The sequence below is a fragment of the Urocampus carinirostris genome, chromosome 1 (genome assembly GCF_059441175.1).
Source record: "Urocampus carinirostris isolate Australia breed hairy pipefish chromosome 1, RoL_Ucar_1.0, whole genome shotgun sequence".
Taxonomy (NCBI): domain Eukaryota; kingdom Metazoa; phylum Chordata; class Actinopteri; order Syngnathiformes; family Syngnathidae; genus Urocampus; species Urocampus carinirostris.
Window position 1 is genome coordinate 26,126,297 of NC_142349.1, and position 275,153 is coordinate 26,401,449.

The following is a 275,153-nucleotide window of genomic DNA, read 5'->3' on the forward strand; positions in this document are numbered from 1 at the left end:
TACTGCTCCTTCCCTTTCCGGAGCTGGACTTTGAGCTCCTTCTGTACTCGTTTTAGCTCCTGATGATCACCATTTTTAAAGGCCCTCTTCTTTTGGTTCAGAAGGCACTTGATGTCTCTCGTGATCCAGGGCTTGTTGTTGGCATAGCAGCGTACAGTCTTTATAGGAACAACATTGTCCATGCAGAACTTAATGTAGTCAGTGGTGCAGTTTGCCATCTCCTCAATGTCCCCACTGCTGGACCCTAGCAGGACATCCCAGTCCGTACATCCAAAGCAGTCTCTCAGAGCCTGCTCTGCCTCGGTGGACCATTTTCTAAATGAGCGTGTGGTTGTTGGTAGCCTCCTCACTCTTGGTTTGTACTGTGGTTTAAGCAGAATGAGGTTGTGGTCTCCTTTTCCAAGGGCAGGCAGTGGTTTAGCGCTGTATGCATTTTTTATATTCGCATACAGAAGGTCAATAGTCCTATTTCCCCTGGTCTTGCAGTTCACATACTGGACGAAAGAGGACAGTGTCTTATCAAGAGTCACGTGGTTGAAGTCCCCTGAGATTAGATAGATAGATAGATAGATAGATAGATAGATACTTTATTCATCCCCGAAGGGAAATTCACTTTTCCAGCAGCATCCCTAAGCTGAGAACAATCGAAAATAACTGAGAACAATCGAAAATAACACGGGAGCTGCTGGAGTGGCTGCCATTCGTGACGGCGCCGGAGAAACGATTCAATTTGAATCATGTACAAACAAACAAACAATTGAATCATGTACAAGAAACGATTCAATCTGAATCATGTACAAACAAACAAACAATTGAATCATTAACATTGCAGCCTCCGGGTGTTGTGTCTGGAGTTTTGCCACCGCGGAGTGGATGACGTCACACGCTACTTCCGCATCAGCGCGCGGTGGGATGTAAACAATGACAGCAATGGCGTGTCCGAACTCTCTGGGCATGTAATAGGGACGGAGACTTACAGCCAAAAGTTCGACATCACGGCAGCAGATAGAAATCTTGGTTTTTACATGCCCGGGGTTACACCACCTCGTGTTCACGTAGATAGCCAGTCCCCCTCCTTTGCGCTTCCCACTGACTTTTGTAATATCAAAAATCGCAGAACGATTCAACCGAACATTGGGAGATATGATCAGAACCCTTCCCCCTCAGCCCAAAGCAAAGTGGCCACAAATGCTGCAGCAGCTCACATTCTGCTATAACTGCACAGAGCATGAGACAACAGGGTTTGCACCGTTTTACCTAGTGTTTGGTAGGATCCCTCGTTTCCCTGTCGATGTCATGTTTCAACATGCTAATACCAATGATGCTGTTGTCAGCTACTCTGACTTTGTACGCCATCTGAAGAAAGATCTACATGAAGCTGCTCAAATTGTACAGAGGAATACTCTCAGAGAACAGACTCGTCATGCCAAGCTGTACAACCGTACATATAGAATGAGAAGCAATAGTGTTAAAAAATGTTCGACTCTATAAGTTATCATCAGATGAAAAAAAAGAATTCAATAATGACGTTTGGTCAGGTGCAAATATATAAAAATAACATTTAATGTTATTGAAATTGTAGTGTAAAGTAAGGCATTGCAAAAGTTGATCCGATGCCCTCCACCATCCTCCAAATGTTCTTCTAATTTCCCAATTCCTTCAATTCAGCCATTTTTGTCACAACCAGAATGGAATCGGGACCCAATTGCGTAACGTTAACCACAAGTTTTATTGAAAGAAAGATGAAGGGCTGCGCCCACGATCCGGTGCTCACTGGACGCTGGAAGCAAGTTGCTCTTGCAATCGGATTGTGATCCGAATGCGGAAGTGGATCATCCGTAGCGGGCGATGGCGGTGTCAGGGACAGAAAAACAGGTCGATAGCCGGGACAGGCGAGCGAAAACTTGGTCGGGGTCAGAAACAGGTCGTAAGCCAGGACGTGACAGCAGATGTGGTCGGGATCAAAAACGGGTCGTAAGCAGGGACGAGAAAGCAGACGTGGTTAGGATCAAAAATAGGTGGTAGCCGGAAACAAACGAGGAGATCAGGAACGGCAGGTGGAAAAAACGGGTGCAAAAATGGGACAGGCAGGAGTCAGGGTCAAAAATGCTTGTTTTGTAACAACAGAGGTTCACAGACAGACTGACCACAGGAGAGTGACCGGACCGGGCTTAAAAAAGGGCAGGGAGCCAATCAGATAGCCTGCAGTGGCTGGCGCCAAATGAGCGGGCACAGGTGATCCAAATTGGTAATCATGACAATGTTAGATTGATTATTTAATTTTAATGCAAAACCCGTATCAACCAAAAAATGAACACATGGTTACAAGTACATTTGCGATATCAGTATTTTGTAATTGTAAACAAGTCCAACATCACACTACTTTATGTTAGTCGAAAATGATTAATATCCCATAATTGTTATAATTGTTGTTGAATTATAAGTCCCTTCTGTAAATCTTTAAATGAAGTTATCTTTTAGTCACGGAGCTAATCTATATTATATTAAGTCTATGACAGTTGCTTCCATAGTTTACAATTTTACTGGCATAATCCCTATCCAAGCTCTTGCAATGATGTTACGCAACAGTTTAAATGATTAATCCGTCTTTCTTTCTTTATTTTCCTATTTTGCCATTAAAGGTCGCATTGATGATACATCATACCCAAACTCCACGGACACAACCAAATAGAGCCACAACGATCTGTTAAAGAAGATTATTATTCTTTTCTACTCCATTATTGTCTGCACCGTTTATCCTCAGTAGGGTTGCGGGGGTTCTGGAGCCCATCTCGGCTGACAAGTGGGCAGGGGAAACCCTGAACTGGTTAACAGCCAGTCGCATGGGCACACATATACAAACAACTCACTCAATCATTCCCACCAAGGGACAATTTGGAACGTCCAATTAACCTGATTTGCATGTTAATGAAATCTGGGGGGGAACCGGAGTCTAAGCGCGGGGAGAACATGCAAACTCCACTCAGGAGGGTTTGATCCCATGACCTCAGAACTGTCCCGCGGATGCACTAACCACTCAGCTGCTGTGCTGCCTCTTTCCTATTTCTTTTAGGAAAATGTAATGGTGATTATTTTGTCTATTGAATTTTGTTTTCATTTCATTTTTATTTAAATTTTTGAAAATGGATATTCATTCATTCATCCATTAAAAGACTTCAACATTATTAAAAAGTTAGACTCGGAGACTTAAGTATTTTTAAATGTGCCTGGAATGTTGAGTTTAAAGTCAGCAGCATAATAAAACTGCAACACGAGTGACAAAATATGCAGAGGCAGTCAGTATCACTTCCTGGTCATTTTTATGATATATTTTGCTTAGCAACTACTCAAACTGTCTGGACCTGAAGCATGTCAACGCCTGCACCGACCAGCCGGCAGAAATGGGAAGCGGCGTTGTTGTCACGGTTGCCCATTGCCCTCACTTGGCCCCGCCCGTTTGGCGCCAGCTGTGGCTCGTTGCTTGATTGGCTTCCCTCCTATTTAAACTCAGTGCTCTCATTCACTCCTTGTCAGTCCATCAAGCAACCTCTGCACTTGCAAGACTTGTGTTTTGACACTGTCCGGTATCCTGCTCGTGTATCCAGTATCCGATATCAATCTCGTCTGTCTCGTCCTGCCCGGTATCTTGCTCCCGTCTCCAGTATCCGATATCGATCCCGTCTGTCTCGTCCTGTCCGGTATCTTGCTCCAGTGTCCGGTATCGACCCCGTCTGTCACGTCCTGTCCGGTATCTAGCTCCCGTGTCCAGTATCCAGTATCGATCTCGTCTGTATCGTCCTGTCCGGTATCTGGCACCAGTCTTCGGTATCCGGTATCGATCCGTTTGTCTCGTCCTGTCCGGTGTCTTGCTCCAGTGTACGGTATCGATCCCGTCTGTCCCGTTCAGTGTCTACCCGTGTGTCCTGTATAGATCCCATCTGTTCTGTCTGGCCTCGATCTTGTCTGCCTCTGACTTTTCTGTCTCACTTCTTACGCCTAGCGATCACTGCATCCCTGGCGTTTGCGTTCACGCGTTTGACTGCCCCATTCCCGTAAAATAAAGCTTGTGTAAAAACTTTATGCGTATGGGTCCTCCGTCTGTTCGGGTTCTGACAATTGTTGCTCTGATGAACATTTTGGACAATTTTACAGGCTCGAGGTTTCGTTGCTGTCGGAATTTTTTGGACTATTTTTACAAGCTTGACGTGACGTTGCTGTCATGCACTTACTGCACACATTTCAACATATTACCTATTGTTTTCCTTTATTGATGTTCACTATATTTTACGTACTGTTACCCAATGCTAAATCCATTGCACCCTGGTCATCTTGGAAGGCTGATTACCACTTGTGAGGCCCCTTTTCAAGGTTTTTTATTTTCCTCGTGCTGAGGTTCTGAGATTTTCCTTGCCTCCATGTTGGTTTAAGATCAGGGGATGGTGTAATTGTACCCTGTGCAGTCCTTTGAGGCGTTTTGTGACGAAGGGCTATACACATAAATGTGTCTTGACTTGACTCAAACGAGCACTTTAGTGCAATCTAAGAGAACAAATGTCTGGGTTCTATTACCAGGAAGTGGGACGAGTTATTTATGTTTTAGCACTCTTCCTCAGGCATCAGCACTCAAAGGAAGTAACCTGAAACTTTGAAGTTCAAACATTTTCAGACTGTCAGTGACTCAAACTAAGGAAAGAAGATCGAAGATCAGTTCTCCAACAATATGTTTCGTTAGATGTACATAAGTAGAAAAACAATAAATAAATATGAATAAAAAAGACAACTAAAATTAGTGTTAGCAAGTGCGCTGGGGTGAGACTCAACCTTGGCATAGGTATGTCATATTTGTTGTCAATATTGTCCTCTGTGCATCATTAGTTGAGGTTATTGTCTATTGAGTATTAAGAGAGTCGGTTTGCATTATTGTTAGAACGGTGAGTGTGGAGTAGAGAGTCAGGTATGTCTGCCAGCTGGATAGGGTTCCCAAAAAATTCTCTCAGTGGGCCAAAATATTTTAAGCCAGGTTGCGTAGCCAATAAATTGTCAGTGAGGGCTTTTCCCTTCTAGCGGACGGGCAAATATGAGCCGACTACTGATTTCACTGTTTATACTGCAAAGCCATTGTCATTATTATTATTACTAGTAGTAAAAGTAGTAGTAACATTGATTTCAGCAGTAGTATTGCTGTAATCAGTTGCAAGTTTTGTCGCGATTGTATAAGAAGTAATTAAAGCCTGGAGAAAAAAAGATTTAAGTACCGGTATTTGATTTTAAAGGCCATGTTTGGATGATGTTATTGTTGTGATTAAGCGTTTCAGTTAATATAGTCTATTTCTCTTGAATAGAGGTTCAGGACCATTTGGGGGCATGGATAGGAGGCACAGTCCAATCTGGTTTGTGTGTGGCCATGAGCGGTTTGGATTTGGATTCAGGTAACATGTAATTCTTTTTTCTTAAATTAAGTGTAATTACTGGTACTCTACCTCTACAGTAAGTGGTAGTGCTGCTCTCATCAGAGAATATACAAAATGTAATACAGTAAACTAATGCTGTATCATGGTTTATTTTTTGCAGTTTAGCTGCTTCGTGGATTTGTATCGTGCATTGTTTTTTACGTTCTATTTGGCCGCTTTTCCGCCTGTGTCTGCCTGTGCATGAATAACGATGCGTTCTAAGTTATACACAAATAGCTTGATGAACCTTCTTTCGTATGTGCAAATCTTTTGCAATTTCAAGTTTCTCAAAACGACACCCGCCCACGTTATAGGTTTAATCCAAAATTAGATTATTTGTAGTTAAAGTAAGAAAAGTTGTCATAATTACTCATTGCACTCACCTGTGCCTGCTTGTTTGGCGCCAGCTGCTGCTGGTTACCTGTTTGGTTCCCCGTCCTATTTAAGCACAGTGCTTTCACTCACCCCTTGTCAGTCCGTCAGCGAACCTCTGTTTTCACAAGGCAAGCATTTTTGACTCTGACTCCCGTCGGTCCCGTTTTGTCACCCGTTTTCTACTCGTCCGTTCCTGATTTCCCCGTTTGTCTCCTGCTACAACCCGTTTTTTTTTACCCCGACCACGTTTCGATCTCCCCTCCTGGCTAACGACCCGTTTTTTGACCCCGACAACGTTCTTATCTCCTGTCCCGGCTAACGACCTGTTTTTCCGTCCAACTACGCCACTATCTCCCGCTCCGGAATATCCACTTCCGCATTCAGAACACGCTCCGATCCCATGAGTGACTTGCTTCCCGCCTCCAGCGAGCACTGGATCGATGGCGCTGACTTTCCTCTATATTTCACTAAACTTGTGAGTAACGTTACGCGATTGGGTCTACCATTTGTTCTGTTCCTGACAAAAGGGGTCATTGAGTGTCAATAAAATATAAATTGCTTCGTATTTAAAACCGGAAATATTATTTTAAAAATATTGTACGCTTAGGTAATAGCCAGATTGAAAAAAATTCATGTCAAAACTGTAAGAAAGAAGTGCACAACGCTCACTCCTTGAGTCGCATCATCAATGTATTAATCGCATCAACCCTTCCCTTGCTAACTTGGGAAAAAAGATAGGTAAACACGAGGGTTTTTTAAATCAATGTTGGTGGGTAGAGGTTTAAAGTTAAGAATGTGAGGTGGGGTTGGGCTCCGCTGCCCAGCTAGGAAACGCTTTTTTTTCCTCCACATTTTACACTACTTGCCCCCAACAATGTGCTAATGTCTACTTATTAGAACGCACATATGTGGCGATCTGTAATAAACACCAACGCAAGGTTAGAGTGGGTTGTTTGTCTGCAGTATTTGTCCCTTACAACTACAATCAACTCACATTTCTAATGATTTCCATACGTTATATTTGAAGACATTGAGAGCAGTGTTCCCTCTAAACTGCGCGCGTGCGCAATTGCGCACTGCTCGCACATTCTCAGCGCACAAGAAAATCTAGCCAGCGCACGAAAATGAGGGCTCAAAATTACTTATTAAGAAGCGACTTAAGTCAAAGTTACAGTGCATGAAGGTAAAAATACACAGGTTCCCCTGACGTTGTGTCCTAAATGCGGTACAGTGGAACCTCGGTTTTCGAACGCCTCTCAGTTCGAACGAAGTTAAGTAAAGTTAGTAGAGTATGTCGAGAACCGGCTTCTTCAGCTCGGATCACTAAAAAGGAACCGGCTCTTTCGGGTCCTAAACGGCTCTTCAGGTTGTTTTCGCTTCTTTAATCCCAACATGACCAAATACTAAGTAAAATTATGCACAAAATGACTTAAAGGAAGGGGGGAATAAAACAAAAGAGAAAAAAATACCAAAATGAAAAAGTAGTGAAAAGCTGAGAAAAAAAGAAGCAAAAGAAAGAGAAAAAAGGAAAAGTTAGAAAAAAGCCAGAAAATACGAAAATAAAGAAATGTAGGAAGAAAGTAAATAGAGAACAAAAAGAAAAAAGTAACAGCTCGGAAAAAATAAACACAATGAGATTTTTTTTAAAGGAATTTAAAAAAAAGTAGAAAAAAAAACACAGAAAAAAGAATAAAAAGTTTGTGTTGAATTCAAATAATTTCCAATTATATCAAGTGAATCGTGTTGCCAACATTATACTTCCACTAAAAAATGTGATTAAGTACAGTTCTGTATCTTACAACCGACTAAATAAGCCCCCAAAAATGTTAATATTATGCGACAAAATATATCAGGAAATAAAAAGAAATGGATATCTTGTGATAAAATTGTAAGAACAAACGACATTTGTAGGCCGTACAACCTTTGCAATAGTACATGAGTCAATTCATTCAAAAGAGAAAAATAATTTTGCATTGCCGGAAACTCAGCAAAATGTAACTTGATGTCAAGTTTTGGACATGTTTGCTAATTAATTATCTTGCCACACTTGGGATTATGGTGGCTCACTGTTGTTTCAAGCGTTGCTCACCGACTTTGTGTGAACGCTCAGACTCGTGGAAAATTAGAGGGAACATTGATTGAAAGCCATAACATGTGGTGTGTCAATTTTAAAACAAGTCTTCAGATGACTATGGATTTATAAACAATGGTTACAAATGACTGAACCTCGGGTTAGCAAATGTCCTGCTACTACAGTGTTCCATATTTTCCGTTTCAAACCAGCATAAATCAAAAGAGGGCGCCATAGGATAGATCAACCGCTTCACACCCTGATGTTGAGCCTTGGTTCAGCATACATTATACAGCAGGGGTCCCCAAACTTTTTCCTGTAAGGGCCACATAACCTTTCGCTTCTTCTGATGAGGGGAAGTGGTCAGTAAAAAACAGAAAAAGTGTGAGAATTGCAGGAGTGCAATAACTTTCCTAGGTTCTTCACAGAAAAAAAGTCCATGAAACATCAAATTTTGTCATAACAGGTCAAGTTTCGCCCAAGTATCAGAGCACGGGACCAGCAGTGGTAAAGATGACTTCCGGATAGGCAGTACATTTAATCTTATTATCTCACAATTTTTTGTCACAGTACCAGAGACAAGTGTTTTATTTATTGTGTGTTTCACATGTTGTGCGTTTCACATGCCACAACGACAATGAAGGCTAATGTACTGTAAATCTACCTGATTGTAAGCCGCACCCAGTCCATTTTTAAAGGAAAAAACCTTTTGTACATACATGAGCCGCACCTGACTATAAGCCACATATACTCAATATGAAACGAGATATTTACAAAGAAAGACAGTACACAGAAAGAGTTGTAAAAATATACAGTACCAGTTTTATGACTCCAAATAAAAGAAAGGTACAGCACTTAAAGCCAGGCATCTAGGTTTACCCACCAAGGTGGGCACTAAGAAATCATTAGGGGACACCCACAATGCCACCTTTTTCCTACCCTCAGCACATATCCAGGCTTGGGATCAGCGCAAGTAGGACACTGGTTTGTGTTCAGTTGAGGTTGCCTTATCCATTTATATGTATCTTTTTTTTTTTTTTTTTAATATTTCTTTATCTATCTACCTATACCTACCTACATATCATGTCCGTCTGTCTATCTATGTTTTGTCAAATATATCTGTCTGTTTGCCCATCTGTCTCTCTGCGTTATATCTATGATATACGTCTGTCTGTCTGTGTCTTATGACTGTCTGTCACTTTAGTATAACTCTGTCCACCCGATCATATGGTAACAGTAAAGTGGTAATTGTTTTAATGTGAGGGAATATTTAGTGTTACTGCCCCGCAATGTCATTGCTGTTCTATGTAATGCCGTTACTACCGTTACCGACGGCTTTTGGTAAGGACGGGTATGCGAAGTTGGACAAGTAGGAGGCGGGGCGAGCATGCGTACGTGAAATACTGCCTGTTTTGGTGATTTATCATTCAACGTGTGTGGTCAACAGTAACCATTAAAGCCGCAACAAAAGAGTAGGTGTGACCAACTCTGTCGTCCATTTTCTGTATGCAGTGTCACGCTACAATAGATATTCTCAGTATTTTGATTAGGTGGGCTGTGCTTAAAGCCCCAGTGTGTAATATATGACCACTTGATGACACTGTTATCTAATATGAACGAAAACCAGCGCCACAGAGCACAGCATAGCAGCGAGATGCTAGACAAACATGGCGGCGACCTCTAGATAGGGATACCATTATGTAAAAGAAATACCAACTTCTCCACCTAGGATTTTTCTTTCATAAAAATGAAGATTGCTATGATAGTTCATGTATTTTTGCCTGGTAATATTTTTTTATCAAATGAAAGTTTTTTTGTACCACTGAGAGGGACTAAATCTTAATCTCAAATGAAAGTGTGTTCTCATTTGTCATAATGTGGTGACAACCATTAAGACCTGGTTCAAAGGTCAGAAGCAACACAAGTGAGTCAGGATCAGGAGTTGGGCAAGGATAAACAAAGAAGTCCAAGTTGCGGCCGGTTAAGAGGTTAAACGGTGTTCTGCAGCAACAGGTGGGAAAAGATCAGTGGAAATTATGAGCAGCCAATAATAGTCTGCATTGATGAGATTTCTAATGAAATGAGTGCGGATTAGTGTTGGGTAAATTGGGGGGCAAAAAGACAAACACGGGAGAGCCTTTCGCCTGACAGATATACCCCAATCCTCAACCTCCTTTCACCCAATTGACACCACCTCCTCCCCGTGCTCACCTTGGCAGAGATTCAAGTTTATTTTGCTATTTCGGTCACTCCCAGCTGTCCTTGTTGTCCGGCAAGCGTTCAAAGTAATCTCTTTGTTTGGGACGGGGAGGGGGTTGGCGCCCGAGCCGGGAACGAGGTGTGAGTTTGCGGCGGGGTCCCCGGTGGCAAACAGGTGCAAAGATTCCAAGCAGCAAAGTCGCACCTTTGCACAAGAAAAGGTCAGAGGTTAACTGTGCGTTTAAGTGTCTCACCCGTTGCCGTTTATTTTGACGCTTCGACGGTCTCATAAATTTCTGATATGACTCGTTAAAGAAATAGCTAGTTTGCTAAATAGCTGGCTATTTAGCAGTGGTGAGCCGCCAAGGCCCGCAAGGCCTTCTCTGCTGGCCTAAAAATGTCTGAATCATGTGATATTAATCATATTTTGTCCATGAATACTTATTACATAATTCCAAATTGTCTGTCAGCTTTTGTTTATTGCTTTTCCCCTGGTTGTGTTGCTTGCAGATGTCTGAATTCAAATTCAAGCATTTAACCAATCACAATTCAGCCATTACTTTTTGCCGAGGTCAGAAATCTAACCGGAGGTCTTTACAATAAGTTCTGCAGGGCCCCGTGGCATAAAATAAATGACAATAAAGCTCTTGCTTTAGCCCATCAGATTCCGAGTTGGCGAGCCAGCGCCTGCTAACAGGCCTTAGGAAACGTCATTGGTTTCACAAGCTATGATTGGCTAGGGGGCGGTAGTGGAAGTATCACAACGAAAACATGAAGAAAGAAAAACACCAGTCCACTGCTGAATGGACATTTTCAGCCTTAAATTGAATAAAAAATTATGCCTGAAATACAACAGGAGAGCCTCGACTTTCAGCATTTGCTTCGATGGCAAAAGAAAAGAACTTCTTGACGGAACTGAAACACACAGATAATCCGCACGATAGAGTAATTGAAATCTTCTTGATGAAAGGATGGATTTTGTGCACAGGTAAAAAGGACTTTTGTGAGTAAAATGTGGCTATATTCCTTAATAATATTGCAATTATATGATGTTTCTATTGATGCCTTTTTAAATATGCCGTAGCTGTTGCTGAAGTAAATGTTTTATAGCCATTAAAAAGTTACTGAGGGTTGCATTGTTTCGACGTAGCACTACTGAAGGCCTAGGTGTGAAATGCACGGCCCGCTTCTGCTATTTAGTACACCTCAAACATGCAACTGTACGTTACGGCGGTAAATGTTCACAACTCGTCCGTTTCTTGAGTTTTTGTCCTGTCGTGTTTTATTATTGCTTTTCTGTGGATTTATGTCCTCCGATGTCTGAAGGATATGATTTCACAAAGCGTACAAGGCAAATGTCCAGAGTTGCGGCCTCAGTGATGCACCGACAACCCAGGCGGTTAAGGGCTCCGTGAACAGTGAACATGGCAGATGGTTTGACTGTTGGATAAAAGTTCAGTAGAAAAGTTGAAAAACAAGTTGAACGGGAGTTTAAAGCGCAAATGTATAATGTTTTACCACTAAATGGCTCTGTATATCAAATGTGAACAAAAAACAGTGCAAAGGGCACAGTGCAGCAGCAAGATACCAGACAATAATGACGGCGACCCATAGGTAGGGATTTCCCAAGTAAAAAAATGTCAACTCAATGTTTTTTTTTTACTCAATGAAAAGTTTTTGTACCACTAGGAGGGACTAATTAATACACACTGTCAATTTAAGGCTGTATAATTATGATACGTAAATAAGCATATCTGTTTTTGACTTATGTAGAGAGCCTCGGAAAAAGGCCAAGTGCTGTTAATGGTATAGCTGGCACTTGGCCTGACAAATTATGTTGAGTAACCTGCTAACCAAAAGACAGTCAACAGGAAATTCGACCAAGTTTTCCTATTATTTATTTCAAAACGTCTTTATGTTCCTGATCAGCTTCCATTTATAAGTTGTTCCCGACATACTTACATACAAATATGATCTTGGTGTTACGTCTGCTCTACTAAGCCTCAATAACCATGGTAATCGCCTTCTCGTTGACACTTCCATACTTCTCTTGCCCTGTGAGGTAACACTAGCAAGGAGACCAAAAAACGATGCTTATACATTCGACTTTCATTTCAACAGCCAAAAACATAACAGTGTAGACCCTTGATAAATTCAAAATGTGTCTGTTGGATCCATCCTGTATGGCCTGATGTCTACATACGGGTATGCTAGTCAAGTCAAGTCATTTTTATTTGTATAGCCCTTAATCACAAAGAGTCTCAAAGGGCTGCACAGGTTATTACACAGACTATTTTTCAGACTATTATTACATCATCCCCTGATCTGGAACCAACACAACTCAAAAACCTCAACATGAGGAAAATGAAGAAACCTTGAGAAGGGACCGCACATGTGGCATCCCCCTTTCGGGATTACCAGACAGCAAAGGATGTTGCAATCACAAATAATACAGAGATATTGTTCACGAAAAGTATAGGTTATTCATATGCTATAGCGTAGAAGTGAGTCTTAAGCTTAGATTGAAACATTTCCACTGAGGTTGCAGATCGGGTCTCAGGGGGGAGAGCATTCCAAAGCACCGGTGCCCGGATGGAGAACGCTCTCGAACCAGCGGAACACTTCTTGGCTTTTGGGATCACCAGAAGACCGGCGCTCTCAGAACGAAGGCTTCGGACCGAAACATAGGGGGAAATAAGATCTGAAAGATATGAGGGAGCAAGTCCATGTATGATTTTGTATATTTGCTAGTGACATAACACGAAAACTATCTTACGTCCGGAAAACACGTACATGTAAATTCTTTTCCCTCATTTGTTGCCGAGGTATCGGATTCAAGTGTATCAGAAGATCACGCTTCGTAGATCTCTTAACTACCAGGTTCGCCGGGGCACCACTTTCTTTGGTGTTAACCAAGTGCAGCCTGGCATCACCCATCACACTCCAGGCCGTTTTTTGGGGGGGTAAGGGTGTGCTCCCCCACATAAAACAGATAGTAATGGTTTCCATGGTCACCAACAGCACGAGGAGCTCCCTGATCTGAATCAGATACAGCACCTTCATCATCTGGTCGCCGTTGATTTTCGGTGTACGGAGTCGTCCTAGCTTTTGAGATGTGCCAGGCTTTTGCGTTGATGGGCAGGATGTTTGACAATGATGTGTGACAATAATGATACCAGATCCCAAATCACTGGGGGAGAACTATTTTGTTCGGAAATTCTGAGTAGCACATTGTTCAATACGCATTGCATCACTTGTGGCTTTCATATTTTTACTTCGAGGCAATGACGTTGCGTCATTTGCCTTTGTTACATATTAAAGGCTCAAAGGCTCTTTGTCCAGTAAAGGCCTTTATGTTTCATATTTTTTTTTATCTTCAAATAATTTTTGTATTTATATGAATAAATAACTATAGATGACTAAAAAAATAAGTCAAGTCAAGTGTTTATTCGTGTAACCGCGGTGTATCTGTCCCACCAAAGATCCACATTCACGCTGGACTGGATGATGAGGTTTTTATTATAGTTGCTGCAAATGAATGAGTCACAACACAACACGTGTTGAGCTTCTCTGCTGACTTTGATCTCTATAAGGGGAATTAGCATTTTAGCACAACATGAAACGTCCGGCAAAACTAACATAAAAGGCGACAGAAACAAAACGAAAATAAATCCAAACAGCTTGACAACATCAATCACATTACTGTGCATGTTGAGATTTGTCAGCTGTGGTTTGAACGTTTAAAATTAACTTTTTGCGGAACACCAAAAGATCGTGTCTTACCGTTGGCAGCTCGTTGTAGATTGCCAAAAAACCCCACCTTCCTGTCGCAAAGTCTAAAGCCAAACCAAACTTTACCACATACCAACAGGTGGCACTGTTGGACTCATCATTGCAGGACACGTATACAGAAACTATACAACATATTTCAACAGGAATTTCAATAAAACAAAAGTTATTATTACACCCGTTACATTTGTATAGCCCTTAATCACAAGGTGTCTCAAAGGGCTGCACAGACCACAGATTTTTTGCAAACTACTAGGATTATTATTACACCATCTTCTGATCTAGAACCTACACGAGGGCAAGGAAAAACTCAAAAACCTCAGCATGAGGAAATGTGGTATGGGAGCTGGGGAGATCATGCAGGAAACCAACATGGGGGATCATGGGTTGACCAGGGGAAATAGACAGTTTCATTCAAACCAAGCATCGCGAGGGCCTGCAGCAAGTGTTGATGTGATGTGATTTCTGCCCAGTGCTCTGAATGTCAAAGTGAAGAAATTCAATGAAGTGTGGGTAAACGGTGGGAGTAACTGACTCTGAGCCAATCAGAATGAAGAACACAATGCATGATAAATATCCGCAATGTAGCGAGCAAAACTGTGAACATAAACCAATATATAGCAAGGTATTACGGTACTTGTAGCCTATTTTTCTGTATTGTTTAACCCCTGAGTCTGCATGAGCCTGCTCTACTGCTCCCTCTTATGATCATTTGCTGGCTAGCGGAGGGAATTACATTTATTCAAAAGTAAAAATATTTCTTTTAAAAATAAGTTACATTAATAAATGATTCAATAAAACGGTTCCATTAACAATACTTAAATACATAATTCAATAAAATGGTTAAATCAAAGATGTATACGTACATAAATACCAAAGTAAAGAGATACAAACAATCAAATCAATCAGTCATTCATTTTCTTCCTCCCGGCCTGGCTTGTCTCCCAAAGTTTTCACCCCAATGTGGCCCGCGGCTAAAATGTTTGCCCACCCCTGTCCTAGACGGTCATGTGTGTCGAATGCCCACTCCTTACATCCCACCAGGGACCCAAAAATAAAGGCGGCGAGGGTCGGCTCGTACGCAAGAAGGGCGGAGGGACGCTCTGTTTCCTGTTCCTTCGAGCATCCATGTCCTCAATGTCCTTATTAGTCCACGTGGGACAGAGGACCTGCCGCAAGCTCTCTCGGCTATCAAGTTAACTCAATTCCAAGACTCCCGCATCTATTTCGGCTCGCCTGTAAGTGGATACGCCAACGCCGCGATTCAGTCTTCTTGCCTTTTGCCATCCGCTCGTCCATAAGCATCCTCCCCTCTCGCTCTCTTTTTTATCCCCCATCCAAACTTGAGGTTGTGGCTAAAGTTAGACGAGGAGGCCCAGGGCTATATAAGCCCCCTGGAGGCGGAGGACTGACGCGGTTTCACCCTCTCCTCTCTTTCTTCGTCGTCTCAAACCTCCGCTCTCAGCGTCTCAAGATGGTGAGTAGCTGATGTGGACTCATTCTATCTCCAGTTCTCAGTTTGCAGTGTGGGATGGTCTCTTTTGTTGTTGTTCTTTCCTGTTGCTTTCATGTATTGGAGTAAGTGCACCCCATCAAGGATGCAAATTCATTCATAAGGCTTCAAGAGAAAGGACTTTGTCTAAATTTACATCCCAAAGAAGAACAATTAAACCTGAGTTTAGTTAGAAAGTAAGACATAGAGTTGCAAACAAGAGTTAATAAATAAGTGTAAAAAGGATGATAATCAGAAGTAAGCCTTATGAACGATTGCAATTCCCCTTACTAAACCTATTAACTCACAGCAGCCCGGCAATATTAGCAATCTACGATAACGATGTCGTCTGCGACAATTGACCGAGACGATCCGGATCTGAGCCAAAATGAGCAAGACGAGATAGGTCTGACAAAAAAACGAGTCTTTTTTGACAATAGTTTTCCCATATAAAAATGGTTTTACGCGTACACAATTTTAAATGATCAAAGAACTTGATTTATGATGTAAAACAAAGCAAAAAAAGTATGTAGAAAGGTTAGTGGAAACAGAGACAGAATTTAAACATAACAGCACCAATCAGATTGGCAGGTACATTTGCCAACCAAGTGGCCAACCACAATGGAAATAGTATAAGTGAAAACACCGATGATACGTTGTGGGCAAATGAAAAAGTATGCAAGCGAGTCAACACGCATAAAAAAGTATAAAGTATAAAACATTATGTAAACTAAGTATAAAAGGGATCAAATACATAGTAAGTGTTTATTGTCATGTGCACAGTAAAGAACCACGATTGCCTTCACAATGAAATTTTTACGCTGCTGTCCGCACAGTTGCCAGCGTAAAAAATAGAAACTATATACATAAAATAATATTACAAGTATTAAAAAGATAAAAATACCAGATTAACTCAAGATGAGTTAAGGCAATAAGATTAAAAAATAGATAGAAACACAGTTGAAAGTGTCTGTAATGCGAGAATAGTCCAAGTATGGTCGAGTTTAAAGTGTTTGTAGTGTGCTGAACGTGTCCGTGGTGTATTGTTCGATCTGCAGCCGTTTAAGAGTCTGATAGCAGAGGGGTAAAACAATTATGATTTTATAAAAAAGTAAAATGTGATTTAATAACCTTAGTAACCTTACTAAACAATCATGTGTACAATATAAAACCAAGTAAAAGTCTGGAGGTAAACAATATCATTATTTGATGATGTACTGCTGTATATGTACTTGAGTAAGAAAAACAAAACATGTACAACATAAAACATGCCATTATGATAAAGGAGAACTACTGTTAATGTTTAAAAAAAGCAATATGGCAAATTGATTAAAATTCCTACCATTAATAAATGTTGATCAGACTAAATTAGTTTCTCACTGCCAACTACATAAGTAGGTCACTAACTAAGTCTCTTGGTCTGCAGGCACCCAAGAAGGCCAAGAGGAGGCAGGCAGCCGGAGATGGCGGCTCCTCCAACGTCTTTTCCATGTTTGAGCAGAGTCAGATTCAGGAGTACAAAGAGGTAAGAAAAAAACGGAACACCTTCCAATCGTAGTACTCACTTCCACCACAATTTCTCCATGAAACTGATATGGAGTTTACTTATGCCTGGATCCATTTTCAACACTGTTACTTTTTGTCCGGCGCATCTCAAACACTACCAAACCGACACCTCAACAAACACGTCGTTTGCACTGAAATGAAAAGAACCTGACTACCTTCCTGTTTGGTTAGCTTTAACATCCATCGTACCGCGGTCACTCACCGCCACCCCCTCCACACCAAGATTATCCATAAATCCACATCAGGAAAGGCCAGTGACGCAGGCCACACTATCTTTGATCATGACACCCTCTTCTGAGAACGATAAGCAAGGCCAAGACCCAAATCAAAAGATCTTGAGTTTCAGCTGAGATGATGGACCCCGCAGCTGCTCCCTTCCCTAGGCCGTCCCAAATTAACCCGTAAGAAAAGCCGACACAGGCCATTTTGGAATGTGGCTACTCTACTGTAAGGACCCTGTTCCAGTAAGAGGACACTCTGATTGACAAGCATCCACAGGGTTTTGGCTTTCCTCTTGAACGCAAGACAGAACCAAAAATATCTTAGGTCTCCTTCATGGGTCCATCATTTTGTCTCCTTGCAGGCTTTCACAATCATTGACCAGAACAGAGACGGCATCATCAGCAAAGATGATTTGAGGGACGTACTGGCCTCTATGGGTGAGTTTATTTGGTCTTGTTCAACACAGATACAGCCTCACTTTGTTCATCATATGTGAGGAAAAAAGGCTAAGCGACATATACCATGGAGGACAAAATAGTTACACACAACACATTGAGGGAATTGGTTGATCGTTGAGATTTTATCACTCATTCCATTTCCGATTTCCATGGGTTGGCCATTTCAGAATAAAGACCTTATATAGAATGGCCTGAAACATATTTACATTGTATAAGCATTCACTCCCCTGGAGAAACATTTGTTTTACTGTCTTGAGGATTGAATTCGGATATCGTTCCAGGCCAGCTGAACACCAAGAACGAAGAGCTGGAGGCCATGATCAAGGAGGCCAGCGGCCCCATCAACTTCACCGTCTTCCTCACCATGTTCGGCGAGAAGCTGAAGGGTAGATGTTTAAATATTTTCCACCTAAATACAGTTATTGATTTTGTTCATCTGAATACCCGACCTTTTTTTTCTATAGGCGCTGACCCCGAGGACGTTATTCTTAGCGCCTTCAAGGTCCTGGACCCCGCGGGTACCGGAACCATCAAGAAGGAGTTGTGAGTTAAAACATTTATCAAAAACATCAAAGCACTTTACGTATGTTTCATATTCATCACAAATAGACACTTGCTCAGTCATTTATTTTAAATATTTATACTAGTATATTTCTAGAAACTATAACATCTCAAACGTTATTCCTTAAGTGGTTATTATATGTGGATTGCGTGTCTATTACTATCATGCATTCCAAAAACTGTGAATCAATTTGTTTTCGCAGCCTTGAGGAGCTCCTGACCACTCAGTGTGACAGGTTCTCCAAGGAGGAGGTAAGATGATCTGACTATTGTTTCTTCATTGGAAGTATTTGGTGCGATTTTTAAAGTTGTCATACTTTTGAAAAGCCCTTTTGATAAAACGTTATAATACGTTGACCTGTGCACACTACCAGAGAAGATAGTGGAGAAGGAGGAGTCAAATCTCGTTTTAAAGTGCAATATTTAGTGCTTCCTTGTGGTAAAAAAAAACTTCAATGAAAAAAACCATTATTGATATATACAATAAACAAAAATACATGAACTATTATATAAATGTAATTTTTTTTTTAAATAATTGGGAGTCTTCATACGTGTATTTATCATACATAAAATGCGTCTCACGTAGTTGACACGATTGCATAAAATCTTGCTGGCAAGGGTACCCCCAAAAAGCAAAAATCTTCTGTAAGGCTCGGGAAATAATCTAAAACAGATTGTGTGTTTTGGTCACTTTAAGTCTCCGTAGTTTGTTTTCGTCCTTTTGCATTTTTAACACGTGTTTCCGGTTGCACAACACAATACAGCGACATCTAGTGGTCAAATAATACCCATTGTTCCTTTAAAACTAAACATTAACATTTGATTTGACGAATTAAGAACAACAAAGCAAGCCAATAACACTTTAATATAAGCTATTCATCCTATCTCAACTGGCACAGGGGTCAGCAACAGGTGGTTCTGAAACTGCACGTGGCTCTTTAGCGCTCCCTAGTGGCTTCCTGGCGCATTTTCAAAAATGTTTGATCATAGAAAACTATGCAGTTTCTGTAGGAGGACAAACATTCTAAACATCCAGAAACATTCTAAACATTTTCCAATGATTATAGGCATATATAAAATATACATACAGTATGTGTTGCCTTCTTTTTAAAGATTTTCTCAGGCTTTTAATTTTAAGCAGCTCCAAACATGTTTTTCTTTGGTCCAATATGGCTCTTTCAATAGTATGGGCTGCCAAACCGCCACTAGTGTCTTATGACTGGCTTCTTGTTGCACTCTGCTCAGATCAAGAACATGTGGGCCGCCTTCCCCCCTGACGTCGCGGGCAACGTTGACTACAAGAACATCTGCTACGTCATCACACACGGAGAGGAGAAGGAGGAGTAAGAAGAAGATGGGAAGCAAGACGACAAATCCTTTCGCTTTTTCCTGTCTTTTCCCTGCCTCCTTCCTCCCTGCCTTCCTTACTCCATCCCACCCTCCGTGTCTACCCGTGGGGTCACCCCCTGCCCCGCCCAACCCCCCCTTCTCTCGTCCAAGGCTGAGACTTGCTGGGGCTCACAGGATGTCTGTGTCGGTTTACGGGGGAACAGGGGATGCTTTTAAATAAAAACATGGCATCCTCATTTTTCGCATTCGCCAACCATCTTCTTTCTGCGCGTCCTCTCGAGACCGCCTGGGGGGGGGATCCTCATTCCCATTCCGAAGAGGTCCTCTGGTGCTGGATTGATGACACACACAAGGGCGAGGAGGACATCCCCGAAAGAAAATATTGGTCTTCGGCGCCGTTTCCTGCTCCGCCCTTCCCGGCGTGGTCGTTCGCCTCCTCTTCCTCCGTAAACTGGTCCACGACGTCTTTACTCATCCTTGCCTTTCCTCTGTACTGAATAAAAAAAGGGACAAACTGTGAATAAAACCTCTTTCCTTTTGTACAAGAGTGTCTGTTCTCAGTGGCTCTCTCTGGTGGGCTTAGGGGGGTGATAAATTCAAGAAAAATAAATAGAGCCTCCTGAATGATATCTGTTGTTTGCCATTTTTGATGACACCAAAAGAAAGAGTTGAAGTGTTGTTGATTTGGACCTAAATTAATTTGACAAAAGCTTATTTGATTTTTTTTTTTTACAAAAATGCGATCAGGAGCCATGGAAGTATGGCTCTTGAACAAGATATGGCTCGTTTCATGAGTACATCGGACTCAAGAGTTATCATAGAGCCACAGTGAATCTCCAATATCGGTGTATGCTAAGCCGCAGAAACACATCCTGCCACCTGTTTGGTTCTAAATATATGGGGCAAAGTTTTAACTGGCGTTTACACTGGCGGTGGTACACCAACAGACCCTGTTTTGGCTGTATGTCTCCAATAGATCCTTATATGGAAGCTTGATAAACAATCAATGTTCACTGTTGAGACACGTTATGATGTTAAACCCAGAAAACAAACTGCAAACACCTGAAAACTAGGGGTGGGCTATACTTGGAATTTTGGTATCGTTACGATCCAAGTTATACAGGGTAGTATGGATCTATTCCGATCTGATAGCGATACGTCTTGCTTAGAAATGTCATACTCATTGAATATTTGTACCGCCTTGTGTTAGATTATAATTATGACAACGCAAAGATTTTAGCAAATAAAACAGTTTCTTTTTTTTAAATGAAATAACCACAAAGCAAACTTGAAAGGCATGATCTTTATTATTTAGCGCATCCTAGTGATAAAAATAAATGAATATTTATTTGAATAAAAACGATATTGGTAAAATTATAAGCAAAGTACATGAACTGACATATAAACGTGCATATTTTCAGTTAGTTTTCATTTATTTGACATAGAATTAGACTAACCTAGAGGGAGTTGACATCATTGTCGGCAATCTTGTTGCTACGGATACACAAAAACCTCCAAAGCGCTGAGAAAAAAACATGTGAATTTCAATGACTTTCTTTTTTGTCGTTTGTATTTTTTCCTAGTGTTTTTTTTAGTGCGATTGTTTTCTGTTGCACTACACAATACAGCCACATCTGGTGGTAAAATAATACACACTGCCCCTTTAACAGTAGAAAAATATAAATAATTCTGCTGTCGAGCAATGGGGCGACATGGCTGCTGAGTGTTTAGAGGTCATGGGATGGAATCTCCTGTGCGGAGTTGGCATGTTCTCCCCGTGCCTGCGTGGGTTTCCTCCCACATTCCAAACACATGCACGTCAGGTTAATTGTCCCTTAGGTGTGAATGAGCAAGTGAGTTGTCTGTCTCTGTCTGCCTTGCGACTGGCTGGCAAACAGTTAAGGGTGTCCCCTGTCCATTGCCCGAAGATAGCTGTGATGGGCTCCAGCACCCCCGCGACACTACTGAGGATAAGCAGTGAAGATAATGGATGGATGGATGGGTGTATGGCAATGTCCTCAATATGACATCTATAATACTTTCCCATGCTTAATATTTTGAAAATAGAAGTATATATGAAGGGCAAACATAATTTATCCAATAGAAAAGTTATTATTTATGTACAACATTACGATTCACTAACATCATTACTATTGTGCTAGTTAAATTGGTAGGACACTATCAATCCCAGAACAATAGTATCGATCCGATCCAAATACTCGCTCAGTATCGATAGTTGGGTCGATCTGCCAATCTTTGCCAAAAACGTCAAGCAACGACCCATAGCAAGTTAATCGAGTGACCAGTCGACCAGGTTCGAGAGCGTTATCCATTCGGACCCCAGTGCTGTGGAATGCTCTCCCCCCAGAGATTCCGTCTGCAACCTCAGTGGAACTGTTTAAATCTAGGCTTAAAACTCACTTATATTCTATAGCTTATGGGTGACCTATATTACCTGTTGATATCTGTGTATTAATTGTTATTGCAACATCCATTGCAGCTTGGTCATCCTGGAAGGGGGATTACCTCATGTGTCGTCCTTTCTCAAGGTTTAATTTTCCTCATGTTGAGGTTTTTGAGTATTTCCTTGCCCTCATGTAGGTTTTAGATCAGGGGGTGGTGTCATAATAGATAGATGGATAGATAGATACTTTATTCATCCCCGCAGGGAAATTCACATTTCCAGCAGCATCCCTTCGCTGAGAACAATACAATAATAAAGCAAAAGGAATACAATATACAAATTCCCAATGTGACGTGCTAATACCCACTGTAGCGTGTTGTATAGAGTATTTATAATAGTCTGTGGTTTGCAATAATTTGTGCAGCCCTTTGAGACTCTGTGATCATGGGCCATACAAATAAACATGACTTGACAGATACCACAGTCAAAATGAGTCTCAAGAATTTAAGTAATAACGTGAGAGACAAGTTTTAAGTGGTATATTTGTTGATATGGGAGACAGGCTCTGTCTGGCATTATGATTTCATAAATTTAAAAAAAAATCTTAATATTTTTCTTTCATGGCTCTTTGACTCAAAACGATTTCCGACCCCTATCATAGATTATGACTGACTTCCTTGGAAACAAGAACGTTCCTTCCTTTGAGACATATTTACAGACAATGCAGCGCAAGAGAATGGAAAACCCCAGAGGAAAAGCAGCAACCTAAGATATAGTCTGCGTTCAAACCAATAACCGACTGTTAATTTTTTTACACTGTTACTATAGTTTTTTTAGGCCATACTTTGAAACTGCAACCTCAACGTAAAAAATAATAATTGTTAAAAGCATTTTAAATGTAAAACTAGTATAGAAAACCAAAAGGATGAATTGAGAAGCATACAACAACAAAGGCATGCGCGAATTCTCCCACCTAAAACTAATGTAGCGTTACATTTATGTCTGTGTATCGGTTTTATTTTATACTATACTTCAATTATTTTATATTTGATTTTAAATGTTATTGTTTGGTTATGTAACACCCATCACAGCCAAGTCATCTTGGAAGGTTTCTTTATTTTCCTCATGCTGAGTTTGAGTTTTTCCTTGCCCTTATGTAGGTTTTAGATCAGGGGATGTTGTAATAATAGTCCTTATTTTGCAATAGGCTGTGCAGCCCTTTGAGACTCCTTGTGATTAAGGGCTATTCAAATAAACCGGACTTGACATTTATTGTCTGTTTATCCGTCGCTAGGGTTGTAGGGGTGCTAAAGGCCATCACAGCTGAAATTGAACAGGGGACACCCTGGACAGATTGCCAGCCAGACAGGGCTTGACATGAATATTCACAGATATCAATACCTAGGGACATTTTAGAGTCACTTATCAACCTACCATGCACGTTTTGGACTGTGCAAGGAAACGAGTGACCGAAGGAAACAGCACATGCAAAGCCTATGTAGGAAAGATACAAGATTTGAAAAACGACTTCATCGACCAGGTCTGCACAACCAAATTCATTTAGCTGATAAAATACATTGTTGGCATGAAAATTGTAACCCTCAGAACTTGTCTGTACAGCTCCTCCATCAATAGCTCTGGCCTACCGACTTATAGCGACACGCAGTGGAGCTGAATGTAATTGCACGGCAACAAAAGGCCGATGCACATCAAGATCACGTTCAAGCACTCAAGGAACATTTGCTTAACTGCATATATGAAATTTGCAACTCATTGCTACAAAATTATTTTGGCGAAAGGGCAAGAGACCAACAGTAAAAAAAATCACGGTGCAAGTAATCATTCCTTCATAAAATAGAACAATAATTTCTCAATACTGATGTAAGGACATGCAGAAAATGTTAAGAAAAATTACCAAAAATTGCAGTTGCGCTTCGATTGAACTCAAAAGATGAGGCGTAGGAGACATGAGTATTTTAAGAAACATATGCTGCTTCGATATAGGACAAATTTAATATATTATCATTTATTATTCATCACAAATGTAATCATTATTATTTATTAAATACATCACGTCGATGTGAGGGAATGAATTCACTTAGCTAGAACGTCATCAATTAATTCACTTTCACCAGAGAGTGACTTGTAAACTCAAACACACAAACATTGAAAACAAAAAAACTCTACATTGATGGAAGATGAACGAAATGCACAAAGGACTTAACAAAAAACAATTTTTTTGAAGTAACCATGGTGACACATTGTGACAACGTTGTCCAGTTATAGTTTGCATAGAAACTTTGCGTGTAAAGTTGGGAGTGTGTTGGCATGAGAGGACCTATTTGATACACGAAGACCTTCCACAATGACACCAACATGAAGACAAGGATGGAAAGGGAGTCCAAAAAGTGTTGCTTGTCATTGAATAGTTGTCATGGCAATAATTGAACAGTTACATCACAAGAATTAGGAAGTTGAGCACTCCCTTACTCCCAGAACAAAACAACCTTCCAGTAAGCCAGGCATCCAATAACTCGCTAGAAAAATAATACCAATCATCATGATATACTATATTTGATTAAATTAACCAATTTCTACATGACATCAAACAGTGAATATCTATGCTACATGAGCACAGTGGAAACGCCCAATTTGCTGTCTTTAAAAAGAAATGGGTTGAGGATTGGGACATAGACAAGAGTAGAAACAATTCATTTTTTGTAACTTGGAGAAGTGCAAATAACATCCTTCATCATTTTCTGATTACATTCGGACATTTGTATAAATAAAATGCATTATAGATTTTTAAGTAATACTCATTTGGTCTCATTTTTACTGAGGGGAAGTCGGAACACCGTCAAAAAAAAAAAATCTTATCGAGACGGAAAATAATAGTTTGTTTTTTTTCAAGAATAATGTGGATTTGAGGCGGGAAAGCATTGTTAATAGAATCTGTACCCCCTTTTTGTTTTTACAAACAAATTTGATTGAAAAACTAAAAGTATGTGATGAAATGGTGAAAAAAAAAGATTCTAATATTATTTCCCACAATTTTGTAAATACCTAAAATGGGGAAATGCGTGCAAAATTAGCGTTCTCCAGAGGCGGGGGAAAAAATGAAAACTAAAATGGAAAAATACAAGAAAAACATTTTTAAAAATTTGAAATCTCTTGGGAAATTCATGAGATCAAAAAATTAAAGCCATTGATTCAAATTGTGGGTGATTTTCAATTCCGCATGTCTATAATTGTTCTTGTTGGACTTTCAACACTTCTGTAAATTGATAAATTTACCCAATTAAATACTTTCTTCCTCATGTGTCAGCATTGGGGTCTACACTGCAAACCGTTAAATATATTTTTTTTAAGTTCCACTTATTTGTTTGTTAAAAACACAAAAGCACCACTAGATGGTTGGACTATCTTCTGCCACCAGCCTTCAAGTAACGCTACACTACGCTACTAAGGCACGCACCGCAACAACCAATAAATAGCTTGGGACCCCGAAAGCCTTCCGATAGGTGGCTAGAGGAGTTAATCACCATCCATTTAAAACGGAATAGTATGCCGAGCTTTGTCATTACTATGTACATCTTCTGTGGTTCATCATCGTTGAAATAAAATTATTAAGATGAGAAAAAAGTGGCAGCATGTTGCTAACACAAGTTCATAGGGTGCTCCATCCAGGCAGTTCTATTTCTTCAGCATTATAGCACAACTGCCAAATATCTATTGTCAAGACCATAACAATTTTGAAAACATGCGTTCTCAAATTTTCCATTTGTCTGTGTAGATCTTCAACTAACTTGTTGAAAAATTGTAATTGAGGCTTGACTGAAAAAAGTTCAAAAATGATGTTGCCATTTGTGCTACTAGGCAAACATTTTATTATTTTTAAATCTTTCATTTCTGACTGAAACCTGGTCAATTTTGTGTCACTCTGCCTTTTTCTTTTCGTGCTCCAGTGAGATAGAATCTCTGGCTGCCGCAGAGGCCGCCCCATTTTTGTCAAGGTCCACCCCTGGTCCTGCACCCCCTTTGTCCTTCTTCTTTCCAGATTTCTTTTTTTCCTTATCCAAACGCTCTTTCTCCTTCTTCAGCCTCTCCTTCTCTGCCTTGTCCTTTTCTTTCTTCTCCTTCAGCCGCTTCTTCTCATCTTCACGTTCCTTCTTCTTGTCCTCCTTGCTTTTTTTCTTCTTGCTTCCATCGTCTTCCACGCGAGGTATCGGTATGCCAGGCGGCGACTCGGTCGATGGCTTGTTGGCGTTGCTGCTTGGCATCAAGGGGGCATTGTTGGCGGTGGGCGAAGGGATCGCGGGCATTATCTGCTCCGAAACGATCCTAGGGGAGGGCGATAAAGTGTTGGGCGTTGGTGACTTCTTGAAGCTTTGTGGACTTGTCCCCACCAGGGGGCTCTGGACTTGTGGCGCCCTTTGCACCGCTCCGGGCGGAATGGGCGGCTTCTGGCTGCCGACAGCAGGAGGGGACTGTGAGCGTGCGCCTTCAGAAAACGAGGGCCCCGAAAATGAGCTTTTCTTGCTTTGGGAGTGAAAAGGCGTCCTGGACTTGCGGAAACCAGGAAGCGACAGAAGGGAGGACGACGCCCTCAGTGGTCCCGGCGGTGGGATGGAGCTGGCCAGGAAGGAGAAGCTGCCTCCTGAGCTGATGGCAGAGGCACGGCGCTTCTGCTCAAAAATTGCTCTGGTGCCGTGCAGGCGACGGCCTGGCTGGTGAGTCAGCTCACCTCGGGACTCGCGCCATTTACGCACCTGAACCGTGCACTCACGCTCAATCAGCGCCTCAGTCACCTGGAGGAGGATCACCTGTATGACAGAGAGGGATATTTAAGTTCAGATGAGTTCAGAGAACAGAATGAAGAGCAATGGTTGATGATACCCTCTTTTACCCCATTCTTATCAGTAGAATCACTTCAACTGGCTTCACCCGCACAGCACACCAATGATTCCATTCTTTATCCATTCCTTCTGCTCTGATACTTCTTCTTTTCACAACCCTATCTTTTGTAAATTTAACATTACTTTCTCCTGCTTCGTGGATGACACCCAACTCTGCCTTTCCTGCAAACCCAACTCCATACTCCCAGTCACCTCCCTCACCATCTTCCTTTTTCTGAATTTAAATCATGGTTCACAGACAACTTTTTAAAATTAAACTGGCATAAAACCACTGGCACCAAATCCGCCCTGTTTGAAGTTGACACATTCTCTTTCCATAATCAGTTCCTTAGTTTTTCTTCCCTTAAGTTCAAGAGTCTGGGTGTCATTCTCGACCGTACTTTCACACTAAAAACATTACACGTCTTCTTACTTTCACCATCTTCACCCCTACCTCAGCCCCCACACAACCGCTATACTTTTCCATAGCCTTGTCACACCCCACCTTGATTACTATATTTCCGTCATCTAAAGCCTACGTCTAAATTCCTGGCATAAACTTCAGTTGGTCCAGAACTCTCCTGACCATATCATTAAGAAAACCGCCTCTCACCACCACATCACTCCTGTCCTCCACTGGCAACCAAAGAACCACATGCAAAATCCTTCAGCACACCAATAAGGCCATCTATAACCTTTCCACTCCGTACCTTTCCCACCTCCTACACATTGCCACGCCGGCCAGCACCCTCAGATCTTCCTCCTCCCTTCATCTCATTGCATCTTCTGCCCGTCTGTGCTCCATGGGTAGCAGAGCTTTCAACCGCTACCCAGCTCTGGAACACATTACCAGCTGACTTCAGGAATTCTGCTACCCTGTAAATCTTCCAATCCCGAATCAAAACCAACCTTTTCAGACATTCCTATCCGTTTTTACAAATATCCATATATATATATATATATATATATATATATATATATATATATATAATTATGAGGGTGTTCTTCACTCTAGCAACCTTCCACTTGGGGGATATCGCTTCAGCATATAGATTATTATTATCGTGGACGTTTGGCAGGGCCAAGCAAAACTCTGTAGAGCAATGTACCTCCTGGACCAAGTTGTCCTCCCTGATGTTCTCTGGTGTTATACCCCGTAAACGCTCCATAGTCTCGTACATGCCTTGCACCTCCCTCAGTTTGTCCACCGAGCCCAGCATCTGCTTAAGCAGCACCAGGCCCACACGGAACACGATTTTCACACCTAGACAAAAACATAACATTCAATATGTGTGTCAGTTGCAATGCTTCTTGCCACCTATCCACAACAACAAAAGTTGACTTGTATTTGGTACCTTCGCAGAAGAACATATCCCATACGCGCAGCACACAGCCCCAAGGCAGCGTGCGTGAGAAGATGCACATGAACCACTCGGTCATGTAGAGGATTGGGTCGATCTTGAACTTCTTCAGGTGTCTGTAAGCCATTGGGCACGTTCGGCGCAACAGTGAAAAGAAGATCTCGCCATCCAGCTGGATGGCTTCCTGGGGGAAGAAGAACACACAAGTTGGCAAAACCAGACCAAGGGCAACAAAAAAGAATGGGTATTTCTTACATTTGAGCTGGTACTTTTTCCATCCTTGGAAAATGAAAATCGATACTGGTACTTATTGGTACCAATGATCTGTCTTTTTCTGACATAGTATGTGGCAATAAATGCTAAAGAATTAACCACACATTTTCATTTCAGATAACTTGTTGGACCGGAAATTAAGAAAAACATTGTCAGATTGGTGAAGAGGAGGCTTATTATATATTCCAGCCCAACCAGTCAATTAAAAAAAATACTCTTACTTCATAAGACAAATAGCAGAACGTCACGAATTTAAGAAAAGACGGGATAATAAGTGAAGGCAAAACATCAATAAATTACATTTAGTAAGATTATTTAATTATATTTGTGTCATGTTGATGTTAATTTAGGTTTTGACGCAACGACCACACAAAGCTTGAATAATTTAAACATAGTTTTGAAGAAAATAATCACAAAAATTGCAGCTGAATTAAGTCAATCTACTTAATACTCTGCATTAAGCCTGCAAGTTTGCACTATTATATCAAATTGAATCGCCTAGCGTGGTACAGCCCAGCCACGCCCTGTGTCAACACAGAAAAGTTGGCAACCTGTCAATCAATGGAAAAAGTTTGGCTTGGCAGTGGACAGTTGTCCCTGGTTAACATCTCTGGAAATTCAACAATTTGCGAGTGATGACCCCACTACAGTACACGAATACCAAGTGTGCTATGTAAAAGTGCCAAACACTTCTGGACTAAAAAACATGGTACCTCTTGTTTTCACGTAAATTGGTGCTTAAAAGTACCGAGCCAAAATGGTATTCCCTTCCAAAGTATCATTTTTTGAATCCCATCCCGAGCAAGAGATATTCCAACTTACCAGTCCGGCGCTGTAGTAGCCTGGAAGATATTTTTCACAGATCTGCACAAGGCACCAGAAAGCTTGCTGCGGATCACAAGGGTGCACATGCATTATTGCCAATAGCACAACACATAATGACATAATGTATGAAAAAGCATTACAGTATAAACTGTTTAAGTACAATACATAACATTGAAAGATGATTATATAATTCACAAAGGCAAATGAATAAGAATGAAATGTCAAGCATAAAAAAAAAATCTAGGCACAGCAGATGACAACTTTGTATGATTATAACGAAAACAGAACACCTGGAAAGGGGCCCTAAAAGAACCAGAATACTCACATACCTCAGCGGGCATGTGCATGAGGAGGACAGCAGCCACAGGAGCTTGCGCCTGGCAGTAGCCTTCATCAGGCCGGTAAATGGTGTACGCCTTTAAAATGCGGTACAGATCTTGTTGCCTGCGGACCCACAAAACGTGAGCAGAACATCCCAATTTGATAAACACTATCAATCAACGATTTCAAAACTTTGCATTTCTTTTTCAACTAGCTTGATTCTGACCCATGGCCTCCACGGGCTGCAAACATCTCGTGGAATGGAAACTGCCTGTGAAGGTCTTTCTCAATGATATCCAACCACTTGGCCTCGCCTGGCTCTCTCTCCAGCTCCTGCAGACAGGACAAAAAACCATTCTGGTTTCCAAGCGTTCAGTAGTGCTTACGATGACACAAACTTCAAACCACAGGAAGTTGATGCTGAACAGGAATAAAGGTTTCCTCCCTACAGCCACTGACACAACTTTAAGGCAAGATTAGGCAGTAAGATAAGAGGCTTACAGCTACCTACACCTTTCAATGCTCCAACATCCCTTTGCCAGGATGTCACTTCAACACCATTTCAACCCAGGTTAATGGTTACAGATTATTATTGGATAATAAACAGCAGTAAGGCATAAGTGAAGTAGAGCAAGGCCCAAGTGTGTTGTTTTGGTATTAAAATGTTAGTTTGTGGTTTATATGGAAAACATACACAACAAGTATATGGTAGTTTTAGATTTGCAGTCCAAACAGGTCAGCACCCTGGCATTTTTATCAGCACAAAAATATATCTACAAACTGAAAAATGGTTGCCCACTTCCCAATCTATGTTATGCGTAACACCTACCAAATATGGTAAAACTGTATTTCAAAATAGTTTGTGGATAAGAAACAGAACGATGACTTGTTTTATAAGTAAGCATTCCGACAACATATTGCTGACCAAATGTTTGACATCCCTTCGGAAAGTCCACCAAAAAGTCCAGAAAAACAAAACAAAACTGTAACATATAATGAGAAGCATTTGAGAAATGCGGGTGTTCTCGATTGGAACATTATAGACCACATTTATCTTCCCGCTCAAGTAAGGTACAAGGGCCAATAAGTGAGAAGTATTTAGAATCTTCCATATCAGTCCAAGTCACCACAACCACAATAATGATGCCACTAAGAATAAGACTAAGTGTATGATTAGCATAAGGAATTGAATGTGTTAAATACAAAAAATATATGGTCAAAGACAGTTGAAGACTTTTGATTTTCATTTAGGACAGAATTAGAGCTACAAAACTTGCGATTCGGACATGAGACAAGCATAGATTAATGAAGCAGTCGCAGAATGGCTATTTGTTTAAGTTTAATCAGGTCAACTACCCCCAACAAAAACTTCAATGGAGGTAGCAGACAGAAGAAAGCTTGGTTAACGATTACCCTATGCCAGAGTTTTTCAATAATTTTCTGTCACGCTCCCCCTCAGAAGAAATCCTCTAATCCCCCCGAACAAAAATAAAAAATCTATTATTTTTAACTGATCACATAATATTGTTGGGGAAAGAAGACAAAGTTTGCTCAAAACTGGTGGTAACACGTCCCCTTAGGGCATGCCAAGTCTACGGCTTTAGGCAAATTTTCACTGAATAAAAACTCAAGCGACTTATCAGTGTAATTGGGTCGTAATGTCTAGAAGAGACAGTTCAATTTAATTGGCATCTTGCAACCAACATTTTTAACATAGCAACCAATACGGTCTATTCCTCTTCTCCATTCGTTGTCGCAGTAAGGTGCTATATACGCTTCACAAAACTTCCCTGTCTTGGGGGGACTTTCTTTTGGCTCGTTACCCTGTCTTTCTTCGCATGTCTATGCTTTCATGTTATACAAGTTTTTAATGGGGTCACTTGAGTGTTTGCTACACTTTGTGTCTACACTTCATACTCAATGCTTACACTCTGTGCCTAATGCACTGCGTGGAGACTAAATGTAAACAAACCACTTTGTAATGGAAGTGCAATTATGAAAAGAAAGAAAGGTTCCCCCAAATAAAACAGCCCCGCCGACCTCTTGACAGAGCATAACACACGGTAATAGGAAGCATTTACTGTACTGCAGTTTTTCCGACTATTGTACCTCAAACTTTTTAGGGTTGGCATCCAGCAGCTCCTGACTGTTAGAGAGAAGCTGCCAGGCTTTGGAGCGGAGCGACGATGGGATCCCTTTCCGGCAGCGCATCTTCACCTGTGACATGAAAAATGCCCAATAACAACTTTTGATTAAACTTCGATAAAATTATTATGACTTATTTGTTTTCCAATAATTGTTTCAGGTAGGCATGCACAAGAATTATCTGGGCCAAAAATATCGGGCAGATAACAGCAACATTTAACAGCATCAAAATAGACCCAATAATGACTCACTTGGAGCCACGTTTTACTATTCAATCAAGTCAAAATTTGCTTCACATATGGCACTATGAAAGATCTGCACGGCCATAATTGGTTAAATGATACGTTTGCCCGTTGTAGTTTCCCCTTTATGCATCAGCAGGTGTTCATTTTGATTGATTATGTCTACTGATGTTTTCAGCTAAGACTTGAAAAGAACGAGTGATGTTTATTTAGCCAACACACAATTGTCATTCAGTCATGAAGGACTTATAACATTTTTAGAAGTGATGCATTTTCATTTGAGGTATTGTTTTCCGTTCATTGCAGAAAAACACATTTCGAGTCACATAATGAACACACCCATATACAGACACTCCCCTACTTACGACCATTCGACTTATGTTAACCATTAGACATGTACATTTTTTTCGGGATGTCGAAAAATATCTGGACATTGCTGTAGGTTAGATTTTGTATTGAGTGCACCTTTTTTCCAAGTACAGGACATTACTGTAGTGCTTCTTTCCGCCGCTAGCAACGAGTGGTGGCACTGTAACAGGTCCCCCAGCATCTACCCCGAAGAAGAAATCAGGCTTCCTCTTCCTAGTTCGTGTGTAAACATTCTATACTGTATCTCCAGTCAACTAATAACTTTGACATTTTTATTGTTTAATATCCTGTGCATCCATTCAATATGGTTGGTGTAAAGTGGCAAGCAGTTTCTTTTGAAATAAAAGTTGAATAAGAAAGCTTGATGCGGTTGAGAAAATGGTCAGAACACTTTTTTTCGGCCACTTTTTATCACGAAGGAGGAAGTTGCCTAACTCTTGAAGCCTATCTTCCAAAAGTAAGTTAAACCTCACTTTTTTTTTCTTTATGGAGCACATTATTTTACGATTTCTTTTTATTTTTTAGTAAAAAACAATACAGGTTACTTATACCTCATTGCATCTTCTGCCCGTCTGTGCCGTCTTATGCCTTAAACATAATTGTATAACCCTTAAACATACAAAATATACCACTGAAGCAACTTACGAACAAATTCATCTTACGGACAATTGTCCGGAACCCAACTCGTTCGTCGGGCAGCTTAGGTTCAGTCACTTTCTAAATGTCAGTATTATGTAGCACATAACAAAATCTTGTTATTCTATTCACCATTACTGACAGACAAAGTAAGTATTGATTGAATGAAAAAGTCAAGCTCTGGCCTCAGTGTTTTATTTTGTTCTGAATATGAATGCAGTTTAAAAAGAAAGGTATTGGTTATCGGTATCCGCCTCTGATAGTACAATTATGTCAGTCATCGAAATTGCTAGGCAAAACAGATATACTGCATCCCTAGTTTTAGGTGGTTTCTATGAAAATCCAAAGCACTCAGTGACCATATACCAGCAGTTTCCAACATTTTTCAAGCAGAAAGCTACTTTTGGTCGATAATTGGCACAAAGGGCGCCCAGTTTTATATGCATTTCTAAAATAACTTATGTTATTAAAATGTTGTTACTATGTTATTACCAGATCAATTCTTGGGGATAGGGTTATATACTCAGTGAACCACTAAAAAAAAAACATTTTTTTTAAAGAAAATCACAATAAACCTGGTGAGCTATCTTCAGAACAGGTCCGCAGGCACCTCAGCTGTACTTAGGAGGCACCCTGGTGCCCGCGGCCACTACATTGGAGACACTGGCATATACCAATACCTTTTGGAAGCGATGTTTAATCCATTTGTCCCAGTTGTTGAACATTTCCAGCCACTTCATTTCCCTCTGCCGGGCCACCTCCACTCGCACTTCCCGGTCACTGTTACAATGAACAATGCAACAACGTCACAATCATGACATCAAAGCCCATACATGTTGATTATTAAAAGGCATAAAAAATATCAAGCTCTTCAAAACATATAGCTATGTTCTGAGAGTTTCAAGAAGGGCAGTGCATGTTGATGACTCACAAACAACCCACAGCATGTGAATCACAGCGCATGCACATTAATAGGGAAGTTCAGAGCTGCAGGAAAGAGATGGCGATGCAAAGTAATGCTGGGGACAATTGCATTCATTTGTACAAAGCAGCTCTGTGAGGTGTCTGGCACAATGGAACCATAATATAGATACCAAATGCTCTCCTAGGGTCAAAATGTGACTATTTTATCCAGTATACAGACAATACAATATTCTCTTGTTCAGGTTTAGATACAAAGAAACATTCCTGGCGGAATAGACATGAGGAGGGTGGGGAATGAGTGGTGCGGGAGATTGGGAATAGTGCGTCTAGTTAACTTTGTGTTATTGTTGCTATTCTGATTTCATAATTGTTATTATTAATTGTTGTTATGTCATTGGTGTATTTGGTGGGGAAGATGAAGGGGTAGGGAATATAAGAATATGCTTCTTACTACCCCATTTGGAACATATTATGTAACATTATTCTGTTGTTGAGTTATTGTTTTTGTTCCGTTTTTATTTTGATGTTCAAATAAAGTTGTCCTTCATTCAATACGAGCCAAATAAAATAGTGATGGCTTGTCATTGATGATCAATATATGCAACGATAATAAGGGGCGACGTGTAATGACCAATAAACTGTTTTTTGAATTTCATCAATTAAGAATTGTTATCTGATGCTTTTACATCCATTCCCCCCGCATTTTCTTAAGAACTACCAGATTAAATTAATCAATTTTCTGCTGGAGCCCATCCTAGCTGTCTTTACGATAAAGACAACACTTTCACCTTTGGGTTTTAGTTTAACATTTTCTTTGTAATATACAATTCAAACCAAAAGGATTTTATAACATGAATGTAAAAATTAACGTTTTATAAGTGTCAGTGTTGAACACTAAATGTTAATGCATTACATTTTTGACATTGTTTAAAGGTGAATATTCAGCTTCAACCCAACAGCAACAATTTAGGATGCTCTTTTCTAGAAATTATCAATTGCTAATGAAACTGTCAATGCACGGTAGAGGTAAGATCTTATTTCAGAGCCTGAACCGGTCTCCAAATTTAAGTCGGGCCTAAAACGTCAATTATTACATTCGGGTTTGGACTGGGCTTTTCTTTTGCCAAATTTTTATTTTTATATTATCCACCCGTCATTTGTTATATATATATGTATATATGTATGTATATTTATGTATATAAAGTACCTTAACTTGTGAAACAAATGGGAGCAGAGTTGGCCAAAAGTGCAGTTCCTCCCTTGTCGAGTCCTCATTAATAAAATATGAAAATTGAATTTATTTTGGGCTCGGTCCCTCAAATCAACTTAATTGGTCAGGCTGATTCGGACTTTTATACCCGCAGGCTAGATTTGTTTAGCACCGATCTTCACTCTAATTCACAGCATAACACCCAGATACATAATACTTGGGTAAACCTCTCAAACTGACCTCCCATCACTGAACTGGCTGCCACCTAGGAAGCCATACTTATCGGTGCGTCTCACTGCCAAGCCGTTGATCTCAGAATCAGAGCCCAGCGAACTTCCATCGTCCCCGAGGCCTGAGAGCGAATCGAGCGTTCCGGACATCAGGCTAGCAGACTCCAGGTAGCTGAGTGTGTCAGGGGCAGGCCGCTGGGCGCCTGGGGGGGGCAGACTGGGTTCTTGGATGAGCGGCACTGTGGAACTGGAGGGTCCTGTTCTTGATGGAGAAGCAGAGGGCGCAGGGAGGATAGACGAAGGTTCTTGGATGAGCGGCATTGTGGGACTGGAGGGTCCTGTTCTTGATGGAGAAGCAGAGGGCGCAGGGAGGATAGACGAAGGTTCTTGGATGAGCGGCATTGTGGGACTGGAGGGTCCTGTTCTTGATGGAGAAGTAGAGGGCGGAGGGAGAACAGAAGCAGGTTCTTGGATGAGAGGTATTGTGGGGCTGGAGGGTCCCGTTCTTGGCGGAGAATTTGGGAGAGGGGGGACAATAGGGGGAGGTTCTTCTATGAGCGGCACTGTGGAACTGGAGGGTCCCGTTGTTGAAGGAGAAGTAGAGGACAGGGAGAGGCTAGGGGGAAGTTCTTGGATGAGCGGTACCGTGGGGCTGGGTTGCGACACTAAAGAACTGCGGTCCTCTGACCGTGGAGGTGGGGTGCAGGGCGGCTGTTCTTTGATGGGGCCTTGGGGCTTGGGGGACACAGGCGGGGGAGGACTCTTAGAGATTTCCAGTGGTTTCTCTTCTAAGGGTGCATTGATCAGAGGTGTTGCAACTGGGGGTGCCTCAACTGGGGTTGCTCCGATTGAACATGCCACAGAGAGATCAGCCCTGACAGCAGGCGGAGGGTCATGGCTAACATGTATGTTGGGGTACAGGTTAGGACCATAGGTAATGTCGGGCAATGGGGACACTTGTTCTGGTAATTCTGCTTCAACGAAAGCATCGGACTCCACAACTTTCCCTTTCTGGGGCACCGTCGACCCATCATCACCCACTGAAGTGTCGATAGGTGTCAAACTAGGCGGTGGCTGTGACAACAGCGCAGTGGGAGTGTCTCCAGTCAAATTCAAGTCATTGCAGGGGGGAGATTTGGCTGCCACAAGTGTTGTAGAAGGATCCGATGGGGTTTCAACCAAGGAAGGCAGCGGCGGCGAGGACAGGTCTGAAGTTTCGGCCATATTGAGACGAGAGCTGTCCTAAAACATAGATGGACATTTTGCTAAAGTCATTCAGCCAAAAAACATAAACACCTCATCCTAAATGAATGAGGTACAAGATCCTCAAATCTGGTTCGGTGAAGTGATAATTACAATTTGACGCTTCTTTGATTTACCATTATTCCACAAATTTGTAGAAGTCTTATTTACATTGCAAAAAATGACAGTCAATATTTGCACCTGAATGAGAACTGCAATCATATCAACAATGATGTGAAAAGTACATCACATAAGCGATTGTCCACACAAATGCCAAAAAACAGTGGTCCCAAACCTTTTTAAGCTACCTTTTGTGACTAAATAGCAAAAAGGGTACCAAGTTTGACATTTGCTTCTAAAATAACAGTTTATCATGGTATTGCTGAGTTTTTACTATGTGATTACTAGGTTAATTATATAAAATAAGTTAGCCACTAAAAAAAAATAACGTTACTAGAAAATCACAATGACTGTCCACCTGGTGATCTATTTTCCAAACAGGTCTGCAAGAACCTCAGCTGCCCTTAGAGGAAACCACGTTCAAGACCCCTGTCATCTTCTATATTGATTATTGCGTTTAATGCAGGGGGAGGAAATCCAGGTCCTCAATTTTAATTTTCCCCCCATTTTTTCCCCCCAGTTACTTCAGAGATTTTTATGTGCTGCAGCTGAGTTAAACGAGGGAGACACAAAAAACAACTGGGAGAAAATAATGTAATGTAACATGGGTAGCCTTACCCCTGATAATTTTTCAAAATGATTTATAGAAGCTCTGTTCTCTTTCAATCATGACGACCAACCAAAGCATTCAAAATCAAAATTGCATATGTAGTGTACTTTCCGGTTGTTTATTATTCGTAGTCTTGTTTATTAAGGGATTGAATTAATAGTTTCAAATACCGACACACAGTACGAGAAAATTCCATGAACCCCACGAAAAGGGAATATTTTTTAAGCATCGCTCTTGATTCCCATCAAATAGCGAGTCGCACTCTCTCAAACGTAACAATACAACAATACATGTCAGGCTGCATTTCCTCTTACGCAAGGTCGGATCTTATAAATAGGATCTGATGAGTGATTCTACTTTGTAGCAGACTGCCAGTGCACTACTCAGGTCGCATGACAATGGGAACATCTTTGGCCTTAAATTAATCATGCCTATCGAGCTTTTCTGAACGGTAGCACAACACCCTTATCAACACTGCACTGATCCGTCATTCTGCTGATCGAGCAATGTGGAGCCTTCGTCGGTAGCTAACAACACCCCCATATGGGAAGTCTGGCCGTCCAGCGAGAACGATTTACACGCAAATAATTAGCCAAGGCGCACACGAAGAGCCAAGAGGCCCCGTCGGCAACAACAGTCGGGGTCCGCGGCCTTGGCTACTCGGGTCAGTCGCGTTAAAAGCTCAACTCACCCACGCCCGCGTTATCACTGCGACTTCTCCGCCCGGGTGTCCCGGTGCTTCCTGGGCGTGCGTTTGCCCGCCACAGCGAAAGCTCCTCTTGCAGGCTTCTTAGTGGGAAAATAAATGCGGGGGAGGCCACCCACCGGTGCAGCTAGGAGGATGAGGACCCTCGGTGATTACGGGTGGTAGTGATGGATGGTAGTGGGTGGTATTAGCCAGTTAGCCTAGCAGCTAGTATTTATTAGCTTCCCCTAGCAGTTCCCGTCCGTCTGTGTTAGCATTTCTTGCTAGCTCGCGCTACCTTGTCAATCTTTTCATTCTAGCAAACAGCTCACCGGTCGATTTAATTCCTGCATTCGCAAAATGCGAGATGATAGACTTATCTTGTTATAACTATGCGAGTTAAGCAGCACGGGTACATCCTCGGGCACCCGCCTGCATTTCCGACTGACAGCCACGAACGTGCGCGCGTCCGCGGAATTGAGTACGCGCACGCTTTCTTAGACGCGTGACGGCGTCCCAATTGAATGGTTTATGAAGTCATTTTTTTATTGCAACAAAACGCGGACTATTTCAAATATTTGTTTTTTAATACTTTTAATATACATACAAGTTACGGTAATGACGTGATTCACTGTGGGCGGGGGGGGGGGGATATAAGGGTTATTGTTCTATCTTCTTTATTCATGGGGGAGGATTTTTTTAAGGGTTATTGTTCTTTCTTCTTTATTCATGGGGGAGGATTTTTTTAAGGGTTATTGTTCTATATTCTTTATTCATTATCCATTATTCGTCATCGGTCAGTTCATAATACGCTACAAAGCCTAGGAGCCGGGACTCTTATCTCAGCCAAAAGGCCAAGCTAAGGTCCTAGCCTTAAAGCCTTGCTGCGATCATTGCGAATGCACCGTTCCCGGAGGTACTGCAATACCGGGCCGATGCGCGGAGTGGACAGAGCAAGCTCTTATTCCATCTCCGGATTGCAAAAAGGCTCTGTCGTGCTAGGTTTTTTGGTTTGAACAAATTTATTGACACTAAAAACAGAAAACAATCATGACAATCTCAACAGCAATTAAGCACATTCACAACATTATATTCCAATATTACGTTTTTAACAGCAAACACAAAGTGAGGTTTGAACAAACCTTCTCGAAAATCAAACATATTCACAATTTCATTATATAACATCTTTGTTAGTGTCAATAGATCCGTCCAGGCCAAAGGTACCTAATAAACCCGCCCGACAGATGGAGCCATCTCACATGGTCCAGTCGATTTGCTTCATAACAGGGATGTCAAACTCAGTTTGACTCTCGGGCCGCATCCAGACTTTCTGTTTTGAGGCAGACCAGATCAGTAAAAGAACGTCAACTTCAAATTTCTAGTTTATTTTTCAGGTATTATGCTTTATCATTCAGCCTATTTTAGTGACCTACCCTACACATTAGAATCCCCGATGACAACAGATCTTTTCTAATTATTATTATTTACATTATTCACATTATTATATAATAATTGATAATGTGAATAATTCACATTATTCACAAACAACAGGGGAAAAACGAGTTTCATGTTTGCCGTTGAATGTGTTAACTGGTTGATTTTAACAGTTGAGTGAATATAGTTTTACATCGGAACCAACTCACCACACTGTTCAAACTCAACAATGCCCTCAAGCAGCCTAAGGGAACATTTGGTTTGGATTAATAAAAAACACACAACTTTTGATAGAAATGACCTAATGACTCACTTCTAATGTTGAAATACTCAAAACTGCGGTTCAGAATAATCATCCATCGGGTTGGATGTGGCCCGAGGGCCACATGTTAATAGTCATAATGATAATAATAGTAATAATAACAATTATTATTATTATCATTATTATTATTATTACTACTATTATTATTATTATTATTATTATTGTTTTGTTGCAGTTATTGTTAGTATTCATCTCATTCTTGGTTGTTACATTTGGAATAAAAGTTTGGGACATGCAGTACTTAAGAGTGGAAAAAGTTGCCTGTTCAAATAAAACATAAAGAAAAAATAATGCCCTGTGGCTTTAGTGAATAGTTCGGGGACATTGAAAACTGAACAAGTTTTTTTTTTGTTTCTGTCAGACAGGCTCTTAGGAAGCCCCTACTTCACATTCTGGGTTTTGATACCATGATAGGAATCACTTATAATGCACAGCGACATTAAAGGGACCTATTCAGTATTTGACCCCAAGATGTCACTGTAATGTGTAGTATAGCCAAAACAACGAGTGCTATGAAGCACACGGAAAAATACAAACTACGGAGTCTCAGAGTGACCAAACTGCATCAATTTGCCTCTTGGTTTTGCAGTTTTTTTGCCGAGCCTTTCAAAAGGTTGTTGGTTTTCGCAGCAAAATAGTGGACAGTCATGTCAGCTCCCTCTAGTTGAGCATCATGTTTTGTAAAATAAATTCAAAACTCTTGACATACTAAGAAATACAGGCAAAACATTCATTTATCTTTGCTGATTATTGAAACCAAAATGTTTTTTCTTTTAATGAATTAAGTTTTCTTTCGCACTAGAGGGCACTATATAGTACACTTTATAGTACTCGATGTCTCTTTAACGCACCAGGAGCTCTATGGGTACATTTATAGTGCCCTTAAGAAAGAAAAATGTTGTTCTTACAAGGGGACTGAAGCCCATCCCAGCAAACAGGGATGGTTGCCAGCTAGTGACACAACCCATTCACACCTAGGTAATATTTTGACTTGCCAATCACCCTGCATACATATTTTTGGAATGTGGGAGGAAACTGGAGAGCCCGGAGAAGGCACGGGAGAACATTCGAACCCTACCCAGTAAAGCCAGTAGCTGGAATAGAACCCAAGGGCTCCGAAATGAGGCAGATATGCAGACACAGTGCCACCTACCAACCATTTAATGAACCTAAAAGTGGTTCATGAAGTTAAAATATCCACATTTTGAAAAGGTAACACGAGCCACATTTCCATTTAGGATGTAATGTAGCTGCTTTCTGAAAGTTTTATTGAGTAGTAAGTAAATGTTATGTCTGTCTCCATGGAAAACAAACCCACAAAATGGACTCAAAGCATGAAAGCAAAGTGGAGGCATGCCGGCTGACTAACACCAAGAGACAACTCCCAAAGACACGATGAAAGATTTTGTTACGCTAGAAGAAACATAATACAATTGCTTGAAATATAATAAATCATGTTTATTTGACACACAAATGTCAAGTTATCCAGAGGGAAAACAAACAGAATTCCTTAAATTACAAAGTGCAAAAATATTTAACAATCCCACATAAGAAGTCTTACAACCTTATGTCTTTTTTCTACCATGATTGTCGAAATACAAAAACAAGTGTGTTTGGCGATGAGTGTTTTCTTAGCATCGATTCCTTAGATCAGGGGTCAGGAACCTTTTTGACCTAAAGAGCCATAAAAGCAAAAAACGTTTTAAAAAGAAATTGAGAGAGCCACATCATATATTTTCAGACAAAATTGAAAAAAACTGCCAAACACGCTCTCTAGACAAAAGCTAATTCTTCAGCACATTTTATTTCACTGTGTCATTTGATGATTTAATCAAATGTATGAAATGATAATAATGCCAAATCTTGTGTCCAAAATCAATGTAAAAATGCAATTTACAATTTGTCTTCCACCTTCAGTTAAGAGTGTTGAGGCAATTTTTTTCCATGACATTTTTCCTTAATAACGGTTTCAAAACAATGTGCATGCAAAGTTCTTTTGTAAAAATGTCACAAATTACTGCAAACGATAAGCATATCGTCATATTCACTTTCGGTGTAGACTGCACTGAGCGAGAGAGAGACAGGGAAGTGCCTTGCGCTGTGTGCAGGGATCCATCCACCTGTACTGCTCACCCAATCAAAGTCGTTTGCCAGCTTTTTTATTTATCTGTTTAAATGGTTTCTTATCAAACTTTTGCATTAAGTTGCTTCGGCTTTATATGGCCCAAAATCGGGATGAAATCACTTGGCTTTGGAACACCACAGAGAGATGTGCAATAGTTACATTTTATTTCGGAGCCATTTGTACTCATGAAAAGAGCCATATATGGCTCCCGAGCCATAGGTTTCCTACCCCTGCCTTAGATGTTACACTTGAGAGCAACCAATGACTACTTTCTGACTGCTGCCATTGTGCAATTCCCATCGCTATGAAGCAGGAAAGATGTTCACTTTGAAAAAGTTGTGCTTCATTACCCAACAGAATCAACTGAAATAAACCATTTATTGTTCCGTGTGTTTGACGAAGTACAAACTACTAATTCAGAACTGTCTGGTAATGTATCATTTTGATAACTGAAAATACAAATTCCAACTATACATTCAAAAGCAAACGCCTAACTTAGAATGTTCAACTTCTTGAAAGGACTACTTCAAACATTTCCCCTTTTGCCCCAATAAATGACCACTAAACCAAATTTAGAAAATTGTCCCACACACAATGGTTTTCACATGTTTCTAGTTCTAAAGAAAAGTACTTTGCTAAACAATTTTTAGTGATTCTACCGACTCAACATTTTGTTTACAGAACCTTTAGTTTTTGGTACATCGATTAGAACAGGAAAAACACCCCCGCATTCGTTTCATGAACCTGTTTAAAGTACTGTACATACCCACAATAAAAAGTCTGCTTTTAAATAACTCGTGAACAGAATTTAGGTCCTGGTAGTAGTTCATACCTCTGAGAACTACAATACCCATGCTTGGCTATATTTAGTGTTGCATGAAAAATGGCCAAGTCTCTAATCACTCAAAATTTCCGCGATTTAAAATGTGTTCAGAATCTGGGTTGCTACAAACCTGCTGTTGGCAACAATTTTCTGGCCTGTTCGGTTTTAAATGTGGCAACAATGTGGCAGGCCATAATGAAGGACAGAGACAACAGAGTTTTTAAAATAATAACACAATAAAGATGGAATATTTTAAAACATGCCAGATTCATGCATGAAAGAAAGAATCCAGCAAGAGGCCAATCAGGCATTTTTGGAGTCCTCTGCAGGGAACGTGTCCACCCACTTCTGTGTCCGCTCCCGACACTGTTCCCAAGTGTACAGTGGCTGGTATTGAAAGTGGCGTAGAGCTTTGTCCGTGCTGACGGTAAATGAGGTGATAGCCACGGCCAGAGTGTAGCTGTTCAAGATGGGTGAGAAGTTGCAGAAGGGAGCCAGGATCCAGCGCAAGATGTCATTGAGCATGGCCAGAAACCACAGTAGCAGCAGCGGCATGCGCACACGCCGAAACTTGAAAGTGGACAAGAAGAGCATGTTGAAGTCTTCGTAGCTCTTGTAAGGGGAGTCATCGTAGCAGAAGAAGGCTTCCCCGCCAACGGTCTCAGGGCACTGGCGCAGAGCCCGGGCAGCCAGTACGTGCATCCACGCCACATTACCTGCGAAGAGTGAGGACATCATTTTTTGGACTGTTAACGTTTTGAATACATTTGGGGGGTGGGCACCGCAACGAGGCGGATTCAAAGTGAAGTGTTGTCTTTGTTTTTATTATCTGTATTGCAATTTGGTAAGCTTTTACTGGCTACCAAGATTTTTTAGTAGGCTTCTGTTGTAAAAGTTGTGTCAAAATGAAATGAATTTTGCTACAAGTTGTAACGGGGAGCCATACACTATAAAAAAAAATAAAAGGGGCACCATCAGTTGAGATATAAACCATAAGAGCCAAGTGTTCAAAGGGCGGAACATGTTTTAAATGCGTCACTCCCCAAAAGTCATTTTTAGTAACAAAGCAAAATCCCCCCAAAAGATCTTAAATATGGAAATTGTGTAAATGTTAGCTTTTCTATTATTGCAGAAGTGAACTTGGTGGGAAGGTATACCAAGGACCAAGCTAATTTAGAACACATCTGTCACCAAAAGGGTCGCAAATCTATGATCCACAACAAAAGCTGTCCAAAAATGCCCACATAGATACAAGGGCAACTTTTTATTTTTATTTTTAGTGTAATTTATTTAGTTTTTTTTTCTTTTGTTTAAAAAAAACAAATACATTTCTGTAAGGTTTTGTTATATAGTACAACAATGATCAGTTATGAAAGATAAAGTTACTTTCATAACATTGCACGAGCAAAGGAATAAGGACCCTGGTGCAAGAAAGAGAATAACAAACTCAGAGGGTGGACTCAAAAGACACAGATTGATTAACAATGGAATGAGGTATCAAATCAAAACACAGAAATAACACAAGACGGAAGATGTTCTGGACACAGAAGCCTCAATCTTTAGAGGAGCAATTTAGACGTAAGAGTCTTTAGGGGCAGGGCAGACCGATTGGCCTTTGGAGCTGACCATCTCATTGAGAGGTATAGATTCTCGGGTGATGGGCTGAGTCATTTTTTGTAGGTTGCTCTGGCCAAAAATAAGGTCCCTCCAGGGATCCCCACCATAATCCGTCTACCTTTATCCAGGGCCATCTCCTCCGCAAGTTGTTTGTTCTTTCTTTTTTACTGCTACAAATTATACAATAATGTCAGGCACCTCATTTGTTCACTGTCATCTAAACTGAAGTCATTTACCAGTTTGCAGAATGTTATTATATTTAATTTCAACTTGCTGCTAAGTTTTGGTCAAACAAGTTTGTTCTTTATGAAGGATCAACGAAATAATACAAGAACAAAAATTAAGAAATTGATAATACTGACACACTATAGGTTGTTTGCACTTTTTCATATTTCCTGAGTAGCATGCACATTCCTTTTAAATAAAATAAAAATCAGATGTTGATTGGTTGGCTTGGGAAGTAACACTTTTAGTCATTTAATATTCACTATTAGCCGTTCTGACAAATTACTTCATGAATTTCAAATTTTGGCACGACTTATTCATTGAGCTGGTCTGAAATTGTCTGCCAGGCTTTCTCCCTTTCCTTACTAACAGTGCCTGGGTTGCCTTTTTTTAAAATATAATTTATTTCACATCTTCATGAAACTCGAAAATCAACTTAGCTGCCGTGTAAAAACGATGCGTGACTCTTTCCCATTTTCTGATCCGTGATACTGAGATAGATCCCTGCGGTTCGTTTGAGAAAACCTTGAAAGTGCACTTATCAACCATCTACAGCTGGCTTTACATAGCCATGGGTTTTCATCCATTCTTAGCAAACGTGAACCCAAATAAGCCAAAATACACTGGCCCGACTAGATAAAGCTGCACTTATTCAGTAAGACTCTATTTCTTTATTCTACTTTTTTTGCAATACCGGCAGTACATAAAACATCGATATTCACAATCATAACCAGATAAAGTCCAAAATCAGAGCGGAGAACCATATACACACTAACAGAAAACATTTTCATTAAACACAAGACGCTGAAGGAGACAATTAGTTGACCGTAGGAAGCTGAACATAAAGACCCAGGCGGAAACAATTTCATGGGACAGAAATATGTATGGTAATTCACTTCTTTGAACATTTTTTAAAAAGCAGAATACAGTGGGACCTAGCTAGTTCGCAGTTCCACGTTCGCGGGTCTAAAAAATAATAATGATAAAATGAAATAATAATAAAAATAAATAAATATAAAATACTTTTTAAGCATTTTTGAAGGGGCGTCGCTACTTCGCAGATTTTCATTTTTCACGGGTGGTTTTGGTCCCCATTAACAGGGTCTAAAAAATAATATTAATAAAATCAAATAATTTAAAAAAAAATATATATATTTTTTTTTTTAAGCATTTTTGAAGGGGCGCCGCTACTTCGCGGATTTTCACTTTTGGCGGGTGGTTTTGGTCCCTACTAACCGCGATAACCGAGGGATTACTGTACACTGTTGGCCACTGAATCATGGTCAATGGGCCTCAAGTAGCCCCTAATCCTTAGGTAGGACTTTTTTTCTTCATAACCACCATTTGTATACGTTTCCTCGCAAATATTTTTTTAAGACTGCCCAAAATTAATCTATTAGTTTTTTTTGTAAAACTTCTGATTCAGAAGTGTAGGGTGGGCCTAAAAATCATCTTCTACTTGACTTCTGTTTTGTGGTTGCCTGATAAACTTTTTGCCGTCTATTCTGGGACTTACCGGCGTAGACTCTCCCGTGTTCTGTGGTATCAGGGACACCACCAATGATCAGGCCACCTCTTTTGACAGCCAACTTGTAGAAGTCTTTGATAAGTTCGTGGCCCTCGCCATAGATGCCCGTCGGCCTCAAAGAGCACGTGTGCAAACGTTCGCCATTTCGCACCTAGACCACAGGAAGTCAAAAGTTAGATTACTGAGACAGCTCTGATTAAGGTAACCAATGATCTCCTACTGGCAATGGACTCTGGCGCTTCATCACTTTTGCTGCTGCTGGACCTTAGTGCTGCTTTTGACACAGTGGACCATAATATCTTACTAGAATGGTTTGAAAAATGGATTGGTCTATCAGGAAGCGTCCTCTCATGGTTCAGATCCTACCTCACAGATAGGACGCACTGTGTTTAATATGGCGAAATGACATCTGAGCCTTTTAGTGTTACCTGTGGTGTTCCGCAGTGTTCAGTACTTGGCCCCCTTCTTTTCAGCATTTACATGCTTCCATTAGGTGATATTATTCGCAAGGATAATATCAGTTTCCACTGCTACGCAGATGACACTCAACTATATCTTCCGTTGGAGGAATCTGCCACACTAAATTGTGGAAATTTGGAGGCCTGTCTCACTGAGATAAAAGAGTGGATGTCACTCAATTTCTTGCGTTTTAACTCTGAAAAGACCGAAATGTTAGTTATTGGTCCAACTAAATGCCGTGACTTATTCTAAAAAACTGCTGTGAACATTGACAAATGTCACATCACACAGAGTGACACAGTTAAAAATTTAGGTGTCATATTTGACCCTGATCTATCCTTTGAAACGCATGTAAAGAAAATTACTAGAACCGCTTTCTTCCATCTTCGTAACATTGCTAAAATTCGTTCTATACTGTCTCAGTCGGATGCGGGTATCATAATTCACGCGTTTGTTACCTCCCGTCACGATTACTGTAATGCACTACTCTCAGGTCTCCCGAAGTCCAGAATCAAGAGTCTTCGGCTGGTACAAAATGCTGCAGTGAGGCTTTTAACTAGGACAAAAAAGTCTGATCACATCACGCCGATTTTGGCTAACCTGCACTGGCTCCCTGTTAGCCTAAGATGTGATTTCAAGGTTCTCTTAGTATTATACAAAATCATACATGGACTTGCTCCCTCATATCTTTCAGATCTGATTTCCCCCTATGTTCCGGTCCGAAGCCTTCGTTCTGAGAGCGCCGGTCTTCTGGTGATCCAAGAATTGTTCCGCTGGTTCAAGAGCGTTCTCCATCCGGGCACCGGTGCTGTGGAATGCTCTTCCCCCTGAGATCCGATCTGCAACCTCAGTGGAAATGTTTAAATCTAAGCTTAAAAAACACTTCTACTCCATAGCATATGAATAACCTATACTTTTCGTGGACAATATCTCTGTATTATTTGTGATTGAAACATCCTTTGCTGTCTGGTAATCCTGAAAGGGGGATGCCACATGTGCAGTCCCTTCTCAAGGTTTCTTCATTTTCCTCATTTTGAGGTTTTTGAGTTTTTCCTTGTCCTCATGTTGGTTCCAGATCAGGGGATGGTGTAATAATAGTCTGAAAAAAATAGTCTGTGTAATAACCTGTGAAGCCCTTTGAGACTCTTTGTGATTAAGGGCTATACAAATAAAAATGACTTGACTTGACTTGACTTAAATGAGTTCCTCTCTTATACCAGTTATAATCAGCACGATACACATAAGCAGGGATTTGCATCACGTGTAGTCACATCAAAACAGATTCAAGCTGATAGGAAGTTTGCTAAGTGAGACCTGAACAAAAGATGATAGCTACCTTTGTTCCATTTGCTTCCAGGACGATCTTTTCAGCCTTGGCCTTGCTCTTTGGGTAGGCCATCGTGTGCTTCACCTGGTAGGGCGTGTCTTCATTACCCCTACACAGACACCGATCAATTTAGTAATTCCGAGATGAGTGGATGTTCTTGTCCGGATATGAACCTATTTTGGCAGTGTTGCTCAGTGTAGGCAAACATTCTACCAGCCAAGGAACTGATAGGATTTAAGAGAGGTCACTAAACCCACCATAAACCATTTACAGTGGGACCTCGGTTATCGCGGTTAATGGGGACCAAAACCACCCGCAAAAAGTGAAAATCTGCGAAGTAGCGACGCCCCTTCAAAAATGCTTAAAAATAATAATAATAATAATAATAATAATTTTAAATTATTTTATTCTATTATTATTATTTTTTAGACCTGCGAAGCTCTGAACCCGCGAACATGGAACCACGAAGTAGCGACGCCCCTTCAAAAATGCTTAAAAAAAATTTATATATATATACATATTTTATTATTATTTTATTTTATTATTATTTTTTGGGGGGGGACCTGCGAAGCTCTGAACCCGCGAACATGGAACCACGAAGTAGCGACGCCCCTTCAAAAATGCTTAAAAAAATTTAAAAAATAAAAAATTCATTTTTAAAATTATTTTATTTTATTATTTTTATTTTTTAGGCCCGCGAAGCTCTGAATCCGCGAACGTCGAAGCGCGAAGTAGCGAGGTCCCACTGTACTTGCAATATTTATGAAGAAAATGTGAGCACATTTACTTCAGTGTATATTATTTAGCACACTCTAGCTGTAAAATAAACTTCATTTATTTAAAAATAAATATATTGATTTTGATTTTAGGTTTAGATTATATTCATTGGTTCGTTTGGGAAATTCACTTCCACTGACTGTAATGGGGGGAAATAACAGGCATTACAATACAAAATCAGCAGAATGACAAACATACATGACTGATTGAATGGGTCATCGGGGGCTGTTATTTAGGGGATCAGGCTTTTCCAGAGGCGGGCCCTCCTTAATCTTAATGTACTCTATCTGCGCCCTGATTGTAGTGGGATCAAGTGTTGGTGTAGTGGGTGTGTGATATCCTGGACTATTGTGTTTGCCAGTCCGATGATGGACCTGTTGTTTAAGTCTGAGAGGTTGTGTGCGGGTAGGCTGATGATTTTAGCTGCTGTGTGGGTGATTCAAGTGAGCTTTGTCCGGTTTGTCACAGAGAGCATAGTGAAAAAGCCTGTAGAGCAGTACAGTAGGATGGATTGAACAATGTTTTGGCACAGTAATAAGTAATAGGTTATGTGAACCATATACTCCTTTGAGTTTACGGATGACGGAGTAATGGGCAAAAATACATGAACTCTCATAAAAAATGTCTTTCTTTAAACACTAGTGGGTCAAGAAATTAGCATTCATTTTACTTACGAGTCTCACCTAAAGGCAGCTATTTTCAGAACATGTCTACAGTAACCTCAGCTTTCCTTTGGGGACACCCTGATGCCTGTGGACATCACGTTGGAGACCTCTGCACTACAATATGAAGCGACATCTAGTATTCAAATAATATATACTGTCCCTTTATTGACTGTTCTGAAAATCAAAAAGTAGCTTCATTGTAATACTAATTTTGTGAATAGAAAAATCACCTTCAGGCTATTTAGTATAAAAACTGTATCTGAAACATACTTCTTGAGGTTTGTATCTAGAAATGTAATATTTGTGTATTGTATTGGTAAATAAATTTCGAAAAAGATACAAAACATCTGCTGTTCCACTGTAAAATGACCATTTGAAGTATGCTTCAAAGGCTACTTTAAGATTGTTTTTGTCTTTGTCTACTGATGGTAATCACAAATTGCATACATCGAATGGGGAAATAATTAATATGTGTTGATCTCTGGTCTCTCTGTCTGGGCATAGCGTGGCATCAGTTAATTGACTCTAATGCCATGAAATGAAATGAAATGAAATGATCTACATTTATATAGCGCTTTTCAAGTCAATGACTTCCCAAAGCGCTTTACATTGTGCTTCACATTTCCCAATAGCGGCCGAGATCTGTGCAGCTATGTAAGGCGCTAACCTGCTTAGTGGAGGTATTGGGGGTTCAGTGTCTTACCCAAGGACACTTCGGCATGTAACACGGACAAGCCGGGATTCGAACTGGGATCCCTTAATCCTAAAACGATCGCTCTACCTCCTGAGCTACTGCCGCCCCCTCAAAAGCACAAACATCACAGTAGAGCAAGCATGGGTACCTAATTAGTTGACCAATGCCATCTAAATACCAATTGTTGGAGGTGTTCGAATTATAGGGAATGCTGCAGACATTTCCTCATAAACAAGAGGATTTGACAACAATGAGTCATTGCTTAGTTTTATTTGAGATGGATTGTGTCATGATTTGCCCGTTGCCCTCTCATGTGCCCGCTCCTTTGGCTCCAGCTGCTGCTTGTTTCCTAATTGGTTCCCCTCCTATTTAAACTCAGTACTCTCATTCACTCCTGCTCAGTCCGTCTGCGAACCTCAGCGCATGCAAGTACTTTTGACTCTGGCTCCTGTTTTGATCCCCGCCCGTTTCCTGTATCAATCCCCGATCCAAGCTCCGTTCTGTCCCGGCTACCCCCTATCCTGATTCCATTTCCCGTATCGATCCCCGATCCACACTCTGTTCTCCTGTCCTGGCTACCCGTATCCTGATTCTGTTTCCTGTATCAATCCCTGATCCTTCGTTTCCCACTCATCCCGGCTACCCGACTTGTTCCTATCTCCAACCACGGTCCATCTCCCGTCCCGGCCGCCCGACTTGTTCCGATCTCCGACCACACTTTGTTCGCGAGGTCTTCCCGCTTCTCCTGCCCGGAAAGCACCAGATTGCTGTCTTTCTCCTCTCGCCATGACTTCCCCGATCCATTAATAAAGCATTGTGTGAAACGTTATGCATTTGGGTCCCCTGCTTGTACCGGTCGTAACAGATGGTCCTGACGTGTTCTATCCAAACACAGGCAGGAAAAGTGCTAAAGAGTAAACCGTATCAAGAATGTGCAACGATGTGTTGCATAAGACAGCTGACCTGCCAGACAAACTTGATGGAAACATTCCTGTGGAAAAAATATGTCAAATAGCTTACCGGTGTCATAATGTGAATACTATTCAAGATCAACCTTTGTGGTACTACAACAATAAATGGTAGTTTTTGGGCATAAAAAAGGATCTGAAACCGTTTTTGTCTGAAGACAGCAGACCAAGGCGACTTTATGGAAACCAGAGTTCAAAGCAAACGTGGTGAATCAGCATTGAGGTGCAACACCACATGCATAAGGAGTGAACGGGAAACAGAAGTGAAAAAAAAACCCTAATGTACTGGTAAATTTTATTAAATCCTGATTAAAACCATTTGCTTTTATCTGCCTTTGAAAATCAAGTAGTTTCAGGATCATGTTTTCCAATATGTTGTTCTTTTCAGTAACATGTATTCTGTTATATGGTTTTATTTTTTGGGAGTATTTTACTTTTTTAAATAATCGATTGTGTGTTCTTAGTATACAATTTCTTTTAAATTTCTTACTGTGTGTAAATAACTTTAAATGCAGTACTTTGAATTGAGGGGAGCACATCAACATTCGAAACACATTTTATAAAACGAGAAACGTTCAGTATACCTAAAAACAAGATTTACCTTGGTCTTATTGTCTTAAACAGATTCACAAAACTATTTGGGAGTTGTTCTGGTGTATTAGTTACCAGTGGTGCAGAACTGCATTTAAAAAGAAAGAATGGAGTATAAAAATTGTTGTAATGCATACGGCCACAGATGCACACCGGCTCAATCGGCTGAAGGGTTATACCTGACAAAAGGCTCCCTGTTCATGTTGGGCCCGATAACTTCCATGCTGCTGGTGTACAACAGACTGCAGATGTTGTTGTCCACACATGCTTTAATCACGTTCTCTGTTCCTGAGAAAAGTGGGGGGAAAAAAACGAAACGAAACTCATTATCGGCACCAGCTTCATTCCGTTGTTAGAGGAAAGACAACGTCTAGTGCAAGATCCTTTGTTTTAGTGTATTGAAAATAAGGTCAATTATTAATCAAAAATCAGATTCTCTAAAATGCAGTACAAATGTAAAACAAACAACTAACAAAAACGTCAAAATATTAAAATGATATCGAAAGTGGTAGTTTTAATACTGATTTTTTAATTTAGCCTGTAAAGATATATGAAATTGCATCAACTATCAAAAATAATTTTACATAATAAATTCTGTATCAATGAAAAAGAGAAAAAAATATTATGGTATTGTCATCTTTTCATTAACAAATTTGTGATAAAAATGCCAGGGAAATAAAATTTAAAGAAACTGATCAATTATTTTCAATTATCTTTCTATAAGTCCCTCAAGTTAATTTAGTAATACATTGCATACAAAAATTACAAATACATAATCACATCCGTTAAATGCTTAACTTTATTGATAATTTCCCCAAAATATTGTCATGTCTGGCGCGGTTGCCATGGCGCCCAGTTGGTCCCGCCCATGGACACCGGCTTCTTGACAATATTTAAACGCGTTCCTTTGAAGGGTGCATTGCTGGATCGTTTGTTATACCTGGTAAACTTTGGTGAGACTTGGGTGAGATTTCTGCAAGTTCTGTTTAATTTTGAGAAATGCCTAGTCTGTAAATCTGCCTGCATTTAATCCTGTTTTGTTTTTGGTCTGATCCGTTTTGGACAACTTTTCTTTTGATTGGATTTCTAATCCACTCCGCGACCATCGATCCCCGGATCGAGTGTGCGCACCCTCCTTTGCTTTATCCAATAAATTGTGTGAGTAAGTCTACGCAAAAGAGTTCTTACTTCCTGCTTCCCGCTCCGCTACGTGACAGAACGATCCAGCCAGAAAATAACTCAGTGGATGATCACACCAGCGAAAATTGGGGAAAGCTGGACACTCCCTACGCTCTCCAGCAGTTGGATCGGACGGAAGGCGACGTCTGGCGATCGTCCAGTGATGTCACCGCCCTTCAACTGCAGGTCGAGCAAACTCAACGGAGCATACAGCGCCAGATGGAGCAATTAGCTCATCGGACTGAGTTCATGTCACGTCAGCTGAATGAGCTCCTGTCGGCAACGGCCCCGCCTCCCGGGGCCCCTTCTCCGGCCGCGTCGTCTCCAGAAAGACTTGGCGCCGAGCTGTCCGAGGTCCCCGTCGACCTCAACGCCAGCCTGTCTCGACGTCCGCCCGTCCGCCTGCCTCGACGTTCGCCCGTCCGCCTGTCTCGACGTTCGCCCATCCGCCTGTCTCGACGTCCGCCTGCCTTCCCACCGGTCTCAAGATCCGTCCGTCCGCCTGTCTCGACGTTAGTCTGCCCGCCTGTCCCGATGTCTGCCTGCCATGCCTGTTTGTCGACCTGTCTGCCTGCCTGATTCACCAGTCTGCCTGTCTGACTCCCCTGCTCGCCTGTCCGACTCCCCTGCTCGCCTGTCCGACTCCCCTGCTCGGCTGTCCGACTCCCCTGCTCGGCTGTCCGACTCCCCTGCTCGGCTGTGCGACTCCCCTGCTCGCCTGTCCGACTCCCCTGCTCGCCTGTCCGACTCCGCTGATCGCCAGTCCGACTCCACTGATCGCCAGTCCGACTCCGCTGATCGCCAGTCCGATTCTTCCGACTCTTCAACTCGCCCGTTCGATTCTCCTGCAACGACCGATCTGTCTGAGGTTCCCGCCTGCTTGCCTGATTCACCCGTCCGCCTGTCTGATTCTTTTACCAGCCGGTCCGACTCGTCTGCTCGCCACTCCGATTCGTCTGCCGGCCATTCCGACTCTTCGACTCGCCTGTTCGTCTCTTCTGCAACGCCCGACATGTCTGAGTCCGACTCGTCTGCTCGCCACTCCAATTCGTCTGCTTACCAGCCCGGTTCGTCCCCCCGCCACTCCGATTCGTCCGCCTGCCGGTCTTGCCTCTCCCTGTTCCTGCGTTTTCAGAGGCTGGAGTGGGGCTGCCCTCTTCGGGAGCATCGGCCCATTCTGGGGGGCAATGTATTTAGGTTTTTTTGGGACCTCAGGGGCTGTCCCTTGAGGGGGGGATTCTGTCATGTCTGGCGCGGTTGCCATGGCGCCCAGCTGGTCCTGCCTATGGACACCGGCTGACCCGCAGTGACTGATTGCTTCTTGACAGTATTTAAACGCGTTCCTTTGAAGGGTGCGTTGCTGGATCGTTTGTTATACCTGTTAAACTTTGGTAAGACTTGGGTGAGATTTCTGCAAGTTCTGTTTAATTCTGAGAAATGCCTAGTCTGTAAATCTGCCTGCGTTTGATCCTGTTTTGTTTTTGGTCTGATCCGTTTTGGACAACTTTTCTTTTGTTTGGATTTCTAATCCACTCCGCGACCATCGATCCCCGGATCGAGTGCGCGCACCCTCCTTTGCTTTATCCAATAAATTGTGTGAGTAAGTCTACGCAAAAGAGTTCTTACTTCATGCTTCCCGCTCCGCTACTTGACAAATATATACATTTCTTGACATGTTCTGTATAAACCCAGCAAGGAGTTCATTTGTACAACACATATAAATTATGTAAGGGCCAGTGTCCATATATAGTGTCATCAAGTGGTCAATACCTAAAATCCAACAAATATAAAGCACACACACTGGTGCCTCTTGGTAAGACTAACCCATTACTCTTAATAAATATTTGGAGTATGTGAGTGACAAATGCATTATGAGTTGATTTGTTGGTTGGATTCCTTTACCATTAGGGTTATAGGGACACCACTTTTCTGTAGTGTGTTTTGGGCAAGCCAGGTGGCGCCCACCCCTCCCCAGGCCAACATACGTAAATATCAAATAATGATGTATCATAGTTATGTAAATAATCCAGTTATGTAAATATTATAAAATAATATTACACATGCTTTGTTTTTTATTTACTACTCAAGAATTGGTTTTGAACAAAACCGTGCAGCATAAACACCTACATTACACATGATGTTTTTAATTATATGCATTCAAACATTAGATACACATTAGAATTGCTTCATTATCAAAATACTAAAAATGTTTAAAACAGGACTTCTTCTGTCCATAGAGAGTATGAAGAAATATGTGGCAACACACTTTAACGTTAGCACTAATGAAGGGTTAGCATGCTTGCACGGAAGCTTAACTATTCAAACCGCGCAACAAAAAAAACCATGAAGAGACATCCCCACATTAAAGTTTCTCTTTAAGTGTTACATCACAATTTCTTGCAACATCTGTCAAGTAAATGAATGGTGTCATCAATCTTCCTATGAACAGAAAGTCTTTGAGATAGACCACTAAGATAGTATGTAACATTTTAAGGTTTCTGTTATGTGCCCAAACTTCAGTAGTAAGAAAAAAAACGCATTAAGAAAAACAAAAACAACTTGTGGAAAACAAAACAAAACAAAAACCCACTAGTGCTTATGTTACGTTAGTCATCAAACATCCCACCTAGGCCAAAACATCCTCTTTTTAGTTCTTGGAGAAACTGACATCAGTGTGATGTCATTTTTTTGCTAGCAAATTTTGTAACCCTCCCTGTGGAGGTAATGACCTTGTTGTCCTGCGCAACAGGAGTTGACAACATTGTGTGGAAGCTGTCATGACGTCGGAACATTTGAGGGCTGCTGGAAAAATCTCAAGCATGGCTGAATGGCAGCACTTACAGCCATCTGATGATGGAGCCTTCGCATCGCAAAAATGGGTGCGATTCATACACGCTATGATGTTATTTCGTTGTGTTTCTTTACACGTCCAAATGAAACATGATGCTGAGCATTTTAGCGCATGTTTTGATAACAGTGTAAAAAAATGCTTGAAAGAAATACAAATGTTGTGTACATGACTGCCAAGCGGTTAACCCGGGGTTTGGTAACCCAAAATGTTGAAAGAGCCATAATGGACCAAAAAAAGAAAACATGTTTGGTGCCGCGAAAAATTAAAAGTTTCATATAAATGCAAAATATGAGCTCAACCCGAAAATTGGGTCAGGCCTAAAATGTTAATCATTACGTTTGGGTTCGGGCCAGGTTGGGGTTCTCTGGCTAATTTTTTTTTTGTTTTGTTCTGAATTTCCAACTCCCTGTGTAAAGTAAAATAGTGTAAGTAAAATATGAAATTTCGAGTTTGCTTTGAGCTCATTCAATCAAATCAAGTGAATTGGTCGGGCTGGGGCTGGATAGGGCTTTATTCCTGCAGAACCGGGTCAGGTCTGGCTGAATTTTTAGGCTCGATCATACCTCTATACAGAAACCATTTTACATTATCAAACTTTTCGGAAAAAAACTCAAGGGAGCCATTGCGGAGTGCCAAAGAGCGGCACATGTATATATATATATATGTATATATATATATATATATATACATATACATATACAGTGCATCCGGAAAGTATTCACGGCGCTTCACTTATTCCACATTTTGTTATGTTACAGCCTCCTTCCAAATTGTATTAATTTAATCTCTTATCTTAAAATTCTACACAAAATACTCCATTATGACAATGTGAAAAAGTTTTTTTTTTTTTTAACTTTTTTTGAATTCATTAAAAATAAAAAGCTAAGAAACCACATTTACATAAGTATTCACAGCCTTTGCCATTAAGCTCAAAATTGAGCTCAGGTGCATCTTTTTTCCACTGATCATCCTTGAGATCTTTCTACAGCTTAATTAGAGTCCACCTGCAGTAAATTCAGTTGATTGGACATGATTTGGAAAGGCACACACCTGTCTATATAAGGTCCCACAGTTGAGTGTGCATGTCAGAGCACAAACACCAAGCATGAAGTCAAAAGAACTGTCTGTAGACCTGCGAGACAGGGTTGTCTTGAGGCACAAATCTGGGGAAGGATACAGAAAAATGTCTGCTGCTTTGAAGGTCCCAATGAGCACAGTGGCCTCCATTATTCGTAAATGGAAGACATTTGGAACCACCAGGACTCTTCCTAGAGCTGGCCGGCCTTCTAAACTGAGCGATCGGAGAAGAAGGGCCTTAGTCAGGGAGGTGACAATGAACCCGATGGTCACTCTGTTAGAGCTCCAGCGTTCCTCTGTGGAGAGAGGAGAGCCTTCCAGAAGGACAACCATCTCTGCAGTAATCCACCAATCAGTCCTGTATGGTAGAGTGGCCAGATGAAAGCCACTCCTTAGTAAATGGAACATGGAAGCCCGTCTGGAATTTGTCAAAAAGCACCTGAATGACTCTCAGACTATGAGAAACAAAATTCTCTGGTCTGATGAGACAAAGATTGAACTCTTTGGTGTGAATGCCAGGCGCCATGTTTGGAGGAAACCAGGCACCGCTCATCACCAGGCCAATACCATCCCTACAGTGAAGCATGGTGGTGGCAGCATCATGCTGTGGGGATGTTTTTCAGCAGCAGGAACTAGCAGACTAGTCAGGATAGAAGGAAAAATGGATGCAGCAATATATAGAGATATCCTGGATGAAAACCTGCTCCAGAGCGCTCTTGACCTCAGGCTGGGGCAAAGGTTCATTTTTCAGCAGGACAACGACCCAAAGCACACAGCCAAGATCTCAAAAGATTGGCTTCAGAACCACTCCGTGAATGTCCTGGAGTGGCCCAGCCAGAGTCCAGACTTGAATCTGATCGAACGCCCCCTGAGAGATCTGAAAATGGCTGTGCACAAATGTCTCCCATCCAACCTGATTGTGCTTGAGACTTATTGCAAAGAAGAATGGGCAAAACTGCCTAAAGATAGGTGTGCTAAACTTGTGGGATCATATTCAAAAAGACTTGAGGCTGTATTTGCTGCCAAAGGTGGATCAACAAAGTATTAAGCAAATGCTGTGAATACTTATGTAAATGTGATTTCTTGGTTTTCTATTTTTAATAAATTCAAAAAAAAGTTAAAAAAAAAACTTTTTCACATTGTCATAATGGAGTATTTTGTGTAGAATTTTGAGATAAGAGATTAAATCAATACAATTTGGAATGAGGCTGTGACATAACAAAATGTGGAAAAAGTGAAGCGCTGTGAATACTTTCCGGATGCACTGTATATATATATATATATATATATATATATATATATATATACTGGACTGTCTCAGAAAATTAGAATATTGTGATAAAGTTCTTTATTTTCTGTAATGCAATTAAAAAAACAAAAATGTCATACATTCTGGATTCATTACACATCAACTGAACTATTTCAAGCCTTTTATTATTTTAATATTGCTGAATTTGGCTTACAGCTTAAGAAAACTCAAAAATCCTATCTCAAAATATTAGAATATCATGAAAAAGTATACAAGTAGGCTATTCAACTAATCACCTGAATCATCTAATTAACTCGAAACACCTTGCGAGGGTTTCCTGAGCCTTAAAAACACTCAGCTTGGTTCAGTAAACTAAATCACAAGTATGGGGAAGACTGCTGTCCAGAGGACCATCATTGATACCCTCCATCAGGAGGGTAAGACACAAAAGGAAAATTCTCAAAGAGCAGGCTGTTCACAGAGTGCAGTTTCAAAGCATATCCACAAAAAGTCTGTTGGAAGGGAAAAATGTGGCCGGAAACGCTGCACAACCAAGAGAGATGACCGCAGCCTTAACAAAATTGTGACGAAGAGCCGCTTCCAGAATTTGGGGGAGCTTCAAAGACAGTGGGCTGAAGCTGGAGTCCAGGTATCAAAAGCCACAGTTCACAGACGTGTCCGGGAAATGGGCTACAATAGCCGTATTCCCATGGTCAAGCCACTTCTGAACTCAAGACAACGGAAGAAGCGTCTGACTTGGGCTATGGAGAAGAAGCACTGGACAGTTGCAGAGTGGTCCAAAGTCCTCTTTTCAGACGAAAGCAAGTTTTGAATTTCATTTGGGAGTCAAGGCGCCAGAGTCTGGAGAAAGGCTGGAGAGGAGCAAAATCCAAGTTGCTTGAAATCCAGTGTGAAGTTCCCACAGTCAGCAATGGTTTGGGGAGCCATGTCAGCTGCTGGTGTTGGTCCACTGTGTTTCATCAAGTCCAGAGTAAATGCAACTGTGTACCAAGAGATTTTAGAGCACTACATGCTTCCATCTGCTGAAAAGCTCTATGGAGATGAGGATTTTATTTTCCAGCATGATCTGGCACCTGCCCACAGTGCCAAAACCACCAGTAACTGGTGCACTGACCATGGCATCACTGTCCTTGATTGGCCTGCTAATTCCCCTGACCTGAACCCCATCGAGAATTTGTGGGGTATAGTTAAGAAGAAGATGAAAGACACCAGACCTACAAATGCAAATGAGCTGAAGGCCGCTATCGAAGCATCCTGGGCATCAATAACACCTCAGCAATGCCACAGGCTGATTGCCTCCATGCCACGCCGGATTGATGCAGTAATCCGTGCAAAAGGATTCCCAACCAAGTACTGAGTGCATCAATGGACATTTTCAAATGTTTGATTTAGTTTTGCTGTTATAAAATTATTTTTTTTACTTGGTCTGAGGAAGTATTCTAATATTTTGAGATAGGATTTTTGAGTTTTTTTCAGCTGTAAGCCAAAATCAGCAATATTCAAATAATAAAAGGCTTGAAATAGTTCAGTTGATGTGTAATGAATCCAGAATGTATGACATTTTTGTTTTTTTAATTGCATTACAGAAAATAAAGAACTTTATCACAATATTCTAATTTTCTGAGACAGTCCAGTATATATATATATATACATTTTGTATCCACCCCCCAAATATAAGATAGAGATTAAAATTGCATTTGTAAAGTATGATATGCAGCATCCAATTATCAAGCCATTCCCAGGTAATTTCTCAAAACTCAGGCAACATGTTATCTTTGATTTCTCGTGACCCTAGCAATTGCAACAACATTTTTGTCATCAGCATATGGCAAGATATCCCCTGAAAGGGAAGGGGGAAAATGTTTTGGGGGATGAAAATTCACAGGTTTGCATGAGCGGGTTTATTATAGAGACCTTTATTGTAATTATTTTCTTAAGTTCAAGAACTGTAAACCAAATTGTGGGAAATTAAATGGGTTCATTGCAATGTGTTGAGAACTTTCTCCGAACGTGTACATTCTGGCCAAAAAAGTCGTAATAATTTCGAATAGGAATACAGGAGACCGAATTCAAGCAAAAAATGGATGGACTATAGAAAAATGAAGGACACCACTTCCTAACAACAAAGACTGGAAATTTAAAATGACTTCATCATAGTAGATATTCCCAAACATGCTTTCATCTTTGCTGTATTTTGGTTGTCGCGTGTTAAAACAGCACAATAAAAAGCAAGTTTGAAAAAAAAGTAGGTACAAATACTGATGATGAAACCAAAATTTAAGGTGCAATGTTGGCATAATACTTATTACTAATATTAGTAGAAACATTTTCTGAAAAAAATAAAAGCTATCTTTTCCTTTGAAAAAGTGTGAATGTAAAACAGACGTGTTTTAGATGCAATCAACTCAATCCGCTAGGTCAGAACTGTCAACATTATGGTCTGCGGGTCGGGTCGGGTCGGGTCCCTCCGGTCGCCAGAGGGCAGTGTTGAGTTTGTATAGCGTGGTGAGTTGGTTCGGGTGTAAAACTGCATTCACTCAGTTGTTTAACTAAACCAGCTAACACATTCAATGCAAAGCCTGAAAATCTTTTTATCCCCACAGTTTGTAAATGAATGTGTTTTTTTTTATTAAAGATCCTGTGTCATTATTATAATTGTAGGGTAGGTTACTAATGTAGGATGAATGACAAAGCATAGTAATTTAAAAAAAGCTAAAAAGTTGACATCCTATCACTGATCCGGCCCGCCTAAAAAAAGAAAGTCTGGATCCGGCACCAGAGCCAAACTGAGTTTGGCATCCCCTGCACTAAGTTAAATCAATAAAAGCAACTTAAGGTAAACATAATTTAATATGCCCTAAACAAACAGATAAGGTACGTAGCTAGTGGACAAGGAAAACAACTCAACTTTTCTGACATAATAAGCGCTATGATTGCATGCCCACCTGTGACATTGACGGCATAGATGAGAGCTTCTGGGATTTTGTGCCAGACGTCCACCAGGCTGGCGGTGTGGATGACGACATGAGCACCACGAGATGCCTCCAGCACGCATTCATAGTCTGTGATGTCACCTTGGATGACTGTCACTTTGGTCTGGCCTGAAAAGTTCAGACGATAAAAGATAAAAGACAAATGCAAGGAGACACAGCATTTTCTAAGAAACATAAGGTGAAGCCACGAGGAAGCATATTTTCGAGAATAGCAAAAGCTACTCTGGGCGGCTATACTTATAGTCCCAAGTGACTTCTAAAGACAGGAAGTTTTTGAGGAGTGTAAGATAGTTGTAGAACGTTTTGCATTATTTGAAGACCTTAGTTAGTTGTTCTTACTAAAGACCACCTCAACAAGCTCCACAAGGGCTCAATCCTACAAAGAACAAAAAAAAACTTTTAAAGGAGATAAGGCCTATCAAAAGTATATAGAGCAGGCATGTTAAACTCATTTTGGCTCAGGAGCCAGATCCAGACTTTCTCAGGTGGGATCAGTAAAAAAATGCCTACCTTAAATATTTAGCTTGGTTTTTCAGTGCTGTGCTTTATCATTCAGATTACATTTGTAGTCTACCCTACAAATTATAGTCACGGACTAAAAGGGATCGTTTGTAAGTAAAAAACATTTATTCACAAACAATACAAAAAATATATTTTCGTGTTTGGCATAGAATCTGTTTGACAGTTAACTTAATGCAGTTTTACATCTGAACCAACCCATTACACTAAACAAACTCAAATGGGAGCTATGAACAAAAGTATGCTTTTTAATGCACTGTGCAAACAAATGTCACTCCATTAAACCTTTTTCCAGTCTCTATTATTGCATTCTTGCAGTTAACTTTCTGCTGTTGGCTCCGGAAACGTGTTACCTTGACAAGTGCATCAATATCAGGTGTCAAATCCTGAGTAGCAGCACATTTAACAAAGTCATTTAAGTGTTTGATTTTTAACCTTTAGCGCTGCTTCGTTTTATTATTTTTTATCATAGAGATCACCTGTTCACACAGATAAGTAATCCCAAACACGGATACAGTGGAACCTCGGTTTTCGAACGCCTCTCAGGTCGGACAAATCGGTGTTCGACCAAAAATTTCGAGAAATTCTTGCTTCGCTGTTCGGTCAAAAAATCGGAGTTCGAACACCGGTACGCTAGGGATGCGATGCTGAGCGGCGTACGGGTGTTTTAGCCCCTAATTATGCCCCTGAAGAAGGTCGGTGCACGCAGGACAGGTGAAAAAAAAAACAAGTTGTTCGTCCAAAAATTGCCTTTAAGAAAGACAAAATAGCTAAATATGAAAGAGTTGTACGAATTTTCGATCTTGCTAGTGAATACAGCATGGCTAAATCGACTATCAGTACGATAGTAAAGAATAAAGAGGCTGTGAAATGGAGTGATGCGGCTAAGGAAGTTAGCACTATAAGCAAGCAACTGCCGCAAGTTTTGGAAGAGGTTGAAAAACTTTTGATGATTTTTCTCTCCCCACCGTCCACCACAAAGGTAAGAAATCCTATTCATAATCCTTTTTTTTTTTTTACACGTTCATGTTAGCGTAATCTTTCGTACGGAATATTACGCCAACGTATGATTAGCCTGGGTTAGCTTTATGTTTACGTTGAACATTCAAGGTAAACATTCAGGGTGTTGGAACGGATTAAAGCGATTTACATTACTTTTAATGGGAAAAACGATTTTCCGTGATCGACCAAATCGGTTTTCGAACAGGGTTCTGGAACGGATTATGGTCAAGAACCGAGGTTCCACTGTAGAACACATTTGCTCTTTTACACCATTACTGCCCTCTATCGGCGAGAAGGAGCATTTGGTTTGTATTTATCGCGAAAAAAATCATAACTTTTGACAGAAACAAGTTATAGACGTGCTTCTTTTTTTTGACATACTCAGAAATTTACAACTTGCCAAAATTAAGAATCCGGCCTGCGAGCCAGATGTTTGACATGCCTGAGATACAGGGTGTTCTAATGTTGCATTCAGTGAAGCTGATAAATATGTTCTATCCCACTTGATCGTCAAAAGCCTTTGAAACAAATGTAAACACAAAAATGCCTTGTGGCAGGGGACAGGAAATCAAATTTGCGAGCGACAAGTTTCTTTACAACCAAATTTATATTCCCAAGTGAAAATGACAAGCTTTTCCATATAGCCAATAACTTTATAAAGAATGTTTCAAAGTGAGTGCCGTTACTTGTATTGACATCTTCATCTGTTTCGTGCCAAGCTCCTTTCCTTTTAGTTTCAAGTGAATGTTTTAAAACTCTAGGGAACATTAGAACTGTGAAAAGGGCAACTTTGTGGTTCAAAGAAAGAATAGTGACAAACTTATTGTTGAACATACTTTAAAACTTTGAATGATAATGTTTTATTTTGACATATATTATTTTGTGTGTTACAATTAATAGTAGGGGAGTCCAAGGATGGGTGTGGTGGGTGTGGGCTGCGCTCTTTAGTTAGAGGGGGCCCGAGGGCCTGTTAGGTACTCGAGCGTGTTTGCCAACACACAATGAAAGTCCGAACAAAGCGTTTTTCCATGAACGTCCGCGTCAGTGGACAACGGTAATGTGGATCTAACAGGGAAACGCCTCCTCTTGATGGAATTATTCAATTTAAGCATGGAAGCCAAGTTCAAACACAGCTCTCTCGCTAAGTAACAAAACACAAGTGCGGTATCCCGATGACACAGGCTGTAGGTGCTGACAGGCTGGCAGGAAACACATGGGAGTTGAACATCCTGGTGAAGATCATCTTGCTTCTATTTTTTTAAATAAATTCCTCATACTTTACTGATTTATAACTAATGTGTTTATGTTCATAACATGAATGGCTATTATGTAACTGTAGATGCACCATAAATTGGTTGCTTTCCAAAGGACTGAAGGTGAGCTCCAACGGCTCGCTTGGAACAAAGTACAAAACTTGAACAAAACTAGTCTGGTTTATAAATCATTATATCATAAAAGTAACTTAAAGAGACCAGATGACAAATAAAAACCTGCCTGGTTGATGTTTAACCTAAAATATTTTTAGTTTGTTTTGGGCTTTTTCTTATTTGGGCACAGCACCAAAACAACATTAAAAAAAAAGAAAAAAAAAAGAATAAATATTTGCACACAATCAGCTGTATAATACAATAATATAACATGAACTCAAAGAGAAAAAGCTGAAGCTGAATCGTTTAAGTGCCTACGCTTATTATGATTCATCTGGAAGCAAAAACTATTTAAAAAGTAAAACAAGGAAATCCAAACACTACTCTTAAGTTTCATTGCCCGTAAATAATTTTGAACAAAAACAGAGCTCAACTCAAAAAGATTGTTATTTCTTTCCCTGTAAAAGCAATCAAATAACACCTGTACTTTCTAATTTCATAACCTGCACCTTTCTTTGTTCTAACAGTCATTTTTTTCTTAAAGGGACAACGCGTAATATTTGACAACTAGATGCTGCTGTATCGTTACTTGCAGCAGAAAATGATTGGTTGTGTAATATTTGACCAACAGATGGATCTGTATTGTCTAATGCGGACAAAAAATAGTGCTAAAGGAGCACAGCATAGCAGCAAGATGCCACAAAAACATGGCATCTTGGGTATGGAAAAGACTACTGGGTATGGAAAAGAAATTCAAATTTCTCGACCTATCTTGGAAGGGGGATTGCCTCATGTGCGGCCCCTTCTCAAGGTTCCTTCATTTACCTCATGTTGAGGTTTTGAGTTTTTCCTTGCCCTCATGTAGGTTTTAGATCAGGGGATAGTGTAATAATAGTCTGTGGTTTGCAATAATCTGTGGTCTGTGCAGCCCTTTGAGAATCCTCGTGATAAAGGGCTATAGAACTAAAAATGACTTGACCCAAATATTTCTAAAAAATAACATTGGTATGACAGTTCAGTATTTGTTGCTTAAAATTCAAATCAGTATTGTTTTGCTTTTAATGAATTAGGTTTTGTTTACCCCTAGGAGGCACTAAATAATACACTCTGTCCCTTTGATGTGGTGTTCAGCCATAGTTTGAATAATAATAATAATACATTGTATTTTGAAGCTCCTTTCAGGACACTCAAGGTTGCAGTACATATGAATAGGACACAACAATAAACAAAGAGTGAACCAAGAGTAAAACAAGCAAGTAATAAATAGCAAATAAAACACATAGGAGTTAAAGGGGCGGTATGTGAGGCAGATGGTCAAGGAAAGGCAAGTCTGAGGAGGTGAATTTAAAGTTAAATTTAATGTTAAATCAGAAGCCATTGAATCAGGGTTGGATTTATTTATTTGTTTTGTTTGGTTGATTTATTTTAAAATGTTATTCATTTTATTTCGTGTGTGTCTAAATGTAAGAAATTTGGAAGTCCAATACATTTTTATTCAAAAGTAAAACATGAATTAAATAAACTTTGCGAAATTGCAATGTGATTCCAAATAGTCGCGGCTAACTTTCCTATTCAAGAGTTTTCTTAACGGGTTGACTTTCGGATCTCACTTACCGGTTCCGAGGTCGCTAAGTCCGGGGTCTGTGTACTTGTCAAAGACTCGGACCTCCGCCACAGCGTCTCCTTCCTGGTCCAGCAGAACCCGAAGCAGGTGTCGGCCCAGAAAGCCACAACCTCCGGTAATAAGGTACACGAAACCGGAGCGGCGGTCTGACATAGTAACGAGCGGTCCAATTCTCGCGTTAAGTTTGATGGCAAGTGGGAGTCTAGTTTGAGTCATGAGTAGTGCAGCAGCCTCTCCATACCGTTGGGCTGTGCTGCGTTTACGGACCCTTGGACAGCCTGTTGCTTCTTTTTGTAAATTATTTATTTAGAAAAGTCTGAATTCTAAAAGGTAGTTCATAGTTGTCCTGCGAAATTTCAAAAGTTAAAATAGTGACTATTTTGGAAACGATCATGCATTCAATGGCATCACTTTAATTAGTATCGTTTCCCTAGTAACGAGATAAGAGGGGTCCGGTGCATACAAACCTTCGTATATCAGTAACAGAACCGTAAAGTTACATCTTAAACGGACATGGACCTAGTGCAAGCTAGCTAAAATCACTCTTTCAACATTCATGTATTTATGTGTGTTGTGTTGTGATTGATGTTGGGTAAAATCTAATTTGTATTTTTTCATATATTTTTTTTCTATTCAAACATCACATATATAGATATATACGTCCTTCTAAAAAATTGCATATTGTAATAAAGTTCATTATTTTCTGTAATTTACTGATAAACATTAGACTTTCATATATTTTTAAATCATTACACACAACTAAGGTAGTTCAAGTCTTTTATAGTTCTAATATTGATGATTTGGGCTAAAAAATGGAAGGAAAACCAAAAAATCTCTCTCAAATAATTAGCATATTACATCTGACCAGAGTCAACCTTTAAATGATTATGTTCGGTTATGCGCTCAATACTTGGTCTGTAATCATTTTGCAGAAATGACTGTTTCAATGCGGCCAATCAACCTGTGGCCCTGCTGAGGTGTTATGGGCACCCAGGTTGCTTCAATAGCGACCTTAAGCTCATCTACAGTGTTGGGTCTGGTGTCTCTCAGTCTCCTATTCACGTTATCCCACAGATTCTCTATGGGGTTCTGGTCAGGGGAGTTGGCAGCGAAATTGAGCACAGTAACACTATGCTCACTGAAACATTTACCAGTGGTTTGCCACTGCGAGCAGGTGCCAGGTCGTGCTGAAAACTGAAAGCTTTATTTCCATAAAGCTTTTCAGCAGATGGAAGCATGACGTGCTCCAAAGTCTCCTGAATAGCAAGCTGCATTGACCCTGCCCTTGATAAAACCCATTGCACCAATACCAGCATCTGCCATGGTGCCCCAGACCATCATTGAATTTGTACTTGAACCTGGAATTCAGGCATTTTGGCATTTCCTTTACCCCAGTCTTCCACCAGACACTGGCACCTTGATTCCAGGAGGACATGCCAAATTTGCTTATATCCGATAAAAGAACTTTGCTCTACCGAGCAACAGTCCAGTGTTGCTTCTCGGTTGCCCAGGTCAGCCGTTTCTGCCACTGTTTCTGGTTCAAAAGTGGCTTGACCTGGGGATTGCGGCAGCTGTAGCCCATTTTCTGCACATGCCTGTGCACTATGGCTCTATATTCTTCTACTCCAGACTCAGTCCACTGTTTCCTCTGGTCCCCACAGGTCTGGAATCGTCCATCTCCACAATTTCCCTCAGGATCCGGTCACCTGTTCTGTTTGTGCAGCGTTTTCTGCCACACTTTTTTCTTCCAAAAGACTTTCCACTCAGGTGCCCTGATACAGCACTCTTGGAACAGTCTATTCACTCAGAGATTTATTTTTGTGTCTTACCCTCTTGATTGAAGGTGTCAATGGTGGCCTTCTGAACAGCAGTCAGGTCAGCAGTTTTACCCATAATTGTGGTTTTGAGTAATGAACCAGGCTGGGAGTTTTTAACAGCCTCAGGAATCATTTGAAGGTGTGTAGAGTTAACTCGTTGACTCAGAAGATTAGGTCAGTAGTTCGTTGAGAACACCTTTTTATAATATACTGATTTTTTTTAGATCGGAATTTGGGTTTTTGTCAGCTGTATGCCAAAATAATTCATATTAAAAGAATAAAAGACTTGAAACATTTCAGTTGGTGTACAATTAATCTATAATATATGAAAGTTTCATTTTTATCATTACTATCTATCTACCTTGGTCATATCCTTCAAGAGGGGTGACTAACGGCAAGACAAACACATACAATAACAAAGAAAATAAAAAAAGGGAAAGAAATAGCAAAAACATTTTTGGACCATATCATTACACTTTGGAAAATAATGAACTTTATCACAATAGGTCAATTTTTTAAGAAGGAACTTAAAAAATATATATAGGGTATTTATATTATTATTATTATTATTATTATTATATATTTATATATATATATATATATATATATATATATATATATATATATATATATATATATATATATATATATATATATATATATTTCCTTGATGATTGAAATAAAACCGTCTCGAAGATATCAGTTTCCTACAAGTTGTTGCTCCAAGTCATCCGTTTTATGACTTAATGGACCTAACGTTGGCCAGATACAGTGTCCAGAGCTGTGGTTTTTCCCAGATGCCGCTTGATTCGCTTCTGGAACCCCAATGATAATCCACTAAGCACCTGAAGGCCATCGCCTATATATATATATATATATATATATATATATATATATATATATATATATATATATGTTTCAAACTAAGTGTCAGGTTTACCATACTTCTCATATTCAGTTGCACCACACAATACAGCAAAATCTAGCAGTCAAAATATTACACAGTCTCCCATTAACCTGAAAGAAAACTACAGTTTTGTTGTTGTTTTCTTTTTTATTAAAACATTACACACTAAACAAAGTATTGGCTGAACAAAAAACAGCTTTAATGTGGATGCTGTTGATATGTGATAATCAAGAACAATACAATACATTGATGGATTATAGTCCATGTAGGTACACAAAAAAATATCTGAATGTGTTTAGCTGTGCACTCAACTATGGACTCTACTTGTGGGGTATGTGCAGTTTATACTTACATCCCTACAGTGGGCAAAGTCTAAAAATATTACAGCATGAGGTGGCGGGTCAAGAGAGCATGTGGTCTTTCCCTTTCATCAAATTTTCCTTCACCAGATACAGTTTCACCGAGGTCAGTGGTTATCTTTCGAAACTAAGAGAGAAATGGGAATGATATAAGCAGAGGCAGATTGTTAGCTACAAACAACTCGGAAATGCTTTTTCTCTGCCACTCTCCCTTGAGGGCCAGCATATCGGAGTCACCGCTTCACTGTAGATGTTGACACTGGTGTTTTGCAGGCACTATTTAATCAGGCTGCAAGTTGAGGACATGTAAAGTGTCTAGTTCTCAAACTAGACACTCCAATGCTTTTAATCCTGACCTCTTGCTTTGTTGGTAAGTGGGGCCTCCCACTTCTCTTTCTACTCTGGTGGGAATCTGATTGTGCTTTTCTCTGTAGGGAATAGTACACACAGTTGTGGGACATCTTCAGTTTCTTGGCATTTTCTCACATTGAATAGGCTTTGTTTCTTAAAACAAAATAGACTGTTGAGCTTTAAAAGTTACTAATGACTTCTACTGGCCACTCTAAAAGTGTAATTGTATCAACATATGTGATGCTCCAAATAGTCAACTAGCTCAAATGAAGGTCATTTTTATGGCTGTTCTAACCAGCTAAACTGTTTTCAGCTGTACTAACAGTATTGTACAAGGGGTTTGTAGTCATCCATTACCCTTCTAACGCAATTAGCAAACACAATGTACCATTAAAATACTACAGTGCTGCTTGATGGAAATGGGCCTCTATACACAGATGTATATATTGCATTCAAATTAAATATTTGTGGATAAAACAGTCATTTACCACATTAACGATGTATAGGATGTTTCTGGGCAGCATGGCGGCGCAGTGGTTAGTGCTTGTGCGGCACAGTTCATGTCATGGGAACCTGTCGTGGGTTCAAATCCAGCTCCAGACTTCCTATGTGGAGTTTGTATGTTCTCCCCGTGCTTGCGTGGGTTTCCTCCGGGCACTCCGGTTTCCTCCCACATTCCAAAAACATGCATTTCAGGTGAATTAGCCGGTCCAAATTGTCCCTAGGTGTGAGTGAGCGAATGAGTTGTCTGTCCCTGTGTGCCCTGCGATTGGCTGGCGACCAGTTCAGGGTGTCCCCTGCCCACTGCCCGGAGACGGCTGGGACGGGCTCCAGCCCACCCGCGACCCTAATGAGGATAAGCGGTACGGCTGATGAGATGAGATGTGTTTCTCATTATTTCCATGTTATCCTTATTAAAAAAAAAAACACAAAAATAAGTATATTCTATGTGACCCAGTACGTTTGAATGGTAGTGTATATATCTGCAGCTTTTGTGTTTCCCCTCAGCTTTAGGTTCTATATAGTAATCTATGTGGTTTTATCTTCCCAGAATAAAAATAAGATTTTATTATGTCCATTTCGAACCATAAGGACGTGTATGCCACAAGCTCGTGAGTAGTCGGCAGATCAATAGTACAAAACACTATCAGCACTGTTTGAGTTCATTCCTGCTATTCTACTTTGGTCAAGGTTGCAGCTGAGCCGTCTGTGATTGGACCAGAAGCACAGGTCAAAGTTCATTGGCGTCACAACCATTTCAAGCCAACAAATGACAAACCTAATTTAATGTTTTCACAAGCGAAACAAGTCATATTAGGTGTATTGAGGAACACTAACTTTGTAATGAGGAGTAGAATACTTCTTCCTAATATTTTGGTGGGACGATCCTCTGTGTTTCCTCAGAGTGAATTTACTTAGCTCAGAGGTCCCTAAACTATTTCCTGTGAGGGTCACATCACTTTTCTCTTATCTGATGAGGGACCAGGGTCAGTTTGGAAAACAAAAATTGCAATTCTGGGGGGGTCCAAAATGTAAAAATGTATTGTTTTCCAGAAAGCAACAATAAAAAAAACTATGATTTTTTACGGAACAAAAGTCAGAAAAATAACTCTTTTTAAATTCTTTACTGAACAAGTCAGAAAATAAATATTATTTACTGTGTGAAATAAATAATAACCAAATTACACCCTGTGGGTTCGTCAATGGAAAACTTTGTTGTGCTGTGTAGTCCTAACAAGTCCAAGAACAACCAAATTGTGAGAGCACTGGACCACCACTGGTATAGATTATTTGTGAAAAGCCAGATTTTATCTCATTATCAAGCTATTTTTAGTCACAGTACCTGAGACGAATGTTAAGGTTGTTGTGCGTGTCACGTTACAATGACAATCAATTTTATTCCATACTTTTATTTAAATATAAGCATTGTGACACATTTATTGTCATTGTAACCTGTGAAAGGCACTGCAAATTTAACATTTGTTCTGTGATGAGTATGATGATGAGATATAAAACCATGCCGATTCTAAATTTGTTATTTCATTCTCTGGTAGTCCAGTGGTAATTTTGGCACTCCCACCACCCCTGACCCCGGTTTGAATTCTGTTACGACTAAAAACACGCAGTTTGAGTTATTTTTTCGGTAAACAATAATGTACGTCAAAAATCTCTCTGGTATTGTTCAGGGGTCTGGATATAATATGGAGGAGGGCCATACCCGGCCATAATTTGGGGGACCACCGATTTACCTAATAAACCCCACTTGCTAATACATAAGGAAATGGTGCCACATTATAGTGCAACTTGAATATGTTACAAAAGATGAGCAGTGACAGCACGTGATTCGCTGTAGCCCAGAGATTGTTTAATACATTTATTGGTGTTGAAATCTAACTCTTGAGCTACAAATTTCTTTTTTAAGTATTCATTTCACAAAAAGGCACATTTTCCCTAATCTTTGTTATCAAAATAGGGTTTGGGTATTTTTTTTTTTTTAAACATGACTAGGTTACTTTTTCTAGCTAAAGCACTACTTTTAGAGAATTTCTACCATCTACTAATGACACAGAAATGTCAACTCATATTCATTCACTAGTTGTGAAAATGAACTAGATGCATCTGGTCTCAAACTGAATTTGTCAGAAGCATATCCACCCAAACATTAAGGCATAGTTTTTTTCCATTCAAGGTCAGATTTCCTCACTTCCTGTTAACATTGCCGCAGCGCAGGTGCGTCATATCACACCCGGATGTGGTCAATGGTCACGTCAAAATAGATTTCTCTTGGCTCTTTTTACTCTCAAACAAAAGAAAACGTTTTCTTTAAAAAATATTTTAATGCACAATAAAGGGTCCAACGCATTAATACAAGATTTCAAATAATATTAAAACAAGGAAGAACCGTACAAAATAAACAAGTTGAATGTATGTACATGTGTCCTGGCATGAAGAGAAAAGGGGAGTGGGAAGTGAAAGAGTGGGAAGGGATCTTATTTACAACTTAGTATGTTTCTACAAGAAACAAACACTTATTTACATCCATTTTCTTTTGTTATCACTATATTCTGTAAAGCAGAAAAAGACTTTTTGCTTTAGTCTTTTTGCTACTAGACAAATACTTTGGACAAATTGCCTTTTTTTGTAATATCCCCTTAGTAAAAATGGTTTAGTAACTCACTTTTTCATACAACACAAAAAGAAAAAAAAGTGCTAGTTAAAAACTGCAAGCGCACGGGGACAACAAAACCTACAAGAATTTGGTGGAAAAAAATTCCAAACAAAGAAAATGACACACAAAACAAGACGGGCACTAACTCAGGACAGGGAGGACATTTTGTGTGTGTGTGAATTGCAGATAATCTGGACAACAGGGAAGCTTGAAACACTATTCCATAACAGTAATATTATATAATACTATCAAAAAATCCCAAAAAAGGAGAAAGCTTGTGGAACAAAGTGGAACGTGTGGGAGTCAAATGTTTAAAACCCTGAACTTGTGTTTACTCCTTTGTGCGTGGATCTAAGTGGACCTTCCAAACTGAGGCCATGCCCAACCCCGGCACTCATCACAGAGTGACGAGAAGAAGTAGGATAGCTGGGTGGAGAGGTGAGGGTATAGGGATAAAATCGACACCAAAAGTGCAAGGTGTGGACATGTTTTTTCTGGTGGTGAAATGGCGGCAGACGTGTTAGTTGAGCGTGCCGCGACAGTTTTCTGTGCCACACAGGCACGGGATCTTGTTTTCCTCCAACGGAAATTTGTAATCGTACGTGATTTCCTCATTGGCAGCGATGGGCTGCTTGGAGTAGATGACGATCTTCTTCTGGGACTCAATGGTAATCACCTTGGCATAACAGTTAGGCTGAAAATAAAAAGAAAATGTCAGAGACTAATCGCAAATGTGAAAAATATTTACGAATAAGTAATTTTCACGATAACCCTAGCCCTTATAGGCTATCGCAGGCTAAAGACCATGAAAAAAAAAACATTGCAATTGATCGAGAGTGGTGTCAATTGAAAAGTCAGAAGATAACGGCCATATTGGAAATCAGTTTACAAATCTGTTCACTTTAAAACGGGTATTGTGGGGCAAAACTAACAAGGATTGTCAAATGACACAGGAATGCTTTTTGGCTGATTTTTTTAATCTGTCTGCATTATCTTGCGTTTTGGAGTAAATATTTTACACGGTTGGATTCACTGGACTATTGTGAAAGTAATGAGACCATGTTCACGGAGAATTGTCAGATCAGAGTGTGTTATTGGTGAGCTATCCCGGCTTTATAGTTTTTGGATATTTTGTTTCAGATTGATTGTGATTTTTCTGTGATGAGAACATTTTAAAATGACCGTCATATCTTGAATCCCATGAGTTTAAGCTGATGTGTGGCATGACATATTTTAGTGACTGGTGAAATCGTGAAGACGTGTATTTGCTCCTAAACAGTCTGACGGCCTGACAATATTCTCACAAGCCAGCCCAATAAAAACATCAACAACTTGGTACCGTGACTAAAAATATGAAGATGAGCTAAATATTTTCATGTGTGGTCTGCATCTCTATTGGTCTAGTGGGTAGGACCTGCCACATTCGATTCCTGTTGCATTCAATGTTATGTAATTGTGATCTGTGATATATTCAGACGGATTAATCAATGCACTAATACATTACTTAATTTTTGTGCAACCTGAGCCCTTCCTGCAGATTTAGTTCCATGGTCCTTATAGTTCACTGCAATTTGTATATAAAAACAATATCACAAAAGACTATCTTTGGAGGTGCATTTCATAATCCAGTGTGCCTTATAGTGCGGAGACTACAGTAAAACATGCATGTCTGGTCAACCGGGAAGTGAAAAATTATCCCTAAGATTGAGTATGTGAAAGAGTGGTTGTATCTTGTGTGCCCTGCTATTGGCTGGCAGCCAGTCCAGGGTGTCACCTGCCAGCTGTCCAAAGTCAGCGTCCCTGCAACACTAGCCAGATAAATAATTATTGGACATTATCTACTCACCGTGCAGCAGTGGTTGATAAAACGAGCCAAGTTCCCACACTTTGTGGCGTCGATGATTGTGTCATGGTCCACTCGGAACAAATAGCTGCTGCCAATTCCCTGCTGGGCGTAGCGCTTTTCACGATTGTCCGCAACCATCTAGACACACACAAACAGATACAGACACATGTTACACTGATTAAGGTTGGAAACAGTGCTAACTTGACACATTCAACCAAAATTTACCTGTCTTATGTTCTGACCCACGTACTCGATAACCATTTCATCTGCAGCAATGGCCTCCATCGCGAACAGACCCCACTCGTGGATCCTGCTGCGTCCGAATCGAAGTTTCTTCTTGCGGAACTGCGCCACCACATCAATCAAAATTAAAAATTGATGTAAAATAGTGTTTCGTCAAAAGACAGGCAGTCCCCTCGGGCTAATAAAGCACTCATGGAATCCCCTTGGCTCCATCTCAGCATCGGTACAGCTTGCAGTCTTTTCTAAAAATGTGTGTTGCTTCTATTTTCTCCTGATATAGCAAGTGTCAAACTCACGTTGCGACTTGAATAATACATCCAGTTACTTTATGGAGTGGTTCCATTTATTTCACATATAAATATAATTAAAGAATATTGGTAAGTTACATCAGGCTCTTTGAGGACTGCCCTGATGCTTATGTGGCCCTGAAAATTAGTTTGACAGCACCATTTTATATGATGAAGGTTTACTGCTGCAGATAAAGAAAACGATGACACAAAATATCAGCTTAATGCAAATATTGAAAAACAGATCTAATAAATAGGCCAGTATATTTTTCCAGCATCTTTTTTTTGTATGCCAATGATGCGATGTGTGTGATATTTTTCTGCATGCTCTTGTTACAAATGTGTGCAGAGTGTGCAAAAAATCATTACAGCAACATGGGGTACTTGAAATGATGTATTGAATATGTGTTTTGTAGTGATCTAAAAATTAGAGTCCTTTGTGGAGTGTGGTTAATGGCAAACATAGATGTAGGCTTGTACCTTTAGCTGGTTGAGCTTGAGCAGGTCAGAGTCCATGACGGCCGGCGTGCCGATGACAGTGAGGAGACGCCGCTGTTCGGAGCGTCGCTCTGACAGCACACGGTTGGTGCCCTGAAGAGAAAAAAAACATAAAATCATGTTATCAGATGGCCTTGAGGTGAAGGGAAGCAAAACACCTTGGCCTCAAAATAAAGACTTGAGTGAACTTGATGAAGAATTACTGACCAAGTAGATAAGCACGCCAAAAGATGTCCCATGAAAGTAAAATGTTTAAAAACCAGTGAGGAAAAGATAATCATAAAAATATGTAGTCTACTCAAATGTAAGATAACACATCAGGCAACCAATCGAGCTTGCCTGTGGCCAAAAACAGTTCTTAAGACGAAAATAATTCAAACTGAGGAAATACAAAATGCACAGGCCCATTAAATGTTTAAGGCATGAAAATGGGTCAGGTGTTAAAAAAAAGTGAGATGGGTGTGGAGGAAATATGTTCCGGGAGACTGTAAGACCCAACAAAATATTGAGATCTTTTGACCCACACTGTGTCTTAATCATCTGCAGGGGGCACCACACACATACACCTTGAAGATTTTACAGGAAACCAAGATAAGCAACAAAGCCTGGATAACTGAATTATGTTAAATCTTAATTTTAGCTCAAGTGGTTTACATGAAAGATTTCATTTAGCTTGGTTCATTTAATGTGGTGACAAAAACTTGCAAAGACGGTAACAATGAAGTCTTTGACAGGTGTCAAATGGTATAATTGGGTCTATTTCACATTTCCTCCATTGCCAAAGAGTGAAAAGTTAGTTCTTTATTAATGATCAATGAAATATTTACTTAAATCTTACCGGAGAAAGCTATGTAAGCATAGAAATGTGTCGCGGCTGCAGAATTGGCATTTCTGTGTATGCCAAAGCATATGTGTCCACCATCCAGCTCATGGGACGGCCATTCAGGCATTCAATCATACGTCTATGCTGCAATATGCACTGGCTCTTTCTCCTCTGTGGAAAGCTCACGATACCCCTTTCAAAACATTTTCTCCTCGGGTCTACAAGATTCGCGTAAGACACCCATTTTGACTTAAAAACAGCGAATTTTGCTGAGAGGAGATGGTTAGTTAAAAGGTTGTGTTAATTTTTTTAAACAGGGCACAATCCAATTGACTCAAATTTAGATCCTGAGCAGTCACTTTTTTAAGTTAATTGAGGAGAAGCTGTTTTGATATTGTATGGAACTTCTTATCACTATTAATTCCCTTTTACTCCTTAGCTAAGAGAGTAGAAGGATGAACAGTTACTCAATGGGGGTGAGAACACAAAATAAAATGGCAACTGCACAATTATAAATGCCTTGTTAATGAGCAGTGTGAAAAAACTATAATCTAAAATGTATTGTGCTGAACAGGGGGAAAATCTCTCTTCACCTAAGTACTTAATTTTTTTTATGAAATAATAAAACAATATTTACAGTTATTGTACAGTAATAACTGAGTGGCCCACTTTTAAGTGGATCTTAAGTGGACAGTCCATGAAACAAAGGAGAGAATATTATCCAAAATTGTATCACAAGTGCCTCACCATTGAGCCTTAATCTTTAATTAATTGTTCAAACAGTTCGCATTCAATTATTTTCCACTCTGATTAGTAAATCAAAGAAAATGTTTGTAACTCTTGCAGAGCGTGACACGATTTCATTTTTTAAGATCATTCCAAAATAATAAGATTTAGCATTTTCTAACTAAATTGAATCAAAAAATCAGTAGGGCGTAGCACCTTAAAACAACCACCACAAATGAAGTAGATCATTGTCACATCACTCATGCCTAAAAACAACGTTTGGCTGCAATCTTGTGGGCAAAGTTACACACATTACAAAGAATTATTAATGGTCTAGTATTCAATTATAAGGTTGGAAATTTGGGGTTTTAGTAAATATTAAATATGGATGATGTATAAACCGTATTATAAACTACAGTCTAGTCACAGAGAAAATATGTTTGAGAAGAAAGAATGTTCGTACTGTACGACCTTCAATGGAAGAAAGATTTTGCCAAAATAATATCCAAGTTATATGGCCCAAGTAACGGTCGTTCAAGAAAATTTACTTCCTGCATTCTGAAATAGGGCCCAGTTGCTAACCCACACTGATTTCACTAAATACGTTTCACTAAAAAACAGTTCAGGGTGTCCCCTGCCCACTGCCAGAGGATAGCTGGGATGGGCTCCAGCACCAGTGCTACCCTACTGAGCATAAGCAGTGTAGATAATGGATGGATGGATGGACGTTTCACTAAATATGTTTCTGTGTAGTGGCGTGTTGTGAAATGTGCAAACGTGCAAGAGACTCCTCTTACTGAGCTATCAACGTTCTCCACCTCCCGTATGACTTGCTCAGGCAGGTCCAAGTCCAGATAGACATCCTTCTCCTTACGGCTTATGGCATAGTATCCTTCACTCCTGGCGCAGCCTGTCACATGTTCGCGAAGCTGTCCATCGGCATTCCTCTTTTTCCGTCGAAGGTTTGGCAAATTGGTCAGTGGAGCTTAGCATTAAGAACAATAAAGCATAACAGTGTGTGTGTGTGTGAGTGTGAGAGAGAGAGAGAGAGAGAGAGAAAAATACACTTAGTCGTGTAACAAGAAGCCACATGGTTAAAGTGAAAGGATATCAGTGTGCTGCACCCAGTGGGTGTCATTGAGCCATTCAGACTTGTGGTCATCTTGCAGTAGTTTCTCATACGTAGACTTCAGCAGCATCAGGTCTTCAGCGTCCAGCCCTGAGTTCCAGATGTCGTATAGGATGGTCATCTGCTCAAACTCGCTGCGGTTCTCGTATTTGATCGCAGGGGGCTCAGGAAGCTGTTTGGTTTTGGTGGAAATCATGCCAGCTTCCTGCAAGAACAGCCGTTCACTCTTTCTCACGTCCTCCACTGTCACCGCAGCGGAGTCAGCCTCTGAATCGGTGCTGGTTAGCTCGCCGGACTCCAGCTCCTCAACATCCACATCCTCTTCTGCATCAGAGACCTGAAGACAGTAAGACAATGTCAAAACAAGTCTACTTCTGGTACTTTTTTGACACAATTTATCAGTTAAATGACACAGCATACACTCAACATATGGCTCTACATGCACACTTGTGCTATTAAGGAAGATGTATACTGCTTACTAAATAGTAAACAATAAAATGGGAGTGTGCTTTTTTTACATGGTACTTCTATTTACATCATATGGTGTTCAAAACACTTTACCATAGTCAACCTCATGCACATATAAATACCAATGGGTTCTCTTGTCATTCATTCCACTGACAGATCCAAAGAGCAAAAGGTCAGAGAAACAAACTTGGCCAATGATGAGGATCAAAACATCAACATTATGGTTGTGAGATGAGTTAGAGATGCACAGACTGTACATCCTCAGCAAGGTTTCAGCACTAATCCCAAAAATGTACCAGATTCACATAAGTATTGTCTTTGGTAGTGTAGAGCCATAAAAGCTGCCTAGACGGATAAAAGTGTCCCCAGTAACCAGCCCTTTGAGAACTTGACTGACGTTAGCAATAAATAAATAAAAATAATTTCTTGCTAATGACCTAACTGCTGCATAGGAATTTTATGTTTCGGGAATTAATCAAATTAAAATCCCCTTTCATTTGCAATTCATGTTGACTTTTTATATAAATGCAAAGGGGGTCATTTTTCACATTTTTTAGCGGCAGGAGATTTAAATGGGTAAATTGCACACACCTCAAATTTTTGTTTCTTTTGTTTTGTGGATGGAGTCTCTTTTAGTTGCCTCACTGATTGGACCTCCAGATTCTCCTTGTCTTTACTTCTCCTCTTTTTGGTCTTTTCAAGCTCCAGCACTTTGTTTGCTTGCATCCTCTTGATTGGAGGAAGTGATGCTGTGGCTTGGCTGGACTCCTGCGAAAACAGGCCCAAGTACTCTCCCGTGTCAGCTTTGGAGGGGAGAGCTTCACCAATGACCTCCTCAGGTGCCTCGAGGACCCCAGAAATGGTGTTGAGGTCGGCTGGGAACAGGACAGAAGATTCCTGCTTGGAAGTTTTCTTAGAAGCAGGGGTTGTAGTGAGGATTGGTGGTCTACAGTAGTTGTGCTCCATTAAAACCACCATGCTCTCTAAGCTCATGATGCGCAGCAGAGCCTCGTCTGAGAAGAGGCCACCCTCCAGCTTCTGCTCTTCAGCCTCATCTGACGTCTCCGTCTCCTCCGAGTCACCATCGTCAGGATCCATTTTCAAGGCCACGTCTGCAAGCACCGACAAATCGGTCGTGGAAGCCGAGGCCAGCTGCAGCAGGCTAGATGCTCCCAACTTCTCTCTGAGTCTCAACCTCTGCTCCTTCTCCTCATCCTCTTCTTGAAGAGAAGTAGGAATGTTGGAGGTGCGGGACTTTCCACGGGGTCGTTTGCTGATGACATTTACAGAGGGTGCCTCTTCAAAAGCCATTTTACACATGGAGGCATGGTCCAGAGGGAGGTTCTGAACAGTACGACACACAATGAAAGCGGGGGTAGTCGATTTGGGAGAATCTTTGCCCATGCCCCGTTTCCCGGAAGGCTTTGTAGGGGAGCCCCTTTTGGAATCCTCAGAGCCTGGAGACTTTATGAATGGCGGCAGGATTAAAGCATTACCCTCACCAGGTTTGGAAGCGAAAGGAAGGAGCTGGATGGTGTGAGCTTGACGTGGGCCAGCAGATACACAACTGTCCAAAGGTTTGGTGGGTGAGAGGGAGGGCACTTCTGCTGGTATTTGTGAGGGCGGTGAAGACATAGTTGTCGGCAAGGATGACGGCATATTTTTGCTTTCGTTTTCCTCAGTAGAGAAGGAAACGGTCTTTCGTCGCTTCTTGAGAGGAGGGACCAGGACAACGGGGGAAGGAGGCCGGGGAAATGGCGGTGACGGGGGTCGCTTGGAGTGGGCTTCTGGTTTGTTGTCCTTGGCTTCACCTGGGAGAAATGTATAATTTTCATTAAGGCCTCATGTTTGAAAATGTGTGTGGGAGCTTCGCTCATCTGTTCTCATCTTTGCCCAACTGTTTTATCACAGTCAGACAGTTTGGAATATTGTTTCGATTACTTGAATTTCCTCACTTACTTTGCATTTCCTTTTTTCTTTTGAGGAACACCTAGGGTAAAACATGCTTCAAAAAGGGGCAAAGCCAACCAGAGCTGCTTGCAAGGTTTGCACACCTTTTTTATGGCTAAATTAAAGTACTTTTAAAAACACTTTCAAGGGCATTTTTTTTTTTACATTTTTCCAGTACCAAAAAAAGGGAAAATATCCAGGACTGATCAAACAAATATTTTTTTGCTGACTTTGCTGACTAAAAGGTTGCTACGGCTTAAGGCAAGTTACATTCAAGACCTTCAAAGACTATTTTAATGCCACTGAAATCAACTTTAAGACCAAGTCGACACAAAAACCATTTGAAACAAAACAAAAAACACAAATATTTCTTACACACAATACATTGCGCCTCGTACACATTACATAGCACAGCTTTTAGCCATGGCGAAAAGCGTTTGTCAGACATCCACTTTTCATTAAACTGACACTTTCCCATGATCCAAAATAAACATCTCTGTCTGAAGTTGCTATATGTATTGTGGGTAGACCTAAGACAAGCGTCTGTTTTAAAAGGCCCGACTGAAACCACATCACCGTATTTCATCGTTGTTATTGTGATCACGCAATATTGCCATAAAAGTAAATTTGTGAATTATTTAAAAAGACAATTAATAAATGTTACTAAATATTTTTAGTTAAAACAAATATAAATCTTAATAAGGTGTTCACATTTTTCTATCCTCCTCTCTCGATTTATGATAGCTGACAAAACCTCTCTCAGTGAGGAGAGAGCAGCTATTTTGGAACCTGTTTAAGGATGCGGGAATCACTGAGAAATAATCAGACAATAGTTTACCCAAATGAGATTTTAAGTTTTCTGAATTCAAAGGCGCTCATACAGTACTTGTGGTATTATGGTAGGACGGTCTGTATTGTGTGCAGTCATCACATACACACACACCACATTATTTTCAGTATTGTAATGTGTCGTTTTGTGAGGGTTCTGGATTACTCTTCGTTGTAGAATAATTAAAATAAACACATCCAGTCTCTTTTTGGAGCGTTATAATGTCGGAAGCTGTTTATTAAACACACTTAACTTCAACTCACACTCTTCGCTCACGTCGTGACACGCCTCACTTTCTTTGCATACAGTATTATAGATGGCTTCCATTTTACGTTTAATGAGAGCCGTGTTCACGATCGCGTGTTGTTGGGGAATAAAAATGCCAAAAGGCTGACTAACAACGTTCTGCTTATCTTTCCTATGAGCAAGATGAGGCAAAGTAACGCACTGCTTTTTACCGTCAGTAAAGATAACGACATTGTAACAGCGGAAAAAATAACCAGTAAGATTACACCGTTACTGGAAAAATAATGTTGTTACGTAATTGCGTTATTTATAACGGCGTTATTCCCAACACTGTCCGTAATTAACAAAGCTATGTCCTTTTCTTAAAGGCTTTGACAAAAAGTTACTCATTTAACATTTTAAGATGACTTACCAAATTTGAGCTCTGCCTTTGTTAATATCTTCTCCCTGATAAAAGCACAAATGCAAAAAAACTCAACGTTGTTTTTGGGCAACAATACCAAACAAACAAAAACACTGGATCAAAAACATTGTAACAAACCTGCTGCCTTTTTCAACTGAGCTGTCTATGGGGGACTCATCCATGGTCTCAAGTTCGTCACTGTCATGCATCTCTCCTTCTTCCTCGGATGAAGATGAAGATGAGGACTCATCTGAAGAAGAACCCCCGGAAGAGGAAGAGAGGCTCTCATCGTCGCTGTCGGCACTGAGAGCATCGTCTAAAAATAAGCAAAACACCTTTTTGACACGGGATTTATTATAGGTCATTCGCTTCTGACACTAATAATTGGAGAGACAACCCATAAATAAAACAAATGAATTACAGTGAGCAACCTTATGGGGACTTTATGGTCTGGATTTTTTCCCAGTTGGTATTGCTTTTTATGAAGGTAGAGTTACAACAAAAAATTGCATCAATCATGACACCTTTTACTGTGATAATTGACTGATTATTGACAATCACTGAATAGCAATTTATCATGGCATTAAACAAGTATTATTTAGTGTAACTTTTTGAGTGGAATGCTAGTGTAGGGTCGTACTTGTGGGAAGAACTAAACTTTTCTGGAAGGAGATTCGAGAGTAGTTTCTATGGGAAATATATTCGTAAAATGCCTGTTAAGACAGGTCTGTTGTCTTTTTGTTTTGTTTTGGCAGGCGGCTTTAGCTCAGGAGGTAGAGCGCTCATCCGTGTTATATGTCGAAGTGTCCTTGGGCAAGACACTGAATCCCTAATGACCCCAATAAGCAGGTAGGCGCCTTGCATTGCTGACTCCTTATTGGTGCGTGCGTGCGAATGGGTAAGTCTGAAGCACATCGTAAAGTGTTTTGGGAGGTCTTCCTTGACTTGAAAAGTACTATATAAATGCAGACCATTTAACATTTTGTTTAACTAGAGAACAAATAAAGCTATGAGAAAGTCTTGGAATCCAAGTACTTTAGGGTTTTTATTTAATTAAATGCAAAAATAATTTTTTAAAAATTTTCATCGCAATAAAATACACAGTGCAGTCTTTTATGTGGACAAAACTATGACGTGAGAAATGATCATGGATCAGAAATACCGGGGTCTTAGGAAAAAAAGTACTTAGTTTTAAATTATTTACAATATTTCCTACCGCAAATGGCCTAGTCTTAAAAAATAGCACTTTAAAAAGACGATTTATCCTAAATATTCAGGTCTAATGGGTTTTACGTATTCCCTATATTTTTTTAGGTTTATCCTTTACATCAAACCAGTTTCTTATAATCTATCAAAAGAGTCTGTTTAATTATGAGCATTAAGGCATGTACACAGTTTTACTCATTCGGGATATTTATATGCTGCACTTGTGGTAGTGAGAAGAATGATACATGCAATTTCCAGCTCACTCTTATAAAAAAAAAACTGAAGTGTATTTGTTTATTTCTCCAGAAAATTTCCATTTTATTTCCCACCTGCACGGCAAAAGTGCTATTTTATTAATAGTGAAAGCAACAGTTGTATCTTGTATCCTTTAATATGTACTGTACGCCTGTGCTTATGGCAAGCCAAAATAAAGCACACCTTGTAAACAGACAGGACGCAGTAATAGAGCCTACTTTTAGAACGTGAAAAAAGTGTGGTACTTCGTTGACTCTGTTGAGTGATCAAATGAAATCCTTCTTTAATTTATGTAAAAATAAAATGAAAAAACAGCATCTATTTCCGTAATGATATCGCTCGTTCTTGTTGAAACAACCCCCCCCCCCAGGCAGATTACTTGCAAAGTTCGGGTTATTCGTTTGACACTAGTCATGTCAATGATTAAATCAGATTCCTACGATAAGTGCCCAGGCAGTTCTCCAACTGCTTTAAATATACTGACGATGGATGCAAAAATCGACAGAACTAATTAATAGAGTAATGTGTTTGGCAGCAGCTATACAAACATAGGATTTTACAAGAGTAATCATAACAAGCTCGGTGGCCTTGGGGGTATGGCGCCCGCCCCGAGACTGGGAGGTTGTGGTTCAAGCCTCGGCCGAGTCATACCCAAGACTTAAACATTGGTACCCGTTGCCTACCTGCTTGGCATTCAGCATTAGGGGTTGGAATTGGGGGATTTGGTGACCTTTTTTCCTCACACTGAGGTTTTTGAGTTGTTCCTTGCCCGCATGCTGGTTTAAGATCAGGTAATTGTGCAATTGTGTAATTGTAATCCTGTGCAGTCCTTAGAGACATTTTTGTGATTAAGGGCTATATAAATAAATGTGACTTGACTTGACCTAATGACTCCCAACACCTGAGTTGGGTTGAGCGAGGGGGCTGGGAATCCCCTCCTCTGAATCGATCTCCCAAAAAGAGTCAGAAATGACTCTTAGCCACCTCCCACTAGGGGGATATGGCTGTGGTATATATATAATCACAACAACGATAATGCTTATGAAACAAATATCCTTACCATCAGACTTGTCGCTCGCCTCCACTTCATCATCCTGGCAAAATGAGATGATGTGGCCATCAGAAAAGTGACATATAATTCTACCTTTAAACATTTATTAAGCAGCTAAACATCAAACCTTTTCGGAGGAGGAGCCATCGGACGTCTCCTCTCCCTCGCTGTCAAGCTCCCATGGTTTTCGACTCCTTGGCTTCTTTTTCCTTCTCTTGTTATCTCGTCCCGCTTGGCCGGTGTCTGACACTCTCCCATCAGGACCTGAGAAGCAGGCAAAGTGTCAAGATAGCACACATCTGGAGCAACATGCCATGTGTTCGGCAAACCTTCATCCTCGTCAGGCGGCGTTGATGGTCGCGGCCTTTTCATGTCGCCATCCGTTAGCTCTTGTGGCTCTTTCCTCTTTACCTATAAAAGAATCATTATAATAATAATAATAATCATAGTATAATTTAAAGGACCGTAAAATTTGAACTACAATGCACACCTGATTATAAGCCACAACCAGTATATTTTTAAAGGAAAAAAACATGTTGTACATACATAAGCCGCACCTGACTCTAAGCCGCATGTGCCCACATTAAAACACGAGATATTTACCGAGAAGGACAGTAGACAGAAAGAGTTTTAATAACATACAGTACCTTAACCCTTAAGGTTGCGACGACCTGCTGGTGGGACGCCGGATGTTTGGTAAAGCAATATGTGTCTGTATAATGTCACCAGTCACTGAGATAAGTCATGCCACATATATTTGGAAAACTTAAACTCTTGGGATTCAAGATATAAAGACCATTTCAAAATATACTTATAAGAGAAAAATAGCGATCAGTCTGAAACAAGATACCCGAAAACCATAAAGCCGTTGTAACTCACGAGTATGTCCCCTGGCAGTCAACTTCTTTGAATATCCGCAAAAATAACTTTGTTACATCAAGGACTATGCATAGAACCGTGTAAAATATGGACTCCAAAACAGACGATAATGCCGACAGATAAATAGGAATCCGTCTTAAACAGTTCTGCTTCGTTGGATGTTGCCTCTTGTAATCCGTTTTTTTACACATTATTTCCATTTACAACTAAACAGACTCAATATGGTAGATAGCGCACCCCTTTCGATTGACACCTTTTCTATGATGAGGGTCTGTTTATGCTAGTTTAATTCACGTAAAAGCGCCAAGTTACATTAAACTTGCGTCTTCCTCGACAATTTATTCCACATGTCTCACTCTTACAGCTGGCGGCTGTTAAATTACCTTAAAGGAAGGAAGCCTGAGTGCTCCCCGAAGGGAGAAGCCCTCCACACCGCCGCTTTTCGCCCAGTCCACGAGTGACAACAGTGGCTCACGAGGTCGATTCACCTTATCCTCCTTTTTCTCCTCTTCGCGCATGGCCGAAATTGTCTGGAATGGCTGGAGACGAAAGAAATGAATGTAAAAGGATTAAAGGACCAAAAAGACTGCATGCATTAAGCATCACTTGGGAAAAAAAACATCACTTAACTCTCAATTGTAAAACAGTTAAATGAGCACCACAAATATTCTTGAACAAATGGAAAACAAAAAAAAATCAATACATCTACACTGTACTGTACAGTAAAATTATTTCTTTGAACATAACAAGATTGTGCAATTGTCAAACAACCTTGCGCCAGGGACACATGAGCACGACAGACGCATAAAAGGGCTTTTCACAGCAGGCAGCTGATCCATGACATAGAAAGATGTAAATAGGCCCAAAAACCTTTGGACAGTAACATACTCTTCATAATCTGGGATCTTCACGGTACGCAATTAAATTTGAAATCAGAATAGAAATAAAGTTCAGACTTTGAGGTATAGTTTGAGGGAGTTAATAATACCTGACCGAGTATCTCGGTTGGTAATTTATATAAAGGCGTGACAAGTCAAAATGACATTACTAGAAAATAGAGGCTAGAAAAGAATAAAACATTTATTTACAACTGAGTTGCTTTCTTACTTTGGCCTTAGTTTCCTTCCTGTCCCACCACTCATCAAAGGTGGCGAATGCAATGTTCTCCACCATCTTGCGGTTCAAGTCTCTCTGCATTATGCTTTTCATCTCCTGGATAAGCGTAGCCAGCGCCATCTGCACGGTGGCCTCGTGAGGATTCTCTGGCACCAGGGGGACTTCCTCTGTAGGGGTCTGGTATTCCCCACCCTCACCCGGCGGAACTGTGCCATATGCGGGCGGTGGCATGTAGGAGGGGTATTGTGCCGCTAAGATATGTGGAGGCCATGTAGGGTGTGGAGGTGGGAGGTGGGAAGGAGGCGGAAACGGAAGCATGTGAGGTGGCATAAAACGGTGATCCTGCTCATAGTGCGTGGCTGCTCCGCTGCCCTCTTGTTCCATAAATGGGTGGTGTGTTGGCGGCAGCGAGTGTAGATGATACGAGGAGTAGTCTCCCGTAGCAGCCTGGCCTGCTGTGCTATTAGAAGACGACAAACGTAGCTGGTGCAGGCGACTGAGCATGTGCGTCTGCATCTGGAAGGACATAGGTGCCCCACCAGTGTATTGGTTCATTAGTTCCATTGAGCTGGCATAATCATACATGTGGTGTGGCATGGCTGGAGGATACTCTGGGTGAAGCTCCATGTGGGAAGGTGGCGGTATACCAGGAGGCGGAGGAGGATGCAGGGAGTAGCCTGGCGGGGGTGGGGGTGGGAGATGAGGCGGGTAGGAGGGGATGGGCTGTTGCATGGGTGTCCCAAAGTGCTGCGATGACTCCGAGATCGATGGCGGTGATGAAGAAGATTGGTCCACTACAGCCTGTGACGGCATTGCTGCCTGGGAAGATGGCGAGGAGGTGATGGAAGGCTCGTGGGTGGTGACTGTTGTGATTGTCACCTCCCCCTCCTCCTCAGATATTTCCATGTCTTCCCCCGAAGAACGAGGCGACGACTGAAATCAAACAAAGATTTCGAATGACTGCAATTATTCAACCAGGTGGAAAGGGAGAGAAATATTTAAAATGACTCCATTATTTCAGAAATTCAAAAACTTAGAATTTATTATTTCAAGGATTGTGAGATTTAAAATGAAAAAACCTGCATACGATGTTCTCGTGAATGTTTTTGCAAATGTATTTTTAAGGAAATTATCATATCCTACACATGATGTTTCTCACAATAACTGATACTTTGCATACAATCTATCCGTTTAAAATCCTTATTCTGTGTCAGTCCTGGGATTAACAGAAAAATGTATGCTCTCTCATAGTGATTAAGGAAGTAATGACAAAAATAATTATATCAAAAGATGGCTAAAATGACCAGCAGTTACCTGATTTTGTCCATTGTAAGGTGGTGTGTGCGCCCCAGTCTTTTGTAAGTTAGTGTTCACATCCAGCGCCAAAACCTCCAGATTTTTGTCAGTCTCAGTTGGGCCAATCGGTGGAAAGTCCTTATCTGGGCTTGGAACTCGAGGAGAGTATGTGGAAGTGGGTGGCGTAGAAGCTAGTGGCTCGATTGTCCTTTTGCCACCATCCGCCCCTTTCCGTCGGTCCCTGAGGCTGTCTCGCTTACGCTCCCCTTTTCCCCGCTCCTTGCCCTCCAGAATGTTTGCTTGTTTAGCGCCAGTGCCGTTGCCTGTGCGCCATCGCTTTGTCCCACCTTCAGAGTGTGTACCCTTCTGTTTCTCTTCTTCATCTTCCTCATCAGACGCTAGGAAGGAAAACTTAGCTTTCTGCTCTTTAAGGAGCATCTCAATGCGGGAGTCTAAGCTGCTGCTGTGGTAGGCAAAAGGTAAGCTTTCATTAGTACAGTCTGGTTCAGGAGAAGCAGAACCATGTCTGCGGCCAGTTGACGGGCTACCCGAGGTGGCAATAAATTGGGGGAGAGAGGTGGTGGAAGAAGTAGATAAAGAGGCACTGGAGGAATGGGAAGGGGACAAAGGTGGTGGCATCTTAGATGGGATCGGTGGCGTGCTAGGACAGCGTTTGGGCTTTGTCCACTGCTCTTCTTGAGTGGGAGTATCCTGGTTAAAATCTAGAGCTCCCAGGGTCTCAGCCACAGCTGCAGCGATAACAGATGCTGGTGGGAGTGGTGGCGGGGGTGGAGGATGGGGTGGCGGCAGAGCACCTGCCAAGGGTGTGGAACCCCTCTCCTGCAGATTTGTGCCCCCTAAACGAGTGGACGAATCAATTCCCTGAGGAGGGACTGGGGCAGGTTCTTTGGATGTGGAATATGTGGAGTAGGACAAAGAAGGCGGGGATATGCTGTTAGAGGAGGACCGGTATGAACTAGAATTGTGTCTTGGGTCTGAGTTGCCAGGGTTGTCGCTTTCCCGCTCCCGATCCCTGTCACGGTCCCGACTGCTCTTTTTGCGGCTGCCGTGATGGTTGTGCGAGTGATGGTGGTTACGGTGCCGCTGGTGGCTGTGCTCGCTTGACCGTGAGCTGACACTGTCCCGGCGGTAGCCCCGCTCGTCCCGCCGGTCTGAGTGGTGGTGATGGGAGTGATATTTGGAGGAAGAGGAGTTGGTGTCCTGCTGGTGATGGTAAGAGGACCGCCTGGAAACACCTCCCCTCACCCCATAGCGCCCTCCCAAGTCTCTGTCGCGCTCACGCTCAGTCATGAGAGGCTGTTCGTACTGTGACCCCAGAAGTGGAGGGGGAATGGCAGAGTGGTGTGTGTGTGGGGTGGGTCCACCTGAGTTTGGGTAAGGTGGGTAGCAGGGTGGCTCATTAGGACGGTAAGACGTTGGCGGGAGGTATCCGGGACGTCCTCGGTGGTACAAGGAAGGTTCAAGGACATCCTCAGAGTAGTGGGACCCTTTAAATCCGCTGCTTACAGTGGAGGACACCGCAGAAGAGGATGAAGAGGAAGGAAGCATGTCCTGAGGGGGATAACCACTTCCCAAATTGCAGGCATTGTAGCCGCTGTGTCTGTTAGCAAGAAATATAAGAGTTCTTTAAAAATAAAAAAAAACTTGAATAAAATAAAATATAAATTGTTGAAAACATAACTACAAAAATGAGATTGTCAACTGACCTCATTTACAAAGACCGAAAACAAGCAGTGTGTCCAAATACTTAATTTTGCTTTCAAGCAAAGTCAGGTCAGGCACCAAATAATTATTTCCAAGTTGAATAAGAAATAAAATAGCTATAAATCCACATATAGATTACACTTTGGATTTCACCCTCAGAGGATTAGGAGTACTATGGATAACTGTTGTATTGTCTGGCTTGACTTGTCTGTCTGTCTGTCTTGTCTTGAATGCTTTATTCATTTACTACAAGGCCCTGGGCAAATGTACTGCAAGCAGACTGATGGCAATAATATACCAGATTGCTATTAAAGTACCATGCACCTTCTACACAATTGCTAGTACCACAAATACTATTTTACGTTGTATATGTGGCTGTTAGTTTAATTTTCAACAAGTCACAATGACACCATATGATTTGCTGATAAGCTCACGACGCCAGCTAAGCCAATAACCCACCTGTTTCCGGAATAGCCAGACTCCGCAGAGAACGGTGTTCCGCTCTGTGATGACGCTGAAGACCCTGAGGTGTAACCGCCTGTCATAGATGAGGATAAGGGTGTTTCCAGGCGCTGCTCGCCGAAACCGGTATCTGTTGAGCCAGGAGTAATGTTTCCAGATTTGAGGGCTTGTTGGACGCCCGCCGCCAACGCTGCCAACTCGGTGGACAGTCGCCGTCTGATGTCGGCAGACTGTGACAACAGAAAATTTCTTGTTAGAGAAGGCAAGTAAAGTAACATTTGTATTTTAATTCCGAAAGATACCACATCTGATTGTTGTGTTGGAGTCTGCGGGGTGAGGCAGTCAACTAAGGCCTTGCCACTCAAGGGGACAGTCTGAGGCGTGTAGGAACCATTCACGATCAGGTCATAATACTTATGCCTCTGTTGACCTAAAATCATAAATTATAAGATATTCTTTCTTAGTACGTAGAAATATGCTTATTGAAAAAGTGAGCACTCATAAGAAAATTGCAGTGTATTACATATTTCAATTCTTCCTAACTCGGGGGGTGAGTAGGGTCGTTCAATCAATGAATCAAAAAACTGTCTGCGATCAGTTACGAATCGGAAAAGCCCCCAAAAATAAAAAAAATAAGACAGGACAAATAATTCATGGAAAACTGTGATGTTTATGTAAAACACTTTAAACATATCCACTTGAACTGGGAACAAGCGAATTAAGTGTTAGCATAGACTCGTTTCATTTTTGAGAAAAAATAAAACAAAATAAAGAATTGTGATGTCATGACAGCATATGAAAACAAGGTTAAAGGCTGACATACAGTAGTCTCAGACTAGAAGTCCATTTAACGACCTGTAAGTAGCCTTTCAACAACTTACAAGATACAAAGTGAGGCAAAACGCACCCAAACTTGTGATTTAAATAAGGCAAGAAGTTTCTAAGGCTGCTCCATTTTTCCGCACTCTTATGATCCCTTTACGTGAGAATTGCACAGGCACCCTTATCGTTGAGTTTTTTTCCTCAAAGCGAGCTGCGGATCATGGGTGACCTGAACCGTAGACATCAATTTGAGCGGATCATTCATGATCTGTTGCACCACTAAGGACCTACTGGTTCACACTCTAATCTTAGGCTTTAAAGTTATTCTGTAAAATATAGTGTTTTGTCGGTTAATATAATGCAGAACAATTGGTACCGGAGAGATCTCCATAAGCATACCTTTAATGTCCAGCTGTGCGTGTATAATATTGCCCATGACGGAGGTGTTGTGCAGCTGCTTGACTGTGTCCTTGGCACCACGTGTGCTGGTGAACAGCACCCGAGCAAGGCCTAAATGCTTTCTGGTCTTCGGATGGAACAGGATCTCCATCTCTTCGACCTCGCCGAACTTGGCACACATCTCAGCCAAGAAGGGCTCCTTAATGTTGTCATTGAGCCGAGCAAAAGTTACCTCCTTCAGGGGAATTTGACCCACGTAAAACTCGTCGAGCTGTGAAGCAAAGAGATAAAAAATCCTTAGTGATACTTAAAATAGAGTGATGCTTCGAAGTGTATAGCCATCTCACCTTAAACTTTGGCACCGGCAAGACCATCTCTGTATACCTGGACCATAATCTGCGAGGTCTTGGGTCCCGCAGCTCCCCCACAGGTGGGAATCCAGAGTCCTGGTGACATTTTTATACATGAGTTATTGGAATGGAAAGACAGGTAAACCTACACTGAGAGACACGAAACGTAACAGTCATGGACCAATTACAAATGACGATAGACCTACCAGTGAAGCAAACTAGCTGGGCTTCTGATCATGTATCATTTATACAATTGGATTGAATATCTCTTTTAAACATTGGAGACTTGGTTTTGAGACTTGTTTTCAAACCAAGGTAGTGTCTTAAACACAGGACAAGTTTTATTTTGTCCCTCTCAACCGCTAAGCCCTGCTTCTGGTGTTTGTCAAACTCGTGGAACTGTACTTTCATTCATAACATTTATTTCATACTTAAAACATTAAATCTTTTAACAGTAGTGTTGATACAAATTAAAATGAAGATCAACATAGGTAACTGAACAACAAGTTAGTATATTAATAGACGTCCTGAGAACTGAATAGATTTAAGTGAAAGCAATGAACTATTTGCTAGAATACCAAAAGGCACATAAGCAGAGATAAAAATTCACAAACACGTTTTTTCAACGTTGCCAGTACCAAATACTGCCCCCAGTATTATAGAATAAGGATATTGCAATGAAATTAAGCATAATATAAGTTATTTTTAAATATACTCACAGGTACGCTAAAATGGACCCCATCATATCTGTAGATCTTCTGTGCAACCCGTCTGATGGCAGGATCCTGGACCAGTTTGAAGCTCTTCCACTGCAAACTCACAGCTTTTTGTGTGTCTGCACTAATGTCTGGATCCATCCTGCAGCTGCCAAAAGGTTTGTTTACATGGTGGATAGGGAGGAAAATATCAACAAGCTTTACTTATAATTAATAACTACATGATTATCTTAAATACTATGAAAAACCTAAATTAGATTGGACTGGCGTTCGCTTCTCCAGGTAAAACGCTGTCAAAACAATGAAAAAGTTACGTCACAGAGCACTCGTTTAGCTGAGCTAGCTATGCTAATATGCTAACTAGCAGCAAACAAACACAACTTTGTTTAATATTAGCACAGAAATACGAGATTAAAATGAAAAAAACTTGAATCGGGTTGTCAATCAGATGACAAATCTTATGTTATATGCTATAAGTGCGCATCACAAAAGGTATTAAATTTGTTAGCTTTTTACTGCTAATGCTAAAGAGACTGTCGCGAATGTTAGGTAGCGCTTAGCATAAGCTTCATGTTGGGAAATCAAACTGGTCGGTTAAAACACATTCTGCAGTCCATACCATATTATAAACAGTTGTCTTTTTCTCTATGACTCTCCGGAACTCCGAAGTTTGGTTTCCACACAAAAACACAAGACGACCAGCGCCGAAAGTCCTAGAACGCGCTCACTCCGGGATAGTAGCCCGCCCGCCGCCAGGCCCGCCCGGGAACAAGAAAAACACAAGTCCACCCACCAAAACACAAACGAGACAGTTCTGAGCCCCTTGCTGAAGTGAAAGAAGTGGGCGAAAACGACAACACTGGCATTCCGGTAGATAGTCAATAAATACCCGAGCCCCGCTGGAGCACCGGAGAGTTGTTTTTGGCCTCTAAAATGCCAATATTGTGCAGCGAGCGGCCATAGCGCAACAAACCTGAAAACCTCGCCTGTTCTCCATCAGTTTAAGCGAACGCAGGAAACTGATCCTGCAAGCACTTTCTACTCAAGATTAAAAAAAAAACACCATGGCAGTTATCGTGGCACATAATAATATTTTTTTGTCTTTGACAACAAGCTTCTATGTCAGGGACTTAAATACTATTTTGACTATTTTGTGTACATTTTTATCTCGTTGAACGAATCTGCTATTTCGAAACGAAGAAGTGGTTTACTTAAATCGAAGGAATAATCAACAACAATAAAAATAAGTTATTATTCGTAACGTATTTTTATAATGAAGGCCAGGGATGCTGGATTTTTTTTTGCAAGGTATGGTTATTATTACACATTGTTTATGGTTGTTTGTTCGTTTGTATTCGTTGGCCACGAGGGTCGTAGGGGTACCATTTGCTGTAGGATGTCTTGGGCAAGTACAACCTGTTGGCTCCCATCGCTCCCCAGGCAAACATGTTTTCACCCGGTCTCGAACAGGGAACTTTTTGCGAGTCAAGCGACTGTGCTACCACATTGAATAAAAACACGCGTTTTCGGAACAAGCGTCCTCTGGTGTCCATCTACTATATTAGAGCAACACAGTTGGTAGGACTTTTAAGTTTTGAAATGTAATGTTAGTTCCCCCCACGCCACTTAGTCGTATGGTATTAAAACATGGAGCTAGAAATATAATAATTTTCATCGTGAATTACTTGAATATCCTTGACTGTATTTCGGGATAAAAGTTGACAGGAGCAAGCAGCTGAGGAAAGTGCGTGACTAATGAGAATAAAAGTGCGCAGATAAATCAATTTGTAAACATTTTCCTGGTATTAAGAGGTGATGAGCGTAGTTACGTTTTTCTAAAAATATATATTACTTGTCACACCCTTTGACATTGGAATGGTAAGGTTGCTCAATGCATTTTGTTTTATGCGATACATGTACTGACCGTGTTTATGTGGCAGTGTGGTCTGTAGTTGACCCCAAGGTTAGGACATTATTATCAGTAATAATGTTTAGATGCATTTCCAGTAACACTTAAAGCAAATGTGTCTTCCTGCCACAATGAAACAAACAAGCATTGTCCAGTGCTTTTCTTTATTATTTGCTCAGAAATTCGTAAGAAACAACCTGTGAGAAAACAACCTCAAAGAAGTTAAAATGGGATTGAAAATTATATTAATGCTATAGTTACAAATCAATAAAGCTCAATAGTGATGCTTCAAATTTAAAATCTGGTGCAGTTTAAAACACCACCAAGGCAAATAACATGATTATGCACTGTTGTGTGCTGTCCAATTGTTGACAATGATGGCAAACTTCACATGGCTTTCACTTTGATCTGCTTCATCTTCATCTGCTTCTTCTCGATCTTCTTCTGTTCTCGTCTTTGAGCCGCTTCCTGAAAAAAATAATAATAACGCAATGTCGGTGACTTATTATTCTAAAGAGCAGAACATCTCAAGGTATGGTTGTGTTTGGACCTCAAGGCGGCGCTGCCTCTCAGGGTCTTCCTCATTCATGATTCTCTCCTTCTCTGCCCGCTTCTTCTCCTCACGTCGGGTCTGTGCGGCCTCCTGGCGCTGAGCATGTGTCTGTTTCAGAAAATTCTCTTCCACACGGGCACGGTTGCGGTCTGCCTTCATTTTTCCCTGCAGGGCAAAGGACGCCTTAAGGTGCCTGTACCTTTACATTTATTGGGTGTGTGCTGTGTGTGTTTGTTCATGTATGCTTCTGTATTTTCTATGCGTACAGTGGTGCAAAAAGTAAAACCCATTCTTTGCTTGACCAAATACCACCACGGGAAATAGCATGTTCAGTCGGACTGACTTTGATGGGCTAACAGTTAGCGAGTCAATGTAGGCAATGATGAATGCATCCATCTATTATCTGCACCACTTAGCCTCACTAGGTTCATGGCGGTGCTGTAGCCCATCCCAGCTTTCCTCGTACAGAGGGCAGGGTACACCCTGAACTGGTCACCAGCCAGCCGCTGGGCACACGGAGACATAAAATTCACTCGCTCATTCACACCTAGGGACTATTTAGACTGGCCAATTAACCTGCCACACATGTTTTTGGAATGTGGGAGGAAACCAGAGTGCCCAGAGGAAACCCACGCAGGCACGGGGAGGCAGTGATAGCTGGAATTGAACCCTAGACCTGCGCGCTAACCACCAAGTAGCCGTGCCGATGATAAATGCAAATAAACAAAAAACAAATGTGAATTGCCTTGAGCATTTGGATGTACCACATCTGTCTGAAACAAAGATGGAGAAGATGACTGTCACTCTGGCTCTAGTGAAACCGGCATGGATTTATTCCCATTGAGATGTTTGAAAACCCCGACTTTGGATGTTGATAGATGTTAGGGTAAATATTTTTGTGCTGCTGTCACATTTAGGCGGGGATTTATTTGTTGTATGTGTATATGTGTGTGTATTTAGTGTTGTTAATCATGCTACATATACATTTCTGTTACGGTTTCATGTGTGTTTACCTCTCTGTTGAGACGCAGTTTCTTGACTTTATCGATGCTGTAGATGACCATGTTCATAAGGGGAAGCAAAGCATCCATGTCTTTGGGAGAAGTGTTGCCCATTCCAGGCACTACATGACACACACAAAACAAAATGATTTCAGTGGCACAAAACAGCATGGCGCCTCTGATTGTTGAACAACATGAATAAATGATGACCATTAAATGTAAACAACAACGTCTTCTTTGTTTCAGGTAGTTTTAAGGGCTGACCCTCCCTAGAAAACAACACAGGATATGAATGTAAAAAGATAAATAATTATTAAAAAAAATATCCATATCTGAAAAAAATAATTCTCACTCTTGCATAACTTTTGGACCAGAAAATTGGTCCGAAAAATGGATGGACTCGATCTTGTCGGCATGGTTAGTGATATAGTGAACCATCTGTGAAAAACAAGCACACCAAACAGAAGCAAGGATTATACATTTTTATACACAGCCACACACAAACATCTTAAAAATAAAATAAAAACCCCACCTTGTTGTCCATCACACCATCCGTGACCTCGCCCATCTCTGTAAGGATAGCCAAAGAGTCTGGAAGGCCGAACTTGGCTCCAGACTTTGGCTTGTCACCGCAGAACTCACTCTGCACAGAAACCACAACAAGCCCTACTTCCACTCATTGTTTATGAACCGTTTCTATATTTATTTGATCATACACACGGCCCCTAAATTGGACGCAACTACTGGGGGAGAGTCACTTACCAAGTCCTGCATCTCCTTCTGGAGGCGGCCCATCGCTTTCTTCGTACCCACAGCAAACACAAACGTGTCCATGTCCTCGTCATTCAGGGTCACTTTAACTTGCTAAACACAAAAACACAAAGACACTTGTCGTTTGACAAAGCGGTAAACATCAATCTTTCCCAATGAGAGTTTTACCACCACAGTTGAGTGGATACTAGCAATACATGTCAAATATTGAAAGTCGTACAACCATATCCATATGGCATCAAAGGTTTATATCAGGGATGTGAAACTCAGTTTGGCTCTGGGGCCGGGTCCAGACTTACTGTTCTTAGGCGGGCCGGATCAGTAAAAGAATGTCAACTCAAAATTTGTAGCTTATCAAAGTGTTTTAGTCTTATAATATATCATTCAGCCTACTTTAGTGGCCTTTCGTACATTTTCTAATCATGGATGTCAAGGGACATTTTCTAACTACAACATATTCATTCACAAACAATGGGAAAAAAAAAATCACGTTTGGCGTTGAATGTGCCAACTGGTTTGTTTCAACAGTTAGTTTTACACCTAAACCAACGAGTCGTGTTTAAAAAGGTTTTTATTTTATCTCAAGATCTTACTAACCACTTGGTCACAGGTCGGCCTCATCATCCTGGCCAGAACATTAAGCAGGTCCTGTCTCTTCAGGAACTGAAAGCAGAAAAGCACACTATGTTCTACTACCATGAAAGATGAACAAATACAAAAATCAAAAATATTAGTAACCCTTCCCGCCACAAAATTGCATGCAAGCACACACAAAACACTATAAATACTGTGCTATTAAACAGCCATCCCTGATTTCACAAATAGAGCAGAAAGCCACTATTAGGGTAAAACCTTTAACGGAACCTAAAACAAAAAGCCATCTCGAAGACGACAATGGACTTCTATAAATTACTGTTTTCAATTTCCCACTTTCTTTCCTTCTTGACAATGTGTAAAACAATTTTGCAGATATGTGTTGACTGCAGCCAAGAACATACACCAACACAGGCTGGACCATTTTGTCAAAGGTGAGTAATGTGAGCTTGATATACTGTATGTCACAAAAGTGAATACACCGCTCACATTTCTGCAGAGATTCCATGACAATGTTTAATGGAACAACACTGAAGAAAATATTGCTTTTTTTTCCTAAGGGGCTAACAACTGGCCAAGCGTGTTTCCAGATTTAAACCCAATAGATCTTTGAGGCATCCGCAAGGAAGGTGGAGAAGCACAAGATGTCAAACATCCTCCAGCTCCATCATGTTATGAAGGAGTGGAAGAGCATTCCAGTGGCAAGCTGTGAGGCTCTTGTGAAATCAATGCCTAGGAGGATTAAGGCGGTTCTGCAAAATCATGGTGGCCACACAAAATATTGACACTTCACAAACTACTCAGTTTTGTTTCTAGGGGTTTAGCTACTAATGGCTATAGTTTGTGTTTTTTGAGGGGGAAAATAAATTTACACTTTTATAGAAGATTTACACCAAGGGTGTCAAACAGACGGCCTGCGGGCCGGATAAGGCCTAAGGGATTAAATCCAGCACGCGAGACAACGCTGAGGGAAGCGCAAGAGAAAAACGAGCTGCAGGTTAAAATATGTCCACTTGATGTTGCCAAAGCCAAGTGCCTCTCACAAAGACGCTGTAGTTGTATTTCTTTCTCCCTCCCTCTCTTCCTTCCTTTTCCTCTCACTCTCTATCGCTCTCTCTTTCACTCTCGGTCTCTTTTTTTCTTTTTTGTTCCTCTTTGTCTTTCTGTGTCTTTTTACCTTCTTTTACTCTTATCCTTTTTTCCTTTTCTTAATTTCTCACTCTGTTTTCTCCTTCTCTCTTTCTACCCTTATTGCTTTCAATTTCTCTTTGGATTTCTTTCTTTCCCCCTCTCTCACTATTTCTCTTTTTATCTCGTTTCTCACGTTCTATTTTTTCTCTCGCGTTCCTTGTCCCACTCTCTCTTTTTCCGAGTTTGACACCCTTGATTTATACAGACTACCTTTCATTGTGTCAAAGAAATGTTTCTTTAGTGTTGTTCAATTAAACATAATGACATCTCTGCAAATGTGAGAAGTGTGCTCACTTTTGTGACATACTATACAGTGTGTGTTAGACTCTAAGTCAACATTTTTCAACACTTATATTTCGGGTCTTTAGGTTATTTTCCAGCAACTTGGAGGTTGAAATTGTAAGTGTTGAGTAAATAATACTAAGAAGCAAGTAACCAGTTATTTTGCAATAAACAGCAATTTGCCAGCTAGCAATACAAACAGTGAGTTTGCTAGCTGGTGATAAAATTACAATCGGAGCTCATCGGTCTCTGGGAAACATTATCTGGGTCTCAAAATAACTAAACATTCTCTGCCTCTAACAACATTTCTCAAAATAGCCTCTAGGCATGAATTACACCTTACAAATTTACATAGACGAGCATAATGCAAAACTTCGTTTTTTTTATTTATTTAATGACACTTTTTTGGGAAGTACCTTTTCTAGAATATCAAACACAAGATTTAAGCACACAGAAAATAAATAAAGCTTTGATTACTAAATTGGTTCCTACGACTGGAAGATTCGTCATCATACCCCATATACTGCACATGAATTTCCTCATGGACAACAGCACATTTGCTGTGTAATACTTATAAATTAATCAATCATCGTTTCACAGTATGTGGCTTCAAAGACTGTTGATTTAAATATAAACCTTCATCAAACGTCTTAAAAGACATACTTTAAGACAAAGCTGAGAATGACGTCTAGTACAAAATAACGTTTGACGGGTGCGCAACCCACATGTTGTAAAAACAGAACATGCCTACAAGACAATCATATTGAGAAGCCCCTTGACCTTGAGCTGTATGAGCATGCCCTCACAGCAGACACGTCCAGAGCACCACAAGTTGTAGATGTGTTCATTTTCTTGATTGAGCTTCCCCGTGCTTACTGCTTCTTTGCTGGTGCCATCGTCACCTGAGGGTGCAAAAACGGTAGTTTGTAATTTTATTACTTGAACATCAAAAATCAAAAAAGAAAACAATTCTGACTGCATACGGGCAACTCACCCACAAGAGCAAAGTTGCTTTCTAGCAGCTCTCTGTGAGAGTTGAACCATGACTGAGCTAGGCGGTTGTTTTTGTTCTTTCCAATAATGTAGTTCATAATGTAGGCTAGAAGTCCTGTGACCATCAGGATCTCCATGTAGTAACTCTCCCAGCTGTTCTGAAGATGGGCTGGGACCTAAACCAAAGAAACCGTCAACAATTTCTTACTTAGCTGTGGCATCAAAATTTAAACATGCATCGTGGATCATGATGACAATTTTGCGCCATAAGATGTATTTGGATAAGAAGAACAGCATTGTCTTTGACTATTTAACTTGTCATTTTTTGTCTCATTGTGCTCTTTTAAGTCTGGAATTAGAAATATTCTAATAAATAGACGTATCCAAAGCGTACTGAACATATTTTAATGTTTAGTAGTCAAAATAGTTGCCGCCACAAGTTTGCTTCACATACGCTGCTATGAGATACCTCTACAGCCTTAACTGGCCAGACGTTAAACAAGTGTTAAAATATAAATGGGCTTTGACCTGGTTTTGAATATCCAGGGAGTATTTAATTAAAAGACCGGGTAGACAAAAGAAAGATCAGGGATGGTAATAATCTGAGAAAAGGTTCGGAGGGTTAAAAGAGCTTTACCGTGTGGATTATGAGGGGGTCTTTCATGGGGTGGCCAGTCTTCTCCATGTCGCCAATATTCTCAAATTCTTCCTGGTCATATTTACTGTATATATCCTGATCCTGAGAAATAAATCAAATATAATTGGATTACATAGAATTTCCAAAACATATGTAAAAGTTTAAGAAATCACGCATATGAATTTATTATGTGACCACCACAAGCACTTAAAAAGAAACTACAAAAAAGAACACACAAAACAAAGACATTCCCAATAGAGCCCAACAATACTTCCCCCCCAACATACCCAGATTTAGTCCTGCACACGCTATGCTTTTCCATGCACAAAACACATCATAAGAGCGCTGCCTAAATACACTATACTATTTTAAAAAAAAACGGAACTCACGATCTCTCGACACTACTTTCTCACACTACACACTTGCAAGCCCCACTGTAACAACTGGTGCAATACAATACGGACATTACACTACTCTACTTAAAAGACCCACTAGATCAGGGGTGGAGAACAAGTTTAACACAGAGACGAAGTTTTGAACTGTGAGAGCCATGACAGACAGACACACACAAACAGACACTACTTGCTACTAAGTAACAAAAAGTATCTCTCGACTTGAAAAAGGGTGGAGACCCCTGTCGTAGCGCTAAAAAAACACGACTCTCCTTGACAGACAAGTGCACAATACTTTTTCAACATTTGCCTAACCTCACTATGCATTACTACTTCACACATTAACTCACCTGTCCGTCCGAATCATCAAAACCGTCTTGACCATCCTCAAGTTCCACTGTGGCTTCCTCTTCATCCTCATCTTCATCTTCATCAGGCTGCAAGGAAGGGGCACCTCGAGCAGGAGGCGAAACTGTGCCCGACTCAGATGCTTCGTCTTCGCTCATATCCTCAAACTCAGCAAAGTCATTGTCGTCGAAGTCTGCAAGGTCCTCACCATCGTCGAAGTCATCGTTGTAGCGTCCCTTGGAAAAAGGGAATGCCAGGAGTAGGAGAAGCAGGGGCCCCCACAGGAACAAATGCAAATGTTGCATAGTTGTGCCTTGAACAGTACATACGAGAAGGAAAAGAGATGTACAGTACTGTAATCTTCAACTACTGTGCTAATCAATCATAAGAAAAACTTATGTTGCAGACTATGCGTTAATTTTTAACAAGACCAAACTTGTCAATATATATGTTTTCGATCATTTTGTGTAGGCGGTAACAAATTCTGTTAGACCGATCTCGCCTTGCCGGTTTTGGCTCTAATCCGGATTGTCTCGGTCACTGGCAGCAGACGACAACGCCATCAGAAGACAATGGAAACTGATACACTGACATTTTTGTTGCAAAGTAAACTAAATAGTGACAGTTTAAGTTTGGGAGTAAATGCATCCGTAGAACAGATGAATTCTGCACAATTCTGCACTGCTACATATAACAAGCAACACTAAATTTATAGCAAGTGGGTAAATAAATAAAAAGGTGCTGAGATAAGTGTGTTGTTTATTTGGTACATAAACTTGTTTACACAATATACATTGTTTATTCTAGACTATCTTGCTGTGAGTAAATAGGTGCAACGTTGTGCTTGTAACGTTTAATCTCGCTTATTAAGGGGGTTTGCGATCATTAATAAGGGGACCAATTGCCCAAGGTTAAGAGGTATGCAAGCTGATTACAGGTTTCGAGAGAACCTCGTAGGATTCCGATAGTCTGTTGACAGTCTTTGCGAGGCAACCAAGTATACAAAGCGCGGATTATATGTTATGATGTTTGCCCGAAAGTGATTTCCAATCAAATGAAAACAATCGACACCTACATTTAAAGACAAGTAACTGCTTCTGGAAACATGCTAATTGTGTCGACAAGAAGTTCTGTAGCTGATTCGTAAGCACCTCTGCAACAACATATTGGACAAACAAATTCCACTAGGAATAATAACACTAATGAAATTCTTCTGTACCAATTTTAATCTCACGGGCAGCCCCCCCAGTCCAACCCCTGATCACTTTCTGATTAGCCGGTTTTGCCTGTAGCATGCTATCAGGCTAACATTCGAACGGGCTAAAATATAAGAAATTACATCGTGACAGATTGAAATAAAGTAAAACGACCCTAGAAACATCAGCACAACCTTACCGTTTGGATTGCGTCGTGTGATATGGTCTTAAAAAAATAACAAAATACACCAAATTTACTACAACGTCTGCGCCGGGGGAAGCTTGACACGGATTTAACCTCAAAGTAAACTCATGCGGCGAGACTTGCAATGTTAACGCGAGAGTTTAGGAAAGTCTTTGAAAACAGCAGTTTATATTAGTGCAATTCTAGTATTTTTTAGATATTGGGCATACCACAAAATACGCTATTTAAATGCAATTCCCCTTATAAGGCAACAATCAACATTACAAACGAAACTCGGTACCTATTTACTCACAGCAACACAGACTATTTGGAATAAAAACAAAGATAACTTCTGTAAACATGTTTTTTTTTTTACCAAATAAACAGTATACAAAGTAATTGACACCGGTGATGACACAGGCTGGAAAGGAGTCTTTATTGCCCTTTAGTGGGGGTATCCAACCTTTTCAAGCTGAGAGCTACGTTTGGTTACTAATTAGTGCAAAGGGCACCCAGTTTTAAATGCATTTCTAACTTATCAGGTGATTATTATGTTTTTACTATGTTTTACCATGTTATTACCAGGGTAAGTATTGGAATTAGGGTTAAATAGACTCAGCCAACCACTACAAAAATCATTTTACTATAAAATCACAATGACCCAGTACTGTTGAGCTATTTTTAGAACAGGTCCTTGGGCACATCTGGTGCCCGCGGGTACCACGTTCGAGATCCCCGCATCCCTTCTCCATATCGAGGAAAATGTCAGAATAAAACACTAAAATACTAATGGGAGCAACAAAAGTCAGTGTGAGAAACCATTTAAATTAGAGTGTGTAAAAAATGGATTCGAAGTTATTGTTTTGTAGAAAATAAATGTCGATTCCTTTAACATACTTGTGATGTTCAAAATCGTTAACCGGAAGTCGTCTGCTATTCTGACAGCGCTTTATTCTTCCTAACCAGAAATGGCTGACGCTCTTTGTTGACAAAAGTGGTTGTAGTATAGCATCATATTATTGTTTTGCGACGTAACGGTGACCACTGCTGTTATTTATTTTTTATCATTCTCACCGGGTGAAAAAGTGGGCGCGATCGCTTACCTTAAGGGAGACTACTCGCGGTTAGCTAACGCGAGGGTGTTAGCTCCGCTCGGCTAGGATGTCGCTGCACGGCAAAAGAAAAGAAATCTACAAATACGAGGCGCCATGGACGGTCTACGCTATGAACTGGAGCGTACGCCCGGACAAACGTTTTCGCCTGGCTCTCGGGAGCTTTGTAGAAGAATACAATAACAAGGTGATGCATGCTGTGAATTATTTTGCATTGGGGCCGTTGAATAAAACCCGGACTACAGAGAGTAACGCAATTGACGCTAATGCTAATGCTAGCAATTTTTTTTGCAGCAGAGCACTGTTAGAAATGACAACATTGTTTCACATCGTCAATTCAAATCAAATCTTTTATTTCAAAAAATATTTTTTGTGTGGCTTTGGTTTTCGTTTTTTTGTCCGAATTGACCGTTTACCGCGAGTATAATGCAGTGGCCGTTATCTCGCCACCTAGCGTTACTTTAATGTTCGCCCCGCAAGATCCATCCATCCATCCATCCATTGTCTTCCGCTTATCCGAGGTCGGGTCGCGGAGGCAGCAGCGTTAAAAGGGAAGCCCAGACGTCCCTATCCCCAGCCACTTCCTCCAGCTCATCCGACGGGACCCCGAGGCGTTCCCAAGCCAGCCGAGAGACATAGTCTCTCCAACGTGTCCTGGGCCGCCCCCGGGGCCTCCTGCCGGTGGGACATGCCCGGAACACCTCCCGAGGGAGGCGTCCAGGAGGCATCCTTATTAGATGCCCGAGCCACCTCAACTGGCTCCTCTCAACGCGGAGGAGCAGTGGCTCTACTCCCAGTCCCTCCCGGATGACTGAGCTTCTCACCCTATCTCTAAGGGAGAACCCAGCCACCCTGCGGAGGAAACTCATTTCGGCCGCTTGTATCCGGGATCGAGTTCTTTCGGTCATGACCCAAAGTTCATGACCATAGGTGAGGGTAGGAACGTAGATGGACTGGTAGATCGAGAGCTTTGCCTTTCGGCTCAGCTCCCTCTTCACCACGACAGACCGGTACAGGGTCCGAATGACGGCAGACGCTGCACCGACCCGTCTGTCGATCTCCCGTTCCATCCTACCCTCACTCGTGAACAAGACCCCAAGATACTTGAACTCCTCCACTTGGGGCAAGACCTCCTCCCCGACACGGAGGGAGCATACCACCCTTTTCCGACTGAGAACCATGGCCTCGGACTTGGAGGTGCTGATCCCCATCCCGGCCGCTTCACACTCGGTTGCGAATCGCTCCAGCGAGAGCTGAAGATCACGGGCTGAGGAAGCCAACAGCACCACGTCATCTGCAAAAAGCAGTGACGCAATGCTGAGGCCCCCAAACCGGACTCCATCCCCGCCAAGGCTGCGCCTAGAAATTCTGTCCATAAAAGTTATGAACAGAATCGGTGACAAAGGGCAGCCCTGGCGGAGCCCAACCCTCACCGGGAACGAATCCGACTTATTGCCGGCAATGCGGACCAGACTCTGGCACCGGGCATACAGGGACCGCACAGCCCGGATAAGACTGTGCGGTACCCCATACTCCCGAAGCACCCCCCACAGGGCCTCCCGAGGAACACGGTCGAATGCCTTCTCCAAGTCCACAAAACACATGTAGACCGGACAGGCAAATTCCCATGCACCCTCAAAGACCCTGAAGAGTGTATAGAGCTGGTCCAGTGTTCCACGGCCAGGACGAAAACCACACTGTTCCTCCTGAATCCGAGATTCGACTTCCTGGCGGACCCTCCTCTCCAGTACCCCTGAATAGACCTTACCAGGGAGGCTGAGAAGTGTGATTCCCCTGTAGTTGGAACACACTCTCCGGTCCCCCTTCTTAAAGACGGGAACCACCACCCCAGTCTGCCAGTCCAGAGGCACTGTCCCCGATGTCCACGCGATGTTGCAGAGGCGCGTCAACCATGACACGCCCACAACATCCAGAGCCTTAATGAAGTCTGGGCGGATCTCATCGACCCCCGGGGCCCTGCCACCGAGGAGTTTTTTGACAACCTCGGTGACTTCAACCCCAGTGATACGAGAGCCCAACCCAGAGTCCTCAGGCTCTGCTTCCCCAGAGGAAGACGTGCCGGTGGAATTGAGGAGGTCTTCGAAGTACTCCGCCCACCGATTCACAACGTCCCGGGTCGAGGTCAGCAGCGCCCCATCGGCACTATACACAGTGTCGATGGCACACCGCTTCCTCCCCCTAAGACGTCGGATGGTGGACCAGAATTTCCTCGAAGCCGTTCGGAAGTCGGCTTCCATGGCCTCGCCAAACTCCTCCCATGCCCGAGTTTTTGCCTCGGCAACCGCCAAAGCCGCATTCCGCTTGGCCAGCCGATACCTGCCAGCTGCTTCCAGAGTCCCACAGGCCAGGAAGGCCCGATAAGACTCCTTCTTCAGCTTGACGGCATCCCTCACCGCCGGTGACCACCAACGGGTCTGAGGGTTGCCACCGCGGCAGGCACCGACTACCTTGCGGCCACAGCTCCGATCAGCCGCCTCGACAATGGAGGCGCGGAACATGGTCCACTCGGACTCAATGTCCCCCGCCTCCCTCGGGACATGGGCGAAGTTCTGCCGGAGGTGTGAATTGAAACTTCTTCTGACAGGAGATTCTGCCAGCCGTTCCCAACAGACCCTCACAACACGCTTGGGTCTGCCGGGTCGGGCCGGCATCTTCCCCCACCATCGAAGCCAACTCACCACCAGGTGGTGATCAGTTGACAGCTCCGCCCCTCTCTTCACCCGAGTGTCCAGAACATGCGGCCGCAGGTCCGACGAAACGATGACAAAGTCGATCATCGAACTACGGCCTAGGGTGTCCTGGTGCCAAGTGCACATATGGACACCCTTATGTCTGAAAATGGTGTTCATTATGGACAGACCATGACGAGCACAGAAGTCCAATAACGAAACACCACTCGGGTTCAGGTCAGGGGGGCCGTTCTTCCCAATCACGCCCTTCCAGGTCTCACTGTCATTGCCCACGTGAGCGTTGAAGTCTCCCAGCAGTACGAGGGAGTCCCCAGGGGGCGCGCTCTCAAGCACACCCTCTAAGGACCCCAAGAAGGTTGGGTACTCCGAACTGCTATTTGGTGCATAAGCACAAACAACAGTCAGGACCCGTCCCCCCACCCGAAGGCGGAGGGAGGCTACCCTCTCGTCTACCGGGGTGAACCCCAACGTACAGGCGCCGAGCCGTGGAGCAATTAATATGCCCACACCGGCTCTGCGCCTCTCACCACGGGCAACTCCAGAGTGGAAGAGAGTCCAACCCCTCTCGAGAGGACTGGTACCAGAGCCCAAGCCGTGCGTAGAGGTGAGTCCGACTATATCTAGTCGGAATTTCTCAACCTCACGCACCAACTCGGGCTCCTTCCCTGCCAGAGAGGTAACGTTCCATGTCCCAAAAGCCAGTTTCTGTAGCCGGGGATCGTCGCGCCAAGGACCCCTCCCTTGGCTGCTACCCAGCTCTCTGCGCACCCGACCCCTTTGGCCCCTCCTACAGGTGGTGAGCCCATGGGAAGAGGGTCCCACGTCGTCCCTTCGGGCTGTGCCCGGCCGGCCCCCGTGGGTAAGGGTCCGGCCACCAGGCGCTCGCCAGCGGACCCCACCTCCAGGCCTGGCTCCAGAAGGGGGCCCCGGTAACCCGCGTCCGGGCGAGGGAAATCGAGGACCAAAGTTTTCTCTCATCATTAGGGGTCTTCTGATCTGCGTTTTGTCTGGCCACTCACCTAGGACCTGTTTGCCATGGGTGACCCTACCAGGGGCTTAAAGCCCCCGACAACATAGCTCCTAGGATCATTGGGACACACAAACTCCTCCACCACGATAAGGTAGCAGATCAAGGAGGAGCGCCCCGCAAGAATAATTCTTAATTTTGCACTCATAAATATAGTGTTGATAACGTCCGTGTTAAAGCTGCAGCCTCAAATTAGTAAATCGGAATGCGTACCTTATCTTATTGTTCCAATTAGAATAGTTCTACTCTTTCTTGCGGACAATCGAAAGTTATAAAACAAGACATCTGTATTCAGATGGATGAATACTTGAAGTTATTTTGAAAGGTGATTGTTAATGATCTCCCATAGTTCAATTTGAATAGATGCAAAGCGTGTTCTACTGCATTATAACTCTACTTGCACTATTAATTGTGCTGAGAATGCCAGCTACAGCCTCTTGTGTGGTTCTGACTGTTGTGCCCAAACTAGTTGTATAAAAATATATATTGTATATTATATCTAAGTATGCTCTTATAATTGTGCTACTTGGATTCCATCCTTAGATTCTTCTATGTGTACACAGTACATAGAGCGACGTCAATAAGTTAGTGATTGCTATGTGTGTTGACAAATTGATGTTTTTAAACATTTTAGATGCAAATGCTACAACAGGGATATTGGTAACTACACTAGATTGCTGACCTTATCAAGTACTACCCAACCTGACACCTCTGTTCAAATATTTTATCACGTTTTAAAATTACATAAAGGAGCAATTTTGAACTACCCCCCCCCCCCAACCCCTAGATTGTGATTGTGACATAACTTGCTTAGTACTTGTAATAGAGATTGTAAGATACATCATCACGATTTAGGTAAGCCTCCTACAGATATCTTGGAGGATCCAAAAAACAAAAGTATAATTTTTGTTGAAACACACTCGTTAAATTAGACCGACAAGTCTGTCCAAGGGTTTGTTTGGAGAGAAATAAGTGATGGTTTTTAAGTGAGTTAACAGTCATCTTCTAATAAGTTAGTACGTTTAAAGGGTTAGTTTAAAGTTAGTTGAATAAATCTAAGTGGAAATTATACTTGAGCATTTTTTTGTTGCACAAGAATGTTGGGTAAATATTTATTACAGTTTAAAATGAAGAAGAGTACCAACTAATGTATTTATAGTTGCAGTATCAATTTTTCTCGTTTTTAATCAAAAATGTGACAGAATATGATAAACGATATGCGTTTTGTTCATCAGGTCCAGCTGGTTGGTCTAGAAGAGGAGAGTTCAGAGTTTGTGTGCAGGAACACTTTTGACCACCCCTATCCAACCACCAAGATCATGTGGATCCCGGACACTAAAGGGGTGTACCCAGACCTGCTGGCAACCAGCGGGGACTACCTGCGTATCTGGAGGGTGCGTCGACCAATTCTTTGTCTGTTTGTATTATGTAGCATTGATATTAAGAAAAGAAAGTGATTCCTATACAGAAAATGATACTTTGTAACCTAGTCAAAAAAGTAATTATTTTTGGTCATATTTCTTATTTTTTTGCAATGGCTGTTAAGTATTTTTACATATGCAAAGGTAGATGCTCAGTGTGAAAGATTAGAGTAGAAAATCAATTGTATGTTGTCCACGCCTTTTTTTTTCAACAATTGAAGCTTTTCAATAAGTAAGAAGTATTAAAATGTTTTCCACATTACAGGTCAGTGACACAGAAACACGTCTTGAATGTTTGCTGAATAACAACAAGAACTCAGACTTTTGTGCACCACTCACATCCTTTGATTGGAACGAGGTGGACCCTAACCTGCTGGGTGAGGAGGAAAAAAACTAATGTGTTATCTTGTAGCAATGAGATGTATTTTACATATTATCAACCCTGAGTGGATTGATGGATTTTAACAAAGAGTCTCCTATACAGGGACATCCAGCATAGACACCACCTGCACCATCTGGGGACTGGAGACAGGTCAGGTTCTAGGCCGTGTCAACTTGGTGTCTGGACATGTCAAGACTCAGCTCATTGCTCATGACAAAGAGGTTGGTGGAAACTTGGCTGGGCATTGAATCAATTAGACTCTGGGTTGCCTTTTTGAGTGAATGGATGAGTGGTCTTTATTGTCATTTTACTGAAGTTCAATCAAATCGGAAGGCTTCTCCTTTCAGTGCAAGGAGCTGAGTGGTCGCCTAGCTGCATGCTAGCATCAATGATCATTGAGTTGAGCTATGTCTCTGTGATGATTAAAATACCAGTCACAAGTGCTGCAGTCTCCCACGAGTTGTAGCTCTAGTTAATTCGTTTAAAAGCCAATAGTGAGATACAGTCTTGGCAGGGTTGACTGGTGTGAGTTGTTAAGTAGTCCCTGGAACAGGCCGGACCTGTGGCCTAGCTTTTGCTTCCTCTCGATCCGCTACCTCAATTTCTTCCTGAACCCGATAACAATCCACAGAGCACCCAATTATCCCGCTAAAATGTCGGAATCTTGTATCGATGGCGGTCGCTGATGTCTACAAGCTCCATTCGGGTGTAGTGGTGTAATGTTGATGCATGCCCCAACGTAGTTCAAAGACAGACATGTAGTAGGTACATTGTAACTAAAAAAGATTGTGTGCAGTTCTTGTCTCAGCGTCAGGGTTGTGAGACTCTCCTTTTTCACCCCCTCTTGTGATGAAACAATATATTTTACATTATTTTTGTTAGTGATTAGCAAGTTTAATATACAGTATTAACCAGACTCAAGCCATATTATTTTCAAGTTATTTTCCTTAGCATTAAACAGAACACAGCAAAAAGTTGGATGGCGACAACCGCAACTAGTCAACTTTGCCCCACATTGCCTCAAATAGCGTCCTGTATTTTGCAAACGTTTGGAGGAAAGTAAAATTTGCAGTATTATTTTGGCCATGCGTAGTGTGATCACGTGATTTTCATGGTTGCAGGTCTATGATATCGCGTTCAGCAGGGCTGGTGGCGGTCGTGACATGTTTGCATCAGTGGGTGCCGATGGCTCGGTGCGCATGTTTGACCTGCGGCACTTGGAGCACAGCACCATCATCTACGAAGACCCCCAGCACCACCCGCTGCTGCGCCTCTGCTGGAACAAGCAGGACCCCAATTACCTGGCCACTATGGCCATGGATGGCATGGAGGTCAGTCTTATAAACATCTATATTTATTTCTAGGGATGTGGGAATGTCTTGTATTTTGAGACTGCAGGGTTGAAACGCAACAAAGCAAATTTTTTTTTTGTCTTTCGGTTAGTACATTTTTGGCGCAGAATGACTTATGAGCTTTTTCTAAAGCAAGCCCACATAGGTCCTTACCTGAGACCTGCGCTACTTCAGTGCTAACTTCTCAAAACATTAAATGTCAAGACAGGCACTTCGTCTCATGGCAAAATGAGACACGTCCTGTTAAACAAACCAAATAATGGTCAATGCCGATGTTGACTACTCTTTTGAGTTTTTTGAAGACCGAGTACTTAAAATTGTTCAACCTTTCATCCATTTTACAATCCACTAATCCTCACAAAGGTCATTCACTCTTAACTTGATCAAAGTTTAAAAAAAATTGTATTATGTTTCTTTTAGACTTAAGAATATTTTTCAGTTCTTCAAAGACAAGATTTAAACACTTGAGCAGTTTTTGAATCTTAAATTTCAGTCTAGGACTGAGAGACAAAGTTGTATATTATGTTGTTTTAAATACATTATCATTAAGTTCTGAAACAACAGTTTTTTTTAGCTTTTAGCTTCCATCTAAAATCATGAATTTCATTGTGTTTTGTGTGTTTGTGTGCAAAAGGTTGTAATCCTAGATGTGCGTGTGCCATGCACTCCCGTGGCTCGTCTCAATAACCACCGTGCCTGCGTCAACGGCATTGCCTGGGCGCCACACTCCTCTTGCCACATCTGCACCGCAGGTAAATCACACACCTACACGTGTTTGTCTACCATTCCTTGGTAAAACAATATCTTTGCATGTCACATAGTTGTCTCGTTAACAGTCTGCGTACGAACACAGCAACACTGATAAAGTCCAGAGGAGAATTCATCAAACATTTTCAGAGAGGGAGATCGAAAGACGTAGAGAGAGACTCAGATATACAGTTGAAAAAATGGGAGAAAAGAAACTCATAAGGCAGATTGGCTAGACAGACAGAGACTCAGATAATAGCGAAATTGAGAGAAAGGCAGAGGGTGGGAGACAAAAACAGAAAGGAGAGGCAAAACTGGAAGGAGTGAGATGGACTGAGAAAAAGACTAAAAGTGAAAGACAGGAAGAGACAGACATAATGGGAGAGAAAAAGTAACGTAGCGCAAGCCCTGCCAATCGGCATTTGTGGTAGTTATCTGTCAAAAACAATACACTTCTCTTTCTGTATCATTAGAGTCATTGTCAGATTGCTGCGGCAACCAAGAAAGACAACACAAAAAGACGATTTCTCGCATATGTGTTGCAATCTGGCGCTGTTTTGCACCGTATGGTTACCCTGGTACTGTCATCTAGAAATACAGGGCTTACCTTTTACACAACACAGCCTTCATTCGCGTTTTTTTTATGCGCAGTGGTTAATATGCGTTCGTCCTATGGTAGGCACTATTTTGAATGGTCATATGATCTGAAAACACACAAGGTAAAAAGAACCTGAGGAGGAGCTGAAAACAGCGCAGCTGAATTCAGCTTTAAATGTGTGGGTGCATGCCGCTGTTGGTGTTCCGCAGCCAAAGACGTCAACGCAGAACTTCCCACACGGTTGGCGGCAGGTGTACGCCCAACTTAAATAAAGGAGAAAATCAAAGACAAAAGGGGACAACAAAAGACAGAGAAAAGAAAAAAGACAGAAGGAGGGAGAAAGATAGAGACAGGATATGTAAGAGAAAGAAAGATACAAAGACAAAAAGTGAAAGAGTTGGGTGAAGAGAAAGTGTAAGGAGAAAGACTGTAGGGGGTAGATGGACAGAAAGAGATAGGTAGGAAAAGGGAAAGATTAGGAAAGAGAGGTGGGATGAGATGAAGTGCGTGAGACTTATTATAATTGATAATGTGATCATTTTTGGGGACACAATAATAAAACAAAACCCAACCCATATTCAGCAAGTCTTATGACCAGTGTCGGGCATGTTACTTTAAAAAAAAGTAACTTGTTACAGTTACGAGTTACTTCTCTTCAAAGTAGTTCCTGCTGTATAAAGCCACGCCACCTCCCCCACGCACTGCCTACCATTCTCTACTGGTGACACGCAACCAAAATTTTGCATTTAAGCTGACCCCCTGATTTCAGTATTTCATAGTTCTATATTCAGCTTAGATGCTGGTATATAAGATCGGGAGACAGTAGAGGTACATTCTTGTACTTGAGACTGTGCTGGCATAACTGTATTGAGTTGTACTTCAAGGATTTGAGTATAGCGGTCTGATTCTGGCGGACTAAGGGTTCATTAATCCGTCCTGAGCTAGGGGGGAACAGATTACCATTAGATGTTGTTGAAATTAGCTAACCAAGTTGCAACGTCGTCTGAGTTACGAACTGTTATTAACACGTTACAATACTCGTTACCGAGAAAAGTAATTGCGTTCCAGGAACACGGTACTTTGTATCACTACTCCCAACACTGCATTAGCGCATACTTACATTCAAAAAAACACGCCGTCTTCTACCTTTCTCTTTGCTTCTTCTTCTTGCGGTAGCCGACGACCACCAGGCTCTGATCTGGGACATCCAGCAAATGCCGCGCGCCATCGAAGACCCGATCCTGGCATACACGGCCGAAGGGGAGATTAACAACGTGCAGTGGGCCTCCACGCAGCCCGACTGGATCGCCATCTGCTACAACAACTGTCTTGAGATCCTGCGCGTCTAAATGGGAAAGGAGGGATTTCCTCCTTTCTTTCCGTGGACTTTGAACTTTTTGGCATGAATGTGCCCTGCAAAAAGCCTGGCTTCTTTGTTTGTGATGCCATTCTCTATCTTTGTCTACTTCTATTTCTACTTTATGTGTTTCGGCTCTTTATTTATTCTGCTCTCCAAGTAGACGTCTTGTAGCACTGAGGAGCCTCATCTTGACACTGAAAAGGGATTATTGCTCTTCAAGAATGAAGTTGTGTATTTTTTCTCGCAGTTTACAAATGTAGTATTTTAGATACTATCCAAAACATCCTTAGGAAAGAATAGTTGTAATTCTTGAAGGATTAAAAAAATTGTTAAAAAATATTCAATTGTTTAATAAAAAATGTTGAAATAACTTCATTGTACTTGTAAATTAAGGATATAATTTTCATCATTTCCTACAATCAAAAGTAATGGTGATGTGCTCGAATGTTTGGTTTGGTTAACCTTCCCAAGTCCTCAAATAGCAAAACAAAAATGTTTATGAAAATTTCTTATCAAAATCTTCTCAATCCCACGTTTTCTCACACGCTTATGTATGCGTATCTGCTTTTGATTGTCCTTATAAAACAACTTATATTCTCCCAAAATGTCACAGTTTTCTTTAAAGTGCCATTTTCATGATCACAGCCCTTCTAAGGGTGACTGTTAATCAAATTGATGACAATTGGGCTAATTTGCTTGTCAATATCTTTCCTCTAGAGAAAATATTTGACTTTAAATCTAATAGTATTATTGTTCCTTTTCACTGTGTTCCTGCTGGTCCTCAGTGTCATATATCTTAGAAGTCTGAAGGAGCATTTAACAATGTGAGATGATCTTCATGAATCTTCAGTTATTTGTCTTGTAAGAAGCCTGTGGAATCCATAACTTGGTTCTTCAACCACAAAGGCAACTGTTGATACTGTCATAAATCACGTGGATTGCAGCAACTGAAGACTTTGTAAACTATTTTGCTCCTTTATCACGTCTTGCCTGTGCTGGACAAATTGACTTTGGCCTTCTTGTCCTGTTCAACTTGCAAAGTCGTGCCCTTGTAGCATGCCAATACAAGGAATACGGAGGACAATAAAGACAACTCAATTTAATACATATGAATGAACCATTTTAATATGTTGGATGAGCAAAGCGATCAAGTTGTAGACTGTGTGTTTTTTCATTACCTCATGAAATATGCCCAAATAAATTGTATCCTCACGTATCCAATCAATTTGTATTTATTAGTTTTCTCATACTAGATCAAAAGTGTGATGTTGATTATAAATTTATAGTGTAAAACCATTACGCAGTATTTCATAAAACCAACAACTGCTTTTTAGTTACCAAGACACAATGTACGAGGAAAACGGCCAACTTGTGCTTTAAACACTGCAATCCACTTAAAGGGACAGTGTGTATTATTTGACCACTCGATGTCGCTGTATTGTGTACTGCAACAGAATGCGAGTGCTAAAAAGCACAAGGGAAAAAATACAAACGAAGGAGACTCAAAGTGACCCAACCTCAACATTTAAAAAGAAAACTGCCCAGCCTTTTGAGAGGTTTTTGTTTTTCGGGGGTACCCGTAGCAGCAGGCTGGCAGATGACAGCTCCCTCTAAAAAAATTTTGACCTAGGAGTATTTAAAAAAAAATCATCTTATTTTAATAGGAGAGTCTCAAAGTGGCCAAGAAGCATGTTTTCTTGGCATTTTTGCCCAACCATTAACAAGATTTTTTTTGGGGGGAGGTACCCGTAGCCAGCAAGATGGGGGACAATCATGTCAGCTCCTTCTAAGTGATCCCTATGATATGCAAAGTACAAATTTCATAACTTAGGAGTATCTTTAAAAAATTGCACCTTTATATGATAGTTCCAGTATTTTTGCTTATTCAAATCAATATATATATTTTTAATGGTTTAAGTTCTTTTTACCACTAGGAGGCGCTGAATAATACACAGCGTTCTCTTAAGTAATCCATTTGTCTTAAAATTGCCTTTCTCGGGCAATGTCAACCTGTGTGCTGTGAAAACCTTGTCGATTGTGCTGCAGGAAATTCCCCAATTTTATCTTTAAAAAAAAAAAGAATGCCATTGGTCAGTATATTTTGCTTGTTGACAACATTTTGAAAAGTGGATTTAGATTTTTATGTATTTTTTGGGATAAAAAAAACGTTGCCATATATAAAATAAGATGTATTGCTCTTTCATTATTCTCACTCGTAAAACGCGAGTCTACTAGTGATTCCAAGAGCAAAGAAGAAATCCACAGGCTCGAGAGCAATCTCCAATCGGGCCACTGTGCTGTGGAATGCCGTCTGATATTCTGCCGTCTAATATTCGATTGCCAACCTCAATAGAAGTGTTTAAATCCAGTCAGAAAACATACCTATATTCAATAGTTTATGAGTGATGTTGACCCCATACTCTTGTCACCTTGTCCTTGAGAGAGAAGTATGCGCCTGGTTGTTGCATTGTGCATGCATTTCTAGCCATCATACTGGCACTTCGACCTGATATACGGCATCCTCTGGCAACTAGTGCATCGGTTAAGATTTTGGAACAGGAAGCAGTCATCTGGACACTCTGTTCTTACCTATATTTCATGTTGATTGTGTATTTGTACTGTCAGTTAATGCCCTTGCAACATATATTGCAGCCAGGTCACCCGGGAAAGGGGATTAGTTCATTTTATGCTCGGCCCCTTCCCAAGGTTTCTTTATTTTCCTCATGCTGACGTTTTTGAGGTTTTCCTTGCTATTGTGTAGGTTTCAGATCAGGGGATGGTGTAATGGTGGTCTGTACAGCCCTTTAAAACTTCTTATGATTATACAAATAAACATGACATGACTTCTTGTTTTGTATTATATGTCCAAATGTAACATGGTCTTTAGATAAAGTTGTAGGAAAGGTAGAGATGACAGGAGTGATCCAGGGCCTAATATTTTGTCAGTACATTTGTATAATTGGACAGGAGAAAAACATATAGTCAATGATTTCAATATCAATGCAGCAATTGTGAGCAGATGTTATCTTCAACGTGAAAACCTGATTTTAATAATGCTCTTGATGGATGCATGTTATTCATAATTTAAAGTGTGTTTCTTTCACTTTAAATACATAGTTCTTAATGTATTTATCACGGTGTCATTAACTTTTATAGAAACACTGTTTTAGGGGTTAAAACGCTAGAAAGGCAGATTTGGCAAGTCATTGACCCTTTCGACACACGTGATGACACCATGACGGACGGCAGGCAACTGTGGTATACAATGGGTGAGGCCAGTAAACAGTAGACAACAACATCAAACAAAGCTATACTGTAGTATTCAACACCATTGATTGCTATTGAGATTTTCGAGAAGGGTTGTTCAAACCTCACATTGTGTTTGCTGTTAAACGTCATATTGAAATATAATATTGTGAATGTGCTTAATTGCTGTTGAGATTGTCAAGATTGTTTTCTGTTATTAGTGTCAATAAATTTGTTCAAACCAAAAACCATTGGCAATGACTAGTCAAACGAATATTGTGCAGCTGTCGGATGAGGTGGCTCCTCTTGTCGGAATTTAGAGAAACTGAGAATAGCATTAGCAGGGCTAGCTGTCGACATATACAGTCTTCCTTCTGACATATTTACAAATCTAGCCAAACCGTCCGGGCTACCTGACTTCAGTCCACACCATATGTACCACTATATTGTAAACGGAGTACCCTTATACACCGGTGCTGATCTAAGAGCTTATAAAAGTCTGGATGCTTACCAGTTCTTTGTAGCTGGTTGGGTTACCGGTTAGTGTTGCTCACTGACGCATGGAGGCACCTCTTTATTGCAAAGGTAAGACACTAACGTTAGCTGTGTATGCTAATATGTTTTACCCAGAGTGGTATCAGATCTCATATCGATGGTCAAGTCAAGTGAAGTCATTTTTATTTGTATAGCCCTAAATCACGAAGAGTCTCAAAGGGCTTCACAGATGCTTCACAGATCATTACACTATATTACACAGACTATTTTTCAGAATATTATCATACATTCCCCTGCTCTGGAGCCGACCAAAAGAGTAGGTTAAGCATATGCTATAGAGCAGGGCAGACATGGGGACTTGAGACTTAGTGACTTGGACTCGAGTCGACTCGAGTCGCTGTTTTTATGACTTGTGACTTGACTTGGACTTGGCAATCTAAGACTCGGGACTTGACTTGTGACTTGACTTGCCCAAGAAAAAAATACTTGGGACTTACTTGGGACTTGAAGGTGAAGACTTGAGACTTACTTGAGACTTGCACATGTGTGACTTGGTCCCATGTCTGGAGCAGGGGTCGGGAACCTTTTTGACTCAAAGAGCCATAAAAGCCAAAAATATTAATTTTATTTTGGGAAAGAGCCACACCATATATTATGAGACAAATTTACTAAATTGCTAAACCCGCGCCCAGACAAAAGCTTAGTCTTCAGCACATTTACTTTTGATGATTTGATAAAAATGATGAAAAGAGAATAATGCCAGAGCCCCTGTCCCAAATTCAACAAACAGACCACTTTAAACTTGTCTCTTTCTTGCAATGACTCAAGATCGGTTAAACTCCTTTTGACCTTTTTTTTCATACATATTGGTTTCAAAACCAGATGCAAGCATTTATTTTGTAAAAACGTCACAACATTCTGAGAATAGGGAGCCTTATGTGCTTACCTTTGGCGAGAGATGGGAGGGAATGCTTGTACTTTTTGCATAGCTCCACCCATCCCTCCCCCTCACCCAATCAAATGACTAAGTTCTCTTCCGGTGTTTTGGGGTATTTACAGTTCTGTGGATTCATCATAAAGTATCTGAACACTGAACACAGATTATATAGTGAACTTTTAAATAAAGGATTCTTTAGCGTTGTACAGCCAAAACGATTTTTTTCCCCCTTTTTTTGTGTGACACCTTGGCTGTAAATTGTAGTGAAAAACGTGGCCTATATATACTGCGAAGTGTTATATTGGAATTCAGCTTTGGTTTGGCTTTACGTGTACCTGAATAGGATGGACATTTCCGGTTTTGAACAAGATGGAGAAATTTTGCATGCAATCAAATTGGTGTCTGAGCCACAGACACTCATAGAAAGAGCCATATATGGCTCGCGAGCCATAGGTTCCCGACCCCTGCTATAGAGTATAAGTGAGTTTTAAGCTTAGATGGTAACCGAAAGCTGCTTAAATTAGCTATCAATTTTTATTTTAGCTACAGGATCTATATTGAGTGTATTTGGTTAATTTTTGAATCCCTGCAGACTCTCACCCACTTTATGCAAACCGGAACTCGTTTTTTTTCTTTTTTGTTTAAATCAGTCCAATCATTATTCCTTATTGAACATATTATATAGACTACGACATTTGTAACACTTGTTCTGTCAAAACGCAGCGCTGAGAAGCATAGGAAGTTAGGAACAACCAAGTTCACGATCATGTTAAGGGGTGTGAGACTCTTCTGCTGAGGAGTCAAAGTTAGACACAACACTCACACCTACTTAACATAAAAGTGATCGGAAATACATCAAATGTACCCTGTAAAACTGTTCGCTGCAAATCCTGGAATAATTTGATGGCTGCGAGTCGTTCCGTGTGATTAGCAGACAAACATCACCGTCTTCTGCCTTCATCAGTACGGATACGATAATATTCCAAATAGGGATGAGAACCTTTCATTTCATTTCATTTCAACCTTGCCAGTTGGCACTGCAATAAATCACCATCATAAAAAGTGGTGGTTATATTCTTCTGTGGTGGTTATTGGTATTTGTTCAAAGCAACTGCCTATTCAACTGCAGTGGGCGCACACAAGAACATCCCACCGTCCGTCATGGCTCTCATTCTGCCTGGGAGGGCAATATCATGTCACGTGCAACGGGTAAATAAACGTCAAAGCCCCGCCCCTCTTCCGTACACCAATGAGGGTGCTTCGATTATAAACAGGCGGAAGTAAGTCAAAAAAGACATCAGAAGGACCCATATTGTGTAGAGATCTTAAATCGTGGTATTTCGGGTTTATTTGTCGTCTTTGACTGCAGACTAGGTCTTCACATTTCAGTGTTTCTTTCCTAAAAACAAATGGATCACTCCGATGTTTTAGCCACTGAAAGGTATGGTAGTGGTGGGTCGTGGCAGTACGTTGCGAAGGACGGAGCTATGAAGAGGAAAAGTTGCAGCAGAAAAGCTGATTTTAGGGGAAAGTCTATTGTTGTTTTTTTTAAAGTAAGTAAGACCGACTTAAGCTTTAATAAGTATTCACTTAATTTATTTTTACTCTTAAGTTATTTATTTTTCATGTTTTTAGAGCGTATTTCTTCCTCAAGGATATCCAGAGAGTGTGAGTGGAGACTATTTACACTACCAATTTTGGGATACTTTACAGGTATGGAATACTTTTGTAAAGTAATTGGCTTTTTAGGTCTGTTTTTTTCAACCAGGCACTCTAGTGTGCTGCTGGATATTGCCTAATTTTATATTTGTAAAAAAACATGTTATTTTTTTTAGTATTGCATATTTGCTTTCTTCCAGTGGTTTGCCAAGTAACTAACATTCATCCAAATCCATAGAATGCAGCAGATAGTTATTTTTTGTGTACTAATTACCTGCTGATTAGGTAGTACAATACATTCAAGAAGGTATTCTGTTTAAGATTCTGTCTGTCTATCTAGCTACCCTGGTCATATCCAACGAGAGTGGTGACCCACAGCAAAGCAAACACATACAAGAAAACAAAGAACAGAAAAAAGGAAAAAAGTAGCAAAAAAAAACCCACACAAAAATTGACAATGGCCGACCTGAATGCCCAAACACCCAAACCAGTTAAGCACCTCGGCACCCAAGTCGGTCATGATTTTGTCCCTCCAGATGAAATGGGACACAAGAAAGTGTCCATGTCACTCGGGTCAGGGTGACACAACGCACTCTTCTGTTCAACAGGGCCCGACAGTTTTCACTGGTTTGCCCCTGCCGCATCATGCAGGTGCCCTACCCATCCCTTAGAACACGTCCAAACATCCCACTATCCTTTCACAACGCCTCTCAACTCATTCCTATCAAAGACAAGAGCTCTAGCTTCCACTACATTTTGACCTCTTTCCTCGAGTGCACTCATAACACTATCCATCCACTATCAATCGCGTCCTTCCTCTTGGTCTCCTTCCATTTACTTCTGCTCTGTAGATCCTCTTCAACATTCGCTCCTCATCCATCCTCTCCCTGTGTCCAAACCAACCAAGTACTCTCTCATCCATATGCTTGCTCAGTTCCCACTACTACTATTACTACTACTACTCCAGTTCTGTCTCTCACAATTTCATTTCACAAGCTATATAATCTTGCCACTCTTAACATACTCCGCAAACACTTCATCTCAAAAATATTTAATTTCCTTTCTCAAATCTGCATTCAGGCTGCAAGTCTCTGCACCATACAACACAGTCGGCACAGAAGAAATCAAATAAATAAAATCTAGCACATCATTTTGCTGATTCTGGTTGTTACTTTCCTCGTACTAAAAAGGATGTTTGGTGTTTTTTGAACTCACAAATATTCTTTGCTCCTTTTTTAGAAAAAGATGAGAAAATATGATAAAACTTGAAAAACAGGTTAAAATATCTCATCTCATTAGCTGCACCGCTTATCCTCAGTAGGGTCGCGGGGGTGCTGGAGCCCATCCCAGCAATCATCAGGCAGGGGACACCCTGAACTGGTTGCCAGCCAATCGCAGGGCACACAGAGACAGACAACTCGCTCGCTCATTCACACCTAGGGACAATTTGGACCGGCCAATCCACCTGAAAAATGACCGCAAAATTATTTATCACAGTAAATAACCCGTAATACCCCTTACAGTGACCACAAACGATTAGAAAAAAAAATATTCCGTCCATTGAATGTGAAACTGGAAGACTTTTATCAACATTTTTTGGGGGGCTTAAGCAAGGTTGATTTGGTAGATGTTGCTTTGACTTATGACCCAAAACTTAAATTACTTTTACTGCAAATGGCTTCCTTTTATGAAAACTTTTGAATCATTTCTAACATTTTTAAAGTAAACAATCTTACAGAATTAACACAACAAAAAGAGCATATAAAACCCACTACTTGTAATATATCATTCTTTGACACAGAAAGAATCGTCTATTAAATCCGTCAAGTACAACTAGATCAATTAGCAGCTATGATGATGCAATTGTGAAATGCTGAATTCTTATTATCCCTAATGATCAACATAATTCTCCTAAGGCCTTTTCCAGCTCTTTGTCAGGAACGCTGGCCACCCAGGCATCACTCAAAGGTGTGGGTGTGGGAAACCAGGAAGCCACAGTGGCCGCAGCCACAGTCACCTGGCTGCTTAGAGGTGAATCGAAATGTTTATTGTTATGCTCATTCAGTAACCTAATATTTTCCTTAGATGGAACCAGCATGTTAGGAAGGATTTTATTCGCCTGGCTGAAAGGGTAAATCTTTACTTTGCCTTTTAGACTGAAACAAGTTCTGGCTTCAATTCACACCGAAGGGAAAAAAATTGTTTTGTATTTCAAGGTGAAGTTTGGATATTCTAATGTAAGGCCATTGTATAATTGAGTAACTGAAAAGAGTCGATTAAAATACATACAATTCACACAGCGCTTACAGATATGGATGGGATGTCAAACTCAGTTTTGCTCTGGGGCCGAACCTTCTGTTCTGAGGCGAACTGAGCAGTAAAAGAATGTCAGCTCCAATTTTTTTAGCTTAGTTTTTCACTATTATGCTTGATCATTCAGCTTACATTACTAACCTACCCTACATAGTATAATCACGGATGACATGGGATCTTTTCTAAACACAACACATATATTCACTTCACAACTGGCTTTTTTTAAAAGTTGTGTGAATACAGTTTTAAAACTGAACCAACTCACCACGTTAATCAAACTCAACACTACATTCTAGTGGCCGGAGAGAGCATTTGGTTTACATGAAAACAAATCTGAATTTTAATAGAAATGACCTAGAGACTTGCTCCTTTTTGTAACATACTCAGAAATTTATAGTGGGCCGGACTAATCATCTAACAGGTCGAATCCAGCCAGCGGGCAGTATGTTTGACATGGCTGGTGTAAAGTTGCAAAATGGCATCATCAAGTCCACAAACCACATTCGAATTGTCAATCAGTTTATTGATTGTGCTGCCAGAGCAAAATGCTGCGGTTAATCTTGGATCATCCTGGATTTTAGGAACAAGTTGGACTCGGAGGCAAAAAAATGGAGGTATGCTCAGAAGAAAATGATTTATTTCTATACCTCAGACTAACCCTTTCTCAATGTCTGTCAAGGCTTTTCGCGGACATTCTCAATGACATTGCGATGTTTATGGAAATCCTTGCCCCGTTTTTCCCAGTTTGGTTTACGTTGATTGTGTGCACATCTGGCATATTTAAGGTAAATAGATATTAAGGTGCTTTTACTAGTTTTTAAATGTCTTACCGCACTTGTATGCATGTTAGCTGGCTGAAGTGTCTTTCCTGTGGTCATCTGCTGCCATCCTTCCCGTGCCAGTGTGAATTAGCCTCCCTTAGGGCCCGGTCACACAGCCGTTTGCGTCTGTATCGCGGGTAAAATTTTGCGGGGTTTTTTTGCCCGTGGTTGCCTGCAATGGAAAATGCGCAAAATTGGCCAACCCGCTGTTCATCGGTGGTATGCCCGCAAAACAGACGCCGGCGACTGTTCTGCTTCCTCATCGCGTCATTTCCGCGTCATTTTCTCGTGTGTACCACGGGTATAAAAGCTCCCGAGCTCCTACGCAAAATGCTATTACCATGCTCCACCCACGATTACCCGATGAAATTTCCCGTCCTACCCATGTGTAACCACGCCCTGGCCGCGGCCAGAGCACGTCGTTCCGCGTCATTTTCGCGTCATTACCTCGTGTGCCGCCCGCGGTTAACACGTGCTCAAAGTTTTGAGCAGCTTAAAACTTTTTCGCGCGGCCAACCGCGTGTGAATTTCTGACCGCGAGTAAAGCACTGCTGTATCTCGTCTATATGGCGGTCTCAAAGCGTCCAACAGCGCCCAACAGCGTCTGCTTCACGGCCAGAAATTTCTGGCTGTGATTCAGCCTCGATACGCCCGTGAAAGGCTGTGTACCCGTGCTCTAAAGTATTGAGCAGCGCAAAACTTTTTCGTGTTGCCAACCGCGCGTGAATTTCCAACCGCGTGTTAAGCACTGCTGTATCTCGTCTGTATGGCGATCTCAAAGCGTCCAATAGCGTCCGCCTCACAGGCAGAAATTTCTGGCCGTGATTCAGCCGCAAACGGCTGTGTGACCGGGCCCTTAGGTCTCATTTCTCACATGGCTAGTTGGCCTTGCCATATTGTTTTATTTAATTATTTTATTATTATTTTGATTTGATTTTAACCACTGTGCATGTCTGTGTATTTTGCCTTCCGGGTTGTTGGTTGGGGGAAAAAGAAGATTTTATTTTCTTATTGTAGACTGGACTTTTTGTAGAGCACTTAGATTTTCAATTATTTTCCTGAAAAGGGCTTTAAACATACATTTTAATCACTTTTTTTAATCTTTGTGATTAAGGGCCATACAAATGAAAATGATTTGACTTGAATATAAGCGGAGAAAGAAACACGTGGTCGTTGCCATAATTTTATCTTGGCAATAATCACCAATGTGATTTCGAAATTTATTCCATAGTTTCCATCACTTTGGTTGAGAAAATGCCTTTATTATACCATGAAATGAATCTCTGTGATATACAAATCCTGCTTTTTTAAATTTTAATCTAAATGTGTCTTTTTTTTTTTTTTTTTTAGTCAGTAGTGGGCGTGGCAGGTGGAGCCACCAGAGCAGCTCTGACTGTTCATCAAGCTCGCCGAGACAACATGGCTGACATATCTGCCAAAGACGGCAGTCAGGTACCTATGTATTTCCTTAATATTTGTCAGTGTTTATCGCAGAGTTTTAGTTGAGACCTGGAGGAGGAGGTCGGTTAAGTGTACTAAATTTATAGAGCATTCTGCAACTTGTACAGCAGATGAGTCACTGGCTAGTGTGAATTACAATCGGCACTATGCTCTTGCAGTACCTCCAATTTTACAAGAAAATTCAGAGTGTTGCTGATGTTTATTGTTTCTCTAAAAAAAATACAAACTGTAATTCCAGGAGACTTTAGTGAATCTGGCCGGACTCATTGTCAGTTTGATCTTAATCCCACTCATCACAGACAACCCAGGGTAAGTGCTAAGTGGCTAATGGTAATTTTAATCCAGATGTTTATTGGTTGTTTTTTTATTTCCCTTCTCCGACCAGTTTGACCATCATGCTTTTCTTCATTTTCACCGCCCTCCACCTGTTTGCCAACTACAAGGCAGTGCGTTCAGTTGTCATGGAAACACTAAATGAAGCGAGGCTCGCCATCTTGCTGCGTCACTTCCTGCGAGACGGTCACATACCGACGCCTTTGGAAGCCAATCAGGAGGAACCTGTCTTTTGGGGTAAAATGTCCCTAATGTGTGGCTATAAAATTATTAAAATTGCTAATTATTCAATATTTTTTAGATTTAAGGAAAACATTACCCATCAAACTTGGTGTGAAGCTTCAAGAAGTTGTCCAAAGGTAACTCCCAAAGTGATTATTTTAATTCGGTATCACCTTTTGATCCAAGAGGTCTCACTGCAGATGTTTGTATAATGTACACAATCTTATTTGTTTTCCTAGCCGAGAAGAGTTATGTTTGGCTTTGATGAAAAAGGATGCACCCTTCCTGCTAGGCGTCACAAACGGTATAACACTAAAATCGAGAACAATATATGAAACCTGGTCCACGTCAGCGAGTATTAAATCTGCTTTACTTTGCATTTAGGAAAAGTACGCGTGTGTTTAGCAGCACATGCGACCACTCGCGATGAGATCAGAGCGATGTGTCAAGCCATTTGGCTAAGCGATAGGCTGAGTTCCTCAAACCAGCATCGAGGTTTCTGGGAAATGGTGCACAAAAGTTACAAGTTGATGGATGAAGGATTTGACCGATTTCACAAAGGTGAGCCACTGTGGGACCAGAAAAAAAAGCTGCTTTGGAAGGTATGTAATATTGAAATTGGTTTGATTGACAGGTGTTGAAGCTGCTGGGTGGGAAGTGACGAAAACATTGCTCGACTGGGATGAGTGGAGACTTGAGTGGAAGCCAAAAATGAGATGAAAACTCGAATGAAGCACACTGCAGGCTCTTTGGTCTGGAGTCAGTCTATACAGAAGTGACTTTTTATTAATAAAGCTTTTTTTAAAAAACAAAAAAAACACATGGAAAATTTAGGATTTGGAAAATATAAGCTTACAAAAATATACTGTGTGGGTTAAAATGTTAATGTTTATGTGTAAATGATGCTTGGAATTCATATATTATGATTAGTTGCATTGTACATATATTATTTTGTGCATGGCTTTTTAATATTTCTGTTAATGAGTAATCATTTATTATAATTATATGAACTTAAGGTCTAGGACTAGGTAGGTTATTTTAGTTTTTCCTACTCATCATGTAAACACTTATACAGCATGCCTACTTTGTTGGTCTCTTTTCCATCGTTTTTCTCTTTTTTTTTTCCTAAACATAATGAATTCTGAATTAATGTATCTTGTGTTTGATTTTTTTTCAAGTATGTTCATATGTTCAATCAAAAGGTCATTTATTATTCACATCAAATTACATGTGACAGGCTGATATTTTATTTTTCATCCAGTGTGATTTAATCTAAAACACAAAAACAATGTAGATCGGAAACTTTCATTTTTCACCGATTTTTGGTTGTCAAAACATCAATTTATTAAATCTGACTCATACCATAATAATTAAAGAAATGAAATGATCTGCATTTATTTAGCGCTTTTCAAGTCAATGACTTCCCAAAGCACTTTACAGTGTGCTCCACATTTCCCAATAGCGGCCTTGCAGCCATGTAAGGTGCTAACCTGCTTATTGGAGGTATTAGGGGTTCAGTGTCTTACCCAAGGACACTTCGACATGTAACACGGACGAGCCGGGATTCGAACTGGGATCCCTTGATCCCAAGACGAGCGCTCTACCTCCCGAGCTACTGCCGAAATCCTTCTTAACGACTAAACCTTACAAATACAAGATAGCACCTATTTACTCACAGCAATACGGACTATGTAGAATATAAAAGGTAATATGTGTAAACAAGATAATTTTATTTACCAAATACACAACACAAACAATTCTTTCAGCATTTTTTTTTAGTTTTTTTTCCCACTAATACGAGTGCTGAATCCAGAAAAGTGGGAAGTCGGATTTCTCTTACTCGAACGGTACCCGATGAGACCTCAGAGTGTTCCAAGTGAATGTAAACAGCAAAAATTGGCTGATCGCAAAAAGCTGTTCTTTATTTTGCTCATTAAAAGACATTTAGACCTCCAGCAAACCTTTCTTCTCGAGCGCTCAAATTGTGGATGAAATACACACTGTATACACTTCACCGTGCGTCTGTCCATGGGCGTCGCTATTTTGTCGAGTGACGTCGGATTGAATATTTTTCCTCCGACTTTGCAACTCGGACCTCCTACCTTGAGTGTCATTTTAATGATATTTTTCCTGGTCGAAAGTTGGAGAACTCCCACTTTTCTGAAATGCCAGATAGATAAGACGACACAGAGACAGACAACCATTCACTCGCCTATTCACACTTGGGGACAATTTGGACCAGCCAATTGACCTCACATGCATGTTTTTTTGGAATGTGGGAGGAAACCGGTGTGCCCGGAGAAAACCCACGCAAGCATGGGGAGAACATGCAAACTCTGCATAGAAAGGCTGGCAGCTGGATTTGATTCCGTGGCCTCAGAACTATGGCGCAGACGCGCTAATGAATCTGCTGCCATGCTGTCCTAGTGTTATAATATACTGTTTATAAATGAAAAAGAAAATATTGTCAAGCTGCCCATGAATTCAAAATGAAATTTACCAAAAAACAGGTAGCCTTTTATTAATGTTGTGCTAAAACAAACTGTTTGAGCATTTCAAACTTGTAAATTAAGAAAGGCGTTTTGGTCGCGTTTATTAATTTTGAACTCGGTTTAGTGGCTTTCGATGTCTGGCCAGTTGGGGGCAGCTTTAAACTGACACGCTCTAAATTAAACCAACGATGAAATAGAGAGGAGAAAAAAACCCAACAGCATCCGCCGTCGATACGATTTTGTTGATTTAAAAAAATAATGTATTTTTATGTATTTTAAATACATACAATGAGTAATGTGACTACCCGCAGTAGAAGTGTATCTGCTTTTTATTATACTTACAATTGTGACTTCAATTGATAATACGATACTCAAAATTCCAAATATTGCGTTTTAATCGACCCTATCCGAAACATGAAAAGCGGATATACTGCATGCTTAAAGAACTGCTTCAACAAAACAAAACGTTTCAGGTGCCGGTAAACATTAGTCAATTAACGTTCTCTTTTAAATGGGTCGTTATAAGTGTGCATACGAGTGTGAAAACTCCGACGATGCCAACGAGAAATATTTTAAGTGAGTTGTTCCTGACTTTTCTGATTCCCACCTCCAATCCAATATAAGTTTGATATCGAATGCAAAATCTGTTCCTTAGGTTTCCGCTTTGCAACGAGCGACGCCTGAAGAAATGGTTGTCCAATATGAAGTGGAAGGACTGGACACCTTCTCGTTTTTCTGTGCTCTGTAGCAAACACTTTGAGGAGCAACACTTGGACCGAACTGGCAAGTGTGTCCAGCTTCGAGAAGATGCTGTGCCCACCATATTTCTACCTCAGGGAGAAGTCAGCAAAACTAGGGTTTGTTGGTTTTGCTGAAGATCTCTTAACTTAGACTTTGTATCTGTTTAAATATAATTTCTTCCAAGACACTTTAATATATATATATTTTTAAAAATATTTATTCACATCTTTAAAGGGACAGTATGTCATTTTTAGTGCCTCCTAGTGGTCGAATAAAAACGTTATTTCAGCAAAAAGAAAAACATTGATTTGATTACTAGGCAAAAATACATGATCTGTCATACCAGTGTAATTTTCTTTAAAAAAAAAATCATAGGTCGAGAAATTTGAGTTTCTTCTAAAAATTGGCATCCCATTCGGAAGTTGACGCCATGTTAGTCTGATGTCGCACTGCAACGGGTCCCGAGAGTAACACAAAATGCTGTGTGTCCTAAATTTTACGGGCGACTTTGACATACCTAATATATTACGCATTACGTTTGGCTGAATCCTACCAATGGCAAGACAAAGACAACATAGTTGTTCTCCCGGTCCGCCCGAGTTAAAAGTGCAACGAAGAAATATTTTGGTTCTTAAAGCCTTGAGAAGTTGCTCGGCATTAGATCTGGTATTCCAATCTGAAAGTCTAAAAAAAAATAAATCTCAAATGGACGACCACACCCACCGCTCCCAAATAAAAGTGTCCTGATCAAAAACAGCACAACAGTACAAGGATTTATCTTGGGGGTGCACTTCCAAGATGGAGATATTTCAGGGGAAAACTACCGCTTTTTAAAGTCAACAGGTTGGCATGTATCCGCCAGTAGACCCTAAAAATACACTCTTTTCTTTTAAAGTTGTCAAATTGTGAAAAATCATTTTAAAAATAATAAATACTATGATTGATCATTAGGCAGCAGGCACCCCGAGAGTAAGAAGAAGAAAGGTGAGCTCAACCATTACCTCGTTACATGCAGGTGAAATCAAAGACGAGATTTGAAATGTGTTTTTACTCGTTTCCACTTGACAGCAAGTGGGCACCGAAGCTTTGCAGACAAGTTTGCCCGCACCCCTGACCACCGCGAGTCTCTGCATTCCAGATGAAGATCTAACAGACTCTGATGTTGGAGCGGCTGCAAAGACTGTCAAGTGGGGGATCGTCATGGACGCAAGCCTCGTCAAGATCACGTCCTTACCGCATTTCTTTCATGGCGATTACTGTGCCAATCAGGTCACCGCATGATGGCATCACTGCTATTCGAACACTTCCAATTGTCTTTCATATTAGAGCAATACTACAAGTAATTTCCGACTTAGGACCTGCTTGACTCACCTCTCCCCAACAACGGCCAGAGGATGTTTATTACAATTTTGACAGCCAGCCTGCATCCCAGCATATCAAACAGCATTCTTCCACGACACTAAGTAACCAGATCCTGTAACGGATTTGGACTTCTGTTCTTATCTGATATATAATCAGTTTGTTGGAACAGATCCCGTTCGTGAATTGGATGTTGCTTGTATTCAAATTACCAGTACTCTTTCCCATGGCCACCTCTCCTCATATTGTACTACTATCACTACGCCTTTAAAAAAAAAAAAAAAAAAATTCTTTTGGGGCAGCACGGCAGAGCAGCGGTTACCGCGTATGTGACACAGTTCTGAGGTCATGAGATCGAACCTGTGTGAAGTTTGCATGTTCTCCCCGTGCTTGCGTGAGTTTCCTCCGGGCACTCCGGTTTCCTCCCACATTCCAAAAACATGCATGTCAGGTTAATTGGCCGGTCCAAATTGTCCCTAGGTGTGAATGAGCGAGCATATTGTTTGTCCCTGTGTGCCCTGCGACTGGCTGGCAACCAGTTCAGGGTTTCCCCTGCCCACTGCCTGAGGATGGCTGGGATGGGCTCCAGCACCCCCGCGACCCTATTGAGGATAAGCGGTGCAGATAATGGATGGATGGAATTTTTCTTTTTGTCTTTGATAAAAACATAGTGAAACATTGTATCCAACATTATTAGACATTGCACTACAAGGTAAACACACAATAAAATGTAAAAAAAAATAGAATAAACACCTGTCAGGATAAAAAGAATAAAATATTTAGAACATTGTGTTTAGTAGTCTAATCTGCACAGCCCTTTGAGATTTCTTGTGATTAAGGGGTGTGCAAATAAATAGAACTTCACTTGATTTAGAGAATGGCTTAAATTCGTAACAATAGTGCAATAAGATTAAGTAGCAACAACATTTCCAAATAAGTTGCAAGATATATTCAGTTTTTCAAGCTCGTGGTGGCCCTGGGGAAGAAACTGTCTTTGAGCCAGTTCGTCGTTGTTTTAAGGGGCCTGTGGTGGTTACCAGAGTACAACAAGTCAAACGGGTGGTGGCCAGGGTGAGAAGAGTCTATTATAATGTTGACGGCTCTGCAAGCCTACAATCTCCTCCAGACTGGGCAGACAGTAGTCAATGATCCTCTGGGCTCTGTTGATTACTCTGTTTTGTCTGTTCCTTGCCATGCTCTCAGCATACCACACCATGTTGCCGTATTATACTACTAATTATAAACATTATCCAGGGGGTGTACAACCACAATTTGCTTACCTATCACTCAATCGTTTTACAAAGTTTGACCTGCTGATCCTGATTTTTAGATTTTTTTTTCACCACACACACTTGTAATCTTCTAATAAACAATAGTTGTGAAACAATCAAGATATCAACTCTTCAAAGAGCACTCATCTCAGAAAACCCTAAAATCTCAATAATATTACAACTTGGCCGACATTTTCAGACGATTTTCAGAGTAGGGGGATGAGATTGATGGAAAAGAGCATTTATTTTTATAAGAGATCATCCGATCACTGAAAGACACCCCACCCCCAATATCCTTGAATTTGTGATCGGCCCCCCTTTTACAAGTACTTCACTGTTGGTAACTGATATTACTAAACTACTAATTTACCACTACTGAATTGATTTAATCCCAAATACAGTTCTACGACTTTTACTACAACAACTCATTTTTCTACTATCACTACTGCATTTTTTTTTTTGATGCAATCTATCACTATGACTATTTTCTTTTAATCCTCTACAATTAGTGTTAATTGTACCAGAACAACTTGTAGTTATGTGATGTTTTTTTCTGTCTCTGTTCTCAACAGGATGTTCGGTGGGCACCTGACACACATTTAATGATGACCAAAACCAAGGAGGTGTGTGTGCAACTTCAGTTGACTAAAGTCCTTCTCGGAAAGATTTCCAAAAATACATTTTAAATGTTTTCACCTAGCGGTCTATAACAGGGGTCTCCAAACTGTAGCACGCGGGCCATACCTGACCCACTAACTGATTTGATCTGTCCCGTGAGAGGATTCAGAGGGAAGCAAGAGAAAAAAATGAGCCGCTTCTCGTTAAACAATGACCTGCAGGTTTAAATATGTCCACTGGATTTCACCATAGCCATGTGACACTCTTAACCCACCACAGTAGCTGTATAGGCTGACTACCATTCATCACACAGAGAACATTTGTGGAAACGCCCAGCCCAATTTTATTTAAAATAGAAGTCTTTGTTTAAAGCAATACGTATTTTTACCCTGTGTCTTTTTGTGTGCTCCCATAAAATTCCATTTTTTTTGTGCTCGTAACTAACATTCTGATAGCTGGCTACATTTATGTATATATGTTTTTTTTTTAATCAATTTTATTCACCAAGATGTTAATTTTAATGAAATAAAAGACATCTGAAGTAGCCTTATTGCATCGAGTGTTTCAATGCAATAGATTAAATGCATTGCTTAATAAAGGGAGCTACTACTTTCTTATCACCCTTAATGAAAGCTTTTATTGGTGAATGAATATATATTTGCATAATGTGTGTGTCTCAAAACCAATGAGATTAAATAGGCCCTGTATGAACAAATATTTCAAACCAATGCGGCCCGCGACGCAAAAAATTTGCCGACCCCTGGTCTATAATCTTCAGATTCAGATTTACTTCATTGTCATTCGTATACACGTGTATACAGAACGAAATGTCGATACATCTGACCCGCACAGTTTCTTTGAACGTCAGCCGGGATAGATAAGATTAGGTCATATCATTTATTTTGTGATTTATTTCCATTTACCATATGAAGACGTGAATGAACAAGAAAGTTCTTAGGTTATTTATGAAGTTATCTTATTTTTTATGTCTCTGGCGCAGAACAATGGCTCTAATCCTGAGATGGTGATAGAGGTGAGACTTTTTGTGCAACATTCAATGTTTTGGCATCTTGTTCTTCCTAAATCCAACGTGATTGTGCGGCCTAAGGTGTCTTCGTCCTGGCAGTGGCTGGGCTTGGATGTGAGAGGTCCTCTACTGCCGACGCACAACGGGCACAAGTATGTGGTGACGCTGATCGACTACTACTCAAAGTGGGTGGAAGCGGAGGCTGTGCCGTCCTGTCAGGCCACACACATCGCCAAGCATGTCTCCCACGCCTTGGACCACTTTGGTTTACCACTACGGATTCTTTCTAGACTTCCTTGTGAAGTCATTGACCAGGTAAAGGATGCAGATTATTAAGAAATAAACTATTAAAAATGTACGGTTTACCAAATTGTTCAAATTAGTTATCTGACTCCATTAACCAAACACCACCTAACAATGTGCGCTCGTTTCTTTTTGTGAAAAGACGGACAAGAGGCCGGCATTTCCACACGGGGGCAGATTTAATTTCTCAAAGTTTAACTAAGTGAACTCCATCGAATTAGTGTCGCTCGAGTCCTGTTATCAACAGAACTAAACAAAACATTCTCATTTGGAACGGCGTGACCTGTAGCTCACTCAGTGAAAATCTTCATTGCACTTAATAAAATGTAACATGTATTTAATCGTATAAAATATAAAATCCTTCAAGATGCATAACAAAGTGAAGGGGACTAATAATATTCTTATCTCTAGATCAATGAAGAACTGGCCAGACACCTGAAGACCGACGTGGCGCTCGTGCTTCAACATCCACTAACTGGTGCTGTTGATCTCAACATGCAACACACAATTGACAGGTCTGTATCAGTGAAGAGCTTTGATAATAGGCCAAAACAATGTAGGTGGGGTGCTGGATTTGAAAATGTATTACACTCTGCTGCCATCTCTTGGCTTAAAGTCATGATGGCATCCTTATTGTTCATGATGCGCGTCCAAGTACAGTGCTGTCCAAAATATTAGCGATGCAATCTGTCTAACCAGAATATTTCAGATTTTAGTATATTTTTTATTGTTAATGTAAGTTGCACATATATTTGTGTCCCTGCAAAATGCATGATAAACACAGAATTTCTTTTTTTTTAATGGTACTGGGAAAATTGGCTTTGAAAGTACTATATGGCCATGAAAAATGTGTATGAACCCCTCGTTCCTTTAGGAACAAACAAATTAACTGATTAACAAGGACTTGTCTTTTTGGGGTTCATTTTTGTGAGGGAAAAAGACTTGAAGACATGTTTACTTGTAATAATTTTGGTTACCAGCATGGTGAGTGATCTGGTGGATGAGCACCCGACCGACTGGGACGGCTTTCTTCCTGCCAAGGTGTTTGCGCTCTGCTTTCAAGAACATTCACAAACTAAAGAGAGGCCCTTCACGCTGCTCTGCTGCAGCGATTCTGAGCATCGTCACTCTTCAAAAGAACTGCCTGTGAGTTTGTATATGTAAGATTTTTTTTAGAACGATCTTAAAATGTACTTTTTTTTCCTGTTAGCACACAGATGCGCAGATCCAAGAAAGTGCTCTCCTTGTGCAATATGGAGCACCGCCCGTCAGAAACAATTGAGTTGTTGTTAATCCATTAATTTGCTGATGTAAAATGATGTATCTAATAAAATGTTTAAACTTGAATTGTTGTAATTCATGTTTATTCGAGGTAAAATTTTTGAAAAAAGCCTAACTTTATTGGATCATCGAAAGCAATTTACCGCCAGTCTGGCATTTGCTAGATAAGACAACACTCTTATGAATTAGAAATTCTAAGTTTTATCAATCTTTGTTCTATAACTTTTATTTTAATTTCAGTTTAAAGACTGGGTGGAAACATATGTTGGCCTGGAGTGGAATGGGCGCCACTTGGCTGTATTACCCAAGACACACCACATGAAATGGTGCCCCTACTTTCCACTACTGGTTAAGGGAACTAACCAACCAACCATCTACTCTAATTTCGATTGATAAACTTGGTTGCAATGTATTTTTATGTGCGCTGATAGAATCTGCCTAAAATCTGTTTTTGTGTCTTAATTTCGAAGACAGTACAAAGTATATCGGGAAGGTTCATCAAATATGCCCAAAAAAAAAAACACAATTTCTATGTTCTCCAACTCAGGGAATCCCAAATCCATAGGTATCGCTAGTTTCACTATGTTCAGCAGTCTCCAGTCAGGATCAATTAATAATCCCAACTCTGACCTTGATGCTGAGCTCTATGATTAATCAGATCCTTGTTGGATTTCTGGCAAGATAGCTTGCCAGTCTGGTCACTGAGCTTTCCAATCACCCAAGGAATTGAGGAATTTGTTCATTTTTACTTAAGTTTTTAATTAAATCACTGTTTTGTATTATGTGTACAGCAACCTTCGGTGTCATTATTATTATTATTAAGCCTGGACCTTCAACTGCATGAACTAAGCCTCATTTTTTAAAAACAATGAGGATAGAGTTTTAATGTTTGGACACTTGACAAACAAAAAAAAAACATTTTACCATTTTCATGCTACACTAACAAAAAACTGTGATGGCATGTACAAAGTCACTTTCAAGTCAATCCCCCTCCCTCCTTTTCTACCTAATGTGTTTCAAATTCCGAACCAGTTTGACTAAAAGTATGATAAAATCAGATGTTGAGAAGACAATCACAAAGGTTCTTTGAACCCAGATGAGATCAGGTGAACTATATTTCCACAAAAATATCTTTCTTGGGGTTTGAGTTGGTGTTTGGACTCTACTAGAAGCAGGCCTATTAATTTGCTTTCACCATTGTCATGCTACACCAACAAATGTATTTTTTTGAAACCTGCAAGTATTATATCATTGCTCTCCAGCATTTCCCCATTCCTCAAGCAAAACGTGTTCCCTGAACAGATCTGTTAAAAGTATAAAGGATGAAAGTAGATGGACATAGTGAAAAATAAACTGTGCAAACAATCCAAATTATAAGAAAATATGAATAAACGAACATGCCAGGGGAAAATACAAGTTACTTAAAAATAGCTAAATGTTATACAAATATTATTCGTTTTAATGACTGTCTGGTGGTGGAAAACCTACATGGATAAAATGTAAGTTTTACTTTACATTGAAGGCGATGAGAGATTTTTCTACCCATCAATTTGCACTGGTGCATGTAGAATTTAGCACTAATGATAATTAGATTGACAAAAAATATATATTTTTGCGTTTATTTTGCGTTTATGTTTTAGAGTTGTGTTTTATCACAATATCCTCTTTGAACACTTTGACAATCTTAGTTTTAAAATAAAAGATTTCAGACAAGATATTTTTGACAAACACGCTCATGTCGAAAAGTAACGCATATGTCTGACGTCACATAAACGAAGCCTCTAACCAAGACGTAGGTGGTTTGTTTTGTCCATGAAGGCGCGAGATGCGTTCAAGACGAGGGGTGCGAGACCATGTATGCCCGTACTTTCCTACATGTAAGGAAGGAAATGACGTGTTGATGTTAATGCATACAATATTGATAACCAAAGACCTAAAGAAAAGTCCCCTTGACTTACATACCAGACGTTTTGGTAAAGGCCTGGTGGTCAGGTGAGAAAGTCCGACTGTCGCCTTAAGGATTTGAACGCGGCATCAGCTGTCGCTGTGCAGCTGAAGTGTTTTTTTCTCCTTTTTTCTCCCTCACTGTACAATCGACCGCTAAACATGGTGAGTGTAGAAAACGCACATTGTTCACCTTGTATGCCTTTGCCGACAAGACTCTTGGTCAAGCGGTTGACTTTTTTAAACGTGTTCTTCAAATCACGTCAAAGCGGAAGCTATTGTTAACACTAACAATCCGCCGTGTCCAAGAAAGCTGTTCAGCTAACTGGCTGGGAAGCGATCAACAATACTGTCATTAAAGATATTCCACATGGCCTTGTTAATAAATCGGTGCCTTGAAGTGTAAAGGCTATTTGGGGACTTTCCGATTTTTATGATAGACACACGGGAAATTTGGCTTTGAGGCAACATACAAATAGCTGAAGTTGACGGTTGAAGAACAGAAACCCGATTTGGTTCAAGTGTTGTGTTCTCGTACATTGTTTTGGCCCAGTTCGCCATGAAACGCCGATTTCCTTTATTTTATTTAGTTCATCTTGGCCGTCTGTCTGTTGACGTTTGGGCTAAGCTACTTCAAGTTAGCCCGTCATGATTCCCCACTAGCGCGTTTTGCCCACGAAACATTTCGAAACGACGCAAAGGTTTCACAATCCAATCGCATGTTGGTATTAATGCAGTCACTTTTATGACTGCATGATTACAAAACTAATGTTGCCCTCCACGTTGGTATGAACACTTGAGTGTGTTACGATGTTAGGCTAAGCTAATTAGCGCTAACTTGTGTCATTTAAACAGTTTCACTTTACAGGCCATCATCACTTTATTTATATTATTATAACCCTTAATGTCCGGAGATGGCTGGAGCCCATCCCAGCCATCTCCGGGCAGTGGGCAGGGGACACCCTGGACTGGTTGCCAGCCAGTCGCAGGGCACACAGGGACAGACAGCTCATTCGCTCATTCACACCTAGGGACAATTTAGACCAGCCAATTCACCTGAAATGCATGTTTTTGGAACGAGGGAGGAAACCGGAGTGCCCGGAGGAAACCCACGCAAGCACGGGGAGAACATACAAACTCCGCACAGGAAGTCTGGAGACATGAACTGTGCCGCACAAGCGCTAGCCACTGCGCCGCCGTGCTGCCCATGGTTTTCATTTAATTTTATAATACTTGAGTGCCAATTACATATGGAAATATAAAGGTGATGGGCGTCGTTTGAGGTATCCTTAAAAAGTTGAAAGTTAAATACTTCATCTAATAATTATGTGTTATCAATTCTCAACTGAGTTCAAAGAGCCATTATGCTTTATTTTCCACTGCGCCTAGCTACTCGTATCTTACGTTTATCAGAGCTGTTCGGAGTGAAACACTTTAGGTTTGAGAAATAGGGGGGGGTGGGGGTGGCGTTCTGAAGAGAGACTACTTGCTCGGCCCTGCAGTTTTATTCTAATTGTTAGTGGAGGATGGAAATGGTGAAAGTAAGAAAAGGTCTGCTTCTGGTAAAGTCCAAACAGCAACCCAAAACTCAAGAAGAATGAAATATGATTTAATCGAGCGCTTCTAAGTGCACGCGCATCACGAATGAGCTGACTGAGGCTGCAATCATAGCAATGTCAGAACAGGAGATGGCGGCAAAATAAATGCTAAATGGTCTGATTTTATGTATCGCTTTTCAGGTCAAAGAAAACCTCCCAACGCCCTTCACAATTGTGCTTCACACGTACCTATTCACACAGACACTCACACACTGATGGCCAGAGGCAGCCATGGAAGGGGCCTACCTGCATATCTCAGGCGTTAGGGGTTCAATGTCTTGCCCAAGGACACATAGACATTTAATTCTGAGGACCCTGTAATCAAACCTGCAACCTCTCCATCCAAAGACGAGCGCCCTAATAACAAAGTTTGAAATTCTGTACAGCTCCTTTAAGTAGAAAAGCCGGTGTTAATTTTTGCATACATTCTTTTCAACTGTTTTAAATGGACAGTGTCACTGGATGTTCCTGTATTGTGTTGAGCAACCGAAAACAAATGCCCAAAAAGCACAAGGGATAATACAAACTATAGACACTCAAAGTGAACAAACCGCACCGCTATTATACTCCCCCTTTGCCCAGCCATTCACAAGTTTTTTTGGTTTCTGGCATTTGCAAGATGGCAGACAATTATGTCAACTCCCTGTAAATAAAGCCAATTTGATTTTATTATTTAAACCAATTCAGTTTTTTTTTTTTTGTACCACATGGTTAACGGATCCCTTAACCAGCAGGGTCGTATTGGCACAATTTCCCGTGGTGCTTCTTGGGCAAGCACATCCTGGTGGTGCTTACCCTCTCCAGGCCATTTGTTTGGGTATGGGTTTGCTCCCCCGCAAGAAACGGATAGTACTGATTTTCATGTTTACCAGCAGCAAGATAAGCCTCCTGGGCTGCCACAGATACAGCACCTTAATCAACTTGTCGCTGTGTTTTTTTGGGTGTAAAGCTTCATCCCACTTTTCAGAGATGAGCTGGAGATTGGCATTGACGTGTGTGCGTGTGTGTGTCAATACTGATACTAGATCCTAAATCATTGGGGGAAAATTATTTAATTCTGCAATTTAGAGTAGGCCTTTTTTTGCTTTTGTTCATATTGTACGATACACATTGCATCACTTGTGGCTTTCATATTTTTCTCTGTGGCTGTGACGTTATGTCCTTGGCTTCTGTGACATATCAAAGCCCCTTTGTTCAGTAAATGACTTTGTGTTTTGAGTAATTTTTTATCTATATGCTAAATATTCATGTATTTAAATTAATAAATGACTAGATGGATACAAATTGAAAGGGTTGCTTCAAAATAAAAAAATCAATGATTTAAAATAAGGTACATAAATACATACATAAATAATTCAATGAAATGGTTCCTCTAATAAAAATACATAAGAACGCACTAAATAATAAACACTGTCCTATAAAAATGAACACTTTTCCGTAGTAATATCATCTGTTAGGTTTGCGGGGTCATTAAAAAGCCAAAGAAAAATACATCTCAAGTCCTGTTTATTTGTAAAGCCCTTAGTCACAAGAAGTCTAAGGGGGGTTATGGGTGATTGGTTGGATCCAGTTTAACCAATAGGGTCGCAGGGGCAACATTTCCTATGGTGTGACTTGGGCGAGTACAGCCGTTTGGCGCCCATCCCTCTCCAGGACAATACATGTTTCCACTCAGTCTTGACAGACTAAAATTACAAAACAAATGACAATAAGTATATCCTTTGTCTGCTAGGATGTGTTCCTAATGATCCGCCGTCACAAGACAACCATCTTTACTGACGCCAAAGAGTCAACCTCAGTGTATGAACTGAAGCGCATTGTTGAGGGCATCCTCAAGAGACCACCTGAAGATCAGAGGCTCTACAAGGTAAGCCACGTGTGTCGAAACTGACTTAAGAGATAACATTTTTCAGTCGTCCACTGTATACACGAAACATTAGATTTTCAAGTAAAAAAATATACAATTTTGCAAATTAACTATTGACAATCATACCTTATTCTTTTTCATAAAACATCTTTTTCAAGTAAAAATGTTTCTGCCATTTTCTGAGTTGACAATTGTAAACAATTGCATGCTTTTTTTCCTCAATGTCTTTCAAAATGTGCATTTGACGAATTGCTTCCATTTAAGTGATTTTGTGGCCAGAGGTAAGATCTTAGTGCCGTTTACTCAACAGGCAGAAACATCCGATTCCATTTTGAAAAATGACATGAGAAAATGTCATTTTCTCTCAGGTTTTACACATTTTTTCGTTGCCAGAGACAATATGATCATTTATTAATGGACTAAAAGATGAAATATTATGATGATCTGAATCTGAATGTATGGCAGCACGGCGGAGCAGTGGTTAGCGCGTGTGCGGCACAGTTCTGAGGTCGTGGGAACCTCCTGCGTGGGTTCAAATCCAGCTCCCGGCCTTACTGTGCGGAGTTTGTATGTTCTCCACGTGCTTGCGTGGGTTTCCTCCGGGCACTCCGGTTTCCTCCCACATTCCAAAAACATGCATTTCAGGTGAATTGGCCGGTCCAAATTGTCCCTAGGTGTGACTGAGCGAGTGAGTTGTCTGTCCCCGTGTGCCCTGCGATTGGCTGGCAACCAGTTCAGGGTGTCCCCTGCCCACTGCCCGATGATTGCTGGGATGGGCTCCAGCACCCCCGCGACCCTACTGAGGATAAGCGGTGCAGCTAATGAGATGAGAGATGAGATGAGATTATGATGTATGGCACGATAGTCAGTTGTAATGACTGATGACACATGAGGTAATCCCCTTTCCTGGATGACCAGTGCTGCGATGGATAATAATAATAATAATAATTTCCTTTGTATTGTCATTCTTTGTAAGAACGAAATGTCGATACACCTGACCCGTTGTAGCGAGCCGATGCAGCCGCAGCCAACAGAGGGCGCCGCCATTTTTACCAATGTTATAAGTCTTAGGTATGACTCGGCCGAGGCGCGAACCAGCGACCTCCCAGTCTCAAAGCGGGCACCCTACCATCTAGGCTACTTGTTGCAATAACAAATAATACACAGATATTTTCAACCTGAGATGTAGGTCATCCGTAGGCTAGAGAATAGAATTGTGCTCTAAGACTAGATTTAAACTGTTCCACTGAGGTTGCAGATCAAATCTCAGGAGCCAGAGTATTTCCACAACACCGGGGCCCGGATGGAGAACGCTCTCGAACCTGCGGTTCTCTTCTTGGCTCTTGGGATCACTAGTAGACTGGCATTTTCAGCGCAAAGGCTCCCGGATCAGAACATAGGGGGAAAGATATGAGGGAGCAAGTCCATGCATGATTTTGTATGACACCAACAGAACCTTAAAATCTTAAGCCAACAAGGAGCCAATGCAGGTTAGCTAAAATCGTGTTAATGTGATCAAACTTTCGTGTCTTAGTTAAAAGCCTCGCTGCAGCATCTTGTACCAGCTGAAGGCTCTTGATTTTGGACTTAGGGAGACCGGAGAGTAGTGCATTACAGTAATCAAGATGGGAGGTAACAAACTCTTGATTTATTATCCCAGTACCGGACTGGGGCATCATAGGGCGAATTTTAGCAATGTCGCGAAGATGGACAAAAGCTGTTCTAGTAATATTCTTAACGAGTGTTTGAAGCAAAGACTTGGGTCGAATGTGACGCCTACATTTTTGACTATGTCATGCTGGGTTTTCAGAGCAGTTCTTGAGAACAAGTTGCGGCATTTTCATGGACCAATAATTAACATTTAGTCTTTTCAGAGTTGAGGCGCAAAAAGTTGAGTGACATCCATCTTTTTATCTCAGTGAGGAAGGCCTCCAAATTTTCACAGTGTGGCAGATTCCTCCATCGGAAGATATAGTTGAGTGTCATCTGCGTAGCAATGGAAACTGATAATGATATTGTCGTCATCCTTGACACTCTCACCAAACATAATGTCCTCTCCCTTTATCCAGTCGCTAATTGAAAGATAATTTGTGCTCTTTCGCTGTCCCTGTTGCCGTCTCCATCTTTTGCAAACCCTTCAACCCGCTATGCATTTGCACCAAATTCAGCCATTTCTATATCTGTGCGACACGTCAGCAAGGCTCAAGCCTTGTCACGTGACCGAAACTGCTCGACGATTGCGTCCCAAAACGAGGCTTAATTTTTTTTCCGGTCACGTCACCCTAGATCTCTGACACAGGCTTCGAGACAGGGCTTCATTTTCCATGCCCGCTCTTACGTGACACAAGGTTCGAAGCAGTGGTTCATTTTCCCATCACTACATGCATGTTTTTAGGATGTTTGATACGGGAGTAACCAGCATAAATCCATCGGACAAAAACTCAACTTAGGAAGGTCGGTAATTGGAGTTGAGCCTCGGAGCTCTGATCTGTTGGCGGACAAAACAGTGTATTTAATCTTGAACGCTGAGAAGAAAGAAACCATACATTATTAGTATGCTGAACTCTATTTTAAAGTCAAGTGTGACACATGACCATGTTACCTGTCTTACTTTCTGATGTTCAGGACGACGTAGAACTCGAGGACACGCAGACCCTCGGAAACTGCGGCTTCACCAATCAGACGGCGCGACCACAGTCACCCGGCACTGTAGGCTTAGCTTTTCGACAAGGCGGTAAAATACACTTTTCATCCCAACAGATATTGATCGTTATGTAATCGTCTTAAGTTCCCCGCCTGGTTTTGCCGGCAGATGATTCGTTCGAGGAGTTGAAGATGGAGCCTTTCTCCACACCCCCAGAGCTCCCCGATGTCATGAAGCCGCAAGACTCGAGCAGTACAGGCAACGAGCAAGCTGTTCAGTGAGGGAAGGGGCACACGGAATTCCACGGGGATTTAGGGCGGGCATAATATGTGGAAACAGAAGAAGACATCTCCAGCGGAACAGAAGCAAGACGGGTTGTTGTCATTGTTATGTAAGCGAGTGGTGCATGCTAGAAAATGTCATCACAGCCAAGACTAGTCACAACACTGTCACCTGCTCAACACCAAGCATTGTACCTCCTATTTAATTCTTCATTTTTGAGCTGTCGTTAAGCTGCCTTACGTCACTGTGAGTGTGTTTTTGTTACTTATTTGGCTTCAATGACGGCATCGAGCAGGAGAGACCTCTTTATGCTTGTGTTTGTATTGTTAAATCAAATGAATGAGTTCACACCTTCAGCAACACCCCTCCTCCCACAGGAAAGCAAACCCTGTGATTTTTATTAAAACTTTAATCAGCGCAAAAACACTTTGGCTAAAGAAATGTGTGCTTGTTTTCCCAGTTTCAACCCCCCACTATTTTAAAGTATTGAAGTTTCTTGCCTGTATTTATAAGATTGTGCTGATCCCCGCACCCCAAAAATAAAGAAATAAAAACTTGAAGCTGTGGGAAAGTTTTAAATTTGGGTTTTGGTCAATCTAGAACAGTGGTCGGCAACCTTTTCTGTACCTCAGACCGATTAAATGTCTGACAGTATTCTCGCATCCCAACCAAGTACTAGTAATAATAATAACGGGCCTAAAAATCTGTCATCACTCGGGATCTAGATGACATAAAAAAGGCATTTGATCTTATTGCATCATCACAATATTTTTACTCACGGTACCACGTTGTACAACAATGTTTTGGCTGAACCTTTTCTCGTATTACTCCCAGACAACATTGTGCAATGTGGCACTGAGTAAAATTGGTGTGATGATGCTTTAAGTTTTTCTGTCTTTCCTTTGTCATGCACAATCCAAATAGCCCAGTGGTTAATATTTTGCGTTCTCACTGCCGTGATCCGGTTTCAATTCCCGTTGCACTTAATGCTAAGCAAAATAAAACGGGGATTTTTGTCGAAGGATTACTGTTGCTCAATTATGGTGATACATTAATGTAAAACCTCAGTATATTTCACACCCAAGCTTTGCGTTTTTTTGGGAGGGAGTGAACAAAAAATGTGTAATCACAAAAAAATATGGTATCAACAAAGTATAAGGCTTTTTAAAAAAATCTGTGCAGCTGGGTACCAGTCCATGGCCCTGTGTTTTCAGACCACTGATCTAGAAAACTGTCAAGAAATAGTCTTGAATCGATGCATAAGTCAAATAAAAGTGGCCTCTCATTTGACCTTCATATTCCTGCAAAATTAATACTTTATCATACTCATTGCTTCTAAAGTATTTTCCCTGTTGACTGTTTTTTCTGCTTCTAACGTCAGAATACTATCTGACTTGTACTTGATATGAAGGTATTTACCCAAAAAAACAATGTGCACATTGGATCTGCTTCTTAAGTTGTTAACTTTTTTCAGGCTGTATGTATTTTTGTGAGCGGCCTTAGTCTTGCTTCCTAAAAAGTACACAAAGTGAAAAAATTATCTGCATTGAAACACCTTTTGTAAGCATACCCTTTCCTTCTGAACGTGATACCTTTTTTTAAGTTTTACTAAAAGTAGGGCACAGGATTTTCCAAAATGTCCCTTCAACATACCACGGCTTGATGTGTACCGTAATTTTCACCTTTCCTCCACCCATCCCCAAACGTCGCAATTAAACTGTCGCAGTCACTCAGCGTGTGACTGCACTCCTCCAAATATCCCAACCTCGAACTCATGTTGCGGGTCCTTTTAACTAAACGCTCCCAACTTTGTCCGTTGGAGAAAGGCAACATCAACATCTTCTTTGTATTTCTTAACAGTAGTGTTGGGAATAACACGTTCCAAAGGAATGCAATTACAGGCGCTGCCCTACTTACGAATGATCCTAGGTTGAATTCAGTGCTATATTTTTTATCGAATGTATGTTTAGGGTTTGTACAAGTAGCCTGTATTGTTTTGAAAACTGAAAAATAAGCATTTCATAAAATATTATGCTCTTTAAGATAAATAAAGTGAAGTTTAACTTACTTTTGGAAGATGAGTTTCAAGAGTTAGGCGACTTCCTCCTCCGCGGTAGAAAGTGGCCGAAAAAAAGCGATCCGACCATTTTCTCAACAGCATCAAGCCTTCTTATTCCACTTTCATTTAGAAAAACTGCTCGCTTCTTTACACTTTACCCCTACCATATGGAATGGATGCACAAGATATGAAACAATAAAACGTCAAAGTATAGAATATTTACACACTAACTATGAAGAGTAAGACTGATTTCTTCTTCGAGGTGGATGCTGGGTGAACTCTCATAGCCCCACACGGCGGTACTACAGTAATGTCCTGTACTCTGAAAAAGGTGCACGCGATACAAAATCGAACTTATGGCAATGTTCAGATTTTTTCTGACATCCCGAAAAAAATGTTTGTATCTACAGTTTTTCATTAGTCAAATGTTCATAAATAGAGGAGCGTACTTTTCTCTGTAACAAGTGCTGTAACACATTATTGTTGAAATTTGAAAGTTGACTGTCGTTAGAACCTTAAAAGCAAATCGTGAATTGCAACATCTATGCAATTAGCAATGCTCCCACACTCATAAGACTACATATAACTCTGCCAGCAACACAACACTACATACAACCAATGATCATGGCTGGGATGTTAATGCCTACCTACAAAATAAAACTGAATGTAGTTAAGGTGGCGCTGTCTCAGACAGGGGCGTTGCCACGGTGGGGGCAGTGGCCACCCACAGAAAAGCTCTGCCCACCCAAAGAAAAGTGGAAGTACGACTAACAGCATTTTGGGCACTGCATACATGGGATCCCGTTCATACAACAATGTGTATGTCACAGACGCAGTGTGGACTCTGCTACCCCCTACCGCACAGTGTGTGCCTGAGTCTCCACCGAGTCCCAACGAGGTTGCAGATCGAATCTCAGGGGGCAGAGCATTCCACAGCAACGGAGCCCAAATTGAGAACGCTCTCGAACCTGTGGATTTCTTCTAGGCTCTTGGGATAAGTGGTAGACCAGCATTTTCAGAGCAAAAGCTCTGGACCGGAACATAAGGGGAAATTTAATCTGAAAGAGATGAGGGAGCAAGTGCTTGCATGATTTTGTATACTGAGAACAAGAACCTTAAAATCAGATCTTAAGCTAACAGGGAGCCAATGCAGGTTAGCTAAAATTGGGGTAATGTGGTAAAACTCTCTTGTTTTAGTTAAAAGCGTCGCTGCACCATTTTGTGCCATCTACAGTCTCTTGATTTTGGATACCGGAGAGTAGTACATTCATTCATTCATTCATAGAATATATCAAAAATCTAAAAGTAAAGACAACACCTCATTTAAGAATAATTTACAGCCACTAACGACATTCAGATGCAGAAAAGAAGTATCTCAACGAAGACAACATAAAATAAAAAAATGGAATCTTCAGACAACACCTCCTAATCATGTTCAAGTCAACCCCAGAAAACCTCAATGTTTTTAAAGTTCTACGGTGGTAATTTACCATGTATGAGCAATGGGTGATCAAGCGACAAGTATTGCATTCCAGTGGGAATTAAACCCAGCTTTCGGCAGTGAGAGTGCAATTTAAGACAGAAGGAAAAAGTGTAAAATTGTATTTAGTCGTTACACTATTATTACTCCATGTTGTGATACCATGTTGTCTCATATTTTTTATCTTGAAGGCGCTCATCATTTCAATAAATCTCCATTACAATGCGGTACAAGGTGCCACTGTAATGGAGCATTATGGGAATGAGTTCGGCCAAAACAACGTTGTTACAGTCACCGTACGCCTTCAAGATTAAAAAAAGGGGAGACAACGTTGCACTGAGAGTAAGAATTGTATGATGATATCAGATCTAATGCATATGCCCATTCAGGTCCATAGTGTTCTAGTAATAACACAACGGATTTAGGCTTATCATTATCGTTGTTATTACTATTATTACTGATATTATTATTGTTATTATCATTAATATTATTAGTGGGCTAGGCTGCGGCATTCAACCCAACTGTGGTACAGAAAACGTTGCTGGCCCCTGTAACATTTGTCGTTTCGGTGACAGGATGTTCAAATGTTCGACGATATAGCAAAGACATGTAGAAGCATTTCCTATTGTGGCTTTAAAGCTCGGCTGAACATGTCTCCTGGGTGTTCAGGTCTCATCGCTGTCCTGTGTTTGCTGTGCACAGCTCTGGCTGGAACAGGTCATTTGACTCTCGGATTATTTCAAGAAATGCTTATGCTTCCTAAATCTTACAGACATTGTCTCATTTTCTGTCTTCCCCAGTGGAGAACAACACTAGCGTGATATGGAGACCCAGCGGCGGATTTGTGACCATCCAGTGTAGAGCTTACCAAAAGAAACCATCATCCATGACTTTGTACAAGGGCCTCAGGAAGGAAGCTAAAGTTCTCTACATGAAATCCTATAAGAATACTGTCGGTTCATCGTTCAGTGACAGGCTTCAGGTGGATGGGAACTTGTGGAACGCGGATGTGAACATCTCCAAGCTGACATCAGGAGACACGGGGCCGTACTGGTGCACGTATCAATGGTTTGACAACAGAATTTCGGAGCTGAAGAATGAAGACGGCAGTGGCTCGGTGCTGCTGGTGGTCACTGGTGCGTATCTATCACCACATGACATCTCAAATCAAGGAGCAGATACAATACAGTCACAGATTAAAGCAAAACTCTCACGTGTGGCATATATTTTAAATGTTTGTATCAGATGAGCAGCAGTGTGGCAGCGCGAAAAGAAACCTTCTGGTGATCGTTGGGGTTTCGACTGCCTTGCTGTTCGGAATCCTAATCCTGCTCTGGTTCATACCCAAGGTGTGTATCAATGAGCTTATAGTTATTCTCAAAGTGGCAGTTCAGCTGTTTATTTACTCAACACTTGGGAAATACAGCCCCAAGTATTTTTTTATGAGTCTCAATCCTCGTGACATCAGGTAGGTACACATTATGTACATTTTTTTTGTATTTTCAATCAAAGTGAGACTATTGAAAAGTAAACATTTGGGAGCTCAATTTCCCCTAAGTTGTTAAAACATGTAGATCTTCAAAGGTAAATTGTGCTGTTATGTAGATGATATTGCATTTGGGAGCCAACCTCTTACCATACACAAAACATGCTATAGACATCATTTGGACGTATAAAAATCCATTGTAATTCATAATCCTTGACCTATCATAATCCTTGTGTATTTCAATGCATTTCCTGGTACAGTAATTTGGTGTTTTTCTCTTCAGATCCGTGTGGTCAATTGTACGCAAATAATTTTTTTGTTTAGTGTTTACCCCACTAAAGCAGCTGGTGGCGCCAAAGCTCAAATAACTCTAGCTTGCAAACCACTGACAGGAGGACTGCTGTTAGTGGTTAGTGGGCTAAAGTTAGTTCAGTTAATTCTTTTTACAGTCACTTTTAGGACTGGTATTGTCTCAAGGGGTGGTGGGCGGTACAGAAGTAACTAAATGAATGACTATGTGTATGGGTAAGTCTAACGCCACTGAACATTTTGAGTTGTTGGAAGTCAAAACATATTCATAAATGGCTGCGTCATCACACTTTAAGTTCACGTCCAAATAATGTACATTGACACCCATTGTGTCACAAAAAAACATCTTTACATCAAGTAAGCCGTGTAGATTCTGTAGATTCATGCTTTCATATTTGCCACTGGGGTCTCATTTTGTGCCTTTCACTTCAATCAACTGACCATTGCCAAAGTATTCTGAAGTTACGTATATTAATCTTACTTCCTGTTACTGACAGATCAAAAGGTGGAAAACCAAATTTAGGCCAGGACACCAAGGCATGAACGATGTGTACGAGGACATGCGTGGAATGATGCGACATTAAAGGCATCCCCGGAGACCTGCAAACAAGCCTAGCATGCATGCAGCTGAATGAACCAATTGCGTACACCAAAAACGCATGCTAAGCTAAGCATATGTGAGAGCAATAGTGTAATTTTGTCTGAGCTCCATATGACATTTATTCAGTTTATTTGAGGAAAAATGAATAGGCAGTAGAAGGTTTATTTCTGACAGTTAAGACTTGTGACCCACTCCAGAAATGACGTCATTTATGAATAATGTGCCGAATGTAAACGCTGCGAAAGTAGGCGTGGCTCACAACAATTCAAAGGGGGGGTTTTTAAGGGTTATTGATCTATCTTCGTTATTCATTATCCATTATCCGTTATCGGTCAGTTCATAATACGCTACAAGGCCTAGGAGCCGGGACACTTACTCTCAGCCAAAAGGCCAAGCTAAGGTCCTAGCCAATTCAAAGGGAGTACAATGGATATGGTGACATGCAGGCAATAGCATAACGTGCACTCTATCAAAGAGTCTGGCTGGAATGGTTGGGTTAGTCCTTTTATTTCCTGGTTACAAATGCATGTACACCCTTTCAATTGATCTGGTTATGTTTGTACTGTCTCTTCGTCCAAGGTGATTCATTTTCTTTCTTGGTACCACAGATACAAATGATACACGCCAACTCTGACTAACTCGTAAGCCTTGTGTATGGGTTCATTTCTACAGGACATTTGCATATTATATTCTCTCCCCACGGCAAAAGGCTAAAGTTGCACCCTTACATATAGCGCGTGTGAAGGAGAGAGAAAACAAGCACAATACTTCATTGATCTTTGTGAGCGATATGCATGAAATATTATTTCATGTCAAATTTTAAAAGCGGAAAAAATGTCTTCGCTCTGGCTTCCCTTCGCAATTATTCGCAAACACCATCAGGTTGTTCGTTTGTCACTAATCATACAAGTATTTAATTTGGTTTAATCCAAAAATCTGAATTCTGATCCCTGTGAGATTATTTCCTGTATGAAAACTGAACCAATGATCCAGTATACATAATCAAAGGCTGTAAATTTTGACCCCGTAACGTTTTATGAAGGTGAGGATGGGGGAATTACTTTTGCATTTCTGCCTTGCGCAATACAATTAAAAATCATTGTCAGTGAAAAATATAAGAAAATACTGCCCTATTGATGTACATATTCCAATAATTGACTCAAAATAGTCTCAAACCACTGCATGTTCTACTGTAATGCCTGAAATAAAACGAAAATCTGCCATTTTATTTGTTGCTGCATCATTTACAAACACATTCAACATGTTTGGCGTGAAAATGTTTCATAAGGATATTTAACGTCACGTTTTTTTTCCAGTCCAAGCTCTTCACGTGTCACTACCCAGATATAAAGTACTGATATTGACAGTACTTTGGGTTATACTTCGGATACAAAAATGGCTTAGTCCGAAATTACACAATCAAATCTACTGTTTTTACCTTTACAGATTGATGAAAAAAATATTTGCTGTTAATTTGATTTCTAACAGTATGTCAAACAAGCCATAACCGATACTTTTGAGTTGTCATCTACAGTGAACCGTTGTTTATCGCGGTGCTTACATTGCAGAAATAATCCATAATAGGAAATACCTTTGAAGTGTAAACCGATATCTTTTCATAATTATTTCTTTATGAAATACTCTTTTATACACTCGTACTGTCAAATAATAATAAGCGGGGTGACAGTTTATCTAATCAGAATGCAGAACACAGTGCACCATGCAAATTTATAAAGTAGCTAAACTGTGAAAAGTAAACCACGTAATATTGGGGGACTACAGTACTGTATAGTATACCAAAGCCCTATACTACTACTACATTGAAATTCCCTTCTCAAGTAATTTCCCAATTAAGAAATTACTACAATACATATTCATTTTAACGCACAAATTTAATGGCTATTTATCTTACCTGTAATTCCAAGTTGATTGTAAAAGGGCACTATAGGTGTTCTGAGAGCATAGCAGTCCCCCATATTAGCACCGTGTAGATAAACTTAAGTGCCACAAATCCTTTTCCAACCACCGACTCTGCAAACACCTCGAAAGACCCACAATTTGTTCTCAAGACCCTTCCTTTTTCCTAAAGTGTCCACAAGAGCACGCACATAAGGGCCCACGGACAGACATCACATTTATTTGCAGGAAACGACCAGACTCTCTGTACAATAATGTTTTGACCCCAAATTGTTAATTTGTAATAACAAGATCAATGATTTGCCTATGTGTGTGTAAAGTTTCAGGCCAGACATTATTTATTTGCGTGTCTGAATGAAATTTTGCCTATTATCAATCAATCGATCGATTGGACAGCTTTAGTTTGAAAAGCATCATCAGGAACTCCAACCGTTTACAGGACACGCCTCAGGTGACTGATGACATCAGTAATCATTTGCTACCTTGCGCTACTCCGCGGATTTTGAATTGAATTAACTTGTCTTTATTGTCATTGATATCAATGTAACATGCATTGTGTTCTGCAGCAGACAGCACATACTATCACAGGGGCGGCCTGTGTGTGCGTGTATGTGTGTGTGTGAGAGTGTTGAATGGGCATGATTGTCTAAGTGCGTGACTGATAGGCTGGTGTAGTCTAAGAGCAGGCAGAAAGGCGGCGCAGTGGTTAGCGCGTGTGCGGCAGTTCTGAGGTCATGAGATCGAACCCCCTGTGTGGAGTTTGCATGTTCTCCCCGTGCTTGCGTGGGTTTCCTCCAGGCACTCTGGTTTCCCCCCACATTCCAAAAACATGCATGTCAGGTTAATTGGCCCGTCCGAATTGTCCCTAGGTGTGAATGAGCGAGCGAGTTGTCTGTCCCTGTGTGCCCTGCGACTGGCTGGCAACCAGTTCAGGGTGTCCCCTGCCCACTGCCCGAAGATAGCTGGGATGGGCTCCAGCACCCCCGCGCCCCTACTGAGGATAAGCGGTGCAGATAATGAATGAATGAATGAGTCTAAGAGCCGGGTGGGCGCACAAGTCAATGTGTCCACGTAAATCAAACAGCAACACCTAGATTTTGGAGGTTTATTACATTGAAAAATTTTGTCAACTAAATCGGACTCTGCGGAAAGTCAGAGATGAGTGCAAAGACATTGTGATCACCAAGCAGGTGCTCAGTGGATTATTATCGTGTTCGCGAAGCAACTTAGGTGGTTTTTGGAGATAAGGCAATAGCAAGGCTGCAGGTTCAGCCTACTGCTAAAGCTAGGCTGTATGACAACTCACAAACCACCCCTGCCGAGCCTGTATCTCACCAACGCCAGATCCATTACCCGTGAAACTGGTGACCTGGAGATACAATTCGTAGGAAACGCTACATTTGGAGGGTTGTATTTTAATCACTGTCGAGACTTGGCTTAATCCAAGGCTAGTGTGCAGCTTGCAAATGGATCTTTCAATCGCTTGCTAAGGGAGAATCCCTCCAATTTTGTTGAATTTCTGTATACTGACAATAATGAGCATTAGTTCTACTGTCATGTGTTTTCTATTTGTAGATCTATATTTGTTATTTTTTTACAGTCGTGTACTCTCCGTTTGTAAGGACGTCATCTCGAGGTAAGTTTGACCTCTGGGGGCTTTTATGAAGGGGTATTGCTAAATTGCGGATTTTCACTTTTCGAGAGGGCTCTGGTCCCGATTAACCGCGATCACCGAAGGATTACTGTATACTGTATACACTCACCAGCCACTTTATTTGGTTCACCTGTCCAACTACTTGTTAACAATTAAACAGCCAATAACATGGCGGCAACTCAGTGCATTTAGGTACAGACATTGTCATGAGAATCTCCTGCAGTTCAAACAGAGCATCAGTATGGGGAGGAAATGGGATTTGAGTGACTTTAAATGTGGCATTGTGGTTAATACCAGAAGGGCTAGTCTGAGTATCTCGGTAACTGCTGAGCTACTGGGATTTTCACGCACAAGCATCTCGACTCGAATAACCACCCGTTGCAACCAAGATAGGTAGAAAAGCATCTCTGAACACACATTACGTCAAACTATGAGGCATATGGGCTACAGTAGCAGAAGACCACGCCAGGTGCTACTGTTTTCAGCTCAGAACAGGAAACTGAGGCTACAATTTGCTCAGGCTTATCGAAATTGGACATTAAAAGACTGGAAAAACGTTGCCTGGTCTGATTTCTGCTGCGACATTCAGGGTCAGAATTTGGTGTCACTAACATGAACACATGGATCCATCCTACCTTGAAATGACGGTTCAGGCTGGTGGTGGTGGTGCAATGATGTGGGAAACATTTCCTTGGCACTCTTTGGGCCCCTTGGTACCGATTATGCATCGTTACAACGCCACAGCTTACCTGAGTATTGTTGCAGAACATCCCCATCCCTTTATGATCACAATGTACCCAACTTCTGACGGCTACTTTAAGCAGGATAATAAAACTGGAATCATCTCAGACTGATTTCTTGAACATGACATTGAATTTACTTTATCCAAATGGCCTGCACAGTCACCAGATCTCAATCCAATATAGCATCTTTGGGATGTGGTGAAACGGGAGATTCGCATCATGGATGTGCAGCTGACAAATTTGCGCTAACTGTGTAATGCATCATGTCACTATGGGCCAAACTCTCCGAGGAATGCTTCGCATTACAATCAACTTGGAATTACAGGTAAGATAAATAGCCTTTAAATTTGTGCGTTGTATTCACCTTGTTGAATCTATGCCATCAAGAATTGAGGCATTTCTGAAGGCAAAGGTGTTCCAACCCGTTACTACCATGGTGTACGTAATAAAGTGGCTGGTGAATGGATATATGCAGTAGGTTTTTGGCTTCCTTATATGGCTTATATAAATCTTTTACTTTTTTGTGGCTTCAAACATGTGTTTTTTTATTTGTTTTTTGGGTCCAAAATAGCTCTTTCAACATTTTGGGTTGCCAACCCCTGTGTTAGGCCATCGTAAATGTTCCCTTACAGGTTGAAATCAGACAGGTTGTCTATGCTGGATGTTGAGTGACGGCTAAGAGGAGCACAGTCATCTTGCCCCTGCCTAAACACAAGCAAGAGGCGCTTTTTGTGAGTCAACATGGAAATGCAAAACAAATCTCTCATCGAGTCTGCAGCGTGCAAGTAGGTCGATGCGTTTACTGGTGTGAAGCTTTTGCAGATACAAGATGTAAATGTCATGAACCAGTCGGGACGTTTAAGTGTTGAAGTAGGCGGTTTAGGTGTTCCAATAACAAGCCGTGGAACATCTTCTTGTAAGCAAGCGGAAGCCGCCCCCCCCCCCCCCCCCCCCCCAATTCCCCGAAGAAGACACAGCCGAGGGCGCAAAAACCTCAAGACCACAATTGTGCGTGTCATTTTTCGTAAACACACACATTTTGCACTGACTGTAACATTTAGGCTTGCCATAACTTGCGACAGGAAACGACAAATGATAACATTGGTCATAATTTGAGAGCAAGTTAGTTTGTCAAGGCATAATCTTCTACCGCACCAGAGTTGAAATAATGATGAAATAATGACAATGAGATAAAGAAGTGACTCAACCAAGTTGTGTGATTGATTGGAAATGAAGTGTTTGGAGCATAGATTGAACAATGAGTGTGAACTTTTCCTACCTACAATATGAGCCGAGGCTCGTCAAACTCGACTTACCTTTAAGAGAGGAGCTGGGATGCACTTTCCCATCCCTTCGTATTAAGTTAAGTTTTTTTCCAAAGGATTTGATCTAATGTTGCCATGGTCGGCCGGAAACTACCCAATTACTCACAAGAGAAAAAGAAAAAGCTTTAAAAATGATTGAGCTTCGTGTTGTTTAAAAATACAAAAAGCTGGCAACTGAAACGGGAATGTAAATACTACCCTGGAAAATAGTGTTAGGTGTTAATAAGATGCCTTAAAATGGTTAAACGATACAAAAGTAGCATTAACCAAATTTCCCGAGAAAAGGGGTGAAACTGCTTTGTGACCCGGCCTATCTACAGTCTCATGGTGCCCACCACACCACCAGTGGTAGGTTCGATTATGTCTCATTTATAATTTGGTAAACACCTGTACGAACATGGCTTCGAAACAGAAACCAGAGTCTGGAGCGGAGAAAGGAAAAAAAGAAGAAACGAGATGAAGCTCATGCAGGTAATCAATGTTGAAACAAATTAAAAAAATCATAATTATACTTTATTTCCACACTCATTTGGCGTACTGTTTTAAAGGCCCACTCTCCTTGGTTCGAATTTTTTTTTGTCGGCTCACATGGCGCACTATCCTATTGGATGCGAGCGCTCCGGCGCACTGGCCCATTGGATGAAAATCCCACGTGACCGCTTTTAATACCAAAACAAGTGTGCGGATTAAATAAAGTTTTGCGTTTGATTGTGGTTTGATCAAGTATTTATCACAAAGTAAACCACCAGACTACAACAAAATTGTAAAATTAAAAAAAAAAAAAAAAAAAAAAAGATTCATACCGCTTATTTTAATGGTAATGAAGAGGTTGAGAAATTGGCTTTAAAAGTCCTGGGAAACGGCTTGAATTTGACCATTAAAAAGGTGGAAAAACCCTGTCTCTTCAATGCTACTCATGGTCAGTATTGGTCTAAAATCCAGACTGCGGATAACAGAAATTGTATGAAAGCAAGCCACCTCCACAAGATGTCAGTGCAACTCGAATGTGCAGTTACTGAGGACGGGTACAACATACTCAATACGTTATTGAAGCAGAAACTTAGAAATTCTGCAGTGAGGATTCAAACTCGAAACATCTTGACGAGGGAGCATATGTGTAAACCATTTTTTAATCCTATGTACCTTTCTATGTCTATTCAGTCCTTCATGCATTATTTAGCATTAGTCTATGGAGGACCTATCCTGCCATACGTAAAAATAAATGTACACTAAATAAAATATTTTCCATATGAATACATTTCCACATAAATAAATCACGTATCAGACCGAGTTTAAAACATTTGTTTGCCTTGAGAGGAATGGTTGTCACCAGGCTGTATTCACCCAAGACACACCACAAGAAATGGTGCTCCTACAACCCTAGTGGTCAAGGGATCCATGTACATACCTAAATGTATGACATAAATACAATTAATTCATATATTTATGCATCTTGCCATCTATTTTATTATCTATTTATTTTTAGAAAAATTATTTTGTCATGTATTTTCAAGTGTACCGTATTTTGTTGTGTACAAATTGGTATTTAAACGAGGGGGCAGGTCAAATTGGCTGAACTTTTGCCTATAGCCGATCTGTTCATCACTGATCCACCAACATGTGAAAAGCTCAGGCAGATTCACCCGCCCCCACGCTTGAATAACATTTTGTTGTGACAAAATAAATTAGGAATGAATACATGACAATGATACATGAATAATGGATAATTTACAGTATATCTGTATCTATGTATAGATTTATTTCCTTTTATGGCAGGATCGATCCTCTATATTAGTCAGGCATAATCAAACTCATCACATAATTTATAAATCATGCAACGCCATGACTCAATAAGAATTCTTTCTAGGTAGGTTGAAAAATGTCAGTTTTCAACAAAGCCATGAAAGAAAACATCCTCATCATAAGACATTTATGATTGTGTTTAGTAACTAAAGTATAGTAAATCTTGACAACATAATGGTCTTCTTTACTAAGAAGATCCAAAGCATACAGGAAGAAATTGCTAAAGACAGTATTAATTCAACACATACTAAAGCACTCAAATCTATAGATGCACGACATGGTGGCTGTCCAGGGATTTTGTCCCGTTTTAGTGAACTGTCACTCGATAATCTTAAACAGATGGTGAATACGGCCAAACCGACGACTTGCCAGTTCGACCCGCTTCCAGGTTCACTTATTAAAGGTCTCTTTGGCGTTCTTGCACCTTCAGTTCTAAATATTCTAAACATATCACTCTCCTCAGGTGTAGTTCCAGCGGCTTTTAAGTCCGCCGTCATTAAACCCACACTGAAACGACCCAACCTTGATCCAGAAAACTTATGTAATTATAGACCTGTGTCAAACCTACCGTTTCTTTCTAAAATACTTGAAAAAGTAGTGGCACAGCAGCTGAATGATTTCATGTCCGAGAACAATCTCTTTGAATCAATGCAATCAGGATTCAGGGCTAACCACTCTACTGAGACAGCTCTGATTAAGGTAACCAATGATCTCCTACGGGCAATGGACTCTGGCACATCATCACTTTTGCTGCTGCTGGACCTTAGTGCTGCATTTGACACAGTGGACCATAATATCTTGCTAGAACACTTGGAAAAATGGATTGGTCTCTCAGGAAACGTCCTCTTATGGTTCAGATCCTACCTCTCAGATAGGACACACTGCGTTAAATATGGCGAATTGACATCTGAGCCATTTCGTGTTACCTGTGTTGTTCCGCAGGGTTCAGTGCTTGGCCCCCTTCTCTTCAGCATTACTATGCTTCCACTAGGTGATATTCTTCGCAAGTATAATATCAGTTTCCATTGCTACGCAGATGACACTCAACTCTATCTCCCGATGGAGGAATCTGCCACACTAAACTGTGGAAATTTGGAGGCCTGCCTCCCTGAGATAAAAGAGTGGATGTCACTCAATTTCCTGCGTCTTAACTCTGAAAAGACTAAAATGTTAGTTATTGGCCCATCTAAGTCCCGTGACTTATTCTCTAAAACCGCTGTGAACATCGACAATTGCCACATCACACAGAGCGACTCACTTAAAAATTTAGGTGTCATTTTCCACCCCGATCTGTCCTTTCAAACACATGTGAAGAAAATTACTAGAACCGCTTTCTTCCATCTCCGTAACATTGCTAAAATTCGTCCTATACTTTCTCAGTCGGATGCGGAAATCATAATTCACGCGTTTGTTACCTCCCGTCTCGATTACTGTAATGCACTACTTTCCGGTCTTCCGATGACCAGACTCAAGAGTCTTCAGCTGGTACAAAATGCTGCAGCGAGGCTTTTAACTAGGACAAAAAAGTAGGATCACATCACCCCAATTTTGGCTAACCTGCATTGGCTCCCTGTTAGCCTAAGATGCGATTTTAAGGTTCTCCTATTACTATACAAAATCATACATGGATTTTCCCCCTCATATCTTTCAGATCTGATTTCCCCCTATGTCCCGGCCCGAAGCCTTCGTTCCGAGAGCACCGGTCTCCTGGTGATCCCAAGAGCCAATAAGTGTTCCACTGGTTCGAGAGCGTTCTCCATCCGGGCACCGGTGTTGTGGAATGCTCTTCCCCCTGAAATCCGATCTGCAACCTCAGTGGAAATGTTTAAATCTAAGCTTAAAACTCACTTCTACTCTATAGCATACGAATAACCTAAACTTCTTATAGGTAATAACTTGTGAAGCCCTTTGAGACTATTTATGATTAAGGGCTATACAAATAAAAATGACTTGACTTGACTTAATGCTTACTAAACAATAAAATCACTCTTTGCTTATGTCTAACTAAATCTACATTTAAATGTTTTATCGGTGCAGTTTCTTGGGCTGGCCAAACAATTGAAATAATTCAGAATTTTGAAAAATGTACTATATGAAACATTGCTGAATCGTGCAATTGTTAGTAATGATTATGAGAAAATACAGTAGTTACTTCTCCGTAAATTTAAGCAAGATAGACACTCAAGCTATTCATATAAATTTTGCATGCGTGTTGATGGTCAAAGGGACAGTGTGTATCATTTGACCACTGGATGTCATAGTGCAATCAGTGCTAAAAATACAAAGAATAATACAATCAACAGAGAGTCTAAGTAATCATAAAGCACCATTTTTCTTCCATTTAGCCATTAGGAAGATATTTGGTTATGGGGTACCCTCCTCCTTGATCTGCTACCTTATCGTGGTGGAGAAGTTTGTGTGTTCCAATGATCCTAGGAACTATGTTGTTGGGGCTTTAAGCCCCTTTTAGGGTCACCCATGGCAAACAGGTTCTAGGTGAGTGGCCAGACAAAACGCAGATCAGAAGACCCCTTATGATGAGAAAAAACGTTGGTCCTCATTTCCCTCGCCTGGACGCGGGTTACTGGGGCCCCCTTCTGGAGCCAGGCCTGGAGGTGGGGTCTGCTGGCGAGCGTTTGGTGGCCGGACCTTTGCCCACAGGGTCCGGCCGGGCATAGCCCGAAGGGACGACGTGGGGCCCTCTTCCCATGGGCTCACCACCTGTAGGAGGGGCCAAAGGGGTCGGGTGCGTAGAGAGCTGGGTAGCGGCCAAGGGAGGGCAGACGGGTCGGTGCAGCGTCTGCCGTCATTCGGACCCTGCCGAAAGGCAAAGCTCTCGATCTACCGGTCGATCTACGTTCCTACCCTCACCAATGGTCATGAACTTTGGGTTATGACTGAAAGAACACGATCGCGGATACAAGTGGCCGAAATGAGTTTCCTCCGCAGGGTGTCTTGGTTTTCCCTTAGAGATAAGGTGAGAAGCTCAGTCATCCAGGAGAGACTCTGTGTAGAGCCGATGCTCCTCCGCATTGAGAGGAGCCAGTTAAGGTGGCTCGGGCATCTGATAAGGATGCCTCCTGGACGCCTCCCTCGGGAGGTGTTCCGGGCATGTCCCACCGGGAAGAGGCCCAGAGGGCAACCCAGGACACGCTGGAGAGACTTTGTCTCTCGGCTGGCTTTGGAACGCCTCAGGATCTCGTCGTATGGGACGTCTGGGCTTCCCTTTTAAGGCTGCTGCCCCCGCGACCCGACCCCGGATAAGTGGAAGATAATGAATGGATGGGTGGATGGGTACCTGTAGCAGCAAGATGTAAGACAGTTATGCCAGTTCTCTCTAGTTGAGGTTCATGTTATGTTAAACAAAGCAAATTTCTTACCCTGTGCGTATTTTTACAAATGTGGTAGTTCATGTATTCCTGCTTTTTTCTTTGAAATATATTTTTTACCCTTTCACAGTTCATGGATCCCTTCACCACCAGGGTTGTAGGTGCACCACTTCCTGTAATGTGTCTTGGGCAAATACTTTTTCGGGTTGGGCTTTGCTCCCCTACATGATACAGATAGTACTGGTTCCCATTGTAACTAATTTCAGGGGAAGCCTGCTGATCTGACTCAGATACAGCACCTTCAACATCTGGTTGCTGTTGTTTTTCAGTGTATAGCGTCATCCTGCTCCTCACAGACGAGCTAGACCTCAGCTGTTTTAAAATATATGCTTTTTTACATACATTTTCTTCTTCTTCATGGGAGGGATATCTGGAAAAATATTTGTATACAATGGGTGAATACACACAGTCCCTTTAAGGTCAAACCAGTTGCATTTGTTTGAACTTTTTGCACAGGTGTATTTTTTTCAATGAATCAAACTTGCCAGGAAAGTAATCTGTGTTAGGTCAGGTTTATTGGTCAAAGTCACGTACAATTGTAATCTTTAAAACCAACTAATACATCTAGACTTTGTTTTTGAGTGTATTACCCTGCCCCGGAGGTTTTTGTTTTGAGGAAACAGACATATTTTCTCTTTTTTTTCCCCCTTGAAATGGAAGCAAAGTGTAACGGTAAACATGCGAATGTTGCCACAACAGGCACACACATTCACACGTATGTATTACAACTTCTGTTAAGTGGGTCACTGGGTTCAATTTAGATGCCAATTTGCTAAGCGTTGTCTGTCGCGTAAGCTAACTAATATGAAATGAAATGATCTGCATTTTTATAGCGCTTTTCAAGTCAATGAAGATTTCCCAAAGCGCTTTACAATGTGCTTCACATTTACCAATAGCGGCCGTGCAGCCATGTAAGGCGCTAACCTGCTTATTGGGGGCATTAGGGGTTCAGAGTCTTACCCAAGGAAACTTCGACATGTAACACGGAGGAGCCGGGATTCGAACCTGCCATCTCTTGATCCCCAGACGAGCGCTCTACCTCCTGAGCTAATGCCGCTCAAGAGAAAACAGAATTCTTCTTGGGAGAGTGGTAAAAACAAGGTAATTATAAATGTTTCACTATCCATTCATCCATTATCTGAACTGCTTATCCTCAGTAGGGTCGTGGGGGTGCTGGAGCCCATCCAAGCTGACTTCGGGCAGTGGGCAGGGGACACCCTGAACAGGTTGCCAGCCAGTCACAGGGCACACAGAGACAGACAACTCACTCACTCACTAACGCCTAGGGAACAATTTGAACCGGCCAATTAACCTGACATGCATGTTTTTGGAAATTGGGAGGAAACCGTAGTGCCCGAAGGAAATCCACACAGGCACGAGGAGAACATGCAAACTCCACACAGGAAGGCTGCGGTAGCTGGACTTGAACCCTGTACCTCTGCACCATGGGGTTGCACGTTAACCACCCAATGTTTCACTCCTGTCATTTTGAATACATTTAGAACAGGGGTCTCCAACCTTTTTGTAACTGAGAGCTACTTTTTGTTACAAATTAGCGCAAAGGGCTACCAGTTTGATACGCATTTCTAAAATAACAACTAATGCTATTACTATGTTGATACCAAGGGCGAGCTTAGGTTCAGAGATCTTAGGGTGTCGCGCACCAAGAGTGTCTGGCTGGTTATTTTTATTACAGATCCCACCATTCACTAATGCACCTTCTTTATGTTTTTTTTTTGGCAAATATCCGACAAGCAAAGCAGAAAGCATCATTTTAGTTTGGAGAATTTTCCAGCTATTAAAAAGCTTAAAACCTGTCTCTTTTTCCGATCCAAACTGGTCCACTAAGCAAGTGTGACAAGTTTAATTGTTGAGGACCAGTATAACTAACCCTAACCCTAAGTCTTGAGTTTGCTGGGCAGGCAGATTCCTTCTCTGAGCTAAAAATACCTCTCCCTTTTCTCCATTAACAGTAAAATACATAAAAATCATTATCAATTATTAACTTTTTTATAGTGAATGGTTTATAGATAATCCAGCAAAATGTGTTGATAATGACAAGAAAATACATAATTCTCAGAATATATCTTGAATTTTGTTTTGAATGGGATGTTTTAACTTCCGCCAAATTGGGGGGAGGAGAGTGTTTTCATGCTCACAGTTTTCTTTAGTCTAGCGTGTAAATAGTGGAATTAGGAAAAGGACTGTTACAAATAAAGTCCAAATGCTCCAACAATAAAAAAGGAGCCTGTGTAACAACACACACACAAACAGACATATTCTCTTTTATTTTGTTATATTCGTATTCTTTTGAACTGTTGCACTCTGGTAGGCGCTACAGGTCCCTCAAAAGTAGGACAAACATGTTCACAGACAGCTTCTTTCCTAGTGCCATCACCACCCTAAACAAAAGCACAAAACTGAAAATGTATCTTGCGATTTTTAAAAATGAAAACGGCAAAAGTATATCTACTGTTGCTCGAAAATGATACAGTGAAAAAAATATATATACTATTGCACGAAACCTAAAATATATGCCCCCGATTTATATTCTTGCTGTTTTTTAATTGCTGCTCGTAGATTTATTTCACTTATTTTCATTGCAAAGTACTATTATTATTATAACTTAGGCCAATTGTGTAAGCACTACGTTGGGATTATTGTTTTCTTATTTATCCTGATAGTCTTTTTTCTTTTTTTCCCTTTAAGACATTTTTTACCCTGGAGTGCCATGTCTAATCTCGTTGCATACAAAGTTTCACAACGTTGATATCAATCATGATAAAGACAATTCTGTAGTCAATCTTTGGATTTACGTACAAACGATTTGTACACACAGACAGTCTCCTTGTTCTGCATCTTATCTGCCTCCTAAAGATGTAAAATTGCTCAGTTGAGAGCCAAACCACTCCCTACTCAGCACATAGTTGTGCGTCATGACACTGGAGCGCAGGTGGGATTGTGCGCCTTTGCCTTCTGCCTTTTTCTTTCCCTCTGTCCTTTCCCGAAGAGGTGCACTGGAATACGTCCTACGCATTTAACATTGTCCGTTTAAAAGTAGAGGAAACAAAGGGAAGACGATTGTTCAATTTAAAAAAAAAAAAAAATTAATACCGCAAACTTGAGGAGGAACTATTTGTTACCATGAAGAAATCCTCATACATAGGTAAGTGTGAATGAATGCTGTATATTTTTCATAAATTATTTTTTGAGGAAAAGAAGAATGCATGACCACAATATTGGGGTTAGAATACTTGCAGGCTTGAGTTCCAAATAGATGACAGTGTGATAGAAAATACCTCATGAGACATAATTTAAGCAACACTTTTTCCCATACAAGACAAAAATGACATTCAAAGTTTCAATGTCCTTTAAGAGCAATCAGTCAAAATATCTGGCAGTTTCATCTGACAGTGCTTTTATTTGCGTGTGCTGTAAAAATCAACTTGACATATTTCAGTGTGTAACTACTGTGAGAGTATTTACTGTCACAAGGTGAACAGTTGATTAGAACTGAGGTATTTATATATATAAAAAGGGCAAAAGGGATAGCCTGTCAATTGTGGTATTAAAGCCCGCCCCAGTCCGAACCCGACAAATCAACTCGATTTCAGGGACTGAGCCTAGAACAAACCCAGATTTTTACATTTTATTTTTACATTTTATTTATAGAGGCCTTCTCTCTTGCAGAGTTTTTTAGAAATGTATCAACCCGTCATTGTTCATCGTTTCTCTTTCTAAGTGGAGGATCCGCGCGTTGGATTCCGTCCTCCTCAAATTTCTCGACGAGTACTTAAAATAAATGTACGTTAATATGATAGTTCATGTATTTATTCAAACTAATTCTTTTTTTAGATAATTATTTTTTTACCACTACGGGGTGCTAAATAATACACAGAATGGCTTTGACTAAGTTCCTGTGGACACTAAGCATCACATGGGTAGAAATACCTCACAACTGATGAGTAATTGGGATTTTTCTGGAAGTTTGAAAACGTAAATGTATTTTAAAGGACACATATCCTGTGATTATAAATTGTTCCCCAACAAGATATAGGGGTTTATCTGATTATAACTTGCATCTGTAGCAATGGTGATGCCTTTTCTTAAAATAAAGTTTTTTTTTTACAGTGGAAATAATTGTAGCTAGGTTTTGTCCATAAAAATAATTCCTCTACCTGGCAAAGCCAACAGGTACATTCTGATCTGGATTCGCGATGTATTCAAAGACCAGACACACAGTCGGAACTTTCAAATATTCAAACAAAAAGTTCTGGTGCCTGAATGTCTGCTTTTTCTGTTATGTGGCATTCAGTGTGATCTCTGAGCACTTCTTTTGAATGAATTTTTCCAATGAGCCACACTTGATAAATACTAATTGTATCAACTTGAAAAAGCATGGCTGAGAAAAAGGTCCCAACAATTCTATGTACCTACAGTAGAGTTTTTCATGGGATGGGAGGGACCGCTTCTTAAATCACAACAATGTGCTTCAATTTTAGCAGATTCATGTGTATAGTAAGGAATAGCATTTAAAAAATGTCATAAACTGTCAAAAGTTTAATAAGCTAATTATGTCAAATGTTTTGTATTGGTAGTATTTTCTATTATCATTCACCAACAACATCAGAGTGTTTACATGTATTTAAATCTAATCTAACCTATCTAAACTATTTTAGGAATCCCGATTTATGTGTGATTGTTTGTGTGTGCGTTTGCTTGTGACTTATTGACCCTTTGCACTCATGTGATCTAACAACGTGACAACACCATGCTGGACGGTAGTGACCCGTTGTAAACATTGGACGAGGGCAGAAAACAGGAGACAATAACAATAAAAACAGCTATACTATTCAAAATGATTGGCAACGACAATCGTCAAACGTCAAGCAAATATTGTTCTCCCGTCAGATGAGGTCGCTCAGCTTGTCGGAAAGCACAAAAAGCACTATTTAGAAACTCAGAGGATAGCATTAGCAATGTTAGCTACTAAGCAATACAGTCTGACATACTCAGACATCTAAATAAGTTGTCCAGTCTGTCTGACTTCAGTCCACACCATCTTAACCACTATATTGTAAATGGAGTATCCCCATACACCGGTGCTGATCAAAAAGCTTATAGAAGTCTGGATGCTTATCAGGTCTTTTCTTAGTTGGTAGTTTTAGCCCCACTCCCAATAACAAATTAATAACATAGTAACAATATAGTAACAATATAGTAAGTCATTTCTGAAATCCATATCCAATCAGTAGCCCGTTGTACTGTAACAGAGAAGTGGCTCTCAGCTACGGAACGGTTGTATTAACTCATTCAATGCCATAACATATAAATATGTGTGCCAGAAACGTAAAGATACGTTGTCTGTTTTTTGACTTTTTTAAAAAAAATATTATAAGGGTTTGGTAAGTATCAAGCCTTTGGAACTGATTTCATGATGAAACAAATCACCATTAAATGGCAGGAATGCTTTGATCAGATCTTTGTCCTCACATCGAGGAACCCTCCACTTCCATGTTGCTTTCTGTATCCAGCAATAGAGAGTGTATTGCTGGCCCCATATGGTGAGGAGGTGTAGTAAAACAGTGTGGTGGGACACGTGAATATATATATATATATATATATATATATAGATAATTATAGACAGTGAACACCAGTTAACACCTCAACAGAGCCTTTTTCTGACTAATAAAAGATGACAAAGTCCCTTCGTCATCGTCGAGGCAGGGAGGCATGATGTTTTGTGTATGTCCGGAGGAACACGATCGCTACTATGACCAAAATCGTGTGATTGCTAGAAACATTGGTTGCTGAAAAATTCTTGCAAAGTTCATGTATGGTTCATGCATAAGTTTAGTGTTCTTACTATAAAATGTTGTGTTGCAAACAAAGTGCCATTAAATAAAAGTTCTGCATCCTTTCACAAAAAGCTGCTTTTCTCAGTTTTCTTGGAATATTTCCAAGAAACTGTTGTTTACTAAACGATAGTAATAGCTAGAAAAATACTCATTTCCCCAATTTTCTAATAAAAGATGAGAGTTCAAATGTTCTTTTGATATGTCCACGGAACAACATTTTTAGTAGGCTTTCAAAAATGAGTCAAAATAGCATAAATTTGCAGGCACCGGGTCTTTTCATTTCAGGGAAACGTCTGACATTGAATGAGGTAATCAGACGAACCTTTACATTTACCCATCCAAATAAACAGGCCATGATTTCGTACTCAATTTGTGACTGTATTGATTTGCTTCATTTTGAGCATTGTAAAAATCCCCTTTTGTTACACTTGTTTTGTGCATTGACCCGGCAATGGAAGGTTAACATTGACTTGAGGGTGTATTGAAAATATTCACAAAACACTTGTAGAAGTTCATGAAAGCATTCACGTCATCCTTTTGAAGCAAAGAGGAGTGAAAAGTTTATAGCCTTAAGGATGAATGTTAGCAAGCGCTAAGACTGCCTTGTCACTCATGATCCCGCCGCTAATTGCACACATCCTGATTGAAGCATCCATCTACTTCATCTTTCCTATCAGCGCGCGCTTTCTACCTCTTTTTTTCGGCTCCTATCCGCTAAGCCTGTTTGACCTCGGCCTCCTCCAGCTTAGCTCCGGCTCACTCCAATGTACACAAGGGGCTCCCTTACGGAATGCCGATTTTCCCCGCTCCTTTTTCCAGAACCTTTGTGCAATCGAGCGTCTGACACTTTTGCACTGGAGCCAAGTGCAAGTTGGGTCATGCCGCCTCTCCTTCCTTCTCCTGAGTATGTTCGTCTATGTTTTTGTCATGTGTGTGCAGGTGTCACATTCCTTTTTGTGGGATCGTATAATAACAAAGTGTATGTGTGCATATTGTTTCTTTCCCATGATGGGTGTGTGTGTTTGCGTATGCGGCAGCCACGTTTCCTTGAGGTACAATTGACCCGAATAAACTGTTTAGTGCTGCCGACTACCTTTTATGCGTTTTGACCTGTGAACAAAGATTATAGATACATTCGGGTGGAATTATCTAGAACAGTGTTGCCCAACTTTTGCTGTTCCACGGACTGGTCTAACGTCTGACAACATTCTCGGTTCCCGTTAGTAACAATAATAATGATAATCAATAACAATTGTCAGGATTCCCGTGCATTATCGCGAGACCATTAGGGATGTAGATGGCATTGGAAAAGGCATTAGGTTTTTCTCATGTTTACACAATTTTTTGTCAAAGTCTTGTCCTGAAATATATTAATAAATGCAAAAAAGCACGACGAGGGAAAAAACTCTTTGGTGTATTTGATGATGAATCAGATGTTGAAGGAAATTAAATAAATACATTGTAAATTTGATTTTGGTATTGTATTCATCCATCCATTATCTGCACTGTTTATCCTCAGTAGGGTCGCGGGGGTGCTGGAGCCCATCCCAGCTATCTTCGGGCAGTGGGCAGGGGACACTCTGAACTGGTTGCCAGCCAATCGCAGGGCACACAGGGACAGACAATTCGCTCGCTCATTCACACCTAGGGACGATTTGGACCGGACAATTAACCCGACATGCATGTTTTTGGAATGTGGGAGGAAACCGGACTGCCCGGAGGAATCCCACGCAAGCACGGGGAGAACATGCAAAATTCCACACAAGGGGGTTGATCTCACGACCTCAGAACTGTGCCGCACACGCCCTAACCACTGCGCCGCCGTGCTGCCGTATCGTATTCATAGTTTATGTTATTGGTTCTAAACTGGTCTGACTTCAGGACCCACTATTTCACCCTATTGACAGGCTGTGACTCAAATCCCAAAAAGCATTCCACTTCTCAAATGTATCCAATAAAGGGATTGTGCAGTTTGAAGCAGAGATGGTAGAATACATGCTTTTTTTTTCTTTTTCCAAAAACCAAAATTACCAGCAAAACAAAAAGGACTGCAATTACCATATTTACGCATATAAGCCTACATTGCATATAAGGGACCCTCTAAAGCAGGGGTGTCAAACTCAATTATACAGAGAACTCAATTATACAGAGGGCCAGAACTCCAACCACACCTTTGGTCGCGGTCCGAACAGGATAAATATTTATTGAATACACTAAAATTTACCTTTAAAAAAAAAACAAAAACAAACAAAAAAAAACATAAATAAATATGAATTTAAAACAGTCAGGAATATTATTCCAGAATAAACAAACTTTTTTTTTCATTAAATGAATTAAAAATTGTTGTTCTCCATAAAAATATCTCCTGTCAAAACCATACAAATTGAAAATATGAAAAAACGGAAATATAAACCAAATTTGTGCTTTTCACTTTGGGAATTTGCTTTGGTGAAAAATATCTTCATATTCTTTGTGAACTCTTCAACTTTCTGTATCCTTTCTTTGGATTCAAGTTTTTCAGCTTACTCTGAAGTTTAGTCTTGTAGTGCCGTTTTATATTAAATTCCTTAATTACGGCCACAAAAGCTCCACAAATAAGACACACGAGTTTACCGGCAATGTCAGTTAACATAATTTTCTCGGTCATTGTGGTTTTTAATATCTGAATATACAGTGGGACCTCGGTTATCGCGGTTAATGGGGACCAAAACCAAAACCCAGTGAAAATCCGCGAAGTAGTGGCGCACCTTAAAAAAAAAAAAAAAAAAAATTAAGAAAAGTAATAATAATAATAATTATATATATATATATATATATATATATATATTTTTTATGTATTTATTTTTTTAGTTTTTATTTTATTATTTTTTAGACCCGGTTAATGGGGACCAAAACCACCCGCGAAAAGTGAAAATCTGTGAAGTAGCGACACCCCTTCAAAAATGCTTAAAAAAACCAACATTTTAAAAAAAATAAATATTTTATTCTATTATTATTATTTTTTTTTAGACCTGCGAAGCTCTGAGCCCGCGAACGTGGAACCACGAAGTAGCGATGCCCCTTCATAAATGCTTAAATTATTATTTTTTTTAAATTATTTTATTTTATTATTATTGTTTTTTACGCCCGCGAAGCTCTGAATCCGCGAATGTCGTAGCGCGAAGTAGCGAGGTCCCACTGTAGTTTGAAAGTTATCAGTGTTTCATCCATTATATTAGATGTATACAAAATTATTTCACGGGCCATATATAATTGTACGCCGGGCCGTATGTGGCCCGCGGGCCACGAGTTTGACGCCTGTGCTCTAAAGCTACCTAATAGCCACATAGTAAAATTAAAAATATTCATAAGCGTGTACCTTAATATCCATAATTATTTAATTATGTATTTGATAAAGGTTAGTACACTGGTAAAAGTCTTAAAATATACAATTTTCAAACCATTACTTTACCCTCCAGCAGCACTTTAATGGCAGACACTCATACACTGTTTTCTTATTTCCAAATGTTTTCCTTCTTTAACTTGATCTAGTTGCCACTGTTTTGAACTTGTCCTTCCCCCTTATCATTTACCTTCTTGGGACCCATTTTTATAGGCAGAAAAAGGAAAGAATATCAGCAAAATAACAAAAAAGTGAGATGTGATCCCTCTCAATTGTGCTGATTGACTAAATAGGTAGGAGAGACGGACTAGGGCGTTATTGCCATGTGCTCTGTTTTTTCTTCTTAGCATAGCATAGGCCCGCACTGAAAGCGGGCCTCCGACCCACTTTTGGGTGCCGACGCAGCAGTTGAGAAACGCTGGTTTATGTTGTCAATTAATGATTTTAACAATGGCCCCACATATTTAACAACATGGTACCGTGAGTAAAAATAGTGTGATGTTAAGATAAAATATGAAGCCTTTTCCCATGTCATCTACATCTTTAGTAGTTGAGTGTTTGAGTGATTCGGCGCTCTCCCCACCGTGATCCAGGTTTAATTCCAGTTGCTTCCAATGCTGTGCAAATGTGGACAGCAATATCTTTCTGCCTTCAATCATTGCTCGAATACGGTAATATACTAATGTTAAACCTCGTGTACAACGCACAAATAAATATGGTCCAGACAAAAAGTGAGGGTCTTTAATTTTCTTTCAGTGAAACCCAGTACCAAGCGACCTATGACCTTGTACTGGTCTGCGGCCCATTAGTTTTGAAAAACAATGATCTAGAATATACAAATATATCTTATGTATGTAACCCGATGACATACTATTAGCCCGTTTTCAAATGTTCCCAATTTTCCCCACAATAGTCTTTTGTCAAATATTTTCCATACATAAGGTGCATCGGACCATTCGGAGCCTGGAATTAAGACTACAGTAAGAGCTACCACTTCCAGCACATATAAGTTCTATGATTGATTAATGTCGCTGATTTGAATTCCAAAATATTATCTGCAAAGTGAATAGGCCCTGGATTTCTGCGGTCAGGGTGCACTTTACTATTAGACCACTAGTGGTACAGATGACATATGAAAAGGCGTTAGAGCTTATCTCATTATCACACTGTGCCAGAAGCACTGATTTGTATAGGGCTTTTTGTTTTGTATTCATACAGGTTAAACAGTCTCTCCTCTTATTCACCTGTGCGTCAATTACGTTCTGTTTTAATATTTATACCTACTTAGGAGAACTTGTATAGTACTTTTGTTGAAAGACTTTGTTTTCCGTTTCTGTGTTTCATAACCTTACTGACGCACATTTGAAGAAGTGGGGAGACTGTGTAACCTTTACGTAAGTTATCTGTACCATTGATAGATTTGTGGTAACGACCAGGAATGGAATCCTGTTGCATACAAGGTATTGCGATTTGAGTCGGCAATGATATTCGGTCGATCAATCATTGCTTGAATACAGTAACATACCATAAAACCTCGTCTTATAACGTACACCTTTAAATACTTTATACATTTCCAATCATATCTACCGTATTCTCTAATACAGGGGTGTCAAACTCATTTTAACTCGGGGGCCACACGATAGAACAAACGTTCTGTCGGGGGCCAGACTAGTAGATTAAAGAGAAAGAAAAAGAGAGATAAAGAAATAAGATAAAGAGGGAGGGAAAAGGAGAGAGGGAAGGACAAAGAAAGAAAAAGAGGGAGGGGGAGAGCGCGTGAGAAACAAAAGAGTTAAAAAGTTGTGAGAGAGGGGGAAAAGAAAGGGAGAGGAAGAAAGAAATCCAAAGAGAAATAGAAAGACAGAAGGAGAGAAAAGAGAAAAGAAAGCGCAAAGGGCAGGAAGAGAGAGGGAGAAAAGAGAGAAAAGGAAAAAGGTAGCAAAAGAGCAAAAGAAGTTAAAAAGACACGGAGAGAGAGAAAGAGACAAAGAGCAACAAAGGAAGAGAAAAAGAGACAGAGTGAAAGAGACAGAGAGTGGGAAAAAAGGGGTGGAAAAGAAAGAGAGAGAGAGAGAGAGAGAGAGAGAGAGATAAATACAAGTACAGTGTCTTTGTGGCACCTGGCTTTGGCAACATCAAGTTGACATATTTAAATCTGCAGCTTGTTTTTCTCTTGTGCTTCTCTGAGTGTTGTCTCGCGGGCCGGATTCAATCCCTTAGCGGGCCTGATCTGGGCCGCCTGTTTGACACCTGTGCTCTAGTATATAAGGAGCACTTTCAAATTTCTGGTCAATTTGGGGTTTTAAAGTGTGCCATAAAATACGATACTGTGTTTTGGGAAAGCTTGCTTGGCTTAATGCTTTGGAACAACACTAAATACTACATGTGCGAGGATGTTATTTAATCTTTTAAGCATACATAACACATATCCTTGCACATAAATTCTTTATCTTCTGTAAAGAATCAATGAATTTTTTCGTTGTAACTTATTGAAGATTGACACAGAACATTTGTTTTGCACTACCCCCAGGTGGACAAGACATCTGTACCATTTGATCTTTTTTTCCTGTGTAACATTTTGGAATTTTACTTTACCTCATAATCACAATACAAGAGCATTTTTTTCCCCTCGGTTTTGTAGTTTTCCACGCCTCTGTGACTTCTCTGTCTGCTTTAAGTCCCCTGTCTTGTAAACTCTGCTGCTTTAAGTTCATTCAGTCATTGCATTTCTATTTGGCAGTCAAAATTGCCACATCACTGGTCCCATCTTAACTCCTAAAGGCTTAATCAAATTCTGAAAAAGTTTATTTCTTTAAGTACATTTTCAAAAATCCTTTTGTGGGACTTCTTTGTTGCAGTCAGCATTTATTGTTCTTCATTTCTGTGATACCACTCCCTTCACTGCCCTGAATCAATGAGTGACCTGTATAAATAGATTAAGCACACGCAACCACAAACAATCTAGGCCTATCTGGCCCTAGGTGAAAAAGTAATTGCCCTCCCTTGTTAAATCCCAATATAACTGTGACTAACCACAGCTTAGGGAACGCTTGCCACCACCTGTGATGAATCAAGAATTAACTTTATTTGAATCTTTTAGGGCCGCACGGCGACTGAGTGGTTAGCACATTGGCGGCACAATTCTGAGATTGGAGGATTAAGTCCAGCTACCAGCCTCCCAGCTAACCCTAACCCTAAAAACATGATGTCAATAGTAAAGCATGTTAGTGGCAGTAATATGGTCTGGGGATGCTGTGATGTCTCAAGACCAGGACAACTTGCTGTGGTAAACGGACTAATAAATCCTGGTGTTCACCAGAAGATCTTAAAGGAGAACGTCTGGGAAAGACTTCTTCATGGCACTGTAAGAGTTAAACACATCATTGGATTAGGTAGCACACAAGTCAACATTACTGAACAACATAAACTGTCCCAACACCACACAACAAATACAAAACACTTGAAATGATTGTTAAACTTCCCTTGTGGAATTCAAACGGGAAAAATAAATGTTTCAGAATACAAGCAGTGTCTGACGCCAACTGCGTGGGGAATTTGATATCGATGCCTTTAGCTGCAGAATGGGAATGGTGCCATGACCCCTCAAACCCAATGCCGTTTTTGTCTGCGTTGTTTTCAGATCTTTTCTTGGGTGAAAAAGATAAATATAGCAAGTACGTAGGAAATATTGAATAAACAGGGTTGGGTAGGGTTACTTTGACTTGATTACTTTCAATTACTTTTGGATTACTCCAATACCAAATATGCTAATAAAAGACAAAAGAAACTGAATATGAATAAAATTATGACTCACAACACGTGGTAAGCTTTCTCTCCTGGCTTTGATCTCTTTGATCTCCGGCAAAACTAACATAAAATGCGACAGAAACAAAATGAAAATAAATCCAAACAGCTTGCCAACATCATTTTTGCCGTTCCATGTTTTCCGTTACTCCCCGAGCCTGCACAAAATTTAGTCATTTTATTAGCATATTTGGTATTGGAGTAATCCAAAAGCAATTGAAAGTAATCCAGTTAAAGTAACCCTACCCAACCCTGGTAACTTATAACCTTTCGTTTTGCCCCGGTTATGAATTATATGAATGAAAAACATGGACAAATTATTCCTCTAGAAAGTCTTCATAAATGTTTTCAGACATCATCACGGCGTTTCGTATTTAGAGCACATGCGTTGTGGAAAATGGCAGCTCGTTGTTTTCCTCTGTCCCTCGCACACCTGCTGCAAAATTCCGATTGGCGGTAGCATCTTACATGGTTGGCCCACTAAAACCCAATAAGCGTCTACTTTAGTGATTCTCAAATAGTGGGGACCCTTGGGGGGCGCGGGGCCCCGCCAATTGTGACCTCGAGAAAATTGCAGTTGCGCCTTCACCATGCTAGGGGGCAGTGAGACTCTCATTAACAAAGCCTTTGCATGAAGCATTGTTTTCATTTGCTCTGAGCATACGTGCCTCGCACACGAGAAGTGTGGACACAAAGTGTAGCGGATTCTCGGGTGATACCATGGAATATAGAGATGGAGGTAAAAACAAAAGAGATTAAAAAGGAAAACGAAAGTCTCCCTCCAATTCGGCTCTAATTTGAATCATTCATCGCTGGTAGCAGTAGACAGCCTCATCGTAAATTAATAATATTAATAATATTGTTGCAGTACACTAGCAAATGTTATCCTTGAATAAGCATTTATTTTTGGTGCGTATTTTTGCACTGCTACAGTGTTCTCGTTTTCCCGCGTCCCTGCGTCCTAGACGCATCATTTTTGCTGGGGACGCATAGTGTCAAATCAACCTGTGTCCCCGGGGCGCAACTTTTTTGACAAAAAATTGTCATTACTACTCGATATTTTTTTAACAAAGATTTACCGCACCCAACTTTTCGTCAGGCAGATACGCCATTGTTGTTTTGGTCTCGCGGTTCGAGATTTCGTTTGCACGCCGATCTCGGCAAAAGAGATCCCGTTGCTCCGAGATTACGTCATTGTTGTGGTGGTTGTTGTCGAGTGAAAGAGAAGTATGCCTCCGAAAAAACAGTTAGTATTAGGTGAAAATCAACACAAAATTGGTAATTTCTTCAGTGTCAATAATAAGTCGAAACGTAATACAGAAAGTGATAACAACGGCCTATAATTCCAGCACGAAAAAACGGCAAAGAAATTCTTCGGAAGATCGCGGATGGAAGGAAAACAGGTGTGTTGAAGAGAACGATTCGACGAAAGAAAAACAAAAGAATACTAGCAAGAAAAGGACTTTTCAGCTAAAATGGACTAAATTATATTCCTGGTTACGCTATGAGGAGGATGATAATGGATTGGACCTTGAGAAGGAATTACAACTGTGGCAGGACAGCAAACCACGAAGAATATACGAAGTGAAAAATCTGAAGTGATAACTGCTTTGTATTACCAATTAACTGTGATAATTAAAACTGCATGAATATATAGACAAATATTCCAGCAATATTATTTTGTATAATGTACAATATTGTTGTGAACTGAAAAATCTTGAAGTGATAACTGATTTGTATTACCAATAAACTGTGATGATTAAAACTTAATAAATATATAGATTTATATTAAAGATTTGTCGCCTATTTACAATTTCAACCTCGCTAACACAAAATTTTGGGGACCCATAGATCTCTGTTGGGACCCATAGATTTTTGAGCATGCGAGTCCCTGGGACCCATCCCTTTTCAGAGGTAAAATGAACACTGCTGCTATGAATAAGTGACACTAAACTTACTGCAAGTGGAGAAATAACTAAGAGATATGGTGAAAGAATTGTTTCTGTTTGTTAAATGAAATAAACTTGTTTGCACAAATGTTCTTTTTTTAATTCTACACCGCTTCTCTTTCTGTGAGTAAATAGGTGCCGCAATTGGCTGAGGTTGACAGGTATGTCAGTGCAGGAAAACAAAACAAAAACAAGATCATAGCAGAGGAGCTGATACTGCCTGCAGCATATCATCCCGGATTAGGGGTGCATGACAGAAAATAATTGAGACGCTCTGGTCTACTCACGGGTGGCATGGCAGCTAAGTGTTCCGCGCGTCCGGGGCACAGTTCTGAAGCCAAGGGTTCAAATCCAGCTACCAGCTTTCCTGTGTGGAGTTTGTACGTTACTCCCGTGCTTGTGTGGGTTTCCTCCCACATTACAAAAACATGAATTTTAGGTTAATTGGCCGGTCCAAATTTTCCCTAGGTGTGAATGATTGTATGTCTCTATGTGCCCAGCAACTGGCTGGCAACCAATTCAGGGTGACCCCTGCCCACTGCCTGAAGATAGCTGAGATTGGCTCCATCACCATTGCAAACATAGTGAGGATAAGTGGATGGCCTACTCACACTTGGTATTATATTTGAGATGCGTTCAATGCCACTCATGCAAATATTTCTGCACACTTCATTAGTGAATCGTCACTTATCGTCACTTATAGTCATTAAACAATGTAGACCTTGTGCAGAATGACCATAAACATTTTCCATGACCAATGTTGGGAGTACCGCGTTACAAAGCGATTACTTTTCTCAGTAACAAGTACTGTGAGGCTTTATTAATAACATTTTGTAACTTAATTGCCGTTACAACATGGAGAGGGTTTGATTCTCTTATTGTATGTTGAATGCTTTTATACAGCACTTTAAGTTGCAATGTGTTGCCTGAAAGGTGCTATTCAAATACATTTTGATTGATTGATTGATTGATCACCTAGATTAGTGCAAAATACAGTTTAAGTATGTGGATCAGGGGTAGGCAAACTACAGCCTGTGGACCAAATGCAACCCGGGATGCTTTTTTTATCCAGCACGACCAATGAGATTGTTTAAAAAGCTCGCATTGTCACATAACCAAACCCAATCAGTAATCAGTAGAACCACAAAAACAACTGATAACGTTTAGTGGCCTGGTACCTGTCAAGCATTGGCGCTGCTCATGGAGCCACGTCTTGAGGATCCATCTCGTGTGTTTATTATTAGCAGCAAAGAATGCAGCTCTGCCATGCGGCCACAACCCTAAAGCTGATAGCAGACGTTCTAGGTCGGCTCCAGGCCCAGAAGGAGCTTGTAAAAACATAATGGAGGGTTTTCCTGTACATTGAGACATGTGCATTGACATCTACATGTGGGTATTACATGATGTAAGCGCCCATAGGCATTCAGAGTAAGTGAATGACTGCTATTGTGTAATTCAAACCAGGTGTATGTATTTGATCTTTATTTGTGTAGTTGCTTTCTGCTTCAAAGAGTGACATAAAATGAATCAGGAATGAAGGGCTTGCTAATGATTTAAGACTTTTTGACATAATTTTTGGAGTGTGTTTTCTTTGTCCAAACGTACGCTGTCATATTGTGTTTGCCAATTACAAATGATAAAAGAGTAATATCGGCAGACTTTTGTGTTTGGTGTATGAACTCGGCAATATATTTACAACAAGCAAAATGTCCTGGCAATGTGTGAATAAGTAAATATTTTCAATTCTTCTTTGTCTCTCTGCCTCTTTCTCTCTCCTAAAGTGCCGGACTAGACTCTTAAGGACGTACAGCTGCTGTGGTTTATGGCCCAATTTTCAACCCGTCAAAATGAAGAACTGCCCGTCAACGCATAAAATAATCAGTTAATGATGGAAAAAAAATTGGTTAATGTAACCTCTGCAGACACATAAATATAAGGATGTTAATATTTATAAAATCTATCAAACTTAGATTTTGTTATTAAAGACAGGCTTTATTTGTTATCATTAATCACCTATCCTCCTCCCGAGTCCTCGCAAATAAAATGTGAAACTTCGGGTATGCTCCAGGCTGGGTCCTGCAAATCAAGTTAATAGGTCAGGTTTAACACCCGCGGGCCTGGGTTGGGTTAGAAGAATTTTTTTAGGGCCGAGTATACATCTATCCATCCATTATCTGCACCACTTATCCTCAGTAGGGTCGCGGGAGTGCTGGAGCCCATCCCAGCTGTCTTCGGGCAGTGGGCAGGGGACACCCTGAACTGGTTGCCAGTCACAGGGCACACAGAGACAGACAACTCACACGCTTATTCACACCTAGGGACAATTTGAACTGTCCAATTAACCTGACATGCATGTTTTTGGAATGTGGGGGAGAAACCGGGGTGCCCAGAGGAAACGAACGCAAGCATGGGGAGAACATGCAAACTCCACAGGGGAAGGTTTGATCCAATGACCTCAGAACTGTGCCGCACATGTGCTAACCACTGCGCTGACGTGCTGCCCATTATACATCTAAGCTGTGATTATTATTTGTTTGTCTACTGTGATAATTGGTCGGGACATTTATAATAGAAATTACATTTAGAAACAGTGTCCGTTCCTAAATAATGCGGATTCCAACTTGTGCTGAAGTTTGTTAAAAAAACAAAACAAAAAAAACTATATTATATTTTATATGAAATTTACATAATTCTCTATAGAAACAAAAATGATAAGCGTTTTAATTTTTATTTCAGAAAACATTTTAATCGGAATACTAAGTTCAAACTTGTGGGCGGCAGAGCACACAAAACACATTGTCGAGAAAATATTTGTATTTTTCATCTTTTCGTGATAACTAACAAATTGCAATATATATATATATATATATATATATATATATATATATATAATATGGTAAATGGTCTGCATTTATATAGCGCTTTTCAAGTCAATGAAGACTTCCCAAAGTGCTTTACAATGTGCTTCACACTTACCCATTCACACACACACACACCAATAGCGGCCGTGCAGCCATGCAAAGCGCCAACATGCTTATTGGGGGCATTAGGGATTCAGTGCCTTGCCCAGGGACACTTTGACATATATATATATATATATATATATATATATATATATATATATATATATATATATATATATATATACAGTGCATCCGGAAAGTATTCACAGCGCTTCACTTTTTCCACATTTTGTTATGTTACAGCCTCATCCCAAATTGTCTTAATTTAATCTCTTATCTCAAAATTCTACACAAAATACTCCATTATGACAATGTGAAAAAGTTTTTTTTAACTTTTTTTGAATTTATTAAAAATAGAAAACTAAGAAAACACATTTACATAAGTAATCACAGCCTTTGCCATGAAGCTCAAAATTGAGCTAAGGTGCATCTTTTTACCACTGATCATCCTTGAGATCTTTCTACAGCTTAATTAGAGTCCACCTGCAGTAAATTCAGTTGATTGGACATGATTTGGAAAGGCACACACCTGTCTATATAAGGTCCCACAGTTGAGTGGGCATGTCAGAGCACAAACGCCAACCATGAAGTCAAAAGAACTGTCTGTAGACCTGCGAGACAGGATTGTTTTGAGGCACAAATCTGGGGAAGGATACAGAAAAATTTCTGTTGCTTTGAAGGTCCCGATGAGCACAGTGGCCTCCATTATTCGTAAATGGAAGACATTTGGAACCACCTGGACTCTTCCTAGAGCCGGCCGGCCTTCTAAACTGAGCGATCGGGGAAGAAGGGCCTTAGTCAGGGAGGTTACCAAGAACCCGATGGTCACTCTGTCAAAGCTCCAGGGTTCCTCTGTGGAGAGAGGAGAGCCTTCCAGAAGGACAACCATCTCTGCAGCAATCCGACAATCAGGCCTGTATGGTAGAGTGGCCAGACGAAAGCCACTCCTTAGTAAAAGGAACATGGAAGCCCGTCTGGAATTTGCCAAAAAGCACCTGAATGACTCTCAGACCATGAGAAACAAAATTCTCTGGTCTGATGAGACAAAGATTGAACTCTTCTGTGTGAATGCCAGGCGCCATGTTTGGAGGAAACCAGGCACCGCTCATCACCAGGCCAATACCATCCCTACAGTGAAGCATGGTGGTGGCAGCATCATGCTGCAGGGATGTTTTTCAGCAGCAGGAACTGACAGACTAGTCAGGATAGAAGGAAAAATGAATGCAGCAATATATAGAGATATCCTGGATGAAAACCTGATCCAGAGCGCTCTTGACCTCAGGCTGGGGCAAAGGTTCATCTTTCAGCAGGACAACGACCCAAAGCACACAGCCAAGATCTCAAAAGATTGGCTTCAGAACCATTCCGTGAATGTCCTGGAGTGGCCCAGCCAGAGTCCAGACTTGAATCCGATCGAACATCTCTGGAGAGATCTGAAAATGGCTGTGCACAAACGTCTCCCATCCAACCTGATTGAGCTTGAGACTTATTGCAAAGAAGAATGGGCAAAACTGCCTAAAGATAAGTGTGCTAAACTTGTGGGATCATATTCAAAAAGACTTGAGGCTGTATTTGCTGCCAAAGGTGGATCAACAAAGTATTAAGCAAATGCTGTGAATACTTATGTAAATGTGATTTCTTAGTTTTCTATTTTTAATAAATTCAAAAAAAGTAAAAAAAAAATTTTTCACATTGTCATAATGGAGTATTTTTTAGATAAGAGATTAAATTAATACAATTTGGAATGAGGCTGTAACATAACAAAATGTGGAAAAAGTGAAGCGCTGTGAATACTTTCCGGATGCACTGTATATATATATATATATATATATATATATATATATATATATATATATATATATATGAATAATAAGCCTACCTTCTTTTAAACTTGGTAAAGGGACTTCTGATACAGGGTGGGAAATTATCGCTGAACTATGAAAGCATGAATTTTGTATTTTGATGTGGTTGTACTTTAAACGTGAAAATGACTTATGACATTCGCTAAGGATGGGCTGCGTCGTTTGAGGTGTCTTAAAAAGTTGAAATTTCTGTATTGAGTATGTGTTACCAATGTCCACCTGAGTTTGAAGAGCCTTTATAAAAAAAAAATTCCACTGCGCCTATCTGCTTTTATCTTTCGTTTAGTGTGGCTGTTCCCGGACGCGCAACACAAAGGAAAGCAGGAAAAGGGTGGGGGTCGAATTTGACCTCATGCTCATCCCTGCGTTTTTTTGTTAGTGTAGCCTGAAAATGGTGAACATAAGAAAAGGCCTGTTTCAAATACAGTCCAAACGCCACCCCAGCCCTGTAAAAAGATTTTTAAAAAAGAAGGGTTTATTCAATAGTGTCCAAGAAGACAACATTTTTGAGGAATGAGCTGACTGAGAGGATCATGACTTCTAGCCAGGAGATGGCTGTAGAGTTTCGAATTCCGGACAACACCTTTAATATTTACCGGGTACATCTAGATGTCTGGGTAAATGCAAATGAGAATAAATGGATACGTTAGATTTGGGACTCTCTCAGAAGATTTAAAAAAATCAAATCAAAATCAGGGAATCTTTTTTTTTCAGAAAAATACGCAGAACCATAAAAGCATGTCAACCTGAAATATTTTGTAGACATAAAAGCATGTATGACATGCCCCAAGTACACGCTTCCTGAGGGAGGTTTGTAGTCATAAAGCTCCGTGGACATGTTAAGTGACTTGAAAAGGAAATCCGATCCTTATCAGGCTTGTCTGTGTTGGTTTTTGGCTGCTTTATGCGTATCCTAGATTCATGTACTGTAGTTCATTGATAAGGCCAAACTTTTTATTGTGATCAGTGACTTGTGGCGAGGTTTGTGTTTCTTGAAGAACAGTCAAATTGATAAATAAATGAACCTACCTCTTGGTCATCATTTGATTGGCAGAACAAGGAAGCAATACCATAAATAATTATTTTGATTTCTTTCTGCTGCTCCTTTTGAATAACAGCATGATTACATAGCTAATCCTTCATAAAGCAAAAAAGTCCATGCAAGAAGAAAAAAAACATTTTTGGACGGCATGCATTGCTGTTTGCTTTCTCATACTACTGTCACAGAGTGGGAAACAGTAAAGGAACCCACTCGCGTAGACGTACTCACAATTTATTGGGGGAAGAGGAGGGTGCGCACGATCGAGCCGGGGAACGATGGTCGCGGAGTGGATTAGAAATCCAAACAAAAGAAAAGTTGTCAAAAAACAAACGGATCAGACCAAAAACAAAACAGGCAAGAGAATTGTGTGCCTCACTTTGCATCTGCTCAGTATACGTTACATACTGCTCATTTTGGACAAAAGCATCAAAAGATTGGTGATCGTATTTTTTGAAGATAAAAAAATAAGAATATGCAATGAGAGTGGAATGACTGGATGGCTTAACCTGATGTTAGATTTCTAATACTAGCACTTATTCTATTGTTGGGTGCTGAGGAAGAGGTAAGATTTTAAGCCCAAGCCTGAGCTGAAATTTATTCATTACATTCGGGTCGGGCCTAGCTTCTGTCTCGCTGACTTTTCTTTTAAGCCACCTGTCATTGTTTTTCTTTGTCTCTGTGCCTCTTCGTTTTAAAGTGCTGGATGGCCTTAAGATTTTCTCGTCAACTTAACTGCCTATAATGGAAAATTGTCATTCAATGTAACCTCTGCAGACACGGAAATGTAAAATATTGAAATGTTTATACTGTACAGTCTTCTTAAACTAAGATTTCTTTACAAAAGATTGGCTTTGCGTGTCCTGCTCGGTGGCGGCGGCGGCCGGCACCGTCGGACGCAGGGAACTGGTTGCGCAGCAGTGGCCAGGGTCGGTCAAAACCGCCGCTCCTGAGTCCTTACAAATAAAATAGAAGATTTTGGGTTTGCTTCAAGCTCTGTCTTGCAAATCAGGTGAATTGGTTGGGCTCTTGCTGGGTCGGGCTGGATATTTTGAGGCCCCATCTTACCTCTAGGCTGAGGTGTGCACCAAATCAGAATCCTTGGTCTCGCTATCGTCTTCTGACATGTAGCAAGAGAATTACGTGCCTCACTCTGCAACTGCAGACACTCAGCACAGAAATACAGTACATTATATACTAATTGAATTGAAAATATAAATTACATTAAAAATAAAGTGAAACGAGAAATAACCACGACATATTTTGAATTCAAAATTTCCATGATGACAGGTGAGGTTGAGCTTCACCCGCCTCTACTGACTGCACATCGCGGAAGTTGATAGCATTGCACGCTATCTAACCATAAACATAACATTTTAGCAATGAAATCTGAACAAAAAGTTCTATAGTAAACTTGGAGCCAGGTAGTTTTCCATGGGTACATAAGGGCTGGCTGTCTACTGCCAGTTAGCGTATCCACCATGTGTGCATTTGTGCACTTGGGTTTGTTTTGGTGTGGTCTTCACTCATTAGGAATGCATCCAGGTAGAGCGCTTGAGTTAGAACTAGAGCTGCCTGTAAAAACAACGTTGAAAAATGGCTTTCCATCGGACCATCGAGGCCGTCTCGCTTTGTTCGCCGTCTTCACAAGCCCGCCCGTTCCTCTCCTTTGCTCGCTCTCTTCTTCGCCTCATTTGTAAGAAATGTTGGGAAATGTTTGCTGCGTGCTCTCTATGTGCGTAAGGGGTGACATAAAAACACACTTTGCAACCCGGCATACTTTCTAATCGGGCCTGACCAATGAGATTGTTTTAAAAAAGCATTGTATCATTTATCGTTCAATTTATCAAGATATTGATTACATTTATTTCAAGGATTGTTTTTTTTTTTTTTTTCTAACGAACAAAACGTTTTACTCCGATTTCGAAACCTTCGTTCGTTTGGAAATTTATGAATTTCGGTTCGTTTGGCAATTTGCTTACTCTGCAGCCAATCAGAAGCCTGCATCAAATAACTTCGTGCTTCCGGACTTCCCCGAGCGTTATAAGGTCGCGCATTGTGAATTTCCCTTCGGGGATGAATAAAGTATTTATCTATCTATCTATCTATCATTTGCATATCATTTTACAAAGTAGACGCAGAGAGAACACAAGAAAATGGATAAGTGGTTAGGAATTGTCAAGATTTGTCAATTTAATAGCGCTCTTACTCGTGGTATTGCGTTAAGACGTTTTCCATTGTGTGACGTCATTACGCACGCACCATTTTTCGTTTTTCTAATTGTTAATTGCCATGTCGTATTGGATGGAGCCGTGTTCTTGTTTGCTTGCTGTTGAGGAATAAATATGCTGAGAGGCTTAACCACAATGTCCTGCTTATCTTCTCACACATGAGGAAACTGCACAATCTGACATCCTTACCAGGGATCAAGCCAAAACCTAAGCCCCAGAAGAAAGATTCAAAAGAAGCTAATAAAATCTATGACGCTACAAAACGTAAACGCACATTAAAAGCATCGTGGAAAGAGGAGTTCACGTGACTTGTAGCAGATGAAGCAATACAAACATTGCATGAATTAAGATGAGGAAATACAGGTAAATACATAGTGATGGCAGATGGAAAACAGCAATGTCATATACATGCAATGAATGTTATAAGTAGATTTATAATAAACCTAATTTTAAAGTGTTGTTCTGTTATATATTCGGATTATCAATCCTTAATACTTTGCAACAATAGGTTTTTATTTGTGTATTTTTTTGCGATTAGTCGTCTTATTGTGTTTCAAGTTGTGAAAAATGGGGCAGGCAACTTTTCAGAGTTGTCTGCCCTGGTGTCCGGTAACTTTTTGAGTTTCAGACACTGGTTTAAGGCTTGTATAATTAATCTGTATTGTTTTGTACAAAAAAATAAACATTTAATAAAATAATATGCTCTATAAAGATAAATAAAGTTAATTTTAACTTATTTTGGGAAAATGAGCTTCAAGAGTTAGGCGACTTCCTCCTCCGTGGTAGAAAGTGGCCAAAAAAAAAGCGATCCAACCATTTTCTCAACCGCATCAATCTTTCTTATTCCAATTTCATTTCAAAAGAAACCACTCGCCTCTTTTTTACAATTTACATCAACCATATTGAATGGATGCACGAGATATTAAACAATAAAAATGTCAAAGTTCTTAGCGCACTGGAGATACATTATAGAATGTTTACACACAAACTAGGAAGACGAAGCCGGATTTCCTCTTTGGGGTAGATGCTGGGTGACCTCTTACAGTGCCACCACATGATACAAAATCTAACTCACAGCAATGTCCAGATATTTTTCGACATCCCAAAAAATGTTCTTTTTTTTTGTAACTCGAATGCCCGTTGGTCGGGGAGCGTCCGTACTACACAAAGAAAAATATCAACGTTAGCCATATATTCATAATTTTGTGCAAACTGCAAGACTATTTCAGATTAATAAGTTCACAAAACCACAGAGGCACAAGGGGAAGCTATCAAAATGGCTGATTGAAGGATATTGATCAAATGAGGAAAAAAATCTGAGCTGTCAAAAATGACTGAGAACAGGATATTGATCAATGATGAAAAACACCCTTCAGGTTCAGGGTGTCTCCTTCCCACTGCCTGGAGATAGATGGGAAGGGCTCTAGCACCACCGTGACCCTACTGAGGATAAGCGGTGTAGATAATGGGTTGATGAATATGTATTCATGGATTAAGAAGAATGTCATCACATAATTCTGATATTTTCAGGCCAGCAGGCTTACCACTGACAAAATCGTATTCAAGTGAGTGGGTGGGTCAAACTGCCTGAGGTTTTCACCTTTTTGTTGATCAGTGATGAATTCATCAGCTTTAGGAAAAAGTTCAATCAATTTGAGCTGCCCCCTCGTTTGAATACCTGCCCACCATTGGTGTTCTGTACATTCCAAAGGTGATTGATCATTGACTTTTACAGCATTAACACAAATTGTGTCCTCTACTTTATCCCAAAAATCCATTAAGAATAAAACCATTGGAGGAAATAAAATTGGGATGTGTATCTTTGTTTTTTTTCCTGAGCAAACCACTCCTGCTGTCTTTTCTGCCTTGCTTTGTTAGAATCCATTCACAAAGTGTGTATGTGTGTGAATCAATGTGAGTACTTTTGTATTTCAAGTGCGACTGAGTGCCGCAGCCCTCTGTTTACCTTCACTATTCATCTGAGGCCAATCACTTTGTGCTTGACATGTTTATTCAGGCTTTGCACTTGACCCATCATGTTCTACATATATACATAAGTGTGCATGCACAAAAGAATGTACACAGTTTCACACATTTTTTTAAATTATTAAATAAGGTTGTAGTTCATTAGAACCAAGGAGCTACAAAATTGTGCCCAAATGTTTGTATTTAAATAATAAATGGGTCATTGGTCTGAGCACTAACTCGGAGACTAGTTGAATTTGAGAGTGAAAAATATAGTTTCTGCACAACATTCTAAACTTCACTTTTTTCAAGGTTCTACAGAGAAGGTTTTCTCAACTTGTGGGTCAAGATCCAAAAGTTGGTCGTGACTGCTTTCATTGGTTCCCAGGGAATTGCCCCTGCAAAATCAGAGGATCAATTACACAGTAGATGGCAGACATGGGGACTTGAGACTTAGTGACTTGGACTCGAGTCGACTCGAGTCGCTGTTTTTATGACTTGTGACTTGACTTGGACTTGGCAATCTAAGACTCGGGACTTGACTTGTGACTTGACTTGCCCAAGAAAAAAATACTTGGGACTTACTTGGGACTTGAAGGTGAAGACTTGAGACTTACTTGAGACTTGCACATGTGTGACTTGGTCCCATGTCTGGTAGATGGCTATAATGCCCTGCTCAATCTCTTCTTCCTGTTCAGTCTATCGGCGACATCCCAATTTGTTTGGGAAAGGACCCTATTTTGTAATTATTTTCTTTGTTTTAGTTCCATTTTCTGTCAAATATAATGGGTCCCATGAAGGTTGGTGGTAAGAGGAAAGAAAAGTGGAAAACGAAGACCACAACCATCAGTTCGAAGAAGGAAATGATTGAAAAATACAAAAATATTGTACGAGTGTCTGCCATCGAAGCAAAGAGTTAGTTTATAGCTCTTTTTTTACCAGTATATTGTTCTTTATGATTTACACCAGGGGTCGGCAACCTATGACACGGGTGCCAGCAGTGGCACGCGAAGGGTTAACCAGTGGCACGCGAGCGCACTGCTAAATAATAATGTTGTTGTTTTTTTAAATGCGCACTTTTACCTGAAATTTAGACATTTTCAGTTGCGCTCTGTTGTTTAGAGGCTTTACGGTAGCGCCCTTCCTCTTCTGCTCTGTGTGCGAGTGTGGGTCTGCACAGCGACTCGCAGAAAAGGAGAAATCAGTGTTTTGACCCATCCACAGAAACACCGGCGCGCGATAAATGAATGAATAATGACAGCTTCTTCAGAAAAGAAAATCTCGTTCTTTGACTGACGACTGGGGGCTTGTCCAAAAATGACTGTGCTGTTTGTGCATTATGGCTCAAGAAGGTTGTACCTCGCACATCAAGTGTTAAACGTCATTACGAGACGAAACATGAAATCAAGGGGTAGACATTAAAACGTGCTGTGTCCAGGTACGGCAAACAAACACAGACCCTAAAAACCTTTGTTACTGCTAAAAACACCACCACTGAAGCAAGTTATCACATTGCTCACTCCATACATAGCAAAGCACAGAAAACCATTTATATCTGCGACCAAATAAGCTGTTTTTTCGGTTGCACTTATTTTCAAGTAGCCTTCAGCCTTGTTGCTGTTATTTTAAGTTTTGATATTTTCTGCAACAAGATTTCATTGATGAATGGTATGGTAGCTGTCCATATCACTTGTTTTCTATTGTACTTCATTGTTGATTAAGAATGGTTGATTCAGGTTGATTCTTGTAGTAAAAGGTTGAAGTCATGGATGTCTACAGGCCTCTCCACATGGTGCTCACATAAATGTTTTAGTTTAGTGATGAACAAGAATAGTGGAAGATAAATTGGCCAGTTGTATTATTTCAATGTATATCCATGTTGTATATTCAGACTGGTGTAAAATGACAGCTCTTTCGGATATAAAAGAAATGTGCGAGTCTTTGATCTTGGTGTGGCACACTGATTTACAAGGAAATTTGAAAGTGGCACTCCACACCGAAAAGGTTGCTGACCCCTGATCTACACAATTAGGTAAATATCAATGTGTAGGTACAGGATTTATTAATATTTTGGGTAGGAACGTCTTTTAGTATGTGACTATTACAAAGCCGTTTTCATAGTTCGTTTATATGTGATGTAGGCTTATATGCGAGTACATACATTGCATGAAGTCGAGTGTTTTTTTCTGGTAATTTTGTTTTTCAAAAAAAAGGTGAATCATTCCGCTATCTATGCTTCAAACTGCACAATCCTTTTATAGGATACATTTGAGAAGATTTCGATTTAAATTTAATGTGTTGTTCCCCTTGGGGAAGTTGTAGCCTGACATTAGGGTGGAATGGTGGGTCCTCAAATTAGATTACTGTACTGCTATATAGTACACATGCTCTCATTTAAATGCTTCATAGGAGGAGTAACTTTATGAACATGGCTGGCATGGCCATCTATTGTTTTACAAGGTGGTTAATTCAAGAGCAGCCTTTCATATTTTATGGCACTAACTTTATTAAGGGGAACACCATTTAGTTATTGAGTACATACAAACTCTTTTTCATGTTTCATGATCTTGGCAGGACTCCCTTGCTCAAAAGTGAAACGCCTGCGATCGCGCACACACACGCATACTAAACAACTAACTTTAGCTAGCAGGCCATGCTAATTCTGAACAACTATGTTTTTAATATTTTGTTACTGTTGCCATGCAATTTCATCCTGACATAAGCTTGTCAGCAATCATTTCATTTCCACCTCAGTTCGCATGGTTAACTAGCTCAATCACAAACTGACATTCAATTTTCCTGCAACACATTGACCCTAGTTTGCAATGCTAATATTTAAGTAGTAATTTAGTTGTAGTGTACAGGTTTTGATGACTAACTAGCAATCTAGAAACTATTTTGCGATGAATATATTGTGTCAACTTTAATGGAAATTAAGGCTAATAAGTAGTTTAGTTGGTATCTACTTGTAGAATACTGCTTTAGGTAAATATGTATTTAACAAGTACCTTGCTGCCTATTTCCTGTACTTAAAGGGACATTGCGTATTATTTAGTACCTCCAAGTGATAAAAAGAACAACTTAATTCATTAAAAAAAACAACAATATTGATTTTGAATATAAGCCAAAATACACAAACTAACGCATGAACATGCATTTAAAAAATATATTCGTAGGTTGAGAAATAAGCATTTATTTGACATAACATAAGCCATTTTGGTTGGCTACATGTTCCCAAAGACTTCAAAAGACTGGGTAAAAAATGAAAATTAAATTGGTGTAGTTTGGTCACTTTGAGTTTGTGTAGTTTGTATACTTTCTTGCACTCATTCCCTGTTGGATTACATTATCCAGCAACATCTAGTGAACAAATATTACACCGGGAAATTGTGTATCATTTGAGCACTAGCTGTTGCTGTATTGTGACACGCAAAGTATGTGCTAAAAAGAACAACAAAGAAAACAAACTATGAAAAACTTAACGTAAACTAACACACCATATTTCTTCTCATTATTTATCTTTCACAAACATTTTGGGGGTACTTGTAGCAGCAAGACAATTGCTTCAACCCCACTTTAGTTGAGGGCCATGTTTGGTAAAATGTATGCACATTTTTCAACCTACGAGTATTTTAAAAACGCACATTTATTTGATAGTTCATGCATTTGCTTATTATTTAAATCAACATATATATATATATATATATATTAGCTATCGTATTGTAGCTTACAGCTTCAATTACCCAAATAGCTATTTTAGCAAGTACTTTGCTTTAAATTTTATGGTTATTACTTGTACAGTCAGGATGATTGTGATATAGCAAAATCAGCGTCTACCTAATTATTGGAATCCCACAATTGCTGTTGCTTTTGTGTTTTCTTATCTAATACAAGCACGATGGCCTGGCTTTGCCGGGCGGATAGAAGATTGGATTTGGCTGCTTGGAGTGATGGGTGGTCGGTAGCTGCAGTATCCAATTTGGCCCACTAATGTTAGAGACCCCACGAAGGCAGATGATTATCGTTTTTGTTGGCATTTATTTGGGTGCCTTGACACAAAACTTAGCTAAAGACATTCGCGGAGGCCTACAGGTCAACTGAGTACATTTTCAAGAAAATCTGTTCATCCGTTTTAGAACCTGTACATAGCCCCCGCCCCTCCCCAAAAAAAGCATTTATACACAAACACACACATGCACACACATACACATACACGTACACATTCACATCAGATTTTTGAAGTAATTCAGTGTTTCTCAACTGGTGGGTCGGAACCCAAAAGTGGGTGGTTTCTGTTTTCAATAAGTTGTGGCCCTTTACTGTGGGAAAATAATTGTATGGGGGAAAAAAACAGAGGACTTTTAACCTCCTTAACAGTGGATGTTGATAATCTTCTGCAAATGTGAATTGACAATATCTATCCGTGTCATTTGCTCAGGGGGTAGAGCGCTCGTCTTGGGATCAAGAGATCGCAGGTTAGATTCCCGGCTCCTCCGTGTTATATGTCGAAGTGTCCTTGGGCAAGACACTGAATCCCTAATAAGCAGTTTGGCGCCTTGCATGGCTGCACAGACGCGATTGGTGTGTGAGTGTGTTTGAATGGGTAAGTGTGAAGCACATTATAAAGCGCTTTGGGAAGTCTTCATTGACTTGAAAAGCGCTACCATTCATCCTACAACACAGAGTTAAAAAAAAACGTTAAAGTTTATTGCACAAGTTAAGTATGGCCAAACAAAGATACAGCCGAGCATGTATGAAATATGGACTTTATTATCTTGAAGACAAGGCCGATGAAGTAAAGAGATTTGGACTTCAATAATAAAGTTAGTTAAGGGAATGTTGTTACTTGAGGTCGTTTTGGTTTTGATGGCCATTTTTTAAATGTGAATGTAGTCTACTTTCTCTGGTTTGAATTGCACAATCCTTTCATTAGGAATGTTTTCTCAATTCGGGCTGCAGCTTGAATCAGCATTGGATGGTAGGTTAGGGTGGGAGGGCGTTTCCTGAAGTCAGACCAGTTGAAAACCACTGGTTTAGATGAAAGCAATTTAGGTTTATAGCATTTGAATGACACTTGGTTAGCATATAGGTCGACTTAATAGGTTTTTCACACACATTTGCTCCCCTATCGTATATCACCGTCAATCAGGTAAGACCATGGCCACCACAGACAGGTGTTCATTCATGTTGAAAATATTACTTGTTGGTTTTCAAAGTGTCTTTACTCACCTCAGTTATACATCAAATTGTCATTTGGCAAATAGAAGCAGGAAGTTTGCGAACCGCCTTCAAAGAAAAAGACTGAAACATCCTTGTGTGGGAGATTACTTGATAACCTTTTGAAGTTGCACTAAAAGCGTGTTTGCACGGAGACGTGCGTGTTTTTTGGCCTCGGACAAGTCCGAGCAGGTGAGCGTAGTTCTGACACATGCAAGCATATAGAAATACATACCAGGGTAACTCTGCCCATGTCATTCTTCTTCCTCCTTTCCACGCACATGTTTGATTGACAGAAACATATTAGTGGCCTGTCGGTATTTTGCCCTCAGTTTAAACCAGGGCGCCACAGGCGGCACTCTACTACATCATTTGTGTGCCAAACAACTTATCAACACCATGTTTGAATTACAGACACTGAAGACTCATGCAGCGGTCTGCTTTGATGCGCCAACAATCATTGCCAGGAGCATAACGTGTAATAAAGTGTTGGCATGGTTGCATGTGCGGCTGCACCTGCATCCTGCGGACGAAACAACACTATATTTAGGTTTTAGTAATCCGGGAATGTATTAAATAAGATGTTGGCATGTGTGACTGAGGATTTGTGATCCATTCTGCAGATATCTAAACCAGCGGTGGGCAATTGGGTCAAACGATCTGGCAGAAGGGCTGGTGATTTACTTATTAATTTGATTTTTTTTTTTAGTCCGCAAATTTATAGAGAAATGCACATACTAAATGAATAAGCTGACTAACTTTGCGGCGATCATAACTTTAAGTCAGGAGATAGCGGCAGAGAGTAACAAAGTTTGAAATTTTGGACAGCACTTTTAACATGTACTCTATATATTTTGGTGAATATTTACTCATAAATGCAAATAAAAAAATTGGATAGGTGTACACATTTCCCCATATAATGCAGGATTTGACACTGTCAGCTGGGTGGTTAACTTGCAGCCCCACGATATGGAGTACCAGGGTTCAATTCCAGCGACCGCAGCCTCCCCGTGCTGTGTTTGCATGTTTTAGCCGTGCCTCTGGTTTTATCCCACATTCCAAAAATATGCATCCATCCATTATCTGCACCGCTTATCCTCAGTGATGTCGCGGGGGTGCTGGATCCCATCCCAGCTATCTTTGGGCAGTGGGCTGGGGACACCCTGAACTGGTTGCCAGCCAGTCAGAGGGCCTATAAACATGCATGTCAGAATCATTGGCTGGTCCAAATTGTCCCTAGGTGTGAATGAGCAAGTGTGTTGTCCATCTCTGTGTGCCCCGCTACTGGCTGGCATATACAGACGTTGCCCTACTTACAAACAAGATACGTTCCAAACGATTGTTCATAAGTTGAATTTGTTCGTAAGTTGCTTCAGTGCTATATTTTGCATGGAATGTATGTTTAAGGTTTATATAAGTATGTTTAAGGCTTGTATAAGTAACCTGTATTGTTTTGTACTAAAATATAAACATTTCATAAAATAATATCCTTTTTAAAGATCAATAAAGTAAAGTTTAACTTACTTTTGGAAGATAAGCTTCAAGAGTTAGGTGACTTCCTCCTCTGTGGTAAAAACGTGGCCAAAAAAAATCCACCCAACCATTTTTTCAACCGCATCTTATTCTACTTTCATTTCCAAAGAAACGGCTTGCCTATTCTTAACACTTTACATCAACCATAATGAATGGATGCACGAGACATTAAACAATTAAAATGTAAAATCGGGATTCCTTCTTTGGAGTGGATGTTGCGTGACCTTTCACAGCACCACACGCCGGTAGCGGCAGAAAGAAGCACCGACGTACTGTCCTGTACTCTGAAAAAGGTGCACAATACAAAATCTAACTTACAGCAATGTCCGGATATTTTTCGACATCATGAAAATAATGTTCGTCTCTATCGTTTTTTGTATTGGGCCGAACAATATAGCCTGGTAGGTTGCATGTGGCCCATAGTTTGCTCACCCCTGCTCTAACCTCACTAACTGGTTTGCAAGGTCACATGAATTCTTTTTTATAGTATCACATTTTTGACACTGCAATATTGTCGCAAAGAAAATAAGTTAAAAAAAAGAGGCAAATAGCATTGAAAGATGATGAACTTAGATTCCAACTGAAGAGTTTTGACCTTTAATTAGATGATTGAATTATTCCACAATCTAGTTGGGAAGCAAAAACCTTACTTGGGTTCTAGCAAACATAGCAACCTAAGAGGATTTAAAAATAAATTAAAATTCCTTTCCACCTATCTCTATTTACAGCAAAGTCGGCCAACGCACGATCAAGGCGGACGGAGAAGGAAAGTTCCAGAATTGTCAGCCCTGGTAAGTATAAAAATAGCCGCCGTTGAAGTGGCTTAATTCGCTATTATGTTAGTACAATACATGTCAAACATTTGTCTTTAAAAACAAAATGTTTCATTCTTACTCCTGCTATAAAACCAATTAAAAGCCTAGGTAAGCCAAACTGCGGCTGTCTATGTTAAATGCTTTGAGCAATTTTTTGACATGTGGCTCTAATTCATTGTTTTGAGAAGTTGCAGATATGTCAGGTTTGTGTTCAGCCATCTGCTCTCATGTCACATCTGTTTAATCTAGTGCAGAAAGTGTAACCTTCCTTGGTTGACAGTGGTTCACGGTTGATTTGGGAAGAGGGTACCTTGATAAAATATTAATTAGTTTGTTTGTGTGTTGGTTTAGCGGGACATTTTGGTCCTAGAGACTAGAGCTAAGTGTTAAGAGTTCAAGTTTGAGTTGGACCTGGCTGTGTTTAGGGTTACATGCGAAGGCCAGAGTGTGCTACAGTTCGTGTTTATAATTACGTGTTTTCCACCTTTACATGACATCACTCATTTTTTTTTACTTCAAAGTTTAAGCCCCAGTGTGTAGTGTTTGACCACTAGATGGCACTGTATTTTTTAATGCAAACAAAAACCATTACCAAGAGCACAACGTAAGAGCAAGATGACAGACAAACATGGCTTCCACCATGTAAAAGAAATACAAAGTTCTCTTTTTTTATGAAATGAACATTGGCATGATAGTTCATGTATTTTTGCCAATTAGTGAATTTTTATTTTTCACTGAATTAGTTTTTTTTGTACCGTTTGGGGGTACTGAATATTACACACTGTCCCTTTACCGAGACGTTTCTTGTCAATCTATCTGAGGTAAAATGATGTAAGTTCATACCTGCCCTGGCATTTCATAATAAGTTGACTTGGCAGACATCTTTCAGGATTTTTTAGGCAATATTAGCACTTCTATCAGGTTATTTTTCACAGTATAAGTTAAACTTGACACTAAAATTAAATAGAGATTGCTGACAAAAAGAAGGAACTTGCGTTCTGTTCACCAAGTATAATAACAATACAGTATTAGACAGGGATCAAAAGTTTGAGGCACTTAAAACACAATTTGACCCATAGGAATTACTCTACTGTCTTTAGTAAAAGGAAACTTTGATCAATGATTTACCTGTCAATCTAATCGATGGTATCGTATTTTAGTCAAAATGTTGCCAAAATATTACATTAAGAGTCCATCCATCAGTCCATTAGTTGCACCGCTTATCCTCAGTAGGGTTGTGGGGGAGCTCATCCCAGCTATTTTCGGGCAGTGGGCAGGGGACACCCTGAACTGGTTGCTAGCCAGTCGCAGAGTCAGAGACAGACAACTCCCTCGCTCATTCACACCTAGGGAAAATCTAGAACGGCCAATTAACCTGACATGTATCTTTTTGGAATGTGGGAGGAAACAGGAGTGCCTGAAGGAAATCCACGCAAGCACGGGGAGAACATGCAAACTCCACACAGGAAGGTTCGATCTCATGACCTCAGAACTGTGCCGCACACGCACTAACCACTGTGCTGCCGTGCTGCCTTCATTAAGAGTGTATTCAGAACTAATATTTTTTTCTATGACCATTTTCTCTGGACATTGTTTACAAAATGCACTTTTTTTGCTTGTGCGAGAGTATTACTTCTTTTCTGTTACGGTATTACTAGCGTTAAATATGGTCATTGTGGAGAATTAGCAGCTTAAAAGAGAAGACATCTAGTTGATTTGAATCTTACAAAACAACAGATTATCCAGAGAAAAGTGTGACGATTGTCTCACAGTCCTTTTAAGAATATTTCACAAGAATAATCAAACTAAAACAAGGGGCACAAGTTAAAGACTTTTCATCACCCGCAAAGTTGTTGTACAGTAAGTATTTTACACATATTCAATACCAAAGGGAAAAATAATCTAATATTTTGGGGGGAGAAAAGTACAATGTAGCTGGAGTGGAAAACATTTTAGTCACTCAGAGTTGACAGGTATGTAAGTTATGGAAGTTTAAGACAACCACTGACCAGAAATACCCCTACATCGAATTGTTTTATTAAAAAGACAATTTGAGTATTTATTGCCGGCTTGCACCGTTGCTATCCCGAGAAAGCCCCCTCTCAGGAGGTCAGTACGTTTGGGTCTGGTGGGAGAGACTTATCTGGGAATACCAGATGTTGTAGGCAGTTTTTTTGTACACGTACACACCAATTCCACAAGAGGTCACTACAGTGCAGGTTTTAATTTTAAGGACCACACAAATTTTCCTCTACAGTTTTAAAGTTTCCTTCCTGATCTCATTTACTTAACATATTATGTATGCATTTTGGTGACTTCAGGATTATCCAAAATAGAAAGATTACCTGCGTCCGTAATATTGATGTATTGGGGTATTAACTCAGGAGGTAAAATGTTCTTCTTGAGCCAGAGAGGTCGCATGTTCGATTCCTGGCTCATCTTAATCAGGGCCTTAATGGGACCCTAAGCAAAATTAGATTTGGGACCCCTTATTACCTGATCATTTGCATATCTACTATGAGAAATTCCATGTTCTAATCCGAGATGGACAACTATTTGCAGTCGGGGGCCACATAGGATCCAACATTTTGGGCTAAGGGACTGATCTTGGAAAAAGATTACATTTTTAAATTTGGGAATAAATAAACATACAGCCATTTACATTGTATAATTATTTTGAACTATAGTTTAGTTTCATCAAATAGTGTTTTGAAACTATCACAATTAAAGTAAAATACTATATAAGGTCCCTTTTTTAAGCAATTCGTTTGATATTTAGTTTTTATGCGTTACAGTAGTTATACTTTTTAAAAGTATTTTTTTAGTATTTCCTTGTAGCGAGCCGATGCAGCCGCAGCCAACAGAGGGCGCCGCCATTTTACCAATGTTATAAGGCTTTGGTATGACTCGGCCGAGGCGCGAACCAGCGACCTCCCAGTCTCAAAGCGGGCGCCTTACCATCTAGGCTGACCACTTTTACCTCGTTTTATCTCACTTTTATATCACTTTTCGGGAATGTAATGGCGAACATATGACCAAAACCACTTCATCTTGCATTTGTTGGAAATGTAATACAACTTAAACCATTCCGCCTTTGTATTTGTTCGAACAGTAATGCACACCGTATACAAATCACTTTTGAGCAGGTAACATGTTTATTTTGCCTTTTTCTATTCAAATAGCTCGTATTAAAACTGTTATGCACTCTACTGTAAAACTTATTTCAGCATAATAAGCTTTACGGTAAGTCAAGTCAAGTCAAGTCATTTTTATTTGTATAGCCCTAAATCACGAAGAGTCTCAAAGGGCTTCACAGATTATTACACTATATTACACAGACTATTTTTCAGAATATTATTATACATTCCCCTGCTCTGGAGCCGACGAAAAGAGTAGGTTATTCATATGCTATAGAGTAGAAGTGAGTTTTAAGCTTAGATTTAAACATTTCCACTGAGGTTGCAGATCGGATCTCAGGGGCAAGAGCATTCCACAGCACCGGTGCCCGGATGGAGAACGCTCTCGAACCAGCAGAACACTTCTTTGCTCTTGGGATCACCAGAAGACCGGCACTCTCAGAACGTAGGCTTCGGACCGGGACATAGGGGGAAATCAGATCTGAAAGATAAGAGGGAGCAAGTCCATGTATGATTTTGTATAATACTAAGAGAACCTTGAAATCACATCTAAGGCTAACTGGGAGCCAATGCAGGTTAGCCAAAATCGGTGTGATGTGATCGGACTTTTTTGTTCTAGTTAAAAGCCTTGCTGCGGCATTTTGTACCAGCTGAAGAGACTTGATTCTAGACTTCGGGAGACCAGAGAGTAGTGCATTACAGTAATCGAGACGGGAGGTAACAAACGCATGAATTATAATTTCCGCATCCGACTGAGACAGTATAGAACGAATTTTAGAAATGTTACGAAGATGGAAGAAAGCGGTTCTAGTAATTTTCTTTACATGCGTTTCAAAGGATAGATCAGGGTCAAATATGACACCTAAATTTTTAACTGTGTCACTCTGTGTGATGTGACATTTGTAAATGTTCACAGCAGTTTTTGAGAATAAGTCACGGCATTTAGATGGACCAATGACTAACATTTCGGTCTTTTTAGAGTTAAGACGCAAGAAATTGAGTGAGATTCTAGGTTTTAGATCAGGGGGATGTGCAAGAATCTGTGGTCTGTGCAGCCCTTTGAGACTCTTTGTGATTAAGGGCTATACAAATAAACATGAATTGACTTGACATCCACTCTTTTATCTCAATGAGGCAGGCCTCCAAATTTCCACAGTTTAGTGTGGCAGATTCCTCCAACGGAAGATATAGTTGAGTGTCATCTGCGTAGCAGTGGAAACTGATATTGTACTTGCGAATAATATCACCTAATGGAAGCATGTAAATGCTGAAAAGAAGGGGGCCAAGCACTGAACCCTGCGGAACAACCCAAGTAACACTAAAGGGTTCAACAGTTCTCACAAGTAATTTATATACGGTGTGCATTACCGTTCGATTACATTCACAACAAATACAAAGACGGAGTGGTTTAAGTTGTATTACATTCCCAACAAATGCAAGACGAAGTGGTTTTGGTTATATGTTCGCCATTACATTCCCGAAAAGTGATATAAAAGTGAGATAAAACGAGGTAAAAGTGGTTATAGTAGTGAGGGGATGCAAATCTCGGCAGGGATTTCTCGGCGTAACACCGCTGCTTCGAATTAAAGACACTGAACCAATTCCCCCTTGCATAGCTGACGCCGTTATCAGTGTGCGTGTGAATGGTTACGTGTGAAGCACATTGTAAAGCGCTTTGGCAGTTCTTCAGTGACTTCAAAACCGCTATATAAATGCAGACCATTTACCATTTATTATTCTACAAGAAAAAAAAAAAACATGTAAACACATAAATAATCTGGAAAAATCCCGACTTAATCAACAATTTGGTTAGTATGCGAAAAGCTTTCTCCTTATTATACATAATTGTGTGGAAGATCCATTGCAGCCTGGTCATCCTGAAAGGGGGATTACCTCATGTGCGGCCTTCAAAGTTTCTTTATTTTCCGCATGCTGAGGTTTTTGAGTTTTTCCTTACCCTCATGTAGGTCTCAGATCAGGAGATCATGTTATGGTGATCTGTGCAGCCCTTTGAGACTCTTTGTGATTAAGGGCTATACAAATAAACATGACTTGACGACTTGGAACCAAAGTCCTTCTATTGAATTATTGGGACAATGACATAAAGCATAAATCTCCTCCCTTTAATTTACCATAGTTCCTCGATATTAAGATCTCTCCATAAAGTCCCAAAGCATTTCTTTAGAACACGACTATTCTATGAGCTATGACATGTCAACAATGTTCGTCATTAATAGTTGATGGCAAAAAACAACACTAAAACAATACTTTTACTAGACAAGGCAGTATTTGTGTAAATCTGGGGACCACAACGTGGTGCTCCGCAAAACTGCTAAGTGGCCTGTGGACGGGTTCTGAAACACAATTGAAAATATTTATGAAAAGATTTTATTGGAGTAGTATCTGTTTTCTAATTGGTATCTAAATAAATCGTTTACATGATCCGTGTTTTTACATACATGATCAAGTCTTAATAATACATATTGTACCAACTAACTACTGAATGCCTCTTTTTAGAATCAACCTATCAACTGTTTATGTATTTTTTCAAGTAGACAGTTTTGTGGTTTATTGCATCCCAATCCTAAGAATTACAACTGTCAGGAACCAGAACAGATACAGGACCCAATCGCGTCTGGCATGGAAGGACAGGTAGCCAGAGACCAACGAGATCGATAACGAACCAGAATATCAAAAATAAACCGGAGAAACTAGACGGGAACAAAAACTGGAGAAAATAACTACAGGACAAAAACAGACGGAAAAAAAACTGGAACCCAAAATTAACGGGAACAATACCAGACTGGAAACAGGAAGACAGGACCGAGTCAGAACCCACGTCTTGTGGGGCAGAAGTTCGTTTGACGGGCTGACAAACTGCAAGAGAGCGTTGAGCTTGATATAGAAAGAAATCCAATCTCTCAACGAGCCGCAGCTGGCGTCCCACGGGCCAGGCCAATTGGGCACTATGGCAACCGTGACACACACAGGCGGGGTCAATTGGGCACCATGGCAACCGTGACTCACACGGCGCGGCCAATTGGGCGCCATGGCAACCACGACAACAACATAGTAATAACGAAATGACAACACAGAAATATCATGCTAAAAGTCTTTATTTCAGAAGTTCATATCCTTGGTATAAATGAAACTTATTCCATAAACTTAATTCCATGATATTAAGTAGCCACAACATCTCTATTGAAGCACTTCTCATAAGTTTATTCCCGTTTTAATATTGGACACTTGCAACAACCCTCGTTTCTCCTTCCTCATGTGATCTGCCCTGAATAACTTTACTAAAGGTAAGGTAGAAGCAGATAGGCGCATTGGAAAATAAAGCATTAGGGGACTTTAAACTCAGATGTGCATTGTTCACACATACTTAATAGAGAACCTTTCAACGTTTTGAGGGACACCTTAAACGAAGCATCCCACCTTTAAAATCCATAGATGTCTTTTCTCCGTATTTTGTGTCCACTAATCTTTAAACTTATCAGGCCCTTTTTAATTAAACGTGAAACACATCTCCACAATGCATTACCACATGAATTTCACAACTATTTACAAGCATTTGGGGAACACTTAAAATAAATCCATTACCGGCGTTTTGCACATGGGCCTGTTTGATGTCTCATTTGACACTCGCCAATGTGACCTACGACCTCCAAAATTGTGTGAGGGAGGTCCAAAGGGGTCAAATATCACGTGAGGTTTCCTGACTATCACAGAGACCACTATGACCTCTCTTTCGCTTTCCCAATTTATAGGAATCATTCACTTTCATATGGTTTAGCACACAGACGAAGATCCTTTACTCATTTTGTGGCAAAAGGAGGGTCATGAAGGGACGGGCCCCGCAAAAATAACCCATCACATGCTTACAATGAACACAATGCTGCTTCAGTCTTCGGACGACGGCATCTGAAGAGCAACATATGACCTGCACATGGGCTGCGTCGTCACACTCAAGGAATCAAAGCGCGGAGAGAAGTATGAAGCGGAAGAGAAGGAGGGAGGAAGGGAAGTCCAAAAAAAAGACAGGGGGGGGGGGTGAGAGGGAGTGAGAGGGAGAGAGAGAGCGGAGTCCAAGTGCAGACACTACATGTGGCTCTGGAGGGAGTGATCTGGTTATGGAGGGGGACAAATTCTCAGGTAGGACACATGTTTCTTCACTCAGTCAACTCGACGGACACGTCAATGAGTGCCTTCAGGAATCTCTCCACGCCACTATTCTTTCCTCGCTCTATTTTCCATTCTCTCATTCTGTCCGCCTTGCTGACTGCATGCTTTCTTTTGGGGGGCTGTGCATGACCCATAGACTGGGATAAGTACATACGTCCGCCAAACTGTCCTTTCTCAGCTATTTCTCTTTATCTTGCTATCTTTTTTTGGTCATTTTTACTTTGAACAGGAAGGAGAAGTATTTGAACAGTACTACTGTTGTCCGTCGTGGCTCTGTGGGTCAATCACTCTCCGGCCAACAGGATGTAGAAAGCCTGAGTCAGCCGGCCTTGCAAATAAGACACTCAAATAAGACTACACATAGACACAAAAGTTGGCTTAAGTACTTAGTCATCAGTAGGCAACAATGGGTTGGAAATTTAAAGTGTCTGCAGCAGCCTGTGTGTGTTGGCACATTCAGGCAGTTCACATCTTTGATTACAGGAACAGTATATATATATATATATATATATATACAAGGCACTGTTTTAAAAAACACCGAAAATGGATAAAATGACAAAAACAATGTCATTACCTTATTTTGTTTAAAAAGTTGAAATTAAGATATTTTCTCTATTATTGTGTTTACAATGGTCAACTGAGTTCAAAGATCTCTTGTATTTTTTCCACTGCGCCTATGAGCTTTAATCTTACATTTATTATAGCTGTTCGGGCCGCAGAACACGTTATTAGGAGGATTGGGGGTTGGGGTGTGGTGTGCAGAGTAACTCTATGCTCGTCGCAATTTTTTTTTTCTATTTGTCAGTGTAGCGTGAAAATGGTGAAAGTAAGAAGAGGCCTGTTTCAAGTATAGTCCAAACGCCGACCCATAACCCCAGTAAAGATGGAAAAAAGTGTTTATTTGAGTACACCTGTGAATCGCATGTATGCTTATCTTGTATGGGCTGATTAAGGCTACAATCATTACTTTAAGCCAGGAGATGGCGGATGACAGTTAAAAAGTTCCAAATTCCATACAACTTCTTTAATATATTAATTGTGACAGCAATAAGATGTTGAATAAATAAATAATAGTATTAAAAAATTTTAACACAAAAAATGTAGATACAGATATTAGTATTAATAATTACATAATAATAATAATAACTATTTCTATTAGATAACATAATTATACAGTATGCGACTGGCTGGCAACCAGTTCAGGCTGTCCCCTGCCCACTGCCTGAGGATTGCTGGGATGGGCTCCATCACCCCCATGACTCTACTGAGGATAAGCAGTGCAGATAATGGATGAATTCTACAGTACTTTAACAACAACAACAATAAATATAAATGATAATTATTTTTAACATTTTCAATAATGTTATTATTATTTTGAATGTTGTGAACAATTTAAGACAAATCGATTTTAAATAAAAGATTAAACCTTTTAATGAAGATGTTTGTGGAGAAACAATCAAGAACAATATTGAAATTAAAAAAGGTACAATATTCTTCCCAGCCTTTTTGAGGTTTTTAGATACTTGTGGCATCAAAATGGCAGACAATTATGTCATATACCTATAGGTGAGGCCCATGCTATGTTAAATAAAAAGTATCTTGAAAAATGCATGCATAGCTGATGATTTTATTTTTATTTTTTTCAATCAATATATATATTTTAATGAATACAAGTTTTTTTCCACTAGGAGGTGCTAATTAATAGAAACTGTCCCTTCAAAGACCTGTCTAAAAGTATTACAGTATTTGGAACACATAGTTTTAAGTTAGAGGTATAAGGGTTCAGAGGTTTGAACCTACATTAACCCAAGAGTTTAAACTTTAACTTTGACATTATGAATGTCATTACTTTCTAAAACTTGGAGCCACAATACTGTACCGGTATCAGTAAAGTATGTACGCTCACTTTTACTTTTCATTTCAATACAAACAGATTGAAAAATCTAGCTGTTTTGATTTCCACAGTGTCTGTGGTTTATATCTTGTATATTCAACGTAGCTGTAATTTCCAGTGTCAGTTTTTAATCTGGTTGGGGAGGGGCGGACCTAGAGAGCAGCTCTATTCACTCCCGTGGAGCTTAGGAGCCAGACACTTTCCCCAGGAGTTGATGGAGATTAAAAAAACAGGAAGATAGATTTATTTTACCACAAGGGCAGAAATGTGACCTCAAATAACAGCTCACGTTGCTCCAAGTTGGACTTCGAACGTGATAGTATGTCAGTCTTGCATCCACATCTTTCCACTGCATCAAACGTGGAAAATCATCACCAAGTCCTTTTAAATTGTTTCTGCACAGTGTTGGGTGAGTAACTGAAAAATAATTACTCCATTTAAAAAGTAGTTGCATTACCCCATACACTACTGACACACAAAAGTGTGTTACTCTGAAAGTAACTGTCTATTTACAAATTACTATATATACTTGCATTGAAGCTGACCCCTTGAAACTGCTTAAAAAGAGCCACATAACAAAATAAATAAAAGGAAAACAGTACGCCAACCCTTGGAAGCAGTGAAGCCGTCATATTTCTTGGGTTGTGCAATATTCAAAGCCGAAACACATCCTATCCATTTTGTCTTTTGTTTCCAAACCAATCCGATATTTCCTTCTCCATTTCTGGGTAATGTACAAGACGTTTTCTCTTTTTCTACTGGCATGATACATAGCAAAAATAATTTGACAAATAAAAAGACCAAAATTTAGCACCCTTTTACCGAAAATTATGTGCTCACGTTTGCCCCCATTGGTTTTGTTGTTTCTCTATCAAGCCCCCCGCGCGCCTCCCCACGCACTACTGGTGACACACGACCAAAACTGCCACGTTGATTTCAGTATTTTATGTTATCGTTGTAAATACGGCTTGGATGTGAGCAGAAAGAATATCAGTAAAAAGAAATTACGTATTCTCATACACTGTGCTTAAAAAGGCGGTACCATTACTGTATTCGATTGTATTTTGTAGGTAGATATAAACAAACCCACTGTCGCTTATGTCATATTCAGTCTTGTGTTCCTGGTGGAATGAGGGTCCTTTATCATCATTGTGTTGCTACAACAAAATTAGGGATGCACTCCAGTTGGAAAAAATATACAACATGAAACATAATAAATAGAACGATAAAAAGTTTTCACCTCTTATAATAGGTATTTAAATCTGTAACAAAAACTGTATACAACCGTTATATTGCACCTAAAATTGTGATATTGCATTTAAAACTGTGTTCCACAACTGTGGTTTAGTGTGTTGAGGGCTCTGGAGAAGAAGCTATCCCTCAGTCTGTTAGTTTTGGCCTTGTGGGATCTGACCCATCAGCCTGATGGTAACAGTTCGAAAAGGCAGTTGCTGGGGTGCAAGGAGTCTTTCAGGGAGTCTGCTGAGGTAGCTAGAGCTGGCAACGTCCTCCAGGCTGGGCAGTGGGCAGCCAGTGATCTTTTTGTCATTTCATGAGTGAAGGAGGACTCGTCAAAGCACAGTAGACTACGTAAACTATGGCTTGCTTCTAAAAAGTAGCGCGGTTACGCACCATGTTTTAACGACAGTTGAGTTACGAACTTTTATCAATAACACGTTATGGTACTCATTACAAAGAAAAATGATTCAGTTCCAGGAAGTCATTCCTTTATAACTTTATAACTCCCAACATTGTTTCTGCATATCATCATGTGCATACAGAGTAGTGCAAAATCAATTCACGAGTCTTCTGGCTAATCTGAAGCCAACATTAAGTGAGGCTGATGCGCAAAGCCTGCCTTGTTTGCACATGAGTCACCAGCCGCAGCAAGCGGTTGGAACAAATGGAAGCAAAAGGCTCACAGCGTATGCCACATTCAAGGCGGTCGCTCAGAGGGCAGCTGATGATTGCGGATGCTGTGTGACACATCCATTCGCAATCAATGCTGGCTGGCTAAAATGTCGCTCTTTTGAGGAGGATTTGCAACATTCTGGAAATGGGCCAATCGAAAGACAGAGGGCTTTCACTGACGTCACTTGGATGCACGGCCACGATGGTGATATGAAAAGGAATGAGTCAACAAAGGTCTACTGGAATTGTGTGGTTTTGACCTATTTTACGGTTCACGGATCCCTTAACTGCCTAGGTTGAGGGTCAGGAACTTATGGCTCATGAGCCGCTGGTTTTTAGCAGGAAAATAAATTCCCCAAATAAATGGGACTCTGAGGGAAGTCAGAAGAACGCAAAGAAATGGTGATCACCAGCGGGTGCTCCATGGATTATTATCTAGAAACGACTGAGGCGACATCGGGGAGAAAGCAAGAGCAGTGCTGCTGGTCCGGCCTACTGCAACAGCTGAGCTACGTAGCAACCCTCACAAGCTCCCCCTGGAGTGCCTGTATTTCAGCAACGCCAGATCCATTACCCATGAAACGTAAGACTTGGAGCTACAACTCATGGGGAACCGCTACATTCGGGACTCAATTGATTTTAATCATCACAGAGACTCAGTTCGAGGACGACCCATACTAGCGCGCAGTTGCCAGACGCTCTCTAAATGGCTTTCTTACACTGAAAGGGGAAGCCCTCCAATTTAGTTGTCCTTTTGTATAATGGTAATACAACCATTTATTCAACTGTAATAAAGTGTTTTGTGTTATTATTTGTAAAACTATAGTTGTTATTTTGTTACAGTATACTCTCAGTCAGTAATGACGTCACCTAGAGCAGTGTATTTCAACCACTGTGACGCGGAACACTAGTAATTCATTGTCATACTCTGCTATGGGAAATTATCCAATTTGTGTGCCTGCGCGGTCTTACATTTAGATTAACTTTACCAGAAATGGATCAGCACCAACTGGTGGATTTTTTTTAAAATGAAGAAATAGGCCGTGGCTCAATAAAGGTTGAAAAACACTGATCTTGGGGTAATTGCCCATGAAGGCATGATGCTACTTTGTGAATTTTCACTTTTTGCGGGTGGTTCTGGCCCCCATTGACCGCAAAAACTGAGCAATCTCACTTTAAATGAATATCTCTTTTTGTAAATTGTCGCTATTTGTGACTAAAGAGAACGCCATTAAATGAAAAATAACATCACACAAACCAATGTTCACTTTTTACTATGTGTTGTGTGCTTTTTTTTAAACACCCATCTTTGAGAAAACTGACTTGATGCATGGTGTACTGGACAGAATCCTTCGATAATATGAGATATATGTTTTTTATTTAATGTCTTTCTTAAAATCCCCAATAAATTTGTCTTGGACCAAGTGTTTGAACTCTGCGAGAGTGTATCTTCCTGGAGGCCGTTGTTCTGTTTTGGTTGTAGCTATGGCGACACACTGAGTAGTACAACATGTGGGCGCATGGAGGCTGACAAAGAACTATTATGCTTTTTTGTGAACTCCATTCATTAAGTTTAGCTGGAATAGAATAGAATTGTCTTTTTTGTCATTGATATCAACATTATGAAACATTGTAGGCAACAATTAAACATTTTTTGAAAACAAAGAAATAGAAGACCATCGGAATGAATAGGCAAGAAAAAAATTGCAACGTATTGTTATATGTATAATAATAATAGTACAATGAAAAGAACAGTGCATTGTAACAAAAGTGCAATAAAAAGAAGCGCAATAACGTGTAGCAGGAGTAATTAAAAAAACAAAACAATGTAATTCACAAGATGTATATACCGTAAAATTCGAAGGATAGAATGCACCAGATTAAAAGCCGCAGCCAGTACTTTTTTAAAGAAAAAAACATTTTGTACATATATAAGCTGCACCTGACCATAAGCCGCATGTGCCCACATTAAAACGTGAGATATTTACAAAGAAAGACCGTACTCAGAAATAGTTTTAATAACATACAGTACCTTAACCTCCAACCTACCGACGGCCCGCCGCTGGTCCGGTGGGCCACTGGGCTTTTAATAAACAAATACCTGTCCGTACGATGTCACCAGTCACTGAAATACGTCATGCCATGCATCAATGGAAAGCTTAAACTCTTGGGATTCAAGATATGATGACCATTTAATCTACTTATCAGAGAAACATCAGTCTGAAACAAGATACCCAAAAAACTATAAAGTAACTCACCTGTACTTCCCCTGGCTCTCTTCAACTTGGCTTCAAAATGTCATCGTTACATCAAGGCCAATCCATAGAGTCTCATCTCATCTCATCTCATTAGCCGTACCGCTTATCCTCAGTAGGGTCGCGGGGGGCTGGAGCCCATCCCAGCCATCTCCGGGCAGTGGGCAGGGGACACCCTGAACTGGTTGCCAGCCAATCGCAGGGCACACAGGGACAGACAACTCATTCGCTCATTCACACCTAGGGACAATTTGGACCGGCCAATTCACCTGAAATGCATGTCTTTGGAATGTGGGAGGAAACCGGAGTGCCCGGAGGAAACCCACGCAAGCACGGGGAGAACATACAAACTCCGCACAGAAAGTCTGGAGCTGGATTTGAACCCACGACAGGTTCCCATGACATGAACTGTGCCGCACAAGCGCTAACCACTGCGCTGCCGTGCTGCCCATCCATAGAGTCCAACCGTGTAAAATATATACTCCAAAACACACAATAATGCCGACAGATGAATAGGAATCGGCCTTAAACGTTTCTGCTTCGTTTGACGTTGCTTCTTGTAATCTGTTCGTTCGCCACATTATTTACATGTATAAATAAACATACTCCCAATATGTTAGATCAGGGGTGGCGAACACGTGGCTCTAGAGCCGCATGCGGCTCTTGGCCAATCAGAATGCGGCTCTTTGCCTTGTTTCATGTTTAGTTTTTTTTCTGTGTATTGAGGGTGGACACTTTCCTTGAAATCAACACAAGAACAATACTTGTTATATTGTAAGGAGAGGAGTATGTAATGGGAAATAATATGTTTTTAATAGTGTGTGTCTGTCTGTCATGGCAGGTCAGTGCATGGTGTGGCTCTTTGACTCTCACAGTTAAAAATCTCAGCTCTTTGTGTCAAACTTGTTCGCCACCCCTGTGCTAGATAGTCTCCTTTCGAATGACACCTTTTCCACGAAGAGGGTCTGTTTATGCTACTTTTATTCTCGCACAAAGAGCAAAGTTACATTAAACTTGCGTCTTCCTCGACACATATATTTCACGTGTCTCACGCTTACCTTTACTGCTCGGGCACTCCTTGCGGCAGTTAGGAAAAAAAGCCTAAATTGGTCGCATCGTTGCATAATTCGCAACATTGGAAGTTTTTTTTAACTGAATAACAAAGTACTAACATTTTTTAGGTTTGGCCATGGTAAAACACTCAGATAAAACAACAAACATAGAGAAGGAACAATACTTTTTTTTACTAGTAATCGTTGTAAATCAAACTGGTTGAAGTCCTTTTTATATGATTCCGAATAGAACAGCTATTGTCCATCGTACATGCCTTGTTCACCTTCAGAGTCACTTTCTTAGCTGTGAGGCTCCTCGGAAATGATGCCTAATCTTTTGCCAAAGCTCGAACAACAGGACCAACAGACACATTAGCCCAAGCATCAACAATCTACCTTAGCTTAGAGTTAATTTGCTTCACTTGATTTTTCACATAGGCTGTGCAGCCTCACACAGAAGTGACGCCATTAGTGAGATGCCGTTATCGATCAGCAACATTATTTGGCAGCGCTGTCTCCTGCCCACCGGACGCCATCTTCAAAGATCTTTTAAGTTGTGTTTATGTGTGGGTCTCCATTACCATTCCAGATGGCAACATTTGTCAAAGAGAGTATTTTCGCGATCTTATGGCGTTAAAAGTTTTCCGCAGATATAAAGAAATTGCCATTGTATGTGAGATTTACTCTATGCTAAAAAAAGATAGTTTGTAAAAGCAAAAGATACCGTGGAAAATTACAGTGACTCCAGCGTGTAGGAATATTGTACCAGCCGCCAAAAGCAAATGGCCGATTAACAGTAGAGACGCCCGCAGATGAGGTTTGGTGCGCATGGGGCTTGAGATGGGCACGAATAGAGTCACAGTTTAACCATGATGGCGATGTGTGGAGTTGTTCTGCATAAAGCACATACTTCTTTCATACACAATCAATGCCTACACCTCCCCTTTTTACCTGTTCTTTCAAATACAAATAATGCCCTCCCTTTTTACAATCTAATGGTGTCCTTAACTTATTCTACTTTAAAACAACACACAGACATACACACATACACAGGATGTACCACTTGATAAGGCGTGTCACAAATTTGGAAGAAAATTGAATACTTTTATGTGCGCCTTATAGTTGTGAGAATACTCTTATCAATAGTGAGTGTGCGCTGCTGTTCAGCATTTTCTAAAAAAAAAACAGCTGCCCACAGAAAGCCTGTGCATGCACTCTTGTTGATGGAGGGGGCACTACGTCATTTCCACTTTCCAATGACATTTATCACCAGAGGTAGCATAAGTATGGTACTCACAATAAACCTAAGTAGAAATGCAAATGGTTATCGAAGTGCAACCATTGCACAATCATCAATGAGTCTTTAGGTGAATGGTTTGCGTCTTTGGAGTGGAGACACGTCATTATTCAGAAATGGCACTCTATTAAACGGTAATTTCTGAAGCCAAATAATGTTAAATTGAAGAAAATTAGCTTGGAAGCATATTTCTTGCAATATATTTCATTTAATTTAATGGGCAGTGTACTTCGACCATACATACCTCTGTCTTAAGGTCTGCCCGCCTGTTTAACTGATTTGAACTGGTTAAAATGTTATATCTTTTCACAGTGGCTGACCGGTCTGCCTTACAGTACTGAGATACAGGGTTGGATTCCAGCTACTAATCTCCCTGTGTAAAGTTTGTACCTTTCCCTGTGCCTACATGGGTTTTCCCCGGGCACTTCGGTTTCCTCCCACATTCCAAAGACATGCATGGGAGGGTGATTGGTGTCTCCCAATTGTCCCTAGGTATGGGTCCTTGTGTGACTGGTTGTATATCAATGCCTCAGATGGTGTCCCTTGCCCACTCCCTGATGTCAGCTGGGTTGGGTCCCATCTTCTCCTTTACCCAAATGAGGATAGCAGTTGGGGAAATCAATGAATATGTGTGAAAAAGCAGACTGTTTCCTTCCGCATTGGTAAATGTGATTTTTATCCCCAATTTGTATTATCAGCCACCCCCTTAAGGGATAAAATACCTTATTCATTCCAAAAACACACATGATGTTTAAGTATTAAGCAAAAGCATATGTTAAAAGACAACCAGATGGTATCATCCAAATCATCCACAGTGCACACATAGCCATCCAACATACAAAATTCCACACTGTATCACACTGCCTGCCTGACCAGTGTGGGCTTGAGTTTAAGATTTTGCATACCAGTAATACTTTAGCACTTGCCTGTGTGATTCCATTTGGCATTTGCAGGCCTTGTCACCTTGGCATGACTAGCACGACAGCCGCGCTAAGCCAGGCATCCGTTTCTATATATTTATCGTCTTCTATTTCTTCCGAGTGCCGCTGGTGGTCCGAGTACAGTCTGGCTGCTGTATCGAGTCAACTGAAGCATTGCAATGCAACATAACACCAACAGCTGTACATTCAAACATATGACAGTACAATACAGTGTCTATTTTCTAAGGCCGAAGCAGTAGCTGGGTGTCAGGTGAAATTTTGTTTTTGTCTGTTGAATATTTTTGCTAATATATAGTTTGGATTTCGTCAACATTAACATGATGTCCGCTTTGTCCTTTGTGTTTGGCACAAGTGTTGGGGTTAGACCAAAATGCATTTTTAATCGCATAACATTCCCTTTAATAGAGGTTCTCAAACTCAATTTTCTTGGGGGGCTGCCAAGCTAGGCTCTGGGAGAGGTTGTGCCAAATCGAGTTTTCCACAAAATAATTCAGATAAAAACATTCGACTGTTCTCAAATATCATTTTTTAAAATCCCCCACACAAAATAAGATTCCATAATCCATTATCTGCAGGGCTGTACTCAAAGGAACAGTCTGTATTATTCCCTTTCCTGCCAGTTACTGCTAGTTTTTTTGTAGATTTTTTGTGTTACAACCCTTTTAAAGGAGCCGTGTCACAAGCAGGCAGGTAGCAAACCGGTGTGTGTGTGTGTGATCCGCTATGGAAACCCAAAGGTAAAAAGAGAAAGATAACTGCACACAGATCAAACTTAAACCGTAGATATGTGATTTTGTTTGGTTGTTTTTTTTTTTTTCCAAAAAGTTGCTATTTTATTTTTATAAATGCATGCTGCGTTTTATAAAAATATTTTATAAATATAACAATGTCTCATGTGCCACTCTGCTCTGCGTAGCGTTGTCAGCTCCTTCCGCAGGATATTACGCGGTCTTACTAACGATTGTTCCTCCTCCTTTAGTCGCTTTCCTTACTGTTTCTCGAGGGTTCAAAGCTCCTGGCGCAGTTCAGATTTAGGCTTAAGATTTTACGTCTAAGATGAGTTGATGATTGAAAATAAAGAAAAGTGCGCATAAACACTCAGATGTGATGGAGACTCACTTTAACTTCTGCTAATGACCAAGGCTAAACTTAGCGCCTTCCTGAGTAACAAATGGGACTGCTATGATTATGAATGAATTATTTCTAGTTTGGAACGGAAAACGCATTCTAGCGCTGTTCTAGAGTGACAGTTTTTACAGCAGATTAGATAAAATTGGCCTGGGCCAGCAAATATATGCTGGGAAGGGAGTTGGTCTTTCATTATTTTTTGTGTGTGCATGAATGCCAGGAGAGTCAGCTGCTGGGATGAGTTCACGCATGTGTTTGACCCCCAACGAGTTGTCATAATTTGGATGCATCTGCCTTGACCACATACATCGTTGCTGTGATGCAGAGAGGGTGTGTGAAGCTCAGCATCTGCGTCTATGTGAAACATTGCACTGGTGGGATGAGGGTGTGTCCTTGAGTAGGATTCTCCACATGTCTCACTTTAATAACGCTGGCAATGGCCCTACAGAATGACATGTTTGTCGGTGGCAAAAAGGGTTTATTTGCAGGTCCAGTCCTTACCCATTGGAGAAAAAGAACAATTGCTCTGCTGGCCTAAACAAAATAACTGAATAACTTAATGTTAGTTAGAGTTTGTCCATGAACACTTTTTGAATAATTACAAACTGTCTGTCAGCTTCCTTTCATTGCTTCACCCTGGTTGCGCTGCTTACAGATGTGTGCCTTCACAACTAAGCATTTAACCCAACAAATTCCAGCCTTTAGTTGTTTCAAAGCTCAAAAATGTACCCTGTGGCCTTCACAATACATTTTGAAGGCTGTGAGACATTTAATATCAGTCTTTGAGAAATATGTTAGTTTAGCCACTCAGATTTTGAGTTGGCGTCTCAAATCCCTCTAGAGGGCCTTGAGGAACATTACCAGTTCCACAAACTATTACTGGCTAGGGGGCAGTAATCCACCAAAGCAATCGCACAAACAGCCGTTGAACAAGGAAATAGTACTGTAATAGCGAAAGTTCACACAACTCAGAAGCAAGCAAACCTTTTGCAAGAGGGTAAAGGTTTTCTCCACAACTTTGAGGTAAGATCTTAAACCTGACCCCAAGCCCGTCACCCTCCCCTGAATTTCAGGCTGTGTCTGTATGTTGAGGTTGGGCATCAAATCTTTCTTGCGGACTGTTTTTATTTATAATCCACCTATTATTGTTCATTGTATCTGTTCATATTCTTGTTTTAGACCCCAATGTTCAATATTTGACCACTAGATAGCACTGTTTTGTCTGGTTTGAGCGAAGGCCAGTGTTTCCCAGCACAGCGTGGCGGCAGGGTGCCAGACAAATATAGCGCCGACCTAAATTGGGATTGCACGGTGCAAAAGAAATACAAATTTGTCGACCTATGATTTTTTTTTTTTATAAAATAAACATTGGGATGATAGTTAATGTATTTATGCTTAGTATTCAAATCAGTGTTTGTTTTTTACGTCCAACGTTGTTCGACCCAGAGAACCGGGCGCATGGTGGGGCCGGGGTTTGCCCAAAATTCTTCTCTTCCACCAGAGTCCTCACATATAACGACACATTCACTAATTCAGACTGGAGTGAAGGCCCAAGTGTAAATTGCAAGGCCTCGACACCGGCCAGTTGTATAGTGTGCACATCATGTCACAAAGTCTGCTAAGATCAGTGGGTTTGACATCAAAGACCACTTCACGAAAATAGATTGTATTTGTAAGAAAAAAGCTTCGTTTTGGACACTCCCAGTTGTTTAGTGAATTCAAGCACTTCACCAGTGCTGAAGAATTTACATGTGGCACACTTCAAGCGTTAGCTCAGCTGCATGTGCAGCTTTTTAAATTTTTCAAATTTTGCGCAGTCTTATGGCAGAAAAGTGGGATGCTAGTTTGCTCCATAATTACAGGTTTTGCTAAGGTTTTACTGTGCGCTTACAGCTGTTCGGTGTTTATGATTTGTAAATATGGCTAAATCAACACAGATGTCATTCCGTGGTTATAATGTGACAAGTATGAAGGCAGGCGGGGGGCGGGGGTTATTGAACATGTTCAAGATTTTTCTATTTTAACAGATGAGTAAATGCAGCATTACATCTGAACCAACTCACCAACTCACCACAAACGTAATAAACCACCTCAAGTGGGAGCTATAAATAGAAATGTGCTTGCCTCAATTGTCATACTGCTTTGAAATGAATAAAAAATAAATACAAAATAAGAATTTAATCAGTTCACAGGCAATAATTCAGATCAAACTACTCAGCAAGGCCTACTAAAGGTGAGAAAATACTGCACAATATTGTTGTCTTTAACAGGAAATCAGACTGGAAGTCAGCTCTTTGACACATTTCCTGCCTTCTAGCGGCGGTAAGAAGTATTTAGTTTATTTTGTTTTTCAAAATCACAATTTTGGATCAAATTTATCTAGAGACTTGCTTTCCTTTGTATTCTCAGAAATTTACAGCGGGCTGAATTAAATCATGCAACCAGCCGGCTCATGCCAGTGGGTTGTATGCTTGACATGACTGTTCTAATTATGAGATAATACATAATTGGCACGGTGGAGGACTGGTTAGCACGTCTACCCCCCAGTTCAGAGGTCCAGGGTTAAATTCTAACAACTGGCCTCCTTGTTAGGAGTTTGCACATTTTCCCAGCGCCTGGTTTCCTCCGGGCACTCCGGTTTCCTCCCACATTCCAAAAACATGCATGGCAGGTCCAAATTGTTCCTGGGCACTAGTAAGTGTATGAATGGATTCCTGCCTCTGTGTGCTCCTTGACCGGCTGGCAACCATTTCAGGGTGTCTCCAGCCTGCTGCCTGAAGACAGATGGGATGAGCTCCATCACCCCCACGACCCAAGTTAGGATAAGTGGTTCAGAAAATGGATGGAGATAATACATTCGTAACAAAATTAATTCAGGAAAGCATAAAAAATTGCAGTTGCAGTATTTTTGGTAATGATTTTGTGGTAGTAGTGAATTTACTATTGAGAAAATATAGAATTTCATCCAGTTATCTCAAGGGGACCTTAAATATCTTTGTATGTATGTTTTAGTTTTCCACTGTGACAATCTTTGCACATGAGTATTTGCGAGGATCTTCGTTTTTGTTCCATTACTTTGTGTCAAATATTCCTAGCAGAAGAGCAAGGCGCTTGTCGCACTTCTTGTCTTTTCGTTGACTTGATTACAGTTTTGTACTCAGCTCCATTTGTTAAGATACTACCGGTTTTACAAAATGAACATGTATTAATGTCTAATGTCTAAATTCAGCACCAATAATGACGGAAACAAACCAATGTCCATACACATGTGAGTTTTGGTCCACAATGGTCAAAGAAAACAATAATTAAAAAAATAATTTCAATTTAAGGTAGGCAAAATAATTAAATGTTAAATAAAATTGCATTCATTTTAGAATACAATCACACTAAATTCTTTTAGGAAATAAGTCGAATGACATACTATAAAATTGTACAGGTTAGCAGGTATGTATCTTTCAGTAAGGGTGATTTGTGTTACATTTTAATTATTGGTTTAATCCTATTCAAAAGCCTCTTTCTTTTGAACTTTCCTCTTCTGCTCTGATACTTTTAGAATAGAATAGAATATAGTTACTCATTACATTTACATTACATTAATTGCATTTTGCGCTTGGGCTGCACCAGCAAATCCATAAAGTTGATTAAAATCCATTGTTTAAAAACGTTGTCAACAAATTTTATCATGGATTAATTGTGTCATGTGATTTATGTGTTTTTCTTAATGTCGGTCACCCGTCTTAAGGGATACGACCAAGGTAGATAGATAGATAGATGTGTGCGCCACTCACCACGATTATTCAATGCAAATTAGAGTGCATTAAATTTAGTTGTGACAATGACAGGACATGCTTGTAGCATCATTTTGATCAAGCGGAGGGTGACCACATTTTGTTGTGAAAAGTCCCCTTGGTCTGGAAACAGACTTGTAGAAGCACTTTGATCCGGCAAAGAGCGCTGGAAGACTGTATTTTGATGCATGAATTAATAACCATTACTGTTTTCATACAAGTATAATAAAATTGGAGGGCTTTCCTTCTAATGCAAGTAAAACAAATTTAAAAAGTGTACTTTTGCAAAAGGATAAAAAACGTAAAAAAAAAAATGCATAAGGTCCTCATGATCTAACAATATGTTTACATTCCCCAACGATGTTGCCTGTCTTTTTTTGCTCTTTATAAAAAAAGCATCTTACATATTTGCATCTGTATAGCATACATTTGTATATATTTTGTTTATTGTTAAGCTTTTTTTAAAACACTTGGAGTTTCTATTTTTTTATATTATGGTCAAGTCAAGTCCCAGCTTTTTATATAGCCCTAAATCACAAAAGTCTCAAAGGGCTGGCTGCACAGAGTCCACTATTTTTCTATCCGTCCAAAACATCAATATTTGAATAAAGAGGACATTAAAAAAGGTTTTTTTTTAAATCCTATTCATCCATTAATCGGGAAAAGAAAAAAAAACGAGCAATTTATCAATTTTTAAAACAGACGTTAGTTGCATCCCTATTTCGCACATTACATATCATCGTAGCGTGACAGTTTCACCTGTCTTCCATTGACTGCAATGTTACGTTAGTGCTACCGCTCAGTCAGGTAGTCACATGACAGTATTTTTTCCCAATAAAACAATAAATGGATTAATTCACCTGAAACCAAGCCGAAAGAATTGAGGAACTATAGGAGGATGGGGAATGTCCAAGGCCTTGGGAAAATTGGATCTCGTGCACTGTTCTTTGTGTCTGCCCAAAATGGTCAAAATTCAAAATACCAAATCAAAGACGAAATAATATTCCATGCAAGGTGATCCAACTGTGCTGCATGATAGCTGATCCAAACTGTTTGATGCAAACCTCTGTGTCAACATCTGCTCCATCAGCTGACAAGAACAGCTTGCAGTCATGTGACTGGGGCCTCAGGAAGTGGGCCTGTGAATAAACTGTGGAAGTGGGAGGGAAGTGTGGATGTACGTGAGGAGGGGGAGGGATGCCAAAAGGGAGAGAGAGGAAGCAAAAGGGAGGCTCAAGAAAAAGTGAAAAAAGTGGGCAGAGTGAGACAAGAAAGACTTTAGCTTGGTTGTGCTGTTTTCTTTTAATCCCCTCCCTACTTCTGCTCTTACCGCCCGTCGGATTCCAAATTTGGGATTTGTTTAAAATCTGGACTGGTCCTCTGGACGACGTTTCCTTGCTGGGTGAAAGGGAACCCTCACATGATAAACACACTCGTCCCCTCCCCTCAAAAACATGTCTGATTCTACGGTCAACGCTCACTTGGAAGGGATCATATCAGACTTTGAAGGTACGTTGCGTTTCTCCTTTCTCTCGCTTTTGTCAGTGATTAAAAGTCACCCCTTTTCATAAGGACAGCTAGAGATGTTTCCCACATGTTTGATCGGGACAGCATCTGGAAAAACTGAGAGGGCTTTCCTAACATGTGTGGTTGTGTTTGAAGGCAATATGCGTGCTAAAAGTGTTTGTTCATACTGTTATAACTTGGAGCTACAAAGCCCTAAAAAGGGTGCAATCAGCCTTTCACTCCTGGAACCTAACTCACTAGATGATGGCTGTGCTGCTGACCATAAAGAGGCTGGTACATTCTCTCAACAGCGTATTATTATACTTGGCCTATTTCTTGTGTGGTACCCAAGAAAATGCTCCTCTAGTACCAATTATGCTGGATGACCAATAAATAATCAAGACTTAGAAGTTTTCAATAGAATAGAATATAATTCTTCTGCCAACCAGTCCAGGTTATAGTTTTGGAACTCGTGGCTACCATCTCCTGGTTTGTGTCATCATCATAGCCTCTATCAGCTTGTTCGTAATGCGTGTTCATGTAAATGCATTTCTTAGACACGATCGAATTAACTTTTTTTTTCATCTTTCGTAGAGTTTGGTTTGACGTTTGGACGGTCCTCTAAAAAGGCTTCTTCTTTCTTTCACCATTTACATGCTGCACTAACAAATAGAGAGCAGCATGGTGGCTAAGTGATTGGCGCGTCAGACCCACGGTGCAGAGGTCAAGGGTTCAGTTCCAGCTACTGCCCTCCCCGTGCAAAGTTTGCATGTTCTCCTTGTGCCTTGTTCCTCAATGAACTCCAGTTTCCTCCCACATTCTAAAGACATGATAGGTTAATTGGTGGATCCAAATTGTACGTAAGTGTGAATGAGCGAGTGAATTGGCTTCTTCTGTGTGCCCTTTGACTGTCTGTCCGCTGCCTTCTGCCTGAAGATGGCTGGGATCACTTCCAGCACCCCCAAGACCCTAGTGATGATAAGCGATGCTAACAAACAGAAACCAAAAAAAACTGCAGGGTCTCCAGAGCTCTTTCCTGCCCTCCATTCCTCTTACCCAATGTGTGCTGCCCTGAACAGCTTTGCTAAAAGTGAGATAAAAGCAGATGGGCGCGGTGGGAAAAAAGAAAACATAAGGGTTCTTTGAACTCAGTTGTGCATCGTTAACACATACTTAATAAAGAAAATAACTTTCTATTTTTTCAAGGACCCCTCAAGAACATCCCACCTCTCAGTGAAATGATCTGCATTTATATAGCGCTTTTCAAGTCAATGACTTCCCAAAGCACTTTACATTTCCCAATAGCGGCCGTGATCTGTGCAGCCATGTAAGGTGCTAACCTGCTTATTGGGGGTAATTGGGGGTTCAATGTCTTACCCAAGGATACTTCGACATGTAACATGGACAAGCCGGGATTCGAACTGGGATCCCTTAATCCTAAAACGATCGCTCTACCTCCTGAGCTACTGCTGCCCCAATGGTATTAGATAAAAAAATTTTTTTAAAAAAAGGACACATTTGATGCGTTCCCATGCTAAATTAGAATAGAATAGAATAGAATAGAATATAATATGCCTTTATTGTTATTGTTACAACATGGGATACCTCTAAAAGTGCCGTTTGATGATGTTCAGCTCATAGCTCATGTCTGTGCTATTCCCCAACACGTAGTACTCACTATTGCATAATTTCAAGTCAGTGTGGCAATGCATAGATGGATGGATAGATGCACAGAGGAAAAAGTTTAAGATCTGTGGATTGATATAGAGACATATGGAGACATCAACAAAAATAATATAGAAATTGATATATAAAATCCACTTGATCTAAACAGTTTATTCAAAGCTGGATGTATTTAAAGTGGATTCACACGTATTCCAAGCTGTCTTCAAGAATGGGTTAGCACTAACTCTGATGAATGATCACTTATTTTTTGGGCACTGATTGATCACTTTTTGATTGTGATTCACATGAGAGGGATTCAACTATGACAAAGAGGATAAGTTAAGACTCAACCCCATTACTTTTCCTTCCCTTAATTTTGAACTTCTTGTAAAGCTTGTCCACAATGAGGGTAAGAAAGTCCCAACCCCTCGCAAAGCATAGATGAAGGTGGAAAAGTGATTGACACGAGCCCCTTTTGACCATGGCAGGTCGGGAGCGCCTTAGCTTCTTCCTAGTCACACCTACTTAGCATTACTGTCCAGCTCAAAGAAATAGTGATAGGGGATGACCCAATAATATGTGTTTATGTTTTGTTGTGTTATGTCAAATAAAAATCCGACAGTGGGCCTTGTGTGAGAAAAAATTTATTACAGCAGAGATGGTTGCGGTGAAGACAAGGAAGAATTAACAAGTGTGACTAAATTGACACATAATTTACAATATAAGTTAGCAAAAACATGTTTGATATAGATAGATGGATAGATAGATAGATAGATAGATAGATAGATAACTTTATTCATCCCCGCAGGGAAATTTACATTTCCAGCAGCATCCTGCGCTGAAGAACAAAACAATAATAACGCAAAAAGAATACTATACACAAATACCCAATGTGACGTGTTAATACCCAATGTAGCGTGTTAAATAGCGTATCTAGATAGTGCTACACAGAATACACGCTGCAATAAAAATATGGTAATACGCAATGTGGGGTGTGTGGTTTAATGTGGGCCTTTACTCCGCCGGGTGGAGTTAAAGAGCCTCATGGCATGAGGAATACAAGATCTCCTCAGTCTGTCCGTGGTACAAGACTGCTACAGCAGTCTGTCGCTGAAGCTGCTCTTTTGTCTGGAGATAATGCTGTGATATGCACCGTGACAGGTTGAATGAATGAAAACTTTATTTAAAATAAAAAACAGGACAAAAACAATGAGTCAACAACAAAATAATGTTACATAACATGTTCGAAAAGGTGTAGTCAGAAGCAGATGCTTAGGTTTTGAACGTCAGTGGCGTTTTAACAGATGTTCATGTCTCGTGTTAGCTGGCAGTTGCCCTATCCGTCCTTCCGTCCATCCGTCCGTCCATCCGTCCATCCATCCGTCCATCCATCCATCCGTCCATCCATCCATCCGTCCATCCATCCGTCCATGCATCCACTCATCCGTCCATCCATCCGTAGTAAAAGTTTAGATCTTGAATAATCTGGAATCACGTCCTGCATTAGTAAGAAAGAGAGACATACACGTCTGGGAAACAGCAACTATTCATTTATTACACAATTAGGAGTCGGTATATACAGTTTTAGTTATCTAAGATACAAAACACATTCTGCAAGCTTGTTTGTTTACGTTCATATTTGAGTTATGTCCGTGAAATTTTGGAAGTTGTCCAAGCTATTTGAAAAAGCCTGCCTTTGTGCAGCTGGTGTTCTCGGCTGCACTATTTCATTGATTTGCTGTCATGACTCATGATATTGAGTACCATGGGAGCACAGAAGTTGTACCCCTAAAGGTTGCAAAATTTGAAATGATGTAAGATTCAGGCAGCTGGAAAACATGTGCTGTAATGGTCATCTTACAGTTCTTTATTTCCAGCACTTAACACATTATGTTTTTAACATTTGGGCTTGGTTTGTGTTAAAATGTATTATGTAAAGATATGGGGCCAATAATAATATTAGAGATTTAAAATTGGCTTACAGTTCCGGTCCTTGAATAGGAAGAACATCTGGCTTCAGCCACTCCCTTGACAGGGCTAGTCTACCTTTTCATCACTTGGTCTTCTCACCCCCAGTTTTTCCTACTGCTTCTCTGCATTCTCCAGCTGATCATCCCTTTTTCCTCTCTCAGAAGCGTGTTTGTCCGTAAACTCTTTTCTGGTGGGGACGCAACAAGTCGACTCAATCTCAACCTGTGTGTGTATTTGTGTCTGTCTCCTGTCCTTTATGGCACGCACTGCCATTTGGAAACACATCCACACTTGTCTGGATCGGCTTCTCTGTCATCACTAGTTTGCCTGCGGTATGCATGCTGGACCTCCCGCTTGCTTTTTAGGACTTAAAACAAGGAGAAAGATAAAATCAGGATTTTGAAGACAACAGCAAGAGAATAGGGAGGAGGTTGGTTAGACGTGTGTCCGCCACGTGGTTTAAAATCACGCATTTGGTCCCATGTGTGACACATAATAGGCCAGTGTTCTTGTCAATTAAGTGCGTACTCCCCCTTTTGCACGATGCATTACTTTTAGCACAATGAGAGAATGCTGTAACACATACAGCACAAGTCTATGATAGGGGAAGCTACACGTCCAAGAGGACACAGGTTTTAAATGTTGGTATTCAGGAATCAGAAATAAGACTGTGGTCAAATTTGAGGATATTTCCCCGTCTAATTAAATTTAACAGAGAGTTAAGATGACAGTTTCAGACTTGATTCTGACATCCTAATAAAATATGAACAATGAAATTCTGCGGGTTTTGTTTAGCCGATGTAGTTATGTTTTTATTCCATGACAAGCTCTTCACATGCACCACACACACATCTGTGATAACCCTGCATCCAGACATCTTGCATCTATTGATTTCTTTTGTCACAGCAGCTGAAACTCAACTCCTTTCTATCAGTTGACCTCATTCATTGTAGCTCTTGGAAGACTCTGTAGATGGATTTCTGTAGTGGGTGTTGAACCTAGAACACAAGCTATCAGTGTCAAGTGAGCTCTGACCGATTCAAATGCTGGATTCCATGCATTTACTGGAAATATTGCTCAGATTTGAAAACTGTGAAATGCTCTACATTTGGGCCATATCATTACTATACCAATATAACCTCTTATTAGGGGTTGTCGAATGCTCGATTACATTTTTGGGCCTCCAGCTTTCTTCACAGCAGTTGTTATGAAGAGGTTCAGCCCATGATGAAGAGAATGGGGGAGATTGTACATTCAGTTGTGATTCCCTTTTGTTATGACTGAAACTTTGTTGTAAAATTGGCTGTTTTAAATTGTAGCTGGATTCTGGCATAGTAACTGGTGATCATCCCCTTGATGTGCTGAGGGATCAAGTAATAGTCTAGTGCTGCATGGATAAGGGAGTGATGGATTGATCCATAGGCGTTGGCCAAATCCAGCCATACAACAGTCAAACTGCCTTTGTTGGATTTGGCCTGCTGGATCAGCTGACTCAGAACTCCTGTATATTCCAGACATCCAGAGAAGCCAGGAATCCCTCCTTTTTGATAGTGGTGTCGATGAAACAATTTTCTGACCATCAATGAAAGCCGGCCGGAGTCACCGTGTTCAAAACGCAAGGCTGGCCGAACAAAAACCACGTAGTGAGCAGCCAGGCTAACCTGGAACCATAAACGGAAAACGGCAAGCAGGATTGAGCAGTATGCAATCGCTGTTCACTACAATCGCTGTCTGTTTCAGAGCCAGCCTCAATGTCGTGTTAATGGAATTTGAAATTGTTGTGTTCTGTCACATGAAATCACAGTTCTACAAAAAAAAACAGCCAGATGGGTTAGGTGTGAGACTTATTTCCAGTGTGCCCCGGCACGTGGAATATTTCGAACAAATTTGCATGATTTTGCGCAAACACTGTGTGTGCCTAATTGAAAAAAGAATTCTGTTTGGAAGTACCCTTAAAAGGGCGGCGGCACATTTATTTTTCTCTCTTAAAGTTGCATGTATCCCCACTGGTGTAAACTCAGAATTCAGAATAATTTTACATCCATGCGACATGAGTTGAGCAACAAAATCCAGTTGGATTTAATTTTCCAAGGGATCAGCATCCGTCTCACACATACGCTTTGGTAAACTAGTGAACTGGTCTTAGTTGTTTGGTACCCAAAGCCTGTCACAAAATGACTGGCGTTGGAGATGTATAAAAGTGGGTAGATTTAGCCACCTAGCTTGTGTTCCATAAACACAATAAGAAAGGGGCTACATTAGAAAAAAAACACACACATTTGACTTACTTTGTCATACGATATGTTTGGTTTTAGAAGGAATGCATTAAGAGGGATGGAGTGTTATATTAACATGTGTGTTGATTTAAATTCATGTTATATCTCAAGGCACACTTTGATTATTATTATTATTATCATTATTATTTATTGCTGCTAAATGTTATTGCACTTCTTTTCATTGCACTCATCGTTATGTTATTTTTGATTTACGAACATTGCACTGTTTTTATAACTTAGGCCTGTTTCTAGGCATTTCGTTGTTAATATTTTTTCTGCCTTTTATCCTGATAGTCTTGTATCTTTTTGAGTCTATATTACATGTTTACCCTGGAGTGCCATGTCCAATCTCGTTGCATACACTGTTTCACAATGTTGATATGAATGACAATAAAGTCAATGCAATTTGATTCTTTTAGCATAATAAAAGCTTTCATCTTTCCCAAGGCCTCATGTGATCTGTCTTTTCCCAAGTTCTTTAATCTCAAGAGTTCATTGAGAGACACCAGGCTCGTCAGTTAGGATTTCCCTATTTGGTGTAGTAAGCATGTGCATTTATGCCAAATGAGCAACAGAAAAGGTAGGCTACAACTGGATGCAACTTTTTTCACTCGCCAAGATATATTAGGTGATCCTGCCTCACCCTCATCTGTGCACGCCTGATGCAAAGCATTGTTTAACCTAGCTCTCCAGCTGTGTTTAAACACGTGCGCTCCCACATAGCTAACAACTGTCTCCACTGCGTCTACAAGGCATTCCACGTGTTAGGTTTCAGTCATCACACAGCTTACTCACCACAGTTAGCACAACAGCAGACATACTTTTATCTCACAGTCATGGTCAAGCACAGGATTGCATAAAGGCTCCATACTCTTTATGTTGTTGTTCAAAGTATTTTAAGGATGCAGTAAAAACTGAAAGTTGTTCTCACGTGTAAAACTGTTTTTTACCACCCTAATAATGATCATATGAAAAACTGACAAAGTGTTTGAAACAGGTTTTGAGTAGGGATGGGCGATACTAAGAGTTTTAGTAACGATCCGATTCAAGTACATACAATGTAGTATCAATCAATACTGATCCGATACTGATACTTTTTTATCATGTTGATTGAATAATTGACGCCTCCTCCTTGAGTTTATATTACTGATAAACACCTCACAGATTTTAGACACTAAAATTGTTTCATTTTTCATTAAATAACTACAAATAGCAACTTTAACGGTATAAAAAACAAATATAAATACTTCTATGACAAATTTTCCTGACCAAACGGCAAGAGAGTCAAAAACAAATGAAACACTGTACTGAAAATGAAAAATAAAAATTGTCAAGTCAAGTCATTTTTATTTGTATCACCCTTAATCACAAGGAGTCAAGAAGGGCTGCACAGACCACAGACTATTGCTAACTACGGGCTGCGATCACGCCATTCCGTGATCTAAAACCTACATGAGGTCAAGGAAAAACTCAAAAACATCAGCATGAGGAAAATGAAAAAACCTTGAGAAGGGATCGATAATGAGTTAATCCCCTTTGGAAGATAATGATCATTTTTGCCTATTTTTTCCATGCCCGTAACTTCATAATATTCTACTTGCTGATGCCATTTTGTGGCTGAAATCATCATTGCAGCCTCTGTTAAGCTGCTTGTTTCGCGCGTGCGAGTACATGTGCTTGAATAAACTATTTTTTCATCTTTTAGGGGTTTTGGGTTGGCATTTGGACTGTGTTGAAACAGTCATTTTCTTACTTTCACCATTCTAATCCTAAAACAAAAGAAAACCACAAGCACGTGGATGAACTCACCAGACACCCCCTTCCCTTTCCTCCTTTCCTCCAGCCTAATGCACTCCGTGGCCGGACACCGTTGAAAAAGAGTAGTTAGGCACAGTGAAAAAAAAGCATGAAGGCTCTCAGTTGGGCATTGTTAAGACATACTCAATAGAGAAAATATTATATTTCAAGCCTTTCAAAGACACATGAAACTACGCATCCTACCTACTGAATGATAATACATTAATGTTTTCTAGAATCTTAATTTTAAAAAAATGGTTTTAGAACACAGTTTGAACTGTAAAAAGTCTTGGACTTGTCAACTGTACCTTCCTTCCATCCATCCATTATCTGCACCGCTTACCCCTAGTAGGGTCGCGGGGGTGCTGGAGCCCATCCCAGCTATCTTCGGGCAGTGGGCAGGGGACACCCTGAACTGGTTGCCAGCCAGTAACTATACCTCCAAAGCAATACTCTCCATCATTCTGATAATATAAAACAAATCAGGGATTGATTTAAAATATCTAAATTAGATTTCCTTAAACCAAAACTGAGAAGAGTGCACATGTAGATATGGCCCTCTCTTCTGCTTGGCAGGGGAAATGTAGCAGCAGGCCAGGTAGGGAGAGGTCCTAAAAGCTTGCCTGTCAGTCACACGTAGGAGCATAAACCGAGAGAGTGGTCGAGGGCGCTGGGTGAAAGAGAGAAGGACTAAGCTATCTACATATAAAAGCGGCGTTTTGAGGCAATTGGTGGACGGGTGAAATATCGAATCCAGGAAAATAGTGTTGATCTGATCCAAGTACTTGCTTAAGTATCGATAATATCCATATTTGGATCAATCCACCCACTCCTAGTTTTTGAGTTCATTCTTTGTCACTTTTTTTATACAGAATCAAGATTGTTGCAAACCCCTTTAAACTCATAAAAACAATATCACATCACGTGACAAACAAATAACTTGTTGTGATGGATTTAATAGCATGAGATGCAAAACCCACTGGAACTTGTTTTTCTTTTTTTGGGATATTCTATCCACAAAAGCCGCTTGAGGCTCTGACATGCTTGTCTGTCTTCTGGGCCACTGTGGGAATTAATTAAGTCTTGGATCAGGAAAAAATGCAGTGAAAGAACAATAATGGCTTTATTAAATTCACACAGTAAAGTCTCCTAAATCGTACAGCCCATTTTACAATATTGGTTTGAATTGAAGAAACGATATACAGACGCTGACCTGCTAACGAACGATCGTCTCAGATACGTTCCAGACGATCATTCCTAAGGGCCCGGTCACACAGCCGTTTGCGGCTGAATCACGGCCAGAAATTTCTGCCTGTGAGGCGGACGCTATTGGACGCTTTGAGATCGCCATACAGACGAGATACAGCAGTGCTTAACACGCGGTCGGAAATTCGCGTGCGGGTGGCAGCGCGAAAAGGTTTTGCGCTGCTAAATTCTTTAAAGCGCGGGCACACAGCCTTTCACGGGCGTATCGAGGCTGAACCACGGCCAGAAATTTCTGGCCGTGAAGCAGACGCTGTTAGGCGCTGTTGAACGCTTTGAGACCGCCATATAGACGAGATACAGCAGTGCTTTACTCGCGGTCGGAAATTCACACGCGGTTGGCCGCGCGAAAAAGTTTTGAGCTGCTTAACCGCGGGCGGCACACGGGGTAATGACGCGGAAATGACGCGGAACGACGTGCTCTGGCCGCGGCCAGGGCGTGGTTACACATGGGTAGGACGGGAAATTTGCGCAGGAGTCGGATTTGGGCACAACACCGGCTCGGGAGCTTTTATACCCGTGGTCCACACGAGAAAATGACGCGGAAATGACGCGATGAGGAAGCGGAACAGTCGCCGGGCATACCACCGATGAACAGCGGGTTGGCCAATTTTGCGCATTTTCCATCGCGGGCAACCACGGGCAAAAAAAAAAGCAAAATTTTAGCCGTAATCCAGCCGCAAACGGCTGTGTGACCGGCCCCTAAGTTGAATTTGGTCGTAGGTTGCTTCAGTGCTATATTTTGTATGTTTAAGGTTTATAAAAGTATGTTTAAGGCTTGTATAAGTAGCCTGTATTGTTTTGTTCTAAAAATTAAACATTTTATAAAATAATATGCTCTATAAAGATAAATAAAGTTAAGTTTAACTTACATTTGGAAGATGAGTTAGGCGACTTCCTCCTCCGTGGTAGAAAGTAGCCGAAAAAAAGCGATCCAACCATTTTCTCAACCGCATCAAGCTTTCTTATTCCACTCTCGTTTCAAAAGAAACGGCTCTCCTCTTCTTTACACTTTACACCAACAATATTGAATGTATCCACGGGATATTAAACAGTAAAAATGTCAAAGTTCTTAGCGCGGTGGAGATACAGTATAGAATGTTCACAGACCAACTAGGAAGAGGAAGCGAATTTCTTCTTTGGGGTGGATACTGGGTCACACAGGGCCACGCGGCGGTAGCAGCAGAAAAAGGTGCACATAATAAAAAAATTTACTTACAGCAATGTCCGGATACTTTTCTATATCCTGAATTTTTTTTTTCGTATCTACCATTTTTTGTAAGTCGAATGGTTGCATGTAGGGGGCGTCTGTACCTCAACCTTGCAGTACATGAAACTTGACCCCAGTAAATACTTTTTTTCTTGTTTGGCCAATTTGTTGTCTGTTTTTGTTTCCTTTTTGATTTCTTATTTTGGGGGAGGTAAGAATGTGAACCGGTGACGATAGCAAGAGTAAAAGTTGAGCAATAATAATCTTCTAGTTAAATAATTCACAATTTTCATGACAGTAAAAATGTTTTTCAACATTGCCTGCACTAGTGTAGCACCGATTTGCCAAATGCTAAACCTTAAGTTACAGAACAGTGCACCACTCAAATGGATGTTTTGCCATGTAATTGAACCATGTACTGTAAAGTTAAACAGCAGCATCACCTCAACATAACCCGTCGAGTCAAGTCGAATTTATTATTAATCCAGCCATGACAAACATATAGCTCAAGGGCCCGTTAAATTATTCAATCCGGCCCTCTGTAAATTTCTGAGTATAGAAATATCCGTAAAAACAAGTCTCGACTCAATTCTATCGAAACTGATGATTTTGGTTTTTAGTAAATACAAATCAATTACTTGTACCCACTGCTAGAGGGGACTAAAGGTGTAAAAGAGCCAACAACCTGTTTGGTTTCATGTTAAAGACAAAATTGTATTTTGTCAGCTTTAGTAGGCCCAGCCTGGTACTCATTGCTCAAACTCTTACTTTGCATTTATTTTTATTTATTTCAAAGCAATTTGCCAATTGAGGCAAGCATATTTTATTCATAGCTCTTAATTGAGTTTGTTTATGTTTGTGGTGAGATGGTTTGGATGTAAAATTGAATTTATTTAACTGTTAAAATATGTAAGAGAACTGTAAAGCATGGGTCATTTGCCCCTTGTATAAAAATCACTTTTGAGCATGCTGAAAAGATTTACTTTTGGGAAAGTAGTTTTTTTTTCCCGTTTTATCCGTTGATTATTCAACAGTTCATTTTGGTGTAATGAGCTTTGTGGTAGAGCACACAACAGTTTTGAATACACTTGATCTTTGAAAGATTACTGTTTTGAAACGCTATTCAATAGCAATAAAAGCAGCTCATTTATGTAGTAAAAAATAGCAACAGTAAGACACTGACATAGCTTGTTAGCACTGACTAATTTATTGTATTAAGTGACTTTGATTTGACTCGTACCCACTTACCATAAAAGTGCTCTGCAACGCATCAAACATACCTTTTGAAAATATTTGCTGCAAATCTCGGAAAACTTGTGTGCTATATTTCAGTTACATCAAAAAGTTATTTTCTATTGCCGTCGAAGCTAATGCTAAAAATTGAGCCTGTATAGTGGAACCTCGGTCCTCGACCATAATCCGTTCCAGAACCCTGTTTGAAAACTAAAAAATCGTTTTTCCCATAAAAGTAATGTAAAATCGTTTTAATCCGTTCCAACACCCTGAATGTTTACCATGAACGTAAACATGAAGCTAACCCAGGCTAATTGTACATTCGCGTTAGCGTAATCTTCCGTACGAAAGATCACGCTAACATGAGCGTGTAAAAATAAAAAAATCAGGTCGTTTATACGTCATTTAGCACCCGGTTCTCCACAAGAAGTGGTGAGCGGTTAAAGGATAAAGAAAAGAATTATGAACAGGATTTCTTACCTTTGCGGTGCTCAGCAGAAGCCATGCTGTATGTATAGCAAGATCGGAAACTCGCATACCTTCTTCATATTTTGTTATTATTTCTTTCTTAAATGCAATAGTTGTATGCACTACTCTCTGTAGCACTTTTTTCAACAGATCAAGGTTATTTTGTGTGATCTTGCCACAATATTTTTTTCAGTTTAGCATCCCATTCCCATTCTCGAGACAGATTGGTAAACGCTGTTCTGTTCCGATGTACTTGTACCTTCTCTTACATGTTTCTACTCAACCTCACCTTGATGTACGTATACAACACAGAATACATGCCTATAGTCTTTTCATTTTCGTGTATATATATATATATATATATATATATATATATATATATATATATATATATATATATATATATATATATATATATATATATATATATATATAAAAATTTGATTTTCATTGTATACTTGTTTTAAACTTTTGTTATAAACACTGTACATCAGTGTTGAAAGAAAAATTGAATTGGCATTTTATGTTAATTACAATAAAGACAATCTTGAATGTTGATTTATTGAAGGCATTGCTAGTCATGATTCCAGGCCCGGATATTCTCTCCACAAAAGACATTTTAAAAAGGAAATCCGAAAGTTTAAATGTGTAAAAAGTTTTGAATCCAAAAAATGAAACTGTTAAAATAAATATCCAAGCGAAAATTTCAAATTCCAAATACGTATACTAAACAGTTTCCAGAGTGAATGAAAATATGTGTAACCTAGGGAAAAAAAAACATTTTGCACGACTAGTTTGATTTTGAACGCACTATGTTTATTTCCTGAATGTAAAATGAGCAAATAATTTATCAGTTTTCAGTTTTATTTTTTACTAATCCAAATTGTTTGTCCTCTATTTAACTCGATATAACTTAATTTGAATAAACGATTTCTGATCGCGGTCCGTGGCGGTATCTGCGCATGCGCAATGTTGAACAGGTGTTCTTAATGTCCACCCAGCACGAGTGATGACATTGTTGTATATTTCCCCAGATTATTTTGTGTCTTTAAATTATTTACGATTAGGAGTTGGAGCTGGCATTTTCACCTCTGTAGATTTATTGTTGTCATTAGGGTTGGTTTTTGTTTTGTTTTTTAGAGTCGCTCGTGTCCGCTTTTTCTGTGGCGTTTTTTTTCTCGGATTTGACCGGTACGATGTTATCAACCTACATGAAGCGCGTCAAATCTGGTGAGATTATCGTATGTGATAACTAAAGCAAAATTCTGTCTGGATTTGTTGTAATAGGACAGGCGCTGTGGTGAAAAATGAAGAGACAAAAACAAAGTTGTGGTCATGTGAATGTGCTCGCAGCATAAGTGTTCGTTTTCCACATAGTCGACATGCTCATCGCATACGGCTCGCTAGTTTTGGGGTTTTTGATATTTTATAGTTGCATTACAGCCTTCTACTTTTCTGATTTGAGTTTAAAAAAAAAAGTTGTTTTTTTTTTAAAAACATGAGATACAATATTATCACCTCTCTTGGAATGAGTAAATGCAAACGTTTTCTAACTTTCTTGTCGATTTTTAGATCATATTTGGTTTGCTTTGTTTAGTCTTCTTTTCTGCATACTTTTGGTCTTTTGTTTCCCGTCCAACCACAAATATTTTGTTTTGCAGCTCTAAAACGGTCATTTGAAGTGGAGGACACAGAATCATCCACGCACCCCTCTCCTCTGTCCCGTCGGACCACCAACGCCCTCCGCTCGTCGCTTTCCTCAGCCTCCAGCCAGAGGAGTTATGACCTGAGTTCCCGCAACTCTGATTACTACTCTGCCAGATCGTCTCCCTCAGAATCCTCCAATCCACGATCCCCAAAGACAGGCATGAGACGTATTGAGTTATCAGGGGCTCGCAACCCCGACGCGGCTTCTTCTCGTCGCACAGAAATCTCCATAGAGGTTTCTTCCAAGCAGATAGATAATTCGCCCAGCGCCGGCATCACTCGTTTCGGCCTAAAGCGACCTGAGGTGAGCCTGAGCAGTCGGAGTACCCCACCTGACTGCTCCCCTAATCCCATCTCCAGCTCCACAAGTAGGCGAGCAGAACTTAGCATGGCACGGCTGAACGAACCACCGGCCCCTCCTAAGAGAATGGACACTCAGCTCTCGTCCCCACCTGTCTCTCGGATTCTTGAGCCGGCTCAAAGGAGAGCGGAGAACCTGTCCTCTACAATCAGCCCTCTGGAGGTGGCTCGGAGACCCGAGATTCCAAACTTCAGACAAACGGATAGTTTGGTGCCAAGCACAGCAGTGGAAAACAATAACCACGTACAACCTCCGGCACCCAGTGCACCTTTGCCCTGCCTGTCTGACAATAGGGTGGACTGGTTGCAACCTTCTGTCACAGAGACCCTCATGGCTCGACCAGCAGAACGTAAGTAGCTAAAAAAAGCACTTTTATAGCACCTGATAATTTATCCTTCATTTTACACGTTCACATACAAGTAGATACAGTATTACCCCATTTATTTTCTATTGTTGAAGTTTCTTTTGGGTTTCATGTCCAGAGGGCAGCACGCATCAACGTAGGTCAATGGTTGGTGACCATCACAGGTCTTGTTCCACAACAACAAGGATTTGAGTAAATATTCAAGAGAATGGACACTTACTGCAATGTCCTGATGAGTGAAGGCGAGAGATTGAAATTAAGGGTTTGAGTATTTGTTTTATATGGTCATGGACTGGTATTATTTACAGTTTAGGCTAATTTTACCTTCCTATTCTCTACTGACCTACTGTATATTCTCAATTTGTGAGCTACTGCATTGGAGGACTTACAATGCGTGGTTGGTTCCCCCTGGTGGTCTGTGGCAAACCTTTATTTTTCAAACTTGAAATGCTTAATAGATTTGACATTTTTTTAGAAATCCAATCTAAATGAAAAATTCTTTTAAAGCGGGTTTGTCGCTGTCTGTGTATGGATTCAACTCATTTATGTTTGTTCAGTTTCTGTACTATATATATATTTTTTCCCCTGGAGATAGCTGGAGCTCATTTGTTGTGTTGCAACTAGAAAGGAAGTGATGAATTTGAAATCTGAAGGCCATACAGTACAACTTTCTTAAGCCTTCAGTAGACTTTCGGGCAGTGTTTCTGACTTCATAAGCACTGTCCTAAGATGGTGTCCCAGGCAGGCTGAAAACCTTAAGCCACACCTGATTTGATTCTCGATCGGAAATGAAAGCCCTTGGTCAAATATTCCTACCAAGTACTTTTTGACAAATGTTGACCACTCAGGTTTGATGACTGATAAGAACATTCAGGTTAGTATTGAAGATAAATTTACCGTGCAATATTTCCAGTTGGACAAACAGATGAATATGAAGTGATGGTTATCGTGCTGTTTACCCGCTACTGTTTTGTAATTTAAAAATATCTATCTAAAAAAAAGAAAAAAGATAAATATATATTAAATAAAAAGACTGTTAGAGGCTTTGAAGCGATTTATCTCACTAATCATTTCTTGGACCCTCAAAGTGCTGTCTTTAGCTAGTTCTAAGCTCCTTTGATATTCACATTGGTCCTTCACATTCTTTAGGTCTGTATATTGATCCAGATGAGCAATCAATTCACTAAAAGCAGAAAAATAGTTCATTAGAATGTCTGTATTTTATTGGTTTGTTCTGGTGTCATCACATGATGACCCGTAGCAAATTCTTGTGATTGCATCAGACTCTTTAAGCATAAATGGTGTTTCAAGTCATTGTAATTGCGAAATTTTATTTTTAAGAAATATCGTACAAATCTTTTTGTTAAATGTGTAATCATGGAATACATCAAGACGTAGCTAAAGCTGATTTTAAATATTAGGTCACATTCATTGTTGCAGATACTCTTATACATTAATTCAAATTCCGAACACGGGTAAATATTTTAACATTTTTACTTGCTTTGATTCACCTTTTCAATATTCATTAATGCACAAAATGATTGAAAATGCAAAAGAAGTGATAAACTAAATGCTGAAGACAATCTTCACGGCTCAATAGGTCTTTTTCACTCTTGCTTGTGCTCTTTTGCTCTCACTGAAGGTACTCTCCCTCATTCACACTCTAGAGCACAGGTGTCAAACAGGCGGTCCGCGGGCCAGATCAGGCCCACCAAGGGTTTAAATCCGGCCCGCAAGACCACAGTGAGAGAAGCGCAAGAGGAAAATGAGCTGTAGTTTTAAATATTTCCACCGGATGTCACCAAAGCCAGGTAACACTTGCAAAACAATTGTGGTAGTATTTCTCCATTTCTCTCTGACTCACTTCTTTATTCCTCCCTCTTTTTCTTTCTCCTCTTCACTTTTTTCTCTTTTCTCTATTTCTTTCTCACTCTCTAACTCTTTCTTTTTCTCTGTCTTGCTCTCTTTCTATTTTCTCTTATTTACACTTTTTCTTTCTTTCTCACCCTCTTTCTCTCCCTTTTTCCACCTCTCTTTCTCTCACCTCACTTTGTCTCTTTGACTTTTTCTTTCTGTCGTTTCACTTCTCTTATTCTTTTTATCTTTCTCTTTTTTCACTTTTTCTCTCTATATTCAATTCCCCCTTCTCCATTCATTTCTTTATTCTGCTCTCTTTTTCTCTCACTGTTACTCTGTCTCCCTTGTTCTCTGTTCATCGCTCTCTTTCACTCCCTCTCTTTCTCTCTTTTTCTCCCTCTGTCTTTCTCTTAAACTTACTAGTCCGGCCCCCGTGAGATATTTTTTATAGCATTTGTGGCCCCCAGCTAAAACGAGTTTGACACCCCTGCTCTAGAGTGATAGGTGCCGATAGAATACAGTACATTTTCATTATTTGCAGCAACTCTTTAAACTAATTCTCTGAGATGATATCGTTCAATACGTATCTGGAATTTGTGATCAACTCCAGGTAGGTGTGTGAGCCTTCACAATGTCATTTCTCAGAATGAACCTTGCTTGGACTCCTGGCGCAATTGCCATACCTGAGTGGTACTCATAAACATCATAGTGGTCATCAAGATTTGTAGATGCAAGTTTAAAATTGGTGGCCCACTGCCATTGCCACCATATATATCCTTGAGTGGGATTATTTGGATTGTCATAGAACCCCACCCAAGACTTTTTAAACTCTGACATCCAATTTACAAATAACTTGCTGATAAACAAGCGAGCACAAGCTTTTCCGTCCTTCACAAAGAGTTGTAGGCATGCATCATAGCCATGAATTTGGACTTTTTCTGGATTTGTGAACTCTTCTCCTCTCCATATCTCATCAGCCGCTACTGTCCAGAAACAATACTTTCTTTTTGTATTATGTAGTCTGGCCTGGAGGCCAACGTTCAGATATACTGAGGTGTCCACTCGGCCATAATCGCTATCAATAACTTTAGAATAAAGAGCTTTCTGGGAGTTATTGTCTTTAAACAGCACAACCATCACACGCTCCTTTAGGCGCTCTTCGGGAACACCCCGCCAAAAAATTGCAGCTCTTCCATTGAGGCCAGTCGTCACCTCCAGTTCAATGCTGTCCTCAAAAAATCGTTCTTGCCAACTGCGCACACCATCAGGGTAGGATTCCCTTATATTGATGATACTATGCGGCGGAGTCTGTCTTTTTTCTGCATACCGAGGTTTGTTGTTTTGGTTGTATTTTTCCTCCAAGACAACGAATAGCAGAAGTCCCAGGCAGGCAAGATGGCCCCAAGAAATTTTGAGTGTCTCTAACCGTGATCTGTCTATGTTGCTCCCAAATTGTTCACTGAGCTCTGTTAATGAGTTACCTTGATTGTCTTCTACGGTAAACTCTCGGATTTGCCGTAGGAGGTTTGTTGTGATCTGGTATGTGTGGGTGGAGTCATAGCGAGTCCCCTCCTTAGAGTTTTCATAATGCTGAGTAATATACACTTCATCTATTGTCTTGCTTCTTTGCCACCGTGCGTCGTTCTCCCTCACACGGAAAATGATCCGGTCCCGGTTCGTTCCTCTATACTCCGGGAGTGGTGGCTTGAGTACATAATCGGGAAGATCGGCTCGGCCTTGGAAAAGATTACCAACTGTGTAGTAGTGGTAGTGAATATTTCCTTGAGGCAGAGGGTTTAACAGCCTCTCGTAGTTTCCATAGTGATGTGATCCATAAGTTCCAAGGTTTGGGTCAAAGGTCAGCTCTATGACATTGTTGTTGTCGATTTCAATCGTGTTGGCAAACCAGTGGAGTAGCACTAGGCTGTGTTTGGGCACTGCTTGGCCAAAGTCGACTTTCTTCAAATCGTTGATTGAGTTTAGCCTCTCAACGGCGATGACGGAAGTCATTAAAAGAAACAAGGCAGCCCAGCAAAGCAATGGTCCTCCTGACATCGTCATCCTGTACAAATTTTATAAATGTTATTGCCAGAATTGAACACTCTTGCTCTAGACTTTGGTGGATACTTGTTTAAAAATTGATGGATAATTAACGTAAAATGTGGACTATAAGCAAAGTTTTCCAACCATTATGCAATGATGCGGCTAATTTATGCATTTTTTCTAACGGCTGCCGGTGGCAGCCAAGCAGTAAATGTAAGTGTGAGACAAATGGAATATGTGTCCAGGGAGACGCAAGTTTAATGTAACTTTGTGCTTTGTACATGAATAAATCTAGCATGAGCTGACCCTCATCATGGAAAAGTTGTCATTCGAAAGGTCAAAGTTGACTTTTTTCAAATAGTTGATCGAGTTGAGCTTTGCACAAGTCTGTTTATATGTAAATGGGAATAATATGGCGAAACGAACAGATTACAAGAAGCAACGTCCAACGAAGCAGAAATGTATAAAGCGGATTCCTATTTATCTGTTTGCATTATCGTGTGTTTTGGAGTAAATGTTTGACATGTTTGGATTCTATGGCTTGTCCTTGATGAAACCAAGCAATTTTCGCAGACATTTAAAGAAGTTGTAGACTGCCAGGGGGACGTAATGGTGAGTTGTGGCGGCTTCATGGTTTTCGGATATCTTGTGTCAGACTGATCGTGATGTTTCTGCGATGAGTATATCTTGAAATGGTCATCATATCTTGAATCGCAAGAGTTTAGGCTTTTTATGTATTCCAGGGACTGGTGACATTGTACAGACACTTCTTTATCATAATTCCGGCAGGCCGGCAGAATGTTAAGGGTTTAAGATACCGTATATTATTAAAACTCTTTTTGTGTATCGTCTTTCTCTGTAAAAATCTCATGTTTCAACGTGGGCACATGCAGCATATAGTCCGGTGTGACTTATGTATGTACAATTTTTGTTTCCTTTAAAAATGTACTGGGTGTGGCTTGTAATCAGGTGCGCTCTATAGTCTGAATTTTACAGTAGATACAATTTCAACCGATTTTTTTTCGAGCACTTTAAAACCACAGCACTAAACTGAGCAAAAATAAACAAATAATTGATCAAATGTAGTTAGCCACTTGTGGATTAAGTATTATTGACTTAATCACATACAATCCAAACCCCACCAAATAATATAACAATACAGTGCACCATGCTGAATTAGAATCAAATAATAAATTTGTGCTTAAGGGTGACTTAACTAGCAACTAACGGTGGCAAGTCGTGTTGTCGAGCTACATGCCGAAGAATAGTTTACCTGTCATTGCAACCTAAAACATTACAGAATGTAAAATTTTCTTTCCCAATAACTTGAATCTCTTTTTGAGAATACTGCTGTAGTTGTCAATGAAGATTATTTTATTTACAAAGAGAAAGGCAAATGAGTCTCTTACCTGTTAACTGTTTGCTGTCCTCAGATACAAGATGTTTGTTTGCCTCTTGAGTTGCTTTTAGGATTCTTGAATTACCATTGCCACTGAAATGAAACCGAGCACCGAGCCACAATGCATTTTACTTTCGTTTCTCGCAAATTGAAATTTTATCAGGGTTGTGCCCCGCCCCGTGTGCTTTCCACAGTGAAGTGAAGATATGTGAACTTGCGTCTCCCTTATGTGTAGCTTATTTAAAATCAAATTTATTTATAAAGCATTTCTCGCCCAAGTGCTGCATCAAAAGAATTAAATTTGACGTATCTTTTTATACTTCTTCCAGAAACCAGCAGGAGTTACTTTAGCACAGGTGTTCAACCAATACCAAAACTAGGATGTTTTAGGTGCTCCTGGATTCTTTTTACAGCAGGCTATTCAGAAACATGCTTACAGCCTAACGATGTGCTTTTCTGCTGCGTTTTAATCTGTGATAGATAAGAGATGCCCCAACCTCCAGTATAGAAATCTGCTTTAATTGTATTCCAAACAGCTAAGAATGATGCATGTTAAAGCTCAATTATGTACTTCTGTCAACCTTCTAAATGTACAAAGCACATCTGTTTTTCCAGAGAACTAAGTATGCGTACCCATGTGCTCACATACATGTCTACACTGTGGTCTTTGGATCCCCTAAGGGCACAGCACAAGCAGAAGCTTTTTTTAGTCCCTATTTATCTGTGGTCACCTCCCACTTACTTCACATGGACAACACGGAGGTATCTCCGGATGAGGTATCTCATGATTTATTGTATCCTGCACCCCGTTTCCTTGGTGGTTATTTAAAATTTTTACCCCACTATCCACATGATACCGATTCTCTTCACATACTCTTTTTTTTTTTTTTTTTTTTCCTTGAGAAGTCAGAGCAGTCACCCTTGTATGTAATTGAAAGGAAGCATGTGCCACGTGTCACGATTTCATCATCTTTCATCATGCATCTTAAAGGGATACCCAAATTCTTAAACATCCAAAATGTGAGAAAATAGTATGTGTTTTTGTCACAATATTTGTCATTGGTATATTCCAAATATTTTCTGAGATAATGAATTCTGAAGTCTGTCTCCTCTTTGACTTTCTGAGCTTCGACGTCATGTGAAGCACACCAGCACCTTAGCAAGCCAGTCACCATTTGTTTACATGTTAACTAGTTGAAAAGGTTTTGAATGTTTTAAGCCAAGTTTTAGTAGATTTTGTTGAGCAGGCCTGGGCATTGTGTCGTAGGTGGGTGCAGCAATGGTACAACAGATGGCGAGCAGCCAAAATGGGGCCAACTGGCAAAAATAAGACAGCTAAACCAGCTGGGACACGGCAGGCTAACTGAGACTGATCAGCGAAAAACTGGAGGCTGGCCGACTAAAACCATGCAGTAGGCAGTGAGGGTAAAAGGAGCCAACGACAAAATACTAATGGCAGCACCAAATGCGAATCCAACCGGGAGAAAAAACAATTAGCATGGCAGGCAAGCCAGCTAGCCGACTGCTAACGGAGCTAACCTTGACCAAACAAAACACACACGGTGAAAATCATGAAAGGAAAAGTCACAATCACATACCTAAAAGGAGGCAAAGGCAAAAAGGAAACGCACGCTGTACAAGATGGCAGGTAAACTTACCACATGATCAAAGCACACACCTCGGACAAAACGGTCAGAAGTCCTCCAGCAACACGATAAGCAAAGTTCCAATTTCTCTAAGAGAAAATGCGCGCTATGAATTTGCTGTCTACTACAATCTCCTTCTGTATTTTAACGGCACGCGCCATTGTTTTGGTTCTTGTTGTCATCCGCTGACGTCACAACTCAAGGTGATATGAGATCAAAATGTCTACTTTGAAAATTAATTCCTGTAGATCCATGGTGGGTGGCATATTTTGGAACATCTCTGCAAAATTGTGGGGAGGAACACTTCACACTGTGCCTAACTGAAATTCATTTTAAAAGATCAAGAGTTGGCATGCATGGTTAGCCAGCCCCAATCTTTTTGGATCGCCATACTCGGGACCAGCCCGAACCTTCATGGGGCCCTCAGCGAAATTAGATTTGTGGCCCCCAATTACTTGTAAATTTGCATACCTACTATAATTGATTCCATGTTCTACTTCCAGGAGTGGGCAACTATTTTGGTGTCAGGGGCTGCATGTGGCATGTTATACTTCTTTTTAATAGATTAATTTCATCAAATTGGTTTTGAAACGACCACACTTTGAGCAAAATGATATTACGTCCCTCTTTTAAGCACATAATTTTTTATTTAGTTTTGGAAGTATTACTGTATTTTTTTGGGTATTTCTGAAGACTGATTTTTTTAAGGTTCTGAAGTTTTTGTTACTAAAGTTTTATTTTTGTAGTAGTTCTGAAGTAATTTTATGTAGTATTTCCATAAGTTATTTTTTAGTATTACAACAACAAAATCTACTTTTGTAAATCTGTAGTATTTTCATAGTATTTTTGTATTATTACAGTACTTATATGATTATAGTATTTTTGTACTATCACTGTTGTATTTTGTAGTATTTTCATATAAGAATGTTTGTTGTATATCTAGTATTTTTGTAGTTCAGTTTTACTGTAGTTTTATTTTTGGAGTATTTGTTTTTACATTTCCATAGGAGAATTTTCGTAGTCTTGCTATAGGTGTCATTTGCAGTATTTCTGTTGTAAACCTCTTGTTGTAGTAATATTTCTCTAGTAGTTTTTTTATATTATTGATGTATTTCCAAAGTAGTATTTTTGGAGTACATAATTCGGTAGTAATATTTTGTTGTACAATATTACTGTAGTAATATTTTTGTAGTAATTCTAAACAATTTTTTCATTTGCAGAATGAAAGCAAAATGATATATAAAGGCCCTGTTTTTAATCACTATATTTGATATTTATTTTTGTAGTTCTTGTGTAGCATTTCTGTAAAAGTATTTTTGAGTGGACACACAAAACGACAATAGGGAAATATTGGCACCAAAAAAGTTAAATACCCCTAGTAGTTGCGGGGCCCTAAGCAGCAGCTTAGCTCGCTTATGCCTTGGGCCCAGCCGGCTCTGGTCATACTACTCTGACTGCAATTCCATAGGTTGATAAGTTGTGTGCATTGCGCAAGTCCACGTTAGTCTGTGTGGTAGAACGATCATATTCTTTTAGTTATGTTACTAAAAGAAAGGCCAAATTACTAACGATTGCCATTCTTGAAAAGCATTTTGTGTTTAGTTAAATACTTTTTAAAAACTGAACCAACAAATTAATCTCCTGATTATTTTGGTCTAGGCAATAGTGCACCAACAAATATTACAGTTTTCAGTGTTTTAATGTAATAACAATGACTAACATCTGATTAATGCCAAGACTGAGATTTAGCCAACAGGGTTAACGTCATGATTTGGGTTAATTATTCTTACAACGACTTGGCCATAGACTGTGTTTTATTTGTCTGGATTGACCAACATGAAACCCAACCTGCTTTTCAGAAAGGCAATTCTAGTTTGCCCTTTTGAAGTTGGGGGAGAGATAAAGGAAGTGGGTGTCCTCGTTTATTTGTGTGTCCTGGTTCACATGGCAAGCCAGGGTGGGAGGGGCCCAGCCAGGAGATCTCTGGGAGCTACACAAGCGTTTGGTCTCTTATGAGCTCACTGCACGATAGACCGGCAGGACTACTCTTTTACACACAACTGCATGCAGACAAGAGTAAGTGAACGCCACAATAAATGTTGCTTTTTGATTCACAAGAGGATTTTGTTTTATATAAGAGGCAGAATATACACTGGCCTTTTTTGCTGTTGAGTACAAGGAAAAATAGTTTGGTTTGGTTTAGTGTGCACATGCCCGAGATTAATGTTGCAGAGGTTTGCATACTCATCTTCTAAAAGTGATGCGTATTCTCTGAATCAGTGTCAGAAACACAAAGACTTTCCATTGTCATTCAGCTCCACTTCTCCTCTTGACTGCTATTAGGGACATACTGTTTCTTTTCTCATGGTGATCCATTACCGGATCACTTAACATGTGTTATAGCTGCAGAGGGGGTGTGATGTGTATGATTATATCAGTCAGACTTATCATTTCTTTCCCATTTCTTTTACCTAGGTTTTAAGTTAATCGTTTTCATTTTTTCTTTATTAAAACTTGAAAATGCTTATTATTTAACATTCTCACAATTGGTAAGCATTTGTGTTAAGTCATTAATGTTTGTTCTCATTTGTGACAAATATCTTTTACCAGTAGAACAAAATAGTTTTGAGTAGTGCTGTGTCATTTGATTGAATGTTTGTTAAAATGGTGTTTTAATAGTTTACAAAATGTCCTTGCATTGGTATTAAATAATTTACAAAAAAATATCTCAATGTTAGTCTTTTCTCCTGCAAAAATAATTTGTGAAAGTCATTTTTGCATTAAATGCCGTGCTTTAATCTCACAGAAATATACCAACCCATTTGGGTCCCTTCTTCATTTGTTGAACGTCATTCTTCAGTTTTTCACTCTATGCTGGTTTGCCTCACCAGCATGTATGCCGCACGCATTCTTTTGGACACTCTGTGGTTGAAATGCACACTAGTGCACTGGTAGGCGAGAACAGACACTAGCCTTTCACCAGTGTTTGTGCACTCAAGAGGTCACCCTTACCTTGTGTATATATGGTGTGCCTTTTGTGTACGTCTGCGTTTTGTCAGTCGACCTAAGTGCACATAAGGGCCTGTTGTGGGACTACTCTCAAGTTTAGTATCATGATAAATACAACCTTTTTCCCCATTATTCTGAGTATCTTCTTTGGTTAACTGAATGCCTTCACTTGGGGTGTTGACACTGATTGTAATATATTCAAATATGAGGAACCTCATTGTTTCCTGGAGTACTTTCAACACGGGAACTGAAAATAACTTAATGTTATCCATAATTTACATTAATATGAGAATAATTTCATGTGTTTGGCATCGGTTAGGTATGTATGAGGACAGAGGTCAGATTCCATATGCTTCCTTGCTGCATGTCAACCAATCATTTTGTTGATACCCTTTGACCCTTGCTCTCTAGGTCTCTATAGGTCAGTCTTATCCCTGTCACAGTAATTTGCATACATAATAGCTATGTACTTATTTGTGATTTTGCCTGGAGGCTTTAGAGAATAACTTATGGTGGTTTGCTAGTATATTTCCCAGGAGTTTGTTTTTACAGGTAGAATTTTCGTCTAGTTGCTTCAACCAAGATGCATGTTCAGAATTTTTGCAGCGCACACTCCCCCCCCCTGTTAAATTTGTATTAATGAAACGGTCGTATTGACTTTTATTATTGTTGATTAGAATATGTTAAAGAACACACTGGCTTGACGAGGCAGACTTCAGTCATTATGCTTGGGTTCAAACAATGGTTTCAAAACGCCATTCTACTTGCCAACACCATCTTCTGTCTGAAATCATTACAGCTCCTTTTGTTTGGTGGGCAGGTATGTGAACTTCTTAGTTGGGCCCGAATAAACTCTTCCCTTTTCTTCTCTTAGGGTTTGGGTTGGCATTTGGACTGTATATGAAACAGTGCTTTTCTATCTTTGGAAAAATATAAAGGCTCTTTGAACTCAGTAGGGCATTGTTAACGCATACTTGATAGAGAATTTTGTTTTAAGAAAAACTTTGAGGACACCCCAAACTACCCACTCCACCTCTGAGAGCTTTCATTAACACCTTTAACAAAAATCACCTATTTATAGTAGTTCAGACTACATGGCAACATAACATTGGAACCTTTATTGGTCACGCTGTGCAAAGTGGTTTGTCTTTTTTGATGCAGAAATAATATAAAATCTGGTCTGGGGGGGAGCATGTGAACCTGGATGACGTGCTTGTACATGTTGAAGTGTTTGCTCTACTTGTCAGATGTCGCTAGTCTAAATGTGTCCTTCTCACAGACTGGGGGAAGGTAGCTTTTCCTCAAGGGATGTGGCCAATATGCCGGCCCATGTCTTTCAGGCTATCACTAGGTTTACTCCGGCTGCTTCGGTGTTATTTGTTCACTAAATTTGCCAATTCTTCTCATGTTTATATAAATATGTTTATTTTGAATCACATTTTCTTCTCGTCTGTCAGTGGGGACCTCAGTGAAGTCCTATTGCTGTACCTCTGTTTGTTAATCTTATCCTATGTTATTGGCACATAAAGTGCATTAAAAAAAGAACTAAGGTGCACATATGATTGACCACAAATCTGCCTCGCCTTTAATAATATATATTTGATTGAAGTGTGTCCTAGGCCATGATAATGTAGTAAAATGCTGAGGGCTACATATTCTCTATCAAATGAATATACAATAATCTAATCTCATAAAGCAAAAAAGGGCATTTAGTGCTTTAAAAAAAACGTAAAAATATCCTGTTGAACAATAAAATGCAAAATGTTGAGAGATCTCAAATGCAAGCAACACAATTAAGTTCATTCCAATTTAGGACTTTGAGATAAGTGGTTGGTTATGATGAAAAATATAGTCTTATATTTGAAAGTACATATATTTGGAGCATTTTTGCTTTTAATGAACAGATGATTGAATAGCGACACGAAAACTTGAGGAAGAAACTGGTTATGACACAGATGAAGGTAGTCTAATGCAACAAACGAGTAACACTTGCATGTACACTATAGTTAAATCACTATATGTAATTCTGCTCGTGCATAGCTTAGCGCTAACTGATCACATTTCTTCTCAGGTGCCGAAAATTAAGCCCAAAAAAAAAGGATATTCTCCGTAGCAAAGTGGAAATGTGGTGAAAGCGCCGCTCCCTTTTAAGTCAATCTTGACAGTGTTGATAAGGTCAAAAGTTGTGGTCCCACTTAGGGGCCAAGATGAGTCGTGCTGTGTTATGTCCCCTTATGAAAGTGACACCAACTGTTCACTAGATCCTTTACTCGAATACAATCAAGTTTGCTAGTGTCGTCAATCATCGTGAATTAAAATCTAAACATTAAATCAACAAATGCCATAATAATGTTAAAAGTTTGACAAACAAGATTGCCACATTAAACAAATCTTTGAAAAATGAAAACCTTTTTTCTTTCTAAAGTGTTTCAAACCCACTTTAGTGGAAAAACCCAACTAAATGGGTCATTTGGATCTCTTCTCCATTCTAAAACCTTTTTTATGGGCTGTCTTTCTAAACATTGTCTCCCTTTGTCCTTTATTTATATTCCCAGGCAGGGCTCGGGGTTCTTCCCATTTTGAGATGGCTCCATTTGTCTAGATTGAGACCCAGTTGTTCCTGAGCAAATATGCTAGTGGTACCTTCACAAATGAATTTGAAACCTACCTGTTTATGGGACTGCACAACACAGAAATCATCATTCCTGGGTCCACAAAAAACATTACCACAAGAAAAAAAAAATGTTATCCGTTTCTGTGGTTATTATTAATATCAAAATAGAGAAGGAAAATTACTACTTGTGGTATTTCATTCATAGTCTGCATTATTTTTAAGGTCCATGTTTAGAAAGTTCAAAAACAATATTTTTAGGGATTATACTTGTTATCTATAATTAATATAGTTTTTAGAGGGGATCATAGTTTAGGTTTTGCTCTTTCATTATTTCTTCATTTTGTTTCTTCAAACACAAAATCTTTCATTTCGGTGCATCCTTCATCAGTTTTCATTTCTCATTTGGTTGTGTTTGCCAAAGATCAAGTTTGATTTGCCAATCTGAAAGTAATCGCTAATAACTCACTTTTCTACATTTTTTAAACTCACACATTTGACCTTTTTAAGATCTTTTTCTGCTCCAATGTAATTGGAATGGTCATCCTGAAAGGGGGATACCACTTGTGAGGTCCCTTCTCCAAGGTTTCTCTTTTTCCTCACGCTGAGGTTTTGAGTTGTTCGCATGTTGGTTTAAGATCAGGTAATTGTGTCATTGTAATCCTGTGCAGTCCTTTGAGACATTTTTGTGATTAAGGGCTATATAAATAAATTTGACTTGACTTGACTCTACACCACTCGATGACCCTCTTCCTTCCTATTTTGATTTCTACCTACCTTATCTCCCCTGCTTCTCCTACATTGCAAATTCTCTGGTATCTGTTTTTATACTGTTAGCGTTTTTTCACGGAAACAAAGGAAACATTCCATAAGTGAATTGGATACAGGGGAAATACTTTAAGAAACAACAGATGAGTGACACTTTAGCAGCTATTCGAACTTTACAATGGTGTCATGCAGCACTGACAATGTTAGGGGTAAGAAGGCGAGGTTGAGGTAATGTTATGATTGTATGGATTTTTGCTTCATAAGTTGCAATTTGTTGATCAGTCATCCTGAATGAGAAGCTGGCTTCAAAATGCACTAATTAGTCAACCTTTCTAGAAAGCCAGATTGTATAAAATACTTTCCCTGTTTTCAAATGGTGTCCTGATTTTCACTAAGACTTCAATATAAATTTGAGTTACGTTGCCTTGATACTGGCTTTTTGGCGAGAAATTTCATACATGATATTCATGCCATCAGTTCATATCTGGGAGAAAATGTTTTGTTTTCAATGAAGTCCAACTGTAGTTGGTCCCTTGTATGAAAGCATTTTGTGTTTTAACATGCCCATCACATAAATATCATCAAATTTTCTTTAGTTATTTAATAGAAACAAGTTGGTCCTGACTATAGTATTTTCAAAATAAACGTGACTGATGGGGCGGAAAGCCCTTTTGTTTTCAAATCACTCAATTTCAGGTGGAAAAAAGGATGAGCCTGAAAGATACGAGTTAAGCAAGGAATGCAGGAGGTGTGGCACAGAGGTGGAGGGCAGTAAGTCACATTAAATTTCTGACTGACTGTTAGAACAGGATGGGGAAGTGCTGTTAGAACATGGGGGCCATGAAAAGCTGCTTCCATTGACGGGACTGACACGTGAACAAGCAAAGAAGCATTGTATAAAAGTAAGACTTTTTATTTAGCTTCCTCTTTTTACAGCAGTGTTGTTTATGTGACCCACAATTTATTGTAGTCATCAGTCTGGCACAAGGTTTGATCTTTGAAGCACACTTGTGGATTTCTGTTGCTATAACACCCTGAGTGATAGACTTGTGTGGATAAAAGACAAGCAGGCTATTTATACTGTCAGAAGTGAGACAGTCTGTAGATGAGCTCGGCGTAGAGACCTGAGCTCCACTGGAATCCAATACCTAATAAATCCTTTGCTCATGTTGCCATGTATGTGTCCATGCTGGCCATTTCGTTGTGATAAGGAAGACACGTTGATAATGTCCTCGAGTTTGTGTCTCGGGTTTCTGGCAAGGCAGTCTCCTTTCCACTTTCATATCACTTCCAGTAACGAGAAATAGAGGTAAAATAGGGCTTAAAGAATCCAGCCTGACACTGCCCGGCCTGTGAGTATTGGAGCCCAACTCAGTCTAAGCCCAACCAATAACTGAATTTTGAACGTGAATTTTCATTTTTTTTATTTGTGAGGAATAGGAGGGGTCAAATAAACTTCCTTGTTCCTCTTCTCCGAGGTTTGGTTAGCGTTTAGACTCTCTAGAAGCAGGCCTTCTTAATTTACTACTGACAAATAGAAATTTAAATAAAAAAACTGCTGGGACAAACATTGACGTCTCTTTCCAGCAGGCCCCCTTTCCTCGAACCTAATGTGTTTCGCTCCAAACAGGCCTGATAAGGTTAGATTAAACTTGATGGGCCCAAAGTTAGAATAATGCAAAGGGCTCTTTGGACTCTGCTGGGCATTGTTAACACATTCTTAATAGAAAAAAATTATTAAACTTTGAACTTTCTAAGGACGCTCTTAACGACGCACCCCGCCTTTAACGCAATAGCGACATCTAGTGTTAGATCCTACCTGTGGTGAGATTAACTTTTTTATTTTTTTTTCAGCGAGAGCGAAATCCGGCCCGACCTGAATGTTGGGCAGGGGTCGCGCTCGGGCCTAAGATCTTGCCTCTAACGAGAAGTATTGGGCCTCATTGACCAACTTTAATATTCTGTGGTTTGAATTAATAATAAATTCAAAGTTATTTCACATGAAATGTATACATTGATTTTAAGTACCAGTCATTTACATTTTGTTTCATTTTCAAGTAATATTAAGCCATTTAACGATAACCATTACGCTGATGTGGCCTTTGGTGGAATTATGTTTGACATCCCTGTTTTAGATCAGCAATCTTATGAGCTGTACTTGGTGATACTTTGATGACATCTATTGTATTACAAACATTTGCCAGCATTCAGATTTTATATGGATAATCACGTAAACACTGAGATCAAACAATTTATTTTGACATCATTTATAGATGACTTTGTTTAGGTCCTACATTTATTTCCCTTGTATTTGAATCTGAATGTTGATTTTGTACACTTTCAATACCAGCTTTAGTTCACAACTTCTCCCAGAACTTTGTCTTGTCTACGTAATGTTGCAGTGGTATACTTTTGGAATGGGTCATGGGCATACATAAATAATGTGTAAAAAGAATGTGTAGGAATAATTTTGGTTGTTTTTAGAGCAAAATTTTAGATTAAGTTTTTTTTAATATTTTGTACCACTTGAAAAATTATTTGGGTTCCATTTTTTGGGGGCGGTGGGGGACATTTTCACTTTTTATTTTCCACATTATCACTTTCACCTGTGCACATTGGATGGACATTGAACATGTTTCAAAAAGTTGTTTACAATCATTTTTTTCTTTGATGATTTCCCTTTTTTCTCTCTTTGGACATCTTTCTCTTTATGTACTCAGGGTCGGAAGTGATCTCTAGCTACACCAGCAGTGCCATGACTGACACGGTGGTGCCTGATACCATGCCGCAATACAGCGATAGACCCACAGGCTCGATGGTGGACTTCAGTTATGTGGGCATTGATGCTATCCTGGAGCAGATGAGAAGAAAGGCAATGAAGCAAGGTTTTGAGCTCAACATCATGGTTGTGGGTAAGGGAGACATACTTTGCTCATAAGTAGCAAAATACATTCCAAAGTGTGCTAAAATTTTGAAACATTCAATTTGGGAAACCCTGTTGTAGACTGTTTATTTCAGCATACGTCCCAATTCCATGTTTTCCTAATTAAAGAGAATGCAACGTTAAGTGAAGGTTATCTTGTATACTATATGTGTGGACTGCTTCCTGGCTGAGCTCTAAAGAGGATCTACAATAAAGACATAATGATGACAATTATTTCTCTCTAAACCTAGTAATCCACCAGACAGTTGTAGGGTTGAAGAATGTTGATTTTGTCCATTTCAACCAGGTACCTTTGTGATATTAGTTTAGTCTCTAATTAAGGACTGACATAAATCAGTACTTTCAAAATTAACTGTAATCGGTATCCAGACACAGTAGAGCTTCTGTTGCGCCTCTCTCCCATTTATACTGTTATCTTGAGATAATCACACCTTCACTGCATACAAAAACATGAGCATTTGTATTGCGTTTTCAACTTCCTTTTTTAAAAATACCCACTTTTTCTGTAGGTTCCAAACTCCTCTTGCACGTCTCTATTATGAATTGCATTTATCCTTATGAACTCTTGTGTAGTGGAAGATGTTATTAGTAGACTATTTTAACATTTTTGTCTTTCTCCGTGCCATTTTTCTTCATTCTCAGGACAAAGTGGCCTGGGCAAGTCTACGCTAATGAACACATTGTTCAAGTCAAAAGTCAGTCGCAAGTCTGTGATGGCCACTGCCCAGGAGAAGATCCCCAAGACAGTTGAAATCAAATCGATCAGTCATGGTACAGCCCCCCCAAAAATATTTTTCTTTCTAAAACTGAATATATTAGTTAAGCCTTAAAGAAGGCTTGTGTTTTGCATGCCATTGCTTGCCCAATAAATGCGTGTTTTTTAATGTGTTCAGACATTGAAGAAAAGGGAGTGAGAATGAAGCTAACTGTTATTGACACACCTGGCTTTGGAGATCAAATAAACAATGAGAACTGGTAAGTTTCAATGTTTGTGTTACAGGGTTACAGGGTCGTCTCAGATATTGTCACTGTCCAATTCTTTCCCAATTTGATTGTTCAAGATGTTCAAAAAGATGCATTGCCCTCTGGTACTAAGAAGCCAGGACAGAAACTTTGTGTATTCCTCTTCATAATGTTCCTCTTTGCAATCACTTTAACACTTCTGTAGTGTGGTGACGTCTCACACAAAAAAGTAAAAACCAACACACTGCAGTTGAACTTCACACGGTTTTAATCTAACTGTCTGAAATTGTGTATTTAAAAAGATACATTTGTGTAAGCAAATCACCTTGTAAAATAATTGGGGGAAAAATGTCTGTCTTTTTGATCCTGTGAGCACACTCTGTGTTTTTTGATCTTTCGTTTTACCATTGACCAGCTGGCAGCCCATCATGAAATTTATTAACGACCAGTACGAGGCATATCTGCAGGAGGAGATAAACATTAACAGGAAGAGGAGAATCCCAGACTCCAGAGTTCACTGCTGCATATACTTCATCCCGCCTACTGGACACTGGTAAGAGCATGCCTAAGCATTAACCTGAATAACCAAGATACAATCACTAAGGATCAACCGATATGGGTTTTTCAGGGCCGATACTGATTATTAGTATGAAGAGGAGGCTAACAACCGATATTGTAGGTCGATATACATTTGCTGTAAACGGTTAAAAGTTGGCTTAAGAAAATTTCAATAATGGAAAAGGAAACAAAGAATAATTGTTATAAGTTCAAATAAAACATTAATGGCACACTAAAAACCTTTAGAGTAAATAAATGTGAATTTCAACACAACAAAAATGACTAATCTTTCACTTTAACATGACTAATAATTGTGGTGCTTTACTCTGGGAAATCCAATAAAACCAGGGTCTCTGTCACGATCGTGCCCTGGTAACCGCAATCGGTGACCAACTACTGTACGAACATTAAACGTCTATTAAAATAAGGCTATCGTAGCACACTATTAATATGCATTACAATATGGCTTTTGGGGGGGGGCTCAAGCACCAAAGTATAATTTTAAATATGATAACGCTCGATAAAAAAATAAAAAAGGAAAACAAAACAAAAAATGTGAACAACTAAGTGTTGGAAACATTCAGCTGCCTTTAAATGGTTCAGTCAATTTGATTCGTAGAACCGCATTAAGATGCATTCTGTAAATTATGTATTTCTTCCCCCATTAGGTGAGCACATCATCACATTTTGATGGATTATCAATAAGCCATTCACTATTAAAAAAAATATGATCGATACTGATTTTCATGATACTGAATACTTTTTGTTAGTAAAACGACACTGAGGTCGATTATTTATCCTTTTATTATTTATTATTCATTTAAATGACTGAATCGATATGTAATGACTGAAAGATGTTTGTATGTGGTTGATGGTGGAAAGGAAGAGCGATAAGACACTCTAGGTGCTTAGCACCCCCAAACCTAAAATCGCCCCTGGTCGTGAATGCATACCTGTCAACCTCCACGGCTCCATGCCTGTACAAACTGTCGTATTTTCCCATACAAAATAACCCTAAACCATATTTATTTATTTTCCCGAATGATGCATGATGGGAAATCCCCAGGCGGCAGACGCATGCGCACATTAGCAGCAAACTGCTCGCTTCATTTGCAACGAAAAAAACCATACCGAGATGGAGGCTTCCGCGGCGAACTCGTTAGACTTGATTGATTTGCCGTTTCGTGAAAGTCGGTGTTTACCGGATGGTACCCATAATTGACAAATTTGCGTTTTTCCGTTCAGATTTCCTTTTACGTCGTACTCGTCTTAAAATGCATAAAAAAACGTATTTTCTACGGCAAAACTGTACAGGTTGACAGGTATGTGAATAGCTACATATGGGTCGATTCCAGTGCTTGTAATGTTTGCCTCAATGTCTTCATAAACTCATTATATAGACATTCTTTTGTTTCAATTAATATTTCTCATCAAACACATTATACAGACTACGATTGTATCAATTGTTCTATCGTCAGGGAGGTCGCCTTTACTTGAAAGCGAATCAGATTCTAGGGGGCGTTAGTAGCTCAGGAGGTAGAGCGCTCGTCTTGGGATCAAGAGATTGCAGTTCGAATCCCGGCTGCTCTGTGTTACATGTCGAAGTGTCCTTGGGTAAGACACTGAACCCCTAATACCCCCAATATCCAGGTTAGCGCCTTACATGGCTGTACAGCCACTATTGGGAAATGTAGAGCACACTGTGAAGCGATTTGGTAAGTCTTGACTTGAAAAGCCCTATATAAATGCAGATCATTTCATTCATTCTGCAGGGGAGTCGGATTTAAGCATAACAGTGTTGGGTTCTGCCAGAAGTGCGTCGTTGGACGTTGATGATATTTACTCGACATTTCAGTCAAGGTTGATTACAAAAGGGGTACAGAGAAAAAAGAGGGTAGTTACGAATGTGAAAAGTATTCGCAAATATGAAAAATATTCGCGACAGCCTTAACGTTCGCTCCAGTCTGTGACGTCGGGACAGTGCAGAGCTGGAACTTCCTGCTTCCGAGGCTCGGCCCAGTTGCTTATCCAATCAGAAGGCGCAGGGTGGATGGTGTCAGAGACCGAAGGCAGGAGGGGAAAAAAAGAGGCTCTGCTGTATCTCGGTGTTGTGCTTAATATCTGCTTAATCGGCTTCATAATATGCCGATGCCACTATTCCTCAAATTCACACACAGAACTGCCCGGAGACTAAGTATCTTGTTTCTCACTGTTTTGTTGCCGTCATTTTGGCACTCACCTCAATGCCTATGCGTGCTGTCGCGTGAGCATACCACAACAGCTTCTTTGGTCTTTACACGGTCAGTCTGTGAACAGCTTCATTAGCCAGGCCACTGACTGCAGCAGCTGCCTAAACCCGGTACTATTCCGTCACGAAAAAAGTAGGTCATTAAAGTGTCTGACCTCTGGTGGGTTTTTTATGTACTGCACATTTCATTTGCAATTCCTCTTTCTGCCCAGTCTGCGGCCTCTTGATGTGGAGTTCATGAGACGTCTCAGTAAGGTTGTCAACATAGTTCCAGTTATTGCCAAAGCGGATACGCTCACTTTGGAGGAGAGGGATTTCTTTAAAAAGAAGGTAGCAATCACACACTACAAACTGTGCACTAACATCCTTTGCTTAAAAGCTCTCTAAAGCGTAATGTGTTGTTCGATTCGAGCAGATTAGGGAAGAGCTGCGAGCAAATGGGATCGATATCTATCCTCAAAAAGAGTTTGACGAGGACGCCGAGGATAGGACGATCAACGAAAAGATAAGGGTGAGGATCAGTTGTGTTACCACTAATCAGTCACAGGGGGATGTCAAATGCATGAGGGGGCACAACTATTATCACCCCCCCAAAAAAACTTTACACCGTACTAGTGCATGGTTACCATAACCAACTGCTCATCCAGCAAAAGCTTTCATTGGGTTTAATTATTTAAAACAATAGACACTTTTTTCCCCTTGTGATTAGCCAATAGACATTTTTTTCCATGGATTCTGTGTTGTTGACTTTACATTATTGGCTATATAAAAGGTTCAAATTGTTTGTATTCTGTAGATTAAATTTAGATTTGTAAATATTTTTTTTTTCGAGTCCTTTTCAGGGATGTGGTTTTAGACTAGCTTTAAAAAAATGTTTAGCTTTTTCTTGTATTTTGTATATTATTTGTTGCTGCACTGAAAATTAAATATGTATTTTAAATGGACATTTTTCTGTTTCACATAGTGATTTCGGTTGCTTAATATAAAAAGGTTTGAAGTTTAATTGAGTTAAAAGTTCAATGGAGAGTGAAAAAAAAAAGTATTAGAATTTAGTATACTAAAATTTATTTTCTCCTAAAAATATTTTATTCATTTTGTCCATATTATAATATTTTTGGTAATATACTACTTAAGGGGGGCAGCACGGCGGCGCAGTGGTTAGCGCGTGTGCGGCACAGTTCTAAGGTCTTGGGAACCTCCTGTGTGGGTTCAAATCCAGCTACCAGACTTACTGTGCGGAGTTTGTATGTTCTCCCCGTGCTTGCGTGGGTTTCCTCCGGGCACTCCGGTTTCCTCCCACATTCCAAAGACATGCATTTCAGGTGGATTGGCTGGTCCAAATTGTCCCTAGGTGTGAATGAGCGAGCGAGTTGTCTGTCCCTGTGTGCCCTGTGATTGGCTAGCAACCAGTTCAGGGTGTCCCCTCCCCACTGCCCGATGATTGCTGGGATGGACTCCAGCACCCCCGTGACCCTACTGAGGATAAGCGGTGCAGCTGATGAGATGAGACTAATTAAGGGACTCCCAAAAATCTTTTATCTTTTTTTTTTTTTCTTCTGTTATTTTTTTCCCTAGCTTTTTACTTTTTTACTCTTTTTTTTCTGCTTTTTTTCATCTTGTGATCCTTATTTTCACTTTTTTTTTTTCTTCTTGTGTTTCATTTTTCCTACATCCACTTTTCTTTGGGTGAGCAAAGCCTATCTGTGGTATCTGGTAAAGGTCCCTGGGGAGGATTTTAAAGTTTTCAAGCAGCTCCCAAAACTGCGGAAGACCACTTGTCATTTTGTTCTTCTCCATGTGTGCAGGAGATGATTCCATTCGCTGTTGTGGGGAGCGATCAGGAGTACCAGGTCAATGGCAAGAGGTTGCTAGGCAGGAAGACCAAGTGGGGAACCATTGAAGGTACGACTTCCTCTTTTCTGTTTATCCTCAGTGAGCACCTATAGTTTGACAAAGTACTAGTTTTTTTTTTATATATATATATATATACAAAATTCTAAACGGGCATGGGCATCGCTGGCCTTGGGTAGGCCGCCCGCCCCGAGTCTGGGAGGTCGCTGGTTTGAGCCTCGGCAGAGTCATATCTAAGACTTGCATCATCGGTACCCATTATATCCCTGCTTGGTGCTCGGCATTAGGGGTTGGAATTGGGGGGGTTTGCTTACATAATGACTCCCAACGGCAGGTGTTGCGACACATCGGTTGGGTAGAACTATCGTTGCATCGCGCACTGTGCACAGTTGTACGAATGTGTATGGGAAACGACCCCTGATTAATCAGGGATAAAGCAAGGAAAATGAATGAATAGATGGATCAACGGGCATAGGCATGGGAAAGCAAATGGACGAAACAAGCTGTTATTTAAAAAACCCGTAGGGTTTGATGGATAAAGGCTCTGTGCCGTGTGGCTCCTCGGAAATTGTGCCGGCTTTTGCGAAAGTACAATCTACCTGGAATGATGGCAAACTCGGAGTACATTTTCTTAACATTTTTTTTTTATGACTGGAAGTTGTTTGGTTTTGCTGATCATTTTGTTTTAAACAAAATAATAATATTCTACTTCATCTGGTATAAACTGCACAGTTCTTCCATTCAACACATATCAGAAATGGACCTTATTTATTTGGGTTATAGCTTGTAATCAAGGTGCGATGGGGGGACTTTTAGTCTGATCATTTGAGAACCTTTGATCTAGATGTCAGATGACATGGGAAAAGATATTAGACAATATCTTAACATCACACCATTTTACTCCTGGTACCACTTGTACAAAGTTGATTTGGCTGGACTCTTTACCAATAACGCTCAATGTGTCAACGTGAGTAAAAATGGTTTGATGATGAGATAAAAATAATGTTTTTTCCTTTTCCAACTACAATCCTAGTAGCTAGTTTATTGATGAAATATTCTATCTATATATCAAAGCCATATCCCCCAAAGCCATAGTGGGAAGTGGCTACAGTCAAGAACACACTCATATTCCCCAAACACTCATTCCCCTTAGCTCTTCCCAACCTTACTCCAAACATTAAGCTCACAGCACAAAGGGTGAGTTGCTGTGCCATGAAACCCTTCATCGGGAGAAAAAAATGTGTGTATACATGAATAATTATGGTATAAGCAAAACATAATAATAATTTAAAAAAAAACTTCTTTTTCTTGAGCGGCCCATTACCAAACGGGACCCAGTGGTTGCCGACCACTGCTCTACTGTGTCCGCCTTACATCACCAGACACACACATGCTCATGGTCCACCACATTATAAAGCATGCCACACATTATTAAGGAATTTGTATACCTTTATGTGAGCTTAATGGTCCATCCATCCATCCATCTATTATCTACACCGCTTATCCTCAGTAGGGTCGCGGGGGTGCTGGAGCCCATCCCAGCTATCTTCGGGCAGTGGGCGGGGGACATCCTGAACTGGTTGCCAGTTGCAGGGCACACATTGACAGGCAACTCACTTGCTCATTCGCACCTAGGGACAATTTGGACCGGCCAATTAAGCTGACGTGCATGTTTTTGGAATTTGGGAGGAAACCAAAGTCCCAGAGGAAAACCCACGCAAGCACGGGGAGAACATGCAAACTCCACACAGGAGGTTCGATCTCATGACCTCAGAACTGTGCCGCACACGCGCTAATCACTGCGCCGCCGTGCTGCCCAGCTTAATGGTCATGAAAATATATTTCTTAATCTTTTTTATTTAAAGTTGTGCCAGAATTAAAAGAATACTTTTGTTTCATGAGATAGTCATAGCAAAACAAAACGTGTTACTATTTTAAAAACAACTAAATCATAAGAGTAACGTGTAGCGGTAATTTTCAGAGAAGTTGACAGATTATATAATTTGTGTCATGAGAATCGTGTTTGTAGTTGAAAGAAATATGTGAGTGTTCTCTTTGAAACGTTTGTGTTTGACTAATGAAGTTCAAGACAATGCCGTTATTAGGCTGGTGACATGTACTTGATACAAATGATGCAGGCCGCATGCAACACAGGAAGTGTCGCTCTCATCAGTGATAACAATAGTCACTCTGGTTAACGTAATCTTCACTTGTCCACTAATTATATCATCGCTCCACACGGATGCAATGTCCCTCTACACAATGTCTCATAAAGGAAGTTTCATTTCCTGCTGAGTGAGCTCTGTAGACAGACATAAGCGCCATGAGAAATTTGTCTTATCGCTAAAAAAGGTGAGGCCACGTTCTATGGATGAAGTTGGCAAATCTGAATTCATGAGTAAAAAAAGCAAGGCATATCTTGATTCAAATGGGAAACATTGACTATTATGTATTTTTATTGAAATATGTATTGTTCAGTTTTAATGTTTACATGAATATACATTTATTGTACAAGATTATTCACCATTTTTCCCTCTCAAAATACATTAGATTCATTTTCTTTTTTCTTTTCAGTTTGAGTTGTAAAAGCCATTTGCAGGTCTGAACATATGACTATACTTTAGGAAACACTTTTACTGTAATCCTTCATTTTTTGCGAGGGGTTGCGTTCCAAAAGAGACCTGCGATATATCATCCAAGTAGTAATACTACATGATCACAAATAACTTAAGTACTGTCAAATGATGTTTCAAAATAATTTTGCTGCAATATTGCACAACTGTATTCACTTTACTTCACAGTTTACATTGTCGCCATTATGTGGACGTTCTGCAAAACTTTGTTTACTTTCATTCAACACAAGCCAGAGTCAACCAAAAGAAAACATGTCTAGAGATGCAAAAAATTAAAAGCCTAATGTAAGCCTTAAGCTGTATATATTTACATTCAATGTTTTCCATTTTACAGTAACTGTATATTTTTCCACAATCAAATATTTTTGAAAAATCGACAGGCAGCCATAAGGGAGTGGCTCCTGAGCAAGTTTAGCTGGTGAAGTCCAACTTTGTTGATGATAGAAAGCATCCTCTGCTTTTTTTGTCAGCCCAGATCGTTTCGTTGACCTGATACAGGGTTTGAATATGGTGCTTAAAATTCTTGAAAATGCTCGAATTTTAATGCTGTCTTTTCAATGATTGAAAGGTGCTTGAGTTTGGGTGAAGTGCTTGTAAATGCTGAAATATTTGTTGTGTTTCTCAACAAGTTTGCCTAAAAATAACAACTTTTCTCTCTGGTGCTTTCGCCTTGCAATTGAATTCCTTTCCTCCCTGAAGCTGGCATTAGTTTGTACGGGTCACGCCCAAGAGGACGGGTGCATGCCACACCTGAACAGGACACAATGAAATATGTATTATTGCAAGAATTACATATCAATTCTAGACATTCATAATGGTCGATGCAAAAACCAGTAGTAAATTGTAATGGGAAGAATTTCCCACACCTGAAACTATAAGCTACATATTAATGTCATTTTTACCCAGAACCTCTATTGGGAGAAATTTGTCTCGAAAACAAATATATTGGCCATTCACTCATGATCTAAAATTCATATTTTTCATATGTGTGATAATCACATATGTAAAACAAAGCTATACTTGTGACTCTGCAAAATACATGACTCGCACAATTTTTAAATTTATTTTAACGGTACTGGAGAAATTGGCTTTGAACGTCCTTAAAAAGCGCTTCATTTAGGAAAAAAAGTATACGAAACCTGCATGATGGTTTGTAGAAAACAAAGCTGAAAAATATTTGCTCATACCTAATGTATGTTCTTCAAGCTGTGTTATGTACCTGTACAACTCAAATGGCAACGTTATTGAAGTGCAGGCAGACACAAGCAGAAAAGAGGCGGGGCGAGCGTTAAGCCAATCACAATGCAGAACACAATGTGCTTTGAAACCCCGCGGAGTAGCGAAACCGCGATACATCAAAGGACGGGCGTATTCGTTTATGTCCATTTGGCGTCATATTTAACGAACTGTTTCTTTCTCCAATAGTTGAAAACATAGCCCACTGCGAGTTTGCCTATTTGAGGGACCTCCTCATCAGGTGAGCCAACATCCCCAACCATAATGTCTCCACTCATGGTGACGTCATGCGCACATGTGCCTTTCCAGGACCCACATGCAGAACATCAAAGACATCACCAGCAGCATCCACTACGAAATGTACCGCGTGAGGCGCCTCAACGAGAACAACGTGGTGGCGACTCACGCCAACGGCATGCCAGAACACCATCTTACTGCCCATGAGATCTAGAAACCTCCCGACGGTCTTTTCCTTCATCTTGGAAACTTCAATCTTCTTTGTACATGTTGTGTCAAACACAAAGTAGCCTGACCGGGAAGAAAAGTGAAACGACGTTTTGTTTTACACCCTGGCTGGCAACGTTCCTGACAATCTTCGTTGTTGAACTGACAGTTCAAACGAACCCTCCGACTTTGTTCGATCACGTTTTACGCTTACTCCGGCACCGCCTGTTATCTGCGCGTTTCGCAGGCTCATCGTCGCTGCACACAAAAGGTTAAAAACGAGGGTGAAAAATGGCGCGTGTGTTCAGATGCCGCTCACTTAATGCCACAATGTGCGTTCCTGTCTCGATCACAGACATGGACCTCTGCGTTGTTTTTAATTTCCGACCTTAAGTGCCACTGTTTTTATTGAAAGAAATATGTAATGAGAGTGATTTATTATGCATACATATTTATGCACTAAGTCAAATGTGAATATACGTGGTCCATTTCTTCATTATTTCCAAATTTTAGGCCCAATCAATCGTGCCTTATTTATTGGAGAATGCTATGGATGCCGCGTTTCCTGCAGTTAAATGTTTCCATCGGTTCCTGAGGTTTTTATTGATACAAAACCAAATTTGTCTGATTTACAGAGCATCTTTGCCAGTTAGTTTTGCTTATTCACACCTCGCTGCCTTACTATTTTGTATTCCTTGTTCTTTTTTTTTACCTACAAAATGTTATTTGTAATTTTAAGAAATAAATATAATCGTTCGAATGGTGTGTGGTTTTTTTTGTTTTGTTTTTTTTAAAGCTGACCTGTGCTGTACTTGCCTCTTACTTTCATGTATCTCTTAGCCTGAAGTTCTCCAGACCAAGTAATTGTCTTGCATGCTCTGATAATTGTCAGGGTGGAAAGTTTTAATGGCCGTGTCATGAAGCATTTACAACAAATTCAGAGCTACGCTGATTAACATCGCTAACACTGTTGGCTCTATTGATCCTCATGAGACTCCGGAAGTCCTCGCAGATGCTATGCAGACATCAACAATCACGAGAAGTCTTTCATTACAAATGAACTGTGTTGGTGAAATTGCTTGTTAGTGACTTCATTCAAAGGTAGATCATTCTCTGAAAGTAACTAGAAATAAATATCTGTAAAATCCGGACTATAGAGTGCACCTGATTATAAGTTGCAAGTGCCCACATTTAATCATGTAGCAAAGCCAAAAGCTTATCCCAAATTTGACGGAAAATTATACCTGTAATTAAAATTTAATGCAGACCTTTAAAGTCCGGGTCCTCTTGAAAGTAATCCAATGAAAAAAATGTATATTTCCAAAGTTAAGGATGGGAAAAAATATATACCGGTATCCACTATTGTCCGCTGCAACAAACAGATTTAACTCAGCTTCACCCCACTTCCCGTCAGCCCGCGTTTGCTCCGCCCCTTCTTTTTGATTCGCTCGTAGAAAACATCACAAAAAGTGTCTAAAATAAATACATGACAAAAATATACAGTTGCAAATACATATTATACATGGTTACACATATTTACAAAGGAAGACGGTACACCGAGAGAGTTTTCAAAGTTTTAATAATAATAATATAACTTTCATCCCAAACCGTGCCTGTGAAAGGTACCACCACGCTACTCCTAACACGCTCGTTACAATTAAAGCGTAGCTGTTGAAAAAAGTCGTACCGCAATAGTATATCTATGAGCTCGCTTTGTCCACTCCACGCATCGGCCCGGTATAGCAGTACCTCCGGGAACGGTGCATTCGCAATGATCGCAGCAAGGCTTTAGGGCTAGGACCTTAGCTTGGCCTTTTGGCTGAGAGTAAGTGTCCCGGCTCCTAGGCTTTGTAGCGTATTATGAACTGACCGATAACGGATAATGAATAACGAAGATAGATCAATAACCCTTAAACCCCCCCCCCCCTCTCCTTATAACCGCCGCCACCAAGGGCGACTTCCTCATTATCGGAAAGAACCTTTGTCAGACTGACAATTCGTACGCAAACTAAGAGGATACTGTCTACCTCGGCGCACTTATCCCACCGGTCTAAATCTTACCTTTTGTACTCGCGTGCCGCTGGTGGCAGTTGGAAAAATGACATAAATTGGCCGCTTAACTGAATAAGCCGCAGGTCTGAACATTTGGGAAAAAAGTAGCGGCTTATAGTCCGGAATTTACGGTACCGTGTATATATAGACCCCCTAAAACTACTTTGAAATAGCCCATTATAAAAGAAATGGAAGAAAACATGTACACCAACCTGTGGAAGCTGCAAACTTTTCCTATTTCTTGGCTTGTGCTCTCTTGAGAGATTGAAAACACACTTACCTGAGACACTCCACATCCATTTAGTCCCTGGGATTTAAACCAACTCGAAGATTCCCTTCTACATTTCTGATTCCTAACCGAGAACTTTTTTTCAAGGACCATAATCGAGCACACTTTTACCGTAAATTATCTGCTCACATTTGCTCCGTTGGCAGCATGTAGGTTGGTTCTTCCTGTATAAGCACAAACCTCCTTTCGCAAGCTCTGCCTACTGTTCACTAAAGGTCAGACAACCAAATATGACAATACAGTATAGACTGAACTGATTTTTTTTTTGTATTTTATAGTTGTAGATAAGTATCTATGGTAGGGAGAATATCTCCGTGAGGAGAAATTTTGTGTTCTCGTTCTTGAGACGGCATCACTTTAACTATATACTGTTTTTTATTACGTAGGTAAAAATGAATACACCGTTTAGCGTCGCTGGCAGATTGAGAATTGTATGTAACATTGGGATAGCATAATTATTTTCATTTATGCTACGCTGCACTATTTTTATTACACTCTTATTACAATTTAGCCCCTACCTTGTAAACATTTTTCCTTTTTATCCTGACATTCTATGATCTTATTTTTCCCTTTGAAGTCTTCATTACGAGTTGATCCTGGAGTGCCACGTCTAACATTGTTTCAAATTCATGATAAAATGAAATGATGTGCATTTATATAGCGCTTTTCTAGTCAATGACTTCCCAAAGCGCTTTACATTGTGCTTCACATTTCCCAATAGCGGCCGTGATGTGTGCAGCCATGTAAGGCGCTAACCTGCTTATTGGGGGTAATTGGGGGTTCAATGTCTTACCCAAGGACACTTCGACATGTAACACGGACAAGCCGGGATTCGAACTGGGATCCCTTAATCCTAAAACGATCGCTCTACCTCCTGAGCTACTGCCGCCCCAATTCACTACGTTGTTATGAATGACAATAAATACAACTCAAAGTAGATCCACGTTGAACTTTTATTGTTGACAGTGTACATCAGGGGTCTTAAATCACGGCCCTGGGGCTAATTGCAGCCCACGGGTTGATAGTTTGAGGGCCCAGCCTTAATATGAAAATCTAAAGGGACAGTGTGCATTATCAAGCGCCTCCTTGTGGGAAAAATATAATTCATTACCAAAAAAAAATACAATGAACAATGAAACAAATCTCCATGTTTTGAAATACTCAAGAGGAATTTACATTTATTTTACATAACATTAACCTAATTTAGATGGAGCTGACATCATTGGTGACCATCTTGCTGTTACAGGTACCCGCAAAAGCAAACAAAATCGGTCTTTTTTCATTTTCTTTCTTGCCTTTTTTTGCCCAGTTTCATTTATTTTCATCTTTCTTTCTTTTCCCCTTTTTGTCTTTTTATTTCCCCTTTTCCATTATCTTTTTATCCTTTTGTCTTTATTTGCAAAGGGCTGGGCAAAAAAAAATGTAGTTCGGTCACTTTAAGACTTGTGTCTTTTTTCTCTTCAGCGCTCGTTTTTGGTTGCGCTGCAAAATCAAGTAACCTCTAGTGGTCAAATAATACAAACTGTCCCTTTTATGTAAGTGCTGCCCACGCAAATAAAATATTTTTTATTACTGATTGATTCATTTTTACATTAATTTTTAATATTTTTATTTTCAGATCTTATCTTGTGTAGCATTTTTTTCATATTTGAATACGGTGGATTTTTTTTTTAATTCGGAAGTTTTCTTGCGGAAAAAACAATTCGACCTAACCTCACCTAGACCTTACCTCCGGCGGCCCTCAAGTCAATTGAGTTTGAGACCCCTGGTGTACATAAACAAACACTAGGTGGTGTTAGAGACCATGCTTCTGCCTTGTCTAAAAAAAAATCCATTTTGCATACGTCAGTAACGACAGACACTGTAGCACTACAAAACAAGTGTGCGTGTTAAAAACAATTTCCTTTTAATAAGGTGTGCAGATATTTGCAAAAGGCCCAATTTTTTTACTTTTTGCACAAGACCCAAAATGCAGACGCTACTGTCTTGAAATAGTTCTTCTCGAATATTTTAGCTGTGGAAACAATTTCTCAACAGGAGTTGCTATACTGAGAAAAATATAACGAAATGTATAAGCATGGAGGAAAATCCCAAATGCCAGAAAGTAGGGGTGGGTGATTCTGGCAATCGATTCAATCAAAGTAAATACATTTCAGGCACTAAAAATGTTTCTGTTCTATTATTAAACTGTTTCAGAACAAAGGCTGGGGGAGTCAAAAAAGTAGCAATGTGACAAAAAAAATATAACAATAATAATGACGTTTACATGTTGACTATATGTAACGGGTGTAATAATAACTTTTGTTTTATTGAAACTCCTGCTGAAATATGTGTATAGTTTTTGGTAAATGTCCTGCTATGATGAGTCCAACAGTGCCATCTGCTGGTATGGGGTGGGGGCATGTTTTTGGCTCCTGACGTGACCGGGAGGCAGGGTTTGTTGGCAGTCTTCAGAGAGAACTGCTACTGGTAAGACACATCTTATGCCGCGGTTACATATACAGTGAAGAAAATAAGTATTTGAACACCTTGCTATTTTGCTATTTCTCCCACTTAGAAAGCATGGAAGGCAGCACGGCGGCGCAGTGGTTAGCGCGTGTGCGGCACAATTCTGAGGTCGTGGGAACCTCCTGCGTTGGTTCAAATCCAGCTACCGGACTTACTGTGCGGAGTTTGTATGCTCTCCCTGTGCTTGCGTGGGTTTCTTCCGGGCACTCCAGATTCCTCCCACATTCCGCGAGTGTGCCCTGCGATTGGCTGGCAACCAGTTCAGGATGTCGCCTGCCCACTGCCCGATGATTGCTGGGATGGGCTCCAGCACCCCCGCGAACCTACTGAGGATAAGCGGTGCAGCTAATGAGATGAGATGAGATGAGAGAAAGCATGGAAGGGTCTGAAATTTTCATCGTAGGTGCATGTCCACTGTGAGCGAGACAAACTAAAAAGAAACATCCAGAAATCACAATGCATGTTTTTTTTAACAATTTATTTATGTGATACAGCTGCAAATAAATATTTGAACGCCTGTGTATCATCTAGAATTTTAACCCTAAAAGGTCTGTTAGTCCGCCCATTAGAAGTCCACCTGCCCTCCATGTATCATCCTGAATGACATGCACCTGTTTGAGGTCGTAAGCTGCATGAAGACATCTGTCCACAACATACAATCAGTAAGACTTTAACTTGTGACATGGCGAAGACCAAAGACAAAATTGTACACCTCCACAATGTTGGAAAGGGCTACAGAGCGATTGCCAAGCAGCTTGGTTAAAAAAGGTCCCCTGTTGGAGCAATCATTAGAAAAGGGAAGAAGCTAAACATGACAATCAATCTCAATCGGATTGGAGCCCCATGCAAGATATCACATTGTGGGGTCTCAATGATTCTAAGTAAGGTGAGGAATCAGCCCTGAACTACACGACAGGAGTTGGTCAATGATCTGAAAAGAGCTGGGACCACCGTTTCCAAGGTTACTGTAGGTAATACACAAAGACAGCATGATTTGAAATCATGCATTGCGCAAAAGGTTCCCCTGCTTAAACCAGCACATGTCAAGGCCTGTCTTAAGTTTGCATATGACCGTTTGGATACTACAGAGGAGTCATGGGAGAAAGTTATGTGGTCAGATGACACCAAAATAGAACTTTTTGGTCATAATTCCACTAAACGTGTCAAACCAAAGATCCTGCAATGTAACGAAGAAGCCCTTTTGGGTCTGTTTCCGTAACAACATGTTTACATTTTTGGGTTGCAGCTTGTTGCTCTCTGTAGGTTGTACTTTTTTGATATGTTTAAGTCAATTTGCCACTGTAGTGTACCATTTTAGAACACGAATGAATCCTGGAATTTTCCTTTTCTGTTGTTGCGCTTCCCATTTTCCCTCTGTGATATTTAGATCATAAGTCTGTGTAGATTTTTCCCTCTCCCCTTGCCTGGCAGGTGGAATGCATCAGCATGCCAGATAGAGGTAATAAAGTGTGCATGTCAGTCCAGCAAAAAGGCATAAACTTAGAGGGGGGCCGAGGGCGAGAAAAGGACTGTTCTATCTAAATAGAGAAGTGGTTCATGGTTCACAAATCCCTTAACCGCATGGGTTGTCGGGGCACCAATGAGGACACAACTCTGGACAGCCTTCTTCACTGTTGACGGTGCTTGGCCTGTTCTTGGGTCATGGCAAAGTTGGCACCAATCCAATCCTTAAGGTTGTTTGCCCAGTTCCTTTTCTGTCTTCCTCTCCTCCAGCCCCTTGGACTGTTCCCTGGAGAATTATCTAGGTCAGTCCAGATGATCTTGTGACGTGACCATACCAATGAAGTTTCCGTCTGCACACAGTTGACAACAGTTCTTCGCAGGGTCCAATGTGCCCTCTAATGGTGTTGCACACTGTTTCATGCAGCAAGGCTGCATTCTCTCTCCAACTTTATTCAACATCTTCCAGGAGAGGATCGTGTTCGAAGCTCTGGAGCAACATGAATGTACAGTCAGTATTGGGGGGACACAACATCACTAACCTCGATTTTAATATTGCCAGATTGGCAGGAGACGAACAGGAATTCAAGGATCTGGTCACTCGCCTGGACAGCATCAAGCCAGTATGGGATGGAAATTAGCACAAAAAAATGTCTTACAATCCCCAAAGTATCACCACAAACATCACCATCAACCACAGAGAGCTAGAACCTGTCGCCAAATTTAAATATCTTGGAGCTGTCATATCATAAGAGGGGTCAGAACCAGAAATTATGGCCAGGATAGCTCAAGCAACAGCCACACTTTCCAGACTTAAACCCATCTGGAGGGACAAGAACATAGCAGTGAAATCAAAGATCAGACTCATGCAAGCGCCGGTTACTTCCCCCCTCCTCTACATTTACGAAACATGGACATGGACATAGACATGGAGATGCGATGCTACAGGAAACCTCTACGCATGAACGTGGTACTTTTAGGAAATTAGTGGAGGGATGACGTTATCCATCCCAGGACAAAAGTAGTGATGCGATTCAAGTACATGCTTAGTATAGATAATATCTATACGTATTTGTACTGATGCGCCCACCCCTACCAGACAGGGCACAATTATCACATTACGGTTTGACTTCCTTGTTGTGCTGTGTTGACAGGGTATCACAATGTAATATACACACAAGCCGACACCTCGTGATACGGCAAATCTGCGATAATGGGGGTGATATACAGTTAAAATAAAATAAAAGGAAGGAGGGGGTAGTGGGCAAAAGGGGGAGGTCACACAGGAGGGTCATGTAATAAGAATTTAATTTTCCCCATGGCTGCACAATTGGATCATGTCGCTATATAGCACAGGGCTGCACACACTAATTCTATAGGGAAGCAGCCCACCTCCTTTCTGGCGCTTGTTAATGGCAAGAGTACTGGAAATCAGCGCTGTTTCCATCGAACACATCGCTTGGGAATTTGCTCTTCATTAGGGACACCCTCACACTTCAATGACATCCAATTTAGCTAAATTCTCTCCTCGCAAAGGCAGACTTTCGACCTCTATTAGCCCTTAGCCTGTTTAAACTGGCTAGCACCGCTAATTACAACAAATGGTCAAGCCCTTTCACTTGATTAAACAAACAATAATCAATATTAACACATCATTACCACTTGGCATGTTCTATTTTTTTGCTCTCATTGCTTTACTTTTCGTTCTCTTGCAGCGATGAACAAACAGATGCTTAAACTAGATAGCGAAACTAGTTTTGGGTCATTAGCACATGTGGATGGGAAAGCCAAAGAGGCCATTTTCACTTCAAGAGTGACCTACCTGTTTTCTCATAAACTATTATCACTCTGGCCAAAATTCTTCTGACCTGATGGAGTAGAATGTCTTTCTATTAAAGCTGCTGAGTCAGCAAAACCAAAAATGCTGAGTCAGCTTCTTTTGGCAGTTTCAGAATCTGGGGTAATCTACCTGACTGCCTGTACAAGATTCAGATTCAGATCTACTTTATTGTCATTCTAGTACACGTGTATACAGAACGAAATGTCGATACATCTGACCCGCCCAGTTTCCTTGAATGTACAGATATAAGTAAAAGTTGTATTGTATTATGGCTACGTATAGCATTTACCATAGTGCCGATAGTGCAAGAGGAGTAGCTAACCAGATGTGCAAAATGGGCAGTCAGGTTAACAAGTCAGGTAAACAGTAACATGTAACAGTAACAAGATGGTCCTAGTATTCAAAGTTGTTCTGGCTTGGGAGAGTGGAATGTCTTTCTGGGAAAAACAAAAAGTAAAACAAAAAGTGCAGACATTTCTCACATAATAACATTTTCTATCTTTATATATGAATAGATTTACTTATTTATTCCTAAATTACTTTTTTCTTTTATTCATTCATTTATTTAGTTCTATATTTATGTTTAAATGTATTTATTTTTGCTTTTATTTATTCATGTCCAAATACACTAGTGTTTTTGAGGTTTTTGGGTACTTGTTGGCAGACAAATATACAGTGCATCCGGAAAGTATTCACAGCGCTTCACTTTTTCCACATTTTGTTATGTTACAGCCTCATTCCAAATTGTATTAATTTAACAAAAATACTCCATTATCAGAATGTGAAAAAAGTTTTTTTTTTTACTTTTTTTTCAATTTATTAAAAATAGAAAACTAAGAAATCACATTTACATAAGTATTCACAGCCTTTGCCATGAAGCTCGAAATTGAGCGCAGGTGCATATTTTTTCCACTGATCATCCTTGAGATCTTTCTACAGCTTAATTGGAGTCCACCTGCAGTAAATTAGGTTGATTGGACATGATTTGGAAAGGCACACACCTGTCTATATAAGGTCCCACAGTTGAGTGTGCATGTCAGAGCACAAACATCAAGCATGAAGTCAAAAGAACTGTCTGTAGACCTGCGAGACAGGATTGTCTTGAGGCACAAATCTGGGGAAGGATACAGAAAAAATTCTGCTGCTTTGAAGGTCCCAATGAGCACAGTGGCCTCCATTATTCGTAAATGGAAGACATTTGGAACCACCAGGACTCTTCCTAGAGCTGGCCGGCCTTCTAAACTGAGCGTTCGGGGAAGAAGGGCCTTAGTCAGGGAGGTGACCAAGAACCCGATGGTCACTCTGTCAGAGCTCCAGCGTTCCTCTGTGGAGAGAGGAGAACCTTCCAGAAGGACATCCATCTCTGCAGCAATCCACCAATCAGGCCTGTATGGTAGAGTGGCCAGATGAAAGCCACTCCTTAGTAAAAGGAACATGGAAGCCCGTCTGGAATTTGCCAAAAAGCACCTGAATGACTCTCAGACCATGAGAAACAAAATTCTCTGGTCTGATGAGACAAAGATTGAACTTTTTGGTGTGAATGCCAGGCGGCATGTTTGGAGTAAACCAGGCACCGCTCATCACCAGGCCAATACCATCCCTACAGTGAAGCATGGTGGTGGCAGCATCATGCTGTGGGGATGTTTTTCAGCAGCAGGAACTGGTAGACTAGTCAGGATAGAAGGAAAAATGAATGCAGCAATATATAGAGATATCCTGGATGAAAACCTGATCCAGAGCGCTCTTGACCTCAGGCTGGAGCGAAGGTTCATTTTTGAGCAGGACAACGACCCAAAGCACACAGCCAAAATATCAAAAGATTGGCTTCAGAACCACTCCGTGAATGTCTTGGAGTGGCCCAGCCAGAGTCCAGACTTCAATCCGATCGAACATCTCTGGAGAGATCTGAAAATGGCTGTGCACAAACGTCTCCCATCCAACCTGATTGAGCTTGAGACTTATTGCAAAGAAGAATGGGCAAAACTGCCTAAAGATAGGTGTGCTAAACCTGTGGGATCATATTGAAAAAGACTTGAGGCTGTATTTGCTGCCAAAGTTGGATCAACAAAGTATTAAGCAAGGGCTGTGAATACTTATGTAAATGTGATTTCTTAGTTTTCTATTTTTAATAAATTCAAAAAAAGGAAAAAAACAAAAACTTTTTCACATTGTCATAGTGGAGTATTTTGTGTAGAATTTTGAGATAAGAGATTAAATTAATACGATTTGGAATGAGGCTGTAACATAACAAAATGTGGAAAAAGTGAAGCGCTGTGAATACTTTCCTGATGCACTGCATCAGATCCCTTTAGAGGAGGCTCATGATATCTAAAATAATTTCTCCACTCACGAGTATTTTTCAAGAATCCATGTTTGATAGATCATGAATTTTTTTCTTATTCTTTTTGCTTTTTTTAATTATTTACTTATTTACCAATAGGGGGGACTAAATAATACAAACTATCCTTTTAATGCAATAGTGATGCATTTTCTTATCAAAGAAGTTATTTTGGTGGATATTGTTCTCACCTGATTTTTCAGGAAAATCGGACCTTTATCTTGCAGAGCATACAATGACACTCGGCACTGGACTTGAGTTGCGTTCAATGACCAGGAACGGAGTCGCATCTTTCAAATATCCAAAGAAAAAATCTCTGCCGTCTGAATGTTTTGGCTAGTTATGTATGATCTCAAAGTATTTCTCTAAATGTCAAGGTAGGGTGCGTCGTTTGAGGTGTCCTTAAAAAGATATAAGTAGAATATTTTCTCTATTAAGTATGCGTTAACAATGCCCAACTGTGTTTAAAGAGCCTTTATAATGTTTGTTCCACCGTGCCCATGTGCCTTTACCTTATTTTTAGCTAAGCTGTTCCGGGACACGCAACACATTAGCTATAAGAGGGGGAAGTTGCCTGTCATTGTAGTTTTTTGTTAGTGTAGCCTGAAAATGGTAAAAGTGAGAAAAGTCCGTTCTCAAATACAGTTCAAGTGCCAAACCAAACTCCAAAATTTATTTAAGCACCTCTAAGAAATGCGCGTACTTTAAAAATCGCTGACTGAGGCTATGATTACGACTAAGCCAGGAGATGGTGGTGAACAGCAAAAAAAAAATCAAAATACTAACTATCATTATCACAAGCATTGCTGGGAAAACAAACTCACAGTAAAGTGGCTTGAACATTTGTGGGTACAAAATGCACTAGAGCCATTTTCACGTGATGGCAGAGGGCACTGGTTTAAATAAGTTATTGGAATTCTCATGTTTTTTGAGCAAAACACCACATAGACTGGGTTTATAGTGAGAAATTAGCATTTGGAAATACAGTAATTGCTTGTTTTCCGCAGGGATTCCATTCCAAAAATGTATGGCGATAGTCAAAACCTACAAATGAGAAACCTGAACACATTTATTGAATGATTTATTTATTACTCAATACTCAATAGGCTCATGTCAAGGTAAAACTTGAGATTGTATTAAGGTAAAGAAAGAAGCACACTCAGAGTCAGGTGGTGATGTTGGGTAGCCCCTTCATCGGAGGCGCATCCCACTTGAGCTTTCCCCTAGATCAAGTTCCAAGATCAGCTCAGAGAGGAAAGACACCCATCCGATAACTACTAGCCCATTTATTCAAAACACAGCCGTGAAACATCATATCTGAGTGATTTGAACAAGATCACATGAATACATGAAACACATCTGATTGGCTCAAACAAAATCACATGATTAAATGGAGTGATATAATACTGGTCGGTAGATGGCGTGCAAGCGCAATAAATGAACATTAAGAATAGTGAAAGTTCTGTAACATAAAAAAACAATGAGTTACTGTAAAATCAAGGGAGTAGAGAAGGGGAGGCAAGCTTGTGACCAGATCTTCCAGCAATAACATGAAGGACATCTTGATTAATAGTTAGCGGGCCCTAAGAGGATACAATTAATGTAAGAATACAAACAGCACCTGGATACAATATTTGACTTCGTTAAGGTACATTTGAGGATAAAATCATTCAAAGGCACATTCAAACTACAATTTCCCTTACAGCTCAAGCATTTGTTAATCAAATAAAATAACTGTACAAAGGTTTTGTTTTTTTAAACTAACTTCCGCACTGTCAAATTATAATATTAAAAGTATTCTTGCCATTTTATTGTACAACTGTATGGATTAGGGGGACTTTACATGATACTTTGCCGCCATTATGTGGAAATAATGGAAAACTGTATTTACAGAAACCATATATTTTTCTATTGTCAAAAATTTTACAAAACATGCCAGGAAGCCATTAAGGAGCGCCAAAGACATGCATGTGGCTCCGAGCAGGTTTAGCGGGTGAAGAGGTTTAACTTTGTTGGCGATAGAATGCATCTTCCTCTTATTAGCCAATCAGAATGCCGAACAGGATGCTCAATGACCATAGGTAAACCGCATCCTATGATAAAGAGGCAGTTATGCAATAAGACTCAATTATTGAGTGACACTCACCTCTGAACACCATTTATGCAAAGGTACCCATCTTGGAAAATGGCAGCCACTTGACAAGCTGAATTGAAGACCGACGCACACAAAGAATGTCGTCAAAGTGTAAGGCAAATCTCTCTGACTTAATTAAGAGCAACACACTTTGGAGCTGCCATCCCCTTTCTCTAATTAGTCATGAATATGAAATTGTGTTTTAATTATGCAGCTATTACACCCGAGGGAGAGCCAATGTGAGCAAAATCAAGTACTAATTCCCCTTTCTTCACTCAGCTCCATTCTCTCAGGAGGACGAGCTGCAAGGGATGTTATTTCGAGTGTCGAACGTTCTAATCTAGATTTGACATTTCTCATGTAGCAGAAATTTAGTTTAATCATCAGGAATAGCCGAAGTTTAATCCTGGTGTATATTGTTGGGCAGTAGGTTTAGCCTTAGACCGTAGGTGTCAAAGAATCAGGCCCGCCAAGGGTTTTTACCAGACCCGCAAGGAGACACTGAGAGAAGCGCGAGAGAAAAATGAGCTTCGGTGTCAAATACTGTATGTCCACTTGATGTCAGCCAAGACAGGGACCGCAAAGCAACTGTAGTATAATTAGTAGTATTAGTTTATCTCTTGCTCTTTTTCTTTTTTTCTTTCTCCCTCTCTCTCTCTCCCTCTCTCTCTCTCTCTATCCCTCTCTCCAACTCTCTTTCTTTCTCTTTTTTTTCCTCTTTTATCCTCACTCCCCCCCTCTCTCTCTCTCTTTTTTTATTTTTCTTGTTTCTGTCTCACCCTCTCTCTCCCTCTTTTTCCTTCTCTTTTTTTCTATGTTTTACTCTCTCATTTTTCCTCTTTAACTGTTTCCTTTTTTCTAACTATTTCCCTTTCTCTTCAGTTGTTATAAAATGTGACAGCCAGACTTTTCACTCGGACAAGAAAGTTTGATCATATCACCCCAACTTCAGCTAACTTGCACTTGCTGCCTGTACATTTAAGATGTGACTTTAAGGTTCTGTTACTAACATACAAATTTACATTGACTGCCACTTCTTATCCCTCTCATTTGATTTCCCACAATGTTCCTGCTCGGAGCCGCTGCTCGGAAATGCTGATATACTCCAAGAGGCCAGAAGAAATCTGCAAGCTTTGGGCCCTGGTGCTGCTTAAGGACCTGTTACCCAATGCAACGTTTATTACAGCCTGGTTAGGGGGATTACCACTTGTGAGGCCCCTTCTCAAGCCGCATTCCGGTTTCAGACCAGGGGATGGTATAATCGTGGCCTGTGCAGTACTTCGAGACATTTTGTGATTAAGCGCCATACAAATTAATGTGACTCGACTTGATAACTTTTAAACAATCAGTTGTCATGTTTGCCACAACTGAATTTGGTGCAGCCTTTTATTTTTTTCCCTTAAATAATATACTTCATTAAGCGTTTACTTTAGCGTTTAATGTTAATTATGAATTTATTTTTATTTTTGCACGCCGGAATCTATTATCTCACCTAACTTGTTAGTGAGTACTACATAAATATTCATGGCATAATTTAGGTCTGAGAAGAATGCGTGCAGCATAAAGGACATGGCTGGTGAAAATTATGCTTGTTTGGCCTTGGCATAGTTCCATGTTCTAAATTAGGCTTTTTTTTCATTTGCAGCAATTCCCTTTAGTGAAAAATGAACTTGGTATTTTGCTCAGGTCAAAGCGGGTTGGATGCGTTTGGGAGCAGGTGCTGATGGTCCGTCGGTCACATCCATGATTGTGTTTCTTGTAATTACTTTGATGAAGGCTGTGGACGTGACGGGCGAGTGAGGGAAATGGAGATGGATGATCCCACCGTGCTGGATTCTACGAGAGGGGAATATTGAACAGGTCGGGTGGGGGTGGCTTGTTGTCAGCGGGCAAGTGGGAGAGAGAGAGAGAGAGAGAGAGAGAGAGAGGGTGATTTTAGAAGGTGAGGTTCTTGCTTTAGTGGTTCTGAAATGCAGGGTGTACCAAAAGTCTTTGGCACATTTTGACATTGAATATCTTGGAAACTATTGAGGATATTAAACACTCCCGGTAAATTCAGAAATCTCGTTATCTTGACTTTACACGGAATGTTCAAAGTTCTTCCATGGTCACACGATATACATCAAGCCGATAATCAAATTTTTAACAAACTCGTCCCAGCATTGCATTTTCAATGGTTGCGACAGCTTCGGTTAATGGTGCCTTCAGTTCTGCCTGGACTGTCCAATCCACCTGTCGCAGTGTTGTGTTTAAAACAGCCCAACCCTGAGGCCCCAGTGTGGAAGCACCCCAGCCTGTTGGAAAACGAACTCGCCAGACTCTTTTTCACTCAATTTATCGATCAACCAGTTTTACAGCATGTCAAGGTACTGTCTCTCAATTGACTCTTGTTCTTTCAAAGAAGAATGGTCCATAGACAGCATTCTTTGGCATAGCACAAATCAATCCCGCTGATGCTCAAAAGGTTCATGTGGGTTCTCAGTATCCCATATATGAGTGTTATGCATGTTAACATGGATACAACAGAAACAGTCTATTAAACATTGATACATGGTTACATGGAAAATTGCCTCATCGCTAAAACAAGCCGGTCGTCTAATCCAGGGATTTTCAACGACTGTGCCGCGGCACACTAGTGTGCCATGAGAGATCGTCAGGTGTGCCGTGAGAAATTATCGAATGTCACTTTTTAGAATTTAAAATTCTATAAAAGAGTTATGAATCTCATCTCATCTCATCTCATCAGCTGCACCGCTTATCCTCAGTAGGGTCGCGGGGGTGCTGGAGCCCATCCCAGCAATCATCGGGCAGTGGGCAGGGGACACCCTGGACTGGTTGCCAGCCAATCACAGGGCACACAGGGACAGACAACTCACTCGCTCAGTCACACCTAGGGACAATTTGGACCGGCCAATTCACCTGAAATGCATGTTTTTGGAATGTGGGAGGAAACCGGAGTGCCCGGAGGAAACCCACGCAAGCACGGGGAGAACATACAAACTCCGCACAGTAAGGCCGCGAGCTGGATTTGAACCCACTTAGGAGGTTCCCACGACCACAGAACTGTGCCGCACACGCGCTAACCACTGCGCCGTCGTGCTGCCCGAGTTATGAATCATTTTCTGCAAATATTATGTCATTGTCAAGTGTCTGTGCTGTAAAAACTGGGGGTATTATAAATTATATTGTTATTAAACATACTGGTCAGTGTCATTTTATAACATATTTGGTTAGTGGTGTGCCGCGACATTTTTTCCAATGTAAAAAAACGTGCCCTGGCTCAATAAAGGTTGAAAACACTGTTCTAATCCATCATCTTTATTCTTCTGTTGCATTGGAATGAAATTGCCACGACGAGCTGGTTTATCAGTGTCCTTCAACTGCTGGACTAACTAATTTGTAAAGTGTCATGTGCAGTTGTTTTCTTAAGACACGTCAAACAGTTGTTGAAGGAGACTGAAGTTCCCTGCTGGCTCTTTTGATCGATTTATGAGGGCTAAACTGGAAAGCAGTTCACACCTTTGAAGTTGAGGTGCGTCCCGTTCTTTTAGCTCAGCATAGGCACCTAGCTATTATGAATTTACCATGCCATCTCACTCTGGACTTTCTCTCTTTTTTATGAAATGCATGTTAAACAACAGTCCATGATTCTGTTTCTGCAAATCCAAGCACAAAAAACGCCTTTTCAGGTTGAGGGAACGCCATTAATCAACAGCCTTACAAAAAACTTTAAGTAATTAGATTTAAAATTGCACAAATTATCTTATCACCATTTATTGTTAAAGAGATATGGGGACTACAAATGTCCAAAAGTTTCGGAACACCCTGTACATTAAAAAGTTATTAGCTAACAATATTTGTAAACTACAGCATTTTCAACTGAACCCAAAACTTGAGTAGTCATCGATACTGATACCACTAACACATAAAATTCCATTCCCTATACAAAAGGTGACTGATATTTTTTAATCAATACCTTCAAATCCCATGTCATGAAATCACTCAAGACGATGCAGAGGCACAGTTTGGTACAAATAAACAATTGCTACTATTAAACTATTTTATTATTCCTTTATAAAGGCAGGATTTTGTGAACGCAAAGGCCGACGACGAGGAAACAGTATCCAGAACACCATAGGAACACAAACTTGTAGTCCGCGAGGTATTGCAGGGGTTTTGTACACCTATTAATCAAGAGAGCCATAATGGGAATGCTTGGAACATGGCGTGAAGGACAACAAACATTCAAGGAACAAAGAACACAGAGTCCAGAAAAAAGAAAAGAGGAAGAGTTCTGACAGGAGGAAAACTCACAGGGAAATCAAGACAAGTGAAAATAGCTGTGAGGAGGAAAATCATATCTGGAAGTGAGTGACCAAATAAGGTGAGGGCATGTGAGAGAGAATAGAAGGAGAGGAGAGCGAAAGAGATAGAGAAAGGGGGGGTTCTCAGACAGATCAACAGAACTCAGTGTGCAGGATCGTGACATGCGAATGTAAATATTTTCCTTAATATTGCTTTTATTTAATGACATTTACCATTTCCTTAACTACAAGTTTACGATTTTAAATGACTGCTAGAAGGCGCTTACAAGACCTTTTCTTCCTCTGCGGGTTCGGATCAACATCCGGTTTGTGAGACAGGATGGGTCAAAAAACAAGCGCTAGAGTGAGCAATTTGAGGTCATTATTACAATAAAATAGGTCAATTAGAATATTCTGGGCTAGTGCGACTTGTGAGGTACGAATGGAACTATTGGATGAGGGTGTAAGGTTATGCCAAGTGAAGAGAGTCTGAATAGGGTGGGAAATGGTGTCACGGAGAGCATGCTGAGCGCAAGCATGCGCACTGGTTGGCAGATTTGAAGCAATAGCCAGTTTGTTGCAGTTAGTAAAAAGCGTCAATAGGTGCTTTCACTGATTGTTGTCCGGGATGGCTAATTGATGAATTTCATTAAAATATCCATGTGACAAGTTAAAATAATAAAAAAGATACAACATAAAATTCACATTTATGACTATATGTTGTAACATATGTCGATATTCTAACCCTACCATTGCACGTATGGATAGTTCCAAAATAGGCTGGTATCAGCATGGATACCAATACTTGGTATCTCTACTCACACCTATATCTAAGACATTTACAAGTAGCCTCTAGCGTTGTTTAAATGTCATTCCGCTACTATTGTGATATTTCTGTGCAACATGTTTGTTTCCAGTCCGTGCTATCAGTCTAACCCGGCATTTTGTTTTCATCAAGCTTGTGCTGTTACTTTAGCTCAAGGAAGACCAGCTTCGGGAGCACTGCAGCGCAGCGGTTAGCGCGTATGCGTCACAGTTCTGAGGTCATGAGATCAAACCTCCTGTGTGGAGTTTGCATGTTCTCCCCGTGCTTGCGTGGGTTTCCTCTGGGCACTCCGGTTTCCTCACACATTCCAAAAACATGCATTTCAGGTTAATTGACCAGTTCGAATTGTCCTTAGGTGTGAATGTGCGAGCGAGTTGTCTGTCCCTGTGTCCCCTGCCCACTGCCCGAAGATAGCTTGGGATGGGCTCCAGCACCCCCGCGACCCTACTTAGGATAAGCGGTGCAGATAATGGATGGATGGATGAAAGACCAGCTTCAATATTTTCCCCTCTTCTCAATTTGCACTCCATGCGCCAAGGCCTATCACAAAATAAATGTGTATTGATCCATGCTTTATAAATAACCTTCCCTGTTTATTATCCTCTCACTTTTCTTACTACATTTTGCCCCCTCACTCCATCCGCTCGACATAAACCCTTCAAAATGAACAGATAAAAGCCAACAATTTTCTTGAGAATTGAACGGGAGATTATTTTCTTTTTGCTAGCAGATCAGAGCATGATCCAGGCACTGATCGCATGGAGCAGCCATATTGATTTAAAGGTCATGTCTGGGTTAGTCTGTCTAAGATCTTGACCTAATGAACCTTCAACCGTGCAGCCACAACGATTTTAATCACTATTGTGAAAAAATATTGTGTTGCACCCAACTAATGTTGCACCATTTCTTTCAAAATATTCTACCATCCTTTTAATGCATATAATTTGGGGAAGGTCAGATTCAATTGACATGCGGAAACTACACGTAATTTGGCGCTAAACAAAAGAATATACACGTAGGTCCCACACCCTGACATTTTGCTGAATTATGTTGTTCTGTTTTTTCTTACATTTAAAATGAATGAAATGTCAAGTCAAGTCATTATTTATTTATTTGTTTGTATAGCTCTCAGTCCCAAAAAGTCTCAAAGGGCTGCAAAGGGCCCAATTACATCACCTCCTGATCTAAGACCTACACTAGTGGCAAGGAAACATTCAAAAACCTCAGCATAAGGGAAGGCAGAAGGGGCCACACTTGAGGCAATCCCACTTCCAGGATGATCACCTGCAATAGATGTTTCAAGGGCATCAACAGACAATACACAGTGATCCACCCACCCATTATCTGTGCCTCTTATCCTCACTAGGGTCGCAGGGGTGCTGGAACCCATCCCAGCCATCTTCTGACAGTGGGCAGAGGACACCCTGGTTGCCAATCAGTCGTCATCAAAATTAAATATAGGTGATAACAGAATATCCAGTGAACAGCTTCATACTCCAAAATCTTGACCCATGCGGCATGTTCCAGATGATGGAATACATCAGGTCTAGGTGTCAGTACAATGGCTCGAAATGCATGCACCATGAAACATCCAGGCTCGTTCGTCTTCCTCAAGGACAAGAAGAAGAGTATGAAGTCATCACTCATTAGCTAAAGCATACAAATAATTGAATATAAATGTATCTCAAGCATAGGTTTAAACATTGCCACTAAGGCTGCAGATCGTATCTCAGAGGGCATGCAGTACACAGCACTCGAGCCCGAATGGAAAACGCTCTCAAACCTATGAATTTCTTCTTGGCTCTTGGGATTTCTAGTAGACCAGCATTTTCCAAGCAAAACTTCCTTGCAGGAACATGGGGGGAATTAAATCACAACGATAAAGAAGAGGAAAGTCCATGCAAAATGATGCATGTTACGAATCGAACCTTAAATCACATTTTAAACTGCCAGGGAGCCAGTGAAGATTAGACCAGAGGGTATTACATTGAAGTAATTGATACAGGAGGTAACAAACGCATGAACTACAATCTTGACATGAGACGGGGCAGCATGGGTTGAATCTTTGCTATGTAGCGAAGATGGAAAAAGCTAGTCTAGTGTAACTGAATCGGCAGACTAGGATCAGATGTGTCACCTGGATTTTTGACCGAGTTACACTAAGTGACCTTACATTTGTCTAGGTTTAGAGCAGTGTTTGAGACCAAGTCAAATGAGGCAGAAGACTTTGAGAAAGTAAAGTACCCCTATCTGAAGTTTGCAGACAGCGTTGCCTCCCATTTATCCGCATGACTGTCTGAGCCGAGCATCACAGTGTTACCTTCAAAAACTCGGGCTCACTGTCAGTTGATGTCCCAGCAACTTAAAGGTTGTATTATGAAGAGAAGCTCCCTCCTCAACGTTTCTCTGTGACTTAATGAAGTGCAGTCTCTCATAAGCGTCACAGTGGCACGGTGGTCAAGTTAACTCCTGTTTTGTGCCATCAAATCTTCCACGCTAACAATGACAATGGCTTCTCATGTCACGTCAGGTCAAAAGTCTCGGCCTATCCAGATGCAGTCCATTAAATATTAATACAGTAGGATGTTTACATATTAGATTAAGTATCGGCAAAAAGCTTCTCCTAAAATCTTCATTATAGCTTGTTAGGAATTAATATTAAAATGTATCGTTTACCAAATTGTTCGAACTAGTTATCTGACTCCATTAACATTCACCCAACAATGCGCGCTCGTTTCTTGATGGAAAAGATGGACAAGAATAGCCGACATTTTCACACGGGGACAGTTTTAATTTCTTGAACAATTTAACTAAGTGAACTCCATCGAATATGGCCGAATTAGCCGAATTAGTGTCGCTCGAGTCTCTGTCAAGCCTCCTCTCTCGTTCTCCTGCCTTCTCTTCTCGGCCCATGTTTTTCTGCAAGCTGGTGT

At 40.4% G+C, this 275,153-nt stretch overlaps 12 protein-coding genes, 1 long non-coding RNA gene and 1 pseudogene across 23 annotated transcripts in view; 8 read left to right on the forward strand and 6 right to left on the reverse strand.

Moving 5' to 3' along the window:
* The first annotated feature begins 14,976 nt into the window (after positions 1-14,976).
* Positions 14,977-20,162, forward strand: mylpfa (myosin light chain, phosphorylatable, fast skeletal muscle a). The gene is made up of 8 exons (XM_088332199.1): positions 14,977-15,122; positions 15,233-15,361; positions 16,803-16,901; positions 17,526-17,601; positions 17,904-18,008; positions 18,087-18,165; positions 18,387-18,435; positions 19,429-20,162. The coding sequence occupies exons 2-8, from the start codon at positions 15,359-15,361 to the stop codon at positions 19,528-19,530; spliced, it is 513 nt and encodes a 170-aa protein (XP_088188325.1). The 5' UTR covers positions 14,977-15,122; positions 15,233-15,358; the 3' UTR covers positions 19,531-20,162.
* A 3,769-nt stretch (positions 20,163-23,931) lies between these two features.
* tbc1d10b (TBC1 domain family, member 10b) lies at positions 23,932-38,497 on the reverse strand. Its single transcript, XM_088332210.1, has 10 exons — positions 38,032-38,497; positions 35,379-36,610; positions 33,685-33,784; positions 31,722-31,829; positions 29,839-29,945; positions 29,621-29,735; positions 29,289-29,354; positions 28,188-28,377; positions 27,942-28,096; positions 23,932-26,760 (listed from the first exon to the last, which is right to left on the reverse strand). Exons 2-10 carry the CDS (start codon positions 36,590-36,592, stop codon positions 25,873-25,875), a joined length of 2,943 nt encoding a protein of 980 aa, XP_088188336.1. The 5' UTR covers positions 36,593-36,610; positions 38,032-38,497; the 3' UTR covers positions 23,932-25,872.
* Positions 38,498-38,926: 429 nt separating this feature from the next.
* Positions 38,927-39,011, reverse strand: LOC148374091 (U2 spliceosomal RNA; annotated as a pseudogene).
* Positions 39,012-41,218: 2,207 nt separating this feature from the next.
* hsd3b7 (hydroxy-delta-5-steroid dehydrogenase, 3 beta- and steroid delta-isomerase) lies at positions 41,219-65,693 on the reverse strand. 2 transcript variants are annotated; one of them, XM_088332221.1, is made up of 7 exons: positions 65,453-65,693; positions 60,903-61,058; positions 51,760-51,868; positions 51,591-51,668; positions 47,895-47,994; positions 46,088-46,250; positions 41,219-43,445 (listed from the first exon to the last, which is right to left on the reverse strand). In XM_088332221.1, the coding sequence occupies exons 1-7, from the start codon at positions 65,676-65,678 to the stop codon at positions 43,033-43,035; spliced, it is 1,245 nt and encodes a 414-aa protein (XP_088188347.1). In that variant the 5' UTR covers positions 65,679-65,693; the 3' UTR covers positions 41,219-43,032. The 2 variants fall into 2 exon arrangements, with proteins under 2 accessions (XP_088188347.1, XP_088188358.1); XM_088332232.1 differs by lacking the exon at positions 51,591-51,668 and having other exon boundaries at positions 65,453-65,691.
* A 6,026-nt stretch (positions 65,694-71,719) lies between these two features.
* On the reverse strand, positions 71,720-92,779 carry setd1a (SET domain containing 1A, histone lysine methyltransferase). 3 transcript variants are annotated; one of them, XM_088332255.1, is made up of 21 exons: positions 92,764-92,779; positions 91,794-91,938; positions 91,072-91,170; positions 90,725-90,995; positions 89,806-89,933; positions 89,501-89,733; positions 87,335-88,937; positions 86,012-86,953; positions 85,288-85,443; positions 84,355-84,436; positions 84,153-84,289; positions 84,035-84,068; positions 81,652-81,829; positions 81,523-81,557; positions 78,677-79,896; positions 77,600-77,954; positions 77,286-77,467; positions 74,922-75,032; positions 74,137-74,256; positions 73,912-74,049; positions 71,720-72,759 (listed from the first exon to the last, which is right to left on the reverse strand). In XM_088332255.1, exons 2-21 carry the CDS (start codon positions 91,929-91,931, stop codon positions 72,586-72,588), a joined length of 6,336 nt encoding a protein of 2,111 aa, XP_088188381.1. In that variant the 5' UTR covers positions 91,932-91,938; positions 92,764-92,779; the 3' UTR covers positions 71,720-72,585. The 3 variants fall into 3 exon arrangements, with proteins under 3 accessions (XP_088188381.1, XP_088188373.1, XP_088188389.1); XM_088332247.1 differs by having other exon boundaries at positions 92,410-92,776; XM_088332263.1 differs by lacking the exon at positions 92,764-92,779 and adding an exon at positions 92,680-92,753.
* Positions 92,780-93,167: 388 nt separating this feature from the next.
* Positions 93,168-98,103, forward strand: LOC148374094 (uncharacterized). Its single transcript, XR_015850075.1, has 3 exons — positions 93,168-93,368; positions 96,994-97,052; positions 97,179-98,103. It is a non-coding gene; the product is annotated as an uncharacterized LOC148374094 (long non-coding RNA).
* ccdc47 (coiled-coil domain containing 47) lies at positions 93,847-102,015 on the reverse strand. The gene is made up of 13 exons (XM_088332276.1): positions 101,857-102,015; positions 100,464-100,774; positions 99,722-99,823; positions 99,086-99,260; positions 98,872-98,993; positions 96,622-96,687; positions 96,016-96,117; positions 95,786-95,896; positions 95,606-95,691; positions 95,464-95,522; positions 95,266-95,375; positions 94,250-94,417; positions 93,847-94,167 (listed from the first exon to the last, which is right to left on the reverse strand). The coding sequence occupies exons 2-13, from the start codon at positions 100,764-100,766 to the stop codon at positions 94,087-94,089; spliced, it is 1,485 nt and encodes a 494-aa protein (XP_088188402.1). The 5' UTR covers positions 100,767-100,774; positions 101,857-102,015; the 3' UTR covers positions 93,847-94,086.
* Positions 102,016-102,754: 739 nt separating this feature from the next.
* On the forward strand, positions 102,755-113,772 carry dcaf7 (ddb1 and cul4 associated factor 7). 2 transcript variants are annotated; one of them, XM_088332297.1, is made up of 7 exons: positions 102,755-103,140; positions 107,927-108,085; positions 108,378-108,489; positions 108,597-108,715; positions 109,616-109,825; positions 110,481-110,597; positions 112,364-113,772. In XM_088332297.1, the coding sequence occupies exons 1-7, from the start codon at positions 103,003-103,005 to the stop codon at positions 112,538-112,540; spliced, it is 1,032 nt and encodes a 343-aa protein (XP_088188423.1). In that variant the 5' UTR covers positions 102,755-103,002; the 3' UTR covers positions 112,541-113,772. The 2 variants fall into 2 exon arrangements, with proteins under 2 accessions (XP_088188423.1, XP_088188432.1); XM_088332306.1 differs by having other exon boundaries at positions 102,756-103,140; positions 110,481-110,598; positions 112,368-113,772.
* A 4,747-nt stretch (positions 113,773-118,519) lies between these two features.
* Positions 118,520-125,997, forward strand: rusf1 (RUS family member 1). Its single transcript, XM_088332318.1, has 13 exons — positions 118,520-118,782; positions 118,865-118,942; positions 120,805-120,919; positions 120,974-121,019; positions 121,783-121,815; positions 121,881-121,986; positions 123,373-123,474; positions 123,722-123,792; positions 123,869-124,053; positions 124,118-124,175; positions 124,278-124,342; positions 124,423-124,599; positions 124,673-125,997. The coding sequence occupies exons 1-13, from the start codon at positions 118,639-118,641 to the stop codon at positions 124,756-124,758; spliced, it is 1,266 nt and encodes a 421-aa protein (XP_088188444.1). The 5' UTR covers positions 118,520-118,638; the 3' UTR covers positions 124,759-125,997.
* An 8,929-nt stretch (positions 125,998-134,926) lies between these two features.
* LOC148374098 (elongin-B-like) lies at positions 134,927-142,025 on the forward strand. Of its 3 annotated transcripts, none has more exons than XM_088332355.1 (4): positions 134,927-135,007; positions 138,405-138,539; positions 141,165-141,273; positions 141,352-142,025. In XM_088332355.1, exons 1-4 carry the CDS (start codon positions 134,984-134,986, stop codon positions 141,462-141,464), a joined length of 381 nt encoding a protein of 126 aa, XP_088188481.1. In that variant the 5' UTR covers positions 134,927-134,983; the 3' UTR covers positions 141,465-142,025. The 3 variants fall into 3 exon arrangements, with proteins under 3 accessions (XP_088188481.1, XP_088188499.1, XP_088188490.1); XM_088332373.1 differs by having other exon boundaries at positions 134,976-135,122; XM_088332364.1 differs by lacking the exon at positions 134,927-135,007 and adding an exon at positions 135,014-135,239.
* Positions 142,026-142,172: 147 nt separating this feature from the next.
* Positions 142,173-148,616, forward strand: LOC148374099 (uncharacterized). Its single transcript, XM_088332343.1, has 4 exons — positions 142,173-145,721; positions 145,805-146,140; positions 146,250-146,353; positions 147,297-148,616. The coding sequence occupies exons 1-4, from the start codon at positions 145,589-145,591 to the stop codon at positions 147,381-147,383; spliced, it is 660 nt and encodes a 219-aa protein (XP_088188469.1). The 5' UTR covers positions 142,173-145,588; the 3' UTR covers positions 147,384-148,616.
* A 12,688-nt stretch (positions 148,617-161,304) lies between these two features.
* septin9a (septin 9a) lies at positions 161,305-255,228 on the forward strand. 4 transcript variants are annotated; one of them, XM_088332382.1, is made up of 12 exons: positions 161,305-161,397; positions 190,763-190,825; positions 227,488-228,243; positions 244,312-244,503; positions 245,178-245,306; positions 245,429-245,510; positions 245,914-246,051; positions 248,517-248,634; positions 248,720-248,815; positions 250,110-250,206; positions 254,214-254,265; positions 254,334-255,228. In XM_088332382.1, exons 1-12 carry the CDS (start codon positions 161,376-161,378, stop codon positions 254,473-254,475), a joined length of 1,887 nt encoding a protein of 628 aa, XP_088188508.1. In that variant the 5' UTR covers positions 161,305-161,375; the 3' UTR covers positions 254,476-255,228. The 4 variants fall into 4 exon arrangements, with proteins under 4 accessions (XP_088188508.1, XP_088188534.1, XP_088188518.1 ...); XM_088332408.1 differs by lacking the exons at positions 161,305-161,397; positions 190,763-190,825 and adding an exon at positions 198,063-198,141; XM_088332392.1 differs by lacking the exons at positions 161,305-161,397; positions 190,763-190,825 and adding an exon at positions 213,681-213,946.
* On the reverse strand, positions 229,492-234,459 carry LOC148374101 (uncharacterized). 2 transcript variants are annotated; one of them, XM_088332422.1, is made up of 3 exons: positions 234,300-234,459; positions 233,568-233,650; positions 229,492-232,177 (listed from the first exon to the last, which is right to left on the reverse strand). In XM_088332422.1, the coding sequence occupies exon 3, from the start codon at positions 232,174-232,176 to the stop codon at positions 230,716-230,718; it is 1,461 nt and encodes a 486-aa protein (XP_088188548.1). In that variant the 5' UTR covers position 232,177; positions 233,568-233,650; positions 234,300-234,459; the 3' UTR covers positions 229,492-230,715. The 2 variants fall into 2 exon arrangements, with proteins under 2 accessions (XP_088188548.1, XP_088188556.1); XM_088332430.1 differs by having other exon boundaries at positions 233,568-234,451.
* Positions 255,229-261,688: 6,460 nt separating the features above from the next.
* Positions 261,689-275,153, forward strand: part of LOC148374102 (trinucleotide repeat-containing gene 6C protein-like) — an 81,382-nt gene continuing 67,917 nt past the window's right edge. The window contains exon 1 of the mRNA XM_088320725.1: positions 261,689-261,748. Within this exon, the coding sequence (XP_088176851.1) occupies positions 261,689-261,748 (60 nt within the window). The remainder of the gene's footprint in view (positions 261,749-275,153) is intronic.

Bases quoted from the DNA above. Each gene is read 5' to 3' on its own strand.
- mylpfa (XM_088332199.1), top strand. The intron at 16,902-17,525 runs GTAAGAAAAAAA...GTCTCCTTGCAG, and splicing joins AGATTCAGGAGTACAAAGAG to GCTTTCACAATCATTGACCA. The intron at 18,436-19,428 runs GTAAGATGATCT...CACTCTGCTCAG, and splicing joins ACAGGTTCTCCAAGGAGGAG to ATCAAGAACATGTGGGCCGC.
- tbc1d10b (XM_088332210.1), bottom strand. From the start codon at position 36,592: ATGGCCGAAACTTCAGACCTGTCCTCGCCGCCGCTGCCTTCCTTGGTT. The intron at 31,830-33,684 runs GTATTGGTATAT...TTCATGTCACAG, and splicing joins TTAAACATCGCTTCCAAAAG to GTGAAGATGCGCTGCCGGAA. The intron at 29,355-29,620 runs GTATGTGAGTAT...TGTGATCCGCAG, and splicing joins TCATGCACATGCCCGCTGAG to CAAGCTTTCTGGTGCCTTGT.
- hsd3b7 (XM_088332221.1), bottom strand. From the start codon at position 65,678: ATGACTCAAACTAGACTCCCACTTGCCATCAAACTTAACGCGAGAATT. The intron at 51,669-51,759 runs GTATAACCCTTC...TTTTAAATGCAG, and splicing joins AACAGGGAGCCTTTTGTCAG to TTCTGCACCACTGGTAACTA. The intron at 43,446-46,087 runs GTAAGTCCCAGA...CACTCTTCGCAG, and splicing joins ACACGGGAGAGTCTACGCCG to GTAATGTGGCGTGGATGCAC.
- setd1a (XM_088332255.1), bottom strand. From the start codon at position 91,931: ATGGATCCAGACATTAGTGCAGACACACAAAAAGCTGTGAGTTTGCAG. The intron at 91,171-91,793 runs GTGAGTATATTT...AAATGTCACCAG, and splicing joins GGGTCCATTTTAGCGTACCT to GACTCTGGATTCCCACCTGT. The intron at 77,468-77,599 runs ATATCCTTTCAC...GCTAAGCTCCAC, and splicing joins CCACTGGGTGCAGCACACTG to TGACCAATTTGCCAAACCTT.
- ccdc47 (XM_088332276.1), bottom strand. From the start codon at position 100,766: ATGCAACATTTGCATTTGTTCCTGTGGGGGCCCCTGCTTCTCCTACTC. The intron at 99,824-100,463 runs GTGAGTTAATGT...TTTATTTCTCAG, and splicing joins TTGATGATTCGGACGGACAG to GATCAGGATATATACAGTAA. The intron at 94,168-94,249 runs GTCCAAACACAA...TATTTTTTTCAG, and splicing joins AGAGGCAGCGCCGCCTTGAG to GAAGCGGCTCAAAGACGAGA.
- dcaf7 (XM_088332297.1), top strand. From the start codon at position 103,003: ATGTCGCTGCACGGCAAAAGAAAAGAAATCTACAAATACGAGGCGCCA. The intron at 108,086-108,377 runs GTGCGTCGACCA...TCCACATTACAG, and splicing joins ACTACCTGCGTATCTGGAGG to GTCAGTGACACAGAAACACG. The intron at 110,598-112,363 runs GGTAAATCACAC...CTTCTTCTTGCG, and splicing joins CTTGCCACATCTGCACCGCA to GTAGCCGACGACCACCAGGC.
- rusf1 (XM_088332318.1), top strand. From the start codon at position 118,639: ATGGATCACTCCGATGTTTTAGCCACTGAAAGGTATGGTAGTGGTGGG. The intron at 120,920-120,973 runs GTGAATCGAAAT...TATTTTCCTTAG, and splicing joins AGTCACCTGGCTGCTTAGAG to ATGGAACCAGCATGTTAGGA. The intron at 124,054-124,117 runs GTAAAATGTCCC...AATATTTTTTAG, and splicing joins GGAGGAACCTGTCTTTTGGG to ATTTAAGGAAAACATTACCC.
- LOC148374098 (XM_088332355.1), top strand. From the start codon at position 134,984: ATGTATGCCCGTACTTTCCTACAT. The intron at 138,540-141,164 runs GTAAGCCACGTG...TCTGATGTTCAG, and splicing joins AAGATCAGAGGCTCTACAAG to GACGACGTAGAACTCGAGGA. The intron at 141,274-141,351 runs GTAAAATACACT...TTTTGCCGGCAG, and splicing joins CTTAGCTTTTCGACAAGGCG to ATGATTCGTTCGAGGAGTTG.
- LOC148374099 (XM_088332343.1), top strand. From the start codon at position 145,589: ATGTTCGACGATATAGCAAAGACATGTAGAAGCATTTCCTATTGTGGC. The intron at 146,141-146,249 runs GTGCGTATCTAT...TGTTTGTATCAG, and splicing joins GGTGCTGCTGGTGGTCACTG to ATGAGCAGCAGTGTGGCAGC. The intron at 146,354-147,296 runs GTGTGTATCAAT...TGTTACTGACAG, and splicing joins TGCTCTGGTTCATACCCAAG to ATCAAAAGGTGGAAAACCAA.
- septin9a (XM_088332382.1), top strand. From the start codon at position 161,376: ATGAAGAAATCCTCATACATAG. The intron at 244,504-245,177 runs GTAAGGGAGACA...CTTCATTCTCAG, and splicing joins GCTCAACATCATGGTTGTGG to GACAAAGTGGCCTGGGCAAG. The intron at 248,816-250,109 runs GTGAGGATCAGT...CCATGTGTGCAG, and splicing joins CGATCAACGAAAAGATAAGG to GAGATGATTCCATTCGCTGT.
- LOC148374101 (XM_088332422.1), bottom strand. From the start codon at position 232,176: ATGACGATGTCAGGAGGACCATTGCTTTGCTGGGCTGCCTTGTTTCTT.